Raw genomic sequence first — 286,075 nt, forward strand, 5'->3', positions numbered from 1 at the left:
CCAGGGCTGCCCAGACACCAGTCTGAAGGCAGAGGGAGCTTCCCAAACACCCTCCTGGCACAGGGGATGGACGGAGTGCTCCCTGAATAGGAATGTAGGTTTGAATCTGCCTCCATGTCCCCTCTCTCAGCTTCCTCTCATCACCCTGCGCCAGCTTTCTATCCATTCAACAAGCATTTATTAAGCACCTGCTACATGCCAGGCCTAGGGCGAGGCGCTGGGGATATATCGTGGTAAACAAGAGGCACAGCGTCCTTGCCCTCAAGAAGCTTATGTTCTAGGAGTTCCTGTCGTGGCGCAGCAGAAAGGAATCCGACTAGAAACCATGAGGTTTCGGGTTCAATCCCTGGCCTTGCTCAGTGGGTTAAGGATCTGGTGTTGTCATGGGCTGTGGTGTAGATGGCAGACTCAGCTCGTATCTAATGTCACTGTGGCTGTGGCATAGGCTGGCGGCTGTAGCTCCGATTGACCCCTAACCTGGGAACCTCCATGTGCTGTGGGTGCAGCCCTAAAAAGCAAAAAAAAAAAAAAGTAAAATAAAATTAAAAAAAGAAGCTTATGTTCTAGTGTACAGGTGAGATGGTAAAAGCGCAAAGCAACAGATAGATGTGAACAGGGGAAGTGCAAGGGCGCCAAGGGCAGAGTACAGGGAGGGAGTGCGTGGTCCCAGGAGGGCCTCTGGGCAGTGGCATTGAGGCTAAGACCTGAAGGTGGGAAGGATCCTGCCAGGGAAAGATGTGAGAAGGCGGATTTCTGGACTCAGGGACAGGATGTCTTAAGCTCCACGCAGGCACGACTAGCTGAGAGGTGGGACGGTGGGTGGTCAGTGAGCTGAGGTTGGAGGGGAGGGGGCCCAGACCTGGAGGGGTTTACGCGTTATTGCAAAGGTTCGGCTTTCCCACAGACGTGTGACCTGGGCACATGCCCAACTTCCTTAACATAGGTGCGATGGCGCTAGTAACTCCCCCTGCATGAGCTTCTAGGAGGCTTCGATGACATCTATGGAAAACACTAGTATCCGGCACAGGGCAAGACCTCCATATGGGGAGCAATTCTTATTTTTATTTTCATCCTTATCGTTCCTCAGAGAAAAGCATCCTAATGCTTTGGTTCTCTTTCCCTCCTCCTCTTTCCTCCATCCCTTCCCCTGTCAATTGTGGGCTCTCCCCATTCCAACGACACCAGGACAGAACTGGTCAGACTTCAGCCGTAACAAGCCCAGTTGTCTGAGCTCTGCTTGTTCCAAATGGAGATGCAGTGAGGGGGGCTTCTGCCCCCAAGGTGGGCAGGCTCATGTCCCTTCAACTCACTCTCTCTTCTTTCTGATCTTTAAATTGTTTTAATTAATCATTCGGCAGGGACATAAAGAATATTTCTGGAATATGTGTAAGCTATAATAATAAGAGCACAGTGAATGCCAGTATACTCACCACTTTAACATTAAGAATGCTGCTTTCCCGAGTTCCTGTCATGGCTCAGTAGTGAACAAATCTGACTAGGGACCACAAGGTTGCGGGTTCGATCCCTGGCCTTGCTCAGTGGGTTAAAAGATCTGGCGTTGCCATGAGCTGTGGTGTAGGTCGAAGATGCGGCTCGGATCCTGAGTTGCTGTGGTTGTGCTGTGGGCCGGCGGCTACAGCTCTGATTCGACCCCTAGCCTGGGAACCTCCATATGCCGTGGGTGCAGCCCTAGAAAAGGCAAAAAGACAAACCAAAACAAAACAAAAACCAACAAAAAAAGAATACTACTTTCCCATATGGAGTCTTCTGTATGCAGTTCCCCTCCCTTCCCCAGAGCTAAATCACCTTCTGGAATTTCGTGTATCTCACTCTCTCTTGCTTTTCTTAGTAGTTTGCTGCTTATGTTTATATACCTAAGTACATTGTTTTAGTTTTTGCATGTTTTGGAACTTTGTATAAATGGAACAACACTGTATATATTCTTCTGCTATGCCTTTTTTTTTTCCCCACCTTCTAGGATTTTTAATTTCTTTCTTTTTTTTTTTTTTTTTTTTTTGCCTTTTCTAGGGCCACTCCCGTGGTATATGGAGGTTCCCAGACCAGGGGTCCAATTGGAGCGGTAGCCGCTGGCCTGTGTCAGAGCCACAGCAATGCAGGATCCAAGCCATGTCTGCGACCTACACCACAGCTCACCGCAACGCTGGATCCTTAACCCACTGAGCAAGGCCAGGGATCGAACCTGCAACCTCATGGTTCTTAGATTCGTTAACCACTGCGCCATGACAGGAACTCCAATGCCCTTTTTTTTTTTTTTTTTTTTTCTGCCACATGCCTTTTGCTTAGGGCCATACCTGTGGCATATGGAAATTCCCAGGCTAGGGGTCGAATTGGAGCTGCAGCTGCTGGCCTACACCACAGCCACAGCAACACGGGATCTGAGCCATGTATGCGATCTACACCACAGCTCGTAGCAATGCCAGATCCTTAACCCACTGAACGAGGCCAGGATAGAACCCAAATCCTCATGGATACTTGTTGGGTTTGTAACCTGCTGAGCCACAACGGGAACTCCCCCATGTGCCTTTTTTGTCTTTTTAGGGCTGCACCCACAGCGGATGGAAGTTCCCAGGCTAGGGGTTGAATCAGAGCTGTAGCCTATGGCCTACACCACAGCTCACAGTGGCACCGGATCTTTTAACCCACTGAGTGAGGCCAGGGATTGAACCTGTGTCCTCATGAGCACTAGCTGGGTTCATTACCACTGAGCTACAGTGGAAACTCCTCCATGTGCCTTTTATTTATTTATTTATTTGGTCTTTTTTTTGTCCTTTTAGGGTCGTACCTGCTGCATATGGAGGTTCCCAGGCTAGGGGTCTAATCGGAGCTACAGCTGCCGACCTACACCACAGCTCATGGCAACACCAGATCCTTAACCCACTGAGTGAGGCCAGGGGTCGAACCCGAAACCTCATGGTTCCTAGTTGGATTCATTTCCCCTGCGCTGCTAAGGGAACTCCTCCATGTGCCTTTTCAATTCAACATTATGTTATGTTGGAGTTCCCGTGTGGCTCACAACATATTATTTTTCTGAAAGTCATGCATGCTACGACTGCTATATCATATTCCATTGTAGGAATAGATCATGATTTAATTATTCATTTTCTGGTCTAGAGATAGTTGGGTTGTTTTCAGTTTTTTCCTTCCTCAAACGGTGCTGCTATGAACATTCCTGTTCACAGCTGAACACACATAGGCAATGATACAGATCCAGGAGTGGAATTGCTGGAAGGATATGAGATCATGCTAAATTATTTTCCAATAATATAGAATATTTATTCTAACGTACTATAGAAATGTTCTCATTGCTTCCCAGTCTGCCCAACACCTGCATTGTGTGTCTTTGTAATCTCTGCTCATGTTCTAGATGGGTGGTATCTCATTGAATTCCTCTTTGGTTTTCTGGTGTCTTCCCCAAAGCAGCTGTATTTGGCTTTGCTGAGGTTGAGGTTAGGTACTCTCTCCTCTTCAGACTTAGTTTCCACGTCCACCTCTATGCTTCTTGCCCATGGCAGAGAAGGATTCAAGCTTCCTCCTCTCTCAAACCTGATCCTTTTCTCTCTCCTATATGATCCCACTCCTTCTCTGCTTTCCTTGCATCTTCATCGTCCTTCTGTTTATGATTTCCAGATTTTGTAAATGAGTAGCGTGGCAGACATATCGGTCGCATACCCAGTTTCTTGCTATTTTCAACCTCTTCTTCCAGACACCCTCCTCCTGCAGTGTGTGAAAATGCCAGAAACTTTCCTGGCTTCCCTTGCAGCTAGAAATGGCCATGTGACCCAGTCTGGCCAATGAGATATAAAGGGATGTTTGCTAGGAGGCTTCTGGGAAAGTGTTTTGACGATTTATCTCTCTGGGAAAAGGGAGTAGACACTCCCTTTCCCTTCCTGTCATGGATGTTCATATATGCAAATGTGATGTCTGGAGCTGCAGCAGCCATCTTGCATCTAGGAGGCAATGGGAGAATGGGAAACTGGTGTGTTTAGGACATTGTAGAGAAAAGATGGAAAAAGCCTGGGTTCTTGGGGACTTTGCCAAACCACTGAGATGATCCTGGTGCTCTCACCTTCCAGACTTCTTATAATGGTCATTAAATGTCTTTATCGACCAAACCATTTTAGTGGAATAACCTTTTTGTAGCCCAAACCTCCTGACTGATAGGGGTGTCTTTGTGTGGATTTCCGTCTTTTGCTTTTTTTTTTCTGTTATTTTGTTTATTAGCTCCTTTTGTGTCCCTCCAAACTGCACTCTGTAGAGATTCAGTAATATAATTTCTGCCACTCCAGCTGCTCTTGAACTTTCTGTAGTACTTGACACTGTTCATCTAGCCTTGGAGGACTTTGCCTCCTTGGGCTTCTGTGATGCTCCGGGGTCCTGGGTCTCCTTCTTTCCATGAACTACCCTTGCTGAACATCTGCCACAGACTAGGAGCCAAATTTGGCTCTTTCCAGAGGCCATCTTATTTAGTGCTTAACAAATGTCCTGCCGCTTAAATACTATTATCCCCGCTTCACAGATATGGAACCTGGACTCTGAGAGGTTAATTAACTTGCCCAAGGCTACCCAGTTAGTAAGTGACAGAGCCAGGATTTGAATGGATTTATCTTTGACTTTAGTTGTACCATCTTGCCCAAGGCTAAACAGACAGCCCCTTCCTCAAAGCTCTATCCCCTCTCCCAAGGTCAAGTGACACATTCTGATGGCATCAACTATACTTTTAGAGAGAGACCTCTCAAGTCTTAACTTACAGTCTTGCACTAGCTCCTTAGTCCTAAAAATCACTGAAGCTTCTTCTAGCCTTTACATGTGGCATGTATAATGCTCCCTAATCTCCTTTGTGATTTCTGACCGTGGCGTCTCCCAGCCATGAAGCTGGATGGACAGTTCTGCATCCTCTTTGTCTCCCCTTCTCTTCTTCATCTCCTATATTCAGTCAGAAGCAGCAGCCTATGACGACTTCATTTAAAATGTTTCTCGAATCTGTCCCTTTGCCCTCATTCCTAGGCAGTGACCCATGCCCACCTGGTCTAGCACAACAGCTGCCTTCCTGCTCTTCCTGCCTCAGCCCCTCCCTTCTCATCCATCCCCAGGACGTTCTCAGATGACCTGTTCCAGTACATTGCTTTCCTTATGCCCCTCGCTCTTTGGCTCCCTTGCAGACTCCTCATGGCTTCGCTTTCATGGCTCTTCATTATTTGGCTCCAGACTTGTTTCTCTACAGAGTAGTTCCTATCAGCTAGTGCAGTCTGCTGTTTCAGATATACTTTCCTCTTCTTTAACTTCCAGCTGCCCATTTAGCCAACCCTGCAAGACCTCCTCCTCTAAGGGTCAGAAGCCTTGTCTTTCAGAAACCACCTCTGGTCCCTTGGGCCAGGGGAAGACTCCAGTCACCAGACCACTGGGATCTCTCCCTCCTCTGGTTTCCCATAACACTCACGGTCTGAATGGGTCACTGGGAGCACCTGTCCATTGCTCATGTTGCCCACTGTGTCATGGTGCCTCAGCTGGGTTTCCCGAACAAGTAAAGTCTTATTATTATTATTTTTTGTCTTTTTGCCTTTTCTGGGGCTGCTCCCGCGGCATATGGAGGTTCCCAGGCTAAGGGTCGAATTGGAGCTGTAGCTGCTGGCCTAACCCACAGCCACAGCAACTCGGGATCCGAGCTGCGTCTGCGACCTACACCCCAGCTCATAGCAACAACAGATCCTTAACCTACTGAGCGAGGCCAGGGATTGAACCTGCATCCTTATGGATCCTAGTTGGATTCGTTTCCACTGCACCCCAACGGGAACTCCTAAGGATGTGAATTTTAAATTGGGACCTAAAGAGATTTATGCAGCTGAAGAGGAGAGAAAGAATGGTCCAGGCAGAGCATCTATGAAGGCTCAGAAGTGATACAGAATGAAGACCATCTGAGGGACTGAAAAATAAAAGTCACACATGGCTGTGGCTGGCGTGGAGAGTGTGAGGGGAGAGGTGGCAGGAAGGACCCAGAGGGAGAGCCAGGGCCACAAGGGTTGGACCCAGGAGAAGTAAGAGCCAGGATGTGGTGCCCTTGGCACTTTTTAGTGAAGGAAGCTAGAGATACAAGGCAAGTTCAGGGGCTCAGGAGGAGGAATAGATGATGAGGAGGCAGCGAATGGTGAACTGGCTGGCAGAACCTTGAAAACTACGGAAACATTCCAGTCATCGTATCCCGCCCTGTGACCTGGCCAGTGGTCAGAGTTTCCAAAAGCTCTATAGGAATCTACCAGGCAAAGCGCCATACGATGAAAGCCACGTGGGAGGTGTGCATGAAGCCCCGTATTGGAGGGGGATGTTCAAGAAAGGCTTCCTGGAAGTTCCTGTCGTGGCACAGTGGAAACGAATCCAACTAGGAACCATGAGGTTGTGGGTTCTATCCCTGGCCTCGCTCAGTGGGTTAAGGATCCGGCATTGCTGTGAGCTGTGGTGTAGGTTGCAGATGCGGCTCGGATCCCATGTTGTTACGGCTGTGGTGTAAGCTGGCAGCTTTAGCTCCCTTAAGACCCCTAGCCTGGGAACCTCCATATGCCATGGGTGCAACCCTAAAAAGCAAAAAAAAAAAAAAAGACTTCCTGGGACTGATGGGCTTTGAGCTGCATCTAAAGGGTGGGACTCGCAATGCCTCATGGGTGGGCAGAGGACAGTATTCTCTCATTCCCGCCAGTGCCCTGTGCCCAGCCCTTGGCTAATTGGCTCTGGGACCTGTGGTGGCTGTTACCCCTGGAGGAAGCCCCTGTGCCTTTCCTTCCACAGCAGGAGCTGTCCTTGGGAGAACAGGATAGGCAAAGGCCACTTCGCCAACATTTATTTCCTACCCAGTCTCTACCAACCGAAGCAAATAGCTGCTTTCTTTTCCAAGACAATTGGACCAACGTGTCCAGACAGGCAAAGCCAATAAGTGGGTCTGAACTGAGGTCTTTAGCTAGTGTAGCCTCTCCCCCACTGTCCAGAAGAGTTTTATATCATGTACAAAATAAAACGTTCATTTCTATTCCTTCCTTCCCATAGAACATATCAGATGTAAAATGATTGCTTCTAACATTATCTCAGAGAAACCCTGCTTCTTTCTCTTCTGGAGAATTTTGCTTTAATTAATTTAACAAATATTTATCAAGTCAGACATTATCCTGGGCATTTGGGACGCATCAGTGAACATAACAAAGATCCCTGCCCAAGCTTACAATTTAGCAGGCGAGACAAACGGAAGACGTAATCAGTAAGTTACAGTGTTTGCTAGCAAAGGTGCTGAGTGCTGTAGAAAAAGAGCAAGAAGGGGAACCAAACAGAGAAGTTTTCTATTCCCATGAGCCCACTTGTCTTGGTGGGCAGGAGGCTAGGGAGAATGAAACGGAAGGAAGAGATAGGACAGGGTTTCTATTTTTGCTTTTAATTTTTTTAAAAATAATGATTTTTATTTTTTCCATTATAGCTGGTTTACAGTGTTCTGTCAGTTTTCTACTGTACAGCAAGGTGACCCAGTCACACATTCCTGTATATATTTTTGCTTTTAAAATGTGGATCTCTTTTCTTTGATTTTTTTTGGTAGGTATGCTTTGTCCCTATTGCAATATAGTTGATTTGTAATATTATGTTAGTTTCAGGTGAACAACAGTGATTTGAATTTTTTATATAGTATATTTATAGTCATTATAAAGTATTGGCTATATCCCCTGTGCTGTACAATATCCTTGTAGCTTATTTTATGCGTGGTAGTTGGTAGTTGTATAAAAAACTTTTAATCCCCTATGCCTATCATGCCCCTTGGCCCTTTCCTTGTCCCATTGGTAACTATTGGTTTGTTCTTTTTTTTTCTTTTGTCTTTTCTAGGGCCGCTCCCTTGGCAGCCCTTCCCAGTCTAGGGGTCTAATCAGAGCTGTAGCCACCAGCCTACACCAGAGCCACAGCAACCCGGGATCTGAGCCGTGTCCATGACCTACCCCACAGCTCACGGCAATGCCAGATCCTTAACCCACTGAGCGAGGCCAGTGGGTTAAGGATCTGGGACTGAACCTGCAACCTCAGTGGTTCCTAGTCAGATTCACTAACCATGAATCTGAGCCACGACGGGAACTCCCTGGTTTGTTCTTTATGTCTGTAAGTTTTTTCTGTTTTGTCATATTCATTCATTTTAGTGTTTAGGTTCTACATATGTCATAACATATAGTATTTGCCTTTCTTTGTCTGACTTATTTCACTAAGGATAAGTCCCTCTGGGTGTATCCAAGGCAAAATTTCATTGTTTTTAATGGGCAACTACTATTCCACTATATATATATATCACATCTTCTTTATCCATTCATCGATGGATGGACAGTTAGGTTGCTTCCATATCTTAGCTGCTATAAATAATTCTGCTATGAATACTGGGGTGCATGTATCTTTTTAAAATAGCATTTTTGTTTTCTTTGGATATACACCCAGAAGTGGAATTGCTGGACTACATGGTAGTTCTATTTTTCCATTTTTTTGTGGAAGCTCTGTATTGCTTTCCATAGTGGCTGTAGGACAGGTCTTCTGTTTTTTGCTATATAGTCCTGGTCCCTGGTTGGAATATTTTATTTAAAAAAAATTTTTTTTCTGGCCACACCCACACAGCATTCAGAGACTCCCAAGCCATGGATTGAATCCACACTATAGCAGTGACCTGAGTCACGGCAATAACAACGCTAGATCATTTAACTGCTGGGTCACGAGGGACCTTTTATTTTTTTAATTTTAAAATTATTTTATTTTAGTTTTTGACCATGGCATGCAGTGGCTTGATGTGGGATCTCAGTTCCCAGACCAGGGATTGAACCCGGGCTGCAGTGGTGAAAACACCAAATCCTAACCACCAGACCACCAGGGAAGCCCCCCCAGTTGGAATTTCTTTTTTTTTCAATCAAAAAAGGAAACATCAAATTTAATTGAAAGAAAAAAACCCCAGAAATTGTCTGAAACACAATGGAGCAGATCAACTGCTGACAAAGAGTTCTGCATCTTGGTGATCACATTTATTGGAAGAATTGGAGAAAAATAAACATGCCATTTGGCTTAAGAATTTCTGAGTTATCAGCAAATCAGCTTATTTCAGGGGTGGGAGAATTCTTAGTTATTTCTTAATATCGTAATGTACACAGGTTTCTCTTTTGGGTGTCGTCTACATTTAAAGAGGCGGTCACACAACGTCTCCCCTTTCCACACAGGATAGATTCTTTGTTTCAGCCAACTCTCAGTGGGGGGCAACCAGCACAACACCACCTCCCCAGACAGAGAGCATCGGAATATTCTGTTTTGTTGATTTAGATATCTCTTCATGTGTTTTTCCTTCAGTGTCTATAGTTGCCGCAGTTTCTTCCACATCTCCCAATATCACATTTAAGTGCGGATCATAAGCATGTAATCTGCCTTGAGCCTCTCTGTCGTTTCTCATTTTCGCATCGATTCGCTCCTCCAGGCTGAGCCTGATGCGATCCAGGGGCTCTTGTACGGTGTTGGTAGTTTGTTGCTGATCCACGTCATCTGCCATGTTTCAAACCCTGCCTGGAATTTTAAATTAATTGCATATCTTTCTTTGATAAAAATAAAGTTCAAATAGTGCTGTAATTATATTGGGATGTGAGGGTGGCAGGGTAAGCTAAGTTCTCTTATTACTGCAGAAAATAGGACAAGGTTTCTAAAGTTAAGAAATCAAGGAGTTCCCGTCGTGGCTCAGTGGTTAACTAACCCGACTAGTGTCCATGAGGATGAAAGTTCAATCCCCGGCCTTGCTCAGTGGGTTAAGTATCCTGGGTTGCCGTGAGCTGTGGTGTAGGCGGCAGGTGTGGCTCAGATCCTGTGTTGCTGTGGCTGTGGTGTAGGCTGGTGGCTACAGCTCTGATTGGCCTCTTAGCCTGGGAACCTCCATATGCCACAGGTACAGCCCTTAAAAAAAAAAAAAAAAAAAAAGAGAGAAATCAAGACATAGAACTACAGGTATATCATTTAGCAATGTAAAGAAAACTTTTTTTTTTTTTTGTCTTTTTGTCTTTTTGCAATTTCTTGGGCCGCTCCCGTGGCACATGGAGGTTCCCAGCCTAGGGGTTCAATGGGAGCTGTGGCCACCGGCCTATACCACAGCCATAGCAACTCGGGATCCGAGCTGTGTCTGCAACCTACACCACAGCTCATGGTAATGCTGGATCCTTAACCCACTGAGCAAGGGCAGGGATCGAACCCGAAACCTCATGGTTCCTAGTTGGATTCATTAACCACTGCGCCACGATGGGAACTCCCAATGTAAAGAAAACTTCTGAAAAATTAATTTATTATTTTATTTTATTTTGAAAAAAATCAGAATTTAAAGTGGAAACAGCTGAAAGAGTGAAAAGTTATTTCTTCTTCCAGGGGAGAAATGACTGAAGGTAGGAAGGCACAGGACAGAGTTGACAGGGGACTCTTGCCTTTATTGTAAGCCTTTCCATATGCTTGGATTTTTAAAATCACAGGCATGTGTTACTTTGCTGATTAAAAAAAAAAAACATATTCTGCTGAGCCCTGGGAGGTCCACAGAGGGGGTGTCTTGGGGGCTTCTGTAGGGGGCGAAGGGGTGGTAGAGTAAGTTCTGCTCCCTTGCATGCAAATCCACTTTTTTTTATTTGTTTTATACATCTGACTTTCATGCAAGATTTTTTTTGAACAAGGTTTCTGCAGCTGAAATGGGTTTGAACTCCAGGATCCCTTTTGGCTGTCATAATTTTTTTTTTTTTTTTTTTTTTTTTGTCTTTTTGCCTTTTCTTGACTTGCTCCTGCGGCATATGGAAGTTCCCAGGCTAGGGGTCAGATTGGAGCTGTAGCTGCCAGCCTACACCACAGCCACAGCAACGCAGGATCTGAGCCGCGTCTGCAACCTACTCTACAGCTCACGGCAACGCCGGATCCTTAACCCACTGAGTGAGGCCAGGGATCGAACCCGCAAACTCATGGTTCCTAGTCGGATTCATTAACCACTGCGCCATGACAGGAACTCCTTGGCTGTCATAATTAATGATGCTTTATAAGCACCTATTCCCCTTTATGCTCATGCCTGTTGACATCCTCAAAGAATTTCTATCGCTTCGTCAGAAGCCTTGCAGGTTCGAAGGGATTGGTGAGTTTGTTGCCAGCTTGCTTGGTATGGAGGGGAGGCCCTGCTGTCAATCATTCAATGATTGCTACTCCAGAGTGTCTCTGAGGCCACCATCAGAACAGGGGTCTTTGGGTATTCTGCAGGGCCTCTAGCACGGTGGCTGGTGTAATGCCAGGGAAGCACTTTGGCTAATAGTCCCAGTAGCTGCAGTTTCTCCTGGGGTAGCTGTGAATGCTTATAGAATCTTGACTCCCACGCCACTTTCTCTAAAAAAGAAGGGGAGGGCAGGGAGGATGAGAGAGAGAGAGGGAGAGGGAGAGAGAGAAAGAGATGGAGAGACTATGAATGAAGTTAAGAAAGGGAGGCAACCCCCCATGAGCTTAGTCACCTCCTAGTGACTCCACCTGCAGACGTGTGTCACGGTCTGCCTGCGCCGGCACTATTTATAGGGCAGGTCCCTTCCATTCATGTTTCTAGGGCCTTTGCAGTCATCCCCATTGCTGCCTGGCAGCTGCTTTCCTGTGGTTGAAGCTCCAGAGGTTCTGGGTTTTTAGGAAGCTTTCATGCCTTCTTGCTTTTTCACATCGTGCTCCTTCATCCATGGTCTGGGGCTCTGACACTCATTCTTGAAGTCCAAGCTCAAATGTCATGTAGTTTGTAAAACCTTTTCTGGACCGCAACTCTGCGGAAACTGTCTCCCCCTGAACGCTTATCACAGAGCCTGGCTGTCACTTGATTATGGTTTGGTGTCCTTGGGAGTTGAAAATATCCCATGATCATCTTTCTGTTTGGCATGCGGTGGGTGTTCAGTATCTATTCACTGAGTTGAATAAAGCCTGTTGGCTGTTCTTTTCTGCGCTTTAGGAAAACTTGCTTGGCCTGGAAGAAACGTTACTGGGGGAGGATCTCTAGCAAGTATCTCCATTACTCTTTTCCTGTTTTCCTTTTGAAAGACTAGATCTGGAAGAGTCGGCCACATCTAGAGAGCGCCTCCTGCACCTGGAGGGATCCTATCTGGGGAGGGAGAATTGTTGCCATGTGTTTACAGATCAGAGCACTGAGGCTCAGAGGGACTGAGACTTGCTGATGATCACAACGTGAATAGCAGAGCAAGAGGATGAAACCCATGTCATCGGGCTCCAGGGACGCGGTTTCCTACCACACACTTCCTCGTCATCTCCACAATGTGCTTTGCGATGACATCATTTAAGACTTTCCAGACCACAATTTCCCCCCTCAAGTGTGCACACAGTTGTTTTCCTTCCAGACCCAAGCACTCAGAATCTCCATCCCCCTCCTGCTCCCCCCCTTTCTTTCATTTCCCTGAGATGTGCTAGCGCTTTCCCTGTCTCCTTTGCAGTCTTCAGAAGTTGGTTTCCCTTTCGTCTCTTTCCAGATACCATGATTTCCAAATCTTTCATTTTCTGGCTGTGGTCCTTTTTGGGGAGAGACTTTCCAATGCAGTCGCAGATGAGAGGATGATAACACTGAACGAGTTAGTGGATCTCCTTTGATGTTATTTTGTGGGCAAACTCATTAATTTAGGATAAAAACATCAAAGAGCTAGGCTCTTGCATAGGACTGGTTTGTCCCAAGGCAGCTGGGTAATAATGATCAGTCAGATTAAATCTCAACATCTTCTCCTGTTTCCAGAGTTAAAGTCCAAATGAGTGGAGTGTGGGAACAGCCCAATCCGTAGTATCCCATCACAGCCTTGAGTCAGCACAGTATGAAACTCACCTCACTCTGAATGTGGATCTCTCTCCATAGCCTCCGCTTTGATGGCTCCAAACCTTGGGATCTATTGGGACTGTTAGAACAAACCTGGAGGCAATGTAGTGATAAAAGGCTGAGGCTGTTAATGTCTTTTTCCAGCTAGAGGAGCCAGATATTAGAGGGGATCATTCATTCTTGCATGGATGAGGTCAAGGTTCTCTATGGAGTCCTAGTCCTGTAATTTTGGTGATGAGAACTCTGGGCTCTACGGGAAAGTGCCAGCACCATGCTTGGCACATAGCAAATGCTCCATATATAATGGTTGCATGTACTTGTCGAGAAAGGTCATGATGCATGAAAGTCTCTGGTTAGTTGAAGAAGAATAGGGAGAAGAGCTCAGATCTTTGCTTGTACTACAAAACCTCCCAACCTACTTATATCTGTGGCTTTTATACTGTATCTGGGGTGGACACTTGTGCTCCTCTCCAAAACCGTGCTCTCCATATTTGCCCTGGATCCCATCCTTTGCTGATCTCTTAACGGTTTGTTTCTGCACTTAACCCTCTCTTTTCTCACCCATCAATGTTTCTTTCTCTCTCTCTCTGTCTTTTTTTTTTTTTTTTTTTTTTTGCTTTTTAGGGCGGCACCCACTGCATACGGAGATTCCCAGGCTAGGGGGTCGAATTGCAGCTATAGCTGCTGGCATACACCACAGCCTCAGTGAGCTACTTTGAGCCACAAAGGGAACTCCAGTTACCAGGAGAATCCTTTTATCTTCCCAACCTGTAAGTAATGAAGTGCCCAGGACTGGTTATTATGATTCTTAAACAATTTTTCTACCTATACCCACTACTTTATACCTTCATCTAGTCCCATAGATTGATTGATTTATTTATCTTTTTAGGGCTGCACCCATGGCATATGAAAGTTCCCAGTCTAGCGGTCGAATCGGAGCTGTGTCTATTGCTTAGGCCCGCAGTTACACCACAGCCACAGCAATGCCAGATCCCAGCTGTGTCTGAGACCTACACTGCAGCTCCTGGCAATACCAAATCCTTAACACACCGAGTGAGGCCAGGGATTGAACCCTCATCCCCATGGATACTAGTTGTTGTTGTGTTTTTTTGTTTGTTTTTGTTTTTGTTTTTATCTTTTTAGGGCCACACTAGAGGCATATGGAGGTTTCCAGGCTAGGGATCGAATTGGAGCTGCAGCTGCTGACCTACACCATAGCCACAGCAACACCAGATCTGAGCCGCATCTGCGACATACACCACGGCTCACAGCAACGCTGGATCCTTAACCCACTGAGTGAGGCCAGGAATCGAACCTGCATCCTCATGGATGCTAGTCAGATACGTTTCCATGGAGCCACGATGGGAACTCCACTAGTCGGGTTCTTAACCTTCTGAGTCACAACGGGAATTCCTAGTCCCATGGTTTTAAATACCATTTACATACTGATGACTCCTGAACTTATATTTCCAACTGTCTTCCTCTTCCCTGAGCCCCACCTGCCTTCTCTACTTAGCTGTATAACAACACAAATCCAACTTCAAACCTAAATCAACTAGACACATCCCAAACTCTCTTCTCTGTCCTGACTCAGTCTTCAGGTCTCCTTCCCTCAGTAAATGGCACCTCCTTTATTCCCGTGGCTGAGACTTCAAACTTGGAATCACCTTTAATTGTCTTTCACACCATATCCCCAATCCACCCACAGGTTCTTTCAGCATCACCTCCAAGTCCTATCTAGAGTCTGGCCACTTCTCACTATTTCCACTGCTACTACCCTAAACGAAGCCCCCCGCCATATCTTGCCTGGACTGCTCTAACAGCCTCCTAATTGGCCTCACTGCTTCTGTCCTAGCCTCCCTGCCAGCCTTGCATCCAGAGTAATCTTTTAAAAACTGCAATTAGATAATATCATACTTCTACTCTGAATCTTCTAAGGCTTGCCCTCTCACTCTCTGATGGACTCCAAGAGCCTTATGAAGGCCTACAAGCCATATAAAACCTGCCTCCTGCTACTTCTCTGATTTCAGCTCTCATCTCTCTCTCTCTCTCTCTCTCTCTCTCTCTCTCTCTCTCTGTTTTTTTTTTTTTTTTGTCTTTTTGTCTCTTTAGGGCTGCACTGTGGCATATGGAGATTCCCTGGCTAGGGGTCTAATTGGAGCTGTTGCCATCAGCCTACGCCACAGCCGTAGCAACGCCAGATCCAAGCTGCGTCTGTAACTTACACCACAGCTCATGGTAATCCTTAACCCATTGAGCAAGGCCTGGGATCGAACCCACAACATCATGGTTCCTAGTCAGATTTGTTTCCAATGCGCCACGACGGGAATTCCAGCTCCCATCTCTCTTGTCCACTTTGGTCCAGCTTTCTTTTGTCCACTCTGGTCTAGCTGTACTGGTCTCCTGGCTATTCTTTAAACATGCCAAGCCCACTCCTGCCTCAAGGCCCTTGTACTCTGGCCTCCAAGCTTTGTCACTCTTCTTTCAGGCATCTGCATGTTAAATTCTCTCACTTCCTTTGGGCCTCTGCCCAAATTTCCCTTTATCAAAAACATTTTCCCTGACTATTCTTTCTCAAAAACCCCTTACCCCATCTCTCCCTATTTACCACGCTTTAGTTTTCTTCCTAGCAATGATTACAACTTTATTTTGTACTAGTTGCTAACCTGTTATTATTACCTCCATTTTTATGTTAAGTTCAATAAGAACAGAGACTTGGGAGTTCCTGTCGTGGCTCAGCGGGAACGAATCTGACTACTATCCATGAGGATGCAGGTTCGATCCCTAGCCTTGCTCAGTGGGTTAAAGATCTGGCATTGCCATGAGCTGTGGTATAGGTCATAGATGTGGCTCTGATCTGGTGTTGCTGTGGCTGTGGTGTAGGCCAGCGGCTACAGCTCTGATTTGACCCCTAGCCTGGGAACCTCCACATGCCTTGGGTGCAGCCCTAAAAACAAACAAACATACAAACAAAAACTTTGTGCATGAAGTCATAGCTGCATAGCTGTACCCCAGCTCCTGGAAAAGGGCCTGATATAAGTGTTCAACAAATATCCATAGAATGAATGGATTAGTTGAATGGACTCATGCAGGTCTCTTGTCATCAAGTGAAGAGAGTGCTTTCCAGATGGTTGTCTAATTAATCTGATCAAAACAAAGTGTGAGCAACTGGGGGAGGCATCCGTGAAGATCATCAGATGTGCATTTATTTATTCCCAGACACCATAGAACTCATGCATATTTTCAGTTTGCCCCTTGACGCCAGATCATTTGTCAGACTGTAAGGTGAAATGACATATCTGTCTTTAACTTCTTTGGCATGTGCTTATTTATCTCCTGGGACTCAGTGTGTTCCTCTGTGAAACAGGCATTTGGAGATGTGGTTACTGCTCTTCTGTCAGTCGAGAGTCTACAAGATGCTGGAGGGAGGCAGTGCAGTTAGGAGGATCAACCTCGAAGTCCCTGGAGCTGGATTGCCTGTGTTTGAATCCTGCCTCCATTCCTCCCAAACCACATGACCTTGGGTAACTTACTCAGTTTCCTCATTTGTAAAGTGGAAACAATTAAAGGATAATAATAGAATTTAATTCGGAGTTCCCGTCGGGGTGCAGCGGAAACGAATCCGACTAGGAACCATGAGGTTGCAGGTTGGATCCCTGGCCTTGCCCAGTGGGTTAAGGATCTGGTGTTGCCGTGGGCTGTGGTGTAGGTCGCAGATGTGGCTCAGATCTGGCATTACTGTGGCTCTGGCGTAGGCCGGCAACAGCTCTGATTAGACCCATAGCCTGGGAACTTCCATATACTGTGGGTGTGGCCTTAAAAAGACAAAAGGCATTAAAAAAATTTTATTCAAAGAGGAATTGGGAGGATTATATAAGAGAATACATGTAGAGTATGTAGTATGTGGTCTGGCTCATAATAAGGGCTCAATAAATGTTAGCTATTCAAAATGAAGTGCTGGGGGAAGCTCTGAGGGGTTATTGCTATTAATATGTTTTAGGAGCAATAAGCTATCCTAGAATACTAGATGATATGGAGTCTTTAGAGGCATGATAGGAGTTCACTTGTGGCTCAGCAAGTTAAGGATCTGGTGTCCATGCTGTGGCCCTGGTTACAGCTGTGGCATGGGTTTGATCACTGGCCCGGGGAACTACCACAAAGCAGGGGTACGACTAAAAATAAAATAAAGGTATGGCAATAATATTGTGATTAGGTAGGAGAATGCTCTTATTCTCAGGAGATGTTTGGTGAAGAACTTAAGAATAAACCTTCACAATGTCTGTCACTTACGTTCTAATAATCTAGCCAAATATATCTCTCTGTTTCTGTATCTATCAAGTAAATGTGACAAAATGTTAACAACTGTCAAAGCGAGGTGGATAGTATAGTTTATGGTACTAGTCGTTCAATATTTCATGTTTGAAGATTTCAAAATAAAAGGTTGAGAAAAGAGAAAGAACCCTAGAAATAGCCCAGTGAAGTCCAACGCTCATTTTATAGAAAGACGCTCAGGTGTGAAGTGTTTGCCTAAGGTCATAGAGCCTGAGCCAGAACCCAGGACTCCTGGCTATTCCTCACCTCTTTCGTGTGGGTTGGTGCTGTTGACCCTTAGGCAGCAGAGGATCACACCCTGCTTCCCCCCAGAGACCGAGGGGCATGTGGATATGCAAAAGAGCCCTTGAGATGGTATTTCCTTTATGTTTATTAAGAAAATATATAGGTCATCTGTTTGGAAGGTGTAATGTTGAAAATATGAGGGAGGCACCTACCATCCTTAGAGAGCGGGCATACCAGTTCGACACCATCTGCTTGGGGTTTTTAGGTGGTGGTGCTGCTGGTGGTGGTGATTTGAGCGAGGAGAGGTAAGAGTGAGGGTTGGGTTCAGGGCCGGGAAAAGCAGCCAGGGGAGACTGGCTTCAATTCTGGGGGTCCCTGAAAGAAGGGACCTCATCCAGGGCATCTCTGGCGCTGAAACTTGGGCACCTATTTAAAGAAAGGAAATGATTCTCTGTGGTCTGCAGCGTCCTCCCCTAGCTAATAGGGTTCAAGGTGGTGAACAAGAGTGAGAGGGGAGAGGAGACCATGCAAGCCTCAGGAGGAGGCCACAGAGAAGACACAGAAGAGAAAAGAAAAAAAAGAAAAAATAGAGAAGCGGCAGCTTGGGCCACGTGGGGGAGGGGTTGGGGAGTGGGGGGCTGGGAAGGTAAAGCGGCCGCACCTGGGGATCGGCGAACCAGTCGGGACCTTCAGCCTTCGCGGACGGCAATGTCTTGCCCCAGCACCGTCCTGCCTCTCTTTCCTCGGAGTCTGGAGGTCCCCGGCGGCCTCGGTAGCGAGCGCAGAGCTGCTGGCGCTCGTACGAGGGGGAAGGGCAGGCAGGAGAGGCGGGGCCTCGAGGCCGGGCGGGAGCCGATCCCCTGGCCGCGGGCGGGGCTCCTCTCCGGCGGGCGGGCGGGCGGGCGGGCGCCGGAGTCGGGGGGCCTCCGCTTCCCCCTCTCGGGCTGCGGAGGCGCCTGGCCCCTCCTCCCCCTCTCCCCGCCGCCCCCACGCTCGCCGCTGCTGTCAAAGATAAACCGGGCCGTTGCCTGCAGGAGCAGCGGCAACCAGCGTTCGGGCCCTGAAGAGCCTCGGGCGCGGCCTCGCCTCTCCGGCCCGGAGCCGGTATCAGCACCGCGGACAGCACAGCGACGGTCGCCGGCACCTAGGCGCCCTCCCGCCCACCAGCCCACGGGCGCCCCGGCCCGCGGCGTCCGCATCAGCACCGCGGACAGCGCCCCGGGCGCCCGCTCGCCGCCGCCAGCCCACTTGCACCCCGAGTCAGTTCCGTGGACATCCCGCCTCGACGGGCCCCGCAGCAGGCTCGGAGCGGTCAGCGCCCCCGGAACATGGCCACCGAGGTAGGGGGCGAGCACTGGCCCACAGGCAGTGCCCGACTGCTCTGGGAACAGATCCCAGCCAGGGGCGGGAGTGGAAGATGGAGAGTGGGGAGGGGAGGGGTGAGGGATGTGGGCTAGGGTGGGATGGAGTGGTTTCCCGGGTCGGTTCCGGAGGGTAGGCGTGGGGGGCGGAGTGACAGGTGGAAGAGAAGGGCTGCTCATTGGAGCTCATTTCACCCCTGGCGTGTCAGTCGTCCCCATCTGTCTCTGTCTGCACCACTTGTTGGCACTAGTGCCAGGGTTGCTCCGGGGCCTCAGCTGGGGTTTCCCCTTCCCATGGATTGCAAGTCCTGAAACCACTTCCCTAGAGGGTTGGAGAGGAGGCTCAGCCTGTTTTAGGGGAGGGAAAGGGGCTGGCTGCTGTTGCTATGCGGTGCAGCCATCCAGCTTGGAGCCCAAAAGCCTGACTAAGAGATGACAGACCTACCTTCACATCCGCATTCCCCCGCCACCCGCAAAGGCGGGGGTGGGGGGTGGCGGGGCAGAAGGGGACAAAGAATCCTCAGGCCCAGACCTCAAAGGGTTGGTTGGTGTTAATGAGTAGTCTGCACCAGTCCACTTTTGCATATTTCCCTTTCTTGCCTTTTCACCCCCGTTGAGTTTCCTGTACCAGAAGACCACATTGCTCTTGTGTCTGATGGGAGGAGCTGCCTTCTTCGGTGTGTGCTTGTAGGTGTGTCACCTTCAAGGGATTTGAAACCTGACAAGGACCTATTGGCTGAGGGCAGGCTCTGTGTGTAATGCTGAAGAGAGCAGGAATCACCACCGCTTCCTCCTCATTTCACAAGGGAAACGGAGCTCTTTATGTCCTCACTTTATAAGCGGTAAAGCTAACTCATGAAGGGGAGGACCTACGTGAGTCTCACCCAGCATGTCAGCAGCAGTGCTGAAAGTTTCTTCTTTGAATTTTGGAGTGGAACCCAGGACACCAGGTCTCCCCGGTTCTGATGTTGACTTCTTTTGTGGTGTTTTCCCGTTTCCAACCCAGCTGGCACACAAGCCAGGGGGACAGCAAAGGCTTTTGATTGATCCTATGCGGTGCCTCTGGGCATCCTAGGGAGCAGCGTGACATCAATACCAAGTGTAACTCTTGTTATTCTGCTGCCGTCGCCTCCCTAGAACGAGGTGCAGTTGCTCGGCACCCGCTCGGCTCTCTGACACGGCAGAGGGGTAGTAGCTAGGAGAGCTTGTCCCCCAGAACCCTGTGAGGGGGCAAGCCCTGAGCAGCCCCGTGGAGCTTGGTTATTAGGGTGGAGGAAGGCAGAGGGTTCAGAAAGTGCCAAAGAAGGGGAGGAAGAACAAAGGAGAAATGGCCGAGGAGCTGGTCACCTTCCAGACAGGGCTGCCAGACTGCAGCAGAGAGGCTGCTGGTGTCGTGCAGGAAGGGGAGACTTCAGCCACACAGTCACAGTTAGGCCAGCAGTGTGGGCAGAGAAGGTGGCCACATCTGTGATGGGATCTGACCGATTCCAAGAGGCCCATCTGTCCCAGCATATCTCCCTCTCAGGTCTGCTATGGTTCACAGATTCCAACCAGCAGGCTGACGTCTCTAGGTCGAGCGTTTCCAGGAGGCTGCTGTTAGCCATATGTGATTCTCCCTGGGGAGAGACTCTGCTCATAACGCTTTTGTGGACATCGCATTTTCCTGTGTACGAAGCGTGATCGCTTGTTTGATCTCCTTTGAGGTTCAGAACAGCCCTGTGAAGTGGGCGAGTGTGGTGTCATTATCCCCAATTAACAGATGAGACAACCGAGGCTTGCCTGGTCCCTGTGAAGGAGCCAAGGAAGGCATCATTATCCCATTTTACAGATGATGCCACTGGAGTGCTGAGACTTGTCTAAGAAATTATGGCTAAAAAGTGGCAGGGCCGGAACTAGAACTTGAATCTTTGGCCTCCCTGGCCAGTGCTTTGTCTGCTGCATCTCCTTGTATCCAGTTAGCCAATTGTATTGTTCCAATAGAGAGTAGGGGACGAGGGGTCTTGACCTGAGGCTTTAATGGGGGTGGGACGCAAAGGAGTTGATGAAGGGCTGGGGTGAAGGGGCTCAGGCATCCTGACTAGCCCGATCCAGCTTGAAGGCAGAGGGATGGAGGAACGCCCAGAGTGGTGGTGGGCTGAAGACAGACATTGTCCATTTCCCAATTTGGTCTTGGGTGGACTCTAGGGGAGCCCTGAGGGAGGGAGGAAGTCTTAGCTCTGCGGAGGCACAGGATGTTCACATTATCTGGGCTGTGGGGTGAGTCATTTTCCCCAGGCTGTTTTTACTGCTAGGGCTGAGTTATGAGTACCAGGAGAAACCTGTTGGGAGAAGGAGAATCTCCTGCCAAGCTCCTATGGCCGCCGTTCCCTTAGGATCCTGAACGGGAGGTCCTCAGCTCCAGCAGGAGGTGTCTTGAGAGGAGGAGAGGGGAGAGAAAGGGAGGGAGGAGAGGGCTGGGAGAGAGGGACAGAGAGGGAAGGCGAGAAGGAGAGAGAACTGAGAAGGAATGGCTACCCCCGGATCCCTGGATGGCAGGTATGGAAACTGGATCTTTTCTACTCCCTAATTCCTGTTTCGGAGTTGGCCTTAGGGAAGGGGTGTGTGAGAGGCTCTCGGGGGAAGGATGAAGCCTCCTGAGCCATATACACTGACCTCATTTTGAAAACTGTAATGAGCCCATTTCCTATGTGACAGACCTCTGCGAATGTGTGTCATGGGAGCAGGGTCTGCCCTGGAAACCAGTCCAGATGGCCAAGGACAACTGGGAAAGGCCTGGCTGGGAGGGACTTCTCCAGGTGGTAGAATTTGGCCCCTAAGAGATTTTGGGGGGGGAGTTCCCAGGCTAGGGGTTGAGTCGGAGCTACAGCTGCCAGTCTATGCCACAGCCACAGCAAAATGGGATCTGAGCCATGTCTGCAACCTATGCCACCGCTCATGGCAACGCCGGATCTCTAACTCACGAGCGAGGGCAGAGATCGGACCTGTGTCCTCATGGATACTAGTTGGGTTCTTTACCTCTGAGCCACAACGGGAACTCCTGGTCCCTAAGAGATTTTATTTATTTATTTATTTATTTATTTCCGCTGTACAGCATGGGGACCAAGTTACACATAACTCGTATACACACTTTTTCCTCCCATTGTTGTGTTGCGATGTAAGTATCTGGACATAGTTCTCAATGCTACACAGCAGGATCTCATTGTAAATCCATTCCAAGAGCAATAGTTTGCATCCGTTAACCCCAAGCTCCGGATCCCTCCCACTCCCTCCCTTTTTTATTTTTTATTTTTTTTAATTTTTATTTTATTTTTTTAAAGAGATTTAAAATTGCACCCGAATAGCATTATCCAAGCAGGGCTTTGGAGGTTTGATCTCTGAGGAATTACCAGCCTGCAGACGATGGGCTGGGCTGGGGCTCTGGTGCAGTCTGAAAAGCAGGGAAGCCCTGGGCCCGGGTTTCCATCCGGAGGCCTGACTCGGGCTGCCTATGACTCATGATCTCACTCCTCCTCCACACCCCAGCCAGGGAGCATGGTGTTGGCTCATCAGCTGAGTCTCCTGCTTCTTGAGTTGAGTCTCAGAAGCGTCCCTTGGAATTAGCTGGCTTTTAATGAGGATGGTGATATGGGCCAGACGGGGCCTCCTGTTTGTCTTGGGCGGACTGAGCCTGAGTGTGCTCACCTGCATTCTAGTGCCTGCTCCCCCACCTCCACCAGGTTGACATTGTCAGGTGTATAGGCCCTACATGTGAGACCTGGGGTACCCATGTCCCAGCAGCCTCCCCATCTCTGCCATGCTGCAGTTCGAAAATTGGTGCCAGCACATCTCACCACTGATTTTTTCTTTCTTCCTCACGCGATGCTGATGGGTCCCATCCTAACTCAGCTGCCAGTATCTGGGGGATGGTGATGCGGGGAGGGTTGAGGAAGGGGAGAGATGTAAATGAGAAGTCCAGGTGTCTGGGTATTTAAGAAGCTCCGAGGGGATTCCCACTGTGGCGCAGCGGAAATGAATCCTACTAGTTTCCATGAGGATGTTGGTTTGATCCCTGGCCTCGCTCAGTGGGTTAAAGATCGCGTGTTGCCATGAGTTGAGGTATAGGCCACTGGCTTGGCTCAGATCCCGCATTGCTGTGCCTGTGGTGTAGGCCGGCAGCTGTAGCTCCAATTTGACCCCTCGCCTGGGAACTTCCACATGCTGCAGGTGCAGCCCTAAAATGCAAGGGATAAAAAAAAAAAAAAAGGTCCAAGGGAGCTGCCCAAGGGGGAGCCATCCAGGGGAGACACAGAAGCTATGGCCTCATAGAGAGGTGTGTGAATGTTCTGGAACACTCTTGTGAGGTTTTCAGAGCATCATGAATCTTGGCTGAAAACTCCTTCCAACTTCCTGAAAGCTAAGTAGCTGGCAGGTGGCCTGGTCTCTGGCTCTAGCCCTGGTCCAACGGCCCCTGCCCTGGGATTCCTTGTTCAGAGGTCCTAAGCTGGCAGCTCTAGGATTGAATCTGTTTCACGTGTGTGTCTTATTTAGTCTGCTCAATGCTTATAAATTTAAAATAATTCACTGGAGTTCCCTGGTGGCCTAGTGGGTTAGGGATGTGGCACTGCCACTGTTGTGGCATGGGTTCGATTGCTGGCCCAGGAACTTCCACATACTGTGGGTGCAGCCACAAAAAAAGATAGTCACCCCTCCACCTGGTCCCCTACCTCAGTCATACCTACTTCCCATGAACAAGTCAAAGCTGCCAGAATGACCCTTCTGGGGCTAGGGGAATCCATCCTCAATACTGATGGGCTCATGCAGGTTGGTTTAGAAGGGTGGAGGAAGGTCAGAGCCCCTTCCTTTTCTTTCTTTCTTTTTTTCAGCATCCAAGGCATGTGGAAGTTCCTGGGTCAGGGATTGAACCTGCCATAGCAGTGACCCAAGCCACTGCAGAGACAATGCCAGATCCTTAACCTGCTGAGCCGCAGGAGAACTTCTTCCTTTTCTTTTCAAAACACAAACACATGGCAGCTTAACCAGACAGAGCAGACACACTGATGAATATCTTATTTATACTACTAAAGCATTCTTTGTTTTTCAAAATTCTCATAGCATCCCATTAAATGTCAAGGGGACTCCCTCAATTAAAAGTCCTTGATTCCCTTCATCAAGGCCTATGAAGACTAAAGGGGCAGTTGCACATTATTTCATCCAATCACCATACTTTGGATCACACTTTTACGCAGAGCGAAATTCGCTTGGGTTTAGGAAAGTCTCGTTCACCATCTCTGATTTGCACCATCTTAGGGTCATTTTTTTTTTTTTGTCTTTTTGTCCTTTTAGGGCCACACCCGTGGCATATGGGGGTTCCCAGGCTAGAGGTCTAATCACAGCTGTAGCCACCGGCCTACGCCACAGACACAGCAATGCCAGATTCAAGCTGCGTCTTCGACCTACACCACAGCTCACGGCAACACCAGATCCTTAACCCACTGAGCAAGGCCAGGGATCGAACCTACAACCTCATGGTTCCTAGTCGGATTTGTTTCCATTGTGCCATGATGGGAACTCCCCCATCCCAGGATCTTGACCTATCTCTTATTTTCTCCTGCTTCCCTATTGGCAACCTTTCATTAAGTATTCTTCCCAGCTCTTAAGCAAGTTTAAGTATCTTCCGTCTTAAGTCTTCCCCTTTGGTAGAAGCCTGTCAAGCTCTTCGTGCTCTAACCCTTGTCTCCTCTACACTTTCATCATCTACAGTTCTTTTTTTTCTTTTTGCATTTTTTTGAGCCGCTCCTGCGGCATATGGAGGTTCCCAGGCTAGGGGTCTAATTGGAGCTGTAGCTGCCGGCCTATACCACTGCCACAGCAATGCAGGATCTGAGCCGCAACCCACACCACAGCTCACGGCAAGGCCAGATCCTTAACCCACTGAGCAAGGCCAGGGATCGAACCTGCAACCTCATGGTTCCTAGTCAGATTCGTTAACCACTGAGCCACGACGGGAACTCCTGAGGCTCTTCTGATCTGCACACCAACTTCGGTCTTGCTGCAATCTGCCCCCAGTCACTGGAGTAGACCTTGTTTTCTGCTCTCTCCATTACTTTGTGCAAGCTTCACCCTCTGTCTGGGTTGCCTTTTTTCCCTTCCTCCACCCCTCCACTGCCCCACTGGTAACTCCTTTATGACTCCACACAGACCTCAGGAAGCCTTCTCTGAGTCAGCGTTTCTGGGTAAGATGTTACTTCTCTGCAGCATTTGTCACAGTCTTATTCATTATATATTTACTTGCCTTCCTCCCTGGAGCTCACAGACTGTCTTTTGCTGAGCATCCCCAGAGCCTGGCAATAGTAGGGACTCAATAAATGAAAGCCGAGTGACTGAACAGATTCACCTTAATTACACAGGATGAACTGGCTGTGTTCACACTGCCTTTGGGGCTTGGGTTCCACGTGGTTGCCGTGTCTGGCATATTTCACTCAGTGGGATCCTTGTCTCAAGTGTGGGTGTCGGAGGCTGGAAGTGGAAGCAGGAGGCCCTGTTTTCCCGCAGAATTGAGCCCCCTCCCCTCAAATGCTGGAGTCTGTGTCAGTGTCAAGGTGGCAGGTGTGGACAAGGAACAGGATCACCCCATTCCTCCTATCAGGGCAGGAGATTTCCTCAGTTTCTGGCCTCACCCTACTTTATTTAGTTTTCCCTGGGGAATTTGGGTGTCCGTGGGCCCCTTCTTTCCTGTGGTGAGACGTGCTAGATGTGGAAACGACCCATGGTGTCTCTGACCTGGGCCATAACTTGGCCTGAACCCTGATCTCTGAGTTTTCATGGGCTCCTCAGGTCTTCTTCTGCCCCCCACCCCCACTCCTCTCCCCCAGCCCTGTTGTCAGCTTCACTCGGAGGGGGTCCTAGGCATCACTCTTGTCCAGAGCTGGGGTCCCCAAGCCAAAGCCTAGGTTGTGAATGCTTGATACTTGTTGAATGAATGAAAGAGTGAGAGGCCCCACCACGCATTCCTGCATGTGCGTGTGGGTGTGTGAGTGTGTGTGTGTGTGTGTGTGTGTGTGTGTGTGTGTGTGTGTGAGAGAGAGAGAGAGAGAGAGGGAGAGAGAGAGGAGGAAGGAGGATCTAGCCCAGCCACTGAGAAGTATTTTCCCCTCGTTAAAATTTGTCCCTGGCTGGATGCAACTAGAGATTCTCATAGTAAGTGAAGTAAGTCAGAAGGAGAAAGACAAATACCATCTGATATCACTTATATGTGGAATCTAAAATATGGCACAAATGAACCTATTTACAGCACAGAAACAGACTCACGGACATAGAGAACAGACTTGTGGTTGCCAAGGGCTGGGGAAAAGGAGTGGGATGATGGGGAGTTTGGGCTTAGTAGATGCAAATGATTACATTTAGACTGGATAAGCGATGAGATCCTGCTGTATAGCACAGGGAAGTATATCCAACCTCTTGGGATTGATCATGATGGAAGATAGTATGAGAAAAAGAATATGTATATATATATAGTGGGTCACTATGCTGTGCAGCAGAAATTGACACAACACTGTAAATCAACTCTAATAATAATAAAAAAGAATGACGTTATGCTTTTGCATGCAAAACTTTTTGTTGTTGTTCCTGGCTCTGTTGGTGGTTTCAGAACCTCTCCTTTTGGCTTTGCTTTGGCCTTGCATCAAGCTTTTTCTAGCTTTTTCTGGAGTAGCGGGAGGCATCTTCTGGGGTAAACACTTGTGGCGTGGCCAACTTGTCCTGGTTTGCTGGGAACTTTTCTGATTTCAGCGATGAAAGGCCCACATGCCAGTAAACCCCTCAGTCTGGGACAAACCTGGAAAGATGATCACTCTTGAGTGTGAACTCCTGAGTGTGAGCCTCCTGCATGTCTCCCCAGGTCCACAATCTGCAGGAGCTCCGGCGAAGTGCCTCGCTGGCCACTAAAGTCTTTATCCAGAGAGACTACAGCGATGGGACCATCTGTCAGTTCCAGACCAAATTCCCCCCAGAGCTGGACAGCCGGGTAAGGATGTCTTTTCCTTTTCCTTTTTTTTTTTTTTTTTTTGGTCTTTTTGCCATTTCTAGGGCCGCTCCTGTGGCATATAGAGGTTCCCGGGCTAGGGGTCTCATCAGAGCTGCGGCCACCGGCCTACACCACAGCCATAGCAACGCAGGATCCGAGCCGCATCTGCGACCTACACCACAGCTCATGGCAATGCTGGATCCTTAACCCACTGAGCAAGGCCAGGGATCGAACCCACAACCTCATGGTTCCTAGTCGGATTCGTTAACCACTGAGCCATGACGGGAACTCCAGGACATCTTTTCCTAAACTCAGAACACAGTCTGTGATGGAACTCAGGTGCTTATTAAAAATATATATATATATTTGCAGGATAAAAGTAATATAGAAGTAATGTGGAAGAATTAAAAGATGGTCTTAACATTGTCATGCTGTGGCCTCTGAGAAAGAGCTGAAAATCTTCAGAGGTTTTCTAGTTTAGAGGTTTTCAAATTTCAGAGACTCACCTAGAGAGCTTGTCAAATAAGTGCAAATTCTTGAGTTTTATTGGATGATATTAGGTGTCATCAGAGATGCTGATTCAGTTGTAGGACTGGGTTCAGGGATCTCTTTTTAGAGGCGCTTAACCTCAGCTGCGCAACAGTAGAATTTCCTGCAGAGCTTAAAAAAAAAAAATCCTGATGCTCAGGCCACACCCCAAATCAAGGAAATCAGAGCATCTGGATCTGGGCCCCAGGCATCAACATTTGTTTTAAATTTCCCCAGGTGGTTCCAGAATACATCTAGAGCTAAGAGCTTTTTTTTTTTTTTTTTTTTTTTGCTTTTTGCTTTTTAGGCTGTACCTGCGGCATATGGAAGTTCCCAGGATAGGGGTCCAATCGGAACTACAGCTGCTGGCCTACAACCACAGCCACAGCCACACCAGATCTGAGTCGTGTCTGCAACCTACACCACATCTCACAGCAACCCCAGATCCTTAACCCACTGAGCGAGGCCAGGGATTGAACCCACAACCTCATGGTTCCTAGTCGGATTTGATTCCTCTGCGCCACAACAGGAACTCCTAAGATCTTAATTTTTAATGAGGAATTGCCCAGATGATTTGGAATCCCATGATTCATAGATCCCACTTTGAGAGTCTCTAGTTTTCTTGTTACAGGGCTTCTGAGGCTTGGCTGCCTGTTAGAATCATGTGGATGCTTTCAAAAAAAACCTTGCAGGGTGTCACCTTGGGTAGAATAGGGCAGCGGTGGTGTTTGCTGCTGTGACGCACCCCTCCCCCTTCCCAGACCATCTGAATCATAATCTCTCGAAGGCAAGACCTGGATGTGCCCAAGTTTTAAAGGCTGTTCAGGGGAGTTCCTGTCGTGGCTGAGTGGTTATCAAATCCGACTAGGAACCATGAGGTCTCGGGTTCGATCCCTGGCCTTGCTCAGTGGATTAAGAATTCGGCGTTGCCGTGAGCTGTGGTATAGGTCACAGATGCAGCTCAGATCTGGTGTTGCCGGCTGCTCCAGCTCCAATTAGACCCCTAGCCTGGGAACCAACACATGCCTCCACTCTTTAGGGTGCGGCTCTAAAAAGACAAAAAGACAAAAAAAAAAAAAAAAAAAAAAAAAGCCGTACAGGTGATTGGTAGTGGAATTGAGAACCACTTAAGCTCTCAAAACTGCAGTCTGTGGACAGGTAGTATCACTGTCCTCTGGAAGCACAGAATCCCAGGCTCCGCCCTGGATCTACGACTCAGAATCTGCATTTAAACAAAATCCTGAGGTTATTTATATGGGGCAGAGAGACCCTCTGCCACCTGCTGAGTTTGGAACATGACCTTCCACTTCAGGTAGAGGGTTGTATGGTGAAGTGGGTCAGGGTTGTGTGGTGAACCCTGGCCAAGTTCATGCAGCATTTAGCAAGTATTTATTGGGCACCTACTGTATATTAGGCACCGGGTGAACTCATGACGCTTATTTTCTATTAGAGGATACAAAGAAATTTAAAAAGCAACCAGAAAATTTACAGTAGCTCAGGTGGTGACAAATACTGGAAATAGAAGGGAGGAGGGCAGGGACACAGGAGGAGCCGGAGCGAGGAGGGTGGAGTGCTGTTGGATAAGGCAAGATCCGAGGGAAATAAGGGATGAGCCAGGACAGGGGGTGTCTGGGGGCAAAGTATTGCAGCCAAAGACACAGACCCGAAGGACCTGTGGTGTTTTGGGGAGGCATTGGGCATTCCTTGTGGCTGGAGCCAGGAGAACTGAGATGGGCTCAGAGGGGTTGCAGGGCCAGGAGGGCCTTGCAGGCATTGTAAGGACTGTGAAGATTTTAGTTGGAGAGGGATGGGGAGGCTTGGGAAGCTCTTGGTTGGAGTTATGACATGAGCTGACTTTAACAGGCTCACTCGGCAGGGCTGGGGGCAGGGACTCCAGTTAAAGAGGCCAGAGATGACAGTGGTCTGGACCACAGAGCAGAGCTTCAGTTGGTCCTCACCTGTAAGATGAGGTGGGAGCTGTACTTCTCTGATAGGATTGTTGTCAGGGTTAAATGAAAGAATAAAAAGTGCCCGGCACATAGAATGTCCTTAATAAATATTAGCTATTACGGTTGTGGATGCAGGCAGGAGAGCTTCTCAGTTGTCCGCACTCAGGGGGCTGTCATGTTTTGGGTGGCCTTTCAGCTGGGAGGATGTGCCCCCGCCCCGGAGAGACACTCCTGAGGTCTCACCCAATCAGTCTCATGCAGTTAGAAGCCCATCTAGACACCGAGAGCGCCCACCAATTGGGTCCTGAGCTCTCTCACAGCCATCGCAATGGTGTGTGTGTTGGGGGGGAGTGGGGGAACCCGAGTCACTGGAACGCCTCCCTGCAGGAAAGGTTCACATCTCGGATCTCATGGGAGTTTGCCATTTCCAAGGGAGGCCAAATCACACGAACTCCCATTTTACAGATGTGGAAACTGAGGCTAGAGGAGTTGAGTCCAAGGTCCCACAAGTCCAAGGTCCCACGAGTTAGTGGCTGGCTAAGTCTAGACTCGACCTCCAGGCCTCCTGACGTCCTGTCCATAGGCACCTGTAGCCTCGCCTGTGTGCCCCCCTCCACAACCCTTCCACTGGTGTGAGCCCACCACTGCCACCTTCCCTCCCACCGGTGACGGTGCACACTCCAGGTAGGCTGACCTTGGCCTGGCTCCCTGTCCCTTTCTCCCTCCAGATCGAGCGGCAGCTCTTTGAAGAGACTGTGAAGACGCTCAACAGCTTCTACGCAGAGGCCGAGAAGATTGGGGGCAGCTCCTACCTCGAGGGCTGCCTGGCCTGCGCCACTGCCTACTTCATCTTCCTCTGCATGGAGACCCACTACGAGAAGGTGGCTTCTCCCCCCACAGCCTGCATCCCCTCCCCTGCGGCACCGGGCTTCATCTTCACCCTCCTCCTCAACCGCCCCTGTCCTTGCAGGTTCTCAAGAAGATCTCCCGCTACATCCAGGAGCAGAATGAGAAGATCTTTGCCCCACGAGGCCTCCTGCTTACGGACCCCGTGGAGCGTGGAATGAGGGTTGTATCCTTCTGGGCTATTCCAAGTGAGGGCACAGAGCTGCAAGCCAGCGGGGCCCCTAGGGTGGCTGCCCTGGGTGGAGGGTAAGAGGGCCACCCTCGAGGCCTCGGCTCAGGGTTTTCCTAGGATTCCCTGCACCTTGGTTGTCCGCCCCCCACCCCCACCATAAGTTAGTGCTGTTTGTGAATTTTTGGCTTTGCTTTGATCGAGCTGCATGTAATCAGTGCTTAATACAGGCCAGATGTCAGAGTAAGTGCTTCAGAAATATGAATTCATGTTCTTCTCATAAGGCCCCTATAAAGTGGGTAACTCTTCTTCTTCCCCTTATAGCTGACCTTGGCTCAGGGCTGCCCAGCTGGTGAAGGCCAGAGCCGGGAGCTGAGTGGAAGTCCACTCTTGATGACAAGGCTTTCCTGCCTCTCAAGGAATATGTGATTCTCCACAGGCATTTGCATGCTACATTGGCATGGAACCCTGATTGAATGCTGTGTGGCAGGTCCCGTTGTCCCCCTTTCACAGATGAGAAAAATGAGGTCTCAGTGGTAGTCTGGCCCGTCAGTGGGTTTATAGGTCTGCTCACTCCAGCTGGTCAAGGTGTTCTCACATCCCACCCCTGCAACCAGCACCAGCGGAGAGTAGGATTTTTTTTTTTTTTTTTTTTTTGGTCTCTTTAGGGCCTCACCTGCAGCATATGGAGGTTTCCAGGCTAGGGGTCCAATCGGACCTACAGCTGCCGGCCTACACCACAGCCACAGCAATGCGGGATCTGAGCCACGTCTGCGACCTACACCACAGCTCACGGCAACGCGGGATTCTTAACCTACTGAGCAAGGCCAGGGATCGAACCCACAACCTCATGGTTCCTTGTCGGATTCGTTTCCGCCGCACCATGATGGGAACTTCGAGAGTAGGATTGTTAAAACATAACTTTTATTGAGAAACTGAGAGGAAAAAGAGTAAAGAAGACACAAATCCCAGAATCGCATGCTTACAAACACAAGAAGAGGTCCTTCTTGTCATGAGACTTTACTATGTGCCAGGCATTGTGTTCAAGTGCTTTGCATTCCTTTACTTCTCATGTTAACCCCAAGATTCTATTATTATCTCATCTGTCAGATGAGATAATTGATGGGTAACAAGTGAAGTGGTTGGTCAAAGGTCACATAGCTTGAGAGTGGGCGAGTTGAGATTTGAACCCCGGACACCCAAGTCCTCGCACATCCTGTGCGGTAACACCCCCTCGGGGGCACGTCTGAGTCCTGGGATGGGGTTACCAGACCTGCTGGAGGGGAAGCTCCCGCCCCTGGCTGTGCGCAGGCATCTCTGAGCTGAGCGAGCGCCAATGGGAGGGGCTGGGGTCTGGCTCCTTGGCCCTGTGCGTGCTTACAGTCCAGGAAGCACCCGCTCTGCCTCCCTCTTTCCTGCTGGTCTCCCTCAGCTGGTTTCTGTCCGCCGTGCCCGGGGCAGCTGGCAACCTTCCTTAACGCCGCCGCAGATCGAGATCTCCATCTATGAGGACCGGTGCAGCAGCGGCAGCTCCAGCAGCGGCAGCAGCAGTGGCAGCGGCAGCAGCAGCGGCGGGGGCGGCGGGGCGGGGGGCCGGTGACTGGCCGAGAGTCCCTGCAGGGAGGTGTACGGCTGGACTGAGGGCCTTGCAGACCTGCGGCGGCTGCGCTACCAGAGCACCCGCTTCTGAGTCATTCTCTGGGCCCACCCTGCTGCCCAGGGCGGGAGGGAAGGTGACCAGCCCAGTGTTGCCTGCCGGCCACCAATCGGCTCCCCCAGCCCCTTGCCCGCTGGCAGGATGGTCCACTTCCTGACCTGGCTCTTACCCAACGGGGCTAGTCTGGGTCACATAGAGGCAGGTCTTCCCAGGGAGGCTGGGGTGGGCACAACACAATTTGGACAGCCCCTTTCTTTCACAGGACCCCTCCCAACACCCCAGAAAAGGATCCAGGTCTGTCACACAGAGAATTCCCATCCTGCATGATTACTCATCCCAAATCCCACGTCCACCAGGACTCTCTCCCTCGGGGCCCTGCTCCCCATGGCTGGCTCCCAGTGTCCACTCTTTCTGATGGCACCAAGGGGCCTCTGCCTGTCTGTGATCCTGCCTCACCGAATTCAAGGTCTGGGGAGACAGGAGTGGTCGGCCTCTGGGCACTGTGGTGGGGAGCTGTTCAGCCCCCTCCTGACCTCTTTTAGACACATGGCATCCCCGACCTTCACCCAGAGCCGGGAGGCCACCTTGGCCTTGCCAGGAAGCATCCAACTCCTGTGGCTTTGTAGGCCACCAGGTGCTAGGGGTCGGCAGACAGCCTGGGGCTCTGGGAGGTTAAATGGGGGCCTGGAAAAATGTTTCACGGCGTAATGTAGCCTGGGGGGATTAAAACCTCCAGAACCGAGGCCAACTTCCTGAGATTAGAACCTGCGTGAAAGTGAGAATGTGTGCACAGGCACGTGAGTGAGTGCGCTTTGTGCATGAATGCACGTGTGAGTGTAGGTATGTGTGAGGACAGGTGTGTGCCTGAGTGCACTGGGAGTGCATGTGTGTGCATGTACACGTGTGAGTGCACGTGTATGTGAGAGCAGGTGTGTGAATGTGTGTACACACGTGTGCGTACCGTGTGTGAGTACGTGCTCTTAAGTTGCCCTTGGCTGCTGGACCAAAGACCGCCCCTTTCTGCCTCCCGTCTTATCATCGTACGCCATGGTCTGGGGCTGCCTCCCTGTGTGGGTCCAGCCTGTCCCCCTGTAAATAAATGTCCTGACGTCTCTTGCCTCTTGCCTCAACTGCCAGGTTGGCTCTTCTTCCTGGCTTCTCTCCCACCTGCAAAGGTCTCCCCACCTTCTGATTCTACTGTGTACATTCTAGCAAGGAAGAAGTTGGGGTTCTAGGAGAGCAGATCCAGTCTTCCAGGGCCTTCCGTGCCCCCCTCCCAGTCCCCCATGACACGGCAACAGGGCCATGGATGCTGCATCATCAGCCTGCCTGGGGTCTGGGGCTCTCTAAGGCTGGGTAAGTGAGGCTTCCATAGAAGGTGAAAGAAGCTGCCTACCTTTCGGGGGAAAAGGCAAATTCCTTTCTTAAAAGGAAAGAGGGGTGTCCAGACTGTGAGGCCCTGGCTGCTGAGGCCTGGGGGGCCAGTGGGAAGGAAGCAGCCTGACTCGCTGCCTGAAGATGGACAGAAAGAGGTTGCCTACCTTAGCCAGCAGGAGGCGCCAGAGTGGATATGAGAGACCAGCCACGGCAGGCAGCTTCCAGGAACCCAAGAGGTCCTGATTTTCTTTAGGATATAGGAACAGTGTGTAGGAAATTTCCAGAGAGCTGGAGAGGGTGGCCCAGCCCCTGAGCCTAAGTGGGCCCTGGTCCAAGGATCCCCCAGGTGAGCTGCAGCCCAGTGGGCTCCACCACAGGCCCCTGCCCCCTGGACCTGGCCTGTGCCCACCCTGGCCCACTGTGTGGTTGGGCCTGACCCGTGCACCTCCTGTGAGATGGCTGGGCACAGGCGATGTGGCTTTTTGTTTTATGATTTCTTTTTCCAATAAAAGGACTTGCCCAGCTTTGAGGCTCGGTGCTGCTTCTCTCCCCCAAGGCGACAGGGGTCCAGGTCTCTGCACCAGCATCACAGTGAGGGGATGCTCGGTGGCCCACCCACCTCACACTGAGGGGGTGGGGCTCAGCCTGTTCCTGGAGAGGCAGCACCCTGATACGAGCAGGACAGACCCTGTCTTCTTGGAGCTTCTTGGAGCTTGTAGTCTAGTGGGGAGGCAGACACTTTGCATCTTTAATCTGGAGCCTTTATGCAACCCGTGGAGCCTTAGGTGGGGTTGGGGGGGCAGGTTGGATTGAAAGCCGGGGCAAAAGTAAGTCATGAATTAATTAGATAAATACCCATTTCTGGAGCTCTTACCCTGGGTTGGGCCCTGTTAGGTGTTGGATCACACAGGTCACTCTGTCTTAAAGTATATGGCTGTTGGAACCTAGCAGGGTTGTGTCTTGGATTTTATAACCAACATTTAATGAGCACTACTGTGCACCTGATACATTGCTTAAACCCTATGGCATAGGCGTGGGAGGGGATTTAAAGATCATCTAAACGAGGCAGGACAGAGGCCCAGAGAGGGTGAGTGACTTGCCCCAGGTCACACAGCTGGCTGATGATAGTGCCAGATTTAGAACCACGATCTCCGGACCCAGTGCTCACTCTGACACCATGGAGATGACACCCAAGTGGAAGTTACCTGAGGCTGTGGGGTGGCCAAGGTCACACACGCAGGTCCGTGGGCCAAGAAAGTGTCCCACCAGACTGTGGGGACAGTGGCTCCACCTCTGCTGGGAGTTTAGGGGATTCTCTCTGAATGAAACTCTGGGGTGGCCACCCTGCTTGTACTTTCAACTCCTAAGGGGCAGCTAGACCTGCCGCCTCTGCTCAAACCTGGGGTGGGGTTGGGGGGGTGGCTGTCACAGTGGAAGCTGCCCTTTAACATGTAGCTAGGTTCATTCTGACTGTCCTGTTTGCAATGTTAGTATTCGTAGTAATAATACAAAAACGGTAGTAGCTAACATTTATTTAGCACTGACTATATGCCAGGCACTAGGCTAAGATTCTACATAATTCATTATTCAAACCTCACAACAACGCTCTATGGTATGGACTTTTTTTTTGTTTGTTTGTTTTTTTGCCTTTTCTAGGGCCGCTTCCCGCGGCATATGGAGGTTCCCAGGCTAGGGGTCTAATTGGAGCTGCGGCCACCAGCCTATGCCAGAGCCACAGCAACAAGGGATCTGAGCTGCGTCTGTGACCTACACCACAGCTCACGGCAATGCCAGATCCTTACCCCGCTGAGCAAGGCCAAGGATCGAACCCGCAACCTCATGGTTCCTAGTCAGATTCATTAACCACTGCGCCACGACGGGAACTCCTATGGTATGGACTTCTTATTCCTGCTTTCCAGATGAGGAGCCTGAGGCTCACAGAAATTAAGTAACCTGCCCAAAGTTATACAACTAGAAAGTGGCAGAGCTTGGCTTTGAATCCAGTCAGTCTGACTCCAAACTGTGTGGAAAATGATACCAGCTTCAGAGACCCCTCAGCCCTCCTAGGGTGAGGATTTGGCAGATTCCGAGGGAAGGACTTGGAGCTGCGCCTGGACTCTGAGGGAGGGCTGGCACCTCCAAGCCCGGGGCATCACGGGAGTGTGGGTGGTTGAGCTCCTCATGGGTGTGCCAGGCCGGCAGTGTGTGTGGGGCCCACCAAGGGGCAGCCTAGTGAAGGGCATTTGTGGGGAGAAGCCAGCTGAGGCATGGCTTCTCTGTCTGGCTTTCCTCTGCTGGCTCAGTTATGGGGGAAGTGGCTTCTCCCCTGGGTCTGGTGGCAGCCTCCCTGCCGCCTTCTTGCCAGGAAGGGACAGGCCCCATCAGGCCATGGAGAGCAGAGGAACCCCCAGGCAGCTCTGTGCTGCTGCTCCCCCATCACTGCCTCCTGATTCCCTTTTCTGGCTTCCTTAGGCCAAAGGCAGGGGTTGTATGAAAACCACACGGTTTATTGAAGCTCGTGGCGCCATCGAGCGGTGGAATCTTGCACTGCACCCCTAAATCAAAGCAACCTGAGCCAGAACATCTCAGCTGCTGGGAAGATTCTCCATGACCCCCAAACCAGCAGCCCTTGCCATCTGCTTTCAGAGGCACAGGGGAAAGATGGAATCTAGTTATTGGTGACTTCCTACGGCCAGTTCCTGAAATGCTGCCATTCTCCTAGGGGGCTCTCTCAGCCTGGGAAACCCCATCTCCCTTCTCCACATTTCTGGAAGGACTTCGAGTGAGGAGTCTGGAGGGAGGCACTCACACATGGCTTTGGCTTTATTGTTCACCGTGGATGAAAGCAATGCAAAGATCACCCCAAGTCAGATCTGAATTGGCGCTCTGGCTTTATGACAGTAGTGCATGGTGGAGCCCTGGAGCCTCAGTTTCCCCGGCTGTAAAATGGGGATACTAATGCTTTACTGAATTGCCCAGACCAGTGCTTCTCATCCTTTGTCATCACTGAAGTCCCCTGGGGGGGGGGCAAGAAAAACTGCTGATGCCTGGTCTTATCCCCAGGGATTCTGATTTCATTGTTCTGGGGTACAGCCTGGGCATCGGGAGTTTTAAAAGTTCCCCTGGAGATTCTAGTGTGATGGCAAGGTTGAGAACCATGGGTTTTGATGATACCTAGAGCCTATGAGCTTTTCACAGGCCTCTGAAAATGGGAGGCCTGAATGAAACGGTTATTGGTTCCACAAAGGCAGCCGCACACAAGAGGAGTATGAACTTTATGATTCTACTTATAAACCCATCCACGGTGTTAGCAGTCTAGAGAGTGGGTGCCTGGGGGTGGAGGGCAGGCGCATAGAGTGGAATGGGGCCCGGGGTCTTCTGGGCACCCCTGAGGATCTGCTGCTCCAGCAGGTACACAGGTGTGCTCACTTTGAGACTGCACTGAGCTAGACTCTTAGGTTCTGCATATTTTCTGCATGTATGATATGGTTCAACAAAACTCACCCAGAAAGTTTATTGGCTCCAAAACAGGAAAAGAAAGCACAAAACTGAAATTAATGTTTTATTACATATCTACAAAATCTAACGTTAACAGTCAACTGCAATTTAACTCAATTCGTGTGTGTGTGTGTGTGTGTGTGTGTGTGTGTGTGTGTGTGTGTGTGTGTGTGTGTGTGATTTAGTACGGGCTGTGGATGTACGTGGAAATATTTGATATGATGAAGAGTGGGGCTTTTAAAACAGAAAGGTCCCTAGTACCTAAGAAAATCTTAAAACGGCCCAGGTTTATGCCAGGAGCTCTAAAGCTTGACCGCCTGCCCTTGAATGCCGAATGATGTACCTTTAACTGGGGAAGAGAATCCTCAGCTTTCAGAAGATTCTCAGAGGGGTATATGACCCCCCAAAAGGTTAAGAACAACTGGTTTCGAGGAGCCAGTGAGAAACTGGCTGCGAATGTGCCTGGCATGAAATAGGCGTCCCCTCCCTCCGTTCAGAGTCCGGTCTTCCGAGGTTTCCACAGGACCCTTCTCGGGCGACTCTGGGAGGGTTTATTCTCCTGGCGGCGCTGAGGGCAGACCATGCTGTGGGCAGACCGTGCTGTGCTCACAGCTCTTCCTCTAAGAGGCCGTTTAAAGGGCCTGTCATTTCAGCATCGGCTGGACAGCAGAACTTAGATCCCCGGAGCAGCACGGGGACTCGAGGTTTCGGTAGGGATGAGGGAGGAGGTGGCAGAGGATGGGGGAGTCAGAGGGCTGCGTGGCTTCTCGGACCCCGTCAATCACTTATCCGCACCGAGTCTCAGCTTGCCATTTGCAAGAGGGTATCTTTGTAAGTGATCATCTTTCTCCAGTATATTATTGTTGAAGTTACCCTAGGACCGCCTCATACCGTGGCGTCACGAGGTACATGCATAGCCAGGTTTCAGATTCTTGCAGAGAACAAAGAAAATCCAAGGGTTCACTCATTCCCTGATATTTGCCAGGAATTCCTGTCCTTTATTGTTCCGTTTTGTTCTCGAACACTCTGGTGGGTGGTTATATTTGAGTTTTCATTTCATAGACGAGGTAACTAGGTGGTGAGGCAGCTTCACGAGCCCCCACGGCGAGTTGGTGTCAGAGCGAGGGCTTGAACCTCAGTCTCTGACCCCGGATCCCCCTCTCGTTCTGCCACGGTGTGTCACGGGCAGGCCAAGAGCCCCGTTCTGCCTGGATTGACTCATGAAGACAGATTCCGGGACTCAGAGAGAAGCACGTGGGCAAATGCAGACACAGAAAAATTAGATTTGCAGGGGCACGAAGGGACTAGTTATTTTGGAGTAATTTCAAGGTATCGATTTTGTAATGGAAAAGTGATTGGGGACCAGCTACCACCTGAGAGCAGTGCCGAGCAAGGCCCCGGAAAGGGAAATGTTATACACAGCTTACGAGACCTTGTGTGTGGCGATGGCCTTCTCCTTCCAGCTCCAGGTCCTCAGCAAACTCTTGGGGGTCAGGGATCTCATCTTACTCATTTCTGCCCCATCCCACCCCCATCCCAAGTGCCCGGCCCGGGGTGGAGGGGAGGAAGCGTTCATCCTGACCCCACTCAGCCCCTGCCTGGTGCTCCTGGGCACCATTATATTGAGGTGGCTAAATCCTTGCGGGGCTGAGTGCTTTGCCTGGAAAGTCTGGCTCTGGGGCCTAGAGGGTGAATGAGGGGATGGATGGACGAATGGACGGATAAGCAGATGGATACAGAGAAGAGGTATACAGGGAGATGACTGATGGATCAGAGGTGAGGGAGAGGGCTGCCTGGCTTGAGATGGATGCTCGCAGACCATGGAGAGGCAGGTGAATGGATGGGTACCGATCGGCCCTGTGCTCCCCAGTGCAGATCTAAATACAGGGCCAGAGCTCTTCAAAGGGAAGATGCTGTGTAACCCGGTCCCCAAATGAACTTGGCATTTATAACTGTGAGTGATGATTGTGTCTCCTTGGGAAGGATTCTTATAGGTCTAACATCGTCCCAGTTAATGACTTATGGATTATTGTAAAATCAGGCACTGCTGGAAGTGAAAGCAGGAGGTTAAAGGGCCTGGAACAGATTTCATAATTATATCTGCATTTGCTCAATCTGGGCACTGTGCTGAGCGCCTTACATGCTCCCTTTTGACGAAAGTTCACAAAAGCTCTCGGAGGCTGCCATGCCTCTGTTTTCAGTGGAAGAAGCAACCTAGTCTCAGGGAGGTGCAAGAAAGTACTTGTCCAAGGCCACTGTCAGGGTGCGTGGGTGGGGTGCCTGGAATTCAAGCCTGAGTCCATCTGCTCCCAGAATCTCAGGGTGAAGAGAGAATTTTAAGGGAAGATGGAAGAAAGGAAGGAGGAAGGGCGGGCAGCAGGATTTGGGGATTGGCTCTCTAAGAAAGAATGCGGCCTTTGGCACACGAGATACCTTTTGCGCTGGGCGAGGCTTTGAGACCCCCGGCTTCCTTTTCCCTCTGTCCTCTCTGTGTCTGCCTTCAGGGCCTAGACAGCTTGAGCCTGGGGGTCGGAAAGTGCAGAGAAGGTGTATGTGGGGCTTGCCTTCTCCTTCAGCCTAAGCTAGTTCCTTTGCCAGGGCCCCTGCGAGCAGTGTGACTGCTTTACTCCTTCCCCTGGAGCTCTGCACCCAGGTTGGGGCAGGGGGAGGAGAGTCAGCCCTGAGATCTTTGCCGGGGAGGGTGCATTAAATGATTCTGGGGATAAACCCTTCATGGCTGCTCTGCATGTGCATCTACCTTCACAGGAATTCTTCTGGGCCTCTCCAGAAGCCAGGCAGGCAGGCAGGCAGGGGTCATGAGATTCTAGGCAGAGGTTCCTGGGAAGGGGTGACAGAGATTCTCCTGGCTCCACGCTCATGCCCTATGCTCCCAACGCAGTCCGCCATCTCCCTCCTCTCATCGGCGACCTGGACGCCCCCCTCGGATCTCTCCTCCTGGCTGTGGCCCGGGGTCCAAGCACGGAGCCTGGATTCACTTGGCAGGCACTGCTCCTGATTCTGACTCTGTGCCAGCATGACAGAAAGGACCAGCACCGCCCTGCCCATCCCCCACCCCCATATTTCTTGAATGGTGGATACGACTGTACTTCTGAAATTCTGAGTTTTCTGGAGAAGGAGGCAAAAGGAAGCAGGGAGCCCCAGGCGGGAGTTAGATTCCCAGCTAGGCTGTGATCCTCGGGAAAGTCATGGTGCCTTTTGGGGCCTCAGTTTCCACACTTGAGAAGGCCGGGCAGGACTCATGATGCCTCTGCTGCCTCTGGCTTTTGTGATCTAGGATTCTGTGACGGTGGAGGGCTAAATCTCAGTTTGCTAGTTCCTGGTGACCCCTGTTCTGTGCAGCCTGGTCAGTGCCACAGCCTCCCTGCCGGGTTTACTGTAGTTTATGGTGATGCTTTTGGGGAAGGGCACCGCGTGGGAACTAAGCTGAACACCTCGGCACAGCCCAGCCCCGCGACAATTTGCTCTGCTCCCTCATGGCCATTTTTAGTCCTGAGATCTCTTCCCTCCAAAGCGATCAGTTCATTGTGGGTGGCCAATGGCCTCCAAATCGCTTACCCTGCAGGCTTCCAGTGACCGGGGCCACGGCTCGCTGTGCTGGGAGCCGCATGAGCTTTGGCCTTGAATAGATCCAGGCTCCATCCTGAACTCTGTTATATAGTAATACTGGAAACATTTCTGATTTATTGGGGACTTACTAGGTACCAGGCCTCATGCCAAATGTTTTATTTTATTTATTTATTTTTCTTTTTAGAGCTGCACTCGCAGCATATCGAGGTCCCCAGGCTAGGGGTCAAAGCTGAGCTGCAGCTGCCAGCCTACCACACGGCCACCATGACACCAGATCTGAGCCACGTCTGCAATGTGCACTACAGCGCATGGCAATGAGGGATCCTTAACCCACTGAGCAAGGCCAGGGATTGAACCCACATCCTCAGGGACAGTGTGTAGGGTGGCTGAGCCATAATGGGAGCTCCTCAAGTGTTTTATTTTCTCTTGCTTAATGCAATAACTTTGTGTGGGAGGTATTATCCCCATTTTACAGATGAGAAAACTGAGGCTCAAAAAAAAAAACCCAAAACAGTTCACCTACTTCGGATGCCCATCCCGAAACACCCTCTTTAGAATGGAATTCTGCCTCTATCTCAGCCCTCCCCGTCTGTCTTAATGCTGCTCCCTGTTCCCCCGATAGCACTTACTTCTAAAATACCACACACGTTACTATTATGCTGTTTAGTGCCTGCCATATGTCACCAGAGCTTTCAGGAATCTTTGCCAGTGATGTTCACAGACGTACCTCCCAAGCCACTGGAACAATACCCAGCACATAGTAGGTGTCCACTCAGTGTATGCCGAGTGATACATGGTTCACTCATTTGCCCAGGGGTCAGTTACTTAACTAGTTATGTGACCTTGGGTAGCTTACTCTTTCTGAGCCTCAGTTGCTTTGGTCATAACTAGACTAAGAGCGTGTATCCCACAGGATGGGCGTGGGGATTAATGGAGACACTGATGAAAAGTTCTTGGCGCTTGGCAGGCATTCTGTAAATGTTAGCTCCCTTCCCCGAGGAGGCTTTTTTCTTCTTGCTTCTCATTGTTCTCTGAGGGCCTAGCCTTTGACCGCTTTGCTGTTCAACAGCGGTTCCTTCCGAGGACAAGTGCTGAGGAAAGGGTTGGCATTATCTGTGGAGATAACCAGGCCCTGCACGCGCGCCTTCCTTCTTCCTCTTAGGATGTGCCTGTTGCTAAGGAGACGCAACATCAGCCCCTGACAGGAGGTGTCTGGGGTCTGGTTCAGACTGAAGGAGAGAGATGATGGCTGACCTGGGAGGGAGCGAAGGGGTTGCCTCCTGGGTGGAGAGTCTGGGTGGGGGTGTCATTCTGGAATTTGCTGGAAGAAACCAGCTGACTCCCTGAGAAAATGAAGCGTTCGTCCTCCTGTCTCCATGCGGCTCTGAAATGATGACCAGTGGCCCTGTTTGGAGGCGGGAGTGGAATCCCTGCTTGAGCCACAGTCCAGTGGCGGGCGCTGGTCAGGATGTGACGCCCAGACCCTGGGAGGGGGCCATAGCAGCCAGAGTGACACATAATCAAACTCCTGGCCCTCAGAATGGCACCTCCCCAGAGCAGGGCTGGCGGCAGAGGAGACGCTGAAGAGGCCCACGTGTGGTTCCCATGTCCGTGTCTGCGGAGGGGGGCCCAGCTGGCCCCAGGAGGGGACTCAACGCAGGTGCCGCCACCTCTTCTTGCAGCTCGAATGTGACTGTGGGGACCCCGTCTCAGATCTGGGGCCCTCCAAGGACTCCACTTCTTCTTTCCCAACCCATCGCTTGATGCTGGGCAGCATGGGAGGTGGTGGCTTCTGTGTAACCAGTCCACCTGCCCCAAGGAACTGGGAAGGAAGAACACAGCAGGGGGCCAGACTGCCCGGATGGAGCCCCGCCTCGGCCTGGCCCAGGTCCCAGCCGCATGGCCCAGACACAGCACTGAGCGTCTCTGTAAAACTAGGATAATCGCAGCACTTTCCTCTTGGGATTGCTGAAAGGATTCAACAAGTTGAATTCTCATAAAGAGTTTAGGTCTGATTCCAGACATGCCGAGCTCACTAAATGTAGGCTCTTATTGCCATTTTAACGGGTACACTCCTGGGAGGAGCATCCTTGGGCAGAGTGAAAAGGGTATTATTATTCTTCTTCTTATTATTTTGCTTTTCTTAAAAAATGGGAAGTTCGGGCAATGCTGGCCCATCTTCCTGCTCTGCCCCCTTCAGCGGCTCCAGCTCCTCTTTTTGCCTAATCCCTTCTAGCCCATTCCATTATTTGTCAACCCCTGAAGGCATTTGCTATTTCTGTTACAAACTCAAATCCAGCAGAATCCCACAAAGATGTCAGGAGCCTGAGTGGGGTTAGTAGACACACACAGACAAAAACTGAATTGTCTGTGCTTAGAAGAGAAAGGCAAGGGTTCAGGCCCCCAGGGCGTCAGAGAAGGGGAAGTATTAGAAAGAGAAGGACGGGACCCTGAGCCTAGCTAGCTTGGGTGTGGCTCTGTGCCCACCATCTGTGGCTGGTTCAGCACAGACTAGTAAGCGCACTGGACCGAGTCACTTGGCTTGGAAAGCCAGGACTCCTGGCCCCCTGGGGAGCTCGTGTTATTGGGGGGCAGATAATGTTGAGTTCGTTTAGTCCCTTAACCTCATATTTCTTCCGCCACAAGCATTTGGGGGACCTGACCCCCCTCATGGGAGGGGCCCAGTGCTTGTCACCTGGGAGCCTCTCCACAAATGCTTGTTGAATAAATGTATGAATGAATGCAGAGAGCTAGCTTTCTGAGATAGCAATTTAAGAATTTAGCTAGACTTTTTATTTATTCTTTTTTTTTTTTTTTTTGTCTATTTAGGGCTGCACCAGCAGCATGTGGAAGTTCCCAGCCTAGGGGTCCAATTGGAGCTGTAGCCGCCAGCCTACGCCACAGCCACAGCAACGTCAGATCCGAGCCACATCTGTGACCTACACCACAGCTCATGGCAACACCAGATCCTTAACCCACTGAGCAAGGCCAGGGATTGAACCTGCAACCTCATGGTTCCTAGTCGGATTTGTTTCTGCTGTGCCACAATGGGAATTCCTAGCTAGACTGTTTAGAAAGCTTCCCCGAGGCCTATGCCAGGCACTGGGCTCTTCTATCTGGCTGGAGGAAGGCAAAATGGGGCCAGTAACAATGTCACTTCCATTTACCATTGTATGCCCAGAGCCTGGCACAAAATAGGAGCTCAACCAATAGTGCTGAAAGAAAGAAGGAGAGAGAGAGAGAAAGAGGGAGGGAGGGAGGGAGGAAGGAAGGGAGTGGAGAAGGGAGGGTGGGTTTAATGGAAAGTCTTCTTACCCTGCAGTCAGGATGTAGTAGTTGTGCTCTTAGCACCTGCGGGGACTTCTGAACTCCTCTTTGTAACTCATCCGGCCCCACGTACCAAGTAGGGTAAAGTCACAGATACCCTGTTATAAGAAGCTCAATGTGCAGGGATTCAGAGTTATTCCTTATAAGGCCTCCCCTTATAAGTTTGCTATCACCTCGGATCTCCTGATGTCCCTGTCAGGCCTGTCACACTAGCTGTCTTGTCCCTCATTTCTTGTGCTGCGTGTGCAGCCCTTCAGTGGACACCGTTATCTGGTTATTTACCAGTGCATCTGGAACCATCGCCTCTGTGCGTTTTGGGTCTTACTTATCTCACTCTCTGAGAGCCACGTGTTCATTTCTAAAGAGGCAGCATCTTCCAGAATGACTAGGGAATAGTCTGAACAGTGACAGTGCTGTCTGTTACCCCCTGACAAGACGGGGTGCTGGGAGAGGGCTCTGGCCTTGGCTCAGGGACCAGCTAGCTCGTGACTTTGGGCAGACCACTGTGTCTATCCGCGTCTCATCTCTGGGGCCTGTTCAGATCTTTGATTCCGTGTCAACACACAGGAGTGGGCTTCCCAGAAGGGGAGTGAGTTTAAGCGCATGCATGCTGTTCCTGTAGCTGTTTTTATTTTAAGACTTTTCATTGAAGCTCCTGTTCTGAGTGTTAAAAACAGCACTAGCTAAGAGGAATTGATATTTTGAGACTGATGAGGTGTATTATTATTATTATAGCAGACAGTGGTAGGGTTTTTTGGTTAAATATGTTTTCAAAAGGCTTGGTGTGGTCTTAAGTGTGATTTTATATCTTGGGGGGCCTTTCTTCCCCCAGGAAGGACGGATCTGTGATGGATAACACACCTTCTTTACAGAAGCTGGTCATGAAAAGGATTCTAAGGTGTTGCCTCATTCCTAAAGGGGAGGCTTCCAGGTTTCCAAGCACATTGCAGAGGAGACCAAATTGTAAGTTCTTTCCAGAAATCAGGGTCACCGGACACGCTTGGACGTGCCTAGGTACAGCTATATATTAAAAGATCTTAGAAAGGAATGGGCTCTTAGGGATACACCAGCCCAGTTTTCCTATCATTTAGATTAGAGCAACTGAGGCCCGGAGTGGAAAAGTGACTTCCCCAGGGTACTCCCTCCATGCATATCCCTTGCTCATCCCACATCCCTCGCCTGGTCCAAATCCCAGTGCCCTACAGGTGAACACTGATGCACATAACCAACCATTGCTCATGCCCGCTTTCTCTGACTCATGAGTTGCTTTCCAAGGGCCACGAGACAAAAGGGCGGCTGCTAATTCAGCATTCCAACCACCTCTTCTTGCCTCCGACACATTTTTTTTTTTTTCACCAGCTAGACACTAATAGCCAGCAGAGAGTTTATTGGCATAATTTCTCCAGAAAGAGGCTGGAAGACTTAGCAGGTTCAAGCTTTAACATTTTTATCAAGAGTCCCAAAGGGCCACACTTTTCCCCTCCCGTCATCACCCCCAACCCCAAATATGGCTTTCTCTACCTCGGGCTGCCAGGACCCGCAGAGCAGAAACAGCACAGGCCAAACCAGCAGGCACGTGACACATTATTGAATCAACTGAGCAAGCAACCACCTGGGAGCCATCTTTGTTAAGGGCAAAATAAGACGCTCGTGACACTGGAGGATACAGAAAAGACAGGACTATCTTGATTCTTCTGAAGGAGTGAGGGAGGCTGGATGGGGTAAAAAACATGTTCTCAGAAAACATGCAAAGAAAGGCTTCACAAACAACTAAGATCACACGAATATCAGTATCTCCCAAACTTCCCTTTTCAAAGATGGCCACCCCTGCTGTCCATTCAGAGGGAGCACACAGCAGAGTCTACTGGGTGTGGAGAGAGAGAGAGACAGGCAGCGGGAGAGATTTAGTTTTCCACAAAGGTTGTTAGTTTTGTTTTGTTTTTCCTTTATTGATGGAATTTAAAGTGCATATAACTGAAGGCAAAGTCCAAGGCCTAGAGAAAGAGATGAGGCCCGAGAAAGAGGCTCAGAGATTCTAAAGGCGGCAGAAGGATACCCACCTAAAAAGGCCACTTGAGCTGCGAAAAGGATGGGGCAGAGAGGCAGAAAATGGGAAAAAGAGAAAGGGGATGGGGGTGGGGTGGGGGTCGGGGGAAGTGTTTGGGAGGAAGAAGACAAATACCGTTTCAGAAATGCAGACCAAGATGCATAGGGGAAGCTAGTCTAGATCCCGGGTAGGGAAAGATGGGCTGACCTTCAGGCAGGAATGCTAGTTTTAGGAAACGTGAGAAGGGGAGAAACAAGAAGAGCGATAGCCTCTGACCAGGACACTGCACCCCAGGGGCCCTTCGGATGATAGCAGAAGTGGTGGGGCTTCTTCCCTGGAGACCGAAAGGGGGTCTCAGGAGACTCCGGCCAGCCAGGGGGGAGGCAGGGGCTGGGGACCTTGACCGGGGGCCTTTCAGAGCTCCCTGTGGAAGGCCTCTTCCCTCTGCTCCTGGACCGTGGCCGGGCCACACTTACCCACACAGGCCGTGCCGTCCTCGTTGGGCTCGTAGCCCCGACTGCACCTCTTGTTGGTCCGGCACCTGTAGCTTCCGTATGTGTTGACACACACGGGCTTGTCTCGAGGACACACGAATGGGAACTGGATGCATTCGTTGGTGTCTGAAAGGTGAGGGGAGTCAGTCACTCACCGGCGGGGTGTGGGTGGCAGGTCCTTGCCCTCCCCCGACCCAACCCCGTGATGACCTGGGGCATGTCCCTTCTCTCTGGGCCATGACTTGCTCACTTTGGTCCCCTTGGCGGGCTCCTCCTGTACTTGACCTTGACCTGAGGGGGGCGCCCAGGCTCAGTCCCAGGGTCTTCTCTCACACTCTCTCTAGGCGGTCCCTTCACACAGGAATCATTCCAGACCGCCCATCTCCAGCCACAACTCTCCCTGGAGCTCCAGACATGTCACTCTGTCTACCAGGCATCTCAAACTCGCTAGGTCCAAAGGGAACTCCAGATTTCCCCTAGCCCTCAAGCCTTTTCTGCCCCCACCATTCCCATCTTCCCCAGCTCAATCAACGCCACCATCAGCCACTCCGCTGCACGAGCCGACATCGGAATGATCCCCGATTCCTCGGTGCTCTTTACCCTGTCAGTTCTGCCCCCACGGGACCACTTTCATCTGTCCACCTCCTTTTCACTCCTCTGCCACCAGCAGCTCTTGCCTGGATCTCTGCAGCTGCCTCCTGCCTGGCCTCCTGGCTCACCCCTCCCCCACACTGCTTATAGGGTTCTTAACTCATTTCATCCAGCTTTTGGGTCACATGTTTGTGGTCTGTCTCTCCGACTAGAACGAACGCCCCTCCAGGGCAGGTGCTTGGCTTGCACCCCCAGCACATCAGAGGCACAGAGATGTCTGCTGGGTGATGAAAGGAAGAGGTGGCTGCCCTGGGGAACACATAGGGTCTTCCCAGCACCCAGGGGAGAGGCTAGAATCTCTGTGCATGTGCACCGTCTGTTTAGAGTGGCCATGTGGGGGCAGGAAGAGCGGAGGGGACTGATTTCCTCCACAAGCCACCCTTTCAGCCAGCCTCCTCCAGTTCCCACCTGTGGTCCTGCGCCCATGCAGCACCTTTCGTCAGAACACTTTCCCGCTCTGCCTCGTGAACTCCTCATCACCCCTCAGCTCTCAACTTAGACCTTACTTTCTCTGGGACACTTTCTCGGCCCCTCTCTAGACTGCTCGAGGGCCCCACCTGTGTGTTCCCACAGCAGCCCCCCCACCCCACCCCAGCCCTGCTCCTGCCGTGTGGTCATCGCTGTTTACTCAGGTGCCCCTCCCACTGGCTCTAAGATCCACAAGGGTAAGGACTGTGTCTGTCTTGTTCACAACTGCATCTCAGTAGCAAACCCAGTGGCACGGGCTGATGAGCATCTGCCAAGGGGACTCGGGAGGAGGGCTGCCTGAGCATCTAAAGGCAGGTGGAGGAGTTCCCGTTGTGCCGCAGTGGAAACGAACCCAACTAGGAACCATGAGGTTTCGGGTTTGATCCCTGGCCTTGCCCAGTGGGTTTAGGACCCGGCGTTGCCGTGAGCTGTGGTGTAGGTTGCAGATGTGGCTCAGACCCCACATTGCTGTGGCTGTGGTGTAGGCTGGCAGCTGTAGCTCCAATTAGACCCCTAGCCTGGGAACCTCCGTATGCTATGGGTGCGGCCCTAAAAAACAAAAAATAAAAATAAATAAAATATACACAATAAAGGCAGGTAGAACCTTTGGCCTGACCCCTCAGTGTTGGTCATCGGAATGGGAGACATTGGGTGGAAGGTCTTCCCAGGGCTGAGCCTCCAAGCTGCCCCTTAGCCATTCCAGGCCTTCAGGGGACTTTTAGAAGGTCACTGGACCCTCACAAAGCTGCCTCAGAGAGCCTGGCAGGGCTGCAGTTACCTGCCCCCCAGTACTGCACAAGGCTGCGATCTCCCTTCTGTGCTGTGACCACACCCACACCCTGGTTGGCTCCAAAGACCCCTGGCCGTGCCCACCCTTCCTCCCCACAGCTCCCTTGCTTGCTCCTTGCTGGGTGGAGAATGTGTCCCTGCTCTGGGCACCCTGGCCGCTGGACCAGGCCTCACTGCGAGCACCGGCCAGGTGGCTGTGCATCTCCTCCCCAGGCTCCTTCTCTCTGTATCCATGGCAGGAAGCACTGCCAATCCCCAGAGCTGCAGTGATTCAGCCTGCTGGTCGCTACCATCACTCCTGCTTTGCTGAGTCACATGGCGGTTATCTTGGCATCTGGAGCCCCAGGGACAAGCAGCCCCTTGTCTGCAACCCAAGCCTTGTTGGGGCCTAGACTGACATTCCCCAGCAAGATTTTGGCCTCTACCCTGTCCCCTGGTACCTGCAAACAACTTACCCATGCAATGGCCATTTTCTTGCTGGGAGAATCCTTGGCCGCACTGCAAGGCAAGCAGAAGCGGAGGCAATAGTGAGTTGAGAAGATCCCATCCCAGGTCCTCACAGCTGCAGAGCAGCTGTCACCCTGACCCCAGAATGAGGGGTGCTCTTAGCGCCGAGCCTGGGAGAGCCCCTCCCTGCCAGGACTCCCCTGCACTGAGAACTGGAGACTGGGGGGAAGGCCAAGAGCAGATCCAGTGCAAGCTCTTGCTCATTCGCTTCGCATGGGAGCCACATGCCTGCGCTGGGACATCCCTCCTGTGGCATCGCCCTGAGACCGAGGTCGGGTCTCTGGAAGGCCAAGTGTAAAGAGGAGTGGAGATACTTTTTGCTGTGGATGCTCACTCTCTGCACCCTCTTCTCTGAGAATCTCCCCCACTCATAGGGATGGGTGCCTGCAAGCCAGGTTCCCCTCCGGAGACAGAAAATGTCAACTGCTGGAAATGGCAAATGATGGGATGCTGATGAGGGTTACTGGGGAAGAAGGATGCCCCTGCCCCTGAGCCAGAGCACTAATGACAAAGGTCCTTGAGCGCCTGGTTCCTACTCACCCCGAGGTTTCCCTGCTTTTTGTGAGCTCCCCAGAAGCCTTCCTCTTATTCGCAAGGGCCTGGTCCTTTCCAGAGTGGCCCAGAGCTCTTCCTCCCAGAGCCCCCAGAAGCCCTGCCCCACCCTTAGAAGCAGCAGGAGGCTTTGTCAGAGCCTTGGAAAGAACCAGGAATGACCCGGGGCTAGTTCTTAACTCTGTTTACAACTGGCTGTGCAGTTTTAATAGGTTCTCTTTCTAGGTCTCAGTTTTCCTCTTCTGTAGAATGGGCACAAAGATACTTGTGCTTCAATACCCCAGGATTTCTGTGAGTAGCGGAAGAGATGTGGGTGTGATACTGGTGTGCAAACTACAAATGGAGGAATCATTATGAAGCCCACCCTTTGCTAAGAAGATTTCCATTATTTCTAGAAACAAAGTCTGCAGAGTCCTGGGACTCCAGCTTCAGCCCAGGGGGTTGTGGGTGGGGCCTGCTTTTCTGGTCTTTTTCTGAGGCCCAGACGCCTTAGCTCACCTCCAGTGGGGCCGGGTCCTGAACTTTGTCCTCATCCCGGGGATAGGGAATCTCCAGCACAGAGTTCATCTCCCCACTGGCCACATTCCGGCTTGCCATCTTGCCATCTGGCCATGTCACCTCTACGCTGCTGGCTTCATCCTTCCCTGTAGGATGGAAGGAAAAAGGGTCAGTCACAGAGGAGGGGGACAGGGAGGGACTCTCAGCAAAAGTATCGTCATTCATTTATTCATTCCCCTAATAAAAAATATGAACTGAACACCGTTCTAAGTGCTGGAGAAAGTGTGAACCAGGCAGACGAGAACAATGCCGCCCAAGAGGACCTCTACAATGATGGCCATGTGGCCGCCGAGCACCTGCAGTGGGATGGGCGTGATAAGGACCTGAATTTTAAATTCTGTTTAATTTTCACTAATTTACATTTAAATGGCCACACGTGGCTAGTGGCTACCGTACTGGACAGCACGGTTCTAGAACTTACATTCTCATGGTTAGGTCAACAAACAGGAGGCTGTTCTAGGGAAGAAGGTAAAGCCTGGTGATCAACAGGTTGACTTTGAAGTCCTGGGTTCCAGTCTTTTTCTTTTTCCTTTTTCTTGTTTTTCTTTTTTAGGGCCCCACCTGTAGCATACGGAAGGTCCCAGGCTAGGGGTTGAATCGGAGCTGTAGCTGCCGGCCTACACCACAGCCACAGCAACACAGGATATGAGCTACATCTGTGACCTACACCACAGCTCACGGCTCAGATCCTTAACCCACTGAACGAGGCCAGGGATTGAACCTGCATCCTCACGGATCCTAGTCAGGTCCTTAACTCGCTGAGACACAGTGGGAACTCCCCGGGTTCAAATCTTGGCGGTGCCACGTATCTAGCATGTTGGGAAGGACATGGTGGGGGATGGGCACGTGGGAGACCTTTACCTCTGCCCGGCTGTGTAATCTCGGGCACGTCACATTTTTTTGGTCTTTGTGTTTACATCAATATTTATAGTCTGCTGGGGCCGTCACAGGGAATGTCCCTATTTTCAGGGAGCTTCCCCTCTAGTGGGGATACACAGGCACACAGATGAACAAATAAATACTGACAATCTCTATGAAGAAAACAAAGACAGGGTGATGGGCAGAGAGGAAGTAAGAGTTGGCTGGGGCCTTTTCTATTGGGGGAAGGGCTCTTGGGGAGAGGGATTTGAGCCAAGCTCTAAATAAAAGCTGAGGGGACAAAGACCAGGAAGGCAGAGGGCACAGGAGGAAGATCATTCTGCAAAGCTGAGATGTTTCCAAAAACTACCGGTGGCGAAGCTCAGAGAATATTCACAGGGAATCCAGCCACACATCCTTTAAAGCAGTGTGTTGCATCATTGGCAGAGAGCAGGCTGGAAAGATTTGTCAGGTGTTTAGGCATTGTCAAAGCGGCCCCGGCTCCCTGCTTAAGGCATCAGGCCCGTCACCGAGACAAGGTCAGGCTAATGGTGATGGATTGGGGTGGGGAGGAGGTGGGGGCTGGGCCTCACCTGCAGGGAGAGGCCCTTCTCTGGTCAGGCACCTGGGAGAGAGGGCAGTGCTTAGCCCAGGTAGGAGGGAGGGGGCAGGCCCCACTTTGTCCCCTCCCAGGGCTGGCCAGATATGGCTCGGTGCTTAGGGGTCCATAGATCCAGACACTCCCCCGCAAGCATCATTCGTGGGCTGAATAAATGATGTCACCCACACGCAGGTGCTACTTTCCCCTTTCCTGTATCTAGACATTGCCAGGAAACAAGGGAAACTAAAATTCGAATGCTGTCGAATTCATCGCAGCTTTTGATCCCTCCCGTCCACCAGTGCCTTTTACAATGGTTGCTACCGTGGGGGCCGCGGGTAGTCTGTGGAAGATTTTCATGTACAAAAGGGGTTCTCCTATTTCAGAAAAGCATGGAAGCCACGTCCAAACTTGGAGGGCAATCTCTGTGCAGATGCCTCTGGGCCGAGGTCCGCTCTGAGGTGGGAGCTGAGACAGCACGGCGTGGAAGGACCCAGCTGCATCTCTCTCCCCGAGTCCCAACACGTCAGTCTGGGGCTTCCGGAGGAAGGTCACCTTGAGAGCCACATCATCCGCTTCCTGAGCCTGCCTGTGTTTGGTCCCCTTTTGCTCCCTGCGACCCAAGGCCTCCAGAGCCACCTCATGGTAGCGTTCCAGCCTCGGGCAGCCTCTGCCTGCGTGGGCATGGGCACGGCAGAGCAGCACCCCCCGCCCCCCGCCCCATGTGGTACAGCTTCTCTTCCCACAGAGACTCCCCCTTTCAGACCAGGCTTACTGGTTCTGGAGTTGGCTTTATTAAGCCAGAAAACATTTCATATAAACCCCTACTCCCCCGCTTCCTCCTTCCACAAGAATTCATGTTGGCGAAGGGGATGAAAATAGGATTGGGGCTTGTCCACTGCCCGCACTTCTGTTTTGAAACAGCCTCTTGAAGTTCAAAAGATGGGCATTTTTAGGGTCTTCAGCACCCAAATTAAGTGGCAGATATAAAAAGTAAACATTTTTCCATTTTAAAAAATGGAGACAAAGAAAAGCAAATGTTTCTCACCTAAGCCAACAGACCGGCTACATGAATACATTTTCCAGCCTGACAGAAGTGCCACAAATAACTCAAAAGAGTTGCCGAATATTCATAGACACACACAAATTTACATCCTGCATCTGAATCTTGCTTCCTGCCTTCCTCCCAACCCAGGGAGGAGGGGCAGGGGCTCAGAGGTAAGTCAGCCACGGGGAACACATCTCCTTTGCCACTGATTATTTTGCCACCTTGGGGGACCCTCTCGGGGCCTCAGTTTCCTCATCTGGAAAGTGGGAGTTCTAGCCCATCAAAGAAAGACCGGTCTTCTTTCTTGGAATGTGAGCCCTGTCCTGGCTGAGGGTCACCCGCAGGGCTCCTATCCTCATCATTTCTAAGCTGGGGGCTGGGGGGCGGGCACACCCTGTGGTTCACAAAGGGCTTTCCACTTGTTGGCAATGACACTAGAGAGTGTGCACCCCAAACTGTGCCAGGTGGTTCTCGGTGTGACTGCCTTGGATCACACAGCATCTCCACGAGAAGGTACTCATTTGATCATTTCTGTTTTAGAGTTGAGGGGGATGAGATTTGGAGAGGTGAAGGGAATTACTCAGTTACCCGGACGGGAATGTCTGATCCCAAAGCCTGTATCTGCTAAACCTCTGTTCTACTGCCCAGTCCGCCCCCGGGCCAAGCATCATGCAGGGATCTCTGGGATTTAGCAGGAAGGCGACGGACCCAGGCCCCATCCGGGAGGAGCTCAGCCCCGTGGGGCAATGAACATAGTGATTACGCTGTAATAAACTGGGAAAGCCCACCCATAGCGTTGGTACCACTTGGTGAGAGGGGTGGGTGTTAAAAGTCATTTCATGGCTTGTTGCAGGAATAACAGCTTGTGAGGCGGAGAAGAGAAGGAAGAAGCATTCCAGGCTGAGGCTACAGCATGTGGGCAAAGGTACAGGGGCATGAAAAGGGCGAGTATGTTGAAGATCAGGGAGAAGTTCAAAGCTGTCGAAGCAGAGGGTGAGTACGTGTGTCAGGTGAGGTGGGTGCGAGGAGAGACGGGGGGAAGGACACTGGAGCCTTCACAGGTGTGGCTGACTTAAATCTTCCCATTTACTCCGAGAGGGAGAGTTTATACCCACTCTCCAGATGCAGACACCGAGGATGGCAGGGTGCAGTGACTTGCAGGTGTCTGAGCTAGGACTGGAATCTGGGCTCCTGCCCCCAGGCCCGGCTGTTCCCCCTGCCCCAGAAATCTCAGGTTTTGAAGCAGCAGCACAAACGAGGGGGCCCAGCCCCCAGACATCACACAAGGGTGGCCTTTAAGCTTGCCAGACTGCTGGGGCCTGGGTGTTGAGGAGCTGGGTCGTGAACAGAGGAGGCCCCATTAAAAGCAGGAGGGAGTCGCCTCTGGCAGCTTTTAAAGGACAAAGGCCACAGAGGCACAGAGAATTGCGCTTTTCAGAAGAATTACAAGCACAACAGATGGTGGGAATACAGTTGGTGGAATATTTTTGCACTTTAATAAAGCAATTTCTATGTGGGCCACCGAATTTTCCCTCCCTAAATGAGCACCAGCCGGCTTGGAGGCAGCTCTGAGTCACTTGGAAACAATCGGCTGAAAGGAAGGCAGGGTGTATATGTGTAGGGGATGGGGGTGCCTTCCAAGCCTGGGGAGGACTGGCCCAGTGGGGAGCCCCCTAGTGGGCGCTGGCGAGGCAAGGAGAGAACTGGCACTTGTTTTCATTTCCTGGGTTTGGTAGAGCTGGTTAGCCCTCTGCCAGCCAGGAACTGGAGAGCCCCGGGGGGGATAAGCAGGGATGGCTGTGCAGGGCTGGGATGTTGGTTCAGAGCAGCCAGGGTGCAGCGTGGCACCCAACAAGGGCTGTGAGCAGAAACGCTTATTTATTATTATTATTATTTTTTTTTTTTGTCTTTTTGCCTTTTCTAGGGCCGCTCCTGCAGCACATGGAGGTTCCCAGGCTAGGAGTCAAATCGGAGCTGTAGCTGCCGGCCTAGGCCAGAGCCACAGCAACGCGGGATTCGAGTTGGGTCTGCAACCTAAACCACAGCTCACGGCAACGCCGGATCCTTAACCCACGGAGCAAGGGCAGATCGAACCCACAACCTCTTGGTTCCTAGTCAGATTCGTTAACCAGTGAGCCACGATGGGAACTACCCGGGCTTATTTTTGAGCCCGGCGGGCCATCTGCACCAGGAGGAGCAGGGAGAGGCCAGGGTAGGGTGGAGAAGGACGGCAGAACTCCGCCAGGGGCACCCCCTGAGCAGGGCTGCGTGGGACGGTTCTATAGGATGAAGCTGAGAGCGCTGTACACAACCTCTGGGAACCCCCAGAACATAAAACATAGCAAGGTCCCTGAGTTTTTATTAGGTGATGCGATGCAGTCCAGGAGGGCACGTGAGGTCTGAGAAAGCTGAGTCCTCTGCCCACAGCTCCCCACTGACCGGGCAAAGGCCTGCAGCCCCAGGAGGTGTTCATCCTCCAGCCAGTGAGTGAGGAGCTGCCCAGATGCGTGGGGAAAGGACGTGCAGGGGTGGGGGTGGGGGTGGGCACTGTCTTCTGAGAGGTGCACGTGGGCACCCACGCAGGTCTGCGGACTAGCCAAGCCTCCCAGCACACCTTGCTGCAAAGTCAGGAGGAGGCTGGGCGGGGGTGGTTCCCGGAGAGAGGAAAGAGCAGGGTCAGAGGGGCTGAGCAGGAGCGTTGGAAAGCGGGCTTCCTGCAGCCCTCTGCCCTTCCCGCACAGCCTGGAGCCACACGTCCACGCGCTCAGTCAGGGCAGCCCTTTCTATAGTCCTGTTCTGTACACGCTCCTTCTCACCCCAACCACCACAAAACACACGGCTCAGGACTGGAAACCTTTGAACTGTCTGTCGATAGGGGACCTGCTAAATAAATTATGAATGCAGCCACACAGTGAAACAGTGTGCCACTCGAAAGGAAAACAAAAGAGACATGCATGGACCTGGAATGAAGTCCAGGATATACGGGTAAGAATGAAAAAAAAAGAGGTTTGGGCAATAATAGGGAGAGTGTAATCATTTCTGTTAAAAAAAAATTCTATGGCATATTTGTCTATAAACATGCTCTCGTGTATTTTGCATGGAATAAAATCACATCAAAAAGCATGGAACTGGGAACAGCCCACCCAGGTTCAGTGTAGTCCTTACCTACCTTTCTATTCCCCTCACCTTGTCATGCATATTCTTTTTGTCACAGCACTTAACATTGTCTAACATCTCATATACGCATCTCCTCTCCTCATTATGTTGATTAGGTACTGTAGGCTACTCCTCCGTCCACTAGAATCTAAAATCGCCCATGGCAAGGGTTAGTGCTTGGCATATAGTAGGTGCTCAGTAAGTAAGTAGGCAAATGATACTGCGGGAGGGTGAAAGGAGAAAAATTTGGGGGGGTCTTTTTTGTTTTTTAGGGCCGCAACTGTGGCATATGGAGGTTCCCAGGCTAAGAGTCGAATCGGAGCTGTAGCTGCTGGCCACAGCCACAGCCACACAGGATCTGAGCCATGTCTTCAACCTACAGCACAGCTCACAGCAACGCCAGATCCTTAAACCCACTGAGCAAGGCCAGGGAGCGAACCCACATCCTCATGGGTACTAATTGGGTTCGTTAACCACTGAGCCACAATGGGAACTCCGAAAGTTTTCTTTTTTGCTTAATATTCTCAACATAGTCGTGCGATTATGGGTTATTTTTACTTTCTTTTTTTATGATGCTATGTTTTCTAGTTTGTCTATAACCAATATATATTATTCTTACAGTCAGCAAAAAAAAAAAAAAAAAAAAAATAAAGTCTTCTAAAAACAAACAAACAAAAAAAATTGCAAGGAGTTCCCATCGTGGTGCAGCGGAGGCAAATCCGACTAGGAACCGTGAGGTTGTGGGTTCCATCCCTGGCCTCGCTTGGTGGGTTAAGGATCCAGCCTTGCTGTGAGCTGTGGTGTAGGTCGCAGATGAAGCTCAGATCCTGTGTTACTGTGGCTGTGGTATAGGCCAGCAGGTGTAGCTCCGATTAGATCCCTAGCCTGGGAACCTCCATATGCCACGGGTGCGGCCCTAAAAATAAAAAAATAAATAAAAAATAAAAACAATTGCAAATCCTGCTTTCCCTGCAGGGCTCCTGGTGCCAGGACACCGACCCTGTGAGTGGCTCCTGGGCACATTCGCAGCCCTGCCCTCCCACAGTGAAGCCTGGCTTTGGCTTTCCGGGCTCTGCAACCCCCTCTGTTTAGCCCGCCCTCTCAGCCTGGCTCTGGGTGCCCCTGGGCTCCCTTCCTGGCTCCGTTCCCACCAGACCTTTCGTTCTATGGACATGGCGAACACCCCCAGCTCCGGCCTTTGTTCAAGCCAGCCCGGCCCCTGGGTGCTCTCCTCCGGCCCCCACCACACCTTCCAAATTCCTACCATCCTCCTAGACCTAGTTCGAGGCTCACTTCCTTGAAAAAACTGCCCAGATGGGGGTGAAATTTTCCTGCCTTAGTGCTCTCAGAGCCACTGGGCCAGTGCGATGGCACATCTGATGGCAAGTCTGTTTGCATGAGGGCTCCAGCGTCCATCTGTCTCTTTCATGGGACTGAGCCTGGAGGGCAGGGAGAATTTCTGTATTTCATTTGTCTCTGCCACGTCTCTCTGTGTCTCTTGGTCTCCCCTGGGCCCCGTCTCGGTCTCCCCATTGTTCTTGCTTTTTCCATTTTCCATCTGGCCTTCCCATCAGCTCCCTCTCTTCCTGCCTCCTTGCTGGCCCCTCCATCAGTCAGGAGGGCCTGTGCTCTGGTAGATCCAGGAAGATCCTTCCAGATGGTGGGGCCTTGGAGCTGCAGGGATGGAGGCCTCCTGCCTCTTGCCTGTCCACCTGCTGCCCCACTGCCTGCTAAGTGGCCTCAGGGAATCTCACTGCCAGGCCCAAGACTGACCTGCAGGGGCTGGTCCCCAAGCGTCACCTTCCTTCTGTACCTTTCTGGGAGGGGATGTGGCAACAGAGAGGAGGCTGCGGGGGACCCGTGGCACAGTTTGAACCAGCATTCAGAGCCAGAACAAATCCCCAGGCTTTGCAAAACAGCAAGGATTGGCAGTCAGGAGGGATCCCAGGCTGGTGCAGCCTCCAAAATCCTGAGCAGCGGGGAGGCGGACAGTCAGGAAGAGGGACAGAGGCTCTTGTACCACCATAATCTCCCCCAATGGCTCTGCTGTGGCTGCCCAGCTGAAGAAGCAGATCTGTTCTCTTGGCAGGGGCAGATACTGGCCAGAGAAGAGACCCAAGAAGACTCCAAACACACATTTCAAAATAGCAGAGGCAGCCATGGGATGGGGAAGGAGAACCCGGCCCCAGTCCTGGTCTCACTGCTGATGGCTTTGTGAGCCTCCATTTCCACATCTGTACAATGGAGCTGATATCCAAGCCAGGTACGTGGATAAGCATCCTGCCCACGATACCATGGCAGTCATCCCGGTGCGGGTGGTCTCACTTGGGTCAGCTGGTAACTGTGGGGTCATGGATGTCCAGTTAAGAAAGAGGCAGAGCAGGAGGACGTTGGCTGGCTGCACACAGAGCAGCTATGGGAAGGCCAGCAGTCAGTCACCGTGGTTACGAATTCAGACTGTGTGTTCAAGAAGCTGGGGTCCAAACCCAGCCCTTCCTACTTTCTGGAGGGGTGATTCCGGGCAGGTTACTTAACTCAGCCTCAGTTTCCTGACCTGCAGAATGGGGGTTATGATTCCTAATGCATCCTGTTGTGGTGAGGTTGGGATGAGGTGTCTTGAGCAAAACACTTTGCCCACTGAGGGGCAGAGACTAAGTGCTTAGTTTACAGTTGGCTACTGCTATTTTGCAAGCGAGGGCCACGTATTTCAAAGTCATCTTGTACTTTTAGGGCCAGCCTAGCAAACGGCTGCCTTAAAAGTGACAGACTTCCAACTGCGGGCCAACCCACCCAGGGTGAAATAGCCTGAGAACACGCTCAGATAAGCCGGCCTTGGGTGCCCTAAATATTTATGCTTCTTTTTCAGACTATATAAATATTATGTGTTGCCTATAAAAATTGGAAAACACTCACACACACCCAATATGGAAGAAAATAAAAATCACATCCACAGGCAGGTCTGGATTTGCATCCCAGCTCTGCCACTTACCTAGCACGGGACCTGGGGAGGCTTTCTTAATTGTTCTGATACTCAGTTTTCCATGAGGATGAAATGAAATAAGAAAAGTGTCACCACACCTGGAATGATACTGATCCAGCCACTCAGAGAGGACACTGTTTATACTTTTCAGATTTTCTTTTGGTTTTTCGTATTAACGTATACACATATATATTTGTTACTTAGAGACCATATTGTCTACCTTTTTTTTTTTTTTTTTTTTTTTGCTTTTTAGAGCCGCACTAGCGGCATATGGAAGTTCCAGGCTAGGGGTCTAATCAGAGTTGTTGCTGCCGGCGTACACCAGAGCCACAGCAACACCAGCTCCGAGCTGAGTCTGAGACCTACACCACAGCTCACGGCAACGCCGGATCCTTAACCCACTGAGCGAGGCCAGGGATCGAACCTGCAACCTCATGGTTCCTAGTCGGATTAGTTTCTGCAGCACACCATGGGAACTCGGCCTACTCTTTTTATATTAACATTGTATCAACTCATGAGGTGCTAACACATGGGGGAGAGTGACTGATTTTGAACCTAGGTATATTTGACTCAAATGTTTTCTTAACCATTGGGTTTTAGTAAAGACTCTCTTGCCCCTCTCACCACTTGCAGTGTTTCTCAACATTTTTTCCATTACTCCACTTCCTCCCTAACAAGGCTTTTAAGAGTTTTTTCCTCTAATTCCCACCTTCAGTGTCTTTTTTAAAAAAAGCTTTATTTTGGAAGTTCCCGTAGTGGCTCAGTGGTTAGCAAACCCGACTGGCATCCATGAGGATGTGGGTTTGATCCCTGGCCTTGCTCGGTGGGTTAAGGATCCAGCATTGCCATGAGCTGTGGTGTAGGTTGCTGACATGGCTTGGATCCTGCGTGGCTGTGGCTGTGGCTGCGGCTCTGATTAAACCCCTAGGCTGGGAACCTCCATGTGCTACGGGTGCAGCCCTAAAAAGACCAAAAAAAAAAAAAAAAGTTTTATTTTGAAAGAATTATTGATTCACAGGAAGTTGCAAAGAGAGCACAGAGGGGTCTTGTATACCTTTCATCCAGTTTCCCCCAAATGGTTACACCTTACTTAACTGTAATACAATATCAAAACCAGGAAATTGACCTTGGTACAGTGTGTGTCTAAGTTCTCTGTTGTTTTATCATCTGCAGATTCCTGCAGCCACCACCATAATGAACAGAACTGCTCCATCACCACAAAGACCTCCCTGGGGCTATCCCTTTAGAGTTATTCCCACCTCTCTCCTTTTCACCATTTCTAACCTCCAGCAACCATCTATTTTCCATCTCTATAATTTTGTCATTTTAAGAACATTCTATACATGGAATCAACAATATGTGACTTTTTGAGACTGTTTTTTTTTTACCCACCATAATGCCCGTGAGAGCTATCCAAGTTGCTGTGTGTATCAAGAGTCCTTTTGGAGTTCCCGTTGTGGCTCAGTGGTTAATGAATCGGACTAGCATCCATGAGGACGTAGGTTCGATCCCTGGCCTCTCTCAGTGGGTTAAGGATCCAATGTTGCTAGAAGCTGTGGTGTAGGGCGGATCCTGTGTTGCTATGGCTGTGGCTGTGGCCGGCAGCTACAGCTCCAATTTGACCCCTAGCCTGGGAACTTCCACATGACACAGGTGCAGCCTTAAAAAGCAAAAAAAAAAAAAAAAAAAAAAAAAAAAAAAAACCCCACCAAAACCCCAAAAAACAATTCATTCATTTTTACTGCTGAGTAATATTCCACGGTGTGGATGGACCATAATGTGTTGACCCATTCAACTATGGAAGGACTCAAGGTCATTTCCAATTTGGGCTATTACAGACAAAGCTGCTATGAACAATTATCTATAGATTTTTATATGAACATTCATCTAGGATAAATGCCCAGGAGTACAACGGCTGGGGCTTGTAGCTGTTTTATAGTTTAGTTTTTTTGTCTTTGAAAGAAACTGTCAAACTATTGTCCAGGGTAGCTGTACCAACAGTGAATGAGAAATCCAGTTTCTCTACATCCTTACCAGCATTTAGTATTGTCATTCTTTTTCACTTTAGCTGTTCTAATAGTTGTATAGTTACACCTTATTAATACTACAGGTGTAGAGTATATCAGTTTATGTTTTATACATATGTATACATATATAAAATGTACATCTATAATATTCATTCATATATATAATAATACATATACATAAAAGAGTAGGATTTCTTTCAATTCCCCTGCCCCAGCCAAGAACCAGTTTTTACCCTCTTGGGGATGCTATCGCTCCTGCTGAGAATGCGTGCTTTTCTCAAGTCTAGAAGCCAAGAAGGCACGAGGTTTGATGAGACACTTTAATCACCGAACCAATGTCTAAGAGGCCTGGAAAGCCGCTGGTTTGGACAGGTTTGGTCCTGGCCATTGTTTGAAGAACAAATGGAGGATTAAAGACTCTGACCCAAGGTGAAGTAATTCCTCAGAGGCACCAGGATGGGGACCCTAGCAAGGGGTGGGGCCTGAAAACCTTCCTGAGCTCCCTCCTGCTCCTCTCACAGAAGGGTTGACTCCAGCTGCTGGTGTCACGGTAACATGGTACCTGGGAGATGCTCAGGCTGTGAGTCCTGCATCTCAGCGGGATGGGATGCAGTTTCAGCCCTCACTGTCCCGACAAGCGCTCACTGCCTGCCCCTCGCCCACCCCCAGCCCTGACTCACCCAGGCCAAAGTGTGCCACGGGCTCCATCTCGCACAGGTACCCCGAGCCCCCGTCAATGATCCTCAGGTGGGCCCCGCTCTTCTTGGTGTAAAGCACGACCTTAGCGCCCCTGGCGAAGGCCCCAAACCGGGTTCGCGGCACCACTCGCAGCCAGTTGTTGCTGAAGCCCTGTAGGGGGGAGGAAGGCAGGCCCAGGCATCAGGGGGGGTGAGTGGAAGAAGCAGGGAGGGGAGGGTGAGAGAGAGAAGGAGAAAGAGGGGGAGAAGAAAAGGGGCAGAGGAAGTGGGGGGGGAGCTGGGTGGGGAGGGTGGACACAGCAGGCAGGCTGGCTGAAGTTTGCAAAGAGCAGGGAAAGCCAACTGACTCAGGGAAACGGGTTTTTGAAGTGCTGATGGAAGGCGGAGGGGCAGAGGGCTTCTCCCAGAGGCAGCGCTTCCTGGAGGTTTACTGTGCTGCTGGGAATTTATTTGCTTCCTCTGGTCCCGGGATGGCCATTTCCCGCCTCGCCAGTCAAGCAAGCATCCAGGGCTCCTTTGCCCTCGTCCACCCGGGCCCCGGCGAGCTCTTTGGGCTGGGCTCTGTGAGTCCTGAGGTCCATGCACACCTGATTCCCCCGGAAGACGGACAGTGGCTGAGCCATGGACTCTCCGTGGGACAAGATGAGGTCCAGCATCCCGTCTCCATCGAAGTCTGTCACCACACCCCCTGCAACAGCACAGATTTCACTCTGGCCATCGGCCAGGAGACCCACAGCAGAGAGGGGGTCGTGACCAGGGCCAGGTTCACGTCCTGAGTTTGGGAAGCTAAGAGCACGGTGCTGGGCAGGAAGACTGCAGCTTGAAGCGCAAATCCTCTCCTTTTTAGCAGCCGCTCGTGACAGGAATACACAGAGGGGGGTGTCTCTTTCCTTGCCCTGGATTTTTGCAAGGAGAGCATGGGTGCAAACAACTCAGACTATGAGGGCTTCTTCCTGGTCCATTATACACGCCCTTTATATCGGCACAGTGTTTGTCAATCTATTGCTTCTCTGCACATACCTGGTGTCCTTTGGTCCTTATCACCCAGCGATGTGAGGAGGGCAGAGGCAATTATCCCCATTTTGTGGGTATGGAGAAGACCCTTTCCCAAGACCACAGGTGAGGCATTGGCAGGGCCGGGTCTTGGGACTCCTGATCCCGTGCTCTTTCTCTGGATACTAGGCTACGTGTCAGGAGGGATCAGACTGCAGGACACTCAGCCTCTCCTTTCCCTGCTCACCAGAAAAGCCATTGCCCATAGATTCCCACACCTCTGACCCCCTGGCGCTGGGACTGGGAGAATGGACTTTCCTCTCCTTTGCTTCCTTTCTGGCGCTCCCAGGGGCTCCTCCCTGCATCTCACCCCTGCCCAGGATCTCAGCCTCAGAGGGGCAGGGATGGGAGGAGTCCAGCTGTGGGACCGGCTGCTCTATCCCTCCTGCTCTCACCCCAGGCTACGGGCAGCGCTGAGACGGGGGTGTGCAGGCTGGAGCCCTCAGGTGCCCTCACCTGTGCCCCGGCCCTCAGGCTCCAAGGCATCGCCAGGATTGAGCTCCTCGATGAGGGGATCGCCGTGTTCCCTGCGGATGACCCTGCAGGAGAGGAGACAGGCTGTTCGTGGATGACAACATGCTGGCGAAGCCCCAGTGGCCTCCTGGTCCCAGAGGCCCATAGCTCCGTTCCCTGTCCCCTGAGCATCCCGAGACCCTGCTGTGCATGAGCTGCCACGGGATACCGATAGAGCCACCGTGCTCACAGACCCTGCTGCACCCTGCCTGCGCCTTTCCTGGGTTTTAATTTATGTTGGTAAATATTGATTTTTCCTTCTCTAATGGATGAATTATAGACAGCCCAGGGAAGGGCAGTTGATGGATGGAGAAGGGACAGGGGTGTAACTACCTTCAACTGACCTTCACTTTCCTTCAAGTGGCCCTGGGTTTCTGAGTTCTAGATGCTACATGTGGTGTCCCCGCCCCCACCACCCCAAATGTCACTTCTGCCAAGCCCTCCCTGCTGGAAGCAATGCCTTCCTGCTCTGCCTTTGTCACTTTCCTGGACTTTATCACTTTCTGCCGTGTATTGAAGCTCTGTATGAATGCATCTTATCTCCCCAGTTAGACTGTGAGCTCTTTGTAGGCTGGGACTGTGTATTATTCCTCTTTGCATCTCCCGCAGCATCTAACACAGTGCCTGGCTCTCGGCAAGCTCCATGCACACGTCTGTGGGATGCAGGGAGGAATTCCAGAGGCAAAAGGGAGGAAAAGGTCCTTTTGCGTTGCTGGGGTTCTGTCTGTCTTGAACTCTGAGTCACAGTAATATTTGCTATAAAGTCCACTGTGAAAGTCTTGTTCTTTCTGCACATTGAACTGAACGCTGATGATGGCGGCGAGCGCTCCTCTCTAATTTTTCTCGCATGTTAGATTCTCGCAGCCATGGGTGCTCTGCCCTGGCTGTGTGGAGCAATGCTGGGGTTGAGTGGGGAGATAAATAGGACCAGGAAGGATCTGTATCACTCTCTCCCCACATTGCAGGTGCATGTGGCCCAAATCACAGAGTCACCAGAGGGCAGCCCTGTGGCCAGCGCTTTCTTCAGAAGGGGGTCAAGGTCCCTGGAGCTGCAGCCTCTGGTGGCTGGATGGCAGAGGGTGCTGGCAGAACTGCACGGTGTCTGCAGGGTTGAGCAGATGCCCTGGGAGGTGTCCTCTGTCCACACAGGCACCTGTCCTGAGCACACCTGCCTGGCAGTGCACTCGGATGTGTGCACCCCTGTCAGAGGTGTGTATGCCTCAGCCTGCTGGCACCCACAGTCCCTTTGTCCACTCATGTCCTGAAAACTCTGTCATAGCTGAGCAGAGCCACCCCTGGGTTCAGGTGACAATGGGGTTAAGGGTTCCTAAGGAGGAAGCCCAGCAGATCCGGTGCAGGGCTAGGCTAGCTTACCCAGATTTGGGCAACCAGGACTGGCTTCTCAGAGGAAGGGCCAACTAAGCTGATATTGGGATGAGTGAGTGGGCATCACCAAGAAGAGACAGAGAGGGCAGAGGGTGTGGGCAGCCTGAGGGGTCAGGTCTGGCCCAACCCAGAAGTGAAAGAAGCTCAGGTTGTCTGGTGCTTAGGTATAAACCAGGGAGTGGAGAGCGACAAGGCTGGGGACAAGGCCAGGCTGTGGGACACATCAAAGCGAAGGTAATGCGGAGCTTCTAAAGGGTTTAAGTGGAAGAGGGGATGGTTAGATTTGCACTTTCAACAGCTGGCTCTGCAGCACTGGACGCACGGTGCCAGCTAGAGTGCGGGAAGGTGTCAGGGTGGAGAGATGGGAACAGATCAAGGCATGTCTAGATGTTTAAGTGGCGTCACCACATGTCCCCGCTTGGCCGGGGACAGTCCTTGCTCATGCCTGTTGTCCTGCCATTGTTATCAGGGCCCCTGCATGTGCATTAAGCACCTGGTATAGGTAAGGAGTTCTCAGTTTCCCAGGCATCACTGAAGGACTGGCAGACTCAAGCACATCAAGGGAGTTGCTGTGGCTCAGCAGTAACGAACCTGACTAGTATCCATGAGGATATGGGTTTGATCCCTGGCCTCTCTCAGTGGGTTAAGGATCCGGCATTGCCGTGAGCTGTGCTGTAGGTTGTAGACATGGCTCAGATCCTGCATTGCTATGGCTGTCATGTAGGCCGGCAGCTGCAGCTCCGATTGGACCCCTAGCCTGGGGACTTCCACATGCCGCAGGTGTGACCCTAAAAAGCAAAACCAAACAGAACACCAAGGCTTTGCATACTTATGAGGAGCCTCCCAATGTTCCCTTAAGTCACAGGTGACAAGCCCACTTGGTATGGGACAGGTGGGGGTTAAACTTCCAGAGTTGCCAGCTGAGTGGTGGCCCCAGCTGTAGGCCCTCCCCCGACTCTCTGCTGTGTGCTCCAGACCGAGCCATCTGCCACGGGGACTCGGGGCACTGCCATGTACCTGGAAAGTGGCTTCCACTCCCGCTGTGTGGAGGTAAACACACTAAACCCACGGGGTGACCATGTGGTGACCCTGTCCACGGACAGCCTGGGATCAGCCTGCCCTTGGGAAGGAGGCCGGAGGGTGGCTGGGAGATCTGAGAGAGGCCAGGCGGGTAGGGAAGGTGCCTGGGTTCCTGGGCCACAGAGACTCCTTGGTGCTCAGGGGCCCTGGCGAGTGACACTTTATTAGCCAGAGAAGGAAAGCAGTGTCTCTGTTAACGAGGAATTGATCTTCCGCAATTAATCTGGAAGTTGTGAATAAGCTTTTTGCAAGGCACCTAATTAGTAAATCTGGTGCCTTCAGGGGGTGATTACAGCCAGTCAGGATTGATGCTTTGCTAATAATTATATTTTAAAACACACTTAGTCTCAGCTCTTGCCTTTTATTAATAGTTGGGGACCCTCCTGGGGAAGGGGATGGGGGCCTTGGGGAACTGGGCAGCTAATCTGGCCTATTTTCTGCATCCAAGGTCCTAGCCCACCCTCCTCTCGCCACCTGCTCCTGAGCCCCATTAGCACATTTTCGGCCAGAAACAGGGCCGTCTCAGGCCACATGGGTCCTGTGGTTTGTTCCCCAACAGCAGTTCTCAAACTCTGGTGTGTTAAAATCACCTGATGCCGGGGACACGTGTGAAAAAGAGAGATTCTTGGGCCTCAGCGCCTGAGACTGTGATTCAGGAGATCTGGGTGGGCCCAGGGATTCTGTACTGTAAATAAGCCCTCAGGGGGTTCTGATGCCAATGACCCCTCTTAGTGAAGTGATAGCTCCAAAAACCTAGCCCTTCCGCCCTGCAGGGCTTACATGCTGCCATTCTTCTCTATCACTAATTGTCTCATCCAGCCTTTCCCAAAGGATGTTTTGCAGAGCACCAATCCCAAGAGAAAAATCTTTGAAAGAAGCGTCCTGTGGTCACATCTACTTGGCATACTCCATCCACCTTTCCTGTGGTAAAGGCTCTGAGAAGTCCTGTAGTCACTAAACCTGCCTATCTTTGCTTCCCCCACGTGCACCCAGACAGACCTGGCTCTGGAACCCCTTTGGGTAGTAGAGTGGGGCCTGGCTTCTGGGGACACCTTGGCCCTGCCCCCCGACCCATTTCACCCCAATGGCAGAAGGCCAGCTTCCTGCCCAGGATTCCCCGCCCCCCACCCCCAACTCTCTCGGCCTCTCGCTCAGTCCCTGTCCTTCCCGCTTCTCTGCTTCTTCATCAGGGGCCCCTCCTCCCTCCTTCCCTTGGAGAACACCTCTGAGTCCTAACCCCCACTCCCTGACCCCCACCTATGAAGGGTGAGTGGCCGTCTGCCAGCCTGAAGCACCTACCGGAAGAGGCGGTTGGCTGAGGGGCTGCGGTGGGCGAAGTTGTTGAAGAAGATCTCCAGCTCCTGGTCATTGTCAAAGTCGGCAGCGATGACTGTGCGGACGGGGGAGGGCATGGAGAACTTGGGGGAGGCGATGTCCTGGGAGGAGAGGGGCTGCAGGTCAGCGGACAGATGCGTGGCACAGTGGGAGGGGGCAAGAGGCCGACTCCCCCACCCCTGCGTGTGCGTGTGCGTGTGTCTGTGCATGTGCAAAGGTAAAAGACAGCCAGACGGAGCACATCCTCGCTCACCTCCCCTGTAAGGGACCTGGGCTGCTATGTTTAGGACCACACAAGCCTCAGGCTGCTTGCAGGAGAACAAAGGAGGTCAGAAGAACCCTGCAAATTCGCACAAGTGAAGGGCCCTGCTGTTCCCTAGTGGGGATCATACGTGGCGCTCCCATCCATCACCTGAAGCAGGGCTGACATTAGCATTCCCATTTTACAGATGAGGTAACTGAGTCTTGGAGAGGAAGGGAAATCGCCCATAGTCATAGCTAGTGAGTCGTGTGGTCGCCGGGCTTCTGATTCCAGACGCTTCGCCCTTTCTAGCACGTACCTTTCCTTCTCCGCAGTGAGAGTCAGAGGTTGGGTGGACACGGGGAAGTGCTGAGCATTTGAATCCAGGTTTCTCTGTGGACTAGCTGTGCGATTGGAGATTACGGACCCCCTCAGATCTCACCTTCCTCATTAGTAACACGGGGATAAATAGCCACCGTTTAGGTTGTAAGGACCCCATGTAAAGTGCTCAGCACAGAGTGGCCACAAGATAGATCACTGGAAGTCTGTCCTGGCCTTGCCCTTTCCATCAGGTGGCAGAGGTAGCCTTAGCTGTGTTTTTGCTGTCTCTATTACCTCACCTCTTTTCTTGGGAGGTTTTTTTTTTTTTTTTTTTTTTTGTCTTTTTGCCTTTTCTTGAGGCGCTCCCGCGGCATATGGAGGTTCCCAGGCTAGGAGTCTAATTGGAGCTATAGCTACTGGCCTACACCACAGCTCACAGCAATGCCGGATCCTTAACCCACTGAGCGAGGACAGGGATCGAACCCGCAACCTCATGGTTCCTAGTTGGATTCGTTAACCATTGTACCACAATGGGAACTCCTATTTATTTAATTTTTTAAAAATTAAAAAAATTTTATTTTATTTTATTTTTTGCTTTGAGGATGGCAGTATCAGATACCTCTGCCCAGGGCTCACGAGGAGACCTCAGACTCAGGACAACCCAGCAGGGACCTCAAAGTGCTGACAAGATCTAGGTGGACCTGGTAAAGGGTCCCAGGTATGGGACTGGCCTTTGCTATAGAAGAGAGACTATGTGGGGTGACCTTTTGTTTCTGAACAGAATATCTATTCTGGGTGGGTTTGTCCCTAAAGACGCAGGAGCTGCCGAAACCCCAGCCCACGTAGAGAGAATTGGGAAGGGTGCAGTTGGGCTTCTGGGAATGGCCCTCTGTACCCGCCCTGCCCTGAGCCTCCTCCTTCAGGCCCTCTCCCTGGGCCACAGAAATGAGCTGCCTGCTCTGGGATGGCCGAGGAGGGAGGCTGTCCCCATCAACGCAGTCATGAAGCTGAGCGCTTGGCCAGCTGTCCAGGGTGGGCTGAACAGGGCCTTGAGAGCTGGTAACAAAGAGACCTCAGGATCTCGATGTCATTATTATTCTATTGATCCTATAAAAATGGAAACCTGCATAGGCCCCTCGAGTGGCCCCATGGACCGCCTGGGCTTCCAAGATAATGTGTGTAAGAGGCTTAGCACAGTTCCCGGCACGTGAAGGCACTTGATAAATGAGGCCTCTATTATTATTGCTATTGCTCCGGTGAGCTATGGGGCTGGGCCATCAGAAGAGTTAGTTAACATTTGGGGCTGGATCGTTTTGTCGTGGGGCTGTTCTGCGCATTGCAGGACGTCTAGCAGCACCCTGTCCTCTGTACACTAGATGACGGTGGTGCCCCCATCCCATTTGTGACAACCAAGAATGTCCCCGGACCTTCTCAAGTATTCTGGGGTGGGGACAAAATCACCCCTGGGTGAGAACCTGGGTTAGAACAAAAAGCTGAATAAAGCTAGAAACCATCCAGGGTCCCAGGATCAGCCGCCCCATGTTCAGGGTGTGCCTCCACCTACACGGAGAGCCTGGGGCTCAAGCCTCTGCAGGGAGGGCACCCTAAGGTGGCTGCCTGTGGGGGAGGGGTTGTGGTGGCCTCCCACATATAATGTCCCTGGAGAATTCTCTGGGACCATCAAGTTTCAGGCAAATGCTGGAACTTTCTTGCTCCCTCAGTGGTTTTTGGAAAGACCTCCAGAGCAACCCTGACTCCCTGAGATCAGCTGCAAGCATCCCATGCCCTCTGTCACCCTCCTTGAGAAAGCCCCAAACTCCAGCTCCTCAGGCTGGTGGCACCTCTCTTACTGTCACCAAAGAGTCCTTATGAAGAATTCTTGGTATCACAGATGATGATAGCTCAGGGCGAGGGCACAGAGAGGGGGTCTGAGGTCACCTTGCCCATCACCTGCTGTTTGTCCACAGGGGCAGCTGCTGGGACCTCTGTGGCTTCAACCTCTCCTGCCCCCACCCACTCCACACCCTTGGCCTGAGCCAAGGCCAGGACTCTAGGAAACAGGTTCCCAGTGGAGAGAATGGAGCCCACCTTGTGGGGCCTTGGCCCTGTTCTGCCCTCCGTGGGAGGCTGCCCTCTCTCCTCTGCCATTGACTGCGCTCTGGGCACTAGAGACGTGGCAGCAGCCCAGCTGGAGTCCATCGTGCCCCTGAGGTTGCCTTCCTTGTGGCCCACCGGGGCCCCCCAGCTCTGCGGAGCCACGAGCCCCTGCTCAGCCTGGTGGGAGACCCGGGCAGGGCTGTATCCCCAGCACGAGGACAAGGACAAGGATGACGTGTATGGGATGGGGAAGTGGGGGGAGAGAGCCACCCCTTCTTACCCGAAAGCGGACCTTCCCGTGGGCGCTCATCTGCAGGTAGAGGCGATGGGGACCGTTCCAGTTGCCGTAGACAATGTCCACTTTGCCGTCACGGTTGAAGTCGGCCAGGGCGACGCCGCGCCCGTGCTGGTGGGGGTCGTCCACCCCTGGAGGGGGAAAGGCGAGAGCCCTGAGGGCAGGCTCCATGCTCACTCACCGGGCGGGCTCGGTGGAGAGCAATGGGGGAGGGCAATTCTCACACCTCTGATTTCTCCCCCGGGGTAGAAGGTGGGGAGCCAGCTGGTTGCCGAGAGAACCAGACTTGTCTTCAAGCTGCATTTGCTCAGAAAGTACTATTTTTCATCAGTTTGCGGTAGTGTGTGTAGGGGGAAGGAGACACGTGGAGATTCTGGAGGATTAAAGCCCTTCTCAGTCAGCCCTGACCCTGGGATATATGAAGCTGATCATTGCTCTTTTTTTTTTTTGTCTTTTCTAGGGCCGCACCTGCAGCATATGGAGGTTCCCAGGCTAGGGGTCGAATTGGAGCTGCAACTGCCGGCCTACGCCAGAGCCACAGCAACGTGGGATCCGAGCTGTGTCTGCAACCTTCACCACAGCTCAGGGCAATGCCGGATCCTTAACCCACTGAGTGAGGCCAGGGATCGAACCCGCAACCTCATGGTTCCTAGTCGGGTTCGTTAACCACTGAGCCATGACGGGAATGCCGATCATCACTCTTTTGCTTAAATCTCAGTGGTTCCCAGTACCTTGGGTCAAGTTCAGATTCCTGCCTGGGGAGCACAAGGCCACTGTCCACCTTCTCAGGTCTTTATCTGGTACCACTCTTTCCCTTCCTCCTAAACACCAGCCACCCCGTGTTCCTTTCAATCCTCAAACGAACTAAGCTCTTCCCAGCTTTTGGGCCTTTGCTCAAGCTGGTCCTTCCCCGGTTTGGGTTACCTGGCTCTTTGCCTTCTGCTCACAGCTACAATGGCGCCTCCTCAGGGAAGCCTTCCCTGACCACTCCCATGAAAGCAGGCCTTCCCACCCACCCTGCTCTTCACCCTGACAGCCTCCCATTCTCCTCCACTGTGCCAATCACACGTGCCATCACGGTGCTTGGCGGGGTCTGGTCTTCCTACTAGACCTTACGCTCCATGAGGTCAGGGGCTGTCTTCTTGTTCATCTGTGTTCACACAGCATCTATCTCAGGGCCTGTGGTGACCTGGGAGTTTTCTGTAAATACTTGCTGGATGAATGAGGAGACATAAATAATCTGACAGGAGGCGACCGGGGACTAGAGGTGACAGCAGAGGAAATACTGCATCATAACTGAGAAACCCACAGCGTGCCTTGTGAGATCTGGGCAAGGAAGGTCGTGGGTCCGGTGTCACCTGCTTGGGCTGCCCCTGCATCTGCCTGTGGCCAGTGAGAAAGAGCTGATCCTGGGGGAGGACAGAGGGTGGCTTTGCCCAGAGGGCTGACCTGACCTCCTGGCTGCCCAAGGCAGACACGATCTCTCAGGCCAAGTGCAGAGCTGAGAGGCAGGGGCTGCTGCTCTAAAGGCCCACGCCGACTGTTTCAGAGGACAGACTGCCGTTGGTCATCAGGCCCTCAGAGATGGCAGGTGATTGGACAATTTAATGGGAAGTAGGGATCACAGGCAGCTCTTGCCAGCTGCAGATACGGAGATCCTGAGGATGGGAACCAGGAGAAGCTCAGGGTGGGCCCCATGGATCTTGGAGGCTGAGTGTCCTTTTGTGAGGAGGGAAGGATCAGAAGAATGGGTGTGGGTTGGGGGAACAGAGGCAAAGAGACCCAGGCTTGAGAAAGAGGGTTTGCAAGGGAAGGGGGCAGCCTCCAAAGTCTCGGATGAATACCCCATTAATTCTCTGCAAAACTCCCCAGCCCTAATGTTGGTGGCCTTCTGTGTTGGCCCATTTCTCTCCTATCTACAAGGCACCTTGACAAGGAGCTGGTTCCCTTTCACAGGAATAATCGGTGCCAGGCTGCACTTCAGCGCAGCATCTGTTTGGGTGATGAATGCCCTCTTGACATGTCTTGTTAAACCCCTGCAATCACTCTGACTTTCAATTACGGGCCTAGCACCTTGCCTCTCTCCTCCCGCCTGATACCTTCTCCCACTCCAACTTGTTCGCGCCCCTCTGCTTCCATCCCTTTAACACCTGATCAAATCCTCTAGGTTTTCTCCATCACCACCTCCCCTTCATGTCATGATTTTTCAGCAATGAGAAAATTTGCTGCCGGAGTGTATAGCAGGTGAGCTGGGTGGGAGGACAGGCCGGGGAGCCGCCTCCATCTCTCGCTTTGCCCCCGGCAAGGAGAAGAGGGGAGCCGATGGGCTGCAAGTGTGCGTTTGTGGGGTGTCCAGAAGGGGAAGTCTTGGACAGAGCATTGGAAGGGCAGGTACTTGGAAGTCACAGAGAATGGATTGGTACTTGCTCAGGGATTTGATGCTAGCTGTCAGCACTAGCTGGAGCTTGTAGGACCTTTGATCTATGTGTCTATATCTCTGCTCACCTCTTCTTCCGGAGGCCAGAGCTCGTCCCTATGCTGCCAAGAAGGAGGAGAAATCAAACCTCCCATTCCTTGGCAAGGTGGAGAGACCGAGTGGGGAAAGGTGGTTGAAAGGCAGGTTGATTATGTCCACAGACTTTTATTATGTGTCCCAGTCACTGGAGACACATGATGAGGGTGATGCAGAAGCCTGAGTGAATGGTGCAGGCCACGGCAGTGGGAAGACAGAGGCGAGAAAGGTTTCACATATAACATCTGAGCTGAGTGTTGAAAGATAAATAGAGGTTCTGCAGTCAGAGAAGGGAGAGAGGGCACTTGAGGTGGAGAGAACTGGCAGGTGCAAAGGCCCTGAGGCAGATGACGGATGAGCATAAAGGGAGGAAGGGGGAGCAGAGCTAGGAGCCTGGAGGACCAGTTTGTGTGGATTTTATTCTGCTTTTTTTTTTTTTTTTTTGTCTTTTTTCCTTTTCTAGGGCCCCATTGGTAGCATGTGGAGGTTCCCAAGCTAGGGGTCTAATCAGAGCTGTAGCCGCAGGCCTATGCCAGAGCCATAGCAACGCGGGATCCGAGCCGCATCTGCGACCTACACCACAGCTCACGGCAACACTGGATCCTCAACCCACTGAGCAAGGCAAGGGATTGAACCCACAACCTCATGGTTCCTAGTCGGATTCGTTAACCACTGCGCCACGATGGGAACTCCTATTCTACTTACTATAGCTTTTTGTTCACTTGTCTGTTCCTCTCTAGGATCTCAGTGTCTTGTGTGTGGGGGGGTGGGAGGGGGGCAGGGTGATCTTAGGCTTGTACAGCATCCCTAGCTTCTAGCATCAGCCTGGCACCTAGCAGGGGCTCAATAAATAATTATTAGATTGATGAATGTTGAAGATGATGTGGGGGAGGGAGATGCAAAGAGGCAGCTTACAGGGGAATCTGGTCCCGAGAGACACAAGCCAAGCTCAGAAGGACGCAGGCCAATCCCTGCTGCTGGACAACGGATGACAGTCAAGAGTTCCAGACCCCACCTCCCTAGCCGTGACCTGGGGCTGTGGAATTAGAGGTGACAGGCAACATTTCCCTGCACAGTGCAGACGATGACTTGTTCTCCTCTCCCTGAGGCCTGCGGGGCCTGGAGGGGACAGGACAGCCCAGAGTCCCCTGGGGGTGGGTGGGGGGAAAACACAGGGCAGAGGCTGTACTCACCAGCGCTGGCTGCGGCATCCACGAAAGTGCCATCTCCCCGGTTGTGGAAGAGGAAGTTGGGCCCGTTCTCGTTGTCACAGAAGATGTCCGAGGCGCTGCTGCTGAGGATGGGACCCACGCTGACGCCCCGGCCCCCTGAGGGAGGACATCGACCGCACTCAGGCAGAAGCAAAGCCCCAGGCCCGAGTGGAGGGTGGGGCTGCCTCTGCGGGCCTTGAGAAGCTGTTATGATGATGCTTCAGAAGAGCCCAGGGAAGGGGGGATTCTCACTTTCCCGGTGATGCCCTGAGCCCAGATCTGAGCTCTCAGTTTCATAAACCTACGTGGAGGGTGACTGCACTGATGACGAGGCAAATGAAGAGTAGGACAGAATTGGAGGAGTTCCCGTTGTGGCGCAGTGGAAACAAATCCGACTAGGAACCATGAGGTTGTGGGTTGGATCCTTGGCCTCGCTCAGTGGGTTAAGGATCTGGCGTTGCCGTGAGCTGTGGTGTAGGTAGCAGACGCAGCTCGGATCCCACGTTGCTGTGGCTCTGGCGTAGGCCGGCAGCTACAGCTCCGATTCAAACCCTAGCCTGGGAACCTCCATATGCTGCAGGTGCGGTGCGGCCCTAAAAAAAAAAAAAAAAAAAAAGAGTAAGAGAGAATCATTCTGTGCCAAAGGGGTGACTCCCAGAGCTGAGGAACACAGAGGCCACCACACAGGTTCTTCCCTTCCCTTCAGTGGCCAAATTTCACTAATCCTGAACCCAGCTCTGCCTACATTTTGGTCAAGTCATTGATGCCCTGGCAGTCCCTGCCCCTACCCTGATCACACATAAGCTGCTCAAGATACTGGCGCATTCCTGTTCTAAGGATCTATAGGAATAGGTTCCAGATGTAGCTATGGGGATGCTTACTTTGCATTGTTGATGGAGGAAACAAATGGGAGCACCTGCCTGCCCAGCAGCAGCCATGCTGCGTGGATCTCAGTGCATGCTCGTGAGGGGCTATTCGGCAGCTACTAAAAAGACTCCAATATGTATTGACCTGGAGTCGTGCCCCCGACATACTGTTAAATGAAAAAGCAATCACCGAGTAATGGCATCGTGTGATCCTACTTTTATTTTTTAAAAAAGGAAATTAGGAGTTCCCGTCATAGGGCAGTGGTTAACGAATCCGACTAGGAACCATGAGGTTGCGGGTTCGATCCCTGCCTTTGCTCAGTGGGTTAATGATCTGGCATTGCTGTGAGCTGTGGTGTAGGTCACAGACGCAGATCAGATCCCGAGTTGCTGTGGCTCTGGCGTAGGCCGGCAGCTACAGCTCTGATTAGACCCCTAGCCTGGGAAACTCCATATGCTGAGGGAATGGCCCAAGAAATGGCAAAAAGACAAAAAAAAAAAAAATTAAAAATTAAAAAAAAAAGGAAACTAAATGGTATTTCTGAATATACATGTTTGTGCGAACTTGTCCTTGAGTTTGGGGAAAAGTGGGAAAGGCCACACCCCGAGCTGTGGCTGCCTTGATGGGGTAGGATTTGGAGAGGAAAGGAGAGATGGTAGCTGGCCTCTTTTTGGAATGTCTGTACACTTTGATTTATTGCAACAAGAATTGCTTCTGTAGTTTGAAAGGAAAAAAATCCAATAAGGTGTATACTTTTTAAGAAAGCAAGCAAGGCCAGAGTTCCTGTTGTGGCTCAGTGGTAGTGAACCTGACTAGTATCCATGAGGATGGGGATTCAATCCCTTGTCTTGCTCAGTGGGTTAAGGATCCCGTGTTGCCATGAACTGTGGTGTAGGTCATAGATGTGGCTCAGATCCAGTGTTGCTGTAGCTGTAGCATAGGCCTGCAGTTGCAGCTCAGATTCAACTCCTAGTCTGGGAACCTCCATATGCCCCAAGTGCAGCCCTGAAAGCAAGCAAGCAAGCAAGCAAGCTCTATATTAGGATTTGAAGTGCCCAAGATGGAAAGTGGACATGTCACCAAACCCAATCAGAAGATGCTTGAACAAACCACCCCCAACCAGTGAATTTCAAATAAAGCCTGGAAAGCCTTCCCTTACCCACATCCCCAAAAGTTGGAAATACTGGGCAGAAGATAGCCTGACCAGGACATGGGTCCCAGGCCCAGCTTGACTTTTTTGTAAGCTGTGTGACCTTGGGCAATTTCCATTACCTGTTTAGCCTGTGTCCTCATAGGTAAGATGAGGGACCTGCCATTTCTATTTCAGAGTTTTTGGAAGGATCCAATGAGGTGAGAGAAAGAAGAGGATCAAATGATGTGAAAAGTCACTGTGACTCTCACGGCATTGCTACTCGGTCAGGTCCATGGACCAATCGCAGGCATGACATCTGTGAGCTTGTTAGAAATGCAGAATCCCAGGCTCCACCCACCCAATCAGGACCTGCTCTCTAACGGGACCCCTGGGGGATTTATGTGCACAGTAAAGTTTGAAAAGTGCTGTTCTGAAGGGCTGTTCAGTCCAATAAGAGCAGTTATTAGAGCTCTCAGATGAACGTGATTTAAAAAAAAAAATACAGGAGATCTCAGGCAAAACAACAGTGCTAATTTGGGATGGAGGTTCTCTTGGTTCCCAGGCTCCTCCCATCCTCTGAGATTTTCCCTGGAGGAAATCATGGGGTCTTTCTCACCTGAGCAGGTGCAGCCTGCCTGCTAGGGACTGGCTTTGGGGCCAGGGGGACAGAGTGGGGCCAACGGCATTGCCACTGCCATTGTTCTCCTGGTGGGGCTCCTTGTTAACACATTCTGGACCCTGGGCCTCCGAGTCCTCCTGGGTAATCTAATTAGCTCTCCGGGAGAGCCCAAACCTGATGCAAATGGAACCACTAAATCCCACTTCTGGGGAGTGTCATCCAAGATACGAACGCTTTCATCAGGAGATCCCTGGGTGGGGCAGGGCGGGAGGGTTCCAGATGCCTTTCTTTCCCTAAGGCAGCAGAGAGGGTGCCGGGCTACAACCTGGGCACCTCTTCTGTCCATTCAAAGAGTTGCCACTGAGTGGAGGCTGGTGGCTGTCCCTGCCCTGGTCCTGCCAGACTCCAGCCCAGACTGGAGCAGGTCCGGCATGTAAGCCGTCTTCAAAGCAATGCCAGACTGGAGCAGGCTTCAGTGAGAAACCCACAGTCTTGTCTGGGCCCCGCACAATCCAGGTGGGGCTCCGGGACTTGCTGCCATGCAACTCCATCCTTCTCCCCCGCTCTGGCATCCTCCAATTTCCTCTCTGCCTCTGGCTCCCAAACTGTGACACATTCCCTTCATTTTCTACAAAGCAGGTTATTTCCCTCTTGGACAAATTTCTAAATCTTTCTAATTAACTAATTGGGTTGGGTTGAAGCCTTGCACCATTTGTAACCTGTAATTACTAGAAAATTGCCATGGTAACCACACTACTAATTAGTGACAATTTATTGCCATGGCAACTGGACCATAACAGAGACGTTACCCACAACTCCTTCTTGGCAAGTTCGCCGCACAGTTGGGGAGCAGGTGAGTCGACAGTTGGGGAGCCAGCCTCTTGGGCACTGGCCCCAGCAGCCGCAGGATGGAGGGCCAGACCAGGGTCTGAGGCAAGGGCAGCCCCGTGCCTGCACCCCTCACTCAGGCTGCAGGGGAAGCTCTCCTCCCAGGTCCGGCATGTAAGCCCTCTTCAACCAATAAAATCCATCCATCTTAAGTGCAGCCTGACACTCCCACTCCCTGCTCGGTCAATGACAGAGGCCACTTATTCTGCAATTATGTCCCTGGACTGCTCCCCTCCCCCATGCCCAGCTCTTCCCCCTACTTTCCTCTGCCCTCCCTGTCACCCTCACCCAGTCTTCCCTCCTCCTAAGGTTAGCTCCCACTTCTGGGGCTACCTGGGGGCACGGAGGAACCTCTTTATTTAGCCTTGGAAAGTAACATCCCAATAGGGAGTTGAACTCCACTTTATATCAATTATGCCCTTTATACTTGAGGCCAGAACATCCTCTTGGAAGCAAGCAGTTCCCCAGTTGGGACTGGAGAGGCGCACTGGGTGGTTGGCAAGACTGCGGATCAGGAAGTCCAAGCTGTGGGACCTCGGGCATGTCACTGGACCTTCTGGGTGTCTGGTTTCTCGGCTGTAACATGAGACCGCTAACAGCTCCATCTCAGGGCTGGCATGGATATTGAGCGAGCGGGGTTTTGGAAGGTACCTTGGAAAACGTCAGGTGCCACATAGTCATTAGAGGGACTATTTCCCACCTGCTGGGTGAATAATATCCCCTTATTTTCCTAGCACTTTCAAGCTTCAAAGGCCCCCTTGTTCTGCTGTTGGGTGTGCATGAAGCTCCCTGCCCATCCCTTCCTGAAGGCTTCTCACTCTGCCCACCAGGCTGGATGGGAGAGGTGGTCACAGGGAAAGGTGCCTCCCACGGCCCTCTCTCCCTCTTGCCATGTTCCAGCACCCCCTCTGGAGATTGGGCCTGAGCCCAAGGGGCAGCCTTGCTTAGCCTTAAGAAATGTACCCCTAAACCTCTGAAATCCAACATTTGGGAGATACAGACTCAAGGGCAGTTTGTAAATAGGCCATCCATTCCTCTCTCAGACTGCATCTGGGCACCCTCGGGGGTGGGAGTGAGGAAGGGAAGGAGAACTTGTAGGGAGTGGGGGGCCCGCTGGTGAAGCACCCCCAGCTGTACTCCGGGATGAAGAGGCAGGGGCTTTGCCATGCTAAGGAAAGACCTCTAGGGCCTGCCTGGCCTCTGCACCTTCTCTGGCCAAAGGAACTTGGGGCGTGTGCTCCTCAGGCCTCGGTGTCCCTCCCTGTGAAATGGGGGTGGGGGTGGAAATGCGCTCTCCAGGCTGGACCACAGGATAAGTGTGGTGGGCAGTGGCTTCCCGGGGCCCATCAATAGACTGCACCATGGAGGCTCTGTGGCAAGGCTGGACAGACAGGGGATTTGGACTCGGGGGCTAATGCTGCTGATTAATGGTTCCAGTGGATGCAAGGTCTGCAGGCTGCCAAGATCATCCAAGATATCGTGCGAGTAGCAAAACTGCTGGTACGTGTAGGGGTGGCGGAATGGACAGTGTGTGTGTGTGTGTCTGTGCGTGTGTGCACGTTTGTGCATGTGTGTGTGTGTGTGTGTGTTGGAGACGGGGGTGGGAGAAGGGCAGGATGGTAACAGGGTTTCCCTCTGAATTTCCTGAATACCGCATGGGTGCTGGTGTTGCTACCCCAGCACCCTCTGAGAGCCGTCCAGATGCAGGGCAGGGTTCTGAGTGTGTGCGTGTGGAGGGTGGTAGATAAGAACCTTCCCACGTGTCCCCTGGTCTGTCCAGCCTGTCGCTGCAGGACATGGAGGCGGGGCAGGAGGACAGCCGGCATCATCTGCCCACTGGCTGGGGCTTTACAAACCTCAGGCACCTGGTGGGTGCAGGGGGATGGGGCGCCTCTCTGCCCACCCCCCACCCCCAGGCAGGGAGGGGGCAGGAAAAGGAGTGGCAGGAATGGTGCCTCTGGCCATCTGATGCTCAGTCCTGTGTACTAGGGACTGTCGAGGCTTATCTCACCTCACCATTTTCCAGGTGAGGAAACTGAGGCTCAGGGAAGCATAGTCGCAGCCAGCAGGCAGTGGGTCAGTTCAAACCCAAGTCTCAGTGACCCTGGAGTCACTCTATCCCCACAATGTGCTCGCAAACATTTCTACTCAAGTTCCCTCTTAGCAGAAGGGGGATTTGTGCTCCTGGTAAGGCCCAGAATGGCCCAGAATGACATTTGAAAAATCTCTCTCGTTTTAGCTGAGGGAAAAAAATGCATATCCAGATTGCATTTGTATTCTATAACATATCTGTGCTTACTTTAAATAAAAAATGATGTCCCTTCTTGTCAATCACCTAGAGCATCTGACCCTCTGTTTCCTGGGGCTTTGGGTACCCCTGGCAGACCCGTGGCTGCCCTCCACGGGGGTACCCGGCCCTGGCTGAGGAGCCTGTCACTCAAGCCTTGCCTGTCCCCAGCTGACAGACTGGCTGCACTCCCACTGAAAGGCCAGTGCCCACCTGGGAACCCGGGAGGCGCCAAGGCCCCCACTCTGCCGCCCCTGGTCACCTCTCTGGAGCTGGCTGGTGGGGATCCGCCAGAAAGGCCTCAGCTGGGCTTTAGGCATCTCTGTCTCCTCCAATAATGACTTCCTATAAATCAGATCTGCCCTCTGCTTTGTTCTACACTGCTCCCAGCCAACAGCAAAACTCTCCACCCAACATCATAAATCCGCCTTCATTTTCTTTCCAAATTTCTTTTAAGGCTTCTTTAATCACCACCTTGCAGCCTGGACAGATGCTCCTTAAAAGGATGAGGCCAAATTGCAGAGCTCCTGGGGAGGGAGTAGAGACCAGGGAGAGGCAGGGGCCAGAAGGAAGAGAGATGGATTCCCCAGGGGAATAGAGCTGAAGATGCCCAGGCCCATGCCCAGGGCTGGAGGACATGCCAGGGGACACATGGAGAAGACCATGTGGCTGTAGGGAGCTCTGTGCTTCTGCCTGTGCTCCCTACAGCCAGGAGCTGCCCACAGAGGGTCCTGGTATCCTTGCCAGGACCTCAAAGGAGGCTGTTGATGTTTGCTGTACTCAGTGGGCACTGCCTTGTGTGCCAGGCTCTGTGCCAGGTCTGTCCTATGTTTGCCTCCTTTCATTCTCACAATACCAGCATTTTTCAGGTGAGAAAACAGAGGCCTGGAGAGGTTAGTAAATGGCCCGCTGCTGCCTGGACGGGAGGACATGGTGGAGGCAAGATCTGCACCCAGCACCCTGCCTCCAGACCCTGTCCTCTTGGCAACGCTGTTAGACGGTTAGTTCAAGGTGTTCAGAGAGGCTGTGAAACATGCCCGAGATCACTGGGGGCCACAGAGGTGGTGCAAACCTCTTGGTCCCCGCCTTCCCCCTTCTTGAGTTCCATGCCAGGCCCTCTGCCAGGGGGAGAACGCGTTCTCAGGTTTCCCATGCAGGGCAGTTCAAGCTCCAAGCGCTGCAGGCAGCTGGGAGAGAACCAGTAACCATGGGGGGTGACCTGCCCTCTGCCCAACTCTGCACCAGCGGCTCTGGCTATGCTGCCCTCAGGGGCCCCGAGTCCCCTGAGAGCCAGCGCGCTGGCCGCTAGATGGCACTGTGACCCAGCAGAGCCGCGGCCAGCGGTGGAAAGGCTCGTCTGGAGGGAAGGCCTCCCCTTCCCCCACCAGAGGAGCCAGACAGCCCGGTGCGGGCTTCGCCCTTTCCGGCGTGCCAACTGCGATGTCCGGGCCTCCCCTGCGCCCTGGACAGTCCAGGCCAGGCAACTGTTCCAGCCACAAAACCTGGGAGCCTCAGGGAAAGGCTAGAGGGTCAATGCCGAGGGCTGCGATCTTGGTGGGTGCACACCTTCCTCCTTGGCCAGCCCCTCCTGTCTCAACCTGGAGGTCATCAGAAAGGTCAGTTGGTTGTGGCACTTCAGGCATCCGGGCCCGCGCTCTGAGTGCTCTTCTCTATGACTCTCCTGTGTGACCTTGGGCAAGTCCCTTCTCTCTGGACCGCGTTTGTTCTTTTGCAATCGGGAGGTTCTCTGAGGTCTGTCTGGCAGATGGGTGTTGTGTGGCCTGGCTCCAGGGATCTGTGGATCTCTGATTGCACATCTGGCTGTGGCTTGCTGCCCTCCCAGCCTGTTCAGGGCTCTGCTCCTCACTGCCTGCGTCTCTCCCCTCTTCCTGGGCCCCAGGGCACCGGCCTGGAGCGGAGCGCTGGCCACATGCCAGAGCCTCAGCAATCAGGCCAGGCTCTGGTGGTGGCCCTTACATCAGGGGTCCATTCCTGGGGCTCTGGGGCTAGTTTTCCAGCCAGATGTCCATGTGTCATGAATGGAGTGACGATGGGGGCTACAGAGTAGTGTTGGGGGCTTGGTGGGCGGAGAAGGGGTGGGCTGGGGAAGGCGGGCAGATAGCATAGTAACTTGGTGGGCCAAATAGGTTCTTGTCAGCCAAATGGCTTTGGAAGTCTGCAAAGCTGCTCTAACGTGTCCTCTGGGTATGCCAGCTGCCCCGGCCTGCCTGCACGCTCCACAGAAACTGCTGTCCATGCCTTGAGTTGCCCTGTCCTTCCAGCACAGCCGGGCACCATTGGCTGATGCCCCCATCCCCACTCGTCCTGCTCAGCTGTCTCCTCTTGGTCCCCTCCTTCCCCATCCCCGGGTCCTGCCAGCCCCTCTGCCAGCCCAGTCAGCGGGAACAATGTCCTTTTCACGTTCACACCCAGCCGCAACCTTCTGAATTCTCTGATTCTGTGTATAACCCTCGCTCTCAGACCTTGCCTCCCTTCCAGCTCATCATTTTCAAGTGCTTCCTCTCCCCAGCCCACCCTCCTTCTCCTGCAGATCAAGGCACTTAATTGCCAAGCCAGCCCAGTGCACAGAACTGGGAACTATTCAGAAAAATGGACTGTACAACTCCAGGCGGAAGCGCCTGCATATTTATTCCTTTTCCCAGGAAAGCATGGTTTATGACCGACCCTCAGCCTTCCCGCTGCACACTCCCATGCAGACCTCTCATGCACTCTCATGGGGCTTGAGCTGCACAAACTATTTTATTGTCTAGTCATTTGTTCCCACAAACTTTGTCAGACAGGTCAACATCAATCTCCCCCTTTCACTGAGGTAGAGAGCTGGCTGGACAAAGGCATCATAAACTCAGGGTAGGACCTGGAGATGGTGCCACCACCCAGGTGTCCGGAGGCAGGGGAATCACCCACATGACCCTTCAAGGATCCTTCCAGTCCCCGAAGTGAGATCCAGGAAGGCTGCCACTTGGAAGTCTACAGTGCAAGTTGGGATGCCCATAGGAGAAAGGTCAAGAAATGAGAAAATTCCTAGAGTTCCCATCGTGGCTCAGTGGTCAATGAATCTGACTAGCATCCATGAGGATGCAGGTTCGGTCCCTAGCCTTCCTCAGTGGGTTGAGGATCCGGCATTGCCGTGAGCTGTGGTGTAGGTCGCAGATGCAGCTCAGATCTCGCCTTGCTGTGGCTGTGGTGTAGACCGGCGGCTACAGCTCTCATTCGACCCCTAGCCTGGGAACTTCCATATGCTGTAGGTGCGGCCCTAAAAAGCAAAAACAAACAAATAAACAAAAAACCCCCAAAAGACAAAAAAGAGAGAGAGAGAATTCCTGTATCCAATAGGCAGGTCGGGTGTGAGTGAGGCTAGAGTTCATGTGAGAAGCTGTGTGCAGCTCTGGCTTCCTGATTTTTGGCACCCCAGACGGGCACCGGCTTGCTCTGCCATCAGCAGCCTATTGGCAGATGATCAGAGTTTAGTCAGCAGCCGTGCTGGAATTAGAAAAACAGCCTTCCCTAGAAAGATCTCCCTGTCAGAGACTCTGACAATAAGCCCCCCATCCAGAAAGATGTGGGGGGAGCATGCCTTCAAAAAAAAAAAGTGCTGGAGAGGTTTTGGAACAAGAACACAATTCTTTGAGCTCAGTTATCTGAGACGGGACCCAGCTGAAGCTTAGGGATTTAGCACTCAATTCCTGGCCGCTTATGTGTAAGTAAATAATTTCATCTGCTGTTTGGCAATAAAGAATGCTTTAAATCTTGGCCTCTGTGATTTGTCAGTTTTCTCCTACAGAACCTGTTCACCCATCATTTGGGTTACGGCGGGGAATGGGGCGAGAGGGCCCACAGAGAGGAACTCACGATGGTCCCAGCTATGTCTGACATCGCCCACGGGGGTACCCCGGAACCCACACCTGCCAGGTGTCTCAGCATCTGGAGAGGCAGCGTTGGAGGAAGCCGCCTGTGGGTGCTGGGATGGAGTAAATCCCTTACCCTCCCTCCTCAGGGACAGCCCCCCCCCCCCCCCACCGTGGTCTCTGATGAATTAGGCTCAGCCTTGCAGGGTCCAGCCCCAGCCCCTCCAGCTCCCAGCCTACCTCCCATGTCACTGTGCCTACCTGTGTATTTGCTGACCCCAGCCTCAGCGGCCACATCTCTGAGTGCCAGGATGCCCCGGGAGAGGTCACTGGCTTCGGGGTCCATTTCAATGAGGGCATCCGGGCCCACGTTCCCATAGGCATAATTGGCGATATAGATGGAGTAGCGTCCGGAGCCCTGAGGAGGAAGGGAGGGAGGGTGGGTGAGCAGCCTCAGTGTTTTGGTCGGGGGTGGGGGGCACAGAAAGCCATTCCCCACTCCTCTCACGGGCCACAGTTCTCTCATGGGCTCTTTTCCTAGGATCTGGCATCCATGACCTTGCAGCCTGTGTGCACCACACAACTCCAGAGGCTACAGAGCTTTGCACCAAGGCTATGGAGCGTGGGATGCCCCCAGAGTCCTACAGCAAAGCAGCCCCGCTTCTCCTTCTATCCTGTTCCAGAAGAACATCCCTCCCTCTCCCCCACAACCACCTTTTTATAGACAATTTTCTAATGTGCCTCCCTCCAGCTGAGCTCTCTCCAGCTGCCAGCCAGGGTAGCTGCTCAATAAATATTTGCTGATTGATTGATCTACCAATTCCCATTATTCTCAGTCTCTCTCTCCCATTCAAGCTCGCACCAGCCAAGATGACAAGCAAATTCCTGAGCCACCCCCCCCCCCAGTCCCCACCCTATACCTCTCTACTCCTCAATTTGGGTAGCACAGGAAGCTCGGCTATGCTTCCGTTCCCTTGTTTTCCCCATATTACCAGAAAGAAATAGTATATTGCTTCTGCCTTTATAACACTGTCTCAGATATATATATATATATTTTCCCCTTTGCATCCAGGAGAAGCCCTGGGCTCCAGCTCCTCGTTCATTCTCTTCTCTAGCCCAAAATACAGCTGATGAAAGATTCTTTCTAGCCTGTTATTATAATGGTGTTATTTCTTCAATGGATGCCTTCTTTCCCCCAAGAGATCCACAAAATTTCTCAATCAGTTTTCTCGCTTTCCTCTTATCCCTTTCAGCATTTCCCTCCAATTAATCAGACAGGACATATTTCTTGAGCTCCAGCTATTTGCAAGGTGCTGGGTTAAATGTACTTAAGACAAACTCTTTGTCCTTAGGTTGCTCAGAGTCTGGTTTAAAGGAAGCCATAAACACGAAACCACCGGGAGAGATAGATAAATTGAGGACAGCCAGAGTGTGCTGTCACCCCTCTCCTTGACCCCTTTGTTTTCTTCCATTTCCTGCCCAATGGTCCCATGAGAAGAGTCCCCTCCCACCCAATGGTCACTTTATCCCTTCTTTGGGACCATTTTTTTGGGGGGAAAGCCGATTAAGAGCCACTTGGGTTAGACAGGTGGGTGAGGCCAAGGAAGGACCTTGGGGTCCCGTGGGGGAAGCAGCTCATCAACAATTACATGTATGATTAAGACTGTGTGTGGGGTTTTCTGGGTGCATGGAAGGGGCGCACCTAACCTGGAGGAAGGGGGCCTAATTGTGGGATGTTCCAGAAAGATTTTCTAAGAGGAGTCTCAGCCAGGCGAAGTGGAGGGGAAAGAAGCTTCCAGGCAGAGATGAGACCGAGAGCGATGTGTGTCAGGACACCACAAGCAGTTGGTTCCATGTTGCTGGAGCATTCAGTGCAAGGGGGATGAAGCTGGAGGAGGTGGCCGAGCTGTTCCATAAAGACCTCTCTGCCCCACCCTCCATCTGTGGTTCTCTGTGTCGCTATCCGGCTACCTGGGAGTCAATGCTTTACAGGTCTTGCTCCTCAAAGTGGTCCCTGGACCAGCAGCATCGGTGTCGTCTGGGAGCATATAAGAGATGCAGACTCTCAGGTCCCAGCTCAGACCTGCCAGCTCTGCATTGTCACAAGATGCTCACGTGATCCTCATGCAAAACTGAAGTTTGAGGAGCACCGCTTTACAACACGGCTTTGTGATTAGGGGAGAAGTTTGAAAGGTTCTTGCTCGTCGCAGGAGATTGTGTACGTGTGCGGAGTGGTTAGATGAAGAGTGAATGGATGGGGCCAAAGGGGAAAGTGTGCCATCACCGAGACAGAGCCTGACCCTACCAGCTGTTAGCAATCTCATCAACAAACGGGCAATTAAGCCCAAATGAACTGAAATGCACTCTGCTAGAAATTAGAATATTTATAAAATTCAGTTACACCTAGTTCCTTGCTTCGGTGTATTGGGGTGACAAAACAGACAAACAGATGTGTTACAGCTAGAGAAGATTGTAGAAATTCACAAGTGAATTTGAGCACCGTGATTCTGGGAGGAGGGCCTGATTCTGGGGAAAGGAAGATGTTCCTGCAGCTTTGGGTCCAGGGCAGTGGGTTTCACCCTTTAGCCTACCTCAGCATCACCTGGAGGACTTGTTCAACCAAGGATGCTGGGTCCCATCCTCAGGGTTTCTGATTCAGGAGGGCTGGATGGGCCCGAGAATCTGCATTTCTAAGTTCCCCTGGAGGGGGGCCGAAGCTGGTGATGCTGTTTCCGGAACCACACTTTGAGAACCCCGGGCCTGGGGCTGGGAGTCTGGCTCCTCGCCCAAGCTCTGCCCTCACTGGCTCTCTGTCCTTAGGCAGGTTCCCCAACCCAGTTGGGCCACATCTCCTCACGTGTTAAATGGGAAGCTTATTCCCCCAATTCCTGGCAGGGCTGTCGAGAAGATGAAATGAGACAACGCATGTGAAAGGTCTTTGAAAAAATAAAAATGCTATATAAACATGAGGCATAATCATTATCGATCAGGGAACGCTTCTTGTAAGAGATCGGCTTTGAGCAGGGTCCAGAAAGGTGGATGAGTGATGAGGCAGCTGAAGATGAAGGGCAGCGGTGTTCCAGGTTTGGGTCAGAGAACGGATGAGGGGAGAGGGAGAGACCGGCTTGCCGTAGGGGTTGAGACGTTTACCTGGGGCGAGGCTCTCCAGCTTTTGTGTGCCTCAGAGTCACCTGAGGGCCTATGGAAACCCAGGCTGCTGCGCCCCCTCTCCCCACCACCCCCGAGCCCCCAGAGGCTCTGACTGGTATAGATCTGGAGGGTGGTGGGGCCTGAGAACGTGCATTTCTAACAATGCTGATGGCCCCTGGTCCACCGCTCCGGGAGATCGCTTTGACAACCACCAATGAAAAGGCCCCAGGGTGGGGCGGTGGGGCTGAGGAAGGAGTACAGCGAACGCTGTAATAGAACCTGTGGTTGGAAAGGTGAATCTGATAGGAGTTCAGCCAGAAGAAGGGCACCTGGGAGTGAAAAAGGCATCCGATTCATTTTCAGCCAGGCAGCGCTCAATTTCTGGCTTTGCCTGCCACTTAGTATGGGACCAAGGTCAGGTGGCTTGACGGCTAGAAGCCTTAGTTTCCCTCTCTGCCAAATGGGGATAATGAGAGCATCTACCTCCCAGGCTAATTATGAGCATCAATAAGATGGTGCATGGAAATCGCTTAGCCCAGAGCCTGGCACATGGCTGGTTTAATAGCATTAGCTATTATTACTGCGAATACTATTATTCTTGGGGTGATTGCTCTTGTGTTTCCCGACACCACACTGTATTCCTATCTCTCAACTTCCACGGTGGCCTGGACCCCTCCACAGTTCTCGGGTCCCAGGGATGGCCAAGGCGGTGGCTGGACACAGAAAGTAGCTCCTCTCCTGGTGGCAGACGGACGGTGGGGGCTCTCTCTAGTTCCCTGAGGCTGGGGCTGAGTAGGGAGGAAGCCAGTTGCTAAGTGCTCACCTACTGTGCTTCGTGCCAAAGTGTCTTTTTTCTCTTTTCGCGCTTCACATGGTGCCTTTGTCCTGTGGTTAAATGCGCGGGTGTGCACTTGACCTTGTTAGGACAGCGTGCAGCTTTTTGTGAGGAAGCTTCAGGCCCTCCCACCGGCGCTGAGCAGGTTCCCACCTGAGCCGAGAGTGGGAGGCACTGGTCTTGAAGGGGTGACACAGGCAGGCGGGAGCCTGAGAAGGGGCCCCAGTGGCGGCCAGGCCTGGCGCCCCACAGACCCTCCCTGCTCTCTGGGGCCACTCACTGGGCCACCTCCCCATTTCCTCCCACCAGGCGGGAGTCCAGGTGGCACAGATTCAGGTCAGGGCTAAATGTGGCTTCACAGCCCAGCTTGGCTGCTCTTCCCAGCACCAGCTTGTTAAGAAATAAATATTTATACCTGGCACCTGCCTTCTCCCAAGGCCTGGCGGCCCCTGCTGTGAAGATTCACGCTGAATCCCCAATCCCCTTGGTGCCATCTCCATCCTGAAATGAGCCGGCCCCCTTGCCCCTGCCCCCTGCCGAATGGGGGCCAGAGATGCTCCGTGGAAGCTGGGCAGCAGCTGGGTCCCTGATTTAGGGATGGCTGTTTTGTAAAGCCAAGGAGAGGGTGGCAGGGGAGCAGGTGACAGGAGGGATAAATCACCTCCACAGCAGGGCTCTGGCTGGGGCTGCCGGGACGCAGGCCCGGGAGGGGCCGCCCCGCAGGGCAGATGGCCGCAGCTGCTCCTGCCCTCCCCACTCGGCCTCCCCCCTCCACCTTGAGTTGAGCACCTCTGTGTCGGGTGGACTAGCAGGGACAGGAAAGCGTTGATACAGCTATGGCTTAACTAGCGTACTTGTCCATTCAGGCCACCCTCCACTCACCCACTCAGGAGCCCCTTGGCTGAGCCTTCATTTGCTCCATAAATATTTATCCAGGGGCAAGGCTGACGGCTCAATGCCTGGCACACAGTAGGCATTTCATACATAAGAGCTGAAAAACATGAATGAGTGGACACACGGTTCAGAGCCGAGAGATTCTGATTCATGTCTGAGCCACACGACCAATCCGTTTTGGGTCCTCAGGCAGGTCCCTGCTTCAGGCCAGGGCTCAGTGCCCTCCTCCGTCCAATGGACACAATGAGGACAGCCCCCCTAGTTGCTGGGAGGACCGCGTGGAGGAAAGTGTGAAAGTGTATCAGTACCTACTATGTGCAAAGCACTGCAGGAGCAGCAGAGATGGAACGGCCTTGGGCTCTGCCCTGGAGAGCAGCGCTCTGTCTGGGGACATCTGTCTATGGGCTCCCTTCCCTGCCGTCTCCCCCCCGCTTCTCCCCAGGTCCCCTGTCCACCCCTGGACTCACCGTCCTGTCCACGCAGGCCACAGAGCGCCCGGCAAAGAGGCTGGCCACGCCGCGGGCCACGTTGACCTCATCACTCAGGATGTCTTCCCAGCGGTTATTGCGGAACTTGAACAACTTGTCCGTGTACGTGGCCACCCCTGGAGAGAGGAGGGAAGGGAGGGCTTGTGGATGGTGGGGCAGCGAGCTGGTATGTCTGGGGCACCTGCCACAGGTGTCGGGGCCGCAGGTGGATGGGTCATCACCTGCCACATAGCACTCACCCAGGCAGCTGCGACCCCTCCCCTGGGGGACATTCAGGTATTTTCTGTTGAGAGAAGAGACTCTGAGGCTTATGGAGATGGCCAGCCCAGGCCTCAGGAACTCTGGAAGAAGAATGACTGCTACTGTGTGTCTGAGCTGACCCTCGATAGCGGGATCTCATGTTCTGTACTGCGCTCCTGCAATACCATGAGGGGGGTCCTGGGATCACCAATATTTCACATCCAAGCTCAACCAAGAACACCCATGTCTCCAGGAGCTGCCCCCTACATGCTCTGCTGGATCACAGGACCTGATTTGGATCTCAGAAGAAATGGCCTTGGTTGGTCGGTGGGTCTCTAAGTTCAAATCAAGGATGGGGCTGGACGTGGAGCTCTGACAGGTGTATCACCAACCCTCTAGGAATGGCAGTAAGATCAGCACACGGATGTGTGAGGGTTCCGGGCAGCCCTATAGGGCTGGTGCCTCCACCTCTTTAGGATACCAACCCCTTTGAGACCTGGGTGGAGGCTAAGGACCCCGAGCTTGGGGAATCCTATACATACATGCATGTATGTATATAACTGCAGGTCTCATTCACAGCCAAGAAGTTTTATTCTGGGGCCCTGGGGAAGAACTTCTGGTTGCTGGAGGCGCCACCCTTCTAAGACCATTAAAGCAGAGCTCTCGCAGGAGTTTCCATCGTGGCTCAGTGGTTAACGAATCCGACTAGGAACCATGAGGTTTCGGTTTGATCCCTGGCCTCGCTCAGTGGGTTAAGGATCTGGCATTGCTGTGAGCTGTGGTGTAGGTCCCAGAAACGGCTCGGATCCCGCGTTGCTATGGCTCTGGTGTAGGCTGGCAGCTACAGCTCTGACTACTAGACCCCTAGCCTGGAACCTCCATATGCCACAGGTGTGGCCCTGAAAAGATAAAAAGCCAAAAAAAAAAAAAAAAAGAACTTGGATTTTAGGAGTTCTCGTCATGGCTCATCGGTTAACGAACCCAACTAGCATCCATGAGGATGTGGGTTCAATCCCTGGCCTTGCTTAGTGGGTTAAGGATTTGGTGCTGCCATGAGCTGTGGTGCAGGTCACAGATGCAGCTCAGATTCCGCATTGCTGTGGTTGTGGCGTAGGCCGGCAGCTGCAGCTCCTATTAGACCCCTAGTCTGGGAACCTCCATATGCTGCTGGTGTGGCCCTAAAAGACAAAAAGACAAAAAAAAAAAAAAAGAATTTGGAGTTTAGAGTAAACAGGCCTGAGTCCCAGGCTTGGTCCTACTGAGATTCTCCTTCTAGTTTCTAGTTTTGACTTTGTTCAGCATCTCTGAGTCTCAGTTTCCTTACTGGAAATGGGGCCGACAATAATTACTCCACTTCGGTTTACCCTGGGGGATAAGTGAGATGACGCATGTTAAAGGTTTGGCACAATGCCCCCCAAAGTGGTAGTCCTAGACAGAAATGATTATTCCTGCCTCATAGATAGGATACCTCGGAGGTGCTTCAGGGTCCCCAGCCCTGCACTGTAGGTACAGGTGAGAGTGTGTGAGAGTGAGTGTTTAGGAATGAGTGGGAGTGAGTGGGTGTGTGAGAGTAACAATGTGAGTAAAGGGAGCTTCCGTTGTGGCTCAGCAAGTTATGAACCTGACCAGTATCCATGAGGATGCGGGTTCGGTCCCTGGCCATGCTTAGTGGGTTAAGGATCCGGCATTGCCATGAGCTGTGGTGTAGGTTGTAGATGTGGCTCAGATCCCAAGTTGTTGTGGCTGTGGTAGGCTGGCAGCTGTAGCTCCTATTCGATCCCTAGCCTGGGAACTTCTCTATGCCACAGGTGCAGCCCTAAAAAGCCCCCCCAAAAAAAGTGAGTAAAAAGGAGTGAGGGTAAATGAGTGAGTGTGAGAATGATTGTGAGAGTAAGTGGTGAGTGTGAGCTGTGCATAAAAGGGCCCCTCAGGTGGTTCTGCCCAAGAGAAGACAAAGGATTTGCTCTCTGAGTGGCCTCACACAGGGACCTCTCACGACCATGGTGACCCATGGGATTCAGAGCATCGCCTGTGGGGCCTGACGTTGGCCTCAGGGATGCTCACCAGACTCCTGGGAGCTGGCCTGGGAGCAGAGCTGTGCTGCCCTGCCTGATACACTGGGGAGAGAAAGGCCCTTCCTGAGCAGAGGGAGGCGGACCCAGGAGTCCTGCAGGTATCTCTCTGGGGGAGGCCTGGGCCGTGGAGCAGCAGTGGGGGTGTCTGCATAGAGCTACTGTGGCCCAGGAGGGATGCTGTGGCTCACGGAGGCATCCGAGAGTCTCATTCCTGACACAAGTGCAGATGTGGACTTGGACGGCCTGAGTCCGCATCCCGCTCTGACTCCTGAGTGCTCGGGGGCCTCAGCCGGTTCCTCATCCTCTTCCAGCCTCGGCTTCCTCATCTGAGCATCACGGTAACGGCTGTACCTCCTCCCTCCACTCCCTCCACTGAGTTGCTGTGGGAACTGCAGGAGAAAACTCCTGGCCCCACGTCGGCACACAGGGACCGTCTTCTGGCTGCTCTGCTCCACCCTGGGGTCCAGATGTGCTTAGAAATTTAGATTTTTCCTCTCTATATTTTGGAAAGGTAACACAGTGCATACACGTTTATTACATAACACCCCCAGCAGGGACTGGGGCAGCACCTGTAATTAAACACATTAATATTTCTGCAGTGAAAGATATGAATATTCACACTAAGTGGGATAAATAAAGCCCATAAATAGCTCACGTCAGCACTGGACAGGTTTTGCTATCAATTTACTTTCCCACAAACTTAAAAAAAGCACTGGAGGCTTTCAGAGCGTTTTGGGTTTCAGGGCTGCGGGAAAGGGACTGTGGCCCGAGACTGCCATCCTCACGGCTGTTCCCGAGGCAGTGGCAGGCTTGTCATCGCCTCCTGATGCCTGGGGGCCTCCGAGGACGGCCCTGCAGGCTTCCGGGTGTCCAGCCTTCACAACGGCGAGCGACCCTTGCCCTTCTCTGTCAAACCAGGGCCTCCGGAGACTGTGCCTCCCCCTCGTCTCGTCCCCCCCACCCCCGAAATACTGAGGTTAAACTCTACCAAAGCTCAGGCCGGTGAGAGAGCAGCTGCTGGCAGCTGGGGCTCTGCTTTAGTAGGAGAAATTTCTCAGACTGCTGAGTTGTAGCCTCAGCTAGACAAGAGGAAGAAACGAACCCAGGGTGACTCTACCCGCCTCCATTTGCCTTAATAACCCCCAATTCCTCCCGCTCACATTTCCCAAAGTGTGCTTTGTGGAACCCTGATCTCTCTGAACTGCCCAGAGAAAAGATTTCATGATCATCTGAGTTAAGGAAAAACTGCACCTTCCATCCCCCTCTTAGAGATTCTCAATGGACATCAGTCTGTCAAAATGTTGAGGAGTTCCCGTTGTGGCTCAGTGGTTAGTGAACCTGACTAGTATCCATGAGGATGTGGGTTCCATCCCTGACCTCGCTCAGTGGGTTAAGGATCCAGTGTTGCCGTGAGCTGTGGTGTAGGTTGAAGAGCGGCTCAGATCCTGCATGGCTGTGGCTGTGGGTAGGCCGGCAGCTGAAGCTCTGATTTGATCCCTAGCCTGGGAACTCCATATGTTGTGCGTGCAGCCCTAAAAAGAGCCCTACCCCCCAAAATTGATAAGTCCTGCAATAAATTATGGGCTTAATTTGATGTAAGCCAGCCTTTCCCAAACTAGCTATGGAAACTCTTTTTGCAACTCACCTGTTAGCATCCTGCTGGACTGTGCGATCATGGGGTGTTGCTGTCCAGCCAGGTTCTGGACTTGGTGGCCAGAGGGGTTAGGGTGCCATGTACTGTTAACCTCTTTCCCCGTTCCAGCCTCCTGGCTTCCGAGCTGACCAGGGACACCCAGAAGAATAAACTAATTAAGGTAAAATGTGCAACAGTGATGCAGAGCCTTGTAGATCATAAATGGGAACGGCAAAATCAATGGCAGCCCTTCTGCAGGCAAAGGCCTGGAGGCCCGGGAGACAGGAGGGATGCGAGCCCGTGATTTAGGAAGAGCAAACGCTCTGGCAGCTGCAACCTGGGTAATTAGGTGTGTCAGGAAGACAGATAAACAGTGAGCTGTGCGGGTCGATGGCACTGGCCATAAACACCCAGCACTGGCCCCTGGCCCATGTCAGCACGTAATCCCGCCTTCTGGCTCCTTGTAGCTGTACTCTGCCCTGGGGTCCCTCGCCGAGGCGGGGGCAGCAGCTCAGGAAGAAGAGAGGCTGTTAGTGGCAGGATAGAGGGGATCTCCCGAGTCTCTGGGGGAGACTCTGAGAGGATGGGGACCTGGGAGAGACCGAGGGTGCTCAGGGACAGGGTAGGGGGATTTGGGGGTCACGGCCACGGTGAGAGGTACATCTGGGGACTCCCAGCCCTACTGACATTGGCGTGTGGGCATAAAGGAGCCTTGAAGGTCTCAGAGCCCAGTGGAACTGCCAGTTGCTGCCATGCAGCCATCTGGGAAGGCCCAGTGGGGGCAGCTCAGGGCCCCTACCCCCTGCCTGGTGTTGGGGGGGTGGGAGTCTCAGCCCCTGACTCAGGGCACCTGTGGTTCATCTGACAACAGGAGGGAGAGGAGATGCTTAAAACTAGTGCAGCTTACTCCTATGGCATTTTCTATGTGCCAGGCACTTTACATATATTAACTCACTAACCCTCGCCACCACCCCATGACATGGGTATTTTTTTGGGGGGGGTGCCCACACCTGTGGCATATGCAAGTTCCCAGGCTAGGGGTCCAATTGGAGCTGCAGCTGCCGGCCTATGCCAGAGCCACAGCATCTCGGGATCTGAGCCACATCTGCGACCTACACCACAAGTCATGGGACCGCTGGATCCCTAACCCACTGAGCAAGGCCAGGGATTGAACCTGAATCCTCATGGATACTAGTCAGATTCTTTTTTTTTTTTGTTGTCTTTTCTAGGACTGTACCCATGGCATATGGAGGTTCGCAGACTAGGGGTCTAATTGGAGCTGTAGCCGCTGGCCCACACCACAGCCACAGCAATGCCAGATCCAAGCCACGTCTTCGACCTACACCACAGCTCACGGCAACGCTGGATCCTTAATCCACTGAGCAAGGCCAGGGATCAAACCCGAAACCTCATGGTTCTTAGTCGGATTTGTTAACTGCTGAGCCACGACGGGAACCCCACTAGTCAGATTCTTAACCTGCTGAGCCACCTCGGGAACTCCTGACAGGGGTACTATTTTCACACCCAATTTACAGATGAAGGACCTGAGGCACAAGAGGCCAAGGGACTTGCCTAGGAGCCCACAGCTAGTAGAGCCCTGAGGAGAGGACAGGACAGTGCATCCTGGAGATGGTGTGAAATCAGGAGAGAAGAGGCCACAGTGATCAGGGAGGGCTTGACGACAGAGCTGGCACCTGACCCGGAACTTGAAGGGTCAGAGTAATAACAGCACGACTCCAGTATGTAGAACACTTAGTACTGCCAAACTCTGCATGAAGCATTTTCTTTCTCTCTTATTTTTTTTTACAATCATCATCTCACCTAAAACCTGTAGCCACCTTAAGAGGTGGTGTAGCTCCATTTTACAGATGGAGAAATTGAGGGGCAGAGAGGTTAAGTCAACTGCCTAAAAGCCACTAAGTGGTGGAGACAGATTCAAACCCAGGTCTTTCTGACTCCAAAGCCTGTGCTTCTGAGAGCTTCCCTTGATGGCTTAATCAGGCAGAGTGGAGGGGCAGGTGGATTGCATAGGCAAGGGCACAGAGGGGACACTGAATCCACCTGGGAGAGGAGGGTTTGTGCAGGCGGAGGAGGAGAAGCATGGCAGGCCCGGAGAGTCCACTAATTCTAGGAGTGAGGCGTGAAGGGGCCATTGGTGGCTCCTGATCTGGGGGAAACAGTGTTTCTGGAAGATTCACCTGGCAGTGGAGAGAAGGGTGGGCTAACAAGGAGGAAAATGAAGTGGGGAGGCCACTTGTGCAGCAGCTCAAGCACGATCCGGGGGTGGGGAAGGAGCGCTGGGTGCAGGAAGCTGGAAGGAGGGCTGGGTGTGGCGGGTCAGGGCAAGGGAGTGGTCCACAGTGTGGGAACAGTGACGGGATCGGGAACATTGGGCCAGCTGGGAGTGGGAGCAGGAGCTTGACATTTGAGGGGATCATAAAGTGGCTGAGAAGGCTGCCCCAAGAGCTCACGGGCCGTGAGGGATGGGAGCTTGCAGAGCCGTGAGGCTGGAGCTGGGGTGGGAGTGAAAGACCAGGCCACAGACTGAGTCCCAGGGAGGAGCCACATCTGGGCATGGGAGGAAGAAGGGGGAGGAGTCATCAGACAAATAAAGAGGAGAGGATCTGCACAGAGGGCGGAGTGTCCATCAAGCAAACGGCTTTTGGTTCACCATCTTGGCGTCTGCTCCATACACTCTGCCATCCACTGCCACCAAGAGCATGAGTTTGGGCCATAAAAAGCTCTTCCTAAGGACCACTGGCTTGAGTGCCTCCTCCTGCAGGGGCTGCCTCAACCCCAGGGAGGTGACCTGACTCGTGGTCTGGTATTCATGGCAAAGAAAACAGTGGGCAAGTGCTCATGTCAGGGCAGAGGGTACAGCTTCCAACCTCGTCCTTTTTTTTTTTTTTTTGGCCACACTTGCAGCTTGAAAAAGTTCCCTGGCCAGAGATCGAACCCGCACCATAGCTGTAACCAGAGCCACAGCAGTGACAACACCAGGTCCTTAACCCGCCGAGCCACCAGGGAACTCCTCCAACCTCATTCTTAAGGCAAAGAGATTACTGCCAAGCAGCGGGTTGGAGAGGGAGTTGGCAACAACATCCCTGGCCTCGGGGGACTTGGGCAAGTCATGAACTGGTCTTTTTCTTATCTGACAAGTGAGATAATGAGGATGACCACCTATCTATCAGGCTGTTGTAAGGACTGCATTAGATACGGTAAGTAGAGTCTTTGGAAAAAATACCTGGCTCCTGATAAGTTCAACCAACAATAACAACACTACCAGCATCCTCGCCATCACCATCCTCGCCCTCATCCTTACCATCACCATCCGCACCACCGAGCCACCACTGCTGTCATTATCACCACCATCATCATTAGCAGCCAGGGAATTCCAGGCCACGGTGACCGCGGGTCCTCAATGAGCCACACCCCAGAAGGCAAATGTGACATTAAATAATAATGTGCTTTACAAGACTTGGTCAATGGAAAAGGCACAGAGCAGGGGTGGCATAGGATATTTTGAAAAAGAATGAACCCAGGCTCCCCTGCGTCCCCTGATATCATTTTTGACCCTAGTCTCTCTCCTCCCATCCCAGGGAAAAAGGACTAATCCCATCCCCCGCTGCGGGTGCTTCACTCGCATTGGCTCAGTTGGGCCTTTCCACAGTCATGTCAGGAAGATAGAGTCTTCATTGTACAGACAGAAATCGGGGCTCAGGGGGTTAAGCCGTTTGTCTAAGGTTGCACAACTGTTGTTAAGTGGCAGTGCTGAGCTTTAAACTGGGGTCCAATGGCAAAGCACCCCCCCCCCACATATTGGAGATTTGGGTGGGGGCTGGTGGAGGGCCGTGTCTGGCTCCCGAGGAACCTTGTTCTGTTAGGACCAAGGAAATGGCCTTCGGGACCCCATATTCTTTTGTTGTTGTTGTCGTCTTTTTGCCTTTTCTAGGGCTTCTTCCGCTGATATGGAGGTTCCCAGGCTAGGGGTCTCATCAGAGCTGTTGCCGCCGGCCCACACCAGAGACACAGCAACTTGAGATCCAAGCTGCGTCTGTGAGCTACACCACGGCTCACGGCAACGCTGGATCCTCAACCCACTGAGCAAGGCCAGGGATTGAACCCGAAACCTCGTGGTTCCTAGTCGGATTCGCTGACCACTGCTCCACGACGGGAACTCCAGGACCCCATATTCTTTGACAGCCCCTCCCATTCTGCTTCTTCCGGGACCACCTGTGAATGAGGCAGACCGGGGGTGGGGGCGGGGGACCTGAGCGGTTCTCGAGCTCATGTCCCCAGATGGGGTCGTGCTGGGTGAGCTGAAAGTCTGGACTTTGTGTCCAAGGGAAATATGGCTGGGGGTCAGGAGCCCCTAGGATCCACCTGACGGCCCAGAGGACCCCAGGCGAAGAGGACAGAGCCTCAGGCCAGGGTATCTCAGGCTTTACCAGGCACAGGAAATCCTGGCCAACGTGGGAAAGTGCAGAGTCTGGTCTCCTAGGTCTGGGGTGGGGCCTGAGATTCTGCATTTTTGGGAGCTGCCAGCTGCTGCCAGTGCTGCAAAACATGCTTTGAGAAGCGAGGTGCAGTGTATCTGGGTGCAGCGGGAACGAGGCCTGGGTGAAGGAGCTGTGGACAATGGCTGTGCTCTCGAGGCAGATGGCTCATCTGCTGTGCAGGCAGGAGAGGCTGGAGGTGCAGGGCGCCCCCGATTGCCTTTCTTCTCTCTGGCACAGTGGCTGACGCCTCCTCTCTGAGAGGTTACAAAAGCTCTGCTGAAGGCCTAAGTATAACACAGAGCTCAGGAGCCATCAGAGAAAAGAGTGATAAATCCAAGTTTATAAAAGCGAAAATTTTCCGCATTGCAAAACCCACCCAGAGCGCAGACAAAAGAAAAATGACAAACAAGAGGAAACTATGGGCAACTTGTATTACAGACTGAAGGCTGGTTTCCCTAATTTATAAAGAGGTGTTACAATCAATAAGAAGGCCAATAATCAATAGAAAATAATGGGCAATGGCTATGAGCAGACAAGAGAGTCAAAGAGATAAACAGATGCTCAGCCTCACTTATTTTAAGAATATGAAAATTAAAACTACACTTAGATACCATTTTTTTCCTTTCAGATTAACACATCTTAAAAAAAAAAATGAAATGTTGGTGAGACTATTGGGATGGGAACTGCTCCCTTGCATCAGGGCCAGTGGGACTGAAATTAGGACTGTCCCTTTGGAGGACAATTTGGCCATGCCTATCAAAACCAGCCCTGTATATTCCTCTGATGCAGCAACTCCATCTCTATGAACTTAACTTACTGATGTACCTGCCATTGTGGAGAATGGCATGTTGCATAAGCTTATTTATGCGGTGGCACTGTTTGCAACAATCTAAATAGCCATCAACAGACGACCAATTCAATGAGTGGTCAGTCCATAAAATGGAGTACTATACGGCCACAAAAAGAATGAGAAAGCTCTCTGTGTGCTGCCGTGAAATAATGTCTCAAACTGATTATTGAACAAAAAAAGTATGGGGCAGCCCCGTGAGTAAAGCATGCTACTATTTTTTTTTTTTTATCTTTTTGTCTTTCTAAGGACTCACCCGCAGCATATGGAGGTTCCCAGGCTAGGGGTCCAATCGGAGCCATAGCTGCTGGCCTACGCCACAGCCACAGCAGTGAGCCCTCCGAGACGTGTCTGTGACCTACACCACAACTCATGGCAACACTGGATCCTTAACCCACTGAGCAAGGCCAGGGATTGAACCCATGTCCTCATGGATGCTAGTTGGGTTTCTTAACCACTGAGCCACGATGGGAACTCCAAGCATGCTACTCTTTATGTAGAAAAGGAGCAAGGTATACATAGACTGAAGACGGCAGAGGGGCAGTGACCATTGTGTTGAACTTAATAAATGAAATAGGGTAAGTTGTGGGGCACACAGTCCACACCGCCCCATCCAGCACCACATTCGCATTATCCCAGGCAAGGTCACATGGGTAGGAGAGCTCAGAGCCAAGTCAAGCAGAAGCTGGTGTTGCCAGTGCAGGACCCCTGGGGGGATGGACTCTGACCAGGAGTTGCAGGAGGTCTTGGGTTCCTGGACATGGAGGGGTTGCTGGAGCAGGCCTCTTGTCCCCCTTTGTCCTGCAAAAGCTCCTACCTGGTTTTTACAGAGTAACATTGCCTGAAACACACTGGCTAGTACTTTTCCAGGTCATTTAAGCCATAGGCTGGTTTCCCGGCCCAGGGCTCTTGGAAATGTGGTCCATCTTCCTTTATTCCCTCCCTCTTACCTACTTTCCAATTTTTATTTTGTCTTTTTAGGGCCACACCTGCAGCATATGGAGGTTCCCAGGCTAGGGGTCAAATTGGAGCTGTTGCTACTGGCCTACGCTACAGCCACAGCAACGTGGGATCCAAGCTGCATTTGTAACCTACACCACAGCTCATGGCAACGCTGGATCCTTAACCCACTGAGCGAGGCTAGGGATCAAACCTGCATCCTCATGGATACTAGTCCCCACTGAGCCACAAGGGGAACTCCCTACTTGTCAATTCTTAACCCTTGAGTCATGCCGCCTGACACCCTCCTCTGTGCTGTGTCTTGTTTACACGATGGTCCTTTTCTCTTTCTGTTCCTAGAGCCTCTCTTCAAGGGTCCAGGAGAAAGGCCTGTGGCCTCTCTGCTCAGGATATCTCTAACTGTCCTGGCTTCCTTTGCATCACAGCATTATAACACCTGTTGCTTCGAGAGCATGTATGAAGTCCCAGATGCCGTAATAAGTGCTTCTCATTCATTATTTCAGCTGTTCATTCAAGTGTATGTGTTAGTGACCTAAGCATTTCTTTGATTCTGAAGATGCAGCAGAAAACAAGACAAGGTTTCTGTCCCCACGGTGTTTAGAGATCAACCACAAACAAATATATAACATACTTTCAGACAGGAGCAAATGCTTCAAAGAGAAAGAGAGCAAGTGAAGGGCATAGAGAGCCATAGGTACAATTTGAAGGCTTTCTGGGAGGCCTGGGTTGGAGGAGGGGACTGAATGAAGGGAAGGAGTGAGCCCTGAGAGCCATGATGGGAAAAGCATTTCTGGTGGGTGGAACAGCAAGTACAAGGGCCTGGGGTGGGAATGCAGGGAGCAAGAGGGAGAGGAGGAGATAGCTAGCTGGGGCTCTTGGAGAGGATCTCAGGTTCCTCATGGTGGGCAGGGTGGCAATGGCTGAGCGTCGTGCCAGCTGGACCCAGCTGGATCCAGGGAAGTGCTGACAGGGCACAAGTGTCCCGGCCCTGAACGCTGCCCACTGTCAGTGAATCAATGCAATCACTCAACTGAAAAATCAACTCAAACTCAGGGACATCCCTCAAACCCACAGAAGGTCACTTGGAGGTGCACGCCTGGGGCTGAGGCTGCCTGGCACTGTCACCCTTACCCCAGCGCTGGGGGCCAAGCTCCAGCCTCTGCCAGAGGAACATTTGGGCCCTCAAACCCAGGGAGTCCAGGACTGTCAGGCAGGCTCCATTTGCCTGCCTCTCCTTGTCTTCCCTCTGCTGGCAAACCTTCTCTCAGGCCTCATGGCTCATGCCTTGTCTGTTTGTCCTGGATTTTTCTTTCTTTTTTTTTTTTTTTTTGGTCTTTTTGCTATTTCTTGGGCCGCTCCTGTGGCATATGGAGGTTCCCAGGCTAGGGGTCGAATTGGAGCTGTAGCCACCGGCCTACGTCAGAGCCACAGTAACGCGGGATCCGAGCCGCGTCTGCAACCTACACCACAGCTCACGGCAACGCCGGATCCTTAACCCACTGAGCAACAGCAGGGACCGAACCTGCAACCTCATGGTTCCCAGTCAGATTCGTTAACCACTGCACCACGACGGGAACTCCAGATTTGTCGTTTTAATTGCACTCTTAGGATGTTCAAGGTCTGGCTGAGCCGAATGGGAGCACAAATGGCTAATCCAGGGACTTTGCCCTCCAGGAACTTAGAGTCCCCAGGGCTAGGACAGGGGAGTCAGATTCTTAGGGAAATATAAGCTGTGTCAGAGAGAAAGGGCAGGGTTTTTGTCTCTTCCATTCGCTGGGGCATCCTCAGCACGCAGAAGCGTGCCTGGCACATGGTAGGTGCTCGATAAACACGTATGCAATGAATCCAATGAATGAATACATTAGTGGGTGATGGGGTGATGCTTAGGTTGAGTGTGGAACCAACATGACTCAACCTCCACTGCACAGGGGCATCTCCTGGAGAGCTTTCCGATCTGATAACTGGGTTGAGGTTTGGGTTGGACCGGACCAGGATGCTCCTTGGGAACTGGCAGGGTTCGGAGCTCCTCAGGAGATTCCAATGTGCGGCCTGGGCTGAGCACCACTGCTTGGGATTCAGAATGAAATGCTCTCAGAGTGTGGGAGGGGCTCCTGCCTCAGAGACACCTGACAGGTCCCAGCCCAGGTGCTCTGTGTTCAGGGAGGAGGACACGTCTGTTCCCTTCCTTTGGCATCCTGCCTGTCGAGGTGAAACGCCCGCTGCCACAGTTCTCCCCATTTCTGCTTCCCTCCAGCATCTTTCTGAGGACTCACCCCTTCCACGGCGTCCCGTCCCTCGCTGCTGTTCCCCTTCTGACCTTGCCCCACATTAAAGGGTTGATCAGCCCATCAATTAATTGTGTCCTAATCCAATCTTGGCTTGGTTGGAGAGAGGGCAGTAAATCCAGCTGGGTAATCATGCCCTGATATTTGTGTAGGGATAATTACTATCTCTCAGGCCTCACTTGGTGGCAAGATGAGATGAAAACCCATAAAACACCACTCGGGGCTGTGGCTCATTGTTTCTTGGCTGCACAAGGCTGGCTGTCAGCCAGTCAGCTCCGCCCGCCCCTGCCCCTGGCACCAGCCCCAACCTCTTCCCCTCCCATTCATGCAACTGGCAGGGCTCAACAGTAGGGGCAGTCTGGGGCTGGATCCTGGCGTGGGCTCAGCAACCAGTAGGAGCAACATTATGGGCTCAGGGTAAAGCCTGCGTGTGTGCGTGCGTGTGTGTGTGTGTGTGTGTGTGTGTGTGTGTGAGAGAGAGAGAGAGACAGAGACAGAGAGAGAGACAGAGACAGAGAGAGAGACAGAGACAGAGAGAGATCACTCGTGCGCAAGGAAGGTGGTCCCCATAGCTAAGTGATCACCTGCCTCCAGGAGGTAGGGAGGGTCCAGGATAGTAAATTCACAGGTCTGAGCCACAGGGTGTTGTCCAGACCAACCTAAGAGGCTATGACCATCTGGGAGAGTCCAGTGCACATGCAACTGACCCCACAGGGACCCAAGGCCCTGCATCCTTCAGGAGGAAGCTGTGGCCTGGGACTTTCCTACAGATGTGCTGGCCCCATGGGACAGACTTTGACCTGTAGCCCTAAGAACACAGCCCCCAGCTCATGAAACACTGAGCACCAACTATGAGCCTGGCTCTTCTCTAGGCGTCAAGGGCGTTGGATGGCCGTAGAGTGTGTTGATTAAAAGGATGGATCTAGAGTCAGACACTTGGGTTTGAATCCTGGGACTTGCAAGTGATGTGGCCTTGGGCAAGTCATGTGACCTCTTGGTGCCCCCATTTCCACAATTATAAAGGGGGCTACACCAGCACCTACTTAATGGAGCTGCTATGAGGTTTAAATGAAATGATTAGTACAAAGTGCTTAGATCCAGGCCTGGCAGGTAGCAGCGTTACAGGAGTATTAGCGCTTATCATTATTGTGACTATTATGCAGCCTTCTGGGCATCAATTCCCTCAGCCACTCCTTGGTGGGTAGGACCTCCCTATTCAAAGTGTGGTCCCTGGACCAGCAGCAGCATCCGAGCCTGAGAACGTGTTAGCAGTGCAGGATCTCGGGGCCCAGCTAGGCCTGCTCAGTCTGAGTCTGCATTTACCCAAGAGCCCAAGGAACTGGGATGGCGCTCTGGGCTAGGACAGGCCCCAGGCATCAAGGTCTGTCTTCCTCCAGGTTGAATCCCAGCACCTAGCACCTCTCGTCTGGCACGGAGCAGGTGCTCGGCAGGCATGGGGGGTAAAAAAATGAGTGTGTGAAAGCGTGGGGCGGGGGGGCTTGAAGAATTTCAAAGCAGCTGAGAAAGGTCTCTGGGAAGCAGCATGAGGGCAATGCCAGGGGGCTGCCTGCCGGTTGCGGGCGTGAGAAGTGCTGAGGGGCCAAGCAGCAGTGGGGAGAAAGGGGGAGGGTGAGTCAGGAGGGTGGAGGGAGGCTGCTCGGGCTGGGAGGCGACAAGGACATGAAGTCTGAGGGAGAGGATGGGCCTTCTGCATCTCCAGGGCCAGGGGCTGGGAGATGAGAAAAAGCATCATGCACAAGAGAAGGTGTCCTCATGGGGTGTCCCTGTTGGGACAGAGCGAGGTCCTGGAGGCAGGAGGGATCGTGCCTGCAGAAGCCGGTGACAGTAACCTGACCCACGGCTGGTCTGAGAGGAAGAAGGCAGGGGGAGCCAGGGGGACGCCCCGAACCCTTACCGGAGAAGGCATTATTGGTGTTGAGGAAGTAGATCTCCTCTCGGCCGTCCCCATCGATGTCGCAGGCTGTGACCCCGATGGCGTTGCCCTGCCGGTCCCGCAGCGCGTAGTAAGGGGAGCTGCGCTCGTCCACCGCGATATTCACCAGCCGCTTCTGGGCCCGGTCATACTTCAGAACCAGGTTGGGGCCATTGTACCTGCAGGAGGAAAGGGGAGGGGACGTCGGTGACGAGCAGCTGGGCTCCCCCCGCACCCCATTCCAACAGGCTCAGAGTCCCCCGGGCAGGTCAACACGGGGACAATTCAGCCCAGAACATTCCCAGGGAACCATTGTATTCCTAGGGAACCCTGGGCCTCGGGGTCCCTGAGCGTTTGACTGGTGTCCCTGAATCAGACATGGACTCAGGCAAAGTGAGAGTCAACTTTGTCCCAACAGGCCTGCGTGGGACACAATACAAGGAGCAGCATGGCGGGCGGGGGTGGGCAACCAGCGATAAGCCTCTTACCATAGGCCTTGCCAAGGAAAACAAAAACCTCCCTGACATTTATCTTGCCCATGTCGATGTCAAAAGTACTTTCATATTTATAATCTCATTAATTTAAAGCTAACAACAATGGAGTGAGATAGATGTGGGTGGCTGCATTGTTGACCCATTTTTTTCAGATGAGGCAACTGATGAACTTCATTGGGGAAAGTGAGGCTCAGAAAGGTTGAGCGCCCTTCCCAAGGTAACACAGCTAGTAATCGTCAGGTGCTGGGACTTGAACCCAGGCCCTCTCTGCTATCCCAAGAGCCCTTGTGTGAGTGAGCCCTGGAGGAGTGGAAGGCTTTGTTGTGTGCATTTGGAAGAAAAATCTCTCTTTTTTTGGTCTCTTTAGGGCCACACCTATGGGATATGGAAGTTCACAGGCTAGGGGTTAAATCAGAGTTACTACAGCTGCCAGCCTACACCAGAGACACAGCAACGCGGGATCCAATTTGCATCTGTGACCCACACCACAGCTCATGGCAACGCCAGATCCTTAAACACTGAGTGAGGCCAGGGATCAAATCCACAGCCTCATGGATACCAGTCGGGGTCATTACCACTGAGCCACGATGGGAACTCTGATACTCTCTCTTGACATGAAGTCCCAGCCTTTAAACAGTAGCCTGGCGAGTTCCCATCGTGGCTCAGTGGTTAGCAAATCCGACTGGGAACCATGAGGATGTGGGTTCGCTCCCTGGCCTTGCTCAGTGGGTTAAGGATCCGGTGTTGCTGTGAGCTGTGGTGTAGGTGGCAGACGCGGCTTGGATCCTGTGATGTTGTGGCTGTGGTGTAGGCCAGCGGCTACAGCTCCGATTCCACCCCTAGCCTGGGAACCTCCATATGCCATGGGTGTGGCCCTAGAGAAAACAGACAAAAAAGACCACCACCTCCCCCCAAAAAAACAGTAGTCTGAATCAGTATCCCAGATAAAAGACTGTGAACGCAGGCAAAGTTGTTAGGTGGACTGCTGGACCTTGTTTTCTGAGGAACTCAAAGCAAAAGATTAAAGTGCTCTTCAGTCCTCATTTCTCCCTCTCCAGACTCTCCTGCAACAACACGGCCTCTCTGCTGCAGGCTCTTGCTTCGGGGACTTCGCACTTGCTGTTCCCTCTGCCCACGATGTCTCCCCCCCCACCCCCCGACCGTCAAATGGCTGTCTCCCTCCTTCACCTCCTTTAGGCCCTTGCTCTACTGCCCCTTTTCTGTGAGGCAGGCCTTCTGCCCACATCCCTGAAACTTGCAACCATCGCTCCCCTGAACCCCTCCCCGCTGCTCTCTTTTCATGGCTTTTACCACCAGCAACAAGCCTCTATTTTCCACTTCATGGCTTCCTTCCCTGTCTCATCCCGCTAGAATTTCAGCGCCAGGAGGTCAGGACTTTTTGCCTGTTGCGTTCCCCAGGGCCTAGCACAGTGCCTGGCACCCAACAGGTGCTCAATAAATCCTTGCTGACTGTGTGAATGAGTGAATCCTCAGAGCCCACGTCTGAGTCACAAGGGCTTAAGTGTCCTGTGGTCGACTTCTTCCCATTGCCTTTCCATCTGGAGGTGGTGTGTCCAAGGTCACCGCCAGGCAGCACAGTCGTGAATGTCTGAAGGCTCCTCCCACCTCCTGGAGCACCAGCATGCCGGGCTCTCCAAAGGAACCCAGCCAACCCCCATCCATTAGTCCTCGGCCTCCTGCCTTTGTTTTAACTTGAGCGTGTACATTCTGAGGGAAGTTCCGCTGCCGGCCTCGGGAGGGTCCTCGGCTGGGAGCACCGCAAGGAGGGCGGAGAGAACTCTCCAAGGTCTTTGAGAGAAATCACTTCTTGCTGTCCTGAAACAGATCCAATCTGGCCCCCTCCTTCATCACCAAGATGCAGAGCCAGTGAGGTTTGGGGGGGGGGGTGCTGAGGGACTGGCCAGGCGCCTTCTGGCATTCACTGTGTGCCAAGGGGAGACGGCGCTCACTGGGGGCTGAGTCAGCAGCCCGCGATGGAAGGTCACGGCTCAGATGCCTTGACAAAGAATGTCTGAGGGCTTCGCGTCGAGGGCGCGGCGTGACCTATAGGACGTGTCTAGGCGGCAGAGACAGAACACGGGTTCCAGCACTGTCAGCAGCTGGCACCTGCCCCCAGGGACAGGAAGGGCCTTCTGGGTGCTAAATACCAATCCTCAAAGCCTGCAGGTCTTGTGTGAACTATTGCTACTGCTCCTCATGAGACAGTCCAGTCCTGGGGCGCGGGGCCGTGCTAAAAGCACTTTCTCGTGCATTGCCTCACCCGAGCCCCAGGCATTTTCCCAGAAAAGGAAATGGGAGGGTCAGAGAGGCAAAGGGAGCTGCCGTCCAAGGTTACACAGCTTGCAAGTGGCAGCACAGAGCTTCTGCCTTTGGGTCCAATTCTGTGCGCTTTCCACGCTGCCCATGATACCAACACTCGGTCCTCTGTGGTTTTGTTTTTTAAAGTCTTTTTGTTTTTTCTGGTACCTTTTCCCAAAGTGGTGACATGAGACATGACCAAGAACTTCACGTAAAGTGGAATAATAATAACCCTACATTTCTACAGCACTTTAGAGTTTATAAAGCACATTCTCATCCTTGATTTCATTTGTTTCTTGGCAGGTCCTGACTCTTCCAGAGATTAGTTTTGTGACCTTAGGCGGGTCAGTTACCCTGTCTAGTTTCTGAATTTCTCTTCTCCAAAATAAGAACTGGGCTAAATCAGAGGGTCACGAAATGCGTGGACAGATGTGGCCGTGGGGGGTGAGCCTCTGGGCCCCCTTCTCAGTTTCAACCAGAGCATCGCTATGTTGGTGCCTTTTATTTTATGCACCACATTCCATAAAATGTTGTTTAAACAAGGGATTCCAGAGCCAACGTTTTAAAGGCCTTGGACTTGCAGCCGTGTGAGAGCCCTTCTCGGTCTATTGCTCTTGAAATAGGGCCTTGAGTCTAACGAATCTCAGGAGACGGACAGAGCAGGTGTGTCCTGTCCTCGCCCCCACCCACTGCTATGGCTGAGGAGCTGTCATATAAAGCCCAGCACTGCCACCCCTCTTTGTGCCCCCCGGCCCTAAGGTCTCCCAGAATGTATGTACCACCCCCTGGAGCCACTTCACAGTGGAGGTGAAAAACCATGGCCTCTGCACATATTGGAGGCCTGTCCTTTCACCCTGAATGTGGGGTGGCGGGCATGCACACAGGTTCCCACGGTGGTGGCCCTGGGGGAACTGACAGCCCCGGATCATCTCTTCTTTGAAGAACCTGGGGCTGCTAGTTCCAGGACACTCCCTAAGGGGCAGGGGTGGGATTGCGAGGCCAGCCCAAACTCCTCCATCTGTTACACAGTGCCCACGTGCCACAGAGTCCTCCCGCCACCTACAAGGCAGCCTGGGAGGCATCCTGACACCCTGGCCCCTTGTGCTTTCCCCACCCCCACCCCAGGGACCAGAGACACAAACCAGACCAATGGCTCCTAGGCAGGGATCCCAGGAACCCACGGCACAGGGCCGCTCCTTCCCTCTACCTGGCTGCCCTTGGCCGGGTCTGCTGTCCTGATATCCGAGCCTCTCCCCTCTCCCCCAGGACCCTCAGCCTCAGCCCCTCCCCCTCTTCTCCATGAAGATGAGGCTCCACTTGGTTCCTTATCATCGGGCCCCTCTTCAGGGACCTTCTCCCCACCCACCTCTCGTGAAGCCCGCCCCGGCTGCCTGGGCAAGATGTGATCTTCTCTTCCCCGGACACCCACAGTGTTCGGCACCTGCCTCTTCCCTCGAGGCAGAGTTGTTTGTGTGCCAACATCACTTCTCCTCGTTAAAACATATGCTGGAGCCCGGGAAGCCTGTGGGTGCCTCTCTGGATCTGCTGTACCTAGAGCCATGCCCGGCATAGAGCAGGTCCCCCACAAGGGTCTGTCTGTCAGAGTGGGTGAGCGAGGGAGCGGATGAAGGAAGCTCATCGTAGGTGGCAAGCCACATGCCAAGCACCCTTCCAAGCACCTTATACCCACAATCTCCTTTCATCCTCATGACAATCCTAGGAGTTTGTAGACGTGGCGATGAGGCTCCAAGGTGAGCCACAGTCACTAGCCCAGCACAGTCCCTCTGGGGTGTCAGTGCCCACAAGTCTGGGCAGCTGGATATGAAGGGTATGGGATTTCACAGTTCTCCTCTCCGACACCTGCCTGAGACTGTTGGGCACTTGTAGAAATTCAGGAGCCTTCGAACTCAGTTTAATAGACACAGGAAGCGGGGCAGTTCCCGTGTTCTTGAAAAGCTGTTATGACTGACTCCATAATATCAAAGGCTGGGCCAGCAGGACAAGCTAGGTGGCAATGGAAAGTCTGCTGACGAGATACCAGCGGGGCACAACCCATTCTTAGGTGCGTGCCATCTCCTGGGACTCGACTGCTGTGGATAGGGAGGAGCCTTGGGGTTAGGACAAGAGCAGCCTGGGCATGGGGCCCTGGGCCTGCCACTTCCTGCCTCTGACCTTGAGCTGGTCACTCAATTCTGTTAAGCTTCAGCTTCTGCATCTGTAACTCTGTGAGGATAACAGAGAGTGTCTGTGATAACACCTTGCAAACTGTGAAGAGTTACACAATTTTAAGTTCTCATCATTATTAAAAAAAAAAAAAGGCACTCTCTAGAGTAATGATTTTGATAGTTTCCAGACACACTCTAATATTTCTCATCCCCAAACTTCCCACCCGTAATCTCTCATCTACTGGAGGTTTGGGTTATTTCTTTCCTCCCCTTTATCATTAAACTCAGAGTTGCTTCATGAGCTGTCTCCAGTTTCTTTCCATCCATTCATCCACCCCAATCCACATCCCACCCCCAACTCTAGCAGTGCTGCCTTGCTTATGATCATTGGTACTTTCTGTTTGGCTGCAACTAGGGATGCCCTTTCTGTCCCACCTCCTGGGGACCCTCAGCTGAATTTGGCATAGTGGCCTGTGCCCTTTTTAGGGCCACATCCACAGCATATGGAGGTGCCTAGGCTAGGGGTCTAATCGGAGCTGTAGCTGCCAGCTTATGCCACAGCCACAGCAACACAGGATCGGAGCTGTGTCTGCAACCTGTACCACAGTTCATGGCAATGCTGGATCCTTAACCCATTGAACAATGCCAGGGATCCAACCTACAACGTTGTGGTTACTAGTTGGATTCGTTTCCGCTGCACCACAACGGGAACTCCCTGTTTCTTTTTCTTTCTTTTTTTAAAAAATGTTTTTTAAATTATGTTTTTACATAATTTGTTTTTTTCTTTTTCTTGACTTAAAAATTGTTTTTACATAAATTATGTTTTTTTTCTTTTTCTTCCCTTAAAAAAATGTTTTGTTGAAGTATGGTTGATTTACAAGGCTGTGATACAACATACACATATCCATTCTTTTTCAAATTCTTTTCCCACACAGATTATCACAGAACACGGGGTAGAGTTCTCTGTGCTACACAGCAGGTCTCCCTTGGTCTCTTCCTGCCTCTTCATGTTGGAATTGCCAGGCCGGGCTCTGGGCCCCCTTCTCGTCTCCCCATCCCCTTTCACTAGGGGATAATATCCATTCTCATGACTGACAGCTCCGAAATTTATACCTCCAGCCCAAATCTCCAGTCCAAGCTCAGACTCATATATCCGACTGCCTACCTGACATCTCTCCTTGCACGTCCCACAGTCATCTCTGGTGCAACGTGTCCGAAATGGAGCTATTGATCGCTCAGGTCCCCTCCTCCCTGCCGTGGGCATCCAAGTACCAAAGCCAGAAAGCTGGTGGCAGCCTTGGTTCTCCCACCCCCTTATCTCCACATATAATTCATCAGCCAATCCTGTCATTTCTACCTCTTAAAACATTTCAAATCTTTTCTCTTCTTTCCTCCTCCACCGCCACCAGCTCTGGAGAACCTCGTTTCTCTGCTTCCCCACGTCCCCCATCAATGGAATTCCCCCACACCATAACCATCTTATTTATTTATTTATTTTTGTCTTTTTAGGGCCACACCTGCAGCATATGGAGGTTCCCAGGCTAGGGTTCAAATTGGAGCAGTAGCCGCTGGCCTATGCCACATCCAGAGCAACACGGGATCCAAAGCGCATCTGCAACCTACACCACAGCCACAGCAATGCCAGATCTGAGCCGTGTCTGCAACCTACACCACAGCTCATGGTAAGGCCAGATCCTTAATCCACTGAATGAGGCCAGGGATCAAGCCTGTGTCCTCATGGATACTAGTCAGATTCGTTTCCTCTGAGCCACGACCAGAACTCTCAGAATCATCTTTTAAACACACAAATCAGATCAGCCATTCTCCTGTCCGGGACCCTGCAGTGGTTTCCCAGTATGTCCGAATGAAACCCAGAACCCTGCATCATGCCTGGCCTGGGAGCCTAGCTCGGTCTGCTGCCCACCTTGCGGACCCCCTCCAGCCACACCATTCCGCCTTCAGCTCCTGGTGGTCCAGGAGGCATGGTCCCAGGCTTCTGGCCAGAACAGTCTCCTTCCACCTCCCTCCTGGGCTAGCTGCTTCTCAACCTTTAGGTCTCACCTTGAAAGGCATCTCGGAGAGAGCCTGCCCTCATCTGAACGCCAGTCACCACACCCTCCGTCCTACTCTTGTTTGGTTGCCTATTTATTGCTCACTCCTCCCAGGAAACCATAAGCTTCAGGGGAGCAGGGGCTGTGCCTGCTGTGTTCATTTCTGTCTCCCCATCACCGAGGGCATAACGAGTGCTCAGTAAATACTTGTAGAACAAATGAAAGAGAGAAAAACCTGTGGAAGGTACCAGATCAACATTGGGTGGCCGAGAAAAAGGCCAGTGAGCTCTCAGTTTCTTGCCTGGTCTCTGATCCTCTACTTTCATTAGTTCCCAAGAGAGGTATGAACATAGTAATGACGAGTAGGAGGCCAAGGGCTGGTGTCCTAGGTAAGGGTGAGAGAGAGCAACAAGATACAGATAGATATATGTTATGCTATAGACAAATGTTATAGATATGTTATGTTACAGATAAATGCAGAGGACAAAATGTTTTCTCTGTTGAGAATCGCTGACCCATGTGGGGAAAAAAAATCACTCAGGCAGTTACATTACAAGGCAGCCAGTTGCAAGGATTATTAGGTACCTACTATATACTAGATAGTGTGCTAAATGCTTTACATATGCTGTCTCATTGCACGTAAATAGGAAATTTCCTCAAATTTGAAAAATATATAAAATACACTATTTGAAAATTGAGAATAGGGAGTTTTTTAATTAAAAAGAAAAATAATGAAAAATGAATAGCTATTCAGCCTTATAATCAGCAGAGAGATGCAGAGAGATGAGACAGATGTACATATACACAAAGAATGCAAGAAAGAGACACGTAAGTACAGACAAAAATGGAAGCTGAGGGGCAATGAAGCCCTGAGCACAGAAAGAAAAACACTGTAAACACAGATGAAGAGACTGGCCTGTATAGACACAGAGACACATGGAAGGGAAGCTACATAGACCTAAAGAGACACATAGAGAGACCCCTGGAAAGATGCAAAGTCATGGAAGTATCAGCAGGGATCTGAGATATTACCATGGAGAAGCAACCCATGTTGTGGTCATTCTGGGCATTTCCTTCAAAGATGTGTAAAGATGTGTGGCATTTTCAGAACTACCAGCACAAGGGAGTATTTTATTCTTGGTTACATCAATATCTTTATTTTATAGATGAAGAAAGTGGATTTCAGAGATGAGTGACTTTCTGAAAGTCAAACAGCTAATCATTAGACAACATACATTGAAAGACAAACCCATGCCTTAGTCTAGAGCAGGGATCAGCAAAACCAAGGCCTTCGGGCTGAATCAGGCCTGCTGCCTATACTTGCGAATAAAAAGTTTTATTGGAACACAGACTTGCTCATTCATTTATGCATTTTCAAGGCTGCTTTTGCTGTATGACAGAGCAGGATAGCTGCAACACGGACTCCATGGCCCAAAAGCTGAAAATAGTTACCATTTGGCTCTTTGCAGAAAAAGATTTTAAAGGGTTGTCAGCCTTATATTATGGGTATATTGCAAGTTCTAAGTGATCACTATCATAACAGAACATAAAATTAAAATAAGCTCTAGTGAAAATTAATTTGAGGTCAGTAATTGGAATGCAATTTTCTGAAACAAGTATCCAGGGAGAGTATAGCTGAATAGAAGGAAGATGTGAGGTCTTAGGATGGCGACTGAGGGGCAAAATAATCTGTGGAGAAGAAAGACTGTGAAGAGTTTTGTGAGATGAGAACAGTGTTCTTTCTAACACACAGGGTTTATCGAGGAGTCAGAAATGAGCGCGTGCCCTCCGAGTGAGTAAAGCGGTAACTAGCTTGTGGCAGCTGATCTCCAAAGACGGCCGCCATCGTTTTCTTTCTTTTCTGTGGGCACCTACTACTCCACCCTTCAAGAGGTGGAATCTATTTTCCCTCCCCTGAGTCAGAGCTGCCTTTGTGACTTGGCTCGACGGGCAGAATGTGGGCCGGTTCTGAGCCCAACCTTGAAGAGGCTACCAGCTTCCACTTGGTCTCTGGGGGAAGCCAGTCACCATGCAAGAAGTCTGATTACCTCGAGACAACCATGCTCTGAGGACGCCCCCTCTAGCCCCAGGGGAAGGCCATGCGGGAGAGCAGAGAGGCACCAGCATGTGAATGAAGACGGACGTCCTGGGCCTCCCAACCCAGCTGACAGTTGAACACATCTGAATGAGTGACACCAGCTCTGAGTGAGTGACACCAACGGTTGTCGCACGGAACCCCCCCCCCCCCCGCCACATCCAGCTGATCCTGCCTAAATTCCTGACCTGCAGAACTGTGAGAAAGGATAGCTTGTTTTTAGCTAGCTACCTTTGGGGAAAAGAAATAGATAATGATGGCCTATCCTTTCAGACCTAAGGGGAAGAGGAATTTACCCCTGGAAAGTAGGAAAAAACTTTCCTCATTAATCCGTAGAATTTTCTAGAATAGCCATTTGCATTCACAGTAGGTACATCTCCTCAAGGGAGGCCTGATTGATACTTGGGTCTCAGACTATCTGAGGATCTGTGCAGCACCTAAGGGTGGAAGGGTAATGAGAAATACGAGGATTCCCCAAACCCCTGTTTTCTCTACTCATCCTTTGCAGGCTTCTGCCCTTTCTAGCCATATCTGCTTCCCATTTTGAACGTACAGCCTTGAACATGAATCATTTCTTTGAGACTGTGGGCAGTGCTCTTTTTTTCCTTTTACAAATTTAATTCTTTGAAAGCCATTGAAGTTAAATAGGACCAGAAAACATATGGGAAAGCATTCCAACAGGAGAGTCACAGATTGCATCCTAGAAGAGGAGACATCCAGAGGCCCCACATTCATTTAAAGGAATGGAGACTCTGGTAATGGGAGCTTTCTAGCCATGATAAGAAATCTGGGGCTGGGGATTTTACAGGGGAGTAAATTGGATGAGTCTGGAAAGGGCATCTCGGAAAACAAACAAACAAATTTGATCCTGAATTAGGAGCTCATCGAGCTGGAGAAGATCACCGCACAAATACAGTGCAAAGAAGAAGAAGGTAGCTGTAAGATGAAGGAGAAAAACCTTTTGTCCTCAGGGGTGGATGGTGTTTCGGGAAAGGGCTGTTTGGCACCAAAAGGTCAGAATAACCTGCAGTGATGAGTGTCTGTGTTTGGTAAAAATTCCACGCAGACTGATTGATTTATGCCTTGTTCTAAAAAAGATCTATGCTCAGCATGTGCTCTGTGTCCTTGGACCTTCTTATATTTTGATGAGCATGGAAGCACCCAGAAGGCAGAGACTACCATGTGCAGCTCTATCCCCTCCAAACCTAGGATGATGCCAGGAAAAGACAGGTCCTCAGTCTTGGGTGTTGATGGTGATGGTGCTGCTGCTGGTGCTGGAGACCATGCCTCCATCCCTCAAGGCATGTTTATCTCAAGAAAAGAGGAAGACAGCGAGGCAGGGATTCCATAGATTATCAAAGGAGGGATTCAGGTGACAGATGAAGGCTGGGTTAACCAGGATTCTTTGGTTGCAAGTGGCAAGCACTCCACCCGAACTGACTGCAGAAGCTATTGGCTCAGTTGTCCAACCAGCCAGAAGAGCAAGGGCGCCTGGAACCAGGGTTCTGACCAAGAGGTCATCAGGACTTCCTTCCTCCTGCCCCCTTCCCTCTTCTCTGTCGGTCTCGCCTCTCACACCATTCTTTTTCGCAAGTCATGACTGTGTACACGCTCAGCCTCACACCTCAGCTTCAGCACCAAGTGGAGAGGCTTGCTTTCCTCAGTTCTCAGTTCCAACACGGAAACCCAAGGAAAGGGCTCCCACTAGGCCAGGTGCCTCACATGTCCATCCTCAGAGCCGGGAACTGGAGCCTCTGGTTGACAGCCTTCAACTAGGACCAAAGCTCCTGACGGCAGCCTCTGGGGAGCCAAACATTTTTAGGAGAAGAAGGGTCAGGAAGGATGAGCCGTGTGTCTCTATAGAGACAGTCACTCATCTGGGTCTGTACTGCTGGAGCACAAGCTTGCCAGGGCCTTCTGATGGAAGGCAGGAGTTCCCTGGCACCACCGAGCCCTGTGTCCTCCAGATACATCTCAAGGTCCCCCCACTTCCCTCTCAAAGCCCCCAAAGGTGATAAAGACACAAAGTAGAATGAATATTTGACTCCCTATGTTCTGGAAATGGTTCTAGTCCTTGGCTTCCTGCTAATGCCTCTGTTCCAGGCAGCACTGCTGGTGGCAGGAGGCAGGAGGCAGGAGGGCGCTGAGAGTGGGCAGTGACAGCCCAGTGTGGAGCTTGGGGGACACAAGGGGAGCTCTGGCCCAACTCTGTGACCAACCTGTGGATTCGGCCAGGTCACGTTTAACTGCTGGGCCACAAAATACTTTAAAGATCTACTCTAACTTTCTCTCCTTCATGTCGTAATAATCTAGAAGTTTTCCTGTTGGTCTTTGCCTCTGTCTAAGGAGGTAGGCCAATTTGGCAGCAGGATGGTGGGGTAAGGAGCTTATGGATGCTTCACTCTTTTTTTTTTTCTTTTTTGTCTTTTTGCCTTTTCTAGGGCTGCTCCCTTGGCATGTAGAGGTTCCCAGGCCTAGGGGTCTAATTGGAGCTGTAGCCACTGGCCTATGCCGCAGCCACAGCAATTCAGGATCCTTAACCCACTGAGCAAAGTCAGGGATTGAACCCACAGCTTCACGGTTCCTAGTCGGATTCATTAACCACTGAGCCATGACGAGAACTCTTCTTTTTTTAATTTTTTTTTTTTTTGTCTTTTTAGGGCCACACCCATGGCATGTGGAGGTTCCCACTCTAAGGGTCCAATTGGAGCTGTAGCAGCCAGCCTACAGGACAGCCATAGCAACATGGGATCCAAGCCAAGTCTATGACCTACACCACAGCTCACGGCAACGCCAGATCCTTAACTCACTGAGTGAGGCCAGGGATCAAACCCACATCCTCATGGATACTAGTCAGGTTCATTAATCACTGAATCATGACGGGAACTCCATTCACTCTTCTTGAAGAGTGAAAACGATAAACCAATCATTCTCCAACGAGTTCATTCTTTCTTCTGGGATCCTATTTCTAGGTTGGTCACACCACATGGTCCACGACCAATTCTCTGCCTCCAACCTAATATGGCAAATAAGCAGTGACCCCAACCCCAAGCTTTCAGAGGAGGAAAGGTCACTTCTGTTGCAGCAGTCTTCATAGAGAAGGCTCATCTGGGAGTTCCCGTCGTGGCGCAGTGGTTAACGAATCCGACTAGGAACCATGAGGTTGCGGGTTCAATCCCTGGCCTTGCTCAGTGGGTTAACGATCCGGCGTTGCCGTGAGCTGTGGTGTAGGTTGCAGACGCGGCTCGGATCCCGCGTTGCTGTGGCTCTGGTGTAGGCCAGTGGCTACAGCTCCGTTTTGACCCCTAGCCTGGGAACCTCCATATGCCGCGGGAGCAGCCCAAGAAATAGCAAAAAAAAAAAAAAAAAAAAAAAAAAAAAAGAAGGCTCATCTGATCAGGAACTTGAAGGATGTTAGGGAATTTTAATGGAAGATATATGAGTTGGGAATTTACAGAAGAAATGGTGTGAGCTATGAAGCAGACCAGAGGGCGGAAAACATCGTTAGGGGGAGTTCCCGTTGTGGCTCAGTGGTTAACGAATCCGACTAGGAACCATGAGGTTTTGGGTTCGATCCCTGACCTCACTCAGTGGGTTAAGGATCCGGCGTTGCCGTGAGCTGTGGTGTAGGTAGCAGATGTGGCTCAGATGCTGCATTGCTGTGGCTGTGGTGTAGGCTGGCAGCTACAGCTCCCATTCGACTCCTAGCCTGGGAACCTCCATGTGCCACAGGAAGCAGCCCTAGAAAAGGCAAAAAGACAAAAAGAAAAAAAAAAAAAAACATGGTTAGGGAAGAGAGGGTAGAGTAGCTGATGACACAGAGGTGTGGGTTGGACAACTGTGGGAAAGAGTAGCAGCAAACTGGAAAGCACATGGCAGAAGATTATGGAAGATGTAACATGCAAACCAAGTGTTTAGATTTTATCTGGTAGGAAATGGGGAGCTGCTGAAAGATTCTGAACAGGGGGGACCATGACATCAAAGTGCTGATTTGAAAAGAGTTGTCTAGCGGCTGTGGACCTGAAGGATCGGCCAGGGAGAGAACTGAAACAACAGTGCAGAAGATAAAAATTCCACTGAATTATCCCCCAAACTTCATCTGAGCTAACTTGGGCAGGTTCCTGTTTCTTGCACACAAATGACTCCTAAGACAGAGCAGGGTCAAGAAGGCACAGAAATGGGGAAAACAAGAGTTAACAAGAGAGGTGAGGCCAACGGTGATTAATGCTCTCAAAAGGTCAAAAAGGCCAAGAATTGGAACCAGGAAGTGGATCTGGCAATATGGAAGTTCCCAACAACCTTCCGGGAAGCTGTTTCATTACAGAGGAGAGAGGAGCCGGATTGAGGGTGCAAGAGAGAGGATGGGCAGCAGGGCAGATGCCTCACTAAGGAGAAGGCTCAGGAAGCCCTAGGTTGAGGGCCAGGACACAGGGCCAAGGGATGGGCCAGAGGAGAAGGCCCAGGAAGGCAGTGGGTTTAGAGGGACATGGGGAAGACTGCATAGCAGGTGGAAGGGAACAGGCTAAAGTACCAGCAGATGGGCTAAGAAGACAGGCTGGGGTGGAAGAGAGCAACTGGAGAGTGGATGCCCAGAGACGTCGGTCTGCTCATAAGGTTAATAAGAGGTGAGCTTCTTAGCTGAGGAGCTAGGACGTGGCTATTTTCCACGTAAACGGGACAGGCAGGATGCGCCACCCCAGAGGGTAAAGTCGGACAACTTGAGGGGTGGTGAGAGACAGAGGGCAGGGTCAAAACTGGATCTTTCTCTGAGGTTGCAGAAAAGACACAGAGCACCAGGGGTGGAGCAATCACCGCAGGGAGGCGGGGACTGGAGGCCAGCCCAGGGAGAGGTGGAGTACAGGTAGGGCTGGCTCAGGGTGGGGGCAGGTGAAGGGCAGTCTCAGATCTGGAATGGGAGATGCCTGCCTCCAGTCCTTGGGAGTGGCTGGGTAAAGGTGGTAGGAGCATCTTCTCTCAGGAGTGAGGTGGTTCTGTGGGGGCAATAAGTCAGATCACCCAAGGGCAGATCCCTGCTCACAACTCTCCAGCTGCTGGGGTGCCCTTGAACGACTCACCCAGCCTGTCCAAGCCTCAGCTTCCTGATGCCAGCTGCCCTGCCATGGGTTGTGCCGAGGATGAAGATAAAGCTTGCAAAGCAGTCAATACAGTGCTGAGCACAGAACCAAAGTTCAATAAACACTAGTTAGTGAGCCTGTCTTCTCATACACACGCGGTGCCTTACACATAATGGCAACGTGATAAATATTTTTGATAGAATGAATTATTATGATTATTACCTGGGTAGCCTTGAGCACAGAAGACTGTGAGCTCCAAGGAGTTCTAGACTATATTTTATTCTTCTGGCCCCCAGCAGAAAGGAACCTGCTTACGTACAGTTCCCATAATTCGGTTTCCTCATCTATAAAGCAGGGCTAATAATATTTGCTCTACCTCAAGGTCAGATGAGCTAGCACATGTAAACCTCAACACGGCTGTAGGTTTTGCATGTGTGAGTACACACACACACACACACACACACACACACTATGGCTGTTGCTTGCAGCAGAGGCGGCCTTCGGAGCCCCCTGGGAACCCTGGCTCTTCTACTCTATTTGACAGGAGCTGAATGATAGGCCCGTCAAGCTGCAGGGATGCCCTGTGACACGGAGGTGGCAGGACCTTGCTGAGGGCCTGCTCAGAGGCAGCCATGGTTTTCTTCACTGGGAGGAAGTCTGGAGCCGGGCGCTGCCCTGGATGTGAGGGATGCAGGCGGCTGCTCCAAGTCAGCCCGGCCTGAGGCCTGGATTGGACAAGCAAGGAGACACAGGTCACCAGACACGGGTCACAGGCCCTGGTGAGGGCAGAGGCTAGTCATGTGAAGACAAGGTCCACGTGGGCTCCGGTGGTCACGGCTGATGGCGGGATGGAGATGGCCACATCTTCAGCTTAGAAAAGGCCTGTCCTTCTAGCCCAGGGCTCTGTCCCGCCAGAGTCCGGGCTCAGACGGTGGCTGGGTGCAGGCCCCTGTGATGACTCTTTGCTTGGAACTGTTAACATAAGTCACTGCTGGAGCCCCCTCCCTTGCTCGTTAGGTGTTGGCGTCTGTTCCCCTTGACCCCTGGGATCTCCACGGGCTCTGTCCAGACCCTATGGATGTGTCGTTCTGCTTTCTGGACCCTATGCCCTGTGCACCTTGGCTATCCCCTCCCAGGGGGAAAATCGAGTTCCTCCCACTTTTCGCTCATGCTGCAACTCATGGGGGCACGCCTGGTTGTGTCTTGAGAAAGAATGGTTGGAGGAAGCAGCAAAAGCCTTCCAGTTGCTAGGGAGTGTTAACTGATGAATTAAGCTCTTCATTTTGATTTGAAGGAAAGAGTCCTAGAAGAGTCTCTTGCTTTAAAAAAATAGAAAGCTACCAACTATGAAAGGCGTTCGTTCAGAGGGGTCTTTGTTGCCAAGCTGGCTTGAATTCCCTTAGCCGTGCATTAACGCTAATCAGAATCTGGCTGTTGGAGCCAATGTGCATTAAAGTTTTAGGGATAGAAAATGCTATGTGTTAAGTATACGTGAGAAGGTATCAAATGTACCTAGATATTCATTCTTTAAAGCGCTTACTGTATAAAAATTACCTACCTGACTGGCAATTCAAAATAAACTGTCATTTTAATCACAAATGAAAGGGACATAACTATAATCTGAGATATTAGGTAATGCAGACATTTTATATTTGAACCATCCATCTAGATTAAAGACTATGCAGGAACTGGCACCTCCTGACTGCTGAGGACTAGCTGGTAGATAGCACTGTGCTCCTCAAAGTGGGGGTGGGGGCAGGGGGCACCAGCAACATTTGGGAGCATGTTGAAAACGCAGAATCTCCAGCGCCAGATCTCTGAGTCAGAACCTGCATTTTCAAGATGCCCCAGTAATTCAGGTGCACATTCAAGGGCTGGTCTGGATCAGAACTTCTCAGAGTAGCCTGGAGACCACTTGCATTGGAGAGCTGATTAAACATGCAAATTCCGGAGCTCAAGGATCAGTATTTCAAACAAACTCCCAGGTGGTTTTTTTTGTTGTTGTTCACCAAACCATGAGGCCCACCCCACTGAGTCCTTCCGACCTCCTCAAGACCCAGGAAGGACCAGCTGACATGTAATATTATTATTATTATATATATATATATATATATATATATTTTGGCTTTTTGCCTTTTCTTGAGCTGCTCCCACGGCATATGGAGGTTCCCAGGCTAGGGGTCTAATCAGAGCTGTAGCCGCCAGCCTATGCCAGAGCCACAGCAATGCAGGATCTGAGCCGTGTCTGCAACCTACACCACAGCTCACGGCGATGCCGGATCCTTAACCCACTGAGCAAGGGCAGGGATCGAATCTGCAACCTCATGGTTCCTAGTCGGATTCGTTAACCACTGAGCCACAACGGGAACTCCTGACATGTGATGTTCTGAGTCCAGTATGAAAGGATTTGGATAGCTGTCACCTCTGCTATTTAGGGGTTTATAACACCATCCCTACAGCCGAACAGGTAGAAAACAAGCTACCGTATAAATACCTAGGAGGATTATATTATTGACTAATAGACAATGCATCTGAGTCTCCCATCCACGCTGTGGATGCTTGTCCTCCCTGACGGTGATGGATACCAGACACATTGACCTCAGCCGTCCCAGCTCTTCTTCTGGAGCTGAATAGACTCCCGGCGGACCACGCATTCTTTTGGGCTCCTGAGCAGAGCCCAGCCCAGGGCCCAGCTACTGGAGCGTCCTGCTCAGAGCAGGGTAGGAAACCAGCGATGCTTTTCATTAGCTTTTTCCTATGAACCCTCCCCTCTCCTCCTCGTGCCACCACCCCTTCCCAGGGCCAGGAGGGCCCAGCCCTCTGCTGCACTGCCCACGTTGTTCCCCCCCCACAGGTCAGATCAGGCCTAGGCATCTGCCAGCACTCAGCCCTTGGGGATGGCATGAGCTTTCTTCTTTTCCTTTTGATGTCTGCATTTGGTTTCTTCAGAAAGACAGACATGGACCATAACACTCTCTTTTAGAGATAAGAGCAAACCAGCCCGCATCTTTTGAAATTCAATGTACAACAAGTGGAGAAGGGGCAACGTGTGATAGGAGCCCGGCTGGAGGTCTCTCTTGACACGGAGCTTCAATGAATAGCAAGGAGGCTGGCCTGCAACAGGGGTCCTTTAGTGGAATGATGTCTGGCTTGGGCTAAGCTGGCCCAGATCTCAGGCCTCAAACACAAAACCACCTGGGCTCAGGATGTGTGTGTGTGTGTGTGTGTGTGTGTGTGAAGGTGCAGTTGCCTAGTGCCTTCTGGTTTATTCTTATTTACGATTTAATCCTCTCAGCCATCCAGTGGGGGTCATTACTTATCTCCTCTCCCCCTTTAATTGCAAAACTAAGGCCAGGGCTTAGTCACATGCCCATCACACAGCCAGAAAGTGTCAGGGCTGGGTCTTGAATTTGCTTCCTCTGACTCTAAATTCTAGTTTCTTTTTACCCAACCATAAGGCCTCATTTTTCTTCCATCCATGAACTAACATATTATTTTAACTAGACCGGGGATTCCTTTCAGCAAAGCTCTCTCCAAATTATATCAGGGAGTGCAGAACCAGCCCGTGACAGCCCCTCAGCAGGTGTGGCGGCCAAAGAAGAGTTACTGCTTCTTTCCTTTGTGGCTCTGGCAAATTCTCCAAGGTGTAGATGAAAAAAATCAATGCCAGATGGCTCTCCATGGAGAAGTATCCATGGCCTGGCTGCTGGGGAACCACCTGGGGGTGGGCAATGGCTTTGCAGCTAAGGAACATGGCATGACCTGGCCGGACCCCAGGGCACACAAGCCCCATGTGGCCGCAGTCACCTGACCTGGCTCAGCTCCACGTTCAATGTTCAAGGCTGGCAGTCAAGTGAAAGGAGAGAGGAGGCACTGTGGTGAGAGCAGCATCCAGGAGGCATGACGGCTGTCTTGAGAGCCCCCTCTGGGCCTGGCTGGGGATGGTGATGAGGCTCCAAGGTGACAGCACAACTAAGGCTCCTGTCTGCACAGTCAGTCATTGGACTCAACAGATAAATTCAGACCTGCTGTCAGAAATGAAAATCTGGGAGTTCCCTGTCATGGCTCAGTGGTTAACGAACCCGACTAATATCCACGAGGATGTGGGCTCAATCCCTGGCCTCGCTCAGTGGGTTAAAGATCTCGTTGCCGTGGGCTGTGATGCAAGTCGCAGACCCAGCTTGGATCCAGCTGTGGCTGTGGCCCCTAGACCTGGGAACGTCCATATGCTGAAGGTGTGGCCCTAAAAAGACAAAAAAAAAAAAAGATAATCTGGGTGTTGCAAACCACTGACCCTGTACCGTGATTGCTGGAGCTGAGGTTTAGGAAGAGAGTGGGGGCCCAGGTGGGTATCTACTGTGACGGGGAGATTCCACCCTTGCAAAGGTTTTGCTGGAGCCGAGAGGACTCCGGACAAAGCCTGCTTGCCTGCGTCCATGAGTGAGGTGTACCTCTTTGCTGTCTTATTCCCAGGTCCCCAGAAGGTGCCCCAAGCGCCCACCTTGGTGTGAAGCAATCCTGGTCTACAGAGCGTACGCTGGGGCAGCGGGGCAGTGAGCCCTGGGCCGGTCCCCTGTGGCTGCCGCAACAAACAGGACCACAGCCTGGATGGCTGAAAACGGCATGGGCTCGCTCTTGGTTCTGGAGGCCGGATACCCGCAATCAAAGTGGGGGCAGGGCTGCACTGCTTGCAGAAGTTCCAGGAGAGAAACTCTTCTTGTCTCTTTCTGCTTCTTGTGGCTGCAGGCGCTGCTTGGCCTGTGGCCACCTCCCTGGAACCTCTGCCTCCAGAGTCACGTTACCTCCCCCTCTTTCCAGCCCCCTCTGCCTCTTTCTTTTAAGGGAATGTTTGCATTTAGAGCCCACCTGGATAATCCAGGACAAGCTCTTCTGAAAGTCTTTAGCTTAAGCACATCTTTGGCCATATGAGAGAATGTTCACGAGATCCAGGCATTTAGCTATGGATGTATCTTTTATGGGGGAATCACCATTCAACCCACTACAGCCCCCTCTGAGTTAACTCTTAGTTTTCCATAAGACATACCAGGTCAGATAATCCTAGTAGGAGCCGGGGAGCCTGCTAGGTGCTTCATAGGCATTATTAGCTCATTTAGTCTTCCCAGCAACTCTGGAAGGCCAATACCTGTATTGCCCACACAGAGAAAGACCAGACGCTCTGAGTCCAGACTCCTTCAGCTCCACCAGAGGCTTTTGGTGTGTGGCCCCCAAGGATCCCTGGGAAAGAGGATGAGACGGCTCTGGGTCCTGAGCCCTTTCCCACCACAGCCCTTCCCCGACTCTGGTCTGTCTTAGATGTTAAGAGGCTGCAGAAGATTTCTTTGTGCTCCAAAGTGTTAGGCTGAGAAAATAAAGTTTGTAAACCACAAACATCCACTGCCTGGTGATATCTGGGCATCGGTCCAGGTTAAGGAGCTCCCCCGCCCCCACCCCAGGAGACAGATACCCCTGGGCTCAAATAGCCTCTTTCTGCTGTCCTTGTTCTGTGTGCTTGGGCAAGTTACCTAACCTTTCTGAACATGTTTCTCATCTGTGCAGAGGAAATAATAGCACTATCTACCTTGAAGGGTTGGCATGAGAACTGGACCAGACGACGAGTGTACCTCTAATGCTTGAAAAGTGCTCGGTAAAGAAAATGTAGTATTTTCATCGTTATCGTCATTGGTGTATGCATTTCTCTACTGATCAGTTTGCTTGATATTCAACCTAGGACCTCTTGAAAGTGAAGCTGTTTCTCCAGAACAGGTGGGTCCAGCTGTTCTTCCCTCACTAGGGCTTCTAGAGGAGAGGGGTGGCATGCAATGTCATGCAATGTCACTTTTCTGGGTTCCTGGATGAGGATGCTGTCATGCACACTCATGTCCACAAGGTCAGTTCCCGACGTGGTGATGAATTCAAGGTGCAGTCATTGCCTCTGACAGGAGTTCCCCCAAGAGGCTATGATGATGAAACTTGCAAAAGCTGGTCCTGGGAGGGAGGGGCAGGACTTTCTTGACATCTCTGATAATCACAAAGGTTTATTTATGGATGCCTGTGGTTCTAGGTGACCTTGTAGTAAGCAGCTGCTGCCTCAGTGGCCAAGCACAACCCCCTGCAAGGTGCTATGTAAGTGGCAAAGGGATGCTCTCCTGCCTCTGTGGAGGGCTTACGATGCCATTTGCTTCCCTTTGAATGAAACACGTGAGTTCCAGGGAGCAGGTTGACTGACACCAACCTCTTCAATATATTCCAAAACAGCTGTTTTAAGCACAGGTTCTGATTGAATTTTAGAATGTGTCATAATGAGAGCTTAGCATTTATTGAATGCTTACTGCCTGCCTGGCACTGGCTAAGGATGTTATCTGCATGTTCTCATGTTCCTCCCAATGAACCGATTATCCCTGTTCAGAGATGAGGCCCAGGAGGTCAAGTGACTCCCCAAGGTCACTTGGTTGTGAAGTGGGGGTTCGAGGCCTGGACTGGGTCTGGTGTGTCTCTGAGGCTGTGCTTTCGATCCTGCCCGGGACCCCCTCCAGGACCAGTGCTCCCAAGGAAGAATTCGCACTGCCTGCTCTTTGGCACCTTCATTTTGGACAGGATCTTAGCCTGATTGTTAAAAGCAAATGTTACATTCAGTAATGGTGGTAACTAAGCAAAACCAAACAAACACCGCCATCACCAACAGAACCCAAACAAACAAAAAGTTGCTCTTGGGTCAGATTCTCCTCTAAGTCCAGAAATCCGCAACTACGGGTTCTCAAAAAGAACGAATACTAACACAGACCTGGACTGTTTCTCTTAAGGCACAGTGGTGTGCCGGGGTGACGGACACACTCTCAGACGGAGGTAACAGGGCAGGGAGAACTTTCTGGAAAGTGCACTCTGAGGGGCAGAACACGCCTTTTAAGAGAAGATGCACAGCTCTGGGGAGCAGCAGAAAATGCTCCAAAAAGATGTTGAGGCAAGGGTGTGCCTGGAATTGGTGGGCTCCCTGCAGGGGCCAATGGTAGATTTTTTAGAGCCAAGAGAGGAGGAAACAGAACTGAGGGGTTGGAGAGAGGGGGAGTGAGTGATAACCTAAGGAGTACGTTGTCACGGTGGCCCTGGGAAGGGAGGCTTGCTCCTAACAGCATCAGCAATAGCTGTCGACAGCGGAAGCAGCAGCTGATATTCATTGAATGCTTATAATGAGTGATGTGCACGTTAGCCGAATGATCTCATTTAATCTTCACAACAACTCTATAAGGTAGGAGCTATTATTACCCCGGTGATATGGACGAGGCAACCAAGGCTCAGCAAGGTTAAGCAACTTGCCGGAAATTGCACAGCTGGAAAAGGGCAGAAGTCAATTCAAAGCCAGGTCTCTGGGATCTTGCCTCTCACCTGGCTGGTCCCCAGCACTCGGAAGGTGATACATTTTTGATGGGGTGGGGGCTGTCTGCCTGCATGGATTGTCTCTATTGTTTTAGAGTGTGATGGAATGTATACACCCTCGAAGCTGGGTTTAAAGTGTGTGAGGAGTCAGACACGTGGGGGTGATGGGGAGGGTGGGGGAAGGTCTTAGAAACAGGGAGTGGCAATGACATTTGTTAACACATATTGTAACCTCTTGCCATGTCCTGTGTCTGTCAGGAGTAGTGGGTTTGACTTGGGCGGTTGGGGCGGGGGTGGAAATGGGGCAGGTCCTATGAGGCCCTCCTCCCTCCCATCCCTGTACCACCTCCAGGGCTGCATAAGGGAAGTCGCTTCCTTCTTTGCCTCTTCTAACTCTGGTGAAGGTCCTGTTGCAGCTGTAGCAGACAGGGTGGGGCAGAGGGGGCTGCTGAATACGCACACAAAGGGGTAATTCCATACTGAACCTCTGGTTCCCTCAGCCCAGGGCATCTTAGGTGAAGGATGCAGTTTAAAGTCAGAGAACTGGACGTTCTGTGCCTTCTCAGGCTACAGGAGAGGATGGGCACATCACATCCCAGTTGGCAAAAGAAAAGGGACAATGTCTTCTCTTTCAAAGACATTTCGGTGCATTTAAAGGAGGTAGCAGTGGGGGATGTTAGCAATTGGTCACCCTTTTAAGAAAGGAGTGGTCTCTTGCTGCCCTAATCCATACCCTAAACCACACTTGGAGAGCTACAGCATGTCCCTTTTATTGTTTTTTTTTTTTTAATTAATAAACCATTTTTAAGAGGAGTTTTAGATTCATAGCATAATTGAGTGGACGGTACAGAGAGTTCCCACGTACCCCCTGTCCCCACACACGTACACCCTCCTCCGCTATCAACAGCCCTCACTGCAGTGGTGCATTTGTTACAATCGATGAACCTGCGCTGACACATCATTATCACCCAAAGTCCGAGGTTTACATTTGGTTGTACATTCCGTGGGTATGGAGCACATCCCTTTTAAAAATCCTTTTAGGAACAGGAAGGGATGTCTGGCTCATGGTCACATGGTAGGGCGTGGCTGCAGCCAGTGTCAGCCCCTAACCCCTGGCTACCCTCACACCCACACCCCTCTTCACCAGACAATACCACCAACCGGTCTCCTGGGGACAGATAACAAGAAAGAGAAGTGCAGAGAGTCCACGGGGATGAAGCTAATGGGAATAAATTCCATGGGCCTGAAAGAATAGGAACCACCCCTCACCCCTGCTGCTTCAAGATGGGCTGTTCAGGGATTCATTCTCACCCCAGAAGACACTGAGATGGGCCTGGGAGATGAGCCTGGGAGTTCTGGAAATCCAGGAACAGCAGGACTCTCCATGCAAGTCTTAGAGCCTGTGTCAGAACGAGTGCGAAAGCATCAGGTTACCCTGTGATTTCCAAGAGCAAGCACATCTGTGGAGTTAGACCTAAGGTCAAGGCCTGGATCTGTGAGTTACCAGCTACAAATGTAGAATAGCCATTAGAATGATGTGATGCAACGAGAATCAAGCTGGTGGATTGCAGTTCCCAAGTCCACCCCAGGTTCAATGACTCTGTAGGAAGACTCTCCGAACTCAGCATGTGGTAGTCATGGCTAAGATTTAGTAGAATGAAGGGGTTCGAAGCAAAATAAGCAAAGGGAAAAATGCACGAGGAGGACGAAGCTTCCAAGAGTCCCCTCCGAGTACAATCATACAGAACTCACTTAATTCCCCCAGCAATGGGTAGGAACGACCCCTGGGAAGTGTCGTCTGCTGGAGAAGCTCATTAGAGACCCAGTGCCCAGGGTTTGTATTGAAAGCTGGTCACTGAAGGCACCCTCTGCCTGGCACATCCCCAAATTCCAGACTCCTGGAGGGGAAGCAGGTATTAGCATAAACCACACTTTGCATAAAGAGTCTAGGCACAGGGAGTCCTGGGGAGAGTGGAAACTCACCCCAAATCCAAGTTCCCATATCCCAGCCAAAGGCCAACCTTGCAGGCAGGGTTTTCTTAGGATGAGAGGCTCAGGCCCACTAGGTTAACTCTGCGCTGCCTGCACTGCTGTTGGGCACAGAGTGGACTTCAGTCCACTGCTGTTATCTTTGTCAGCAGCGTCCCTTTTTTGTACCTTTCTCTACCAGAAGGAGAGCTCGTCGTACCACCCTAGCGTCCTCCAAGTCAAACCAAGTACCCACTTGGAAAGCGAAGAACACACGTGTACATAAGTGCACACACATATCTGCACACCCAAGTGTGTATCTACCCAAGTGTGCATCAAGTAGCTGCTTATGCAATAAACCTTTTCCTTTTCAAATGTCGAATCATGATTCTTTTCATCTCTGGCCTTAGTTGCCATTTACAACTCTGATTAGTATGCTTTCTGTTTCTTCCGCTGAGTCATTGATAAAAAAAAAAACGGGTTCATCAAGGCAGAGCCAGGACGGAGCCGCAGGCAGTCCACAGAAAGCCTCTCTTCAGGTTTTGGAATGAACTTTCAGGACATGATCCTGCTACGAGAATGATCATCTGGCTCATGTGTCAACATATGAGTTACAACAATATGTGGGGAGGCTGTGAACGGCGTCCTTAAAGTAAAAATAAGCGATCTCTACAGCATTCTGCCAGTTCACCAGCCAAATGCCGCCTTGCAAGAAAACAAGGTTAGTTGTGTATGGATTATTCTTAGGCAGCCAGTGCTAGCTCCTGGTGATCACACACTGTGTCCTAAAAATGTATAGGCTATTTGTTCCCACTTATCTTTTTGTTCGTTGAGAGATACACTCTTTTCCCCCCAGTTTTGAAACAATTTGCCTCTTCTTCTCTCCCACGTATCCTTAAGAGCATAGCTGTTGGTCCCCCAGCCCCTGGGACGCTCCGTGTCCTGTGATTTAATTTCATTTTGTGCACCTCACCTGCCTTACACTGGATTTCTTTGATAGACGACTGGTTCTACCGGGGCAAGTTTGGAGACGATGGAAGTCAAGAGAAGTTGTAAGTTCTACCTTCTTTCTGTCACGTCACACTGTATTCCACCCCACCCAGCCACAGCTTGTCCTTTTTCTCACCTCTTGTTCCTTCAAGCAAGAGATACCAAACACTTCACACCAGGACCTCAGTGACTAGGAAAAAGTCATTAAAAACTCACCAAAAGGATAGGAAGTTCATTATACCAGCCCACCTATGTTTGTATATGTTTAAAATTCTTCAATATAATTTTTTCCAAAAACCAATGTTTTAATGATATTAGAAAACATAAATTCTCAGTCTGGATTTGGGGTCAGAGGGAGAGGCGGGGGCAGGGACTGAGAAGGTGTTTGAGGAGTAGACCAAGTCCATGTAGGATCTTGGGGAAATGACTCACTTCCCTAAGGCCTTGCAGTCCTAAACCCCCAAACCAAAATGCTCTCTCTTCTTGTTCTTCCTCCCCTTAGGGTGGTGATGGCTAAAGAAGAGAATTCTGACTCCAGTTAATCATAAACACCCCAATGCTCACATGCATCCATCTCATGCCTTTTCCTACAAGGAGTCCCTACCCCAGGCTTGCATCTAATTTGTTTTTGTTTGTTTGTTTGTTTTGGCCTTTTTGTCTTTATAGGGCCGCACTCACGGCCTATGGAGCTTCCCAGGCTAGGGGTCTAATCTGAGCTGTAGCTGCTGGCCTACACCACAGCCACAGCAATGTGGGAGCCGAGCCATGTCTGCGACCCACACCACAGCTCACGGCAACACCATGAGCGAGGCCAGGGATCGAACCCATTTCCTCAAGGATGCTAGCCGGGTTCGCTGACTGCTGAGCCATGACGGGAACTCCTTGCATCTGATTTGAATGGTAACTGGTTAATTTCCATATATACTTAGTCCTTGCGTCTACCCTCATTGGTGGTGTCTTTTTTGGAACACGAGATCCCAGAAGACAGATTCCACATCTTGAACTCTCTTCCAAGAAGCCTGGAACCTCACTGTGCAGGAAACCAAGCAGATCCCTGTTCTTGGAGGTGCAGCCACCATGCCTGCTCTCGCCCTTCACCCAGTCCCCAGCTGTCACTGGGCTGCAGGTCACAGGGCTGGGCCTCTCGGTCCAGTTTTTTTTTTTTTTAATAATGATTTTTATTATTTCTATTATATTATTATTTTTATTTTTAAAATAATGATTTTTATTATTTCTATTATTATTCTATTATTTTTATTATTTTCTATTATTACAGGGTTGTGTCAGTTTTCTACTGTACAGCAAAGTGACCCAGTCACACCCACACACCCACACACACATATATACACATTATTTTTCTCACATTATCCTCCACCACAAGTGACTAGATTTAGTTCCCAGTGCTATACGGCAGAATCTCACTGCTTACCCATTACAAATGCAATAGTTTTCTCTGTCCAGTTTTTCAGTCAACACTCCAAGCAAAAGAAAGGAAGAGAAGCTGGGAGCATCCGAAGCAGCTTGCCCAAACAAGACCGCGAGGGGTAGATCACAGCCAGATGCCTAAGAGAAGTTTCTGATCCACAGAAAACAGGACACTCTGCATCAGTAAGAAACACTCAGAACCATTTTTCAAAACTAGCAGCTGGAAAGGAATTAATGCAGATCACTATTTAGTGCACACACAGACTCATTCCAGGCTCAAAGAGCTTCACAGTCATTATTAAAGAACACATTTCAGAATAATATTATTAGGCTATTGATTGTTGTTTGTTTCGATATTTAATTCAGTAACAGCTCCGGTTGCAGAGAGCTTTAAATGAAACGGATGTTCTGAAGACCTGCACAAACGTTCCAATTTTCCCCTGGCTTTCTTTCACAAGAGCTTTGGCAGTGCTGTGGCGGACCAGGGGCCCCTGGTGCCGCCACAAGGATCTTACAGGCAGGGAACTCAGGGGCCGGCTGCTGAACAAGCCTCTGTGGTCTCTCCGAACAGAAAATAGAAAAGGCGGAGAGTTCCACCTGATTCCAAACAACATCCGCTCCCTCTGTCACCACGCATTAAATGATCCAGGACCGAAATTCAATACACACCTCGGCCACTCTTGCGGAACGGTACCCGCACATCTCAGCGGCATCAACATCCCAGGAGGAATTGAAAAGCATTAAAAAGAAAAAAAAACCCTCTCCTCTGAACATACGGAGATAAAGAGCGAGACCACACCGAGAAGCCCTCCTGGGACAACAGGACTGAAGGTTCCAAAGGTAGGGCTGGCCCACACTGCAGCATCATCTCCTTCTTTCCTCTGAAGCTGGTGGGTCAGCAGGACCCCAAGGGTGCACAGAAAAATCCAGGGATAAGCAAACCTGGAAGCCAGACTTAGAGGTGGCCCAGCCCTAGTGTTCCAGGGGCCCAGTTGTCACCATCTCCTGTCCTTCCACTCCTAAAACCTTGCCTAGAAACTGCCCCCTCCCACCATCCCAAGTTAGTGCCTGCACCTTCGTGTTTTCATGGGCTCCTCTTTTACCTGGACCAGTGCTTCTCCAAGAGTGGTCTCCTGACCAGCAGCAGCAGCATCACCTGGGAGCTGGTGAAAAACACACGTTTCTCAGACCCCAAACCCAGACCTCTTGTTTTAGAAACTCTGAGGATGAAAGCCAGCGACATGTGTTTTTAAAAAGGCCTCCTGGTGACTCGAATGCCCGTTCAAGTTTGAGAACCACTGGCTCGGACGGCCGCAGCAATCTCTAATGATCTCCTGTCTTCAATCCATCCCTCACCTGGCCACCATCACCGCCTTCTTCGACACAGACTAGCAGGGCCAGCAGGGCCAGGCACACAGTAGGTGCACAATAAATCTTTATTGGCTGACTGATGAAATATGCTCTCTGCTTTTAAAACCTTGATGGCTCCTCACGGCCCATACAAAATAGCCTAGAAACGCCACGGGAAGGTAGACTCATATCTGTTTGTTATTTCCCGTTAGTACTGTTTTTTATTAGTTATCATTTGTGGAACAATCCATTGGCAGTTTGGCAAATATCTTATCTTATGACATTTATTCTCGATTTCTTTCTTTCTTTTTTTTCATTTTCGGCCACCCCGTGGCATATGGAGTTCCCAGGCCAGGGCTCAGATCCGAGCCAGAGTCACTACCTAAGCTGCAGCCGCGGCAACGCCGGATCCTTAACCCATTGTGTCAGGCCGGGGATCGAACCCTCGTCCCAGTGCTCCTAAGACACTGCTGATCCCACTGCACCACAGTGGGAACTTTGACATTAATTCTTTTAACCTGTCAACCCTGAGAGGCAGAGGCAGGTAGGTGCCCTTAAGAGATGAGGGAATTGGGGCTCAGTTACATCTCCTGATGTAACTTGCCTAAGAACATTCAGACACCAAGTGATGAGTTGGAGAGCATTCCAGGTTTTTTGCCCCCAGGGCACATTCCTTAAATGCCTTTCAAAATCAGGGACTTCCCATCATAGTGCAGGGAAATGAATCTGACTAGGAACAACGAGGTTGTGGGTTTGATCCCTGGTCTTGGTCAGGGGGTTAAGGATCTGGCGTTGCCGTGAGTTGTGGTGTAGGTCACAGACTCGGCTCGGATCTGGCGCTGCTGTGGCTCTGGCGTAGGCCGGCGGATACAGCTCTGATTAGACTCCTAGCCTGGGAACCTCCATATGCCATGGATGTGGCCCTAAAAAGGCAAAGGACGAAAAAAAAAATACCCTTCAAAATCGGACCTCAAGGACATTTTACTATCTTCTCACCTACAGGAGCTCTCAGGCTTTGGCTTGTGCTGTAAGCCTCTCTGAAGTCTTACCTGACCCTCTTTCAAGACAGAATGAACTATTTGCTAATGATGCTAATGATTATGCTGGGTGGCTTATGGGCACCTGAGGACTCTTTGATGAGTATTTTCATTCTCTCTCTCTTTTTTTTAAATTTATACTTTTGCACACCTGCGGCTTATGGAAGTTCCCGGGCCAGAGTCGAATCGGAGCTGTAACTATGGCCTATGCCATAGTCACAGCCACGTCAGATCCGAGCTACATCTGTGACCTACACGGCAGTTTGCAGCAACCCCAGATCCTTAACTCACTGAGCAAGGCCAGGGATCAAACCCTCATGCTCATGGGTACTAGTCAGGTTCTTAACCAGCAGAGCCACTAGTTCTTAACTAGTCAGGAACTCCCAATGAGTATTTTCTAAAGTGTTGTCTTTAGAGCACCTGCATCAGTCACCTGGGGAGCACTGAGAAATGCAGAGTCCCAGACCATGACCCGCCCTCCTCTTGCCCCACACTTCTAGCCCAGTGGGCTTGGAGTGGGGTCTGGAAACCCCTCCTTCCTAAGCACCGGATTCACAGAATGGTCATCTGACGTTCGAGGCCCCTGGAGCGTGAGCCCATCTTGCCCACACGGATCCCCCTGCAGCAAGTGCACAGAGCAGCCGCTTCACAGGCTGTCAGAGAATGAACAAGTGAGCTCTTTTCTCTTCAAAGGATTGAGGTGGGGTGGGGTGTCCCATAAAACACTCATAGGAGAAAAGAAGCCACAGCAGAGACAAGCTTTCCAGATGTGGCACCAGCTGCTGGCACATAAGAAACAAGCCCGGGTGTGAAAAGAAGACACATGTTTCAAGCCACAGAAACTTGACGTATCGACTCTGGCAAGGCTTGCCGACCACGCGGTGCTGATAATGTTATTAACGCCGAATGTATTTGCCTGACCTTATCAGGCCTTATAAAGAAGGCAGGAGTCTAATTAAGTTCAGATGCCGGCACCTCTAACTTCTTTCTCCAGAGCTACTGAGCCTGTCATTTACCCTGATGTTCCTGAAATGATTGGTCTTTAAAACTAAAGGAAGTTGGTCATTAGCATGTGTAAGGCGCTTGTCGTGATTTGTGGGAAGACCAATCTGGCGCCCGGAGATGCAGGGTATCTCATCCTTCTTGGCGTCACACCAGCCCAGCTGGTAGGAGACCCGGCCTTATCGCCCCATCGCACTCTCCCCTGGGCTTTGGCCTCCATCTCCTTCTATTCAACGTGCACACACATGAATGAGAAGGGGACACTGATGGGCCTGCTGATCAAATGGGCAGATGACACAGAGCTGGGGAGGAAGCCAGGACCCAAAAGGGACCTGTGAGTCCAGAGTGATTTACTGGCACTGGCAGGTCTTATACTTGGATTCTCTCCATCTTTGAAACAAATATTAAATGGTAACTTAAAATAATAGCAAATGCATATACAGTTGTGTGTGCCAGAAACCATTCAAAGCACCTTTACACATAATTATTGCGCTTAATCTTCAAACACCATCCAAGGGAGGTTCTAATGTTCTTGTTTTAAAGATGAGGAAACTGAAGCAGGAGCAGTTAAGTAACCTGACCAGGGGATTTTCAGCATTATTGGACTGACCTTCCTTCTTTAGTTCCACCCTAAGCGGGTGCTTAGGAAAGAAAGAAATCTCCCCTTTCTTTATAGCTGCCAAGTGAACTTGAATATTCCCATTGGTGGAGCAACCACTACATCCAAAAGGACCCCCCCTCTCATTTGGGGGGTAAGCTTCAACTTTGCAGTAAGTTTTTCCTTATGTTGATTCTAGTAAAGCTGTTTTGAAAAAAAAATTGAGTAGTTGAGATATGAATACAAGGTGGCAGCCCCCCAAAATACAAGTTGTTGAAGTCACTGTGGGTCATAATAATAGAGATACAGTGTACAGACTGAAGGAGGTGGTGGAGCCCTGCTCTTCCTTGGGCTGGGCAGCCACGCTCAGAGCGCCACGTTCAGTTCCAGGCAAGTCAATGAATGAACTCGGGAGGCAGCTGTCAAACTGAGCTGTCTGAAGAATGGTGATCTGGTCAGTGAGAGAAGCTGAAACCAGTACTCAGAGGATTTGATGCAGGAGACAGAGATAACAGACGTGGAGATGAGAAGGTAGATGGGGCAGGGGGAGAGGTGAGTCTGATGGCTGTGCTGAAGAGTGGATTCAGGCCAAGGACAGAGCCAAGGTGAGTAGAGAGGCAGGAAATGATGATTTTTTTTTTTTTTTTTTTTTTTTTTGCTTTTTAGGGCTGCACCTGTGGCATGGAAGTTCCTAGGCTAGGGGTCGAATTGGAGCTGTAGCTGCCGGCCTCCGCCACAGCCACAGCAACTTGGGATCCGAGCCAGGTCTGCGACCTACACTGTAGCTCATGGCAACACCACTGAGTGAGGCCAGCTTAACCCACTGAGTGAGGCCAGGGATCGAACCTACATCCTCATGGATGCTAGTTGGATTCGTTAATCTTTGAGCCATGATGGGAACACCTGATTTTTTTTTTTTTTTTTTTTAGTTTTCAGTTTAGGATATATTTTTTTTTTGAATTTCAGGTAAACAATGAATAATTTTTTGGTCTAAGTATGGAACAAACTTCTCTGAAGTTTATTTTTTAAAATTTTTTATTAAAGTTGATTTACAATGTTCTGTCAATTTCTGCTGTACAGCAAAGTGACCCAGTCATACATATATATTCTTTTTCTCACATTATCCTTCATCATGTTCCATCATAAGAGACTCGATATGCTAGTCACTTGTGCTATACAGCAGGATCTCACTGCTTATCCACTCCAAATGCAATAGTTTACAACTACTAACCCCAGACTCCCAGTCCATCCCACTCCCTCACCCCTTGGCAACTTCAAGTCTGTTCTCCAAGTCCATGAGTTTCTTCTTTTCTGTATATAGGTTAATTTGTGCCAAATATTAGATTCCACATATAAGTGATATGATATGGTATTTGTCATTTTCTTTCTGACTTACTTCATTTAATAGAAGAGTCTCTAGTTCCATCCATGTTGCTGCAAACGACATTATTTTGTCCTTTTTATGGCTAAGTAGTATTCCATTGTGTATACATACCACATCTTCTTAATCCATTCATCTGTCAATGGACATTGAGGTTGTTTCCATGTCTTTCTATTGTGAACAGTGCTGCCATGAACACAGGAGTGCATGTTATCTTTTTCAATGAAAGAGTGGGACTGGTGGGTTATATGGTAGTTCTATATTTAGTTTTCTGAGGAACCTCCATACTGTTTTCCATATTGGTTGTACCAGTCTACATTCCCACCAAGTGGGGATAGTTTCAGATTCACAGAAAAACTGCATCTATACACAGAGTTCCCATATATCCTATACCTGGTTTCCTGTACCATTAACATCCTATATTAGTTTGTTACATTTGTCTCAAGTAATGACCCTATATTGCCACATTATCAACTAAAGTCCACACTTCTTTGGATTTCCTTAGTTTTGATGCTAAGGTCCCTTCTCCATTCCACATCCCATCCACGATACCACAATACAGTTTGTCATACCTCCTTAGGCTCCTCTTGGCTGTGACGCTTCCTCACTTTCCTTAGTTTTGATGATCTGGACCCTTTCAGGGGGTGCTGGTCAGGTATTTTGTTAACTGGGATTTTCCTGATGTTTTCCTCATCGTTAGACTGAGGTTACGGGTTTTTGGAAGAAGGACCACAGAGGTAAAGGGCCATTTTCATCCCATCATATCCAGGGTACATACTATTAACAGGACTCACGCCCGTAGATGCTGACCTTGATCGCCTGGCTACCCTAGTGTGTGTCAGCTTTCTCCACTGTGAGGTTACTCTTCCACTTCTTTTATACATCACTCCCTTTGGAAAGAAGTCCCACCCTTAAGGAGTAGTTTGGCCTGGGCCTTCTCAGCCCTGATGGGTGGGGCTGGATTTTTCCAAAAGGGCCACCTCAAGAGGAGTTCATGCTGATGGTTATTCCTGAGACCTTTGCCTCCAGTGTCCTTCCCCCACAGCGAGCCACAGCCACTCCCTGTTTTCCCAGGAGATCTTCCAAGAACCTCAAGCAGGTCTGCCCCAGATTCCTATGGAGTCTCTGCTTTGCTCCAGGACCCTGTGCACATGAAAGCCTGTATGCACTTTTCAAGAGTAGACTCTCTGTTTCCCCCAGTCCCATGGAGCTCCTGCACACAAGCCCTGCTGGCCCTCAAGGCCAAGTGCTCTGGGGGCTCCTCCTCCAATGCCAGATCCCCAGGCATGGGAACCTAACATGGGACTCAGAACTCTCCCTCCCTTGGGTGAATCTCTGCGATATAGTTACTTTACAGTCAGTGGGCTGCCTGCCTGGAGGGTATGGGGTTGCTTATATGGCTTAATTGTCCCTCTTATCGTCTTGATGTGGCCTCCTCTTTGTCTTCTAGAGTAGGATATCTTTTTTTGATAGTTTCCAGTCTATTTTGTGGAGGGTTGTTCAGAAGTTGCTTGTAATTTTGTTGCTTTTATGGGATAAAGGTGAGCTCCAGCCCTTCTGCTCCACCATCTTGATCCCATCTTCTCTGTCCAATCACTTGTCCACACTTAGGGAGCAGGAAGTTTTGCTCCACCTCCTTGAGGATGGAGTATCTATATAAATTGTTTGGAATTCTTCTGCAAGGAGATTTGTCTATTCTTCCTCGTTTACACATGTGCTTAGTCATTTATTTATATTAATATGGATTCATTGGTATTTATTTTATACTTTGGGTTATCATCCAACACGTCTTTGTGTGATGGCTCAAATTGCTCCAGCTTTGGCCACTGGGAGCCCTTTCGGTTGGTTCCTGACCTCTCTGACACAGCCATTACTGTGGATTTTGACCACTTCCTTACATTCTAGCACTACCAGATACTCCAGGTTCGTTTTGTATATTTCCCGCTCTAGTCCTAGAATCAGCTATTCCTTCAGAAAGCCCTGGTTCCTTTTATCGAAGAATGTTTTTAGAAACAAAGACCTGGGGACTAGGTGTGCTCATTGCCACTGAATTGTCCATCACTTTAGGCCCGCAGATGACAGAGCACGGAAGTATACTAACATACGTATACACACATATCTATAAATATTGCTAAAAGTAACCGTCTATATCTATATTAAGCTAAACATGAGGTCACACTGATGTCTCTAACGCTAATCCGTTGCCCATATGAATCATTCTATCCTAGGGGAGGCTGATCTTTAAGCAGCAAAAGCAAAAAACACTCTGTGAGGTGATGCATGTGTTACCTAATCCTACTGTGGCAATCATTTCAATATATATATGTATCAAACCATCTCATTGTATACCTTAAAACTATACAAAGTTATATGTCAGTTATATCTCAGTAACGTTGAGGGGGATAATATCATGAAAAACCATTTTGCAAAGTTGGAGCTGGTTCCTTATGGAGATGCAGTGAGTGCTCAGTCACTGAGAATATTTCAGCAGATGGGGCAGCTACAAGGAGAGGGGAGATCTGGTGGGTGGAATTGGAAAAACCAGTTCAACTTGACTATGGTCAAGGTCCCTTCTAGCCCTATGGTTGTTGAAATAGTTGTTTCATATAAAGAAAGTCTATATGGCTTCCCCAAAAGACTCCTCACCCTCTAGCTTTCAGCAGTCTAAGAGATAGGCAAGGAGAAAGAGCTGACATTTAGGAGAAATAAAGGAAGTGCTATTCAACAGGTAGGAAATTTGCAGCATTTGTAATCCAAAGAAGAGAAAACAGGCTTAAAATATAAATGAAATTCAAAAGGTTTTAAATTCACAGAAGACAGAGCCAGAATGGTTTATGAAAGGGGAGCGATGCTGGCTTGTGGGTGAGACACATGCCAAGGGATTGACATCTAAGGAGTTAATCCTGATGTTCCTTTAAGAGTCCTGGGAGTGCACAGTCAGAGGGACAATTCTCTGGTTTACCCAGAGTCTAGTCAGGGGAACTGCGGCAGCCCAGAGTCCAAAAGAAGGAGACAAGGAGCTGACCATCCTGAACACATAGAGAGGGCTAGGCTTCTCAGGCAGGTGATGCCACCTCAGCTTTAGGATGCGTTAGAAACAGAACGGCCACCCTGCTGCAGGAAAAAGGAACCCTCCTCAACTAGCAGTTCTTCCTTCCTGCTAGAGCCCTGTCCAAAAAGATGGTAAAAAAAAAAAAAAAAAAAAAAAAAAAAAAAAGCTCCTGGAGGAAAAAGAAGAAGGGCTAAAGAGAGACTTCCTCTGCCAAGGCGGGAGGGTCCTATCACCCAATATCTTGAGCCAGTACATTTGAATGGGTGGAGAGATTAATTTTTAAAGTAATCTCTTAGGTGATGCTGATCTTGGAATTTCTCAACCACATTTAATCAATGCTGGTGGCCTTAATACTGGGACAGTCCTAGTTTGTTTAATTTTTTCATTATAGCTGGTTTACAGTGTTCTGTTGACTTTCTACTGTACAGCATGGTGGCCCGATTACACATACACGTATAGATTCTTTTTTCTCACATTATCATGCTCTATCACAACTGACCAGACATAGGTGCCAGCGCTACACAGCAGGATCTCACTGCCAATCCATTCCAAAGGCAATAGTCTGCATCTATTAACCCCAAGTTCCCCATCCATCCCAGTCTCTCCCCTTCTAGTTTGTTTCTTATTCTGGGTATTAGGTATTTGGGTGTTATTGCAAAAGTGCCCTGGTTTGGGTGATAAATTTTTGGTCATTATTATTATACTTTTTTAACTTTTTAGGGCCACACCCATGGCACATGGAGGTTCCCAGGCTGGGGTGAAATCGGAGCTGTAGCCGCCAGCCTATACCACAGCCACAGCAACATGGGATCTGAGCCTCGTCTGTGACCCACACCACAGCTCATGGCAATGCCGGATCCTTAACCCACTGAGCAAGGCCAGGGATTGAACCCGACACCTCATGGTTCCTAGTCGGACTTGTTTCCACTGCACCACAACGGAAACTCCTCATTCTTCTTCATATGGGTACATTCCTGAGTCACACAGGAAAGACTCATGAATCTGTAAGGCATCCTTTTGGTCAAGCAATTCCATCCCAGCTCCAATCTGAGAGCATATTTGCCCTTGAACGGCCCTCTATTGGGAATGGGGAGAGGTTTGTGTTGGGGCAGAGGAGGGGTCTAGAATCTCCTGGGGTCAGGAGTGTGGGGCCCAGGGAAAAAGAGATAGATAAAGCTCCCCAGGTGTTTTGAGGCTCCTCCCCTTCCCCAGCCCCTGAGAATCACTGCTTTAAAGAAGGTGCTGGCAGATACGAAGACCAGCCTCCCTTCGGACCCCTTTGGACTCCCTTTCTCCTCCTTTCTTTCCCTCAAGCCTGCATTTTCCCCGTGTCAATATCAAAGGGCTGCCAATGTGCTTTGCCTTGTTGATGATGGCTCTCAAGATTAAAGAGTTAGCTGATCTTCGGTCAAAAGTAACCATGGAAATCTGAGACATTCACCATTGCCTGCTGAGGACCTCTGATGGGAAGCTCTCCGACTCCCTCCTGGCTCAGGAGAGACGGGATAAACCACAGGGTGACCCTGCAGAGCCACTGATCTGAAATACAGATCTGATCATGTCTTCGCCCCCGTGCCTGCCTGCTCCCAGCCTGGTAACCCTCGGGGTGCCAAAACCATGCTGCAGGGTGCAAATCTCTACTGATGCTGGAGGAAGCAGGCTCAGTCCTGGGGCTTCCCCCTCCCTCCCATCCATTTCCCACTCCTCGGTGACCTCACACAGTTATCAGGGCTTTAAATACCATCTAAACGCTGACAACTCCCAAATTTATATCTCTCCAAATAGGACCTCTTCCCTGAACTCCAGACTCATATATCCAACTGCCTACTCGACATTGCTCTTGAATGTTTAATAGACATTTCAAATGTAACTTGTCAAAAAACGGAGCTCTCGATCGGCACCCCCAGATCCACTCCTGCTGTTTTTCCTTTCTCAACCTGCTGACTTCCAGGTGCTCAGGCCCAAAGCTTCAAGTCTTACTTGACTCCTCTCACATCCTCCATCCAGTTCAGCAGCAAATCTTATTGCCTCCACCTTCAGTGTATCCAGTGTCTGGTTAATTTCTCCTAGGTCTCCTGCGGAACTCTGGTCTAAGCCCTGCCACCTTTCAGTTGGATTCCTCTAAGACCCCCTCAATACTTGTGTCAGCTTTCCTCCTTTTCTTCCTTCTGTCTATTCTCATGTGGAAACAGAACTGCCCTTTAAAGTGCAAGTCATAGCACCTCACCCCTCTGCCAAAAATTCATCTCCTAATCGCCACCTTCTCACGCAGGAAAAGTTCAGTGGAGCAAGCAGCCCGCAGCGCCAACGTGATCTGCTGCTCTGGACACATCCAGACCTGATTTCTCACCCTCCCTCCCTTCCTCGCTTTGAGCCTCAGGGCCTTTGCACTGGCAGAACTCTTTGCCTGATGACCACAGGGCCTCCTCCCTCTCCGCCCACAGGGCTGGTCTCAGACTCCTCTGTGAGGCTCCCCGGACACCCAGCCCCAACACTGTACTTCTCTTTCCCAATTGACAGTTTCTCCTCAACACTTACACCATCTAACATATCACGCGCTTTGCTCATTATCTTGTTTAATGTCTTCCTCACTACGATGTCAGTTCCATAAGGGCAGGGATTTTGTCGGATGGTTCACAGCAGTATTTCCAACACAAGAAGGGAGTGCCCGACACAAGAAGGGAGGCACGCCAAGAATACAGGTGATCGAGGGAATCATTACTCTGTGAGCAGCACATACAATGTAGTAAGTGAAACGCTACATCTTTAATAGAAAAATGATCAGAGGATACCGGAAGACAATTTACAAAGAGGGAATACATTTGACTAATGAATGTATAAGAAAAAGTTCACTTTCAGTAGGAATGCTCAAAGAAATGCATATAAAAAAATGATGTATTGTCTTCCTGGTAGCAAAGTAATAAAATTAAGTAAAAAAATAGTATGAAACCCTGACATGCATACCTATACATTGATAGAGTATAGATTTGTATAAAGTTTTTGGAAAGTGATTTTGCATATATATTAACATTTTTTTTCATGTCTTTCGATTGATGACTAAGAATATTTTCTAGAGAAAGCGTCTAAAATCCAGATAAAAGTTTATGCACACTGACGGATGAATGGATAAACGAAATGTGGTACAGACAATGGAATATTGTTCAGCCTGAAAAAGGAAGGAAATTCTGACACATGCTACAACATGGATGGACCTCGAAGACATTATGCTGAGTGAAATAAGCCACTCATGAAAGGACAAAGATTGCATGATTTCTTCTTAGACGAAGCACCCAAAGCAGTCAAATTCAAAAAGAGAGAAAGGAGAATGGTGATTGCCAGGGGCTCAGGGAGGAGAATAGAGTGTTATTGTCTGTTAGGTGTGGAGGTTTTTTTTGTTTGTTTTGTTTTGTTTTGCTTTTGTCTTTTTAGGGCCGCACCTGTGGCATATGGAGGTTTCCAGGCTAGGGGTCGAATCGGAGCTGTAGCTGCCGGCCTACGCCACAGCCACAACAACAGGGATCCAAGCCACGTCTGTGACCTACACCACAGCTCACGGCAATGCTGGATCCTTAACCCACTGAGCAAGGCCAGGGATCAAACCCGCAACCTCATGGTTGTTACTCGGATTCGTTTCCACTGTGCCACGATGGGAACTCCTAGGTGCAGAGTTTTAGTTTGACAGGATGAAAAGCGTTCTGTAGCTGGTCAGGGGTGAAGGCAGCACCACAGCGTGCATGGCCAATGTCACTGAACTGTACACATCAAAAAAGTGAAGATACTAAGTTTTATGTTATGTGCATTTACTGCAATTAGAAAAAAAAGCTACTGAATTTTTCTAATTACTGAATAGGTAAAAAAAAAGGACCAAACGGTTTATTTATATCTCTTGGAGAGATAGGAAATGTCCCACATGTGTGTCATAGAAAGTTTTATTATTCATCATCAATGTTGAGTTTGGTGTGTATACATTTATCTCTAAGAAAAATATTAAAATCAGAAGGCAACATTGAAGAACTGTGTACAGTAGTAGAAATCAACATAATACCTCGTGATGGGAAAATACTTGTCTAAAATGTGTAATACCCATGCCCTGGAATATGATGCAGCCGTTAAAAATCATTTTTACAGATATGTTTAGAACCCGAAAGAACTCTTGTGGTATCACTCCGAGTCAAGAAGCAGGCTACCAAATTTGAAATACGGCAAGAACTTCAGTTTGAAAAAAAAACTAGCCTTATTTATTGATTCCCAGGCACAGGTTCTCCACCCCTGCATCCGCCCCATTTTAATCTATCTGAACCGGGATGCATCTCCCTCCTCCAGAAAGGAAGCACTGCCTGAGGGTAACTGCACGGAAAGTAACACTGTGCTCCCCAGTGATGGAGTCTTACATTAAACGAGACACAGTGTATGGGAAGAGAACGAAAAGTAATATGCCAACATGTTCACAGTAATTGTGTGTATGTTTCTTTATAATTTTTTCCATATTTTCAAGAAATTTAATAATGAGCTTGTATTACTTTTAGACTCGGAAGGGAGGGAAAAGTATGTTAAAAATATCTCTTCCATGACTGCTCTTTGCCTGACAGGATAAAGCGCAAACCCCTCAGCCCCGGTGCCCTCTGACTTCTGCCTGCCTTTCGCTGATACCTCCCTCCCATCTCCACACAGGCTCCGGGCACCAACGCATTTTTCCTGGATCTCCAAACACGGCGTGGTCTTTCATGCCTCCGTCTCTGTGCGAAAGCTCTTCTTCCTGCCTGAAGTGCCCTCCGTAGCCCCCTCTTCTGCCTGGTGAGTTCCTATTTATTTTCCAATGACCCATCTCAAAACTCCCGTCCTCTGAAGGCCTCCTGTTGACTCCCCTCCCAGACAAAAAAAAAAAAAAAAAAAAAAAAAAAAAAGTTTCCAAAGCACTTGCTACTTCTTGCTGCTCTGGCCCGAGACTTTGAAGAGGGCGTCCACACTTACTGCCTGCACCCCCCTCCTGCCCACAAGCCACAGCTTGAGAATCTGACTCCTTCTCCCCTTCCCACCAGAACAACCTGCTGAGGTCTAATGTGAGTTTGAATTCGAATGAGCACGTCTCAGTCCTGTTTTCCGAGCTCCCCGAGGCACCTCGTGGGCACTACTTCCTCCAGCCCGAACCATTATGGCCGGAGGCTTCAGTGGCATCTCACTTTTCTAGAATGTTCTCTGCCCCGGAACTTCTCCTTCCTGACCACTGTCACTGCATCTTCTTTTTGGCTGGTCATTGAGATGCCAGTGTCCCCAGCCTCCCTTCTCTGACCCATGGCTCCTACTTAGAGGTCCAGAAAGTCTGCAGACCGGCCCTTGGAGGTTCATGCACCTCCCAAAACAGCAGGGGGAATTCTGCGATGGTGACAGTGAGCACATTTCATCTGGGACACAGCCACAGCCTTCTTTGTCTCGCAAAAGGAAAAAGGGTTACAAATGATTGCCCTACGCGTTCTCCAGTGACCTCATCTACTTTTGATTTGAAGATAAAATACCACTTATATTTTTATCTCCCCTCACAGAACTTCTGAACGATGGGCACTGCGTGCTGTGAGCGAGAGATATTTTTGCATGGGGAGGAGGCGTTCCTCTGAAATCACAACTCAGCCTGCTCTGCCTACACACACGAGGAGGAGGGGATGGAGTCTCAGCGACTCCCAGGAAGGGCTTGTGTCTGTCTGTGTGTAGCGGGGAGGGTTGAGGAGGGTGAGGAGCTGCCATGAAACGGTGACCCCAGAGGAGGGACCGGCCGGGCATCCCCCTGGATGTGTAACAGGCAGACTAACTTTGTGGTGCCTTTCCTCTAATCGCAAGCCCGAAGGCTGGCGGTTCACCACCCGTTACCACTCAAGCAGCAAGGTCATCTGCTTCCAACTCAGAAAAATATCAGAGACAACACTGCTTAGGGCATTCAAATAGAAGCCTTTCTCCAGGACTGGCAAGTCGGCCTCCTTCAACACTTCACAATTTCCCTAAAATAAAGAAAAAAAATTTAATCTAGAAGGGGAGAAATAGCTTTGGTTGGAAACTGTCTCCAGGGCTGTTTAACTCTCAAAGATATAAAATGGATTTCATCTCTAACTCTGGGATGTCTCCCCGGCACCTCCTGCACCCTAGTCCTGCACCTTAGCCAGCTTCACCTCTGCCCCTCCTCTCAGGGTCATCCCCCCACCCCCACCCCGTGTGTGCCGGGGAGGGGTGGGCTCCGGACTGCCTCCCCTTCAGGATCAGGGAGGACCAGCTTGGATCCTAAGGCCAGCATTTATGCTCCTTGCTCAGAGGTAGGAAAAAAGACCCTTTTCTTCTGCTTGATATATTTAGTAACGACCTTAAAGAGTCTGCGAGGCTGAATGAATTGGTGCATCTCACTGCATTGGAAGCAGCTGCCACAGCGCAGACAGGAGGAGGGAGAGATTGGAGGGAAGAGGGAAAGGCGGGCGGGAGGGAGCTGTTCAGAGAGAGGGAGCAGGAGGCTGGGGAGGGGAGAGAGGGAGAACGTGGAGAGAGAGGCAGGGAGGAAGCCAAGAGGATGCTCAGGCAGCGAAGAGATGGGCTGGAGTGCAAGCCGCTGGCTGTCTCCTGTGGGACTAGCCTGGGATGGATTCCTGGGTGACTCTGGAGGGTCAGTGCGGGGAGGGGGGGCAGTGGGGGTTGGCAGTGGCCTGAGCCTCCATTAAATCTGGCTAAATGGCAGCACTTAAGAGCCTGGTGAAGGAATCCAATTTGCTCACAAGGAAGGGCTACAAATTTATATGTCGGCATTTAATACCAAACGCTCCTGGACCAATCCTGGGGTGGACAGGGACCTGGGGCCTGGCTCGCTGATTTGGCTGGCCCTCACCCTCCAATCCGAGATTGCAGGCTGGGGGAGGAGAGCAGCTCCTCTTCCAACCTACCTCCTGGCTGGAAGGTTCAAAAGACTTGAGACCCCCCCAGCTCCTGAGTACTGAGATGTTGGCTTTGCTGGGGGAGGGGTAGAGGATGCAGGGGTGAGTGTGGGGGGGCTGGCAGCCCTCTTTCTTCCTGTTCTTCAGAGGAGAAGTAGCTGAAAGATTCAGCATTACTTGGCATCAAGGCAGAGAAAGAGGATTAACACTGTCGGTACTTTGGCCCTGGGTCAGGACAGCCTTCTTCCTTAAGGACATGGAGTTGTTGTCAGGTGGTACCATTTCTGTTCAACCTGCCAGCCGCATAGCCTTTGGAGAGTGCTAATGGGCTTTTTGTGCAGAAGACAAAAAGATGCTCCTTCCTCCAGGCCAGCACAGCCTCCCACTTGGGGCAGGGCTGGGGGGACTCCTGAGATGCTATCTTCTCCTCTGCATCAGGAGCCTCCCCCATGGGAGAGGAGGACCGCCTGGCAGGGATTGCTCCTGGGCTTGTCCAGTGAGGAACCAGCTGCTGTCTCTTGGGGACCATGAACAGCCCCAAGCCGTGAGGCCATGGAAGACAGAGGAATCGTCTCCCTAGGGGGGTATTCCCCCTCCCCCAACCACATCTGACATCTTAGGACCCTAAAGGGACCATGGACACAGAGTTCAAAGCCCCAGAGGAAGAGAGACAGGCTGAGCTGGCCTCTGAGGACTGGAAGGAGTCTGCAAGGCAGGGGAGCAGCCAGTCCGGAGCGCCCATCCTCGGCTTTCTCCAGCTCTGAAAGGAGCCTGCAGCAGCCCGCTCTCCTCAGGGGCCCCGTTGATTAGGTCGTCCAAAAGCCCACAGTGAGGGAGTAAACAAACATCTTCAGAAGGTCCTCAGTGCTTGCTCTGCTTCTAACAAAGCTCAACAGAGCTGATTAGTGATTTTTAAAACGAAGGTGACAAAAAAGAAAACCAAATGTCTTGTACACAGAGGCAATAGAGTTTCACAGGCACCAGCCTGGCTGCTGGCTCCTGGCTGCCTGGGTTCAAATCCCAGCTCCCCCTGGACCAGTGACTGGCCTGGCACAGGCTACTTGAGGGAGATGATAATATAGGTACCCACCTCACGGGGTTAAGGAGATGATCAAATGAGCTAACAGAGTAACCACTTTGAACAGGGTCTGATACATGCTAAGAGCTTAGTACACAGTAAATACTGATCGTTTCATTCAAAATGCTCATCTTAGGTTGAAATTCCAAGTATCCAAAGGGCAAACCAGATCCACTGCCACACCTCCCACGAAATTTTTCCCGACTTCTCCAGTCAGAATTAATCCTTCTCCCACCAGCTCCCAGCCACACTGTATTTCTGCCATGACTCCCCAATTTGCCACATTTTATTTTGTATGCCAGATACTTGTGGCTGTATCTACGGGCTCAATGGTGACAGATCACAATCTTCCTGACAACAGAGGCTGTTCCTTTTACATCTTTGTTTCTTCTGAAGTCATTAGCAAGGTTCCTGCACACAGCTCAATAAGTATTTGCTGAATTGAATAAAATGTAGACAAATACAGGTCAGCGAAGTCATTTTTGTTAATTTAGGTGCACGGATCATTTCAGCGAAAGGTGCCAAGTAGATAACTCCCTGAGCAACTCAAGAATCTTTGCTGGACCTTCAGGATGTCAAAGGCAAAGTGGGAAGACGCACAAGCATATCCATGCAGTTGGTATTCCCTGGCAGTTTACTCCCACGTTGATGTTGGGTTTGCCTGGAATTTATGGCTAAGTTCTTCTTCTTCTTCTTCTTTTTTTTTTTTTTTTTTTGTCTTTTTAGGGTCAAACCTGTGGCATGTGGAAGTTCCCAGGCTAGGGGTTGAATCAGAGCTACAGCTGCCAGCCTACACCACACAGCCATAGCAATGCAGGATCCGAGCTGCATCTGTGACCTACACCACAGCTCACGGCAACTCCAGATCCTTTTAACGCACTGAGTGAGGCCAGGGATTGAACCTGCATCCTCATGGATACTAGTTGGGTTCATTACTGTTGAGCCACAATGGAAACTTGTGGGTAAGTTCTAAACATCTGGGCCAGGTGGGCCCCTGACTGTTAAGAGGGACCCAGGGAACAGATAAAGGGCCTTACACTCAGGCATCTTTTGTCCAGGTTCTAGAAGTCCTTTGGCAAGCTGCTTGGTGTGACAGGAGCTGAATCACGATGTCTGGAATACTATGGTTGGGAGGACAGCAGAGTTCCAGGAACAGTGTCTGGCACATGAAGGAAACGGGAGCAAGGCTTAGGAGTTGTAATTTCACCTCCGCGGTTTCTTGCAGCAGCGCGCTGTGAAAGGTCCCCCAGATCACAGCTTGTCAGTTTCCTCCCTCTCTGTGATGGTGGCTAATGCCATGATGTTCTTGCTGTTAAAAAGAAAGCCTGCTATTTACAATCTCTGCTAATTTTTCACTAGGATACTCTTTTTTTTTTTTTTTTTGTCTTTTTTCCATTTCTAGGGCTGCTCCTGCGGCATATGGAGGTTCCCAGGCTGGGGGTCCAATTGGAGCTGTAGCTGCCGACCTACACCAGAGCCACAGCAACTCAGGATCCGAGCCGCGTCTGCAACCTACACCACAGCTCACGGCAATGCCGGATCCTCAACCCACAACCTCATGGTTCCTAATCAGATTCGTTAACCACTGAGTCACAATGGGAACTCCCCCCCTTTTTTTTTTTGTACTGGAATAATCTTAATGGTGACTCTCCAGGGTCCCAATCCATATTTGAGACTGGAGAAGCCTGGGGAGAAACACCAGCTCCAAGGCCCCGAGAGAAGCAAGATCTGGTTATCAAGGCAACCAGAGAGCTAGAAGGCAGCTATGCCATCCTTGGAAACCTTACCAAGAAGAGAAATGGCGGCTTCGTGGCATCGGGTTTTGCTATCAAAACTGAAAACCTAAAATAACTCAAGAGGTTGCCTATTGGAATTGATGAGCACCTCGTGAGTGTAAATCAGAGTGGCAGGGAGCCAATACGCTGTGGTCATCAGTATGGATGGCCTGACCCGGAGGCTGCGCCTAAGACAAAGGAAGGATTTCACACCAGCCAGGACTTCAGGCCGGCCTTTCTGGTGCCCCTGAGGGGGCGGGGTGCTCCCCACAGCCTCTTCCTGGGTGATACATCCATGCCAGAGGACTGAAACCTCTGATACTGGACCCCTGGGTATCTCGGGGGGAGGTCAATTGCAAGGACGTAGTCCTTCTGATCAAAGAGCCAGATTACAAAATAACGGCCTTGGGCTGACATCACCTGGGAGCCTGTCAGACCTGCAGAAGCTCAGTCCCACCCCAGACCCACCGAGTGAGAATCCGTGTTTAACAAGGTACCCAGTGGTGTGTGTCCCCATGGAAGTTTCATGGCTCCATCTCTTACTCCCCTGTCACCTTGGGAGTGACCCTTTACCTTCCTCCACCTCAGGTTTTCATACAAACAAATGGGGACCTACACGCTTTTCTTCTACATCACACAGCTGTTCGGAGTCTCCCAGAGGAGTGGATAGGAAGAACTTGCTAGTGCTACGAAACTCAAGTGGCCATTGCACACCTCTCAGCCTTGGCTTGTTTTTCTGTTTTTTACATGCACCAAGCTCTTCCTGAATTTTTTGCACAAACTGTTCCTTCTGCTGGGACCCTTGGAGGTATTGCTTCCCTGGGCCCTCATTACTCTTAAGAACCCAGTTGCAACATTCTTTCTTTTTTCTTTACTTTTCTTTTTTTTTTTTTTTTTTGGTCTTTTTGTATTTTTCTAGGGCTGCACTCACAGCATAGGGAGGTTCCCAGGCTAGGGGTCCAATCGGAGCTGTAGCCGCTGGCCACACGGGATCCGAGCCGCATCTGCGACCTACACCACAGCTCATGGCAACACCAGATCCTTAACCCACTGATTGAGGCCAGAGATCGAACCTACAACCTCATGGTTCTAGTTGGATTCTTTAACTACTGAGCCACGACGGGAACTCTTGATTGCAACATTCTTGATATGGGAGCTCTTCCATCTGGTCCTTGAAGGACTACCTCATTTTGTCATTCAAGTCTCAGCTCAGATGTCCTCCCTTCAGATTTGCTGGCTTCACAGCATTTACCACTCGCTGAAATTACCTGGGGGTTTTCTTTTGGGAGGTAGGTTTGCTGGTTCCCTATAAGAGCTCCGTGAAGGTAAGACTCTGGTCTGACTTGGCTACTGTTCTTCCAGGTATCAGAACACCGCCTGGTATTGAGGAGGCCTTACATACGTTTGATGGAATGAAGTGATGAATGAACACTTGTGTCTGTGACGTGATGTGTGGGTGTGATAACCTGTGCCTGACGGCAGGGATGGGGCTGGTCCTTGACTTCTCTGTTTGGATGCTTAGTAGTGCCTCCTGCAAACATCATGGTCAAAGGGTCTAAGACTCAACTGAAAGCTCCCTCAGAGAAATTCTTCCTCCAGAGCAGTTTTGTGATGGCCAGGAAACGGGCCTGGGCCATCCTCGTGCTCAAATGGCGTGTGAGTTCAGTGACCGCCAAAATGCCAGAGCAGTGGTCTGCAGAGGGTGGTCTCTCGACCAGCAGCATCAGACCCTCCCTGGACCGAGTGCAGCAGAAACTAAGGAGACAGGGTCCTGCCATCTGTTTAATAACAAGCCCCCTCTGTGATTGTGATACTTGCTGAAGTTTGCGAACCACTAGAGCAAAGAAGCAAGAGAATCCCCCTTTTTGTTCAAGCTCAGGCCTGTGAAGCAGCTCCAGGGTTTGAGACGCTGGTGTTCAATCAGGAGTTGGGGAGCGAATGGACAAAAGAATGATGTCACACCCTGCTGGATCTTTGCTTTTCTTCAGTCAGCCTTTACATGACATCCTCTGATTGTGGGGCTGCAAGTGAGAGACAGTTGGTCGGCACCGAGCGATACCTCTTTTACCAGTGTTTTTTTAGAGTGAGTCAGGCTGATTTAATTTTAATCAGCCGAGGCAGCAGAGCGGTGGTTCTCAGCCCTGACTGCACTTTAGAATCACCTGGAGTGCTTTAAGATACTGATGCCTGAGTCCCACCCCTGTCACATTAAATCAGAATGTCTCAGGGTGGAGCTGGGCACCAGGATTTTTTGAAAAGCTCCCCACATGATTCTGACTTGCAGCCAGATCTGAAAACCGTCACAGCACCATCCATATCAGCTCTCCCAAGCTTTCCTAATGAGAAGAATCACCAGGGCCACTTGTGAAAACTACCACTTTCCAGACTCCTCCCCCAGACCACCCCAGAGATGCTCCAAGGCCCTCTGGCTCTCTCTTTAACAAACACTCTGGGTGATTCTTCTAAGCAACTTTGGGACACTCTGGTCACATGGCCTCGTGAGCTCCGGGGCTGAATTCTAGCTTTGCAACTTAAATAGACCTCAGAAAAATGTTTTTCTCTTTCAAATTTTTTAAAAATCATAGTTGATTTACAATGTTCTGTTAAATTCTGCTGTACAAAGTGATACAGCAATCCAACAGCATATAATATAGACAAAACTTGCATTCAAAAAGATACACGCACTCCTATGTTCATTGCAGCACTTTTCACAATAGCCAAGACATGGAAACAACCTAGATGTCCGTGGATAGATGAATGGATTAAGAAGATGTGGTATATATACACAGTGGAATATTACTCAGCCATAAAAACAACAAAATAATGCCATATGCAGCAACATGGATGGAACTAGAGACTCTCATACTAAGTGAAGTAAGTCAGAAAAAGACAAATACCACATGATATCACCTCTATCTGGAATCTAATATATGGCACAAATGAACCTCTCTATAGAAAAGTTTTTTAAATCTCTGTTTCCTCATCTTTAAAAAGGGGATGGGGTGTGGTGGGGATAACAGTATCCATCTCAGAGGACTGCCAAGGAGAACACGAGAAGATCATGTTGAGACTCAACACAATGCCAGGCACACAGCAGGTGCTCAGTGAATGCCCCCCACCCTTCAGAAAGGTGGGTTTGGAGAAGCTGTATCTAGAAATGCACTCGCTTACATGGCACTTATGGGTAAATGTTTAAAGGTTCCACCTCCTCTTTAAAATCAGTGACCGTGTGTACCATTTGCTTCTAAGCCTCTTGAACTTCCAATACTACATACTACACTCCAAGAGTTCCATTCTTGCCGACTGAGGAGGAATTTGAATTCACCATGAGTAGTGTCTGAGCAAGTCCTGGGATTCACTTCCACAAAACATCACAATTGCATTCTTGAGAAAAATGACAGGACAGAGGGAGTGACCAAGTGTCGTATAAACAAATCAGGTTTGAGCCAGAAGACACCACGCCTTGGATTGTGAAGTCTAACCCCCTCAGGCCATAGCTGGGAGGTAGAGACTTTTCATTTCCAGTATACTCACACCCACTCAAAAGGAGAGAAACTGAGGCGTTCATAAACCAGGGCAGAGGCGCCAATAAATTTGGCACAAAGAAGAGATGGAAAAATGACCCCATGAAAGTGTCTAGCATTCCTCCAACATTTTATAACATTTGTAGTTTTCTTTTCTTTTTTTCAGGGCCACAACTATGGAAGTTCCCAGGCTAGGGGTAGAACTGGAGTTGCAACTGCTGGCCTATGCCACAGCCACAGCAACGTGGGATCTGAGCTGCATCAGCAGCCTACACTGCAGCTCATGGACGTGTTGGGCGGGTCCTTTAACCCACTGAGGGAGGCCAGGGATTGAACCTGCATCCTCAGGGTTACTATTTAGGTTCTTAACCTGCTGAGCCACAACAGGAACACCAAACATGTGCAGATTTAAGTCACACACACACATATACCCCCACCCACCCACCCCCACACAGAGCAGCTACCAGCCCCCTTGTTATTCCCGAATGGAGAGTTGTCAAATAGGAACGAAGTTCTCCCTGAGCTCTGGAAAGAGCATTTCAGAGACCTTCCCAGTTAAGACAATTACTGAGGAATATGTTTTCAACTCTATCCTGCTATTTCAGACAAAAAGAAATGCAGAATCCCTCTAATTCTCGACAAGGTGCAGAAACTCTTTGAGTGGCTGAAAAAAATAAGGCATTTGGAGCCCATGGAATTTCTGCTAAAACTTTCCAAATTAGGTGAAGAGAAACTCATAATTTCTCTCCTCATTCTCTCTCTCTTTCTCTCTCTCTCTCTTTTATTTATTTATTTATTTTTTTGGTCTTTTGTCCTCTTAGGGCTGCACCCAAGGCACATGGAGGTTCCCAGGCTAGGGGTCTAAGCAGAGCTGTAGCTGCTGACCTATGCCAGAGCCACAGCAATGCAGGATCCGAGCGGCATCTGCGACCTACACCACAGCTCACGGCAGCGCTGGATCCTTAACCCACTGAGTGAGGCTAGGGATCGAACCCACAACCTTATGGTTCCTAGTTGGGTTCGTTAACCAGTGAGCCACGACGGGAACTGCTCTCCACATTCTCAATCTGAGGATCTGAAATGCTGAAAAAAAATTCTTGGGTGACCCTATGGATGCTGTGATTATGATCATTAAAGGTTTTTCCTGATTATAAAGAAGATACTTCATGCCAATTTAAAAACAATTATAAAAATACAGAAAGTCATAAAGAAGGAAAATTTTTTTTGGTCTTTTTTGCCTTTTCTAGGGCCACTTCCCGCAGCATATGGAGGTTCCCAGGCTAGGGGTCAAATCAGAGCTGTAGCCACCGGCCTACACCACAGCCACAGCAACTCGGAATCCGAGCCTCGTCTGCAACCTACACCACAGCTCACGACAACGCCGGATCCTTAACCCACTGAGCAAGGCCAGGGATCGAACCTGCAACCCCATGGTTCCTAGTTGGATTCGTTAACCACTGTGCCACAACATGAACTCCAAGAAGGCAATTAAAATCACCTTTAAATCAGCCCCCTAGAGTAATTATTAATACATTGATATGTTTCCTTCTAGTCTTTTCCCGTGCATATTTAACTGTTTTACAAAGTTGGGACCATACTGCATCAAGTTTCACATTATGCTTCTTTCCCTTAGTTACAATATCATGAATATTTCCCTCATGCCTTTAAATATTCTTTGAAGAGAATTTTTAATGATCACATAATATTTCATCATGCTGGTATTCCATAATTTACTTAACCATTTTGTTACTAATGGGTAATAATGTTGCTTCAGGGTTTTTTGCTATTTAAAAAAGGTGCAATGAATAGCTCTGCACATAAATTTTTGACCATATATTTCTGATTATTTCTCTAGGACAGAGTTATGGAAGTGGAATTACAGAGCCAATGTCTGTAACTTTTAAGGGTCTGCATATTTTTAAGGTTCTTTGTAGCTTTTGACACATTTCTTTCCAGATTTTTGAACTCCCACCTGTGGTCATGAAAACATTCACCTCACTACATCTTGGTCAACGCCAAGTACTATAATCTGCCTGTGATTTTGCCAGTTTTGTTACTGAATACTCCTGTCAGATTTTATGCTGCAGCTTAAAAATTCTTGGTGAAGTTGTATATTATTTTCCTATTATCCATGTGCATCTCTTTTGTGAAGTATTGGTTATGATTCGTTTAAGAATTCATACACAGCGTGGAACTAGACACAAGACCTTATAGGAAATTCCTGCATTTGACTCACTCCTAGCATCTCACTGTGGCTATAAGTCCTGTGGCCTTGGACGCGTACACAGTTACTTTCACCTCTTGCTAGTGGCAAGAAAACTCCAGGGCCCATAATCCTATTCTTTTTTTTCACCTTATCTGATTTCATGAAAGCCTCTGACTCACTCAAATGATAGCTGCTGTTGGAAGATGTTCGTCAATACAAATGCCCACCAACATTTATTTTCTCTACGATGCTCTACGGGCAGAAATCATGGGTAATGTGCACATTTTCAGCCCCTCCAAGGTCATCACAAAAGTCAAACCAGGTTAGGCGTTCGTTTCAATGCTCCTTGACGTTCCTTTTTCTGATGGTAAGTTATGTCACTAACCATCTTCCGGCACGAAGTTAAATCAGTTGGTGGACAGTAAATCTCCACTGACTCTGAGGGAGAAGTAAAACCTACTCTGATCTAATCAAATCTAATCATCGAGCTCAAAAATGCTGCGCTGCTGCTTTAATTTCAGTAACAGATCTTCACACAACTGTCAACATCATTACCAAAACACATCCGAAAATTGGATGAAAGCGCAACATGTAGACAATCATAATCCCCCATCATCAATCTCTGGCGGTACCCAGTTGACAATTCAGATTAGGGGTGAGCCTCTAGGGGACACACTGTGTAAATCAACTTCACAAAAGCACAATATTAACCCCAGAAGCACCTCAATGGTGCAGCAAATCCAGGCGTTGGTCAACTGAGAAACAGGAATGCAAGGAGTGACTCAACACTGGGACAGAGTTTATGGCCTCATATGGGTGACCTGACACGGATGACTAATTAGAGTTGAAGGAAGTTGGGGAGGTGTTGTCTGCAAAAAGTTTTTCAAAAACACAGAGTAAATGAGCAAACGACTTCTGACAATTCCAAGCCAGTCACATTGAGCAATGGTGGTCAATGTCAATTCTGGGGAGATCCTGTAGGCCTTGAATTCTAGGCTCCCAAGATGAAACTTATATGCCTGGTGTGGTACTGAGCATGCTCAGGAGAATGGCAGAACAATGCTTTTGAGAATAAACGCCCTCACAATAAATATGAAACATGCCCAGTGGCAACAGAGATGTCCACCAGCAGGTGGGAGCCCACTGTTAGATTCCCCTTAATTACCAGGAAAGCCACAGAGCCTTGGAGCTGAAAGGACCTTAGAAATCATCTCATTCGCTCACACACACTTATTGAGCATCTATGTTGTGTCAGGCACTGCGCTTATATCAAGAAAACAGGTTCAGAGAGGTTAAATAATTTGTCCAAGGTCAGACCAGAGAGTTAAAGCCAAGACATCCACTGAGAAACTAGCATTTCAATTTTTTATGACAAAAGATAGAAAAAGAATGTTTGACAGAAATGAGTTACGGAACAAATAAATAATCCAAGAGTGTCTTGGAGCCTGCCAAAAGTTAGAGTTTTCTCTCCCTCCCCTTGTTGGGCTGTGATCTTTTGATCACAGAGAGATGGAAATTGCAAGATACCAAGAGTCGGAAGTCAATTCTGAAAGCTTCACTCCTCCTTTTTTTTCCCTATCAAAAGAAATATCAAGAATGACCACATTTCTCCTGCCCACTGCCTGAAAGTGGGATTCTTCAGTTGTTAGGATGGTCCAGGATCCTGGACCTGGAAATGACATGGAAGTGGATGACAGTAGATTTATCTATTTTTCTTTTTTGATGGGATGTGGACACAGCCAGGTGATCACATCCAGATGGGTGAAAGAGGGGGAGAGTGTGTTCCATCCACTCTGTTTCAATTTGGGACCAAGAGCATCATCCAAATGTATGTGCACGTCACACACACACACATTCTTATTCTGGGGAACTTAAAGGCAAGCCTTTCTCCAATCTAAGAGGAACTTAAAAAGCAAGAAAGCATGGTGCCTACATAAGAGGCTCTAAAGCAGGATTTGCTAATGGATGTTGTGTGTTCTCTGGTTAGATTTGTAGCCCATCCTTAAGCAGAGGACACACATCCTGCTTAAGAACAGCAAATAGCTACTGCCTGTTAAACTTCACCTGCTTCCTGTATGAAAGGGAAAATCCTTACCTGGCTAGGTATGGAGAGTGAGTTTAGTGGAAGATGTTCTTAGGGTGGTTTTTTTTTTTGTTTTTTTGTTTTTTTTTTTTTTTTTTTTTGTCCTTTTGCCTTTTTCTAGGGCTGCTCTCACGGCATATGGAGGTTCCCAGGCTAGGGGTCCAACGTAGGGGGCCTACGCCAGAGCCATAGCAACGTGGGATCCGAACCATGTCTGCAACCTACACCACAGCTCACGGCAATGCCAGATCCTTAACCCACTAAGCAAGGCCAGGGATCGAACCTACAACCTCATGATTCCTAGTCGGATTCGTTAACCACTGCGCCATGACGGGAACTCCTGTTTGTTTGGTCTTTAAAACAAAGTCTGTTGCAGAATAGACTTGTGGTTGCCAAGGGAGAGGGAGTGGGGTGGATTGGGAGCTTGGGGTTAATAGATGCGATTATTGCCTTAGGAATGGATTAGCAATGAGATCCTGCTGTGTAGCACTGGGAACTATGTCTGGTCACTTATGATGGAGCCTGATAATGTGCGAAAATAGAATGTGTACATGTGTGTGTAACTGGGTCACCATGCTGTACAGTAGAAAAAAATTGTATCGGGGAAATAACTGTTAAAAAATAATAATGACAAAAAAAGAAAAAAAAGAAAAAAATCATTAATCAAAACTACAATGAGGTATTACCTCACACCAGCCAGAATGGCCATTATCAAAAAGTCTACAAACAATAAATGTTGGAGAGGATGAGGAGAAAAGGAAACCCTTCTACTCTTTTGGTGTGAATGTACATTGTTAGGAGAATAGTATGGAAGTTCCCTAAAAAACTAAATATAGAATGACCATATGATCCATCCATGGAACACCTGAGCATCTATCTGGAGAAAACCACAATTCAAAAATATACATGCACCCCAATGTTCACTGCAGCACTAAGTAACTAAGACATGGAAGCAACCTAAATGTCCATCAACAGAGGAATGGATAAGAAAAATGCGGTACATATAAACAACAGAATATTACTCAGTCATTAAAAACATCAAAATTATGCCATTTATAGCAAACCGGATGGACCAAGAGATTATCATACTAAGAGAAGTCAGTCAGACAAAGACAAATATCACATGAGATTAAGAATATGTAGAATCTAATGCAAAATGATACGAAAGAACTTACAAACAGAAAGAGACTCAAAGAGTTTTAAAACAAACTTATGGTTACCAAAGGGGAAAAGTGTGTGGGGGGTGTTGGATAAATTAGGATGTTGGGATTGACATATACGCAATATTATATGTAAAACAGTGAGGTAACAGGGACCTACTGTATGGCACAGGAAAATCTACTTAATACTATGTAATAACCTACATGGGAAAAGAATCTGAAGAGGCATGTATAGAGGTATATTTGCAACTGATTGACTTTGCTGTATACCTGAAACTAACGCAACTTTGTATTTCAACTACACTCTAATAAAATTTTAAAAATGGAAAAAAAAAAGTAAACCAAAGTCTAATTTTTAGGCTTCAAAACATGTCTCCACCATGGAATGTGACTTTAATGAGATAATGAGATGAGCTCTTTTATAAATATATCAGGATATATCCACCCAAACTGGTATCCTCCCTCTGCTGAGCAGTCATCCAGAGATGCCAGATATTTATCCCAAGGCTGCTGCCATCATTACTGATACTCGGGGGACTCCCTGGAGAATTGGCTTCAAAATTGATGCCACGGTATTTGGAATAAACACAATGGTGGCAGATCCTCCTCCTGTGAGGCTGGATTTTAATTTTGGAAACCGTGAAAAGGCTTTTTGGCATTTGTAGCAAAGTCCGGTGAATAACCAGCTGATTGAGCTGGTAATGTTGTTTTGGGTCCAAATTGAGGCACAGTTATAAGGTCACGTGTGCTGGTGTGGCATGGAAACAGGCCCCCGAGGCCCCTGCAGAGGAGGAGGCCCATCACTGTCTGCGTGACAGCGGCACCACTGAACCAGGCGCCTGACCTTCCAGAGGGCCGCCAAGAGGACAATGGCACTAATATGGGTAGTGAGGCGTGGTGAGGCAGAGACCTCTTTGGTCTAACTTAGGTGAAAAGGAAATTGATTGGCAGGCTACTGGGGAGCTAGTTGGCTCACAAAGAAGGCTGAAGGACCAGGATCAGAACAGACAGCTCCAGAAGAAGCTGGAACCCTCTGACAGCCTTGCTCAGATGCTACAGCGAAAATGACTCAATTCCAAATGTTTCTTCCATCCTGGCACTGCTCTGCCCCCAAATGACTGTGTCAGGGGAGGTGCCAACTGGATGTGCTGATGGCTCATGCCCACCTCTAGGCTCTCTGTCTCGACGCCTGATGGAGGAACCTCCAGGGAGTTTGTGGCTTTTGCAGAATGAGAGCCGTTTTCCTTGATTGCTGTTTCTGCAAAGCTGCCCACAAAAGGGGACAAGCAATTCCCACCAGGAAAGAAGGGAGGGTGTTTCTAGGAAGCAGGAGTAAATACCAGGTGCCAAACAATGACAAAAATGAACCACAGCTCAGTCCTGCTGCTATTATTACTACTCCTGCGTGATGCTGTGTATGATATTAAGCTTTGCTTTATTTGGCAACATTTTTCTCACTTAGTAAACTGCATTGGCCTCGTTGGCCAGCTCCAGTTCCACAAGCCCATAGACGTTTTCCCCTTTATCTATTATCGCCTAAAAAAATATGTAAGTCTACCCTCTGGTTCATCTTCTCCAGGCGGAGCCAGACTCTGTCTCTTTCCCTTGGAGACTCATGAGTTCAGGGAACAAGCTCAGTTGTCTCCTCTCCTAACCAAGAGAGCAGGCACTCTTCCTGTCTGCGCGGATGGATGCCACCACCGCAGCTGGCAGTCACAGGAGGCCACGCTAGGGAGTTGGGACTGGGGATCAGCTGGGGCACGACTGAGACCCAACCTGAGGGTTTGCCTCTGCGTTTGCCTGCAGACCGGATGTGCTCGCTCCCAAGACAACCAGCCCAGCCTGTGCGAGGGAAACCAGACCTCTCACAGAGGGAAGGCTGGCCATGTGCTCACACCCAGACCATCGTGAACACCCTCTGGGCAGCAGCTGATCCCCTGCCCCTGCTGGGCCTGCCCTGAAGTGAGAGATCTCATGAACTGCCGAGAGCGCCAGGGAACTCACGTGACCTCCGTGTGCTTGGCCAATGTGGTTCAGAGGCACACAGCTCACTACCTTGCTGTGGAATTTCTTCAGGAAGTTCTTCCAACCAGAACACCAGAACAGAGTGGCCAAAGCTGGCCGCAGCCTCTCAAATGCTGTCTATGGAGGATCAGAAAGCTGTCAAAGCTTTGGCGTGTGGGGGAAGGGGTGGGCTCTGTGAGAGGCAGTGTGAAGGGAAGATGAGGCTGTGACCCCAGCTGGGAACCCTAGTGGCTCCCCAGGACTGGGAGGGGGCTGCATAGGGGTGGGGAGACGCGGGGCTCACAAGCAGCCCGCCTCCGTACATGGGAGAGTGAGGGTGTGCGCCTGGGGCCCTCGAGCTTTCGCAAGGACCCTCACCTTCCTAAGCCTCAGTTTCTTAATCTGTAAAACCAGGGCAAGGCCTCCCTTTAGTGTTTGATCTGAGATAATATATGAAAACCATCCAGCACGGTGCCCGCACATGGCAGGCGCTCAGTGAAGGGCAGCCCGGCCTTCTGAGATGCCAACATTAAACAGAGCGGTCCTTTCCAGACTTGATTTCATGGCACAGTAAAACTTCAAAACACAGACTTTGTAGCACTCACATGCGATTGCCAATATTTTAGTTTGCCAACGAAGGACAATAAAAAGACAACAACTACCATCTATGATGGGATAATCATAAAAACATTTTTTTTTGGTCTTTTGCTATTTATTGGGCCACTCCCGTGGCATATGGAGGTTCCCAGGCTAGGGGTCGAATCAGAGCTGTAGCCACCGGCCTACACCACAGCCACAGCAACGCAGGATCTGAGCCGCGTCTGCGACCTACACCACAGCTCATGGCAACGCCGGATCCTTAACCCACTGAGCAAGGCCAGGGATCGAACCTGCAACCTCATGGTTCCTGGTGGGATTCGTTAACCACTGCGCCACAATGGGAACTCCATAAAAACATTTTTAATGCCCCCCCCCCAAAAAAAGGAAAAAGAATAGAATCTTAGAATTAAAAACATCAGTTCTGGAGTTCCCATCGTGGCTCAACGGTTAGTGAATCTGACTAGCATCCATGAGAAGGCGAGTTTGATCCCTGGCCTCTCTCAGTGGGTTAAGGATCCAGTGTTGCCCATGAGCTGTGGTGTAGGTCGCAGACGCGGCTCAGATCCCCCATTGTTGTGGCTGTGGCTGTGGCTGGTGGCTACAGTTCTGATTGGACCGCTAGCCTGGGAACCTCCATATGCCTCAAGTGTGGCCCTAAAAGGACCAAAAAAAAAAAAAAAAAAAGAGACACAAACAAACAAATAAACAAACAAACAAAGCATCAGTCCTTGAAATGAAATATTTTTGGCTTTAGGAAAAATTACATCATCCTTATTTGGTTAATTTTACTACAAAGTGAAAACAACTTCATTCCAGTCCCATCTGGCTTGGGAACCAGTGGCAGGGAGGAAAGAGGTTGGGTCCCGGAGCCAGACAGGGCACAATCTTCTCTTAGCTCCACTCCTTTAAAACTGCATGGCCTTTAGCAAGAGACCAGCTGGGTCTCACTTTCCTCCCTTAGAAACAGGAAACAACAGTACCTCCTTCAGTGAGAAAATTGAGGGGCAAAGCAGAGAGTTTGGTACATAGTAGGTGCTTATTAAATACTAATGCAAGACCCTCCCCAATTTTTTTTTTTTTTTTGGTCTTTTCAGGGCCACACCCGAGGCATATGGAGGTTCCCAGGCTAGGGGTCCAATTGGAGCATCAGCTGCCAGCCTACACCACAGCCACAGCAATGTGGGATCCTTTACCACACTGAGCAAGGCCAGGGATCAAATCCACGTCCTCATGTATACTAGTCGGGTTCGTTAACCACTGAGCCACGATGGGAACTCCCAAGACCCAAAACTTGGGAAGACTAGGTCACTTCCAGTTTCTGACACTCTTAGTATATTTTATAAATGAAGAAATGCTAAGACAGGATTGCCAAAATCATTTATATACCTAAAAAATTCTTCACATTAGAATAAACATCTGGAACACATTCACACCCAAATACACATCTATTACATGCAGTGCAGATTACAGGCGTCTAACGTTTGTGAGTGGAGGCTGGGGCGCTGCGGCCCCTTGGCCCCTGTGACAGGCCCTGCTTAACTTCTTCCTAAGCCACAGTTCTCACACTTGGGGAAGACACCCATTTCACTCGTTTCTCTTTGCTTTTGCTCTTTTTCCCTGACTGGAGTTCCTGTGGAAGGAACACGTCTCCAGACCTCCTTGCCTTTAGTTCATAATTCTGAGCATGCAAATTTTCTTGGAAATCTAGCTGGTGTCTTTTTTGCATCGCTGGATCGCAATAGGTTTCTAAAGGACTAAAATGGAGAGTTAGAAGGGAAGATAAATGGGTGCTGAAGTGGACGATTTAACTGAGGGATTCTAGGGGGATCTGGAAAGGGGAGAGGGGCTGTGGCAAGGCCTCTGGGGGCGGGGATGAAGGTGTGTCAGCACACGGCTGTGCGGGATTTTTCCCGAGAGGGCTGGGTGTGCGTGTGTGTGCCTGTGGGCGTCGGTGCATCTGCCTTTTCTACAGAAATTCAGATTTCTTGTTTCTTTGTTTATTGCTGGTTTGGCCATTAGCAAGTCAGCTCGGAGGGCAGGGCCATGGACGTGGTGGGTGCACAGTCGGTGTTTAATGCACGTCTGCCCAGGAAATGACTGTAGCCTGGCTGTCTGTCCACTTAGTACTGTGCTCTCTTGGATCTGGGAACAGAAACCCATTATATTTGGAGGCACAACCCTTTCCCCTTTCCCATCCAGATGGTTTCCTTGAGCCACAGGGATGGGGACACAGCTACTCAGAATCCTTTACTTGCATTGGAACTTTCTCTCTGGTGATCAGGCTAGGAAGCTATATAGCCAGGAGCTGCTGGCAGTTTTGGTTCCAGACTCAGGGAGAAAGATGCCCTGAAATAATTAGGCTGACGGGCTAAGAAACAGAGGCAGGGATGAGAGGCAGAAAGTCAGAGAGAGCGATCCCGGTCGCCTTTGGATTCTGGCTCCTGTCAGTCCTGATGTCCCCTCCCTGCCCCTGTGCCTGCTTTCTTGAGGCTCAGTTGATCAGATTCTTTTTGAGTTACTTGAGTTACCCCCAAATACCTCCACAACATCGTCTTTTTTGGTGGGGGTGGGAGTGGGAAGGAGGATAGGTTAGCAAGGCTTACTTTTTATTGCAATCAAAAGAGTTCTGGATGTAATTAGATTCTCATACTAAGTGAAGCAAATCTGAGGGAGAAAGACAAATACCATCTGATACCACGTATATGTAGAATCTAAAATATGGCACAAATGAACCTAGCTATAAAACAGAAACAGACTCACAGACTTGGAAAACAGACTTGTGGTTGCCAAGGGATAGGGGGAAAGGAGTGGGATGGATTGTGAGTCTGGGGTGAATAGGAGATGCAAACTATTACATTTAGAATGGATAAACAACAAGGTCCTACTGTGTAGCACAAGGATACTGTACAGCCAATCTTCTGAGATAGACCATGACGGAAAACAATATTAAAAAAAAGAATATATGTATGATTGAATCACTTTGTTCTACAGCAGAAATTCGCACAACACTGTAAATCAACTATACCTGAATTAAAAAAGAAAAGAGTTCTGACTAATCTAGTTCGTTAAAGGTAAGAATTGACCAGATGGTACACTCAGTGTTTGCTGACAGGTAAGGCTCTGAAAGATCTCGCGGGCAGATGAAAAGTGTAAGAAATGGTGGTGGTAGCTGATCGCTGAGTCCCCTCCATGTATCAGACACAAGACCAAGACTTTTGTGTCCATTATCTTGTTCAACTGCCAGCACCAATGCTATGGAGTAGGCTCTTGGTTATTCCTGCCTCTACTTTATTTTTTTTAAATTTTTTAAATTTTTTGCCATTTCCAGGGCCGCTCCTGTGACATATGGAGGTTCCCAGGCTAGGGGTCAAATTGGAGCTGCAGCCACCAGCCTACACCAGAGCCACAGCAATGTGGGATCTGAGCCGCGTCTGCAACCTACACCACAGCTCATGGCAACGCCGGATCCTTAACCCACTGAGCAAGGCCAGGGATCAAACCCGCAACCTCATGGTTCCTAGTCGGATTCGTTAACCACTGAGCCACCACGGGAACTCCGTGCCTCTACTTTATAAATGAAAATAAATCTCTGAGAGGTCAGGTAATTTGTTTCCAGGTCCCACGGCTCAGAAGAGAAGGAGCTGGCCTGTTAACCAAGGGCTGCATGACTCCACGTTGCCCTCCCATAGCTCCTGCCCGTTTCCTCTCTCGCTTCTTCTCCTCCCGCTGCTCCATCCTCTCATCCATTCTCCATCTCTCGACTGAGGTCTCTCACTCTTTCTTCTCCTTTCAGTGACCCTTCTCTGGCTCCTTTAAACCCCATTTTTTGGACAGTACCTGAGCACATATTTTCAAGGCCATGGCTTTCAACTCTTTTCAAGTATGAAGATACCTTTTTAATGCTAAAAAATTTTCTGTATAATAGTCGCTGTGCTTTAGCGTCTATTGATAAAATGCCCAGGCACGAATGGATTCTCGGATGCCTTGCAATAACTCTGTGACCTCTAGGTCGGCACTTGCTACTTTAAAATATATGGGAGAATCCATATAACCATCCTTTTCACTGCTACCTGCTTCGTTTATTGCAATATAGAAAAGGCTTAGGTATGCTACTATAGAGCTCTTTTTTGCTCACCCTCTGCCTTAAGGCTACTAATTTCTTGTGAAATGTGGTCTTTTGGTTCCTTCTTTAATAAGTTTAATTATTTAAGAAGGCATGAACTATGATACTTGCATTTTATCTATCACCTCTTGATTATTCGGGAGCTGATTAATTCATAGATTGCCCAAGTCATGCCTTCTTTTTCCTATCATCATTTGTTTTATCACTCTATTTCTTAGTGGCATCTTTTAGCAAGAATGGACAGTGGGACTGAGAAATGATTCTGGTTACAAATTATGAATTCTGACACAAGACTTGGTTGGAGGAAGTTGAAATTCTTTCCCAAAGTACAAATTTCTTTAATTCACCAGGCACATTGATTCTCTCGGAGCTCTGTGAAGTCAGGAGCTGCTCTGGTTCACTACTAATCCCCAGGGCTCAGCAAGGTGCCTGGCACATGGTAGCATAATAAAAAAACTGTAGAACGAATGAATAAAAGCTGACTAATATAATAGGGGTAAATAAACTTTCTTCTAGGTGGGACATTGATTTATAGGAAACTAAGTAAAATATAAGACAACTTATTTCAGGACAGTATGTCTGCAGACAACACAGTATAAAACGTTTCAATGACTGTGTTAAAAATTAACTGCAGAAGATATATAGTTCTAATATAAAAACAGAAAATGTTCCACAGCGCTATCTTATTCCATTGATGGGAAAAAGGATAGAAAGAAACACTGAGGTTTCTGAGATGAGAGTTGGTTCTGTTATATTAGGCATTAAATAAACATAATCACCCTCAACACACTAATAATTGAGCATTTGGAATGTGCCAGGTGCTCTGATAATCAACTTTATGTCTTATCTCTTTTGTCTTCACCGCAACCTGGGAAGTATTATTATCCAAATGTCATCAGAAAGTTACCAGGGTCCCCTGAAAATTTCTTTAGCTCCCTAGCTTTCTGAACCAAGAATGAATTTGTCCTCTTTTTACTTCCTAGTTTTAAATTAAAGCTTTATTTCCCCATGAATTGTTAGATATGTTCCAAAAATTGACTTAGGTTTTAGATACTTTGAGATATATTATTTCACTAGCTTTTGCCTTTTGACATTACTGAATTCTACAGAAAGGAAACTTTTATAATGAGACTTGTCCTAAGTCTTCCTAATTTGTGGAGGCAAAATGGTTTGCATGTGGGTAGGGATGCAAGGGGGGGGCGGGCGGGAAGGACCGGGTTCATTTCAGCCTCTGGATCTGTTCCAGGGCTCTGGTGCTGTCCAGGAATCGGGTGCTGAAATGGCTGAACCAAGGGCTTCCCAGGCCTGCCAGATGGAACAATGAGTGATGGGGGATGGAGGAATGCAGCCTTGGCTGTAGCCTGGTGCAGACACAGCTTTCCAGACTAGGGGAACAACTTTAAAAGATACCAGAGGAGCCAGAATTATGGCCCATCTTATTTGAAGGGTGTTGGGGGAAATGCTTAGCTTCCTTCTGCCTCCTTCTTCTTCCATACTTTGTCTTAGCTTGGAGGGAAGAATATGGACAACAGATTACTGATGGAGAAGTATATGCCAAAACAAAACAAACAAAAACACAGGAACACAAGGCTGCTGGCACCTGTAGTTAGTGGTGCATTTCATTGCCTCTCTGAGGTGTTAGACAGGAACCAGGAAGAGCCAGGACTGGAGGCTCGATGATGTTGTCAGTTCCTTGGGACTACTCAGTCAACAAACAATTATTGTGGTTTAATGAAAGGGAAATGAACACAGGGACCTTGGCTGTAATAAGAGAAGATCAAACCTGTGACACCATAGAGAAATTCCATATGGGGAAAATAGCCTTATTACCGCAACCTGAGATCAATTTCAGGGTTTTAAGAAACTGGAAAAACTGAAATATTCACTGGGAGATGAGCCTGATAAGTGTGCTGAATATGGAGGGAGTTTTTCCGCTAGAGCTCATATGACACACTGCTCTGTTATTTTCCTATGTGCCTTAGCTCCCTTACAAATAAGATGGCTTGAAGGAAGGGACTGTATTTTTGTGCTGCCAAAGCACTGAGCACACAGCTATGCACATGGCAGGTAGGTGGGGAGGATTTGTTTATTGAATCGATTGATATTGCTCTCAAGACTAAAGTCCTTGAATCAATTGCTTTGGTGTATAGCTAATGTTTGTTATTGTCATTAACCCCCTTACCAAAGACTGTCTTTCCATCCTTGAGATCCCAGTCTATTTCATTCCATTCATTTATTGAACACTAACCATGTGCTAGGAACTGTACATGCACGATGAAAAAGAGAAAGCGCCTGCTTTTAGGAGTCTGCAATCTAATGTGAGAGGGCAAATTTTAAAAAGAAATCTTGATCAAAGTGTACATATATATATTTACTGTTAAATTAAATAACATTATGAATTATGATAGTCCTTTGGTTTGAGTTTCCTTTACAATCTGATCCAGTCAGCAAAAACTCCTTCTGAAACACAGGTTAACTCTAATCACAGACTGTCAACAGCTCTTACATGTTCTTTAGAATCTTCCTTCTTGACTCTCCCACGCTCCTCCACAGAGCCGCAGTCCAAGGGTCTGGCCTGGCTACTCGAGTGTGTGTGGCTCACACTTCTCTCCCCATAGATACTCATCCCTATACATCTCCATTTCGCACCCACATCTCCCATGCTGTGGAGCTCTTTCTATTTTGCAAGAAATGCGTTAAAGCATCTCTGAAGAGCGAAGGGAGCAAATCTCTTGAATCATCTTTTAGCTGCACATACCCTCCCAAGTCTTCTTGATAATAGAAAAATAGGCTTTGGCTATCCTAAACCTATTGACAACTCCAGACTTTTGTTTCCATCTATGTGAGAGATTGCTGAGGGATTCTGTCACCATAAAACAAGGTAGTCCCAGATAAAAACTGTTTTTAATGTATTACTGAGCACAAACTTAAGGTAAATCTCCGAGAATCAATCCATCCCACAGAAAAGTGAGCCCAAACTAGACCTGGCAACAGTCAGTGATGAACAAATGGGTTGAGATGGCAGCACTGGGATGGGGAGGATGCTGAACCCTAGAATCCTACATTAAATCCTAAATTAGAACTATATCTAGTCACTTATGATGGAGCATGATAATGTGAGAAAAAAGCATCTATACATGTATACGTAACTGGGTCTCCATGCTGTACAGTAGAAAATTGACAGAACAGTGTAAACCAGCCATAATGAAAAAAAATCATTTTATATATATATATATATACCTAAATTAACCTGGAGAGATCTAGTGTGTTTCCAAGTCAGTAGAAGCCCTGGTCCTCAGCAAATCCTCTCGGGTAAAAAGCAACTCCATTTTATGTCCACAGAACTCTCACATTGTAAGATCCAGCAGATATACTAAGAAGGCAAGTCACTTCAAATGAGCAGCAGGAAAAACCCCCCAAAACTAAGAGCAATTTAACTCACAAGGACTGTAGACATCAGAACTGTCAAATACAGAACATAGCTATGTAAGAAATGTTTAATGAAACAAAGAATGGAATAAATGAGCAAGCAACGAGACCCTATCAGAAATGATCAGGGAGATTTGAAACTCCTAGAAATGAGAAACAGTTAGGGGGAGTTCCCATTGTGATTCGGTGGGTTAAGAAACCAACCTAGAGTCCGTGAAGATGTGGGTTTGATTCCTGGCCTCGCTCAGTGGGTTAAGGATCCAGTGTTGCCGTGAGCCACGGTGTTAAGTCAAAGATGTGGCTCGGGATCTGGTGTTGCTGTGGCTGTGGCGAAGGCCAGCAGCTGTAGCTCTGATTCGATCCCCAGCCTGGGAACTTCCAAATGCCGCAGGTGTGGCCATAAGAAGAAAAACAACAACAACGACACAGTTTTTGAAATGAAAACTCAACAGTTTGGATGCAACTGAAGAATTAGTGAACTGGAAGATATATGTAGAAAGTTACCCAGAGTGCAGTATCACAGAGAGCCAGGAGATGAATAATATGAGAAAGGTTCAGAGATTTGAAGGATAGGAGTTCCTGTTGTGGCGCAGTGGTTAACGAATCCGACTAGGAACTATGAGGTTGAGGGTCTGATCCCTGGCCTCGCTCAGTGGGTTGAGGATCCGGCGTTGCTGTGAGCTGTGGTGTAGATCGAAGACACGGCTCGGATTCTGTGTTGCTGTGGCTCTGGCGTAGGCTGGCAGCTGTAGCTCTGGTTAGACCCCTAGCCTGGGAAGCTCCATATGCTGTGGGAAGCGGCCCTAGAAAAGGCAAAAAGACAAAAAAAAAAAAAAAAAAAAAAAAAAAAAAGAAAGATTTGAAGGATAGAATGAGAAAACTTGTCTGAGTGAAGTCCTAGAAGGAGTGAGTAGAAAGAACAGACGATGGTGGCTAATAACCACTCAGATTCAGGCAGCACACGCCAGGTTTAAGAAGAAAAAAAGAGACCCATTGAATACATACAGTAGTGGAACTGCTAAATCCAAAAGACAAAAAAGAGAGACAGCAGACAGACCACCTACAAGGGAGTGTCATTACTAATAACGGGCATCTTGGCAACAAATGACAAAGGAGTAATAACTGTCAGCCTAAAAATCTTGGATGTGGGAAAGCTATCTTTCAAGAATGGAGAGACCATCAGTATATTTTCAGATTAAAACTCAGCTATTTTACTGGCATCTGGCATTAAGTAAAGGAACAGCTAAAGGAGGTATATTGGGGAGAAGAAAAATGATTGGAAGGTCTTTCTGAGATGCCAGAAGGAAGAATGAGCATATAAAATGGTAAGAATGGATGCAAATTTAAAAAATTGTCTTTAGATAAAAATAATAACAATAATCATCATCATAACCGATAGGGTTTGCAAAGGGAAAGACTAAAGTGCTACACATACACCAGGAAGGGAAGTTCAGAGTTAAAGTGTATTAAAATCCTTGGAGTTCCCGTCGTGGCGCAGTGGTTAACGAATCCGACTAGGAACCATGAGGTTGCGGGTTCGATCCCTGCGCTTGCTCAGTGGGTTAATGATCCGGCGTTGCCGTGAGCTGTGGTGTAGGTCGCAGACGCGGCTCGGATCCCGCGTTGCTGTGGCTCTGGCGTAGGCCAGTGGCTACAGCTCCGATTGGACCCCTAGCCTGGGAACCTCCATATGCCGCAGGAGCGGCCCAAAGAAATAGCAAAAAGACAAAAAAAAAAAAAAAAAAAAAATCCTTGTATTGTTTTAGAAAGGGGTTAGGCAATTTTAGAGTTTGTTAAGTTAAAAGCGTATCATAACATTTCAAAGGAAACCACTAAAAGAACAGAAGTAGAGAGTATAAATCCCAAATCAGAAGCAAAAAGTGACATTTAGAAAACAAGAATCTCCCCTCACCCCATAACCAAAAAAAAAAAAAAAGCCTCTAAATCAATAAATTTTTCAAAAGCAAGAAAGGAAAAGAAGGATTGAAAATGTGGAAATTTAAAAAATAACAGAAATGAGTTTAAACATATCAATGTCCCCATTAAAGAGAATGGACTAAATTCATCAGGAACAGGACAGACATGGTTAAACAGTTGGAAAAAAACTTAAGCTGTATTGATGCTGCATACGAGAAACACGTAAAACATAAGGACTTTGGAGAGTTCAAAATAAAATTATGGAAAAAAGGATCCCTGGCAAACACAAACAAAAAGAAAGATAGAGAAGCTATAATAACACCAGGCCAGAAGCATACTTCATGATAGGTGGGGTCACTTCACAACGATAATGGTTCCATTCCCAGGAAAACATAAGAATTCTAAGAATTATCAAAATATTTGTGAATATCAAATCATTAGGATGTACAGCTGAAATGAATAAAATGTTGTATGTTAAGTCTATCTCAATTTTAAAAAAAGGATTCTGAAACTGCACCTAATAAAGTAGCTGCAACATAACCATAACACAAAACCACAGAAAGAAGAGGACTACTGCAATAGGGCATTTCGAGCCTCTCAGTTATTCACAGGCAGGAAAAAAAAAATATATATATATATATACACATATGTGTATGTACATGTATGTATATATGTATATATATGTGTATATATATGTATATGTATGTATGTATGCATGTATGTATGTATATATATATATGGTTTTTTTGTCTTTTTAGGGCCGTACCCGCAGCATATGGAAGTTCCCAGGCTAGGGGTCTAATTGGAGCTGTAGCTGCCAGCCTGCACTACAGCCACAGAAATGCCAGATCCTTAACCCACTGAGTGAGGCCAGGGATCAAACGCACAACCTCATGGTTCCTAATCGGATTCGTTTCCGCTGTGCCACGATGGGAACTCCAACAGGGAGAGAAATATTAATAAAGATTATGATTTGAATAATCCAATTAACAAACTTTATTTAATGGGCTCATATAAAATAACAGGTCCACCTCCCACCATCTCTATGACTCTCAGCAGATTTCTGGGCTGCAGTTTTTTCATCTGCAAAATGGGGACAACATTATCGACAGTGCTTTCATCCAATATAATGTGTCATCAGGGAGAAGACTCACCATTATTTTGTGTATCTCTAAGAAAGAAAAAATTGCCAATTAGGAGTTCCTGTCGTGGCTCGGTGGAAACGAATCCTACTAGTATCCATGAGGATGTGGGTTCAATCCCTGGCTTCGCTCACTCAATGGGTTAAGGATCCGGTGTTGCCATGAGCTGTGGTGTAGGTTGCAATGTGGCTCGGATCCTGTTTTGCTATGGCTGTGGTGTAGACCAGCGGCTAGAGCTCTGATTGGACCCCTAGCTTGGGAACTTCCATATGCCGAGGGTGTGACCCTAAAAAAAAAAAAAAAAGAAAAAAAGAAAAAGAAAAAACTGCCAATGAAATGCAAGCTGCCAATTGTAGGTGTCACCCTGCTTTTGGTGGTGTTAAAATCCCTAGGGATAGGGGAATAAGAGGTATAAAATAAATAAGTTCCAGGGATATACTGTATAACACAGGGAATGTAGTCAATACTTTATAATAATTATAAGTAGAGTAAAACCCATACAAATTTTGAATCCCTCTGTTGTACACCTGAAACTAATGTAATATTGTAAATCAACTATACCTCAATAAACACATGCGGAAAAAAGGAGTGACTGAGATTCAATTAAATACTACATATCATATGGACGGCTGGGATGCTTTAAAATCAGATGATGTAAGTAAAAGACAAGACTTGTGTTGCTTCTGCTCTCCAGTGCTTCACGACTTTAATCTGCAAACAGGTGAAGGTACCTGAAGGGAGAGCCAGTAAAAATCTGAGGTGGGGAATGTTTGGTTTTCGCTTCTTCACATCCTTGCATGTTTTCTTAGACATCTGCACCTCAAAGTCACTGCTTCCTCAGAGGGAAAATGAAGTCATAAGCAGGGCATCCTTGAAAGAAAGTGATTCACCAGGTCAGCAGGACTGGGAAGCGAGGATGTGTGAGGAAGAACACAAGAGGGAGGTTGGGGTCTGATGGGCCCCCCCCCAGAGCAGAAGTGACTCTGGAGGTGAAAATGGCTTGGGTTCCAAGGAGAAGTGTGAGGTGAGCTTGGGAGGAGGAGGGGGAGGGGAGAGGAGGGGAGGGGAGGGGGAGGGAAAGGGGAGAGAAGGGGGAGGGGAGGAGGAGGGAAAGGGGAGGGGGAGGGAAAGGGGAGGGGAGAGAAGGGGGAGGGGAGAGAAGGGGAGGGGAGGGGGAGGGAAAGGGGAGAGAGGGGAGGGGAGGGGGAGGGAAAGGGGAGAGAAGGGGGAGGGGAGGAGGAGGGAAAGGGGAGGGGGAGGGAAAGGGGAGGGGAGAGAAGGGGGAGGGGAGAGAAGGGGAGGGGAGGGGGAGGGAAAGGGGAGAGAGGGGAGGGGAGGGGGAGGGAAAGGGGAGGGGGAGGGAAATGGGAGAGAAGAGGGAGGGGAAGGGGAGGGGGAGAGGGGAGAAGGGGGAGGGGAGGGGAGGGAAAGGGGAGAGAGGGGGAGGGGAGGGGAGAGAAGGGGGAGGGGAGAGAAGGGGAGGGGAGGGGGAGGGGAGGGGGAGGGAAAGGGGAGAGAGGGGGAGGGGAAGGGGAGGGGGAGGGGGGTAGAAGGGGGAGGGGAGAAGGAGGGAGAGAAAAGGGGGAGGAGGAGGGAAAGGGGGGGAGGGGGGAGGGGAGAGAAGGGGGAGGGGAGGCCTGAGGGCTGTAAGGGTGGGGAGGAGGGTCGGCCTGGGCTCCAGCCTGCTCTGAGTCTGCACCTAGGGAGCCTGATGTGAGACCCAGGGGACAAGGAAGACCTTCCAACCAGCCCCTCACCTTAAAAAAATAGGAAAAGAGAGATTAAAGGAAAGTGACTGACTGGAGACAGGACATCCATCCACTTTCTGAATGGATGAAAAATTCAGACTAAAAGTAGCTTTGCCGTTTTCAGCAGAGGCAATTTTAGTATCTTAATTATATTACTATTTTGGAACAGCTTTATATAAATCCTCTTCAATACTTTGTGAAAATCAGTTTTTTGTTAAAATGCTTTTTTTTTTTAAAAAAATAATTTAAAAACAAACAACAAAATTCCGATAAGCCTACTGTTCTCTTGGACCTGGAGAGGCCTCTGCCCCTTGTTAAACAGACCTCAACTCCCCGTCTGAATATTGCCGTCCCCTTTGTGATTCTCATCCAGAAGTGCCTTCCACCTGCTCTGACCTCCTGGAATGTCTGCATCTCCCTGGGGGCGCAGGTTACTTAAGAACTCACCCAAGTGCGGCTATTTGTCTCACCGAGGACACTGACATCTTTAAAAGCTCTGAATCCCTCTCCTTACCTTCTACCACTCACGGTACTGGTACCAGTACCAACCGGTACCTGGTGTCAAAGGGTGAGCTGCAGGGTGACTTAATGTGGATGGTCCCCAAGTAAGGAGGTGTGATTTTAGGGATTCTTTCCAAAACTGCATTACCTGTTCTTAGTCAGGGGCTTGTCACTGATTAAAACATAATAGTTTTGTTAGTGGTATATTTCTTTTAAATATATTCTTTTATTCTTCTAAATAATATGCTTGTGGGTGGTGTATTTCTTTTATTGTTGTGAAATTATTAAAAATGATGCTATTAAAAACCTTGGAGGTAATGGCCATCACTTCTCTGAGGAACGTCACCAAGCACCCAGCCTTCACCCAGTGTATTAGTTTGCTATCCCTGCTGTAACGAATCACTACAAACTTAGTGACAAAAAACAGTGCAAGTTGATTATCTTACACTTCCGTGTGTTACAAATCCATCACTGGTCTGTGCTGAAATCAAGGTGTTGGCAGAGCTGCATTCCTTTCAAGAAGCTCTAGGGGGGCATTCCCTAGTGGCACAGCAGGTTAAGGATCAGGTATAGTCACTGCAGGGGCTCTGGTCATGCTGTGGTGCAAGTTCAATCCCTGGATGGGGAACTCCTGCATGCTGTGGGTGTGGCCAAAAAAAAAAAAAAAAAAAAACCCAAAAAACAAAAAACCGCAGCTCTACAGGTAAATCTATTACCTTAACATCTTCCAGCTTCCAGAGGCCACTCACATTCCTTGACCTGTGGTCCTTCCCATCATCTTCAATGCCAGGAGTGGTGAGTGGAGTCCTTCTCACATCAAATCATCACGACTTCCTCTCCTGCCTCCCTTTTTCCAGTTTTCAAGACTGTGACTACATCTGGCCAACTCGGATAATCCAGGATAATCTCCCTATATCAAGGCCTTTACCTTAATCACATCTGCAAAGTCCCTTTTGCCATTCATTGGTTCTGGGGATTAGAACCTGGGCATCTTTTTTTTTTTTTTTTTTTTTTTTTTTGTCTTTTTGTCTTTTGTTGTTGTTGTTGTTGCTATTTCTTGGGCCGCTCCCTCGGCATATGGAGGTTCCCAGGCTAGGGGTTGAATCGGAGCTGTAGCCACCGGCCTACGCCAGAGCCACAGCAACACGGGATCCGAGCCGCGTCTGCAACCTACACCACAGCTCACAGCAACGCCAGATCGTTAACCCACTGAGCAAGGGCAGGGACCGAACCCGCAACCTCATGGTTCCTAGTCGGATTCGTTAACCACTGCGCCACGACGGGAACTCCAACCTGGGCATCTTTAGAAGGCCATCATCCTGCCTACCACATTTCCTGACACCCTGCTCTGGGCATGTGTGTGTGTGTGTGTGTGTGTGTGTGTGTGTGTGTGTGTGTGTGTGTGTGGCCAGGGTAGCCACGTAGCAGCCTGAGCCCTTCCAGCTGCCAGGAGAGTCTGTGACTCGGGGGTGGGGAGCAGAATTTTCACTCATTGCTTCTGGCTGCCCAGGACTGGGGAGAAGGAGGTTCAGATGGAGCGTTGAGACGTCTCTGGGAAACCTGTCGTGCACCGCTGAGTAACCTTTCTATCAAAGTTTTAAGAATAGGTTTAAAAGGCCCGGCTCCTGCTCCGGCTCTTGTCTTATTAGTATTCAAAATCAGGGGCAGTCCATGCCTAACCACAGCGGAAGAGCCGGCACCCTGTAATCATTCTTCCATGATACTGACGACAATGAATCTTAGGGTTAAGGGTGACCCATTTAAGAAATATATTTTTGCAGAGGAAGCTTTAGAGGAAGTCTTTTTAGCAGTCTGAATCAGAGTATTGAAGTTCCTCAATCCAATTTTTAACAGCAGCAGCTTCTTTTACAGATGTAGACTAGGACCTCTTTCCCCCCTTCTTTATCACGTCTAAACTGATCAAGTTCAGAGCCTGGAGATTATGTGGCAGTACACATAGTAGGTGCTTCAACAGCGGTTGATAGCAATAATCCCCCCAGGTACTTTTGATTCCTAGGCTATGAATAAATAGAAAAAGATTGAGTTTGGAAACGCTGGCAATATCTATTAAGATTTAAAATGTACATATCATGCCCCGTGTTTCTAATTCTTGGTCTCTATCCCAGAGAAATATCTGCATATGTATGTAGGAGTGTGCAGTGCAGCATTGTCTGCAGTGGTCACAGATTAGGGCCAGCTTAAATGTCACTTGAGGAATGGCAAAACCAGCGTGGCACATCCACACTGAGTAACTTAAAAAAAAAAAATAAGCTGGATTTATATGTTTGAACCGTAACCATGTCACACAGTGAAAAAAGCAAGTCCTGGAACAATGCATTATCAGTTTGATTCCTCTCAAAATTATATATTTGATAAGTATATATGTAACACAGAAGTTGCCAGAAGTATACGCATCAAAGTGAAAACAACTGCTATTCTGGAAGGGGACGGGGATGAGCTTGGAGTTGAGGTGGGAGGTTGGTAAAGATGGATTTTTACTTTCATCCACATCGTACGGGCTTTTTTTTTGAAATAAAACATATTTGTGTTATCAAAATGTAAAATGTCTTTTAAAGTTAAAAAAGAGAAAAGCTGGAATAATGGAACATTTTAAGTTGTCAAAACTGATGATCGAATTCATTAAAATGTTATATTTTAAAAAGCAATGGTTAAGACTGAAAGTTCAGAAGTATTTTTCCTATTTTGTTGAGTGTGTGTGTTTATGTATATGTACTGTATATATTTAGATATACTATGTATCTAAATATATGCATACTACATCTATAGCTATAGGTACTGCATATATCTATAGATGCCTATAATAAAATGTACAAGTGGTGCGTTTTATTCTTTATCATTGTTCTTTTTACGTATAATGGCAAAAATATCTCCTATATGATTATGATTAATCTGCTAATTGAATATCATTTGCCTTTTAAATAATTCAATTAACTTTAGTAAATTAAAAAAAAGTTTTCTGACACAGTTGCAAAATTAAGACAAAATGAAATACTGGTTTACCATACGTAGCAGCCCTTTTAAGGAAACCCTTCCAAGTGTGAAAAATGCGTTAAGGTTTTATCAAGTGAATGCTTTTTGTATAGAACACCTGATCTACCCTAGGAGGCAAACTTTCCGACAACCGCAATTTTTTTTCATTCGAGCAAAACTTCTTGGTAACTGACAGGGTAGAGGGGTTAGTTCAGAGACCTCCGGGGAAATCCCAGGAAACAAAAGCTCCTCCAAAGGAATTGGGCAAGATTGACACCGACGGGGATTCCTCTCCAGACTGCGTGAGACTGTAGATTGGGTGTTTAGTTCCACTGAGAAAAGGAGACGCTACCAGGCTTTTTATTCACCCAGGGAGCGGATCCTGAAGATCTTCAATGGTCTGTGCGTGCACGGACGTCTCCGGGGGTGATCAAATCCTCCCCTCACCCCGCAGGGAGGAGGCTGTACGCAGACCCGCAATCTTGCACCCGCCGGTTAACAGATAAGCCCTCCACATGCGCAGGCACTCGCCCAGCTGTGGCGGCGGAGCAGAGGCGGCCCTCTCCCTCCCCCATCCCTGCAGAACAAAGGGCGGTCATTTTCTGCTCCTCCCAGAGTCAGATGCACACTCACGCCTTCCATCGCAATTACCTCGAGAATCTGAAACACAACAGAAACTCACCTGCAACATGCTCAAAATCAATGCCATCGATACCCAGAACGAGGATACCAAAAAAGCAAAACAAAACAAACCTATTCAAAGAATAAATACTCAAAGCAACAGGGGCTGGAGTCAGACACGCTGCAAGGTCAACAAATCCAAGACAAGTTCAAGAACAGAGCGTCTTAGAAACTTAAGAGCTGGCCATTACCCCAAGGGTGGGACACACAAATGCCTTTAGGGGCCAGCTAATGGCAAGGTCTATCAGATAATAGAGAGTGGGCCTGTCAGGCACTGGACCGCAGGTGCTCCAGCGAAAGGCATTCACATTCAATTTTTTAAAATTTCAGTTCCTGCTACAGGACTCCTAAACAGAGAGAGTCTGCCAGCAGAGCAGGAAACAGAGTTAAACATGGGCATAGGATGGATGAAACGGAATAAAAGTCAAAGCCAGCAATGTTGCCAAGGAGTTCCCAGGGCATGAAAGACAGGGCGGTGATCCTTATGTGAAAGGACGATGACCACTTGGTTTCGATCTTCAAAGGCAACAGCCAAACAAAAGCTAAATGAAATGGCTTGTGAAGCTCGAATATGAGGGATTCAGATGAGCCACACAGATTCTTGACATAAATAATTGAGCTTGATTACAAAAAGACTACACACTTTCCCTGGGGAGGCTCTAAATAAATGGAGCCTCCAAAAACTATAGGTGTGACCTTATTGGAAGGCAAGAGGTGGGCCAAATGACCTCCCGATTTAAATAGGTCTGTATAGTCAACCCCTGGTTATCCAGCCCAAAGGAGAAGACAGTGACAAATCATCCCAAGCTGAAGAGAATAAAAAGTTTTATTTGCCTTTGGAATGTATTTTGGTACTGAAATTAGAATATGTCTCTCTGACACTCTGAGACTTCGCAGTGCTTCATAAGAGCTGCAAAGAAGGCCTGACCTGGAACTGGGAGGCTGCCCAATTTTGCCATCCTGTCCTCCATGCAACTCTTCCTCTTTGCTGGGCGTGAACAGTATCATCTTTCAGCAGCCCGAGCTTTCTCAGACCGGGTGTGCCAGGCTCAGTCCTTCCCTGGGTTCTTTCCTGATCTCTGGCTGATTCAGGATTGAGAGCCAGGATGGGCTGTTCTTGCTTCTAGAGGATGACTCTGAAGTGCTGCAGGCCCCACAGGAAGCAGCAAGCTAGACAAGGTTTAGACCCCTCCTCCAAACTGCCCACCTAGATGGTCTAGTGCTCTACCATAGGAGTCCCAGAAATGAATTGCTTGAGTTCCTTGGAAGAGAAAGAGAAAAAAGCTTCCTTGAAAAGGAGGATGAAATGAATGCCCAGGAGTTTCCGTCGTGGCACAGCGGAAACAAATCTGACTAGGAACCACGAGGTTGCAGGCTTGATCCCTGGCCTCGCTCATTGGGTTAAGGATTTGGCATTGCTGTGAGCTGTGGTGTAGGTCACAGACACAGCTCAGATCTGATGTGGCTGTGGCTGTGGCATAGGCCGGGAGCCGTAGCTCTGATTAGATCCCTAGCCTGGGAACCTTCATAGGCTGCGAGTGTGGCCCTAAAAAGCAAAAGAAAAAAAAAAGAAAAGAAAAGAAAGAAAAGGAAAGAAAAAAATAAAGAAATGCCCAACACTGGGAAAGCAAGAAGCTGCATGCTCGGGAGGTGCAGTGGCAATCCCCTGCACCTCAAAGGATGGGGGGCATGGACGGAAATCTGAGTTGAGGCGCATCGTCCAAGATGAAAGGAGAGTCTGCTCATCACAGTAACTTGTGGGGGCCCAGAAGGAGAGGAGGAAGGGAAGGAAGGACATTGCCTTGCTGTTCTCCATCCCCTGGCTGCCAGTGACAACCCCACCTACCGCAGGGAGGCTGGTGTCACCTGACAGGAGGCGGGGCCAATGGGATCATCTCAGAAGTGCATCACAGTCCTTCACCCAGAGACCCTGGCAGAGTGGCACAGACTCTGGGAGGCGGGATTTGGCCAGGAAGGCTTCTCTCAGATGCAAAGAGTGACTGAAGAGTCACAGAAATGAACGCAGACAAGCTGCTTGGCCCCCAACCCTGCACAGGTCACCTCCGGTAGTAAGGGTCATGACAACCATTGCTGTTTTTCCTCTTTCTATCCACTCTGCTCTTTAATTGTTCCTTCTGAGGTCCCAGACCTGTGATATCTAATTTAAACATGGCTCTAGGAGTTCCCGTCGTGGCGCAGTGGTTAACGAATCCGACTAGGAACCATGAGGTTGCGGGTTCGATCCCTGGCCTTGCTCAGTGGGTTAAGGATCCGGCGTTGCCGTGAGCTGTGGTGTAGGTCGCAGACGCGGCTCGGATCCTCCGTTGCTGTGGCTCTGGCGTAGGCCGGTGGCTACAGCTCCGATTCAACCCCTAGCCTGGGAACCTCCATATGCCGCGAGAGCGGCCCACGAAATAACAAAAAGACCCCCCCAAAAAAATGGCTATATAATTATTAAAGTGACATAAAATAAAAATTCAGTTCTGTGGTCACAGTAGCCAAATTTCAAGTGCTCAATAGCCACGCCCTATTGGACAGAACCAACAGAGAACATCATCATAGGAAGTTCCATTTGCCAGCACACTAATCTAGATTTCCAGGAGATCTAGAATCTAGACACTTCTACTCTTCATGAGGTAGAAGAAAAGAAGAAATGTACTCCTAAGATTCTCTTTCACAGTCACCATCTCCACTGATCCTTACCAATCCTCTGTGGTCGGCGGGGGTAGATTTCACTGTGCCCATTTGGCAGATGAGGAAAGCGGGGGCTGCGTAGTTAAGTAACTTGCACAAGGCTCACAACTAATGGATGGGACAGGATTAAAATCCAGTTTGCAAGTTCTAAGGTCAATGCTTTCTACTCTTGCATGCAACCACTACAAACAATATTACTCAGCAGTTATTCTGAGTTGCCATAAAAGCTCCGGCCTCCCAGAATGAGAGGTTGACAGGCCCCTGTGGTGTTTTTTATTGATTGGCTGATTTTTGAAGTGATACCTAAACTTTGCACAATGAAGTTTAGCAGCTCTATTGTTAGGGAGCCTTGGGGTTCAAAGGCTCATCTACTTACTATTTATTTGATAGAGGGCAAGTCCCTCACCGTCTCTGAGCCCTAAGTTCCTTTTCTTGTATACTTCCTTCACAGCGCAGGCAGGAGGATTAGATAAGACAGTGCATGTGAAAGGTTTAGCACAGTGCCTGGGACATGTTTGCGCTCCATAAATAATGATTATCAGTGGTGATTGGCGGAACTGACAACGGCCTATGGAGGCTTCAGGACAAGCTGGCAGGTTGCTGCATCCCTAGCTTTGCCGATGATATATCTGAATCTCGGCACATAAGGGACTGACTCAAGGTCATGCAAATATGGATGCAAGCTCTTGGAATGGATTTACAATGAGATCCTGCTGTGTAGCACTGAGAACTATGTCTAGATACTTACTTCATCACACAACAATGGGAGAAAAAATTATGTATACATGTATATGTAACTGGGTCCCCATGTTGTACAGCGGAAAAAAAAACAAAAAAAGAAAAACAAAACAAACAAAAACCAAAAAAAGTCATGCAAATAGAAACCTGTAGATTTAGGGCATGAACTCAAGCTATCTGATTCCAAATCTTCTCTCTCTCTTTTTTTTTTTTTGCCATTTCTTGGGCCGCTACCGCAGCATATGGAGGTTCCCAGCTAGGGGTTCCCAGCTAGGAGTTGTAGCTGCTGGCCTGTGCCATAGCCACAGCAATGTGTGATCTGAGCCGCGTCTGCGACCTACACCACAGCTCACGGCAACGCCGGATCCTTAACCCACTGAGCAAGGCCAGGGATCAAACCCGCAACCTCATGGTTCCTAGTCGGATTCGTTAACCACTGAGCCACAACAGGAACTCCTGGATTCCAAATCTTATGCTTTTCTTGCTACTCAGTGTTGCTTCTCAGGAGAGAAGGTAGCAGGGGCACCGAGGCATAGTTTAGAAGAAGTTTAGCTGTCCCTCTGAATCCCTATCTTCCTGCCTTCTTTGAAACAGACAATTTTTTTCTGTCTTGTGTAAAATGCTATGCAAAGGCAGATAAGAGCATCTCCTTCTACCATAATTGTCACCTTTAAGTCCCTCCCATATAGAGAGTCTAGAGTCTCACTGGTAAGGAAGTAACACCTGCATAACGAAGGAGGCTGAAATATGAACAGAGTGCCTTGAAGCAGAGCATCCAAATCTTCTCCCTGGAAAGCCTGTGGATGCAGCACATTTCGTTCACTCCACCCTCCATCCCAACTCACTGCCATAGCAAAAGGCAAGGACGGAGCCTACCGGCTGAGCCTGGTCATGACCCAGGTGAGTGAGAATGTGTGTGGCTCTAAGCCACCGGGGTTTTGGAATTATTTGTTATCTGGCCCTATTACAGCAAAAGCTAACTAACACATCTGTCAGACTCAGGGTAAGAGGCACTTACCCTGCCACAACGATCTCAAAGTCCCCGTCATGGTCCACATCTGTCACTGCCACTCCGTAGTTGAGCTGGGTGGGGTTGCTGTCGTAGTCGGGGGGCAGGACTGAGTTGGTGACTGCCGTGAACATGGGTTCAGCCCGCTGGGTCCCCTCAGTCAGGGGCAGAATCCACAGCAGCAGGAACAGAAACATCCTGAACATCTGAAACCAAAAGTTACAAATGTCACTAAAAGATCTGGCTGGCAACATGGATGGACCTAGAAACTATCATGCTAAGTGAAGTCAGCCATACAATGAGACACCAACATCAAATGCTTTCACTGACATGTGGAATCTGAAAAAAGGACAGACTAAACTTCTTTGCAGAACAGATGCTGATTCACAGACATTGAAAAACTTATGGTCTACGGAGAAGACAGTGTGGGGGGGTGGGGGTGCTTGGGTTGTGGGATGGAAATCCTGTAAAATCAGATTGTTATGATTATTATACAACTACGGATGTGATAAATTCACTTGAGTAATTAAAAAAAAAAAAAAAAAAAAAAAGATCTGGCTGCCAAAGCATCCGAAATCTAATCCGTGGGCAGGGAAGGGCCTTTCGTCCCTGTTCACAGAGGGCTTGGCAACCCTAGGCTGCCACTTTTCCACAAGACCTGTTCTGACTAAGCTCTTTGAACAATTTTTTGTTTGTTTGTTTGTTTTTTGCCTTTTTCTAGGGCTGCTCCTGTGGCATATGGAGGTTCCCAGGCTAGGGGTCCAATCAGAGCCACAGCAATGTGAGATCCGAGCCGCGTCTGCGACCTACACCACAGCTCACGGCAACGCCAGATCCTTAACCCACTGAGCAAGGCCAGGGATTGAACCTGCAACCTCATGGTTCCTAGTTGGATTCGTTAACCACTGCACCACGACGGGAACTCCTGACTATGTTCTTTAAAACTGTGACTGCCCCCATGATGCCAGGTTACCCATATCCTGCTCTGCCTTTTCTCTTTCTTCTTCCTTTCTTTTTCTTTCTTTCTTTCTTTCTTTCTTTCTTTCTTTCTTTCTTTCTTTCTTTCTTTCTTTCTTTCTTTCTTCCTTCCTTCCTTCCTTCCTTCCTTCCTTCCTTCCTTCCTTTCTCTTTTCTTTTCTTTTTTCTTCCTTCCTTCCTTCCTTTTTTAAATGGCCACATCCAGGCATATAGCAGTTCCTGGGCCAGGGATTGAATCTGAGCCATAGCTGTGGCAACGCCAGATCCTTTAACCCACTGTGCTGGGCCAGGGATCGAACCTGCACCTCTGAAGCTACCAGAGCCACTGCAGTTGTATTCCTAACCCACGGCATCACAGCGGGAACTCTCTGCTCTGCCTTTTCTCTTTCTATAGCACCTATCACTGTACAGTTGACTGGCTGATGTCCTCATTTGTTATGTTTATTATTTAGTGTCTGTCTCCCTCTGGTAGAACATAAGTTCCACCAGGGCAAGGATCTTTGCTTTGTTCATTTACATGCCATGCCAAGGACAGTGTCTGGCACATCAGAGGCACTCGATACATATTTGTGGAGTGGATGAAGGAAGGAAGGAAGGAAGGGATGGGAGAGTATAAACACATGGGCAACTCCCATCCTGGGAGCAAGGCTGGGAGGAAGAAGAAAACGAAACATCTCAGACAGTGCAGGGGGTGCATGAGACCCCCGTGAACGTCCATGACTAGAACAACAGTGGAGTCAGTAAAGGATTCTCCTTCTGCGGGACCTACCCCAGAGGCAGCCTGGAGGGCATCTGTGACCTGGAAGGTTCCCCTGCCAAGGCCCCTCCCAAGGGCAGCTGGCCATCACCTCCAGACCAGGAAGCAGTCAGTTATGGAATGTATTCCAGCAGGATCTGGCGGGCTGCACATCATTCACTTGGAGAAATTAAACCATTGTGTGTGTGTTTTATTATAAATTAATTATGTATAATCCATTGTATAATTCATTATTATATCTCTAACATAACTCAGGGTGTTGCCAAACAGCCTGGGGCTAAGGGAGCTGGTGGCAGGCACCCAGGAGACAGATGAGAATGGCCAAGGAGGTGGAAGGACTCCACCCTCTCCTTGAGCGAGCAAGGGAGCCACTCAGAACAGTACGGACGGCGCCACCCGAGACACTGGCCACAGGCTTAGAATCAGAACCCACAGAGTGTGTGCTAAAGGCTCTCCTGGGACAAGATCCCCAGAGTCTGCACAGGTCCAGTCCCTCGGGCAAAGCGATGCCTTCCTGCCTTCAAAGGGCGGCGTATCTCTTCCTGATGGAACTTTTCCTGCTGGCTTGTCAGTGTGTCTGGCAGCCAAGAGAGAGGCTGAGTGAGGCTGATGTCTTAATGAAGAGAGGATCTGAAGCCTGACTCCCCAGATGGAGACAGACATTCCTGCCAGCAAAGGAGCCTGCTCCAGCGCAGGATCCAGGCACCAAAACGAAGGGCCCGGGCACTGCCTTCAGTGCCAAACCTGATTCAGAAGCCTCCCTAATGCCTTGTTTGAGAGGCTGGAGAGAACTGCGGGGCGGAGCTCCAGCGGCAGGGCAGAAGCCAACGAACCTCAGCGAGCCTCCCTGGGAGGGAGTTTTAGTGGCACATTCGGAGGGCACATGTTGGGTGTTGCACTAGTGGAGTGAGGTCAGTTCAAATTACAGAGCTGTCTCAACAAGACAGCATCGTCTTCGGGGCTGTCTAACCACCAAAGGCAAACGCATCACTTTGGCAACTTGGCAGGAAGTATGGTTGGATAAAGGAAACTCATAATTGGATTAATACACAGCTGCAGGGGTCGGGGTGGGGAAGGTGAGACGCTAAAGAGTATTTAGCAACCAGTTTAGACCTGTTGAAATGTAGCGTGGATCTGAAGGTCACTGGACTTTTCAAAATATGAACTCTTGCAGGGGTGGCAAATAAGTTGCCACTTGAGAGCCAAACTGCTTGGCAGTGGCTTGAAAGAGTGCTGTGATCAGCTTGTGACGTCTGCAATGGGCACGGAAGAAGACAGTGGTATTGGGCATACCTTCCAGAAGCTATACTTGCAATCTGGGTCACTGCTACCAGGGAGGCAGGTCCCATTAGGGGCCTACAAGCATCTAATAGACATTTTCTAATGAAGGTCATGAGGGGGAAGAACCATGATCCAGCCTCTTGCTTTTTACCTTTTTTTGAAAAGTAGAGCTTTTAATTAAAGGAGCCAAAGGGAAGAAGTAGCGACTCCGTGCTATCCATTTCCAGATAAATAACCTAAAGCGAGATTAGAAAGAAAGAATATACCTATGGGCTGACCTCTATTTTGCTGGGTGACCTTGAACAAGTCACAGCCTCACTGGGTCCCAGCTTTCTTCTCCACAATGAAGGTTTGGGAGTCGATCTCTAAAGGTCCTTTCCAGCTGTAAAATTCTATGATGAATTAAAGGATTTTTTTTTTTTTTCTAAAGAAGCAGACCTTCAGCAGTTTTTCTCCCCAGTTCCTGCTATAAACTTCAGACCACACAGCGTGGTTTTCCTTTCTGAGTATATTAAACAGATTTTGAGCAAAATAGGTTTTCAGCAGAGCTCTATTGCAGTTGCCACACAGGGGCCAAGGCCAGACAGGAACCAGTCATCATTAGCGCGGAACTGAATGCACTGGGCACGGGCAGACCAGTGGATGGCTTCCCCCCAAGGTGGGGAGGGTGAGAGTGGAGCAGGGAGAATATATCTCATTCCTCTGCTATGCCAAAGGCTCCCACTGCACCCACTGGGGCTCTTCAGAACCAGTTGAAAGTTAGAGGGTCAGCGAGGGCCTGCTGGGAAACAGTGAAGGTAGGCAACTTAGGAAAAGGTCCGGTAAATATCTACCCTCTATCTCAGGGCTCAGATGAAGGAAATCACTGAAATGCCCCCTCTACGCCCTGGCTGCTCCGTGGTCCCCAGACCAGCAGCATCAGCATTAGAGGAGTCTGCTAGAAAGACAGCGTCTTGGGCCCCACCCCAGACCTCATAAATCAGAATGTGCATTTTAACAAGATTTCAGGTGATCTGAACGCACGTTAAAGTTTGAGAAACAGGGAGTTCCCATCATGGCTCAGCAGAAACGAATCTGACTAGCATCCATGAGGATGCAGGTTTGATCCCTGGCCTCGCCCAGTAGGCTGGGGGATCCAGTGTTGCCGTGAGCTGGGGTGTAGGTCGCAGACGCAGCTCGGATCCTGCGTTGCTGTGGCTGGGGTATAGGCTGGCGGCTGCAGCTCTGATTGGACCCCTAGCCTGGGAATCTCCATATGCTGCGGGAACAGCCCTAAAAAGACCAAAAAATAAAAAAAAAAAAAAAGAAGAGGAAGAAGAAGAAAAGTTTGAGAAACACTGCTCACCCTTAGCTGTAATCACTTGAGGGAGCTTTTAAAAATACCATTGTCTGAAAATGATTACTTGGACATGAGACCAAAAGCAAAGGCAACAAAGGAAAAAACAGATTAAATGGACTGCAACAATATTTAAAACTTTTGTGCATCACAGGACACTGTCAGAGTGAAAAGGCAGCCCACAAAAGGGGAGAAAATATCTGATAAGGGATTAATATCCAGAATATATAAAGAACTCCTGCAACTTAACAACAACAAAAAAACCACTTCCAAATGGGTAAAGGACTTGAATAGACCTTTCTCCAAAGAAGATACACAAATGGTCAATAAGTATAAGAAAAGATGCTCAACACCACTAATCATTAGGGAAATGCAAATAACACTTCACACCCAATAGAATGGCTATAATCAAAAAACTAGAAAATAACAATTGTTGGCGAGGATGTAGAGAAATTGGGGCCCTGGTGCATTGCTGATGGGGATGGAAAATGATGCAGCTGCTCTGGAAAACTGCTGTGCAGCAGTTCCTCAAAAAAATCCAAAAAAACAATCACCATGTGATCCAGCAATTCCATTTCTGGGTATATACCCAAAAGAATTGAAAGAAGGGACTCAAACGGATTTTTATGCACCCATGTTCGCAGTAGCATTATTCACAATAGCCACTAGACATTTCCCCCAAGGGTCCACCAATCCACATGCCTCAAATGGAATATCATGTGCCTGAAAAAGGAAGGCCATTCTGACACATGCTACGACATGGGCAAACTTAGAAGACATTCTGCTAAATGAAAACAAGCCAGTCACAAAAGACAGATGCTGTATAATCCCAAGCTTGCTGGGTGCCCCGAGTAGTCAAACTCATCGACACAGAAAGTAGAATGGTGGTTACCAGGGGCTGGTGGAGAGAAGAATGGAGAATTAGTGTTAATGGTTATAGAGTGTCAGTTTGGGAAGACAAAAAGTCCTGGAGATGGATGGCGGTGATGTTTGCATGACCGTGTGAATGTTACTTAATATCACTGAGCTATACACTTATTAACGGTTACAATGGTAAATTTTATGTTATGTGTATTTTACCACAATATAAAAATACTCATGCCTGAGTCTCGTCCCAAGATCTGTGCACTCAATGGGCATAGGACGCAGCATGGACATCAGGATTTTAACAGCTCCCTATGTGATTCTACTAGGTTGCAAAATTTGAGAAGCACAGTTCTAAACCAGTGCTTCAGTGCTTCTCGAGCTTTACTGTCTATGAATCACCTGATGGTCTTGTTAAAATGCAGATTCTGATTCAGCTGATCTGCGGGGGGGGGGGGGGGGCGGCAAGTTTCTACATTCTGAACAAGCTCCCATGTGATTGTGATGGTCCTGCTCCATAAACTACACACATTGAACAGCAAGCGTTAAGAAAGCATACTATATACGACAGTGATTAGTTCCAGGGACTTCTCTGCCTCTCCATCTAAGGAGCTGAAACCAATCCTAGGGCTATGTGCTCCTCAGGGCTGCAGGCTCAGTTGACCATCAGATACTCAAAGTACTAGCTGTCTTCAACTCAAAGTCAAATTACCGCAATTGATAGGGAGTGACAAAGAGGGATTCTGGCTCTAATTTTTGCAAAGAATTGAGAAGGAAAGGGCTGGAACTGTAGACAAAAGAGTGCTACCATCATGGAGTTCCCATGTGGCTAAGCAGAAACAAATCCGACTAGCATGCATGAGGATGTGGGTTAGATCCCTGGCTTCATGCAGTGGGCTAAGGACCTGGCGTTGCCGTCAGCTGTGGTGTAGATCTAAGACACGGCTCAGATCCTGTGTTGCTGTGGCTGTGGCTGTGGCTGGAAGCTGCAGCTCCTATTGGACCCCTAGCCTGGGAACTTCCATACGCTGAAGTTGCAGCCATAAAAAACAACAACAACAACAACAAAATCTATATCTATATCTACTATATCTACCATCAGTGGCCAGAGCCTAGAGAGAAAATGAAGTATGGGCAGGAATTTGCAAGCTAAATGCATGCCAATGCATTTCGCCAAACTATCACAGTGCCTAGTACTAGGAGGTACTCAATTAATATTTGTTACACAGGGGAAGGAAGGAATCTGTCCAAATGATAATGTGAATCAGCAGAAATTGCTTGTAACTTGTCATACAATTATTTTAAAATGTTCTTTCCAGAAAGCAATGCTTCTTAAATTGTAATGTGCTGGAGTTCCTGTCATGGCTCAGTGGTTAACAAATCCGACTAGGAACCATGAGGTTGCGGGTTCAATCCCTGGCCTTGCTCAGTGGGTTAAGGATCTGGCGTTGCCATGAGCTGTGGTGAAGGTTGCAGACGCTGCTCGGATCCCGAGTTGCTGTGGCTGTGGCGCAGGCTGGTGGCTACAGCTCTGATTCGACCCCCAGCCTGGGAACGTCCATGTGCCGTGGGAGCAGCCCTAGAAAAAGGCAAAAAAAAAAATAAATAAATAAAATTGTAATGTGTTTACGAATCACCTGAGGATCTTGGTAAAATGCAGGTGCTGATTTGGTAGGTTTGGGATGGGAGCCTGAAAGTCTGCATTCTAACAAGCTTTCAGGTGAGGCCAAGGCCGCTGGTCTGTAGACTTCATTTTCTGTAGCAAAGCTCTAGACCAGTAGAATCTAGCTAAACCCCAGCTGCCTAGTGGAATCACCTGGAGAGTTTTTAGCGCTATGCTGCTGCCCAGATCCTTCACCCTGGTTTCTGACTTATTTGGTCTGGGGGGGGCTTGGGTGCTGCGTATTTTCAGAAGCTCCCCTGATGATGTTAGTGGGCAGTCTGGGCTGAGAACCACTGCCCCAGACTCGTGGTCCCCAGATGGGAGTGTAAGCTGCAATCTGATTTGAAGTGAAAAATGTTTCTGCTACCCAAATTCATCACCAGCTTGTTGAAGTCTATCAAGAAAATCTATTTAGCTAGACAGTATCAGAGGAGGAGGCGGGATAAGGAGTTTGGGGAAGAAGGCAGAACAGGATGGTACTGCCTGAAGCAGAAGGGCGGCAGGTGCCAGAGTGACCTCCCATTTTACATGGCTGGCTCAGAAACCTCCTGTCACACCACTGTGAACATCTCAATCTTTGCAGAGAAGAGCTAAAAATAGAATTTGCAAAAGTAGGTTGAACTGAACTTTTTCGTCTTCCTGAATGCTGTGTCTCAAACACCACCATACATCCAAGCACAGGGAGTAGCTCTCACAGGCGGGAGTGGCATTCAGCTGTAAGTAAATGGTGTGAGTGCAATGAGAGGACATCGGGGGAGCCCAGAGGAGGCAGGATAAATGCCAAGGGCGGAAGGTGCAGGACTGGAGCACCAGGGGCTGCTCCTGCAGGGGAGGACGACGGGGCGGGGGCAGAGGGGGCACTTAGCAAGGGGGAGAGGTGGTGAGACTTGGGTTTCAGGCTGTGGGAAGAATTGCCTGGTAATAATAATCTCTTAAAAATGCTCTATAAGCGAACGTCCTGAACAATCATCAGCGGGATAGAGAAATAAATAAATAAACAAACATATCAAAGCCTGGATTCAGGGACCTGGATTTGGACCTCAACGCCACTAGACGCTAGCATGATCTTTAGCCTCTCTTCCTCCCTTCCTCCCTCCCTCCCTTCCTTCCTTCCTTCTTTCTTTCTCTCTTTTTTTCTTTTGCTTTTTTACGGCCGCACCTACAAGCATATGGAAGTTCCCAGGCTAGGGGTCAAATTGGAGCTATAGCTGCTGGCCTACTCCACAGCCACAGCAATGTGGGATCCAATCCTTGTCTGTGATCTACACCACAGCTCACGGCAATGCCGGATCCTTAACCCACGGAGCGAAGCCAGGGATCGAACCCACATCCTCATGGATACTAGTCAGATTCATTTCCGCTGCACCACAATGGGAACGCTCCAGTCTTTCTTTAAAAAAAAAAAAAAAAAAAATTTCCCCCTTTTTTGGCTGCAGCCACAGCACATGGAAGTTCCCAGGCCAGATATCAAATCCAAGCCACATCTGCAACCTCTGCCACAGCTACGGCAATGCTGGATCCTTAACCGATGGTGCCAGGCCAGGATCAAACCAGCAATGCCACAGCAGGAACTCCAGTTCCGTAACTTTCTGATCTCCAGGGTCCTCCTCTGTGTCATGGGACATCTACGATGTGCCAAAGGTTCAAGGGTTAAGTGAGCTGGTGAACATCTCTGGGGGCCAGGCTCACTGCTTCCCTCCTTTCCTGTCGCACAGAGAGCATTAAGGCTAGATGTCTTTAGACATCGGCTGCGGGTCATATGCAGCTAAACTCAGTTTTCTGCGGCCTCGGGACTTTCCTGAATTGGGTCTGAAAACTGGTAACCAAGCAACCTAGATCTCTGATGTGGGGTCAGGCAGCTGTGGGGAGAAGCTTCCAGGGCAATTTTTAGGGCGAGCAGTTCTTTAGCAATTATCACAAGAGCCAAGGACACCACCCTGAGCTCGCACAAAAGCAAATGCCCTGGATGCTTCAGATGCTGGGCACCAGCAGGGAGCACAGACCCTTTCCAGAAGCTGCAAGAGGGCAGAGGCTTGAGGAAGAGAGGCAGCCTTAAGGAGTACTCGAGTCGCTCTGCCCGGGCTGGGCCATCAGAGCTACAAAGAGGCCCACAAAGGAGGGCCTGGTTGGAGGAGAGCTAAGATAAGCTGCCCTGGCCCACGGACTCACCGCGACAGTTCCTGTGCCCCACCCCCACCCCCACGAGCCTGGGTCTGTGCTGGCTGCTGGGGGCAAAGGGAGCAAGCTAGTCAACACCTGCCGTACAGGGCGAGGGGTGCTCAGGGAAAGGGCATGAAGATGTCTAAATGGCGGGGGTGGGGAAGAAGGCTGTTTCTGTAGAGGTGGGCTGGTGTGGCTAAGAAGTTAGCTGGATAAGGAGAAGCAGGAGGAGAGGAGAAGGAAGGCCGCAGATTCCTCAAAGGTCTGGAGGACCAGATGCCACCCCGACCTGCCCTCCCTGTGCTGCTGCCTATTTAAAGGTCCCACACCCTGTGTCATGGGTTAGAGACAGCACGCATTGCCCATCTCCAGGTTTCCATCCAGGGATCTTCCAGTGAACCAGAGCAGTGGCTCTCAACCCGGGGTGATTTGTACCCCCTGCCCTCCACATCTGTCAGTGTCTGGAGATACTTGGGGTTGTCCCACCCAAGGAAGGGGGTGCCATTGGCATCTAGTGGGTAGAGACCAGGGAAGCTGTCAAACATCCTACGATGCACAGCACCGCCCTCTACAACAAAGAATTATGCCTCCCCAATTGTCAGTAATGCTGAAACTGAGAAACCCTGGATGAGTGCATCATTCCTGGCCTCCCTCCTTCCCCTCCTCCCTCCTCCAAGGGCCGGAGCAGGGACTCATCGGATGAGTGAGCTTGGAAAAACTGGGCGCAGAGAGAGCCCTTTCTTGGACCTGCTTCCCTGCAGAGGCCATTCTCTGCCACGTGCTGAGCTTGGCCAGGGAGGCTCAGTCCCATCCCTGCCCACAGGGAGGGCTGCGCTGGGGGTGCAGGTGCATGAGTAAGCGCCCATGGACCCCACCCTGAAGCCTGGCCTTCAAACAACTGTGTCTATAATGATGCCGCCCGGCCTCCTTCCTCCCCTCCCCGCCCCTCCCCTTTCTATCCCCGCATTGGTCCTGAATCTGAACAGGGAAGTGGGCTACATTCATTGGACGCCTTCAAACCCCAGCAGTCGAACTGGAAATCTGGTGTCATATTTGGTTCTTGCTTCTTCCTCGTTCTTCACAACCACTGGATCACCAACCGACTCAACCTGCCTTGTGAATCTCCCATCTCCAAGCTGCCCAGTCTTTCCATCTCCAAGCTGCCCAGTCTTTCCATCCCCACTGCCCAGAATTTGCCCCCTTCATCCTTTAACTGAACAATAGTAATACTCGTTAATTGTTTCCCGCTTCCTCTCATCTCTCGTCCTACTACCACGTGGCTCCTGGAGCTCCCTTTCTTAATCTTGGAGCTGATCACGTCATTCCCCAGCCTAATTCACGCGACCCTATACACAAGCCAAACAGAGATGTTTTTTTCTTACTGCAATTTCACAGAGCAAGTCTACATGAAGAATGAGTATTAATAACAACACTGACCTACACCGACTATGTGCCAGGCACGACTCTAACCCTTCACACGGACGATCTCATTTAGTACTCATGGTAACCTTGCCAGGTAGGTATTACTACGGTCTCCATTATATAGAGGAGGAAACAAAGGCACAGAGAGGGTAAGTAACTTGCCCAAGGTCACACAGCCAGAATGTGGTAGAGCCAGGATCTGTGTCCAAGCCATTTGGCTCCAGAATTGGTGCCCTTGGGCAATCACTCTTTGACTACACCAACCTGGTCTTAAACCGAGTGAGATGGGAACACAGTGGAAGCAGCAAGCCTCTCTCCTTGGGGCTGCTGGGGAAGGCCCATGAGAGAGGCAGGGATAAGGGAGCCAGAGAGACAAGGGGGAGAAAGTGTTCCAGGCCGAGGGGAGCCAACTGGTGCAGTGCCAATGCAGGACTGGGAGGCTCCCTGCTGCAGGGGCAGGACAGAAGGTGGGAAGGGGTGTGGCCAGGAGCCTGGAAGAGACTGTGGAGACCTCGTGAGCCTGAACGACAGGAGCCAGAAGGGTGAGAGATGACCTGGCTGGAGGGATGTCAGAAAGAACCCGGGGGGAAGGCAGGGCTGGAAGCAGAGGGGCAAACTAGAAAGCAAATACCCAGGCCCAAGGGGAGAGAAAGCCGGAGGCTGCCATTCGGTCATTCACTCATTCATTCGCTATTCCTACGCACCTCTGCCAGCCATGGTTTGAGCTTTGGGAAAACAGCTGAGAACAAAAGGAAGTCTTTGCTTCTGTTGAAGCGTATATTCTAGTGCCTCAGTCATCAGTGTTTCTCCACTCCGTCCCCTGTCCTGCACTGCCAGCCTGGAAGGCAAACGCCAGATCTTCTGCACCCTGCCACCCGCAGGGGCCTTCACGTCCTATGCACCTTCCCCATCACCGTGAAAATATAAGGCCTCCTCTTCCTTCTCTTTATCTAGAGAGAGCTCCAGATGCTGCCTGTGGCTGCATTTACAGGAAAAAGACTTGGTCCTCCTCCAGAAGGAGACAGGCAAAAACTCAGGGGACCCAGGCAGGCGGTGCCACAAAGACCAGCAGCTAGTGAAAGGGTGTTTCTGAAAATGAGAGGACAACTAGCGTCTCCCAGCCTCGTGTACAAGGCAGCACGGGTCCTGAATAAGCATTATTAACTGCTCGGACTTCCTAGTCGGTAAAGTGGGAAATGAAATGAAATGATGCACGCACAGTGCCTGGCAACCCAAATCCATCCATGGCAGGTAAAGTAATGGCAATCATACTATTACGACAGCACAAATGTTTGCTGAATGAACAAATGCATCTCAGGAGATGGCATCCAGGCCCACCAGGTGCTCCCCATCCAGGAGTCGCTGCCAAATGTCGAATGGAACTCGTGGGGCTGTCAGACGTTGAGGCAGTGGCTGGCCTCTGTTACTAATGTGTCGAAGGACCCTGGTGGAGTTCTTTAACTTTTTAAACACTGCTTTCCAAATGCAAACCCCCTCAGTGTGTGGTACTACACACATCCATTCTTCCAACATTTAGCAGATGCTAAGGGCCAGATTAGAAATGATGCCTAAGGCATGGCTCCTGACCCCAAGGAGCTTACAGTCCACCAGGGGTGAGGTATGATACACGGAAGACATTCAGAATAGCCCCAGGTACAAAGCACAGACATGGCCCATAGGAGGGAGGGGTTACCTATTTAGGTGGGTGGGAAGGGCGGCAGGAAAGACCCCTTGGAGATGGGGAACTGGGATTCCAACGGGAACTGCATTCCAGGTGGATTTGGCTCTGCTTGGTGCAGGTGGCAATGCAGTGGCTGCCTTTGGAATGCGGTGTCCGGGGTGGGGAGGAGGGAGATGGGGAGAAAGGCAGAGACAAGCTCTCACGCAGAGGGCAGATGGGGCCTGTAGAGCCTGCCTGCCACGCCAAGGGGAGGAGCCTGGAGTCACAGGGTGCAGGAGATTTGAAGTTGGGCTGAGATAGGATCAGACTTGGTTTAGAAAGGGCATTTTATGAGTTCCCTGGTGGCTCACTGGCCTAAAGGATCCAGCGCTGTCACTGCTGTGGCTTTGGTTACTGAGGCGCAGGTTTGATCCCTGGCCCAGGAACTTCGCTGGCTGTGGGTGCAGCCAAAAAAAAAAAAAAAAAGAAAGGGCATCTTAGATTTGGGGCAGCAGTATGCAAGATGGCTAAGCAGGCTGTGTTTCCAAAAAGTGAGTGAGTATCACAGGGGGGACTTGGACATCCTGGGCTGGGGTGGGGTGTGGTGTCTACAGGTCAGGATTTTTTCTGAAAAATCCATCAGTGGACGTTGCTATTTCAAAGCAGCCTCCTGGGAATCTTTCTGTGAGGCAATGATTCATTTCCTAGTCTGTTTTTGATGGCAATCCAAATGATTCTCCATTCTATCAGTTTATAGCTACCAAGGTAGACTTGCACTGAGCTTCCCTGCCGCAGCTGGTGGCGGGGCAGGTGGGGTGAGCACCCAGAGGAGAGAAGAGGACGAGAAACTCAACCCTGTTCCAGGCTCAGAGCTGGTACCATCTCACAGGTGGGCCCTGTGTGGGCTCCTCAGACCCTGCTTGATCAGGGGGACCTTTGGGGGTTTGTAGACCCCCAGTGCCAAGTGCTCGCTCTAGGAAGGAGCCAGAAGGAAAGCTGGATTCCTGGACGCAGGTCAGGCTGAAGATCCACTTTAATACCAAGGGCCACCTCTGCCCCAGACTGGTCACCGACATTCAGACATGCATTTGTTCACCCACTGAACACCTGCCGAGCCCCTCCGCATGCCAAGCCCCGTGCTGGGCCCTGAGCTTACAGTTGAGAACAAAAGACACAGTGTCTCCACCCCCACTGCTTGCCAGGCAGCATTGCTCCTTCTTGGGGATTCTTACTTCCCCACCTGCCAAAGGCTCTGGATAAACATAGCTTCTCAGATGACTGGTACATGACTACGATTCCAAGAAAGAGTCTGTTCTTAGGGACCAGAGGGAAAGGCAGCATGACATCACTAGGGCAAGGAGACAGAAGGGGCCCGAGTGCTCACCTCCTCTGATCACAGGGAGTGACCTCCAGAGGCTGGCCTGGCTTGGACAGGCAGGGCACTCACGACATTCACGACAAGAACGGGGTGAGATCTCTGAGTGCGACCACGCTCCCAGGGCAGGGAGGGGTGCGGCTCTCGCCTCTAGCGACAGCCTCTAGGGACTTCCCACCTCCCATCCTGAAAGCAAGGAGGGCAAGAGCACGGCCGGGCCTCCCGTGAGGCTCCTCTGCCCACCCCTGTGGGAACCGGCCTCTGGCCTGTTGCCCCTCCCCAAGGAGGGCAGGGATGCCAACGCAAATCCCTAGGGGGGTGGCTCTCAGGTAGCTGTGGGCAGCTGTTAGTAAGGGAAGAAGTCCCCACGGACCCTCCCTCAGTCAACCGGACCCCTTGGCTCCGCAGTGACCCCCTTGACCTTGTCACTGTACTTGGTGGGTGCAAACAAAGGTAAGAGTAACTGGAAACCACAGGGCGGGTCATTTTGCACTGCCGGCACTCTCGATTCTTCTGTGGCTAATTAAACTAATATGTCAAAACGTCCCTTGGAAGAGATCTTTAAGAATATGTCTGTTAGGTAAACAAGGTTATACTAATTAATGACACACCCACCCACCCCTCCTTCGAGCTCCTTGCAGAACTTCCCTGCGCTGAGGGTCCAGGAGAGGGAGGGTGGAAAGGTCCCCACCTCCCTTTCTGGGAGGGAGTGGGGACAAGGCCAGCCGCGTGTCCGTTGTGGAGCTATCCTCTTCTCCTCCGGATGTTGATCAGATTTCCTGGGCTGGAACCAACTCACAGGGCCCGGGTACTGGAATTTTTCCAAGAAGCAAACGCTCTGCTTCTTACGAAGTCAACATGATTTCTTTCAAGGAAAAATTTCCTCTTTTCTTTTTTCATAAGTGTCTAGGGTTTTCGAAGGGCCAATCTTGGGCCTCTTCTCTAAAAATAATGATTATGACACGACTATCATTTGCTAAGGCCCCAGCCCACCTCCCCATATTCGCAGAGAGGCCTGGAGCAGGGGAATGATGCACCTCATATTGCAGCATGAGTCAGTGGCATAGCCAGAAATAGAACTTTCCAAACTCCCAAATTCTTAATAATAGCAATATTAATAAGAGCCTCTTTATACTTTTCTAAGTGTTTTCACAGCTCACATGTAATTTTCATCACAACTTGGGGAAGGGGGGCTCTGGGTAAATCACTCTTAGGAGGCAGCAGGTCTGAGGTTCAGATAAGCTTTTCCACCTGCTTGCTGTGTGATCCTGGCTGGTCTCTTCCCCTCTCTGGATCTCAGGCTCCTCAGCTGAGTAGTGGGAGGGCTGGGTGCGAATACCTCTAAAATCCTTCCCGCCTCCAGGATGCTGTGAGATTCCACTCTGCTGTGATGCTCTGGTCCAGGGTTTCTCCACTTTGGCACCAGTGCCTTCTTAGGCCAGACGGTTCTTTAGTGGGAGGCTGTCCCGTGCCCTGCAGAGATGGTTAACTTCATCCCTGGCCTCTGCCCACTAGATGCCAATTGCACTCCCTGCCCTGGTTGTCACAATTAAAAATGTCTATAGACATTGCCAAATGGGCAATGAACCCCTCCGGTCACTGCCCAGGACTTCAGTGAGGTCAAGCGCGCGGAGAAAGGTCTTCCTGCCCCCACCTCCTCCCCAACCCCTTCATGTTTTTTCACACACTTTTCCAACACAACCTCCGGGTCCTTTGCTGCTTCTCATTTCTGAAATCCCCTCCATGGTCCAGGGTGTGTTTGGTGTGATAATGAACCAATTGATTTCATACTTTCTCCTAAGGAGAGTTCACAGGTTTATGTCCCCTAAGCAACCAGCCAGGCTCCCCAGAAATCCCTCGCAGAACCCTGGCTGGCCCGGCAGCCTGTATCTGCAGCCTGCAGGAGGCTCGGTGAGCACGGATTTGTCAGCACTCTTAAATCACTGGGCTCCGAGGAAGCCTTCTCCCAGCACAAAGATCCTTCCTGAGGAATCAATAGCTCAGGGCCTTCCATCACATTCGGAATTATCCTGGGACCTGTAAAATTTCTTTTCCCCAAGCATGGCAGAGCCCCAAAATGAAAACCCCAAGGTGGGGAAGGGAAGGGGGCAAGGAGGGAGCCCGGCCAAGGAGGCTTTTCTTGTCCTTCAGCCCAGATGTTGCTGTGCGCAGAGGCTGACGTCCACACCTGGATCCCTGGTCTCATTCGCCGGGCCAAGGAAGACCCGTGTGATCCCGCAATAATCTCCGCTCCCAATTGAACACCTCTTTAGGGCAGAGGCGTGTTAACACCTATCTCCCCTGAGCTTCACTATCCTCCCCTTGTCACAGGTTGCCAGCCTCACTGTTTTGCAGAGGAGGAAACCGAGGCACCCAGAGGTTAAGCGGTTCGTGCAAGGTCTCTCAGCAGTAAGCGGGGGCAGCCAGTTTCTAAGCGCATCTCTTCCGCTGTTGGGCTGCCTTTCCAGTGAGAGGGCGCTAAGGGTCAACTAGCCAGCAGGGCTCAGGAGAAGGGCAAGACTTCCTGTGTTCTCAGGGTCTCATGCCACTTTCCCATTTAAACAGAAATCCAGAGACCCTGTGCTATAGCTGAATTATATGTAATTATATTCCTCTGGCCCTGTCCAGAACCGAACCAAGCCTAGGGAATGCAGGCCCACCTCTTTGGCTAGAGCTGGGAGCAGGCATGGGTCCCAGGCACAGCCTCCCAGAACCCCGGTTTCAAGGAGGGGGCTGTGCCTCTCGGGGAGTCCACCTTATCCTGCTACCTCCCCCCTCTACCTGAAGGTGAAGACCCAATTTGTCTGTGAGCCTGAAGGAGATGAGGAACTCAAGCATCTTCCCTGGCAACAAGCATTCCTTGGGTGAGCCTTAGGGACGGAAGAGAATCCGCCTCTCGGGAGTCTGGCTTGGCAGCGCTGGTTCCTTCTGCGGGTCGCCACCCAGTCCGCAGAGGCTCTCAGGGGAACTCCATGCAGGGTGCATAGGAGCAGGGTGGGGAGAGGACACAGAGGGGGCAGCCTGTAGGCCACTCAGCAAACCTCCTTTCCAGGGCCCGGCTCAGATGTCAACAGCCAGACTCACGGAACAGAAAAAGGGCAGTGGAAATGGTAGTATCTTCCAGGTCACCCAAAAGCCCTAACCTGAAGATTCTGCAACACTAGAACATCCCGGCACTCTGACCTTGAGCTAGGAGCATCAAGGAAGGGGAAATGGGAAAATACTGGTTGAAAAGTCTCTACTTCGCCCAGGATCTGAGTATTGGAGGTCCCATAGGCAGTGGTGTGACTGCAGGACAGAGGGCCCCCACTCCAGCACGCTTAATGGAAGGAAGGAAGAGCCCCAAGCTTGGGTACCAAGACCACCGTGAGGGGCTGGGCACTTCTGATACCTAAGTGTACGGACAGGAACCTGGAGTCACATTGCTTTTGCCTCTAGGACCACTTGGAATAACAAGACAAGATAATGGAGGAAGGGGAATGAAGAATTAGGAATATTTATTACCTGTCTATGCACAACACAAGAACTTTCTCTGCACCTCACCTCTTCAATCTGAATAACAGATTCAGTGGAAAATTTCCCCAATTTACCAGATTTATTAATTTACCAGTGTATGGTCAATTAGCAACTATGAACACCAACAATGAAGAGCACACACAGCCATCTCCACGGGGAAGAAGAAGCAGAGCATGGGGCCAGAAAGAGCTCTGAGCAGAGAACTGAGGATCTGAGGACCCAGGCTTATCTCTTCCACCAAACAGCCATGTGACCTTGGGCAAGATACTTGCCTTGATGGGGCTTCAAGTTTTCTCATCTATAAATTAAACGCAGAATGTGGTTGGACTAGATGCTCTTTGAGGTTCCTTTCGTCTAGCTCTAATATTCTTGGGCTCTATGAGTGCTAAACGAGTTCAAAAGAAGACATCAGCACCAAGCACAAAGGATGAGCCTAGGGAGCAGGTGGAGCTGGGTACCCGCTGTGTTTCCTTGGAATGTTGTACTTGCATCTGTCTCACCGCACCTGGGACCACAGGACCACCTGAAGTCCAGGAAGCATGTGGTAGAAGGGTTCTAATTATGAAGGTGATGGTTGCGGGCTGTGGCCTGAGCTTGCTTAAAAGCATTAAGTTACTATGGTCAATAAAGGACAAGAAGTAAGAAAGTCAGTGGTCCCGAGCTGGGTGCTTTTGGCGCCCCCTACTGGACACCAAGGAGCCTGCTGGGCAGCTTCATCGCCCTCAGCAGGCAGACGGGAATAGGAGACAGTTGCAAAGCTGTTTAACATGACTCTCTTTCTGGTCTGTGTCCCTTTCTCTATAACAGTCTATGTTTCACTCCCTAGAATACAGGCCCTTGGTACATACATTCACAGGGCACTATTGTGCTGTGATAGGACATCTTAACCAAACATCAAGGTGCAGAGTGATAAATATCAGGGTTCAGAACACCAGGTGCAGCCCAGATGGAGTGAAGAGAAGAAAGAGCAACAAATCGGTATTTTGCTGTACAAATCCCCAGTGGTGAGAAAGTCTTGGGAAATGCAGCAGGAAAATGTTGACTGCAGGCAGAGGATGGAGCTAGGTTTGGGGATATGACCTGAGAACTTCCCTCCCGCCTCTCCCCCCTCCAAGATTTCCAGGCTGATGCAGCTACTCTAGGAATTTAAAACACTCACCTATGTTCAGGGATGAGGTACAGGTGAAGGATACAGCCTCAACTGGGCAGCCCGCTTCTGACCTTCTCCAGAGACTGTGAGTACCAACTGTAAACCAGACTATTCTAATTGTGGGCCACTGTGCCAGCATCAGGAGCTTAAACTCCCTTCATTGCCTCTTAAATGGACTTTAGGATCTGCTGTCAGAAGGATGTTCTTAATCAAGTCAGACGGAGAGAAAAGGCTTCCTCAAGGGCCATATTGGAAAAGACCGCCATGTTCCCACTTTTCCATCCTCCATCTCCCCTTCCTTGTGGCTGAGAGTGAAGTACAGGGTGACTCTCCGAATTCGTTCTAATTCAGTCTGGAGGAGCTCCAATCCCACGTCACCAGGGTCAAAAAAAAAAAAAAATCTCCCATCAAGAGTGTTTCTCTTCCCTCAAGAGTTCTCCCCTGATTCAAGACAGCACTACAGAGTTGTCCCCTAGTCCTGGAACCTTCTTCCCTTCTTTTCCACTTGGCTTCAGTTGGGAAGTCTTGCACCCATCTCAGAAGACACCTCAAGTGTGACCCAAGAATATGTCTTGCCTGGAGAGCTGAAGCACCTCCTGGGACGCACAAGCCAGGCTAGGTGCACACCACCAGCAGCAATATTCATTAGTCATTCCCCAAGGAAGGGAAACGACCCCCACCCCAACCCCAGAAGCATTTCCCGGCCATTCTCAGAGGCTCCCATCCAGGCTGGGATGACTTTGGATTCCTGAGTTGGTTTCTGCAGAAATAGGACTAACCAGAGCTCCCAACTACTGTACTGCGAAGAAACGCGCTGCATTGCTGGGCATGCCCCCAAGCCCGGTATACTGCCCCATTAAAGCCTCCATGTGCTCTCACTGAGCTGAGCAGGACCCCTTCCCTCCTGGAATGCCAGAAGCTGGCTTGCCTGAGGTAGGCTGAAAGCAAGCAGACCACACCTCGGTCCAGCAAAGGCAGCTGGCAGCTACGCCGCGCGCGAGCTGGCTCCAGGAGCTCTCTGCCACCCAGAGCTGTGCCTGGGGTCTTGGCTTCCCTGGGATAGAAGCGCCAGCCTCCCCCAGGGCGCTTCCCCATCCTGGAAGCGTAGGCACGGCCCAGAGCTGAGCCCTGTTCGTTGGGTGACTCCCCAACATCCCCAGCACACCCCACCCCCTCACCTGCTATGCCCCCTCCAGCCCCGGTGCCCCCTCCACGAACAGTTAACCTCCAGGGCTCCCCCAACACCTTGCCTTACAGCCGTGAGGGCTGTCGCCCCCTACATCTCCGCTCCCACCTCTCCTCCACCCCCGGCCCTGCGCTGGCCTCTCCCCCAGCCCCCAGGGAGGCTCTGCGCGCCAGTCGAGTCCTGTGCCTCTTGGCAAGTTGGAAGCTGAGGCGTCGCCGCCTTAGCGGTCTATGTCTTCCCTGGTTCCATCCCCGCCATCCCCGCGGGCGGATCAGGAGGGCAGGGAGGGCGGGAGAAACTTTCTCCGCCTGAAGGGGTGGGGGTACGGGAGCCGGTACTCACGCCGGGGTACGCTCTCGGAGCCATCCTCCGGCTCTCTCAGCCCCACCGCCTGGGGGCGTCGGAGCGCGGGAGCTCGCCGCCGCCTCTGCCGCCGCCGCCGCCGCCGCCGCCTTCCAGCTCCCAGCCCGGGTCCCGGGCCGGCCTCGAGCCTCCCGCCCCGACGCCGCTCGCTCGCTTTATACAACTCCACTCGAGCGCGCCCGGGCTTATGTAAAGGCTGGCGGAGACCCGCAGCCAATGGCGCGGCGGCTGGAGCTGGGGGCCCGCGGGTGGGGGGCGCCCGCGCGGCCAATCGCGGTCCGGGGAGCCCGGGGAACCGGGTGGGGGGAGGGGGCGCCTCCCCGCGCTGATTTAGGAGCCGGGATTGCGGTGGCAGCCGCCGGCAGCCGGGCCGGCCGGGCGCGGCGCGGCAGGCGCTGGGGTGGGCGGCGACGCAGGCGGCGGCGAGGGCGGGTGCCCCCCGCGCCCCGCCGCTGCGTCGCGTAACCTTCAGGAGGCAGTGGGGCCTGGCGAGAGAGGCGAGGGCGCCTGGCGGGGTGCTGAGGGCCCCGGGCCGGCGGGGAGCGGAGGTCCCCCGGGAGGAAGCGCCGGGAAGGAAGGCAGGGGGGAGGGGAGGGGAGGGCGGCGAGTCCCGGGGCCCTGCGGCCACGCGCCGAAGGTGGCGGCGGGGGCAGCGGCGTGCCTTCCCGTTTCCCCAGATAGCGATCTGGCGTCGCCGGGCCGGGCCGGAGCGGCCGCGCGAGCCGCGCTGATGGCGAGATTTCGCGCTGCGGAGCGAGCGCCAAGCCGATCTTTATCCGGCCTGGGGACGTGTCCGAGCGCCTCCCGGGGACTGCTCAGTATGGAGAGCGGAGCTTCGCGACGGCCCCAGAGGGCGGGGAGCGGGCGAGCACAGCTAGGAGATCAGGCGCAGCGGCGGAGTCGGCCGCGGGAGCGTCTCCCCCTCCCCCCAGCCCCCTTGCCTGCCTGCCGGCTGTGCCCCCTCCCCACTCCTCCTGCCCCCGCCCAGCCAAGGCCTGGGCTGAGCCCGGCCCACCCACTCTGGTCCGGCGCGTCCTTCCAGCCTCCCTCACCGCATTGCACACAGGTACTGCTTATCCCCTACTCGATCCACGGCCCGCGGCGATGGGCGGGATGGTCTCAGGCTCTCAGGACCTGGGGCCGCGGGGCTAAGCTTGGGAATTACGCCCTTGGTCAGCAGTGCCCTAAGTACCCGTTCGCGGGGCAAGAAACGGGCATAGGTCGATAACACTCTAAGGTCAAGTCCCTTATTTTGAGCCTAAAAGAGAGCCTGGCACATAGTAGGTGCTCAGTAAGGATTTACTGAATGAGTCTTGAACTAAGTCTCTGGGTTTCTGAGAGCTGGGGTACTAGACCTGGGAAGAGAAAGACGTGGGGATAAGCCATCAGAAAGGGAGGGAGCAAGGACTGTTTTCCCATCTGTTGATGCCTTTATGACCATCACCCTGCTGTCTGGGCACTTGACTCTTAAAATGACTCTAAAACGTTCTTTAATGGAGGGCCGTGCCAGCCAGACCCAGGTCCCAGACTCTCTTATCACGGGGTTTTGAGCAAAGCTACCAGGGCCTTCTTTGGGCCCCGTGTTCAGGTCTCTGCAGTCGTGCTCTGGAAAGAAATAGCTAGAGATAGGCGATCTTTCTAGCTTTGGGGGTTCCAGATCTAGCTTAGGTTCTTCACCCTTTGAGGGTGGTGGACCCTTTTGAAAATCTGAGAAAAACCATTGAGTCTTTCCTTTAGAAAAATACACACACACACACACACACACACACACACACACACACACACTCTCTCTCTCTCTCTCTCTCTCTCTCTCTCTCTCTCTCTCTCTGAGTATAATTTCAGGATCATTAGGGACCCGGAGCCTCTCTTGCAACTCTGCCCAATGTAAACCTCCTGTTTCCCTGGGGTCTAGAACAGCAGTCTATAATCATCCTTCTTTTAGGGAATCACAGAACTCTTTTGAGTCGTTCAAGAATCTGATTAATCTGGTATGAGTCTGTTTCTCAGAAGAATGCTCAATCACATATACACATGCTGACATGCAATTTTAGGGGGTTTGTGGATCCTTAAAACTTAAGCCAGGACCCCAGACTGAGAACTTTCCTGGAAAGGCAAAGAGATTCTGTCCCTCGGATACACCTGATCCCCAGGTCTCTCCATAACGAGCCCAGTGAACTCTGCACCCGGCTGCCTCCTGCCGTTACCCTGTTCTGAGAGCATCTGAGACGTGTAGTGATGGCCCTGCACCTGAGAGATGCGATCTCCACTTGTGTCTGCATCTTGGTGTCCGCCACCCTCTCAGTGTAGAAATAAGTTGCAGGTTGTCATGTTCTGTCTGATCCTGAGCATTCCTTAGCCAGAAACTCCAAGTTGAGGAGACAGCAAGTGACTGGTAATTAACCAGTTTCGCTCAATCCCAAAGCTTCTGAGCACACCTTTCTTGGTTTTTGTTCTCACCTCTCTCTCTGCGGGCAAAGCTGTGAGCAGCAGCCCCAGCTGTGGAGCCTCACCTCACCTAAACCCGACAGATTTAGTAACCAGCAAGGTAATTATCGGCATTAGCCATCCAGATGTGAGGAAGGTTGCTGCACAGAACAGCTCTATAATGATCTCACGCTTGCCTGCAGCAGCCATGCCAGGGTGCGGCGGACCAGAGGTGCTGGGGAAGGACAGAGACATGCAGGAAATGACAGAGACCGTCTCTCTAGGATGTTCTCTTAGGGAAGGCCGTTTGGTTTCTGCACTTGAACTTGGAAGGTTCAGCCGGTGGGCCAGGCACTTCTGGTCCTCTGATTTCTAATTCCTTTAATGTCCTCCATGTCCATCCAGTCAGTTCATGTCTATGGCCGTTGAGAGCTCCAGCCCTGCCCTGCCTGTCTCATTGTAGACATCTTGCCCTCTCACAAGTTTCCCAGACAAACTTCACTTTCTCGGGGCACAGGCACATTTAAGGACGGAATTGTGTCACCTCTAAATTCATATGTCGAAGGCTTAACTTCCAGTGTGACCGTGTTTGGAGAAAGGGCCTCTAAAGCGATAATTAAGGCTACCAGAGGTCAAAAGGGTGGGGCCCTAATCCTTAAGATTGGTGGCCTTTTAGGAAAAGGAAGAGACTCTGGAAACCTCTCTTCTCTCTCTGGGCACATACAGAAGAAAGGTCATTTTAGGACACAGACAAAAGTGGCCATTTGCAAGCTAAGGAGGGAGGCCTCTAGAGAAACCAGTCAGCCGGCACCTCGACATGGAACTTGCAGCCTGCTACTGAGAGAAAATAAAACTCAGTTGTTTAAGCCACCTGATCTGTGGTATTTTGTTATGGCATCCTGAGAAGACTCTCTCTCTCTCTCTCTCTCTCACACACACACACAAACACACACACACATTTTCAACATGCTCCTTACCCCATCCAGCTTGTTCAGTCTCCTCCCAACACTTGTCCATATTGTCCCCCCATAAGCCCCTTAAACCATTTTTATCTGGAACACTTGCCTAAAGCGTGTTCTCATCTTTGTGCACCCAAGCTAAGTCTTACCTCTGATACCACCTTCCAGAAATGCTCTGGCCTATGTGCCAGCTTTGCTTCTCAGCCTTCCTGCATGTCTGCCACATCTTAGCACTCGATTACACATGTTGTCCTGTGTTCTCTCTAATTCTTTCTTGGGTGTAAAACTTGGCCTTCCCCTCAGAATGGAAGTCCCTTTAAGTCCAGAGTTTATACCTTCTGCTTGACAACTTCATAGAACCCAGCATGAAACCGGGCATAGAGTGAAGATGCAGTATTTGCTGATTAATGATTTTTCAAAGAAAACCTTTACTTTTCAAAAAAAAAAAAAAACCCACCACATACACACTGGAAAAGTTTGATAGCATTTCATTTTCTAAAAGCTGAAGACATTTTATGTGTGTCATTTCAGGCAGCTAGAAAACCCACTGGAGGAGGGGCATCGGGAACCAGCTCTTTCCTCTGGTTACACAAGTTACTCAGAGTCACACAAAGTCATCCCATCTTGGAGTTCCTTTCGTGGCTCAGTGGTTAACCAACCCAACTACCATCTTTGAGGACGCAGGTTCGATCCCTGGCCTCACTCAGTGGGTTAAGGATCCGGCATTGCCGTGAGCTGTGGTGTAGGTTGCAAACGTGTCTTGGCTCCTGCGTTGCTGTGGCTGTGGTGTAGGCTGGCAGCTGTAGCTCTGATTGGACCCCTAGCCTGGGAACCTCCCTATGCCGCAGATATGGCCCTCAAAAGCAAAAAAAAGTCACCCCTTCTTTCTCCAAATCAGAAGATGTGTTATCCTTGGTTCCCTTGTGGCCCTCACTGATCCACTTGGCTATCTTCTCACTTTCCAGATGGCAAGGAAAGGCCAGGGAATCTCAGGTCTTAGAGATGCTTCTGTTAGCACAGATCCATTGCAAAAGAACAGAGAGGTTAGCACGGTTCCTCAAGCCCTTATCTGAAGCCACTGAAGCTAGACGTGCTTTAGAACTCAGAAAGGTACCAAGCATGCCAAACATGCCCGGTGAGGTCATGGGCAGCATCTCATAATCAACCACATTAATATTTCTACAGTAAAATATATGAATGCTCACATTAAGTGTTTAGGTGTGAGAATAAATCAGCTTCCCATCAGTTTGTCTGGTTTTGTCACCAGATGAGTTTTGACACCAAACTTGTAAAAAACCAAAACCAAACCAAAACAAAACCCCAAAGACCCATCGCTTGACTCTCAGAGATCTGGAATTTGGGATTGTGAAATTTATATATATATATTTGTCTTTTTTTTAGGCTGCACCAGTGGCGTATGGAGGTTCCCAGGCTAGGGGTTGAATCAGAGCTGCAGCTGCCAGCCAACATCACAGCCACAGCAACACCGGATCTGAGCCTCATCTGCAACCTACACCACAGCTTATGGCAATGCCAGATCCTTAACCCACTGAGCAAGGCCAGGGATCGAACCCACATCCTCATGGATACTAGTTGGGTTTTTTACCTCTGAGACACAACAGAAACTCCTGAAATGATGTTTTTAGGCTTGGTTGTCCCCAAAGAAGTGAATGTTTGGTGAGGGTGTGTGAAAAGCCATACTAGTAGCAAAAGTGAAACCAGACACTGGGAAAGAAGTGAGGAAATAAACCCTTCTCAAACCAAGCTGTTTTGGGTCTTAGTCCTTTTTTGCTAAGGAGTACATACTTATCAGCGGCTGGTGAGTTTCAGATGCGCTTGTGTTAACTGTGGCTTATAAGTGGCAGAGGTACACACAAGGGACTTTGGAAGGGAGGTAAGTGGAGGTGAAAATGACAAAAGAATCCTTGAATCCTTGAACCTTCCAGGTGGCCAGAGAGTTAGTTCAGAACAGCTTAAAATGGGAGCACCTGCTGCAGGCAAACATCTCCACAGAGCGAGGGCGCAGAACTGGGAAAGGAGAATAGAAAAAGGAGGATGTTATCATATCCTAGCAAGGTCTGGGGAGCAAGGTCAGAGCCCCTTTGGGCTGGGGAGAGCCTGGGAGCAATGACATAGAGAGATGGCCCATCGTCATATGCTTTGAGGTTTTCCCACGGTGTAGTGGGGTGGCTTCGCAGTCTGAAAGGCTGGCTGAGTGTATGATGCTGAAAGGAAGGGAGTCAAAGGGAAGGCCGTGGTGGACCGCTGACAGCTCTCTATGCCTACTTGAGGTGCTCAGCCATCAATACCCTCCATGGTTGGGAGCTTCCTGGAGCTCAAGGTCAACAGCAGGGAAGGGTCATCTTGAATCTTAAGGTTAGCCTTGTTGTTGACCGTGGTCCCGCTTTGCCTTTGTTCCCAGGTCCTAGTATCTGCTCTTACTTCTTTTCTTCTGACAGGGTTCTGTCTGGTACCCCCTGCCATGGTAACTGGGTCTCTCTCATTCTCCCATCCTGGTACCCTGGACTATGACCTAGATGCTCAGGCACTAGGTTTCCGGGGTCCAGATACTCTACTTTCCTCCCTGTGGCTGAGTATTTACCACCTGCTGCCTTGCAGCCCTGACATCAACTGCCATCTCAAGCCTCTGCCAACTGTCTCATTCCAGCTTCCTTTGACATGTCCTGAACCTGGCCTCACTTCCTCCCGCCACCAGCTGCCAGGACCTCCCCAGGTCCTGGGCCTGCCTTGGTGGATAGGTCTTAATCCACGTTCCAGCCCCTCCTGGTCTGGCATGTCCTGCTGCCAACCCAGCCAGAATTCTGCTAGACATGAGTTCACGGTCATTGCTTAAAGAAGAGAAAGGCCATTAGCAGTTAGGGAGTAGTGGCAGCAACTGCCGGGGAGCTTCTGCACTAGGGGTGCCCTGGCCAAATTCATTCTAAGGGGAGAGAGGAATGGGTGAAAAGTGAACAGGAGAGAAAGGTGAGCAGGAAAGAGGAAATAAAAGGAGGGAAAGAAACAAGAGAGAGAAAGGGAAAGGAGGGGTTAAGAGAGGAAGCGGAGAGTGGAGGAATGATATTTATAATTTAGACAAAAAATTAAGGGAGTTCCTGTCATGGCTCAGCAATAATGAATCCAACTAGATCCATGAGAATGTGAGTTCAATCCCTGGCCTCGCTCAGTGTGTTAAGGATCTGGCGTTGCCATGAGCTGTGGTGTAGGTTGCAGACATGGCTTAGATCTAGCATTGCTATGGCTGTGGTATAGGCCAGAAGCTGTACCTCCGTTTTGACCCTTCGCCTGGGAACTTCCGTATGCTGTGGGTGTGGCCCTAAAAAGAAAAAAAAAAAAAAAAAAAAAAAAAAAAAAAAAAAAAGAAAAAAAGAAAAAAGAAAGAAAGAAATTGCTGTTTCTAGTTTTTTTTGGTTTTTTTTTTGGTTGTTTTTGTTTTGTTTTGTTTTGTTTGTTTTTTAGGGCTGCACCCGAGGCATAGGGAGGTTCCCAGGCTAGGGGTCTAATCAGAGCTGTAGCCGCCAGCCTACGCCAGAGCCACAGCAACACGGGATCCGAGCCAGGTCTGCAACCTACACCACAGCTCACGGCAACGCCAGATCCTTAACCCACTGAGCGAGGCCAGGGATCGAACTCGAAACCTCATGGTTCCTAGTCAGATTCGTTCACCACTGAGCCACGACGGGAACTCCCTGTTTCTAGTTTTGAATGTCTACATTGAGCATGAAGATTTTGTCATGCACAGAGGGTCAAGCACTGACATAAAAGAAGATGGAAAAGGTAGTTGAGCCAGGGTGCGCGCTCACGCGCATGTGTGCGTGCGTGTGTTTGTGTGTGTGTGTGTGTGTGTGTGTGAGAGAGAGAGAGAGAGAGAGGAGATGAGCAGATTGACTATCCCAGAAAGTAGGTAGGACAGATGTGGAGGGTTAATAAGAACAGAGGGACAAGAATTGACAGCATCTGGGGTTCCTGTCCTGGTGCAGCGGAAATGAATCTGACTAGTATCCATGAGGATGCAGATTCAACCCCTGACCTTCCTCGGTGGGTCAGGGATCTGGCATTGCCGTGAGCTGTGGTGTAGGTCACAGACGTGGCTCAGATCCTGAGTAGCTGTGGCTGTGGTGTAGGCTGGCAACTGTAACTCTGATTTGACCCCTAGTCTGGGAACCTACATATGCTGTGGGTGTGGCCCTAAAAAGCAAAAAAAAAAAAAAAAAAAAAAAGAATTGACAGCCTCTGTGAAAAGGAATCCATGTTTAGCATTTGCAGGGGACACTGTTTCTTACTCCACCCTGATTTCATTAGCCAGGGTTTGCTGAGCGCTCCCTTCCCCTACACCTGTCTCTCACCCCTTGTTTCCTCCCTGATTTGTCCTAAGACGCCACCCTCATGGTGACACCAAGTCCCATTAAGGATAGAATGGGCTTCTCATAGATTCGACTTTAGTGTCCAGAGCTATTGTTATGACCTGCCAGATGCAAGGGTAAAATGAGGATAATAAACCCCATTATAGGGCTTTTATAAGGAACACACGAGATAATGTATGCAAAGCACTTAGCAGAGCGCCTGGTGCGTAGTGAGCGTTCCATAACTGATGACTACTGTCATTCTCTTCTCTTTCCTCCAATCTCTGTGCCCAACCTGTCACCTCCACCTGCCTGTCCTTCCTTTGAAATGCCACTCACTTTCCTCTCTCTCTTCACTCCCAAACCTCGAGCACCTTGCATTTGTATTCCTATAATGGCAGATCGGTAGGTCCCCTATCTTCGTATTCTTCTCGTCCTAGCTCTAGTAATCTTCTCATTTATGTAGCACTTGGCAGAATTAAAAATCCTCGCTAACACTTGCCTATGAGGTAGACACATAAGCGAATGCTCAGAGAGGTGAAGTGGCCTGCCTAACGCAGCACAGCTAATGAAGGTGGAGCTGGGGTGCAAATTTAAATCTCTTGGGTGTGACCTACCTTCCACAGTCGAGTAAGTAATTGCTTCGTTCATGGTGCTGTTTTTGAGGATAAAGACCTGGTTTTCGATTTCACATAAGCATCTCTAGGTTCAGGCCCACAAGAAGCTCTCAAGCCGATTCCCTTCTCCCAGGCCCCCAAGGCCGCACAGGGCCACCCTCGGCTCAGCCCTGCCTTGGTGGTGAAAGGACCCTTTCTGCTTCCCTGTTGCTCTGCTCACGTCTCAGGGACAGGAGCCTGGGCCTGACCCAGGGCTGTGCGCACAGCGGATGAGGGCTGACCTGAGCAAAACCCACCTTCCATACTCCTGTGAGCAAGGAGACATCAGGAGGAATTACGGTTGTTTAAGTGTAGCTCAGACCAGTAGAGAATAAAAACAACTCCAGGCTCATTGCAAGAGAAAGGAATTGAGATTTCATGAAAAGAAGACTGCTTCTCCGTGAGAGTTGGAAGTTGTTAGACCGAGATTCCTGCAGAGGTTGTAGAAACTGCTCCCCTGGAGGTCTTTAAGAGCTGGAACGCAATTTGCTTTCCAGCGAGGGGTTGGATATGACAGCTGCGAGGGTAGGGCTGGGGCACAGGTGGGGGTGTGGGGGGGGAAGCGGGGAAGAGGGCAAGGGGAGGGAAAGGAGGGGGAAGGGGGCCTAGGACATCTCAGGAGGCAGGCAAGAGCTCACAGGCAGGGCCAGGAGCTGGGGCAGGGAGGGGAGGGCTGGCCTGGCCCCGGGGGAAGCAGGGTCAGAAGTTCAGGCAGCAGCCAGTAGGGTCCAACAAGAGTGCTTGTTATCTGATGGTCCTGCAGCCTGGAGGGAAAGGCCTGCTCTCGGACCCTGAGGGGCCCCACTGGACTGAGATGGACAAAGGTCATCTTCCTGGACTGTTTTTTTTTTTTGTCTTTTTAGGGCTGCACCCAAGGCATATGGAGGTTCCCAGGCTAGAGGTCAAACTGGAGCTACAGCCAGCGGCCTACGCCACAGCCACAGCAACATCAGACCTGAGCCGCATCTGCAACCTACATCACAGCTCATGGCAACGCCGGATCCTTAACCCACTGAGTGAGGCCAGGGATCGAACCTGCATCCTCATGGATGCTAGTCAGATTCATTTCCGCTGAGCCACAATGGGAACTCCTGGACTATCTGTTTTTGCTGGAAGATGTGCTAGGGGCCAGGGCAAGAGGGGGCAAGGTAGGTAATTTCACTGATAAGAAATGGAAAATACACTTCATCTCGATACATTTGATATATCAAGAAGTCAAATGCAAGCTACACACATATTTTAGATGAAAGACTTTTCAGGCTTCCTGCTGGGTGAAACCCTTGGAGTCCTGGGGTGGGAATGCATGTTAACCCTTTCTCCTGTTTTTAGAGTTTTTCTGCAGAAAAGTTTGAGGAGGGCTGCTTGAGTCTTGACAGTGTCTTGGGTGCTCTCTCATCAGGCTAGTCAACAAACATCTAAGCACTGTCTGTGGGCCAGGCAGTTAGAAGTGGGTATTTGTATTTTCTTTGTAGTGGCATTGAGGAAACAGGCCCAGAAAGATGAGGTGACCCCCCTTCCCCTGCCCCCACAACAGTTCTGCTGTGGCAAAGAAGAGGTGAGAATGTGGGTGCCTCTTTGGGGCTGGCCTTGTCTGTTCCATGTACCCGCACCTTCCCTGCTACCCTGTGGTTCTTCCCCACAGCCATTCCCTGCTGTGAAGCAGTGACTCCCATGTGCCTGCTCCTGAGAGCCTTCCAGGCAGGAGGGACAGGTCCAGGGCAAATGGGGAGCTCAGGAAATCCAGCTGGTACCTGTGCCTTTTCTCCATCCGCAGGGAATTATAATGTGCTCCACACACATATACACATTAGCGCAGCATCACCAGTGTCCCCAGGTCATAGGCAGAGCATCCCATTTCCAGGTTGGGCTGGAGGAGCGCTGGTTCAGTGCATAGCCTAGGGGTGTCTGGGAGATTATGGGACCTCGTTTGGCCCAGGATGGATGGGTTGGTTCACGAGCAAGCATTTATCCAGAGCTCGTTAGGTGTGGGCTCTGGGTTAGGCCAGGGGAAGAACAGAAATGAATAAGACCTCTGCCTTCCAGGAGCCTACAATACACGGGGAATTGCTGCCCAGCTGATGCAGAAAGAGGGAATAGAAACAGACTGGGGAGATGCCCCCTCCTCATGCATTCTGCAACCTCCTCCTGAGAAGTGGGGGGCAGGAGATGGTTCCCTGGCTTGGTGACTGGGCATCTTCCCTCTTCATCTCCACACGGAGCTCTCCCTCTGTCTGCTTCTGCATGGCCCTCTGGGAGTGTGTCCTCTGTCAAATGTTCTTTCTCTGCTGTCTCCTGCAGTCCTCACAACCTAAACCACCACAGCCCGTGTCCCCAAGCTGATCCGCCTAAATGGGGCTTTACAAATGGTAACAGCTCACCTGTGGCTGTGGTTGCACGTGCTAGGCGATGTTCATGTGCTTTGACTGCTTGAATCATGCCAACAAACCTATGATTCTACTTTCATGCCCATTTTATAGATGCAAAAGCTGAGGTTAAGCAAACAGCAGCTCAGTGGCCACTTGGGAGTGCCTCTCATTTTACTTTATATAGCCTCTGGCCATCCCACGCACAGTATCCCCTTTGGGGCTTACAATGAAGGATACTGTGACATAGGGAGATGGGTCAAGTGCATGGCCAAGCTTAATTAGCATGGAGGTAAAGACTCCAGGTCTGACTCTCAGCCTGGTGTTTTCCCATTACATTTTTTTTGCCGAAATCAGAAAACATTCCCTATATATTTCCAGTAGCCACATACCCACCCAGTCTTCAGAGATTAGGTCCTTGCACTTTTCCTGTTGGGTGAAAACAAGGACCAAACATTGATGCCTCTAGGAAAGCTTGAAAGACCGCCACCTGGTGGCTTTCTCAGTGATGGCTGCTGAAACCTGGCCTTGGGCCTGTGAGCGGTGGTGACCTTGGAAGTCTCTGATGGGAAGTCTGTCACAGAAGAGGCTGGAATTTAGGGACATTGACTGGATACCAGGTGCTCTTCTAAGCCCTTTCAAGGGCGCCTCTCCTTTATCCCTCCCATTAACTGTGGGAGCTGGGTCAATTATCATCCCCATTTCAGAGATGAGGAAGCTGAGGCTCAGAGGTTAAATAATCTGCTCAAGGTCACAACTGCTCTTAATTTTTTTTTTTTTTTTTTTTTTTTTTTTTTTTTTGTCTTTTTGCCTTTTCTTGAGCAGCTCCTGCGGCATATGGAGGTTCCCAGGCTAGGGGTCATATCAGAGCTGTAGCTGCCAGCCTACGCCACAGCCACAGCAACTCGGGAGCCTCATCTGCGACCTACATCACAGCTCACGGCAATGGCGGATCCTTAACCCACCGAGCAAGGCCAGGGATCGAACATGCAACTTCATGGTTCCTAGTCGGATTTGTTAACCACTGCACCATGATGGGAACTCTTGCTCTTAAATTTTAAAGCCGGATTCAAAGTCAGGTTTATCTGATTCCAGGGGCTGTGTCTACCTAACCGCTCCTTCTACCTCCCCTCGCTTTAAGCCATCGAGCCATTGCCACCTCCCTATCTCATTCCACACCCCAGCTCCCTGGGCTGCTGCTGCTCTGACCTCTGTTTTTTGAGCTCATTCCCACTCAGGGCTTGTGTGCTTGCTATGCCTTTGCCCAAAATGCTCTTTCAGGTTTACCCACTGAGGGCTACTCATCATACAGGTGTAGGCTTATAGAGGTTGCTTCCTCAAAGATGCAGTTCTGGAGTTCCCTAGTGGCCTAGCAAGTAAGGATTTGGCATTGTCACTGCAGTGGCTTGGGTCACAGCTGCGGCCCAGGTTCTATCCCTGGCCCTGAGACTTCTGCATATTGTGGGCGTGCCCCCCCACACCCCAGCAAAAGATGCTATTCTAACCGCCCATCCGAGGTGTCCCTACCCAAGCCCAGTTCTTTGCTGTTTTTTGTTTGTCTGTTTTTTGTCTTTGTCTTATTACAGGTGCACCTGCAGCACATGGAGTTTCCCAGGCTAGGGGTCTAATCGGAGCTGTAGCTGCCGGCTTACACATAGCAATGCCAGATCTGAGCCACGTCTGCGACCTACACCACAGCTCATGGCAACGCCAGATCCTTAACCCAGTGAGTGAGGCAGGGATTGAACCCACAACTTCATGGTTCCTAGTCAGATCCATTTCCCCTGCACCACGACGGGAACTCCCCAAGCCCAGGTCTTTGATGTCCAGTTAACTTACTGCATTGCCTTCTTAGGACTTAGTGCTGTCTAAGACAACCTGCTTTTTCTGTTTATATGCTTCTTTATTGTCTATATTTGCCACCAAGAATGTCCATTTTGCAGTGGCAGCAACCACTGCATCCCCAGTGCCAAGTACAGTGCTTAGGAAGTAATTGCCCCATAAATATTTACTGGATGAATGATTGGAAGGCAACAGGGGAGAAAAGGCCCTTCGACCCACATTTTATGAATTTCACTCAGAGCTTTTCTTAGCCCTTCTGTGGTTTCCTGTCATCCTCGCCCCCTTCTTTTTGGAGCCCTTTCCTTATACATCCGGCATCAGACGTGAACTGAGGCCAGAGCTAGGACTCAGTTTAATTTGACAGATAGGCAGTAAACTATTAGACGCAGTAAAAATAAGAGGGTTTGCTTGCATTTCTGGTCCTCGGCATTTGATATCATTGAAGTGACTGTGTTTTGTTTTGTTTGGTTTGGTAGTGGCTATTGTTAATTCTTGTAATTAGCTTGTACCTTATAGATATTGCTCTTGGTCATTTAAAAAGAGGCTTAATTGGTCATTCAAGCCTGGGACTTATTCTGTTCTCCAACTTTATTACTTCCTCCACCACATTCAGAACCTGGAAAGGTAGATTAGCATCTCGGGATTATAAACTGCCGGTTCTCACTCACTCTCATTTGGATGTGCTCCAGAAAACGGACTCTGGTTTGTTGAATTTGAATTGAGAGTCCTGCACTTGGAAGGAGAAGCCCAGACCCAGGCACAATCCTAAAGTCCCTGGAAAACATAAGCAGCATACAGATGCTTGGACAGATGAGCTTAGCGCCAAAGACACGGGTGACCTCGGGAAGGCAGAACCACCGCGGCTAATGGTCATTCGCGCTTCCTTGATGTCATTTCAGAGAAAGAGGAGAGCCGCAATCCCAATTAAATGAAACCAGGAGGACTGAGCTCTGAGTCGACAGCCTGACTCCGCTGAAGGTGACAGGGAGGGATTGGAGGCAGGCGTGGACTAGGAGTGGGCAACTTGATGCTCCGCGCCTGTCTCTGTCTTGCTGTATGTCCTTCCTGAATCTGGGACAGTAAGACAGAGCTGGCTGGGCTTTCTGATTTCTTGCAGCGCTGATGTTCTGGGCCTTTACAGGTGTAGGGGCGGGAGGGCAGAAGAAAGGATCGGAGGAAAAGAAGCTAATGTTGATTGAATTCCTACTGTGCACTGGGCACTGAACAGGGCACGGACCCAGGTCCGCACCACAGCCCCACTAGCATGGTAATTGCTTTGCAGATGAGAAGGGGAAAAAAGAGAGGTTCAGTGACAGGCCCCGAGTCACATAGCTGGGACGTGATGGGCCTTTGCCACAAGGCATCTGGCACCTCCAAGCCGTCTCCACCCAATGCTCCAGAATATCTAATTCGTGGAAGTAGCATTCGCCTCCTAAGGAGCCCTGCTCTGGCCTGCGCGGTGACCGGGGAAAGGCAGAGCACAGCTGTCCTTGTCAGATTTCTTGGTTTATTTCAACACCATTCTCTGGCTCCTAATTAGGCGGCTCAGGGTGAAAAGCTAACTTGGATGTCAGTAACGAGTGGGAGACCTTGTGTCATGGGCCGACCCTGGATACGGGACACAGGACGATTCTGTAATTACACCCGCCAGTGTTTACGGAGGGCCTCTTATGTGTCGGGTCTGACAACAACAGCAAGAACAACAACAACAATCAAAATAGCAACAACAACAGCCGCAGCAGTAATGACAACAGCAGCTGAGGGCTCACGTTGCAGCAGGCGAGGTAAGGTACTTATCAGCATATTTGCTATGAGCGAAGTAAGACCACCCTCCCTGTTTGCTGGTGGAGGAGATAGGGTCTCAGTCTCTGAGAAGAGAAGCAAGGGCCCCAAGTTTGAACCATCAAAATCTCTATGTTTCTGTCTCTAGATGGTGGGGAAGGTGTTAACTCTCCAGGAAAGCCAAGAAGCTATATTTTCTGTATGAAAACTCAGGGCACATGTACTGATGTACTGATTGGTGATGGAGCAGGCTCTTTGAAAAAACCAGGGGCAGTTGCTATCAGCATCGTCACCTACCTTTTTTTTTTTTCCCCAAAGGCTACTTCTAGGGCATAGGGAAGTTCCCAGGCCAGGAATTGAATCTCTGCCGCAGCTGCAGAAACACAGGATCCTTTAACCCACTGTGCGGGGGCGAGGATCAAATCTGCCCCTCCGCAAAGACCTGAGCCACTGCAGTCAGGTTCTTAACCCATGGCACCACAGTGGGAACTCCTCAGTGCCCTCTTTGCTCCATGTCCACCACATCGCTCTCCAGCTGTCCAAAGCTTTCCCTCACAGGCTCATCACTCTGGACCCCCTAGAGTATCTTATGCTCCAAAATATGCCTGCGTTTTCTTCTTCTTCTTTTTTATTTTTTTGTCTTTATAGGGCTGCACCTGCAGCACATGAAAGTTCCCAGGCTAGGGGTCAAATCGGAACTGCAGCTGCCGGCCTATGCCTCAAGCCACAGCAGTGTGGGATCTGAGCTATTTGCAAACTATACCACAGCTCACAGCAACGCTTGATCCTTAACCCACTGACTGAGGGCAGGGATGGAACCTGGGTCCTCATGGATACTAGTTGGGCTCGTTAGTACTGAGCCATGACAGGAACTCCAAAATATGCCTTCTTCTGACATACAACCAAGCTGATCATTCTCAGACCAAACATTTCCCCATTTTCTGGAGGAGAGGGACTGAAATAAGAAAACTGGTGTAATTTATACTAAGTTGTGAGTGACTATGGAGCTGGCAGGTGAACATCCTTTTAAAGAGAAGCTGGTTATTCTCCAGATGGCTCTCCCTGACAGGATCCTAGCTGCATGGCCTCCAGGTCCTGTGGCGGCAGGCTTGTGGAGCGAAGTCACCCTCCCCAAGGGGCTGTTTCCAGAAGGGAGAGAGATGCTTTATTTCCTCTTTCTGATTTCGAAACAGAGTGCAGCAGCACAGGGAGAGCTCTTGGAAAACCCTAGAGGCACAGCACCTACTTTATCAGCATTGTCTCACTTTTAAAACCCTTTCTTCAGTGAGAAACCATTTTAATAAGGCGGTAATTTCATTACAGAATTTTGTAATTAAGTATACTTAAAAGAAATGAGGTTGCAGATCCCTATCTCTCAATTTATCATAGACTGAATGCCCCAAGTTATACAGTGTTTAATCAAGAATATATCCCCATCGTAACTCCATGCAGGCCTTGGAGATAGGAAATGCCCTGAATTTATCAGGAAGGCTGCTCTCTGTTCTCGAGATGTTATTCTGTTTACCAAGTTGCAAAACAAACGGTGCCTTCCTAGTTAGAAACAACAGATTCTCCCTTATCCCTCCCTTCATCCTAGACCCATGGGCCTCTCTCATCCTCAGGTAATTCCATTTATCAGCCCTCCACACCTTAAAGGTTCAAAATTGGCTGCTTCTTTTAAGGAGCAAACGTGCTCCCCCTGCTGGCTAAGGGCAGCCAGTACACCCACGTGCTGCAAAATCATGATCTTCTTTGGAACACCTTCACACTACAGTATGAGCACCTACCACGTGCTAGGTGCAGTGCTAAGGGATATAAAAATGAGAAAGACCAGAAGCTTGTTCTCAAAGAGCTTAGAGTCTGGTCAGAGACAAACTTTGCATATAGATTATACCTAATACATAAAACAATGTGTTAACATCTGTTAATTGCAAGGTCATCGAAAATGGAGAAATTCCTCTGCCCACAGAGATAAAGGAGGTTTCATGGTGGAGACAGCATTTTACTTGCACGCTGAAAAAGCAGCGCGATTTCAGAAAGTGAACGGGGAGGGACAGTTAATGTATGGAGTCCTAGAAGCTAGGCATGAAAGACACCCAAAGGATCATGTACTTTAATTTCCTCCTTTTATAAGCGAGGAAAAAAGAGCTCAGAGAGGCCGAATGCCCCAGATGAAAGAGGGAGAATGGAGACTGGATCCCACATCTTCTTGCTCCAGCTCCAGGCTCCTAGAGAGTTCCAGGCGGAGGGAGGACTCAAAGATGGGTGGGAAGTGCCGGCTGTGTCCAGGAAATGGAGAACGGAGTCTGAGTCGCAGCCACAAGAAACTCAATCCCATTTACTGAGGAAATGAAATGGTCTGGTTAATTGAATTTCCCAAGTAGATAGAAGTTCAGGGGAAACGCTGCCTTGTTAAAATGTTGATTTTTAAGAACTTCCTAGAATGTTTTATTTCACTTTTTGCCTCACCACATAAAGGTAACAGATCATTCATGGATACTTCTGGATCTTGCAGGATCTCACTATACTTTAGATGTAGAGAGCATCTGAGCTTGTAGATACAGATCCTTGGAGGGTTTAAAAAAAACTTTAAGAGCAATATACGTACCTGTCATATGTCTCTTTATTTTCAAACTTAGTATTTAGATTTACTTATCAGAGTTGGGTAGTTGAATTAAAAAACAACCTGGTAAGGTAAGGGTCCTGGCTCACTTTTCTCTGGTTAAATTAAGGGTTTGTTGGGTTATTTAGGGTGGTGCCTGCCGAGCCCCCTAGAGAGCTCTGTTCTGACCCTTGCAAGGCTGTGCTGGGCAGCAGGGTATCAGTGAGGAACCCTGCAGAATTCCTGTGCTTGCTTTGAAAAGGGGCAGATAGGACATTCTATTGATGATACTTGCTCGTTCATGCCCAAATCTTCCCCACTAGAAACCCCTAGAAAAATTATGAGCAGTGGCCTTGTCTAAAATGGGAGCCCTGTGGAATTTGGCTCCGGGCTGGGTGTGGTAGCCAGCCTCCCAGATGGCCCTCAATGGTCCCCACCTTCCGATATGCACACCCTGTGTAGCTCCCTCCTATGTCACATCAGAATTGATCTGCATAACCACTGAAACACAACGTAAGTGATGGCATGTCACTTCTTGGTTAGGTTACAAAAGGGCATTGCAGCTTTCATCTTGTTGACTCTCTCAAATCACTTGCTCTGGGGGAAGCCAGCTGCCATGGCATGAGCATCACTCAGGAGTGGTCTGTGGGACAAGGAACTGAGGCCTCCAGGCAAGAGCCATGGGAGTGAGCCTGGAAGCAGAACCTCCACTTGTAGTCAAGCCTTTAGATGACTGCTGCTCTGGCCTACATCTTTTTTTTTTTTTTGGCATTTCTTGGGCCGCTCCCATGGCATATGGAAGTTCCCAGGCTAGGGGTCGAATTGGAGCTGGAGCCGCCGGCCTATGCCAGAGCCACAGCAATGCAGGATCTGAGCCGCGTCTGCAAACTACCCCTCAGCTCACAACAATGCCAGATCCTTAACCCACTGAGTAAGGCCAGGGATTGAACCCGCAACCTCATGGTTCCTGGTGGGATTCGTTAACCACTGTGCCACGATGGGAACTCCTGGCCTACATCTGGGCTGTATCCTTATCAGAGAGCATGACCAACTGCCCAGAGTCCTGACCCTTAGAAATTGTGATATAATAAAGATTTATTGCTAAATTTAGGCTAATTCATCACTCAGCAACAGATAACAAATACGGTAACAAAGAGACTCCCCTGCTCTTTCCCATAATCCCATTTGAGGTGGTTTGGACATCCTGGAATCTCAAATCCAGAAGGGACCTCAGAGCTTAGCTCGTCTGGTTCCCTCCTTCTACAGATGGAAAAAGAGAGGCCAGAAGGGAAGAGGCTTTGTGTGGAGCCAAGCTGAGGCTGAAACTCTGGCCTCCTGATTTGGGGTTCCTCTTTCTCCCCATATTCCCATTCTTGGCACGCACTCCACTTTCCTGTTCCCTGTTTCATTCACCAAATATTTACTACGTGCTCCGTCTTTGTTAGGCCCTGCAACATTACAGAGGCTCTGGGCATATGTCAAAAGTTATCATTTGTGTAACACATAATTATTAGCATGGATAGCTGCTGAAGGAATGGAAAAGACTAGATTCAATCAGGAAACCCTTGTGCTAGTCCTCACTTTGCCGTGAACGTCCTGGGTGTTCTTTGCCATTCTCTGTAAAAGAAGCTTCCAGCGCCGTGAAATACAAAATCTCAGATTGACACTTAGAATCTTAGAACTTGAGAACTAGAAAGGATTTTGTCAGTGGTGTTGAAACTTTAGAGTGATCGTGGATCCCTTTGAAAATTGGAAGACTCTAGGGGTCCCTTTATCCAAAACACTCTGCCTATAAGTTTTGAGGAATTCCTAGAACATTTGAAACCCATCCATGGACTTCCTAGGGATCCATAGGCCACCCCCCCCCGCCCCGATCTGGCCTAATCGCCTATCATTTTAGATGAGAAAATGGAGACCCATCACTCCCCAAATCTTCCTTGGCCCTCATCTTAGTCCACCCGCTTTGCTCCAGCCCTAGATCATTATAATCTTTGCCATCGCAGATAATGATGACACATCTCTATCAGTAAGCAGATGTTGGGCTTCCAAAATATATTTATTTATGTCTCCCAATATATGGTTGCATTTGCTTATATGTTATATAGGTCCTGCTGTTGATCTGTATCATACACACCAGAAACGCTTATTTTCTATTTTATTTTTGGATTGGAAAAATACAATTATTAAGGAAATGGACAAAATGTGAATAACTGGTGAATCTGGACATGAGAGCTTTTTTTAATACAGTTCTTGAAAGCATTCTGTAAATTCGACACTATATCAAATTAAAAGGTGACAAGAACTAAACTAAACAGATACAGTCGTAGGCAGAGCTACTGTTGGGTCCTTGGAATGCTGTTCTTTCTCAGATTGCCCTGGAGGGTTCACTAAGCCTGCCCAACCCCAAGCCCCTCACAGCCAGAGGGGATCAGAGGCTCTAAGGATGGGGCCTTGGGCATCTGCCTGGCACTTAGTGAGGGGGCCAGGGCTCCTCAGGGCCATGGGGCCTTTCGCAGGAGAGACCCCCTCCAGCTGGCTGAGGCCATGTTGGTCTTTGGGGTAAAATGGGCTGAGTTTGAATCTGGGGGACAAAGTGCTGGCTGAAGTTGGCAGGGCCGAAGTTTTTGTGAAAATGCTTATATCCACAAGCACTGCATATGTATAACGGCTCGAAGCATCCACATCCTTTAGGAATAAGCTGCAAATGAACACATATATAAATATATCAAGTATCAGCTAATCATTAGACCACTGGTGCTGCTACTAATATTATTACTACTGGAGTTCCCGTTGTGGCTCAGTGGTTAACGAATCTGACTAGGAACCATGAGGTTGCAGGTTCGATCCCTGGCCTTGCCCAGTGGGTTGGGGATCCGGCGTTGCCGTGAGCTGTGGTGTAGGTCTCAGATGTGGCTCATATCCCGTGTTGCTGTGGCTGTGGCGTAGGCCGGTGGCTACAGCTCTGATTCGACCCCTAGCCTGGGAACCTCCATATGCCGCGGGAGCGGCCCTAGAAAAGGCAAAAAGACCAAAAAAAAAAAAAAATTATTACTACTATTAATACTACCTTTACTACTACCCTTACTGCTACTACTAGCTAGGATGACCAACCCTCTGGGTTCGCCTGAAACTGTCCTAATTTTAGCCCTGAAATTCAGCACTGATTTTTTAAATCAGGTTAAATTTTCTAATGTACAATGTTTCAAACATAACAAATGTCCTCTTTTGAATGTTTTCTTGGTGTCCTTCAGTAGCGACAATGTTGGACTTCAGCCTAACTCTGTAACTCTGGAAAATAGCAAAGATGAAAGAACTCCTTTCCCCTTTTGTGTATCCCAGGAACCCCCTCGGTCTAGGCAAACGGAGATGGTTGATCACCTGAGAACCTCGTCTTAGTTTTCTGATGGCCACAATCCCTTCAACCATCTGTGTGCTCGTCTGCTCAGGCCGCCCTAAAGAAATTCCATAGACTGGGTGGCAGTAAACAAGATTAATAAAATAAATAGCTTATTTTCTGTCGTTTCGGAGATGTCCAAGATCAAGGTTCTGGCTGACTTGGTTTCTGATGAGCTCACTCTTCCTGGCTTGCCGACGGCCACATGGTAGTTGTGTACTCATATGGTCTTTTTTTTTCTGTGTGTTCACAGGGAGGAGGGGGGCTTTTGGATGGATCTTCTTACAAAGTCGTCAATCCCATCAGGCTGGGGTCCCACTCTTATGACCTCATTTAACCTTAATTATTCATGTAAAGGTCCTGCCTCTAAATACAGTCCACAACATGGCTAGGGCTTCAACACAAGCGTTTTGTTTTGTTTTGTTTTGTTTTGTTTTGTTTTGTTTTGTTTTAGGGCTGTACCGGTGGCATATGGAGGTTCCCAGGCTACGGGTTGAATCGGAGCTGCAGCTGCCGGCCTACACCACAGCCATGGCCACGCCAGATCGGAGGCACGTCTGCCACCTACACCACAGCTCAAGGCAATGTCGGATCCTTAACCCACTGAGCGAGGCCAGGGATCGAACCCGCAATCACACAGTTCCCAGGTGGATTCATTTCCACTGCGCCACAATGGGAACTCCAGCACAAGCATTTTGAGGGGACGATCCACCGTCAGTCTGACCACTACTGTCATAACTATAACCATTCAACCAGTCCCTTCTGCCCTTGGCTTTGGCCATACCTCCCCCCTCTCGCAACAGCTCCCCGCTCCAGACATTCGCCTGCCTCACTCGCTTCCTTTTCTCTCCCTAGGAATGCTGTGTGTCTTTGAACGTGCTTTCTCTCCTCTGCTTGCCTTGGCCAAGGAAAACCTGCCTTGATATGATAGGAGCTGGATCTCTGAGCCCAGAAAAGGAATTCCCTATAAGCCTCTCATACCAGCAGCCTAGCCCCCTTAAATCATCTCCCAGTCTCCCCTTCTTGAGATTGTCATGACAATGGCCATCAGAGCAGCAGGCAGCCCACGGGCTGCATGAAGGGCTGCGTGGGGAGCTCATGAAGGTTAATGAGGCTCGGGCTGCCGGTCCTCCTGGAGGTCGCCGTCACCCCGAGTCATGCCCCAGAGCCCTGTGCTGGCCTCTTCCTGTCGCCGGGACATCATTAGAAATGTTAATTATTAATTATCGCTAAAAGCTCTTTTTGCTGCATTGCTGTTCTTCATCACTCTCACAAGCTCTCTTTCCCCCTCTTTCTCTCTGTAACTGGATCCTGGTTCCTGGGTCTCCTGTTTTTAAAAATACTTTTCCTTTGCAAGCTTCTCACCTGCAGGCTGAGGGGTTGGGGTGTCCGGGTGCGGAGGAAACACTGGGAGAGGCACCTGGACACATCCTTTTACTGCATCTTTCTGGCCTCAGAGCCCACTTCCTTCTTTCAAAGCCTGGAGGACTCAAGGACATAGAAACCGAGCAGAAACTGGAGAAGAATTGGGTTCTGATGCAGTGATGTTGTGACGTGTGTTTAGTGAAGCTAAGAAACTCCCATTCCCTCCATACCTTCTATACGTTCAGCTCCAAGGCTCAGGCCCAGCTTCACCTGGTGCATTTGGGGAGACACCTAAACAGATATACTTTGACAGACTCCTCAGAAGGATCGCTCCACCTCTGCTATGGGGCCCCACGTCTAGCCTTGGGGAGGCAGCTTGGTGGAGGGGGAGCGCTCTGGAGGACTCAGGCAGCACAAGGCCCAGAGTCATTGCTACTCTGAGAGCCTGGGTCACCTCTTTTCATATCAGACCACAAAGTTCAGTGAAAAGAGTAGACTTTTAGCATCAACAGACTTGGGTTTGAATCCCTGCTCAGCCGTGTCTCTGCTGTGTGGCCTTGGACGAGTTAGATGACCTCTCTGAACCTCATCATTAAAACATGACAATCATTTCTCCCTCACTGGGTTATTGTGGAATTTAATGTGATCATGACCTCTAGTGCCGAGCCTGACATACCGAGAGGCTTAGTAAATGTTCATGTCTTATGTATAAACAAGAGATGAAAGCGCCTGTCCTCCCGGGAGCTGGGAGGGTTGAATTTCTGAGTACCTGCTCTGAGCCAACCACCATTCTGCATGCTTTATGCCTATTAACTCATTTACTCCTCAAGACAGCTCAGTGATAGACACACTATCAGTTTATCCCTAGTTACGAAGGAGGCAAGTCAAACAAAGAAAAGTTAAATAACTGCTAGTAAGTAGAAAGGCTAGGATGTTTTTGGAGTTCCTGTCGTGGCTCAGTGGTTAACCAATCCGACTAGGAACCATGAGGTTGTGGGTTCGATCCCTGGCCTCGCTCAGTGGGTTAAGGATCTGGTGTTGCTGTGAGCCGTGGTGTGGGTCACAGACACGGCTTGGATCCATCATTGCTATGGCTGTGGTGTAGGCTGGCAGCTACAGCTCCAATTAGCCTGGGAACCTCCATATGCCATGGGAGCGGCCCTAGAAATGGCAAAAAGACCAAAAAAAAAAAAAAAAAGAAAAAAGAAAGAAAGGCTAGAAAGTTTTTAGGATAGTTTAGAAACTAGAACTATGCTGTCCAGTTGCTATATGTTAGATATGGTTATTGAACTCCTGAGATGTGGCTGGTTTGCACTACGACGTGCTTGAATTGTAAGTTATAACCCCAATTTGAAAGACAGTAAGAAAAGAGAGAGTAAAACAGTTCATTAATAATTTTTCATATTGATTATATGTTAAAATGGTGGACTTTGAATGGTGGACTTTGGGATATACATTGAGTTAAATAAAATGTGTTATTAAAGTTAACCTGATTCCTTTTTTTTCATGTGGCCTTTGAAATGACACATGTGGCTCATATCATATTTCCCCTGAACTGTGTGGCCTAAGATCCCTGCTCAGAGCAACTCACCATGTGTCTCTTGCAGGGAGTGTTTGAATACTGAAGGGCTAGGTTCTGATGTGATAGAAAAGTCACCACCAGCTCCGCAACGCAAGTTCATAGGGTTTTGTCAAGATCAGGTGTCCCTTTGTGAAGGTGTAGACACCTCTGAGAGAAGGGATGCTCCAAGCCTTCCCCAGAGCAGTCCAGGAGCAGCCTAGCAGAGACCAAGTCTTTGACCTCGAGTCTTTACCCACCTCCCTGCCACACAAACTGGAGGAAGCAGTGAAAGGAAAGAGGCTTAAACAAGACCAGTTTTGCTTCTTGGTTCTCCCAGGAGGGTAGGCTGGGGGCTCACCCCTAATTCCATGACACCTCAACCAGTTGCTTAGAGACCCCAGCGGTGGGACAGGGAGGGAGGCTGGCTCAGCCGATGCCACCATGCTCAGGGTAGCTGCTGACCTGCTCCACCTGTGTGGGTTCTCTGGTGGGTCCTTGTGTGCATCCCTGCAATGAAAGGGAGCTCACAGCCCGTCTGCCCACCAATGGACACTTCTTTTTAGAAAACTCTTCTTTGTATTGATCCTTCCTTTACATGCTATTTCAATTCCATAAATAACTCCTGGTTCCATCTTTTGGAACTATGCTTCTCAAAATTCCAGAAAATATGGCACAGAGCTCAGGGTCCCCCAAGATCCATTGACTCTAAGTCTCCGGGATGAAGTGCAAGGATTTGCATCTCTCTGTTTCTTTCCCTTTCTCCCTCTCTCTCTCTCTGTCTCATCTTCTGCTCCCTCTCCCCTCTCCCTCTCCCTCTCCCTCTCCCTCTCCCTCTCCCTCTCTCTCTCTCTCTCTCTCTCTCTCCCTCTCTCTCTCTCACACACACACACACACACACACAGAGTCATAAAAACCAGACCCTCAAGCAGCGGCTCTCAGCTTGGTGTCGCAGTGTCCAGCAGTGTGATCCGTTGTGACATATGCTGCCAGTAATTTTTCCTAAAAATAAAGTGGCAAAATTTGCAAATTATTGACTTCACAGATTAAATTGTGCAGACTCAAGATTACTCCTGCAATAGTGTTGCCTTTACTCACTTGTTCTCCGGATGTTTTCTTAATTGGAGGAGAAGAGTGTGGTGTTTCTGTCGAGTGCCAGGCACTGCGCACGCCCACACCCTCTCTGATCTCTGCCCAAGGGTGCCGGTGTCCAAGGAAAGGGAAGGGTGGGTGGACCTTACACTAATACAGAGCATTTACTCTGTGAGCAGCAAGGTGCCAAGAACTTTGCATTATTTCATATGATGCTTACACTCATCCTAGGAGAGTTAGGAACCATTATTAGCTTCATTTTACAAATGAGGAAACTGAGAAGAAAGGTTAGATTGCTTTCTTGAGGTTACCCAGCTAACAAACCAGAACAAGGTTTGGTTTTTTGGTTTTTTGGTTTTGTTTTGTTTTTTGTTTGTTTGTTTTTTTAAGGGCTGCATCCATGGCATATGGAAGTTCCCAGGCTAGGGTCGGATTGGAGCTGCAGCTGCTGGCCTACACCACAGCTCATGGCAATGCCTGATCCTTAACCCACTGATTGGGACCAAAGATTGAACCTGCATCCTCATGGATGCTAGTGGGGTTCATTACCACTGAGCCATGACAGGGACTCCCTAGAACAAGGTCTTGAGTGGGTAGGTAGGTCTATCTCAGTAGACTCTAATAGACCCATGATGATGGGAGACGGCTGGAGAGACGTGTATAATAATCCTTATCCAGGGACCCAAGTAAGAGGATCCTGCCACTTCTCTGTGAGAGATCCCCAGAATCATGAAACACAGGCAGCAAAGCAAAGCTAAGCAATAGGTTATTGGAGTTCCTGTCATGGCTCAGTGTTTAACAAATCCCACTAGGAACCATGAGGTTGCGGGTTCGATCCCTGGCCTTACTCAGTGGGTTAAGGATCTGGCATTGCCGTGAGCTGTGGTGTAGGTTGCAGACGCGGCTCAGATCCTGCGTTGCTGTGGCTCTGGTGTAGGCTGGCAGCTACAGCTCTGATTCGACCCCTAGCCTGGGAACCTCCACATGCCGCAGAAGCGGCCCAAGAAATGGCAAAAAAAAAAAAAAAAAAAAAGACAAAAAAAGACAAAAAAAACCCCAAAAAACAGAAATAAAAATGAATAGGTTATTACTTTTGGGACTCTGGCCCCAACCCCCATTGTGGGGTGCCATTGAGGGATCTCCATTGTGGGGTGCCATTGAGGGATGCCATTGCTGGACCTGCAGAGAATTCTTTTCCCTCAAGGAGGACAGTCTAGAACCAAAGCCAGCTGAAAGACCCACTCTGCTGATGGCCAGGCCAAAATGCTACTCCACTCTTGGCTTTTAACATTTCAGTTCCAGGAAAGGCCATACTTGCCAGCCAAGAAGTAGGTGAGAGCCCAAGGCCAAGTGCATCTTTGCACACTGTGGATTTATGTATTCCCCATCCCACTCAGGGCCACCCCGAGCAGGACCCAAGTCAGCACCCTCAGACCCCACGTCTGTGGAGCACACCCTTTTCTGAGGGATGGTGAAGTGGAAAGAGAAGCTGAGACATTTTCTTGACCACTAGACTCCTGCTAGAGGCCAGTAGGTCCCCATAACTAATGTGACTTTGATTTTATGACAATGACAAGGTATTGTAAGTTTTTACTTTCCTGCAAGAATTGGGGGTGGTGTCTAAAAATAAGGACCTGCTGCAGGAACGTGCTGGGCACGTGAACTGTATCTGTCCCACGGGTCCCAGCCAATAAACATTGTCAGGAACGGCTGGTCTAGAGGTGTCCACTAAAGAAGTCCATCCATAGGTTCCATGGGACAACGTGTCACGTGTTTGAGGCGGCACTCACTTGCCCTTTGATTTGTATCTTCTCCTAGACCAGTGTTTTCCAGCTCCCTCAAGCCTTCTCTGTGGACATGACTTTCAGCTCCTGCACCATCTGGCTGCCAGTCTCAGTGTCTTTCTTTATCCTGTAATGCCCAGGGCTGAGCTTCGTGTTCCAGGCAGGGTCGACCAGTTCACTCCAGGCAGGGTCCACCAGTTCTGAGCAGGTTGAGGTCATGTTATGATTTAAACCAGACATACTCTGTTTCTCTTGATGTAGCCAAGATTGTATTCAACTTTGTGGATCATGCCTCCCCGTGTAACACAGCGGGACCAGGCTGAGCTAGTGGCCAATTTACAGAATAACAAACAAATAGGTCATTTTCCCATGGACTGCTGCCAAACCAGGTCTACCCCATCCGGTACTCATGCAATTAATTTTTAACCTAAATGTAGGACTTTGCAATTCTCTCTTCTCATTCCATCCTGTGGGTTTCAGCCCCGTGTTCCTTCCTGTTGAGGTCATTTCTTATTTCCATTCTGACATCTGTAGTGGTAACTAGTTGAGGTCATTTCTTATTTCCATTCTGTCATCTGTAGTGGTAACTACGCTTCCCAGCTTTGAGTCTGCTGCCAACTTGATTAGAACACCTTGTTTGTCGTCGTCTTAGTCACAGGTAACAATGCCAATGAGGTCAGCGCCAAGGACAGAGCTCTATGGCATGCCGCTAGAGACCTCCGTGGGCTTGACACGGAAAAACTAATCAACATTCTTTGACTGAGGTTGCTCATCCAGCTATGACTCCACTTCCTGTCCTCTGACCCAATTCTCATTTCCCCATCACATCCTCAAGGGCACCAGGTAAAGCATTTGTCAGATGCTACACTGAAATCAAGATACACTAGGTTCATATTGTTGCCTGGACCTGCTCCCTAAACAAGTGGAATTACTGCTGACACATGATGGACAAGATATTTACCTTTCTGGGGTGGGGGGGGAGAAGAAAAATAAGTGTATAAATGACTGAGAATATAAAGATTTACTGTGGAAAATACAGGGAAGCCCCTTCAAAGGTGAAGGGTTAGCACATAAACCTCTCCCACGAGCAAGAAGCATCTTGCTCCCACAAATGTTCACTCTGTCTTGTTACAACAATCTGTCACATATGTAATTATTGCATATATGGTAATTATTTATCTCCCCCAAAAGCCTCTGAATTTTTCTTCTTTCTTTTGCTCAAGCCATTTTTATTTGATTTATTTATTTATTTATTGCTTTTTAGGGCCACACCCATGACATATGGAAGTTCCCAGGCTATGGGTCTAATCAGAGCTACAGCTGCCAGCCTACACCACAGCCACAGCAATGCAGGATCCGAGCCATGTCTGCGACCTACACCATAGCTCACGGTAATGCTGGATCCTTAACTTACTGAGTGAGGCTAGGGATTGAACACGCAACCTCATGGTTACTGGTCAGGTTTGTTTCCACTGAGCCACAATGGGAGCTCCAGCTCAAGCCATTTTTATATCTCTTGTTACTCAACATTTTCAAAAGTACACAACTTGGAGTTCCCTGGTGGCCTAGCAGTTAGGGATTTGGCCTTGTCCCTGCCAGGACACAGGTTTGATCTCTGGCCCAGGAACTTCCGCATGCCATGGGTGTGGACACACACACACACACAAAAGGTGCTCACCTTAAGTCAGGTTCTGTGTCTTAATCATTGGAGAAGAATGTATGAAAACACCCAACCCAGAGCTCAGCCCAAGGTAGGTGATCGGAACACGAGTTCCCTTGTGTGCGTACAGCACACAGCTCAGGGCCTTACACTCAGCAGGTGCTCAAGAAATATGTGAATGCCTTCGGACCTGCCTGAATGGCTGTCTTATCTCCCTGGCATTCAGAGTGACGTAGGGATAGACTAATCGGTACATGTCTGATTCATATCAACCAAACCAACTTGACAAGAGGCTGATTGATAAACCAGAATGCAGCATATTAATTTGCTCTGGGAACTGTTGTCTGACCCCACCTGGAGGGGAGAGGCACAGGCATGGCTGGAGGCTTTTGGCCAGTTAGGCTTGACTAAGTACAGAAGTGGGTGGGAGAGAGGATCCCAGAGAGCGCAAGAGAAAAGACAGAGGGTGAGTGCAGACAGCATCTGAGAGAGGCCAGGACTCTAAGAGAAGTAAAGCTTAGTTGGTCACCAGGTTTGAGGGATGAGTATGGCACATGGCATGGGAGACAAGCCAAGAGGGCAGGTGCCAATTAAGGGCTAGAAAAATCAAGGCGGGGTTCCCATCGTGGTGCAGTGGAAACAAATCTGACTGGGATCCATGAGGATGCAGGTTCAATCCCTGGCCTCACTTAGTGGGTTAAGGATCGGGCATTGCCTTGAGCTGTAGTGTAGGTCACAGATGCATCTTGGATTCCCTGTTGTCGTGGCTGTGGCGTAGGCCAGCGGCTGTTGCTCCAATTCAACCCCTAGTCTGGGAACCTCCATATGCTGCGAGTGTGGCCCTAAAAAGTGAAAAAAAAAGCAAAAATCAAGGCGCAAAAGTGGGCATGCTCTGAGAGTGTCCAGGGCTTTTATGGCAAATGGGCGCAGTAAGCCCAGGACCTGCTGGGATTGGGGCCAGCTGCATGGGGTCTGGAGCAGTTTGGCTTCAATGAAAGACCCAGATCTGGGCAAGCTGTTTTGACAGTTAAGTGTATCTACATACACATTTTTTTCCCTGCTTCATGTTGGAGAAACACTAATCTGTCTACATTACCCAGGTGCTCCTTTTAAGCAAAATCTTTTCCTTTGTTAACCTAACATCCACATTCCAAGGATGCCTTATATGGCCAGGATAGGCTTTGTACTCAGGCAGCCCTGGGTTCAAATCCCAGGTCTGCCACCTGTAGCTGTGTGATCTTGGGTGAGCCACTTGGCTTTTCTAAGCCTCAGTTTCAAATCTGCAAACTGGGGGTGATAATAATATAATGGTACTGCTGTATAACCATAACATAAGGTACATAACCTAAGGTAGATAACAATACCTTATGGTACTGCCGGGAAATTAGAATGAACACATCTCAAATGCCAGGCAGGTAGTTGTCATAAACCGTAGCTATCAATGTTAACTGTGTGACATTGGACAAAAGTCACTTAACTCCTCTGAGCCCCATTTTCCTCATAAACATAATAGTTGTAAGAACTATGAGGATATGGAATGGAAAATATTTTGAAAAGGGTGACATACTCAGTAGATGTAAAAATTCTTAATACTCAAAGTTTGCTTACATAGCTTAGGAAAGACTCACTCTTCTGTTATACCCACCAAACCCAAGGATGTACCCTGAGTCAGGGATCCAGGGACAGTCTTCAGAGGGGACTGTGATGCTGTCAAAACTGTTTGCAAAATGTGAGCCTCCTTCTGGTGAGAGAGCCCACAGCTTTAATTATATTTTCAAAGGGGTCCATAGTCTCCCAAAGGTTAAGAAGTGCTGCCCTGGGGCCATGACACATTGGGAAAACTCTAGTTTCCCAATAGTGCTGTTTACTCTGGCTGTGCAGACTTCTTTAGAGGGTGAAGGCAGCATGGTGGACATCAGGGGCCATGCCAGATGTGGGTCCATTTCCCTTGTATCTTTCTCCCTCACCCAGGAATCCTACCCTGCCAGAGCCTGCTTTTTTCTAGAAGCACGACTCATGAGCCTGAGCGCGCTATTCATTCCATCTATGCAGTCCGGCTCACTTGCAAAAGGCTCGCTTGCCATTCCCAGAGCAATTCCAAACCAGCCTGTGAGCTCATTTAGAAATATGACCCCCAGATTGTTGATGGTGAGAAAGGCTCAGAGATGCTCGGAACAGTGGCCAGCAGAGTTGATGTGCAGAGTGAGATTAGCTCTGTGGGCAGTCAGGACAAGAGTCAGAGGATCTGGGTTATACTCCAGGTTCTGCGTCCGTGTGTTGGATGGAACAGGCTAATTCAAAGGCTCTGTTCAGCCACTACAGAGGCTTGGTGAAGAGACAGAGGATGGTGGCAGTTAAGCCCCTTGTCAGATTATGTAGCAGGTCCTGGCCACCTCACTTTCTGGCTCACCCCTGAGGATGCTGCAGTTGGGTTATGGTCCAATGTCAACAACCCTTGTGAGAAGATGCTGTCATCTCATCCCCTTTTCATGTCTCCTGGAGGCCGTCATACTTGGGGTGACCCCTAGACCTAAGGAGCCTTGGGGAGGATGGTTAGGCCAGCTTCATGCTAGGCATTAGGACAAGTCCCCTCCCTTGCTGCTCTCTCACCCATCCTTTGACTTGATATGACCTTGGATCCATCCCACAGAGGCATCATGTTCCCAGTTTTGAGTTTGAATATTGAAGGGTCTAAATGGACTCCTTTGGTACCAGGAAAGAGTGTCCTTGTACAGTTCAGCCTACTGGGATAGGCGTTCCAACCCAACATAATCATGGCAATAATCGCTAACACTTAAGCAGTGTGATGCGACTATGAAATGCATTTAATTCTCCCGACAACCTAGCACATAATTCCGATTTTACTCCCTTTCTGAGACTGCAGGAACCCGAGGCATGAGGAGGGGAAGCAAATAACCTGCCTGAGGTCACACAGCTAGTACATGGTGCTGCCAGGATTCAGATCTGGCAAGTCTGACTCCATCATCCAGGCACTTAACCACTGCACGGTTAATATTGCCGCTCTAAGAGGCGAGCACCGTTCCCCTGGGCTCCCTCCTTTATAACATATATCCATGTCAGGATCCTTGCTGGGAGGAAAGGTGCCTGGGCCAGGGCAGAATTCATGAGTTCCTTGCTCCATTACAGAATTACGGCATGGATGTGAAGGCTTTGTAAACACTGAGCATTGCCCAATAAAAGGTGTCACCGTTAGTGTTATTGGTTGAGTGGCAAGGGTCCCAGCTGCCTGGGGTGTCCTGCAGCCTAGGATTCTGCTGGAGCTGGTGACCAGCGACTCCTCCCCCTGCTCCCCAAAGGCCCAGCCTCCCCAGCTTTTTCCCTCAGAGGCCTTCAGAGGAGGCATTTTGTCCTCCAGCTTAGAGCTTGACCCAAATCCCAAGAGGAGGAGATGTGCCAAGACATTGACCTGTTTTGCCAATGCTTTCGCCCAGGTGCCCTGGCTGGCTCCCAGCCCTGGCAGTGTGTCATCACCAACCTCTACAGCTACTTGCTGCAGCTTTCCCCTCTCTGTTCTCCTTTGCCCTCTACCCCCTCCTGCCACATAGCACCTGTGTCTGACATAAATAGGGGTTGCCTTCCACTGGGTCCCCATGGATTGTGGGGAAAAGGAGCGAAGAAGAAAGAAAAAGGGTCATCTCTATGCTATGTCACGTTTCTATGGTCCTTTGCCCATTTCCCACTACTTGCAGCATCAAATTCGATTGAGCATCTGCCTGTTTGGCCAACACCCCTAATGGCAACAGGAGGGAAGAAGCCCGCCCTACCCCCAGGCAGTTCGCTCACTCTGAGCCGGGAGAGGGAGAAGCGGTTCCTGGTTGGTTGAGGCTTAGCAGATGGAGAGAAGGAGTAGTTTCAGTGAAGAAGAAGCAGAGGTGGGCGAGCGAGGAAGCTGATGATGGGGCAGCTGCAGGGGTCGGGCTGGCTCAGGTGGGGGAAGGTGAGGCGTGGGATTGTCAGCTCACTGTTTGCCAGATGGGGTCCAAGCTGCAGGGAGATAGGAAGTATCCTGCTGGCACAATGCAGGACCCAAGCGGGTGAGGGGCTGCCTTGGTGCAAAGGCATATCTGGAAGTGGGACGGTCCTGGGGGCGGGGGTGTCCCAAGAGCCCCTTGTTTTACAACTGGGGAAACTGAGGCCCGAATAGGTGAGATGGCTTGACCAGGGTCCCATGGGTCATGGCAGAGCCAAAGCTACAACTGGGTTTCAAGTGAGACCTGGAAGTAACTCCCTGTTGTAAAGCTTATTAATTTTATGGCCTTGGATACTTTACCCTCTGAGCCTCAACCTCCCCCATCCGTAAAGTGGGGATGGGAGTGTTGACCTCGTGGGGCTGGTTTGAGGCTTAAAAGAGATAATCCAGCGGGCGTGTCATCCTTGTTCTCTCCACCGCACACACTGCTCTTCCGGGTGGGGCGACCCTGGCATGAAGGGATCCGGAGACTTGGGATATGAATCACCTGGGTCATCTTGAGGGTGGAATTTGGTGCGTATTTGGGGAGCAGATGCAGTGAGCGAGGGATGTAGAGGGTCAGAGGTAACAGGGAGACGCTTCCCATTCACTGGTTGCCCTTTGCTGCTTCCCTTCCCCTGCTTCTCTGTCTGCCCACAGTCTGGATGCCGTTCCCTCCTGTGTCTCCTCCGATGCCCGCTCTTCCTTAGCCATCGAAAGAAGTACACTTGCTGTTATTTTGTCTGGTTTGGTTTTTCATTTTCAAAAATCGTATTGAAATAGAGTTGATTTACAATGTTGTGTTCATTTCTCCTGTACAATCAAGTGATTCAGTTATACATATACATATATCCCTTCTTTTTCAGACTCTTTTAATTATTTTGCTTTTAATGAATAACACATTACTCTTTTTTTTTTTCTTTCTCTTTTTTGCCGTACCTGAGGAATGTGGAAGTTCCCGGGCCAGGGATTGAATCCAAGCCACAGCTTTGGCCACACCAGATCCTTAACCCACAGCACTGGGTTGGGATCGAACCTGTGCTGCCTCAGAGACAGTGCCAGATCCTTAACCCACTGTACCACAGCAGGAACTCCAACAATACATTACTCTGGATTTTAAAATCACATCTCTTTCTTTGCTGTTCGTTTGTTTGTTTCCTTGCTTTTTAGGGCCATACCTGTGGCATATGGAGGTTCCCAGGTTAGGGGTCGAATTGGAGCTATAGCTGCCAGCCTGCACCACAGCCACTGCACTGCAAGATCTAAGATTCATCTGTGACCTACACCACAGCTCACAGCAAGGTTGGATCCCCGGCCCACTGAGTGAGGCCCGGGATCGAACCCGAATCCTCATGAATACTAGTCGTATTTGTTTCTGCTGCACCACAATGGGAACTCCTTTCTCTTTGTTAATTTATTCAGTCCTCATTGATTTGAGAAGCATTTGTTGAGCATCTACTCTGTGCCACTGTGCCAGGAGTTGTGGGTATAGAAGTGAAAAAGCAGTTTAAATCCCCTGCTGACATAAAACTTATATTCTGGAGAGGTTATACCTCCACCTATATTACTCACTAAATATATTTAGTCCCTATGTTTATCACTTTTCCTTCACTGCCTGATATTTTTTTGTGTATCAGGGGTGTGCCATATAGAACACTCCCCACCATGACTAAAATCCATTACCTGGGACAGTCAGACATGGGTATAAATCGATATGTAAAAGAAAATAGAATAAGTGGCAAAGCAAATAACACCTCCTCCCCAGGTCCCCGGCCCTGGGCTGTCTTCCAGGACTTGAAGACCATTTTAGTTCAGCTAAATGAGCTGTCTGCCTGGCCCTCTCTCCTGCTACCCTGCACTGTCAGTGGGAGCAGGCTCCCTGTGCTCCATGGTAACGCAGTGCCGGGTGTGCAGTGGGGTCTCAGAAAGATCTGCTGAGGAAACGTGAGCAGATGGGTAAATGGGTCAGGGCAGGACCAGGTACCCCAGGCACCTGCTGTGGTGCAGGGTGTCTGGGCACCCAGGGCTAGAGCAGACCTAATCCTTCATGCGGGGCAGGGGGCGGGGAACGGAATGGAGTGTGAGCCCTTTCTTCTTGCCCATCCTCTTCCTCCTAGAAACCTAGCTGTTGGCCTTTCCTGCAGCTGTGGAGGTTGACAAAGTCCCAGGGAGTGTCTGTGAGTGAGGGAAGGTCTGCACACCCAGAGGTGCTCTTCCCAAGAGCCAAGACGGAACAAGGGAAGGGAAGGCTGTCTGTTGCTTGCACAGTAAGTGCCTGTAATCTGCTCAGGGTTGCGAACCGGGTCCTTATCCCTCTGAGCAGGAGATTAAAGGCCTGAACGTGTGATTGCTGCTCGGCTGGGGACCTCTGCCATTCACCAACAGGGAGCCTGGAGAGCACGGAGAGCACAGCTGCCGCTGGAGAAAGTCGACGTGGGGGACCGCCAGCGGCGGCTGTTGAAAACAAATGGGGCAAAGAAACGATTCTGATGCTATCGATTGGAGCTGATGTTTGCAGAACAGCCGGAAATGACTTACTTGCCTTCAAAACCAATAGGGAAACTGAAGTCAGTGAGCCCAGGACGGACTTTGCTGAACCCTGTCCTTCTCCCCGCTCTCCCAGAAATACACACGCACCAACCCAAGCACCAGAGCATCATGGAAACCCAGGTCTGGGAGACGGATCGGTACCCTCAGCTGCCCAGGCCTGTCCTCCCCATTCTTATCCTCAGATGGCCTCCAGGCCTAATGTCTTCCTCAGCCTCCCACTGGGCTGGCTGCTGCCACCACCACATCTGGCCTCTGTTCCCCTCTTGCCACTGTCATCAAGGCTTCAGCTGAGTGTGTGTCAGCATGTGGATGAGCGCCTTCCCGCCTTAGGTCAGCTGAGACAGCACGGGAGCTTTTATTGTTGTCCTTGTGGTTTACTTAAAAGGAACTCCACTAGTAAATTATCAAAACAAATCAGGAAAAGAAAGTACCAAGGCCCAGAAGTGGATGCATTTGCAGAGCAGGGACCCTTCAACCCAAGATAACTCAAGACCAACTCACCGAACGCAGCCTAAGTAAATTGGGAGACTCTTTCCTTTCCTTTTCATTTTTTTCTTCTCCTGGCATCTCCTATTTTTCTCTTCCTTTTCCCTCTCTTTTCTCTCTTTCCTCCCTCCCTTATTCCTTCCTTGTCTCTACCCTGTGTTACTCTGGGTCTCCCAAGATGCAGATGTCAAGATGGAATTAAAGAGGCATCATTTCTGTTGGGAGCAATACCTGTGGGAGAGAAAATGAGGAGGGAGTTGAGAAAGGGCTGGAAGAAGCAATGCAAGTCTGAACAGGAGTCCAGGGAGGGAAGCTTGGGCAAAAGTGTGCTCACCTGTCCTGCCAAATCCGGAAGGCTCCCCTAGGCCGCGTGGGTGCCTCAAGCCCAGATTGGCCATCTGAGTCTGATGTCACCAGAATGGGTCTGTCATGGCATCCTTGCCATGCTCTGTCATTGGCTGGGGGCAGCTCATGGGAAACAGGGCTTCAGTGTGAAGTGGGCGATGGGTTTCAGAGCCCAACTCTTGGAGTCTGGATCAATCCTGTCCCTGTAGTTGGAGGTCTGTTGGGCACATTCTCATGGACACCAGGACCCTGTCTGGAAGCCAAGTCACAGCCTGGTACTACCCTTCCATGGACCCTTACCCTTTCTCTAGTCTTCCTCTGGATGCCACATGGCTTACTTCCTCTGTGGGCTTCTCTCCAAGGCTTTTCCCAGCTATTCCAGCTGGAAGTGTGACTTGCTGTCCAAAGCCCCCTTGCCTCCTTCCCTGCTTCATTGTTTCCCTAGCTCTCATCACCATCTAACCTATCACGTGTCTTTCTCATTTATTGTGTTTATGGTCTTTAACCCCTGTAGCATATAAGTTTTATGATGGCAGGGATTTTCACCTGTCTTATTCAGTGTCACAGCCCTAAAGCCAAAACTGGTCCTGGCCCTCAATAAGTATTTGTTGAATGATTAAAAGGATGACTATTATTCAGCATAAACTTTGGGCTCAGTCTCTCTAACATCTGCATGGACCTTGGGAAAAGGGCTGCCTTCTTTTAGAGCCTGCGGTCTTCATATTCCTTTCCGGACTGGAAAGATAGGTGCTGTGGTACAGGGATTATTAACAGGCCAGTTAGCACTGCACAGATTCAGGGGCTGGTCCCAGCTCCACCATCTACCAACCATGTGACTGTGAGCAAAGCCCTTAACCTGAGCCATAGCTCCCTTGTGGGTGAAATGAGGACAATGACCTACCAACATTAGGATGGTTTTAAGGTTGAGATTGTTCTGATTACCTGGAAGTAAGGCTTGAAAAAGATTTTTCTACTTAAAATTTAGCATTCACTAATGGTTTATTAACAAATTATTTCTTCCACTGAGGGAGAACTTCAGCTCAGCCCACCTCCCCAGGCCCTTTGAGGCTGTTTCTCTTGCACTCTCTGTCTGTCACTGCCCCCCTCCCCCAAATGGAGGTAAGGTTTTGGAATTCCTGGGTCTTCATCATAAAAAATAACCACCTTTTCCTGTGAGACAATTACTTTCCATACACTATTCCATGACTTAAAGCATTAGAGCTCTTTGATGATGAGACCACGTTTCTTTTCCCTGCTATACCCCCAGGGTCTGGCACTGAGTAGGTCCTCAGTAAATATTTGTTAGATGATCACAGCCAACTGGAAGGTTGGTATCATCATCTCTATTTTACTAATACAGAGACTGAGGCTTGCCCACCATCCCAGAGCAAGCAAGTGGTAGAACCAAAACTGCAAGCCAGATCTGTCTGATCTCCAAGCCTCAGAGTTTTCAGTTCTATGATGCTACCCGAGGAAGGTTGTTCCTTCACATACTCCAAGAGCCCAGGATGCAGGCACACTCATAATGGCCTGAGGGCTCATCCAGACCCCTGGTGATAGAAAGTATCAGGGAATTCCATTTCAGTGCTTGGGGACAGCGTGGCCTTACCAACATCGTGCCTTTAGCCCAATGACTTACTGCCAACACATTATTTTCCAGGTTGAATGAATCATCCTTGGCTGACAGGTAGGCCTCTCTTGAGTATTTTTAGCTCCTCCTGAATTCTTACAATGTTGAGTCATTCCTTGGCAGGACATTGCCAATGTTGTGGCAGTTGGGACAATTGATGTGGGCCAAATGGCTTAGTTAGCCAACCTATAGGTTTTCTCTCAACATGGTGCAGAGTTTAACCCTGTTCTAGGCCATCTAGAAAGAGTGGTGGCAGTTCTTTAATCTGGCAGAATGCTTTCAAAGTCTCAAGGGTGGGCGAAGGTAGTTGGAAGACAGAGGGGGGTATGTTTGCATATTTGCAAATGATGAAGTCTTTTAACGATTCAAGCTGGGCTGTTTGTGCTTGAAATAAGACTCAGGCTTGCACACAAATATCCGAACACCCTGTGATGAAAAACTTTATTGTACAAGCAGCTGTGTTTGCCTGTAAATGATGCAATTAAAATGGTGTTACATTTAAGTAGAGTTTGGCATAAGCTCGGGTCAGCTCTTTGAGAATCAGGGGAAGAGCCGCTGATGGGGTAGGGTGTTTGAGAAGCACCTCAAAGGCTTTTCTTTCTCAAGGTTCCCCCCCACCCCGTCTTACTTTGGGGGTTGTGATTTTTCACCATTAGGTGCTGGCAGAGGGTGTGGCATTGGGCCTTCCATTAAAAAGCAAGGGTATAAATATGCGATGACATCTTAAAAGTGGTGACTTATTAACACACGGGTGTACAGTAACACTTCAGCCATTTTAGGTGCCAAACCAGTCAGCTGATGACCTGGAAAACCTGGGAGAATACAGGTGAGAGGAAAATATGATTTGGTTGTGCTAGCTCAAGGTCTTTTTTCTAGATCTGGGATCCTGATTTTTATTTGGGGAACCACACTGGAGTTCATCTTTATTCATGGAATTTCAGTGGGCATATGACCCAGGCTTAGCCAGTCAGGGCATTGGATTTTCTTCCTTCTCTGATCATCAGTGGCTTGTTGATGCTATAATCCTGAAAACTGATAAAGTGACTGTCTCTCTCCCTCCCCCCACCCCCCGAGAAAGCTAAGCACTTGGCCTCCATGTCTGGGTCTTGCCTTGTGAGCTGCTCACATCTTTTTGGGCTGACCCCTGCTCTGTATGCATACCCACTCAACCACGCCTTCCAGTAGATGCCTAGAGATTTTAGTTGGGAAAGCCAAAGTTGGCAATAATTTTAAGAGGGGCCAAAACATTGGGCCCCCAGAGACCAGTAAGGGTTTCAATAAATGGAACTTCAGCATTGAAAAGATTCAGGTCCAATTCCCTCAGGAAAGTTCCTGAAAATAAAGATTATCCACTTAAACACCCAAAGATAGCATTTACGAAAAAGGCACTTTGCTGGGAAATCAATCTTAATGTTGCCTTTCACAATTCCAAATCCCTTATGCTCTATTAAAAAGCGGCCCTTTAACCTTTCCTTGGGTCTCTCTTCACCAGCACCCTCCCCAAGTGGATCCACTTTTGCTTGGGGCTTTTCTTCTTTTATGCGATATTTGTGGGAAAGCAGGAGGTTTAGCAGGGACAGCCACCCTGAGCTGAGCATTGATATCAGGAAGGATCCTGGTCATTTGGTTACCATCTGTGAGCAATTACAGACAGGAGGAAAGGTAGTGAGAGGAATGCAAAACCTCCAGCTCAAATCCTCAACTTTGGGATTTTCTCTCAAAACTCTTGTGCCAAGAGTGGGCTTTAAGAATCCTTTGCCTACCACTCATGCACGTGTTTCTGAGTTTCCTTAAGGAAAAGGAAGCAAAACCTTATTACTGTATTTGGAATTTTGTTTTTTTTTTTTGGAGGGTAACTTAGAAGTTGGGAAAAATATCAAGTGATAAAGTGAACAATGATATTCCCTTCTTATCTTAGATCAATTTTCTTTCCACTACAGCAATATTTATATCCTTTTGAAAAATAGGAAGACACATACGTGAGAAGAATATTATTTATTCATTCCATAGCTTTTTCTTAGTTGTCACACAAATTTCCTTATAATAATTCTGGGGCCCTAGTAGGGTCTATCGTCTGCAGATTGGAAGCTGCTATTCCAGAGCAAAAAAGTAGGATATACGGTTTCCTACATGTCTGTCACTATGCTAAGGGCTAAATGCTTACATGCATTCCATTTCATTCTCCTGACAACCTTATAAAATAGATACTTATAGTCTCAGTTTATAGATGAGGACACATAAGCTTTGAGAGGTAAAATAATTCACTCAAGCCCACACAGCTAGCAAGGGGCAGAGTCAAGATCTAGACTCACAGATTTCTGATTTCAAATCCACGTTCTTAATCATAAAACAAGAGATTGGCATATATGGCTCTATATGTTTTGTAACTAGCTATTTTGAATTCAGCTCTGTATTTTCTGTAGATCCTGGCACACAGAGAAAGCTCAAAAAATCCGTTTAAATTAATTGATGAGTGGGAAGGGTTTTTTTTTTGTTGTTGTTGTTGTTGTTTGTTTGTTTTTGTAATTTTACTACTTATTTCCAAATAGTGGTATTTTAACACCTTTGGGTATAGGCCATGGAAGATTTTGGATGACCTTGATTGACAAGTATCATTTTAAATTTTGGATTCCAAGTAGGGAAATAACAGACAAATGCCAAAGAATGAATTGAACTTTAGAGTCCCAGATCTTGATATAATTATGGAGCTTGATGAAGATTATTTTCTTTGCAAACCACAAGTCCTCAGTCCTATTTCCCAGGACATTCAACTAAGCTTCATCATCATCGTTATCACCACCATGACCATCACCACAATGATAATCCTTGGTATGTGTTTACAGAGCTCCATATTCTTGCAAGAAACTTCTCTAGAGTCTAGGGATAGATATGTGGAAGTATCATGTAAGTCCTGTCCTCAAGGAGCTTCCAATCCAATGAGGGAAGTCAGGGAAAACTTCAGTGTGGAGGGACCTGTAGCCTGGGCCTTCAGAAGAGTGTTGTTTGTGGAAAGAAGGAGTGGAGTTGAACTTATAATATTCTAGGCAAAGGGAACAATGTAAGCAAAGGCAGAGAGATGTGGAAGTGCAGTTTAAGAAATTCATGAGAGGGAGTTCCCGTCGTGGCGCAGTGGTTAATGAATCCGACTAGGAACCATGAGGTTGTGGGTTCAGTCCCTGCCCTTGCTCAGTGGGTTAACGATCCGGCATTGCTGTGAGCTGTGGTGTAGGTTGCAGACATGGCTCGGATCCCGCGTTGCTGCGGCTCTGGCGTAGGCCGGTGGCTACAGCTCCGATTAGACCCCTAGCCTGGGAACTTCCATATGCCACGGAAGTGGCCCAAAGCAAAAAAAAAAAAAAAAAAAAAAAAAAGACAAAAAAAAAAAAAAAGAAACTCATGAGAAAGAAATGTAAGCACCAGAATTAAGGGTGTTTAAAAGCTATAACCTACCTGGAATATATTTTATGTGGTGTGAGGTAGGGATCTGACTTTATTTTTCTCCATGTGGATGGTTAATTGTCCCAACACAATTCAATTAATTGCCAATCTTTCCCCAGTAATTAAAAATGACATCTTAGTCTTATAACAAATTCCCTGAAATCCTTCAGTCTCATTCTGGATTCTGTTCTGTGTCATTGTCCTCTTTCTCTGAACCTGAGCCAGTAGCTCATTATTTAAATTCATACAGCTTTGTGATGGGTCTTTCTTTTTGCAGCATATGGAGGTTCCCAGGCTAGGGGTTGAATTGGAGCTATAGGCACCGTGGCCTATGCCACAGCCACAACAACTCAAGATCCGAGCCATGTCTTCGACCTACACCACAGCTCACGGCAATGATGGATCCTTAACCCCACTGAGTGAGACCAGGGATTGAACCTGCATCCTCATGAATGCTAGTTGGGTTCATTAACTGCTGAGCCACAAAGAGAACGCCTGTGATGGGTCTTGACATCATGTAGGACAAACCCCTCTTTTTTTTCTTTTTCAAAACAGTTATGGCTTTTCTTGCACAATGACTCCTCTATATGAATTCTAGAAGTTGCTAATCAAATTCCCTGAGCATCCATAGGGGGCATGAAGGAAATGCCCTGAGGCATAGAGGGAGTGTAATGGGCCATGAGCTTGGTAAAATAGTTTGAAGGTCAAATAATGGAGGCTTAGATTGTCAGACCAAGGCACACAGAGCCCAAGCACTTTGGGGCATTTCTAAAGAAGCTGAGTTAACTTCTGGCACCCTGGCCCCCTCCCTTAAAAAACTTGTCTGCCCTGCCTTCATGTAGACTGCCACAGTCCAGCCAGAACACCCAGGCCCCAGGAGCCCGCATGGCATGCTGGAGAGAGAGCTCAGCCTGTGCTGGAAGGCCAAAGCAAGGCTTCTCCACTTGCCTTTTCAGAATTCAGAAGTGACCTGAATCTGAAACCCCGAGGCAGCTCCTTTCTCTCTGCCCTGGTCTTTTCACTGCCTCTGCCCCTTTTCCCATGCAGCCCTCCCTGGCTGCCATCTGTCACAGTTACAGATGATTGGACAAGGATGAGGAGAGTGAGTCAGCTGCCTGTTGTGTCTTCCCCTGAGGACTAATGTCAGCCCTGGATCAGAAATCACAGAAAGCAACCCTGGCCCTTGGGTGAGGGGAAGGGGCGTGAGGACTCTTCGGACAAGCCTCTGAGGACGGGCTGCCCTCTCATCCATCCCATTCCATTAGCTACAAGACAGAGACATGTGCGCAGGGAAGCACCTCTCTTCTGCTTGCCTCTCCCGTCTCTCTCCTCTCTGATTTCTGTTTATTTCTCCATCTAACAAGTATTTATTGAATACTTGCTATATGCCAGGTCCTGGGTAAACCATGTGCACAGAAAAGGCTTGGTTTCTGTCCACATGGAGCTTAGAGTCTGGTGGGGGCAACCACCAGCACCTAGCACACACACACACATGCTTCTTTTCTCCTCTGCTCCCCTCTCCTTCATGCTCAGTTCTCCCTCAGGAAGCCTCTTTCCAGAAATGGGTAGAGAGGGGCGGGGGTGACATCTCTGTAGAGAAGGACTCCAGGCATACCAGCCTGCTCCTGGTAGAGTGGCAGCATCGTGAGTGATTTCCACGTGTCAGGGGCATTCTAAAAGGGTCTTGAAAATCTTCCCTGGGTTCCCATTTTTCTCACCCTATAAGGTGATTCCTGCCTCCATTTTTTGAAGGGTCAGATAAATGTCTTGTGTCTGAACAACATCCCTCACTGAATGACATGAACTTTAGGGGGATGGAGGAGTTTTTCTCCCCTCTACCCAATGGAGGGGAGAATGGTGAATACATCCTCTATCCAAGCCTGAGGAGGAGGAGGATAGAATATGCTGACGGAGGGATCCTGGCTTGCCAGAGGCAGTCTGCAAAATACATCCTTCCCAGAGGGGTTCCTGTTGTTGGTGACCATGGTGTGATATGGATGATTGAAATTCTGGGCTAGTTCAGCAGCCAGACTAATCTGAGAGCAAGAACACATGAAAAAGGGAAAGATAAGTGATGTGGCCTTGAACACAAAGCATAGGCGATCTCATGGAAAGGATGGAGGGGAAAGGAGCAGAGCAGGCAGTGACAAGGAGCGCTGGAGGGCTCTTGATCAGAAGGAAAATTATGAAGAACTTTGTGCTCCTCTCCAGAACTCCAAAGATGAAAAACTCTTAATACTTGAGTATAGATGCATGGAATTTGTTGATTAAAAAAAAAACGCCTGGAGTTCTCATCGTGGTGCAGCAGAAATCAATCCTAGTAGGAACCATGAGGTGGTGGGTTCAATCCCTGGCTTCGCTCCATGGGTTAAGGATCTGGCATTAACATGAGCTGTGGTGTAGGTCATAGATGTGGCTCAGATCTGGTGTGGCTGTGTCTCTGGTGTAGGCCATCAGCTGTAGCTCTGATTAGACCCCTAGCCTGGGAACTTCCACATGCCACGGGTGTGGCCCTAAAAAGACAAAAAAGAGAAAAAAAGAAAGAAAGGAAAGAAAAAGAACTGTCTAGGTCCTTCTCCCAGGAGACTTTAAGTGTTATATTATTTGTAAAAAACAAAACAAAACAAAACAAAAAACCAAAAGTCCCAATAAACCAGAAATGGGGTCCTGGGAAAGTTATGGAGCATTAGCCTCTACATTTATGCATCAATAAAGTTGTGGTGGGGAAGGTGGGTTGGGATGTGAGAGTGGAATTTAATGATTTCTGATGGTTTTTCTACTTTTAATATCATGATTCTGTTTTATCCCATGGAGCCTATACCATACGTATAGGCTATAAAGTGTAAAGAAAATGTGTGAAGAAAAGTGTTTGTTTTTAGTTTACTTTTGAGAATCTATAGGCTCTTTGAGGACAATAGTTATTTATAAATGTGTAAAGAGAAGTGTTTGTTTTTAGTTTACTTTTGAGAGCCTATAGGCTATTTGAGGGCAATAGTTGTCTTTCTAGGAACTTGCATAAAGGTTTATTGGGTGAATGAAGGAATGAATGAATTAGGCAAAAAGTAAAACATATGAAATATTCCCTGTTACCAACGAAGCTACTTCCAGGTGGGAGGGACTAGGTCATACATCTGAAATAGTTAAAGAAGCCTGCTAGACAATCTGCATTCAACTGGTATCTCCTGACTCTTCTCCCCACGTCAAGCGAGTACTGCGGACAGCTGCGTGGTGCTGAAGGCAGAGCTATAATGAGGTGAATGCACTTTCTAATTCGGTGTTCACTGACTCATTCACTCCAAAAACATTCACTGAGGGCCTATTTGTGCAGGCAGCATCGAGATCCAGTAGGGAAGAAGAAGTCTGAGTATTTGAAAGTTGAAGATAACCTTAGGAGAATTCACCAAAAACTGTTACAATAGAGGTCTCCAAGAGAAACAGGAAATAAAACACAAAAGAAAGACAATTTCAGTTTAGAAAGTTGAATTTAGAAAGATTAGGGAACTTTCCATAAGAGGTACCATTTATTGAGCACCTATTATAAACCAGGCTCTGTATGTACATTCTTCCTAAGTAATTCTATAAGACAGGAGCCCAGAGAGGGTGTGGGTCCCTAATCACATGGCTTAGAAGTAGGAGCAGAATCAAGACCTATGCCTGTCTCCCTCTAAAGGCTGGGGTCTTTCTAAGTTCTCATGATTGCCCCCATAAGGCCACTATGGGAAGAAGAAATGCACAGTCTGCGCACAGCTTCCTTGAGCTTGTGAGGGAAAGACCAGTTCTTCAGCTCCCCTTCCTCCTCTAAGCATCTCCTTGCCATCTCAGCCCTGGACAGCACCAACTGGTGGTGAGAGGGGGTGGAGAATCCCCAGAATTATTTGAGATGTTCAAGGTGCATTAGATGGAGATCTTTCGGTAGGACAACAGTTTCTCCATGCAAATAAGCTTAATCATAAGGTAGGTAATTAGCTCACAAGACTAGGAAGTCTAGGTATAGAGGTATAGATGTAGGTACAGATCCAGCTTCAGATTCAATGACTCATGACAGCCTCGGGGCGGGGCGGGGCGGGGCGGGAACAGAGGAAGAGGGGGTAGATGAGGGGAGGAGGAAGGGATGTTTTTGGTATGATGTCATCAGGACTCTGCCACTTCTGCCAGCCCTGTTCTCTGCTTTGCCTTATTCTGAAGACAGGCTCTCATTTGATGACAAGATGGCTGTCAGGAGTCCCAGAATCACACCCTCTCTGATTTGCAACACCAGCAGAAACATACCTTCTCTCTCCCAATTTTGATGCATCATTCCTGATAAGATTCTGACTGGCCCTGCTTAGGTCCTGGGCACATCATCTTATGGACCAACCTGAGTCTCATGGCTTCACCTTGTGGGAGTAGAAGGGCAAACAGGGCATGAGAATGGTGGCTCAAACGGGGTCAACCGAGGTGCAGGTGAGGGAGGACCTGCCTCGCGAACCAGAAGAAAGATGATGGGGAATCAGCCTGGACAATAAAAATGTTGAATAGAAACACACAGCCCCAGGCAGTTAGGGCAGGGGTTCTTTCGGGGTCTTATCTTCTGAGAGAGAAGCGTGGAGGCTGTGGGAAACGGAGCTCAGCAAAGGTGAGCAGCCTTGCTCAGTGGGCTTTTTGGGACAAAAAGCAGTTCTGGCTCCTGTTTTTACCTTCAGAGCTTACCTTTGTAAGTGAGAGGATAAAGAGGATTCTGAAAAACAACCACCCTTATCTTTATCCAGTTCTTTGCGGTGTACCCGCGTCTGCTTTGGCAAGTGGGAAGGGCACGTGCTACTTCCCTATTTTACAGGTGAGGAAACTGAGATTCTGAGATGCTGAATGACCTGTTCAAGGTCACTTGGCTAGTCAAGTTGCAGAGCCATGACTGTCAACCAGCTCCCCAGCACACAGAATTAATTAAAGGCCTTTGGAAAACAAAACCCTCCAACACGAACAAGATGGGTAAGAGATGAGGAGAAATCTCATTGGTCAGACAAAAAGCTGCAGAGGGACCAGATCTGCCAGTTGGAAAGGCAAACACAGGAAGCTTGGCCCAATTGCTCAAGAAAAGAACAAAGAAAAAGCCAGAATTTATAGGTGCGAGAAAAGAAAAATCAAAGAAAGGAATGAGATGCAACCTGCAAAACACATAAAAGGAAATAGAAAAACATTCTTTAAAATACACTAGGAACAAGAGGAAGATAAGGGGGAATGTTTCTTCCTAATAGATGATGAGGGAAAGCTGATAATAGATGACAACAGAAATTCATAGGTTTTCAATGCTTTATTCTTCAGGTAGCTGGAACAAACTGCATACAGACCAGGAGGCAGGGAAAAACCAATGGAGAATAAAAGGAAAAGAGCCTGCGTGGAACTAAAGACCTGAGATCATGGTGACAAAGCACCTAGGCTATCAAAGCTGGAGGGACCCTGCATGTCATCTGGCTCCACTCCTCGCTTTACAAAAAATGAACCTGAGTATCAACAATGGGGAGTGAGCTGCCCAAAGTCACCTAATTGGTATTAGAAGAGCTGAACTTTGGGATCTTCTGGTATCCGTGGGAGATGGAGAAAAGGGGAGAGACAGTGATGGATAAACCAAGACATAAACAATCTAGCATGAGAATTAGGCAAATGCACTTGATTGAAGGAAGATGAAAAGCAGGACTTGGGGAGGGTCAGAGGCACAAGATAAGGAGGGAGCTGCCTTGACTTGACATCAGGGTTCAAGTCTGGCTGTTGCTCTGACCTCCTGTCTTCTGGAGGGGCTCTGGACCACTGACTTTTGTCTGGTGCTTAGATGCTGATTGTCCTGTTTTGTCTCTTGCATCAATGTTTATGACCACAATAATGCTGTCTAGCAAACAACCCTGATATTCAGAGGCTTAAAATGATAAGCATTTATTTAGCTTGTTATGGGTCAATGAGTGAAACTGGGCTTAGCTGGAAGGTTTTCTTATAATGGCTGGATTCTTCCACATTTGTGGGGTGGTTGGCTTGCTGTTGGCTGGTCTAAGATGGCTGTGACTGGATGGCTCGGATGGCCAAGGTGACTCAGCTCTCTGTCCGGTGTCCACATAGACTACATCAAGTCCAGACATATTCTCATGTCATGCAGAGTACATGTCCACAAGCCTGACCACACAAGGAGTGGAAACACACACGTATTTTTCAAGTCTCTGCTTGCAAACCTTTTGTTAACGTTTTGTTGCCCAGAGCAAATTACATGGCCAAGTCCAGAGTCAGAGTGAGCAAGACTACAAAATTGCAGGATACAGGGGTATAATTTAGCAAGGCCTTTACCCAGAGCTGTTAGCACAATCAATCTGCCACCAGGCCTCCAATCTCAGGGCCTTTTCTCAGGGCCTTTGCTCTGTGGCCTTATTCTTTGCTTTTTTTTTTTTTTTTTTTTTTTTTTTCTTTTTCCAGGGCTGCACCTGCAGCATATGGAGGTTCCCAGGCTAGGGGTTGAATTGGAGCTATAGCTGCTGGCCTACACCACAGCCACAGCAACACCAGATCTGAGCCACATCTGCAGCCTACACCACAACACACAGCAACACCAGATCCTTAACCCACTGAGCAAGACCAGGGATCAAACCCGCATCCTCATGGTTCCTAGTTGGATTCGTTTCCACTGTGCCATGACGGGAACTCCTCTGTTGTCTTATTCTACTTCTCCCCATCTTGGTCCTGCTGAGTGAGCTGCTCCTCTGGCTCCCAACTCTCATGGCTGAGTGTTCTCTGTGCCCAGGTTCTGTAGGACAGCAAGCTGAGTCTCATACCTGGGTTCTGCCCAGGTAGACTTATGGATGTCCCCATCTAGGCTGTTTGCCTTTCCTAGGACAACGATGAAGACATTACATGCCAGAACCTGTCTGCTGCTGCCACAGTCTCAAAAGAAGTACCTTCTAGGAGTTCCCGTTGTGGCGCAGTGGTTAATGAATCCGACTAGGAACCATGAGGTTGCAGGTTCCATCCCTGGCCTTGCTCAGTGGGTTAAGGACCCAGAGTTGCCGTGAGCTGTGGTGTAGGTTGCAGATGTGGCTTGGATCCTGCGTTGCTGTGGCTGTGGTGTAGGCCAGCAGCTGCAGCTCTGATTGGACCTCTAGCCTGGGAACCTCCATATGCCGCAGGAGTGGCCCTAGAAAAGGCAAAAAGACAAAAAAAAAAAAAAAAAAAAAGAAAAAAGAAGTACTTTCTAAAAGCTCTTTAACTGGAAACCCCTAAACCCATGGGCATGCATCAGCTGCTATTCATTTCCAAATCTTCCTTGTCCATGGTCACATTTCAAGGAGAAGCCAAGTAGGTCCTCTGCAGCCTTTATCCTAAGTCCTTACCACCCTGGACTCTGTCCTCTGAGAGGATGTTATGGCTGAATTCTGGTCCCCACTCCCCAGTTCATGTGTTGAAGTCCTAACCTCTAGTACCTCACAGTGGTGTATTTGGAGATAGAACCTTTTAAAAAGCAGTTCCTGCCATAGCACAGTGGAAAAGAATCTGACTAGTAACCATAAGGTTGCGGGTTCCATCCCTGGCCTCGCTCAGTGGGTTAAGGATCCGGCGTTGTGGTGAGCTGTGGTGTAGGTCGAAGACACGGCTCAGATTTCGTGTTCCTGTGGCTGTGGTGTAGGCCGGCAGCTACAGCTCCGATTCAACCCCTAGCCTGGGAACCTCCATATGCTGCGGATGGGGCCCTAAAAAGCAAAAAAAAAAAAAAAAAAGTAGCTAGGTTAAAATAAGTTCTTTGGGGGGCCCTTAATCCAATGTGACTTGTGTCCTTGTCAGAGGAGATTAGGACACAGACATGTACCAGCACAGAGGAAAGACATAGGGAGAAGGTGACCATCTACAAACTAAGGAGAGAGGCCCCAGAACATATCAGCCCTGCCAACACCTTGATTCCAGACTTCTGACTCCAGGACGGTGAGAAAATAGATTTTTGTGGTTTAAGCCACCCAGTCTGCAGTACTTTGTTAGGGCAGCCCTAGCAAACTAATAAAGAGAAAGCCAGCCTTGGATGTTTGACCAAAGGTATCAAGGTGCTTGGAGATCATCCCCCCTGCAGCATGGTGGCTCCAGACCCCGAGACAGGGAAGCACTCAGGGGAGATCCCCTTTCACATGAGACCACCTTCTGGGCTCCTTTCTGAAGACAGAGTATGTCCTGACCGCCCTACTTGAGGAGCCCCTTCTCAGAGCTTATGGACTGTGGGAGAGCCGACCTCTGATTGCCCCAGACAAGGCAGTGCTTCCCTCGGTCCTGGCTTCTCTGCCTTCTCCAGCCTGGCCCTGCACCCACTTCTGTCCCTCCCCTCCTTGTCCCCATCAGGCCAGTTCCAGCCGTTCATCATTTCCTGGCCCGGGATCCTAAGGCTGGAAAATCAGCCATAGGACTTTCATGAATTTAGGATGTCAAAGTCCATTTTCTTCCTTCTATATCACCCTCAATGGTGTATATTTTGATCTTTTTTTTTTTTTCCTGAAAGAAAAATACTAATGAGAAAGGAGGGGAAATATGTTTCATTGCAAGGCAATGAATAAGGACCTGTGTTAAGTTCTGAGGCAGGAGAAGAGCCTATCCAAGGAAGCATTGGTTGGCTGTTGAAGCACGGGTTAGCCTGCAAGAGAGGGGCTGGCAGCTGGGAGAGAGCCACATGGCCACTGGTGGGTGGACAGCGCCCTGGGCTAAGAGTCAGAAGACCCAGCTCTGAATCAGGTCTGTCAGTCGAGCCTTGTGCTTGTCAAGCATGAGGCTGGGTGCCCCTTTGCCAGGAGCTGGGAGTACAGACTTGAACTTGGCAGATCTGGACCCTGCCTTCAGGAGGAGGTCACTCTTTTTCAACCTGGAACCGGACAGGTGGTTCACTCTGCAGTCTGTTTCCCCATCTCTAAAACAAAAAGTCTGGGTCACGACTTCCAACGTCCTTTCCTGCTCCAATATGCCACAAGGGCTGTCCCTTGGGTATACGGTGTTGAGGACTAAAGCTTCTAAAAGGGGGAAGGGAAGGATGAACCTAGCAACATACCCAAGAATGAATTGACTCATTGGCTATGGGGAAGGAGTGACTCTGAAGAGGTTTTCACCTGAGGTTTTTCACCTGAAGGTGTTGTCCACAGGGAAAGTGGAAACTGGGGAAGGGATGAAGATGATTGCTGGCCCAAATTAGACTATTTTCTGTATTTTTATTTATAGAGACAAATGGATCAAAATGATGGGATTTTTTTTGTGTGTGTGGGTTTTTTTTGGTTTTTTTTTTGTGGTTTTTGTTTGTTTGTTTTGTAAAGGGGGAAGAATGAATGAAAATGTTGTGGGAGTAGTGGGAGAAGCACCCAGTGGCTCCACAGGCATGTGGATGAAAAGGATCCAGCATTCCTAGGTGAGAATAAGCTGACTCTGAACCAGAAATCAGTACTTGTATTGAAAACAATTGCAATAAGGTGGTGCGATGACAGATGGGAGTGGGACGTGGAGGGGCCTTTCTCTACATGTGCTGGAGGCCACAGACCTGGGTAGGAAGTTGCCAGGTCGTTGCTCCATCCTTGAGGGATTGTGAGCCTAAAGCCATATCCTTCTTTAGAGCATTTTTTATTTTCTGAGGGAGCTGAGTACGTGGTAAACCCGCCACATGATGGTCCCCACCACTTACTCAATTCAGTAAGGTATCGAAGGTATTGTAGCACCTTCTCTGTTCTAGGCCACAAGCTAGGTGCCAAGGATGTAGAAAGGAACGAGAAAAGATTCTTGTTTTAAAAAGTGGAGTGGAGGTTGAGTGAGGAGGTGGATGTATGACTGAGTCTAGTGCAGGCAGCCTGTGACTTGTGCTTAAAATGGTGTCCTAAGCAAGTGCTGGTGATGAAATCTGATGGCTCAGATCTGGGAAGGCCTCGTGGAGGAGGTGATGTTTGAGCTGAGCCTTATGTGCCATCTACGTTGGAAGAGGTAAGCTAAGTGAAGCGACTTGAAGAGGCGTCGTCTTCAGATGTTGGCAAGAGGAGCGGGTCGGGGTGGATTGGGAAGTGGAGAATGTTCTCCACCAAAGATGTGAGGAAATTTGGAGGTGGCTGGCGGGGGAGGGGGATCTCCCAACATGACCCTGCAGAGCTAAGCATCCATACAGGACAACACCAGAAACACTCACTTGATTCAAAACTAAAGGGGGCCACGGTGCAGAGGTTGGGGTGGAGAAGCTACTTTGCTAAGGGGCGGGGAGAGGTGAGGAAAGAGGCGGTCACAAGCTGCCAGGAGGAGGATGCGGGAGGTTGCAGGCAATGCTGCTCTCGGAAGGTGAAGCAGGCCAGCTCCGCAAAGGCGTGGAGGGCTCTGGAGCTGGAGGGATGGTGTGCGGATGAGCTGCTTGGTCAGTGAAGCAAGGAAAGGAGCTGGGATGGCAGCTGAAAAGATCCATGGGGTCAGAGGAGGAGGGAGGCAGGAAGCAGCCTGGGAGTTCTTCGTTCCTACTTCCGATGCCAGGCCTGAGGCTGGGGCTGGAGATGAAGGGGCGGCAGGCTTGCCGGGACCTGCGCCAAGGGGTTGTGGGCCAGCTGTAGGCCTCTGAGCAGCCTGGGGAGTGATCTGACTATAATACACGCACACACACACACACACACACACACACACACACACACACACACAGCCGAGTTTCTGAGGCAGTGCAGCTGACAAGAGGCAGACAGCTTACCTGGCAGGTGTCGCAGGCAGGGAACAGGGGTGAGCCCAGCCCCGCTCCTGCCCCCACCCCCAAACCCCCTGGGCTTCCTCCCATGCAGCCCGCTTTCTCTTTCCTCCTCTCCTCCCTTTCTTCCTCTCAACCACCCCATCAACAAAAATTTATTAAGCATGTATTACTTTTGCAAGAGGCTTTTTTTTTTTTTTTCTGCATAGAGGCTTAGAGATCCTTTTAAAGAAGCAACACCCAGGATCCTTTATAGTTACACTAGCCTGGTTCCCAGACCAGCGTCTTTGCCAGACCCTGCCTGTACCCTGTGTCACCGGGCAGGGGCCACCTCAGCTGCTGAATTCTTTTGTCCACTCTCCCAGTTGATGGCGTGTCAGAGGGGATTCAAGGTATGGCTCTCCAGCTCTTGGGCTATACCAGCCCATTTTCTTCTCAGCCATAATTATCCTCCTAATGTCAATCTTATCTTCTTTCTCCCAGGCTCTTTACCTCATTTCCTGGCTTCCTCATACAGTGCCGAGAGGAAGCTAAAGGGTTCAGCTGGGAGGGTTATTAATAATCGAAATTGCTACCACTTATTAAACGGTAATTATAACGTCAGGCATTAAGTTAAGCAAGTAGCTGTATTTAATCCTTGCAACGAGTTGGTAAAGTTGATATGATTCCCTCCACTTTTCAGATCAACACACTAGGCTCAGAGAGGTTAAGTTTCCCTAACCCAAGGTCACACAGCTACCAAGTGGCAGAGCTCATGTTCCATTCCAGTTGCCTGATTCTAAACCTGGGCCAACAAATATCACTTTAGAGGGATCCCTTTCGTCTTTAAACAAAGCCTCACAAATTGTCTCACCTGGGACCAAAGAGCAGATGGCCCCTTCCCTCCAGACCCATCTCCCCTCCCCTGTGACTGGAGCCACCTTTGGTTCCAGCACCGTCCACACCCTTAACCCGTCTGTAGCTGTATCACCTACGGGGGGGAAGGGGGGGGTGATTTCACTGCCAGCTTTTCAGAACGAAGGGAGTGAAGGTAATTTGGCAGCAAAAAGGACAGAGCTCAGACACACAGAACACCCGAGGACAAGGGCAAGGGAGGGAGTTGGTTCCATTTTTCAAACCTGGTGACTTTATTGGCAGGACAAGGTAACCAAGCGTTGCCAAAGCTAGTTCATCAACCTCCTGCACTTTCCTCTCCACCGGGAGCTGAAGTTTCCATCCTGATCTGAGCTGGTTGCTGTCCCAGGGGCTGACTCTTGTCATGATTCTGTGTCAGCTGCCACTTCTCCCTCCAAAACCTGAGACCTCCAAAGCTTTCCTTCCTTGATAATCCAGAGATGATGATAACTCTGATTTGTACAGCAGCCTTCCACTTCTGATGCATTTTCATAGGTGCCGTCTCATCTCCACCTTAGGAATAAGGCCCTATTCCAGGAGTGCTTTGTGGTCCCCCAAAGGCCTAGGCTACACTCTTTTTTTGCTTTTTTTAGGACCACACCTGTGGCACATGGAAGGTCCCAGGCTAGGGGTCAAATCAGAGCTGTAGTTGCCAGCCTATGCCACAGCCACAGCAATGCCAAATCCAAGCTGCACCTGCAACCTACACCACAGCTCACGGCACCACCGGATCCTTAACCTACTGAGTGAGGCCAGGGATCGAACCTGCATCCTCCTGGATACTAGTCAGATTTGTTACCACTGAACTACAGCAGAAACTCCCCTAGGCTACATTCTGAAATGCTGCTTCCCATCTCTTTGCCTGAATTCAAGTCTTCATCTGTCTCCTATGCCAGGTTTGAACCCTAAACCCTAGCTCCTGCCCCCAAATACACAGACCCTGTTCCCTGGGAGGGAAATGGGGCTACCGGTATTTAAGATATAGAGAGACTGAGGCCCGAAGGGATTGTGTTGAATGAGGCTACACAGCTATTAAGCAGAGGAGCCAAGGTTCAAGCCCGGGGTGCCCTCTGCTACACAGTGTTGTATCCTTCCCTGCAGGAGCCCCCAGGGGACAATGTTTAAACGGGGCCACAGTGCACAAGCAGGACTATGATGGCAAAGCTGGGTAAGTGAAAAGCGTAAAGCTGGGACAGTTCATGGCAAGCACAGCTGGAGGTCAGACGGGGCTGGGGACATGGTGAGGATGTGGGACCCCACTTCCAGAGCCTTTCCTGCCTTGTTATGACTTTGAACCTCACTACCGATATGGCCAGTGGGGAGCTCCTGGGGTTTGGAGGTGGGAAGTAAGATCACCTCATCTGGCCTTTAAGGTAGGGCAGAGAAGTTCCTGTCGTGGCACAGCAGAAATGAATTCAACTAGGAACCAAGAGGTTGTGGGTTCGATCCCCGGCCTCGCTCAGCGTGTCAAGGATCCAGTGTTGCCGTGAGCTGTGGTGTAGGTTGCTGGTGCAGCTCGGATCTGGCATTGATGTGGCTGTGGTATAGGCCGGCAGCTACAGCTCCAATTCGACCCCTAGCCTGGGAACCTCCATATGCCACAGGTGCGGCCCTAAAAAGACAAAAAGACCAAAAAAAAATAAATAAGGTATGGGGGATTTCTGAGGGGGAGAGCTGACACCCCAAGGAAACAGCTGGCTCAGGCCTTGGAGAACCAGATGAAAGAATTAAAGTTGAATCTAGTGGATTTGTCCAGTGAGAGTACCACTGGTTGAGTCTGAGGCTTCTTGCTCGACAGTCAGGGAGGCATCAGAAGACTTGCATGTCTCAAGTGGCCCTTGAGACTGGCTCTGGGGGATGTGGCTCTTGCCTGGGGCCATCTCCGGGGGCACAGGGAGATGAGTTCTCATCAGCTGAAAGACCAGAAAGAGCCTTCAAGAAACAGCCAGGAGTGTGAGAAAAATTACTTTCAGGCATCATGTCCCAGGTGGACCGGCACCCACCTGTGGATTTGGGGAAAGCATCCAGGCGCTGGGGGGAGCACTGAGTGGACACTGCGGAACCTCCCCTGGCAGCCACGGGCCTGGTCTCCCATGAACTTGTAAGTAGTGCAGGGGAGGCCCTGTCTTTCCACAGGAGATCCCTTGAAGGAGGAGACCCAGCAGCTCCCAGGGTTCTACTAGTCCCTTGGAAGAGGATGTGGCCGAGTTTCCCTGGCCAGGACTATGCCCTTGGGATTAGGCTCCTGGGCTTCGGTTAGACAGTCACCGATATGCAGGCAGGTTCTTGGCTGGGGAGCTGGAGGTGCTTTGGGATTGTCGCTAAAAGTGGCCCCTCACCTGCCTCCCCCACCCCAGTCACCGCCTCCTGCCTCATTACGCTGTAGCCGCTCCAGCTTTCCTTCCTTTAACCCCCTGTTCCGCTCCTTGTGGGGGTTTCACACAATCTCCTGCCACCTGCCCTTTCCCCTCGGTGCACCTATTTGTCCTTTGATCCTTTGAGCCTCGGCTTAGACCTCCTTCTTCATGGGGGACTTGCTTGACTCCCCAGACGGAAGCTAGGCCCCCTGCCTGGGTCTCCTAGCTTCCCGCATGTCCTCATCTTAGCACCTTTGGAGTCCAAAGGACTTGGGGTGGAATCCTAGCTGTTCTATCAACCATGCGACCTTGGGCAAGTCAACTTACAAGTTGTGTGTGTGCGCGCGCATGTGTGTGTGTGTGTGTGTGTGTGTGTGTGTGTGGTTTGGTCTCGTGTCTCTGTCTCCTCCACATGACCACAGGCTTCTTGAGGGCAGCTGCTGTGCCCGGAGTGCCCACTGCGACCCCCTGTGCCTGGCACACATGGGCACTCGGGAAGGTGAAGCTCTCTGGGGTCAGCACTTCCGGTCCTTGCACCAAACCAGCCATGAGCCTGCACTGTGCCATCATATTAGCCTTGGACCTGGGAGGCTGGTGGGGCCAGGGGCTCAGGCATCAGTGGGCTGGTGGTCTACCACAGCCCCTGTGAAGTGGGAAGGTCCCTAAGGGGGCTTTGGGGCCATTTCAGGGCATTCTAGGTGCAGGTGCTCAGTCACTTAAGGAACTGATTCCTCTCAAGCATCTTTCTGCCATGGTTGCCCTCCACAACCAACATCTCATCTTTACCAATTTTCTCCCATAGCATAAGCCAGTAAGAATACTGTAAGGTTGGAGTTCTCTTGGGGCTCAGAGGATTGTCAGTACTGTGGCTTGGGTCATTGCTGTGGCACCAGTTTGATCCCTGGCCTGGGACTAGGCACAGGCTGTAGGCACAGGCTGTAGGCACAGCCAAAGAAAAACAAGAAGAATGCTGTAAGGTGTTGCTGTGATTATTATCACGAATGTTGAGAGATTCAGAGATTTCCCAACTCGAGAGCCCTCCTTTTATTTGATACAAAGACCTATGAGGTAGGCAGGGTAAGAATGTCATCCCCATTTGACAGGAGGGGAAAATGAGACTCAGAGAATGAGGCGACTTGGCCTGGTTAAGGGGTTGTAAGAGAGCAAGTCTGGAGCCTTGGTTTTCTGACTCCTGGGGCCGAGCCCTTTTCCCTGTGCCCATGATGTCTTGCTGGAAGCGGTATCCTTGGGCTCTCAGCTCAATTCCTCTTTGAACCCAGGGCAGCTGTTGTGTGACAGAAGAAAGACAGAGGAGAGGGAGAGTCCATTTGCAATTTTTTTTTGTCCACTCAAATGAAACTGACATCTTGGGGGCACTCCCTGTGTGCCAGGCACTGTGCTGGAACTGGTACTCCTTCCTGCCTTCTTTATTACTCATCAGCAATCCTGTGAGGCGGGTCTGATGCTGGACCATTTTTCAGAGGAGAAAATTGAGGATGCGAGAGGATAAGTGACTTGCCCAAGGTCGCGTGGTTGACAGAACAGCTAGGATTCCACCCCGAGTCCTTTGGACTCCAAAGCCCGCGGGCTTTCCCATGCTCCATTGCTTCTCATTACTGTGTTCTCTGGGAAGAACCCGAGAGAAAGATGGGAGGCAGATGCTGGGTACCAGTTGTCTTTTACTGGAGGCAGGAGTCAGCTGCTCCAAGAGAGGTGATTCAGTCCTTCTTCCTATTGACAGGTTTGCAGATGAACTGAATGGGCAGGATTCTTCCCCACCTGGTACCCATTCCTATACCGGGCAGGCTGTACTCTGAGACCGGAAAGTTTATGTAGCAGCTTCAGGAGTGTCTGCCCCCTAAAGAGATATGAGCAAGCGATGGGGCATTTGTCAAAGGTAAAAAACAAAACAAAACGAAACAGGAGAGAAGAACAAAGAGGAGTCAGTGGGAAGCACGGAGAGGAAATAGGAGTCAAGGGGATGCTGGGCAACTGAGAAAGACAGAATGACTCAGGAAGAGGGATGGGTGCCCTGGGGGAGGGGTTGGGAACAGGACTGGGTTGGTGAGCTGCAATTTGTGAAGTTTACAGATAAATCTTGGTCCTTTCAGCAAAGCTTATCTGTAATGGGCTCGGCTCGCTGAGGCCCCGTCTCCTGTAGACATAAATCATTTTCTAATTTATAACATGAATAATTGATTTTGCCTCTGTAGCCTCAACAATAAATCTCCCGATCACACATGCATAAGAAAATAATAATAATGAAAGCGATCAGGATACGCTGCCATCGATTAACTGTGAGAGGGGCCACTTGACTCGCAATTCATGTTTTAAGTATTCCAGGTGGCACCCGGCCCACAAGCCACTCCTGCCCCTTGCCCCTGGGTTCTGCCTGTCACTCCTGGGGGATGGAGAGGAGGCAGGGGGAAAGGGCCAAGGAGGGAGGGAAAGCCAGGTCTGGCCACGACTGAGTACAGAAGGGATCAATGTACGTGTTTCCTCAATGGTTATATTCATCTACCAGCTATTTACTGAGCATCTCTCACCTGGAAAGTCCCAGGTCAAGTGTTGTCGAGGGCAAAAGCGACCTTGTATCTGGCTTCCAGGAGCTTGTGATCCAGTTAAGGGGCAACGTGCGGGACACACACTTTGATGTTTAAGAGGCAGCGAAGGGGAAAAGGCTTTCACTCTTCTGGGTGGTCATCTCCAAGCCAGGAACCCTGGAGTCCTCCCAGACTCTTCAGGCTCCGTCTCCCTCCTCCTCCCCACCGGGTCCTGCAGACTCCGTCTCCTTGGGCCCTGGGATCCATCTATTCCCCTTCATTCTCCTCTGCAGCCTCAGCCAGGGCTCCATCGCCTTTCTCCTGACATCACACTGACCTCTTAAATGGCTGCCTGCATCCCTCTTGCCACCTGTCTGCGTCCAGTCTCCAGGAACTAAAGCGAGGTGAGCCTGCCCAAGGGCCCTGGGCTGCCCCATTTCCCCCTCCGCCCCCAGCCCCTCCAGCCTCATCCACCACGACTCTGAGCTCAAGCCATAATCAACTTGTAAAGAATGTCCAAGGGGGTCGTTGTGTTCCTCTTTGCAGCCTCAGACCTTGTGCATGGTCTCCGCTGCCTGGACTGCTCCTCCCCAACCCCTGCACCTCCTTCCCCATCCTTTAGGTCCTGGTTGAAATATCACGGCTGCCGCAGGCTGGGTAAGAAGCCCCGATAAGCACGCCCACCCACCACACCTGGCGCGTCTCCTTCACCTCCCAGGTGACATCGCTAACTTGCTGTTCAATACGTTCCCTTGCTGTTGGTGAGAAAGTTCAGGAAATCCACATCTTCCTTGTTTGCCACTGTGTCCTAGAGCCTGGAGCCTAGAGCCTGGCCCATAGTAGGTGTGCAATAAATGCTTGTTGAATGAATAAAGAGATGATCTTCCTGCCTCTAGCTAATCTCCTCTCTGGATCATCCTATATGGAATTTTTTTTTTTTTTTTTCCTGTGAACATCATGGCCAGATTTTTCTGTTTGGAAATTATCCCCAGTTGCCAGTGCCTGTGCGTAATGTCCAAACACCTCAGTCTGGCCCCGATGGCAGCAATACTGGGTCATTCCAACCTCCTGTCTCATGAGTCCTATCAGTGGGCTCTCTGCTCACTTGCTCAAATACGCTCACCCTTCACAATGTGGCTCGGATGCCAACCCTAGTTTAGCACTTATTTCTTTGCTTGAAACCCTCCACTGGTTCCCCTTTGCCACTCGTTGGAAGGGGAGGCATGGAAGCCTTTTAAGTGGAAGAGTGATATGGGTAGATTGGGGTTTGGGGTTGATGGTTCTGACAGCTTCATGGGAGACGGGTCTGAGGAGGAGGAGGAGGGTTCTAAAGGAGGCAGGCCTTTCACTCTGATCATGACCTTAACCCAGCACTGCAGAGCCATGGAGCCAGAGGTCTGCTCAGGGTCTCACAGTGATTTATCACCAGACTTAGATTTATACCCGGTCAATGCCAAGGCTGCTGCTGTTCTATCCACTCTGTTAGGCTGCTGATCCGACCCCTGGGACTGTGGTTTCCCAGCTCCCTGGATCCCTGGCCTGCCTCCCAGGGTATCCCTTACAATGGAACCTAAAAATAGAAAGCACTTCTATAGTGTCAGAGAAGACGAAGAGGACCCAGGAAGGGTTTGAACAGGCAGATATGGCACCCGGAGGGCTCCCTGGGGAGCATGGGGATGGGCCCAAGAGGCTCTGAGTACAGGAGAGAGCAGAGGCCAGGCCTTCTGGCAGGAGACAGAGTGTCCCAGATGGCCCTGGGGAAGGCCTGGTTTCCCTTCCCTCACCTGCTTACACCCTCTCTCCCTATGCCTCCCCTGGCTCCCAGCCCAGGCCTTGCCCAGTGCTCTGTCCTCATCCCCAGGGAGGCTGGCACAGCCATGGAACCAACACAGGAACATCAGAGAGAGCTAAGGAGCCATCTAACCTAAGCCTCACAGTGAAGAGGATGGGGTGCCGTGGGTCGGGGAGGACGGGGATGGTGACAGGGTCCTGGGCATCTGAAGGGACCCACCACCATCCTGAGCAACACACAGCTCTTCCCAGATGACAATCCATGGACATAACTGCTCCCACCTAAAGGTCACTGGAAATGCTCTAGACGGGCCCCTGTGTCAGGAGGACTGCTTCAAAAAGTCCTTGGAAGGTTCCCATTCTGATGAAAGAATCTAGACCAGTTACTTTCCTGAACCATAGTTTCCTCATTTTTACAATGATAATTTTTTTTTTTTTTTTAGTTCCACACCCACAGCATATGGAAGTTCCCAGGCTGGGGGTCAAATTGGAGCTGCAGCTACTGCAGCCTTCGCCATAGCCACAGCCACAGCCACAGCAACATGGGATCCAAGCTGCATCCTCAACCTACACTGCAGCTTGCACCAAAGTCAGATCCTTTGCCCCACTGAGCAAGGCCAGGGGTCAAACCTGAATCCTCATGGATATTAGTTGGGTTCTTCACCTGCTGAGCCACAATGGGAACTCCAATGATAATTTTTCCATTTTTCCATTTTTTAATTTTTTCTTTTTTTTTTTTTTTTTTTTAAGGGCTGTAAGTACCGCATATGGCAGTTCCAAAGCTAGGAGTCCAATTGGAGCTGCAGCTACCGGCCTACACCACAGCCACAGCAATGCCAGATCCAAGCCACATCTGCGACCTACACCATAGCTCAAGGCAATGCCGGATCCTTGATCCCCTGAGCCGGGCCAGGGATTGAACCTGTGTCCTCATGGATGCTAGAAAAATTCATTCACTGTACCACAACAGGACTTCCCTCCTATGATAATTAAAAAAAAAAAATAATACAGTTTTGAGGGTTTTTTAAAAAAGAGAACTGAGGTACAATTCGCACGTAATAAATCACACAAATCTTAAGTTTACTCATGAATTTTTATACATATGGACACCCATGTAACCACCACTCAGATCAAGACCCAGAACGTGGCCCTGCTCCACAGGGCTCCCTCTGCCTCCTTCCCAGTCAGTACCACCCACGCACCCGCCTCCCCACCAAGAGGAACCTCTCTATCGGATTTCTATCCTAATAGATTAGGTAGATGGATTTTGAAATTTATATAAAATCACACAATATGTGCTCCTTGGGGTTTGGATTTTTTCCCTTGGAGAAAGGGTCTTTAAGGATCAAATGAAACAGTCCATATCAAAGTCCCTAGGCCGGGACCTGGCGTACCGTAGGCACCCATGAATATCCAAGCAGACATGGGGTAACTTGAGGTAGAAAGACCTGGCTTCAAACCCAGCTCCACACCTTGCCAGCTTTGTGACCCTCTGAGCCTCGATCTTCCCATGGGTCCAAAGGGATAGTAACGGTGACCTCGCAGGCGGTTGTCATAGGCATTAAGCGAGATGAAGAAGGTGTAGAACCTGAGCAATAAGTGCCTGATAAATGTTCCTTTTGTGCTCCTGAAGCCAAAGCCTCACACTGTTCTAGAGAGCCCCTTATTTCGCTATATTCCAGTGGTTTGCAAATTGTGTTTCTTGGCATCTCAGAGCTCTGCAGTCGTGAATCAGAGACTGAGGGAAAAGGGGGAGGGAACAGCAGAAGGAGGAAGCTTAGCAGGTGGGCTTGGGGTGTCCTACCCCAGGTCAATCAGAGCAGCTCTGCCTTTACCTGTTTGATAAGTTGGAGGGGTGGCATTTGAGGTGTTCTCTGGCTAAAAGGGGTTTGGAAAATCACTTTCTTTTTTTCTTTTTTGGCTGCCTGGCAGCACATGGAGTTCCCCAGAAGGGATCAGGTCAGAGCCGCAGTTGAGACCTGTGCCTCAGCTGTGCAAACACCGGATCCTTAACCCACTGTGTGGGCTGGGGAGCGAATCTGCATCCCAGCGCTCTAGAGATGCCTCTGATCCCCTTGCACCACAGCAGGAACTCCTGAAAACCACTCTTATATTCAGTTTTTTCCTTTTTCATGGCTGCGCCTGAGGCAGAGGGAACTTCTTGGGCCAGGGATCGAACCCACACGTCCCGAGCACCCCAAGCCACTGCAGTTAGATTCTTAACTGACTTAGAGTCGGATTCTTAACTCTGATATTCTATAACCATAGAGTATTGCCCATCATGCCAGCCAGATGTTGTATAAAGGTGAGGACAAATGAGAACAATTCATACTAATTGGTTAAACCTCCCCCCAAAACCTCTCCAGACAAATGTCCTACACATCAGTGTAAGGACACTGTAAGATGCCACCAGAAATGAATGAAGCAGTTTCTCTTTTATTTTGCTCAAGTATAAATTGCTTTTGAGGAATATCTACATATCTATTTATTTTATGAGCTGTAATATAAGTATCAAGTTAAATTTAAAAGAAAAGCTTTCGTGATTCTATCCCTTTAATATGGCAACTATGAAACCCATTTAAAAAAAAAAAGTGGGTGTCTGTTGGTTTTGTCTGACAAACAGGCATTTGTCCCTCTTCTGGTACCAGCTCCTCATTTTTTTTTTTTCTCTCTGTGGAGCCACCCCTTTCTCTGTGGGATAAATCTGGTTTCAGGAATGCACATATGACCTAGAACTTGGGAATTCCAACCCCTTGACCGCAGTGATTGTTTAGGGAAGAGTTTCACACAAGCCAGGCCAAAGACAATCCATTCTGGGACTTTTTTTACTTTTTCTCTTTTTAATGGCCCCACTGAGTGGCATATGGAAGTTCCTGGGCCAGGGATTGAATCCAAGTCGCAATTGCAATCTACACCGCAGCTGTAGCAACACTAGACACTTTGACCCACTGGGCTGAGGATCAAACCCAACTTCTGCAGCAAACCAAGCTCCTGCAGTCAGATTCTTAACCCACTACACCACAGAGAGAACTCCACATCCTGGGGCTTTTGTTAAGGTGGAGGGGAAAGTGAGGCTGTCTTTTCCATTGGATTAGAAGATTGAGTGGCTGGGGGCCACCGTGTTTGGAAGGTCTGCTTGAGGGAGAAAAGAAAGCACCGGAAAAGACCCGAGAGACATCAAGAAAGGCCAGGTCCTGAATATGTTGTTTTAGCCTCTGGATTCAGCTATGCCTGAAACAAGAACTAATCGTGGGTGTTTCCATCACCGAGACAGTAAATGATGTCTTCCTCTGTAAGGATTTCTTTCACCTGCCCTCCCCCCCAAAAGTTCTGCTTAACATACAAATAGATCAACGCTTAATCATATAAGTGTATTTCCCTTCAAAGCTGTCACCTTGGGAAGCAACACTTATTCCAATATGGATTTTAGAACTTCTCATGGAGACAACCCTTCGTATCAGCATAACAATAATCATCCCTTCCTTGAATGGCATCAATGTGAAGCAAGAGAAGAGCATTCTGTTTGATCACTTATTTAGTTCACCAGCCTTAATTCTGATTGATCATATTCAAAACTCAAATCTACCCTCAGAGGATGGAGACTTGCTGAGTAGGATGCCCGTTGAAAATAGGTTGCAGGTACATCTTGGAATCTTTCAAGGTGAATGGGAGAAAATTAATTTGCATAGATGAATTGTTGTCTGAAACATGAATCTCATTATCTTTGGTCATATCTTAAAATAAGAGCAGTGCTTGTTCCCCTGACCTCTTTTGCTCAGAGAACCATATGGACCCCACCTCCTCCTGGTCCTGATACGAGGACATATTGTCTCTTTCACAAATAAGAAAATGACAGAAAATTTAGGTTCGGAATGAGGCTTTTTGGTGAAGATGTGTTCAGCAGAACACTCAATGGAATCACCAGCAGGCAGGGCCAGAGGATGACTCTTGGGTTCTCTCTGGGAAAGGGGGGGGGTGTCCAACAGGAAGTAAGATGAGGAACATGGAAAGAGAGGATCAAGCAAAGGCAATTACTCCGCAAAGCAGGCTGAGGCCAGGTGAGAGCAGAGGAGACACCTAGCAGAGGGGCGAGGAGCTGGCTCTGCTGGCATCTCCCTCTCCAGCTGGCAGCGAGGTGTACATTGGCCCTAGGCAGAGTCTGTTCTCCCTGCAGGGTCCTGGCCAGTGTGTACCTGATTGAGGAGGGAGGCCAGGAGGGACTCCAAGCTGTGCCTGAGAACAGGTGTCTTGCTCTGAGAAGAGCTTTACTGCATCTAGGCGGTTTAATGCTCCCAAGCAGTTGGGCAAGTCCTGGAGATAATAAAGAAAGAAGGTAACAGAGTGGATCTGCAAAGCCTTTAATACACAGCATTAAAGAATAATGGGAAAATCGATGGCACGATACAACAGGGTCACCCCAACTGCCAGCCGTGCTGTCATTAATGGGACAGTTGGTGCTCCAGCTGCTGCAGGGCAGGGCCCTAGAACCAAAGCCCCAGCCTGACCTCTCCAGGGCTCAGATGGCTTCACGGACTCTGGGACTTCCCACTTGGATGGGAACGCTGGGGGATGACCTTCTTCTCTTCTGTGGGCACACCCTACACTTTTCACCCTGGCCAAGTGACCTAATAAGAGCTACCATTTATTGATCACTTTCTATGGGCCAAGCTTCAGGACAAGGGCTTTCTGAATTGTTGCATGTACTCCTTACAACAACTCTATAAATTAGTCACTATTACTGTAGTTTCCATGTCACACGTAAGTAAAGTAAGGTCCAGAGGGATACACGTGCCCTTGACCATCAGCTGGGCAAGAGGTGGGTGGATCAGCACAGGTCCTAGGATGTGAGGGCTGGCAAAGTTCTCGCAAGACATCAGGATGGACCCCTCTGGATCGAGAAGTGGACTGACTCGCCCTGATGCACACAGCTGCTCGGTAGAAAATGTGTCATCGTTAAAGCAGGTGGCCCACCTTTTAGTCCTGTGTTCTTTGTGCCCATTATATCCTCTGATCACTTCCATCCACAAAGCACACACTCCACTGGCTTTGGACTTGGGAGTCATTCATTGTAATTAAAGGGATGGTCATTTAGGAACGGTTTCCATTCAATGCAAAGTTACTAAAGCCCCTCTCTGCGGAGGTGCTGCCGAGCAAAGGGTCTGGATATGGTTCTTCCACAGCAACAGCATCTGGCTGGGAAGAGAAAAACACATGGACCTGAAACCGCCTTAGACACATTCTAAGGTGACACATAAATAAGTGTGCGGGTGTGCAATGCCAAATGGGCACCCTGAGCTTTAGGGAATTAAAGGTAAGAGAGAAAGCTTTGTGGGAGCAATGATTGTGGAGCTGGGGATCTTCAGGGAAGGAAGGATTGGGAGGGAGGGCTCGTCTGCTGGCAGAAACTGCAGAAGCAGAGGCCTGGTGGCTGGAAAGAACACGTTGAATGGGCTGGGCCTCTAGCAAAGAGAGTTCATGGCACTGAAGTAGAGAGATGAGGGCCAGGGTGGCTGGGGAGTTTCGCCTCAGCCTGGAAGGAGCCAAGGTAGATGGTTAAGCAAGATAATGCAAGACGACAGCAGCGGGGGTTGCGGCTGTGACGGACGCTGGCCCTCCAGGAGCCGTGGAGGGTTGGAGGGCTGAGTTCTAGAGAGGAAGGTAGGGAAGGGAGGCTTCGGGGCATGAAGTGGCGGGCTGGTGTGGAGGCCAGACAATAATCCAGGGGCGAAGCTCAGAGAGGCTGCAGGGAGGGGGTCACCGGGGCTGGACGTGAGGGCTGAGGGAAGAGGGAGTCAAATGGAAGCTCCATGTACAGGTCTGAGAGCCCTGGAGCATGGTGGCAAATGGGGTAGTTTGGAGATGGAGGTCAGGGGTGTGGGGTGGAGAGAGGAGAGTTTTTTGGGATGCGGGACATCAGGCCAAACACTGGAAGGCGTAGGGGAAGGGAAGTAATTGGTAATACAGGGCTTTCTCTGTCTTTCTTTCTTTTCTCTCTCTTTCTTTCTTTCTTTCTTTCTTTCTTTCTTTCTTTCTTTCTTTCTTTCTTTCTTTCTTTCTTTCTTTCTTTCTTTCTTTCCTTCCTTCCTTCCTTCCTTCCTTCCTTCCTTCCTTCTTTCCTTCTTTCTTTCTTTCTTTCTTTCTTTCTTTCTTTCTTTCTTTCTTTCTTTCTCTCTTTCTTTCTTTCTCTTCCTTCCTTTTTTTCTTTTCTTTTCTTTTCTTTTGGGACGGGGGTGCTGCGCCTGTGCCATATGAAAGTTCCCAGGCTACGCGTCTAATCGGAGCGGCAGCTGAAGCCTACACCACAGCCATGGCAACACCAGATCCCAGCTTCATCTTTGGCCTGTGCTGCAGCTTGTGGCAACGTTGGATCCTTAAGCCACTGAGCAAAGTCAGGGGTTAGCAGGAGATTCAGAGGCAGCAACCTGTCCGAACTCATCTCTGAGTTTCTCAAAGAGTGGCTGACAGCCTCCTGCCTGGGTCTCCCAAGGGACTTATGGGACCAGCAATTCCCTGGCCTTTTGCAAACCTGGAAAACTCAAGCTCAGGGGCAGGACAGACACTATGTTTTTAATAACATTACTGACCTCTGAGACTCAACCAAACTGCTGTCTGAGAACCACATTTTATCTGCTGACACGAATCTCTTTGGCAAGATCTCCGGCCTATGTGATCACCGCCAAGGTGACGGGGAGCTCACTCCCCCACCGGCCAGCCCATCCATCTCATCAGAGGGAGGGTCCTGTTTACTCGGTCTCTCCAGCCTCGTGACCATCTCAGAGGAGTGCGAGGCCAGGGGGAAGAAAGGAGAGCGGGGTCTGCCAGTAGAGAAGAAGGGGAGGCTTTGGAAAGGACCCAAGCTGGGGGACCCTGGGCTGCCACCACCGGCCTCAGACGCGGCCAGCTCTGGCGGCTCCCTCCCCAATGTCTTCACATGGGGTTATTAAAGGCAAGAAGAATGAGCCTCTGTATCTCAGCGGAACAGGGCAAGAGTCATCAGCGGCCGTTATTAAAATCCTTTCCTCACCAGTGAAAGGCACTTATCACTCTTCATCAGCAACGCACTCTCTTTTTGAAAAGGAAAATCAAATTAACAGGTGGGGATGGTCCTTTCATGCCTTCTGGGAAAGAGTCCAAGATCGCCTCCTGGCAGCCCCCAAACTGGTGTGGGGGTCAGCCTGGAGCACCCCCAGGATGGCAGGAGAGGGTCCTTGGACCTCAGTGTCTTGGCACTGTGTTTGTGAGGGGACCTCTCCCCTGCTGCAGGGGAGTGTGGGTGGCAGTGGCAGCAGCACCTTGCTGCTCTGGGTGGCAGAGCTGACACACTGTGGCAGAGGGGCCCTGGGTCCTTAATCAGGAATGGAGGAGCTCTGCTGCGTGGCTGCAGAGTCAGGGAGGGACTGGAGCCACAGCCTCCTCGAAGCACCTGCTCTAGTCCTCAAGTGCCCAGAGGCGTCTCTCCTGAGCGCGGCACTCCAGGCTGACAAATGCTCAGAATAGGCCACCCCGGTAGGACTCCATCCACATACCTTAGCCCAGCCCCTTGGCTCAAGGCTCTTCCCAGACTCGCCCCAGTTGACCCTCCAGCCCTCTACCCACCACCCGCAGTGGAGGCACTGGCCAGTGGCACTAGTCACTACCCCCAATCCTACGCTGCTTTTGCTACTTGCCAGGTTTTGCCCAAGGTGGTTGTCTGTAACACCTTTCTCCTTCTTCTCTGCTAGCTGACCTGCTTAATGACCCAGCTCAAATGTCCCCTCCTCTGGGAAGTCCTCCCTGACCTCTCCAGGCTGAACTAATGATTTCCTCCTCCAGGCTCCCATAGCAGGCAAGCTACTGTTTTCACAGTGGCCCCACTCTATTCTACTTGGCTGCGATCCCTTGTTTATATCTGTCTCTCCTCATTACAGGGAGTCCTAGCAGGAAGGGGAGGAGGGGTGTAGTATCTCGCTCTTCTTTGTGCCTCCCGTGGAACTAGGCGTAATTCTTAATAAAAACAGGCACTAGCTAGCATGTCGTGGTGGCTTGTTCAGCACACTGAAGGACCTTCATATACATTATTTTGTGTGATCCTCCAGGTTATTAAAGCTGTATCCAAGCCGAGGCTTGGAGATGCAACGTGATCTGTCCAAGGACCAGTGGCTAGCTTGTGGCAGAGCAAAGATTAGAAACCGGGACAGTCTGAGCTCAATAAAGGTTTGTTGAGTGCCTGAATGACCACCCTCCCCCCCACCGGCCCAGGTCTGGGGCCAGCAGCCCCTTAGGTAGACTGGCAGAGGCGCCTGTGGTGGTGTCTAGCTCCCAAGCCATGTGGCATCCATCCCTCCCCTTCCCCATCTCGGTGAGCTCAGGCTTTCTCTGCCTCCAGGGTTTACAGCGCTTTGCTCTCAAGTCCTTTATCCATTTTCTCCTGGACAAGGTAAGGCTTTAGAGAAAGGTCTCTGTCATCTTCCCAGGATGAGCCCCCCTCACCCCACCACTCACTCTCCCCACCACTCACTCTCCCCAGTCGGCAGCCCCTTTGGCCACCCCCTCCTCCTTTCTCTCCTCCTTGGAAGCCCTACAGGCCATTTCAGTGTCTCTGTCCAGCATCCCAGGCCCCATTGCTCCTCTGGCCTCAGGCTAAGCCCTAGGAAACCTTCACAGGCTGGTGTTCTGCTTTCTGCCTCAGGTTTCAGGTAATTCTGGAGGAGGATAAAGCCGCAGCCAGCCTATAGCATCTTCCGTCACTGGGGGTCGGGGGTGGTTGTTCAGGAGGAGCGCCTCTTTTCTTTACCCCCCGTGTTCAAGACCAGCTCTGATTTTACAACCTGTAAGCTTGCCGAGAACAGCAGCTGAGTTTTTTCATCTCTGCAGGAGCCACCGGCCCTGGTCCACACTGTGCAACAGGGTGATGGCCAGTAAAGCGTGACTGGAGGACTCCGCAGAAAACACCAAGAATGCTCCATGAGTACTCTCTCTACCACAAAATAGCCTATCACGGCATCAATCTTCCCATCTCTCCCTCTGGTTCTAAAAAGGATGGCGTCTCCTCGCCTCTGCAGACCTGGTCCCTTCCATCTCTATCATGCCCTCCTTGCAGGTGGCAACTCTCCAGCTGCTGGAGGGCAGGTTGAGCCCCTGAGGACTCCTCCTCTGTGTGTTTCTGGGGCTCTAGCACACTGAATGGGCCCCCTCTAAAATGCCGACAGAATTCATCTCATTTCTGTATTCATTTTACAAAAGGGAACTGAAACCAACATATCTCAAGACCTAAAATTGAGAGGAAACGTGGTTCAGAGCCAACCTGTAGGGTGCCGTTGCCAGGGGGCGAATCTCATTGTTTTGTGCACCACTGCTTCCCTACTGCCTAGGACCGTGTCTAGTACATAGTTGGAGCTCAGTAGTATTTGTTGGGTGAATAAATAAATGAATGGCCATTACGTTATTGTACTTTTCTGTTCATTCCAGACAATTTATCTAATACCGTGGTCCTTCAGCCGTGTTTGCTCCAGGGACCTCTCTCCACCCTCTCCCCTCCAACCACCGCTCAGGTCTCACATCTCACATCCCATGACCCCCTCTGGGGACCCCCCCAAAGCTCCCACTCATTCACTTCCATTAGCACAACTTTTTACCCCCTGGGGTCTTTAGTGTCTTCCCTCCTCCCAATTTTCTGAATCGCCCTACGTGTCCTGTCTTTGCTCATCTCCCTACAAAGCCTGCCCCACCATGGGCCATTTTGGCAAAGAACTTGGTCCCCCCTGCCTTGGTGACCTCTGCCCTCCTGACCCACTTCTTTGACCCACCTTTGGCTCTGAATGTCCCCTAGTCTCCCTTTCTTCCCCTGCAAAGGGAAATTGCCTGAGAGCACCCTGCAGATCAGCGACACAGCCAAGGCGTGCTGACTAGCTTCAGCTGCTCAGCCGCTCTTAAAAAAATGTGCATTTAAACAATTTTCTAAAGGGAAAAAAAAAAATCTCTTTGCCTCCTCACACCAACTGTTTACATAATTCAGTGACCTTTTATGAATCGTCATTGTATAAGCATCATTTTCCAGGACAGAAATCAACTTATCCATCCTATTTCATACTCTACCTTGTTCGCCTATCATTTTTCTGTATACACTTTCTCAGGTATTGACAGAGAACTCAGATTTATCATTTAAAATGGTTATGTAATATTCCATCACAGTAATGTTCCAGAGTTTGCTTAACCATTCCCCAGTTGCGAAGCCTTTGGGTGGTTTCCAAGGTTTTCCAATAATGATCAGGGCAACAGTAAACATCTTTTTGCAAATAGCATCTATTTCCTTTTTAGTTATTTTCATGGTGTATATTCCCCAGAAGAGGGATCATCAGGTCAAAGGCCAGAAACACTTTTATGACTTTAGTTGCAAGGGGTCAAACTGCTGTCCAGAAAGACTATACTAATTTGCAGTGCTCCAGTCTTTTTATTCCTGTTTTATAGCCACCTAGTGTATTCCTCCAGGGGTTGTTCCAAATCTTCTGGTCTTGCCTGGGGCATCCAGCCATTCTCACCCTCCAGAGGTGGTTTTACTGAGAAAGTTACAGGCGTCTGTCCCTGAGTTTCCTCAACTTCCTTCCACGCACCATTTTTTTTTTTTTGGTCTTTCTCTCTTTTTAGGGCCGCCCCACCATGGGCCATTTGGAGGTTCCCAGGCCAGGGGTCCAATTGGAGCTGTAGTCGCCAGGGCCACAGCAACTCGGGATCTGAGCTGCGTCTGCCACCTACACCACAGCTCATGGCAACGCTGGATCCTTAACCCACTGAACAAGGCCAGGGATCGAAACTGCGTCCTCATGGATGCCAGTCAGGTTCATTAACCACTGAGCCATGACAGAAACTCCCAACACGCACCATTTCTATTTTCATCCTGGCCCCCATCCTGGGCTGATCTCCGAGGAAGCGGTACCCAATTTCTTCTCCAAACATACCTTCCTGCCTGCAAATTCGACCTCATTCCCTCCTGCACTCTTCAAAAGAGTAGTTATTCTACTCTTTTTATGTCATCCATCTCTCCCTCTTCTCCCAGCTCTTTCCCCACAGCCTGCAAATATCCTCAAGTCTCCTTTTTCAGAAAAGCAATAAGCATTTTCCCTTCTCCCCCTGAACTGCTCTCTTCTACCACCATCCATCTTGCTGAAAGAATAGTTTACACGTCACCTCCTCAGCTTCCAGTTCCTTCTCAGCCTTTTGCCCTTTTTCACCGATGCCCAGCACTCCACTCAAGTGGCCATCTCAAAGCCACCAGTCATTTTCTTAATCACCCAAACAAAAATCCCCCCCCCCGCCCCCGCTTTATTTGGCCGCACCTATGCCATATGGAAGTTCCTGGGCCAGGGATAAACCTGTGCCACGGCATCAGCCAAAGTCACTGCAGTGACCATACCAGATCCTTAACCCACTGAACCACAAGGGAACTCTTAAACAACCTTTTATGAATCATCATTCCCACCACTTTGTTGGCTATGATGTATGTCTTCATTGAGACCTTCTCCTGTCTGTTTCCACAGAGCTCCTTCTATCCTACCATCGTTGTACCTCTAGAAAAATCTGTTCTGAGACCTTTGGTGAACTTTAAACTATCCTTACCTCCTACTGCACGTCAGCCAGGAGAATTGGGGAACTGGTCTCACTCCCAGCTCTTGTGATGAACTGTGATGGATCTAAGCCCATTAGTATAAACCTGTTCCTCTTCCCACAGTAATGGTTCAGGGGAAAGACCAGAGCAAATCAACATGTGACTTTTATGTGTGACCCATGGCGATTCATAGAACCAAGCTCAAGAGTTTTATTTCATAGTTGAGGAAAGCCATTTCTTTCTCTGTTCTTGGGTATAAATGTTAAAACATTAAACCTAATTGCTGCTGGACTTTGGCTTACAACCTTAAGAGAATCTAAAGTGAGCATAAAGCCCAAACACAGAATTGAGCAGGGTTTAGAGCACTGAAGCATAATGGATCCTGATCCCTGATTGAACCACGCCTGAAGCCCATTCCACCAGATTTTTCAGTTACATAAGTCAATAAATTTCTTGTATTATTTAAATCAGACTGTAGCGCTTTCTGTTACTTGCAGTCTGACACTGCTAGCTTTTTGCTAGGTGGCCATATGTGGTCTACGAAGCTTTAATCTCAATATGTAACACCAAAAGTTTTATCATCACCGCCCAAACCAAATCACCCTCACTTCCACACTTCCCTATATCTGACTATTCCACTGACCAAGTTTGAAACATTGGAGTCATTCATAAGGTTCCCTCCTTTACACCCCACAGCCAGTCAGCTGTCATGCACTTGCCCTCTTGCCTCTGGCTATATCCTGACCTTCATTACCTCGCTCTCAAATTGACTCTCTTCTCACTTGGTCTTCTTGCCTCCTGGGTTCTGATCACCTTCCACACCTTTATTGAAAACATCTTTGTGGAGTTCCCTTGTGGTGTAGCAGGTTAAGGATCTGGCATAGTCACTGCAGCAGCTCCGGTCACTTCTGTGGCAGAGGTTTTATCCCTGGCCCTGGAATTTCCATTTCCCACTGGCGTGACCACCCGCCCCTCCCCCCCCAAAAAAAAGAGAGAGAGAAAGAAAAAGAAAAATAAAGAAAGAGACATCTTCCTAAAATTTCAAAGCAATCACAAATTTGCAGTGATTTCCCAATATGTTTCAGATTTAGTTCAAATTTTCCAATCAAAATTGAATTCTTCCACTACAGGGTCTTTCCATTATCTTTCCAGCCTTATAAGCTTGTTACTCTCTCCTTGGTGTCCAAGCTATAGCCAAAGTGGGCCGTTTTCTCTTTCTTCCACATTTTGCTGCCAATGAGATGAATCCCATCTGGACCACCTTCCCTTCATATTTCATCTATTGAAACCCTACTCATCCTTTAAGACTCCTCTCAAAAGACAGCTCAATAAAGTATGTTCTGATTTCCCTGAATAGATGTGTTTCCTTTTTTGAACCCCTCCAACCTGTTTCTCTTGTGCCATACATCAGAATAGAAAAGCTTGGCTTTTATTTGCGTATTCCCTCAAGAATTTCGAGGGCCCTATTTTGGAGTCTTGAAAATAGTAGGTGCTCAATAAATACTCATTAAATTAGCTGGAATCGAGGGCAATCCTATGGGGGACAAGATGCCACAAGAGGGTGCTTGTGAAGGAGTCTTTACCTGTGGATTCACTAGAACCTCTTTTTTTCCTTTTTTATATGCAGGCTAGGGATGTATCGAGCCAACAAATATTTATTTAGTCTAACTATGTGCAAGTTAACACTGGAATCTGGGAGAAGCTAGCTTTGAAATCTTGTACCCTGGGATGACTCAGAGCTGTGATTCTCGGAGTATGGTCCACATGGATGTTCCTGGCAGCTGAGGGCTGATCTACCCTCCTACAATATCAATATTTAGAGCAAACTCAGAGCTGGAGGGCTATTAAAGCTAATGGAAAAAAACAAGGGACTAAGAATCTGAAAGACATGATCTGGGGCTGGATCTTTCACTAATTAGCTGTGGGACCTCAAACAAGTCTTTTTTTTTTTTTTTTTTTTTTTTTGTCTTTTTGCCAGTTCTTTGGCCGCTCCTGCGGCATATGGAGGTTCCCGGGCTAGGGGTCAAATCGGAGCTGCAGCTGCCAGCCTACACCAGAGCCACAGCAATGCGGGATCCGAGCCGCATCTGCGACCTCCACCACAGCTCACGGCAACGCCGGAACCTTGACCCACTGAGCAAGGGCAGGGATCGAACCTGCAACCTCATGGTTCCTAGTCGGATTCGTTAACCACTGCGCCACGACGGGAACTCCTCGAACAAGTCTTCTTTACCTGTGAGACAATTGGGTTAAGTTGCCCCATGTCTCAAAAGAGTGGTCCTCAGAACACTTGCATCAGATATAGCTGAGTGGCTTTTAAAAATGCAAATTCAGGAGTTTCCACTGTGGTGCAGTGGTTTAAGAATCCTGCTACAGGAGTTCCCATGGTGGTGCAGTGGTTAAGGAATCCGACTAGGAACCATGAGGTTGCAGGTTCCATCCCTGGCCTTGCTCAGTGGGTTGAGGAACCGGTGTTGCCGTTAGCTGTGGTGTAGGTGGCAGATGCAGCTTGGATCTGGTGTTGCTGTGGCTGGGGTGTAGGCCGGCAGCTGTGAATCCGGTTGGACCCCTAGCCTGGGAACCTCCATATGCCACGGGTGTGACCCTAGAAAGGACAAAAAGGCAAAAAGGCAACAAAACAAAACAAAACAAAAACGAATTCTGTTGCGGTGGCTCTTGCCACTGCTGAGGCAAGGGTTTGATCCCTGGCCGGGTGCAATTGGTTAAGGATCTAGCATTGCTGCGGCTGGGGTGTAGGTTGCAGCTGCAGCTCAGATTCAATTCCTGGCCCAGGAATTTCCATATACCGTGGGTGCTGCCGTAAAATTTTGGACTCAAAACCAGTGCTATTGAAAACAAACTGTTAGGGTAGCATCTAGGGGTCTACAGTTGAGCAGGCCCCTCAAGTGGTTCTTATTCTGTTCTAGTTAAAAACTTTTAGAATCTTGGAATTATAATGTTCCTCTCATTCTAAAACATGGGGGTTACTGGATAAAGTAACAATTTGAGTTATTTTTACAGTGATCAGTAGAATGAACAAGTGGGTAACCAAGAGGGCATCTTGTCATCTTGTCCTAAAAAGGTGTCCATAGGGACAGCTTAGAGAACCCTTATTCTGCAGCTTGCTGTGCAGGCCACAGCCCCAGGACTACATGGCACCTGATGCCTGCCTGCCTGTTCGCCTCCTTTCTTATTTCTCCCTCTCTCCCTTTCTTTTCTCCTTTTTCATTCTTTTCTTTCTTTCCTTTCCTCTTTTTTTCTCCCTCCTCTATCTTCCCCCTTTCCCTTCCTTCTTTCCTTCTTTTCTTTTCTTTTCCTTTCCTTCCAAAATCCCATCAACCCCTGGGTAAAAGCATCGTTAGCAGTACATTTATTTGCACTTACCCACTTACCTAAGATACCTATTTTTTTTTTTTGAAGTCTTTCCAGCTCCCTCAATCCGATCTGAGCATTTCCTGCACAGAACCCTCACAGCGCTTTGAACCTCTCTTATGTCATTAATCATACTTTGCAATATTTCTAGGTCTGCTCTCTTGTGTGTCCCTGAGGAAAGAGGCGGTTTCATCCATACACACTCTCCCTTGCACAAGTGCCCAGCCTGGTGCTGTGCACACGTTGATGATATTTTACATGTATGTAGTGTATCCTAGTTTAATAAGTATTTTCACAGACATTGGTGAATAGCAGACACTGAGTGAATAGCTACCAAATGGACCAATGAACACATTCTTCCATTTCCCTTATCCTTTTCTAGAGCTTGTTTTACCTCCTGTCCAAGAGACAGGTTTGCATGGTAGCAAGGCCACTGACCTTGGGGTCAGAAGCTTGAGTGTGAAATCTTGTTCTACCTCTTAATAGCTGGGTAGTCTTGGGCAAGGTGTTTAACCTCTTGAACCATGATTTTATTTCTAAAGTCGACATAATAATATACCTTATTTTTAGTTTTGGGGGTGATGAGTTGCAATGACTTGCGAAAACGTCTGGCACCAAGCAGATAATCTTAAAATGCTAGTTAAATGAAATTCTTCCCTTTCCCCAACCCTTCACATCCATTAGAATGTCCCTTAGGACAAACACCGGCTTTTCTAATTCTTTCTCTCCGGGTTTGTATGCTGTGTCTTGGTGTACTGCATACAGAGATGTGCGGAATACATTTTGTGGACTCTTAAAAATAGTCAATGTCACGAGGTGAAACACATATGGAAAACATTCGAACTGAAATGCACAGACTGTATTTATCAAGATTCTTTGCTGCCAAGTCCGTAAATCCAATTCAAACATGCTTGAGAAAGAAAAAATGTACTGACTTCCCATTATTGGGAAGTTCTGGAGGGGATCTGGCTTTAAGCATAGCTGTATTGAGGGGTTAAAATAATGACAAAATACTGAAGTCAGGATTTTATCTCTTTTCCTCCAACTCTGGGCCCTGCTTTGATGGCTTCATTCTCAGGCAGGGGTCTCTCCAGTTGGTGGGAAGGATGGCTACGGACTTGCAAGCCGAAAGGGAGAGAGGTCCTTTTCATCTTTGTGTCTTCGTGCAAATCTCATGAAAGGATTCTCATTGAGTCTCTCTCACATCTGGACCAGTCCGTGGATCCAAAGGATGCTATGCGATGGTTGGTTCATTCTGGATCACATGCCCACCGCTGTGGCGGGTGGGGAAGGACACAGGGGTTGCCAGTCCCTTAGACCACAGGAATGAGGGTTAGGTTTCTCCCTCCAAAGGAAGGGGTGTCTGCAGAGAGGACCAACTCGTTAGCACATAAGCAGGAAATACACCGTTTCCTGTAAGGTGCCCTATGCTTAAGACTGCCTAGTTTGTGTCTTTTAAAGGGCCCAGCTTCATTTACGTATTAATTTATTCATTCACTGTTATTGCGGAACATAAAGGCATTTTGAGTGTGTCCTAAGCCTCAGGCCCATGCCGGGGGTGGCGGGTAAAGACGTGACAAAGACAAATTCAGTTTCCACTAGTTGTGACCCTTGGCTTCCAGGAAGGATTTTGAGAAGAAATCAGCGTGTTAACAGGGAGGAGTATTATTTTATCCCATTATCACCCACTCCACACAATCAATTTGCTGGCTGAACTGGCCTCTCTTGGCAGAGGTCATAGAATCAGAGGCTGGGGGATGAGAGGACATATAAGGTCAGCTGCCTTCGGGGCTTGGGCTTGGTTCTGGAGAAGATCAGGCATTTTTGTTCATTTATTTTTGTTTCTGTTTGTTTTTGCATTTGTAATAAAAACATTAAAAAAATTTATGTACTTGGAGTTCCTGTCGTGGCTCAGTGGAAATGAATCTGACTAGCATCCATGAAGATGCAGGTTCGATCCCTGGCCTCACTCAGTGGATTAAGGATCCAGCGTTGCCGTGAGCTGCAGTGTAGGTCACAGAAGCGGCTCAGATCCCGCGTTGCTGTGGCTGTGGCGTAGGCCAGCAGCTACAGCTCTGATTGGACTCCTAGCCTGGGAACTTACATGTGCCACGGGTGTGACCTTAAACACACACACACACACACACACACACACACACACACACACACACACGGACACATTTTTATTTGTTTATTTACTTTTTCTTTTTCAGCTGCTCTGCAGCGTATGAAGTTCTCAGCCCAGGGATTAGAGTGGAGCCACAGTTACGGCCTATTCCACACCTACGGCAATGCCGGATCCTTAACCCACTGCACCAGGCTGGGGATTGAACCCACACCTCACAGAGACCTAAGTGCTGGAGTCAGATTATTGACCCACTGGCCACACCAGGAACTCCTCAAAACATTTTAACAGTGGTAAAATACATAGACATAAAATTTATCATTTTAACTCTTTTGAAGTTTCTAGTTTAGTTAAGTACATTCTCATTATCATGAAACCGATCACCAGAACTTTTTTGTCTTGCACACCTGAAACTCTGTACCAGTTAAACAGCCTCACTCCATTCGTGCTCCTCCAGCCTCTGGCAGCAGCCCTTCTACTTTCTTTGTGAGTTTGACTCCTCTATGTACCTCATATAAGTAGAATCATACAGCTTTTGTCATCTTGTGACAGGCTCATTTTGCTTAGCATAATTTCCTCAAACTTCGCTCCTGTTGTTGCATAGGTCAGAGTACCCTCATTTTTAAGGCTCAATCATATTTCTTTGTATGTCTAGACCACACTTTGTTTATCCATTCATCCGTGAGTAGATGCTTGGGTTGCTTCTACCTTTGGCGATTGTGAGTAAGGCTGCTACAGGCGTGGTGGGGAATGGAGTTCCCTCATGGCTCAGTGGGTTGGTATTTTCACTGCTGTGGTTCTGGTTACAGCTGTGGCATGGGTTCGAGCCCTGGCCTGGGAACTAAAAAACATAGTGGGAAGATCAGTTATGACGGTGGGAGCCCAAGTGTTCTGGAGCTTGGGGAAATTCACATGAGGTCGGGCCCAAGTAGACTGCTACATGGGTAAGCCCTGTGTTGGAAGAGGCAACATGAGTTCAAAGGGCGCTCTTCTGGGGTGGGCTGGGGCTAGAGGAAGGGACGGTCTCCTGGGCTGGAGGAAGTATGTCTATGTTTGAAGGAGAGGGTCCAGAAGGAAGGGAAGTGCCAGTTTAATCTTCCTCACAATCTGTCCGGCCCTGGCTCTGATTTCACACTTTGTTAACCAATCTTTGAAACTCTTCTTAGGTCACTGAGATGATGTCCAAACTACAACACTGAGGAGTTCCCGTTGTGGCGCAGCAGAAACGAATCTGACTAGGAACCCTGAGGATGCTGGTTCAATCCCTGGCCTTGCTCAGTGGGTTAAGAATCCGGCATTGTCGTGAGCTGTGGTGTAGGTCACAGACACAGCTCGGATCTGCTATTGCTGTGGTTGTGGTGTAGGCCGGCAGCTGTAGCTCTGATTAGACCCCTAACCTGGGAAACTCCATATGCCGCAGGTGTGGCCCTAAAAAAAACAAAACAAAACCCAAACTACAGCATTATACTAGTTGCTTTAGGAGAGACCTTAGATTGTTTCTCAGGAGGCAACTATCTCCTCTGCTGAGCCTTCTCTCAAAGCACTCCTAGCAGCTGCTAGCAACCCCACCTCACCCCCAGCAGAGCTCGGGTCCCCCTCCTCTGCCATCGCCTAGCCCCAACTTCACATTTCTTTGCCATTTCTTTGTATTGCCTATTGCAGTTTGTCTTTTTTTCATTTGTCTGCACCAGATTGAGATTTGAAGCCAGCCTTCTGCTAAGTGTCCAGCGCTGTTCTTGGTATGATAGAGGTAGGTGTTCGATGCGGCTTTGTTTGAAGGTGAAAAAGGAGGGTTATACTGGTTAAATGCAGGGCTGCTCGGTGGTGCCCAGCACCAGTAGACTGTTAGCTGAAAGCTGAGCCACATACCAGTAGAATGTCTAGGGGACTTTGAAGTGGCCGCTGAAGACAAGGGAATTGCTTGTTGGAACGAGGCGACCCAAGCGCAGGTTTCATGGTGCAATAGATCAATACCATTCCTTCTAAGGAAACAAACAGAATCAATGCCAGCTGCCCCTGGTCTCTGAGCAGATCTGAAAGCCACGGGGCCCATGGATGGAGGCTCTATGCGGATGGTACAGAATACAACAAGGGAGACTGAAAGACACTTTACTCAATTTCCTACCTGCATTTGAACTGGGGGCCCCGAAAGCCTAATATCCATGTCTACAGCAACAGAGGAACATACAAGAGAAGGGCTGAAAGTGTCCTTCAGTGCTGGGGCTGGCATCCTTGCTGCCCTTCCCACTCCTCTGCCCACTGCAGGCAGGGTCCATTGACGTCCACACACTCGTTTGCCAAGCAGAGATGCAGCCTCACAATGTTCTCCCCAGGGTTTCTGGCAGCTGCGGCCAAACATTCCTGGCTGGGACTGCCTGTGAAAGCTTTTTCCTTTCCTGATCTAATCCAATCTAACATCAGTACAGTATGACTCCTCTCCGTGGCTTTCGAGAAGACTGCTCTGGATGCTTTGTGAGTCTATTTATTTGTTGAACTCTAATCCAGTTAAAATATGTGTGTTTCTACCACAGGAAGGGCCTGGAGCTAGGTGTTGAGAAGGCAGGAAGCAGGCAGAATCTGCCCCCCCCCTTTTTTCTTTTTTGGCTATTTTAGGGTTGCACTCGAGGCATATGGAGGTTTCCAGGCTAGGGGTCAAATTAGAGCTGTAGCTGCTGGCCTACACCACAGCCACAGCAACACCAGATTTTTAACCCACTAAGTGAGGCCAGGGATCGAACCCTCGTCCTCACAGATCCTAGTGGGTTCGTTAACTGATGAGCCATGAAGGGAACTCCTTTTTTTTTTTCTACCCTCTTTTAATTTCTTTCCATTGGTCCTATACCTGCCTTCTGGATGACACACAGTAAGGCTCTCCCTGTGTCCTATGACATTCCTTTCACTACCTGAAGAGGGCTGTTGTGGCTTCCATCCCACCGCCCCCATCCCACCTTAGCCTTTCTTTTTTTTCTAGGTGAAATCATCTACCTGCTTCTAGCCATTTCTTACAGTATTTGCTTTTTTCAGACCCTTCGCTCTTTGGGTAGCCTTCTGTGGTCATGCCCCACTTAGTCTATATTCTCCTTAAACTGTGCACACAGTGTCATCTTACTAAATCAGAGCACGAGCCACCATAAAAGGACATTTAGTTGAGTCTTGATGGGTGAAAAGGAATGCGCCAAGTTGATAAGGCTCAGCAAAGCCTCTCTAGGCAGGAAGTACAAGTACAGCCGTGGATCATGCAAACTCTTTCTCTCTCTCTCTCTCTCTCTTTTTTTTTTTTTTTTTTTTTTTTTTTTTTTTTTGTCTTTTTGCCTTTCCTAGGGCTGCTCCCACAGCATATGGAGGTTCCCAGGCTAGGGGTCTAATCGGGGTCCCAGGCTAGGCCACCAGCCTACACCAGAGCCATAGCAAAGCGGGATTCGAGCCAAGTCTGCGACCTATACCACAGCTCAAGGCAACGCCGGATCCTTAACCCATTGAGCAAGGCCAGGGATTGAACCTGCAACCTCATGGTTCCTAGTTGGATTCGTTAACCACTGTTAAGCCACTGCAGGAACTCCAAAATTACAGCATTCTCTCTCTCTCTCTCTTTTTTTTTTTTTTGCTTTTGAGGACCACACCTATGGCACATGCAGGTTCCCAGGCTAGGGGTCAAATCAGAGCTACAGCTGCTGGTCTACGCCACAGCCACAGCAATGCAGGATCCAAGCTGCATCTGCAACCTACACCACAGCTCACGGCAACACCAGATGCTTAACCCACTGAGCAAGGCCAGGGATTGAACCAGCAACCTCATGGTTCCTAGTCAGATTCATTTCCGCTGCTCCACAATGGGAACTCCTGCAAACTCTTATATGGACCAGCTCCTGTTATTTTTCATGACTTAGCCATAATTCTTGGAATTATAAAAGCTCAGAGTTCCAAAGATCCTTAAAAGGCATAATCACCCATCTGATGATGAAATCACCAGGCTCCAACACTCCCTGCAAAAGATTGGAAGTCTTAAGTATCTTCTCTGATGGGGACTCTGTTATTTTTGAAGGCAGACTATTCAGGTTTTTGACTCCTCTGTTCAAAAGTCCCTCCTTTTCAGTTGAAACCTGCCTGATTGTAATGTTAGTAATTTTTCAGAGTTATTGAGCATTTCTTTTGCTTCACACCATCCTAGGCGTTGTGCGTGGGGGGGTAGGCGTGTGCTGGGGAATATGAGCGCTCCTCAGGGGTAACCCAGGAGGAAGGACACGGACAAATAGACTCAGATTTTTGTCTCCCAGGAAATAATAGTTCAGTGGAGAGACACACAAGAGAGGAAAACAAAGGCTATAATTGAGACATGTGCTAAATCATGTGCAAGTGCAGACGTGAAGGCACTTACTTCCTCTGAAGAGAGTTGAGCTGGATTGTTCTTGTGTCTACACAGCAGCCAGAGTTTTCTCCTTAAAAACCCCAATAGGAAGTTCCCGTTGTGACTCAGTGGTAACGAATCTGACTAGTATCCATGAGGATTCGAGGTCAATCCCAGGCCTGGCTCAATGGGTCAAAGATCCAGCATTGCCAGGAGCTGTGGCGTATAATCACAGATGAGGCTCGGATCTGGTTTGGCTGTGACTGTAGTGTAGGCTGGCAGCTATAGCTCTGATTCGACACCTAGCCTAGGAACCTCCATATGCTGCGGGTACAGCCCTAGAAAGACCAAAAAAAAAAAAAAAAAAAAAAAAAAACCCACATCAGATCACATTACTTTCCTTCTCAATACCCTCGAAAAGGAGTTCCTGTCATGGCACAATGGTTAATGATTCCAACTAGGAACCATGAGGTTGTGGGTTCGATACCTGGTCTTGTTCAGTGGGTTAAGGATCTGGCATTGCTGTGAGCTGTGGTGTAGGTCGAAGACTCGGCTTGGATCCCGCATTGCTGTGGCTCTGGTGTAAGCTGGCGGCTACAGGTCCGATTAGACCCCTAGCTTGGGAACCTCCATATGCTGCAAGAGTGGCCCTAGAAATGGCAAAAAGACAAAAAAAAAAAAAAAAAAAACCCCAAAACCCTCAAAGGTTCTTTTCACACATGGAAATGGACCCAAGGTCCTTATGGTGGCCTGTAGGAGCATGCAGCCTGGCACTGGCCACCTCTTCTTGCCTCCACGAGGGTGCCCTTTCCCGCTCAAGTCATACGGACTTCCTCGCTGTGCCTCGAACCCACTAGTTGCTATCTTGGAGCTTCTACACGGGGTTTTCCCTCACAGGGACCCCCTCCCTAGGGCCTCCCCATGACTCCTTCCCTCACTTCATTCAGTCTCTGGCCCTTTGTCACTTGTGCAGAGAAACCTTATCATCCTCTTATCCTGCCTTATTTGCTTAACACGTATAACCACCTGAAATTATCTTTATATTTAGGTATCTATTTATTTGGGGCTGTGCCTGTGGCATGTGGAAATTCCTGGGTCAGAGATCGAACCTGAGCCACAGCAGTGATGATGCCAAATCCTTAACCCGTTGGGCCACCAGGGAACTCCCTATCTTTTTTAAAAAAGTTTTTCTTTTGAGGGCTACACCTGCGGCATATGGAAGCTCCCAGGCTAGGGGTCAAATCGGAGCTGCAGCTGCCCGCCTACACCATAGCCACAGCAAGAGCAGATCTGAGCTCTGTCTGTGACTTACTTACACCACAGCTCATGGCAACACTGGATCATTTAACCCACTGAGTGAGGCTAGGGATCGAACCCACATCTTCATGGTTGCTACTCAGGTTCTTAACCCACTGGGCCACGACAGGAACTCCTGGAATTCCCTATCTTTATTAACTGACAGTCTCCTAGACTATAAGCTCTGTGAAGGCACGGATTTTATCTATTCTGTTCCTGCCGTATCCCCAGTGCCAAGAACAGGACCTGGCACCTAACAGGTACCTAAATATTTGTGGAGTGAATGAATGGGTTAATCTTCTTGAAAACTGATTCTAGCAGCCGTTCATAGTAACAGCCACTGTTCCTGCCTATAATTTCTCAAAACAAGTCCAATCTTTTTGAAAAGGAGCCCAAACAGTTTCTCATTTTGAAATCCTGCGGTATTTCCTAACTTCATGATTTCTCAAGGCTTTTGATGGTAGCTCTGAGATCTGCAAATTTTTTTCAGCTGTCTGGGAGATTTTCTACCGAGGCCTAGGGACCTCGACAAATTGCATGTATTGAGGATGCACATTTAGCATGAAGGTTACATTCTCAAGTCGGCATAGAACGCTAAAAGTGACATATCAGAACCTTCTTTGAATATCCTTAGCATCGCAACAAATCACTGATTCTGTATTCGTGCACCAAGGAATTGGTTTGTTTGCATTAGGAGCCCTGTAGTGTGAAAGACATGGGTCTCTGACTACCCAGATCGCTCTCAGCCCCTTAGATGCTTTTCCTGTAGAAGGTGTTTGGGAACTGAGTCTAGTGAGTGCTGGAGCCAGAGGGTCTCATTTTGAGCCCTGGCTCCACCATGCACTGTGTAACTAAAGGCAAGTTACGCAACCTCTCTGTGCATCAGTTTCTTCATCTGTAAAGAGAGATAGTAACAGTACATACCTGCCTTATAGGGTTATATTGAGGATCAAATTCATTAACATATATGAGGTCCTTAGACTAGTACCTGGCACACCTAGTATTTCTTTCTTTTTTTTTTTTTTTTTTTTTGTCTTTTGTCCTTTTAAGGGCTGCACCCATGGCATATGGAGGTTCTCAGGCTAGGGGTCTAATCAGAACTGTTGCTGCCAGCCTACGCCACAGCCACAGCAATGCAGGATCTGAGCCACATCTGCGAGCTACACCACAGCTCACAGATCCTTAAGCCACTGAGCGAGGCCAGGGATCAAACCTGCAACCTCATGGTTCCTACTCGGATTTGTTTTCACTGCACCACGACGGGAACTCCATGGCACCTAGTATTTCCATTAATGTTAGTGATGATTTTATTATCTCCCATTTCATCTTCATACAGGGGCATATGCTAGTGGGTGGACAGGCAAGCAGAATGTGCTAGACTATTACAACTGTGTTCGCTTGCTTGTTCTTTCTCGTTCTCTTTGTGTCTGTTTCTCTCTTTCCCCCAATGCCAATAGTGGAATTTGTATGATGTGCCCTTGCTGTAAATTGCTTAGGTGCTTTCTTTCTGCTGGAATTCTATACATTCTTCTATTGATTATCATACCATTTCTGGCGTGAAAGCCTTTGTAAAGGCTGGAGAAGCTGAGCCAAAACAAAAGTGGACTAGTTTGACCTACCACAATTTCTGCCAACAGTGGCTTGAGCCTTTTCTCAACGTTCTCTTCCAAACACAGCTATGGAGTCCCTTTGGCTGCTTTTCGTTCTTCCTAGGGCACGGGCACCGTCTCTAGCTTCAGCTTTTTGGACACTATTCTTACAGAGTCATGCGTCTCCCTTTCTTTTAACACCGAGAAAGTAATAGAGTCAGGAAGAAAGACAACACTGCAGAAAATTCATAAAAAAGAGCCAGCATGTTTTTTTTTTTTTTTAAATATGAAGAACAGAAAAGAGGAGGCCTGAGGAGTTGGCACGAGTAGAAAAGCAGCATTTGCTGTTTTATACGCAGAAGCTGCTGTCCTATGGCATATGCGATGAATTCCCTGAGGCCAGAGCTGCAGGAGGCATGCAGGGCTCTGGGGGGCACTCCGCCAGAGTGTGCAAACAAGCGTGCATCATATCTGGAAAGTTCGGTTATTACAGGTATTTACTTTCCTTCCAAGCCCTGGGGCAGAATTCCTTGGTCTTAGGCTGATACTGAGAAAAGCAGGGGGTGGGAAACATTATCTAAGCACTTAGTAAGGGCCCGATTTTATTGTTAATATCATCTTTTGGCCCAATACTAGACTCATTCATTCCTTCAGCAAATATTTCCTGAGTGCTTATGCCCCAGGCGCGATACAAAACATTGGAGATAAAGAGACAAAGTAGACACATCTTCGGTCGCTTGTGTCTGGTGAGAAAGAGAGGCACAAACAGATAATGCTCACACAGCAGGGCAAGAGCAGTGTGTTAGGTAAGGAGCCCCACAAGCAGTCCCAGGCAGCGACCCCAGGAACTACCAGTGGAGGAGTGAGATGCTGAAACAGGGAAGAAAAAGAAATCGATTCCAGGTTTGTTAATGAACAGGTTACTGTCTCAGAGCTAGTGCAGAAGCTGTCACTGTTGCCCCATCTGAGGGTGAGCATCTGCAGTGTTTGCTTGCTCACTCCCACTTTCCAGCCTGATGTCTGGCTAAGCACATGCATGGCCATAAGCAGTAGGAAGCCATGGGTGTGTAGCAATGATGATCCCAAGAGGATGTGGCACTGACGGTATCTGCCACAAGCACTTATAGGAACAAGCACAGAGCATGAGAGAAGCCTCAAGGGGGAGCTCCCACTCCACCTGGTGGGGTCTACGATGGCTTCCTGGAGGAGGTGACAGTTGAGCAAGGTTCTAAAGGGTACCTTTCTGCAGAGCCATGTCTAGGGCAGAGAGTCCTTGCTGTCTGGCCACACTGAAGATTTTGCACTGAGAGTTCTGGCTAAGGTTAACCCAAATTGTGCTTGTCACCCTGCTCCTGGGGTTTGGGGGTTTGGGAGCAGGGCAGATGCTTGTCCACACAGTGCTGCCCCTCCAGAATTGAGGGATGCAAGAGAGAGAGAACAGCAAGCAGCAAGCTTGTGTTTGCTTTTTGTAAAGAAAGCCTGAGGACCTTTCTGGGTTTGCCCAAAACCTACTCTGGGTTTCTGTCTATTTGTGGATCAGGTGCTTCCTCAGAACATCCTTCCTTCCAGAGCGGTGCCCCGCCCCCAGATGCTTGCTGCACTTACTCCTTCATCAACACCACCTCCCGATTAGACTGGAGGATGTGGCAATCGGGTTGCCCAGAATTGCTCTCCCCACCTTCAGCTGCCCTGAGCAGAGTTCAGACTGCACATTTCCCGACACTCAGAGAGACCCATTAATATTTAGCATGTTACATTTCCAAAGCACTTTGCTAACACAAATTGATCTTTTCGGCACCCCCTTGTGAGACAGTGCAGCGCTGCTAACCCTACTGGGGACATCAGGCTTTGGGAAGATAAGCTACTTAGGCGAAGGCCATGGCTGGGGAGTGATGGATACAGATTAGAACCAAAGGTCGATGAGACCAGTTGTCTGAGCCTCCAGACAGAACTCCAGAGCGGCCCCAATGCCTTCCTCCCTGCCTGGGATGTCCTGGAACAAATCCAGCCTGCTGAAGTTTTAAACAGAATGGGGCTGACATCTTTAAGGTTGGACTGTTTACAAACCAGCCACGGTTTAGGGAGTGTTTATTATGTGTCAAGAGCTGGGCGCTTTACATAGAATGTATCATTTAGTTCTCACAACTCTTGCCCACTTCTGTGATGTCACTATTGTTATTTTATGCATCAGAAAACTGAGGCACAGGAGTTGCTGTTGTAGCTCAGTGGGTTAAGAACCCAACTAGTATTCATGAGGATGCAGGTGTGATCCCTGGCCTCACTGAATGGGTTAAGGATCCAGGTGTGGCTGAAGCTGCAGCGTAGGTTGCAGAGGCAGCTTGGATCTTGTATTGCCAGCGGCTGCAGCTCCAATTTGGCCCCTAGCTCAGGAACTTCCATAGGCTGTGGGTGCGGCCCTAATAAGGCAAAAAAAAAAAAAAAATTGAAAAAAAGGTCTACCTGGAAATGGGCTTCTTACTGTTTTGAGCTAAGTGAGCCACTTTGGGGCCCCACTGCCCTTGACGAGGGGCTGGGTTACAAATTCTAAATTTTCTCTGAGAATATAAGTCTTAGTGACATGTCTAGCCCCGTTCTTGGTGTTCTGTTGAGTAGAAAATATGATTGTTTAACTAATATTTAGCAAGTTCTACCATATGCAAGGCACTGTGTGGGGTGGTGTTGATAAGACATCATGATTTTGAGCGCTGTGGGGCCGTGAGAAAGAGTCTGGGACTGAGGGATTGTGCGCTGTGAAGGGAACTTTGCAAAAGGGTCACTCTGCCCCTACTACTCTTCTAAAGGAAAAAAGAATTAGCACTGCAATTTAAAAAAACATCTGTTTGATCCCTACTCATCTCTACCCCTTAAGAGCAAAACTTTGTGTGATGTGTATGCCTCTTTTCCTTGTCTCTTTATAGTTTACGAAACCATTTCTCATCCATCATATGACTAATTCTTCATGCTAACCCAATGAGGTAGGTGGCCTTGGTGGGTATCCATTTTACAGATGAGGAAACTGAGTTTCAGTGACTATCCAAGGTTACACGCCTTAGAGAAACAAAGTAGGAAGATTTCCCCATCCTGGTCTTAAGTTTGTACCATTATATATATCACCTTGCCTTCTAAGTCAATGCTCGGCATAGCTTCTGAGGCTTGCCAGAGGCTCCCGCTGGCACCTTGGGGTAGGAGGTGTGCCTTGCTGTACATTCAGAGGTAGGTATTGAGGATTTAAAATCCAGGCACGGGTGATGCTGTGTTGGAACCCAGAGTTCAGCTCTAAATATCTGGCTGGCTCAGTTGGAGCTGAGCCAGGAGATTCTAAGCGACACAAGTTATTAGACTAGTTTCTCAATTACAGCTCTAAGGGGTCAAGTTGTCCTCAGATCGGGAGGAATATAGACGTATCACTAAGCCCTTCCTTCTAAGTGGCATGGTGGGGTTGGGTAATTTAGCTAGACAAACCATGAAGTCAAGAGGTGGATAGAATAGGCTTGCTGCAGGAAAGCTAATTGTAAGGGTATGTGTGTGGGTGAGTGGGTACTTATACAGCCCACAGTTGGCTGAGAATATCAGATGTGTGATCTCATAGCCCAGAGTGAACTAAATCAATAGGCGCTGCCCTGCCCTTTTTAAGGTGGCTTTAGTTAGAGGCGGGAGAGTTTTCTGGGCTCCTCACTTGGGCTTGGGGGTCTAAAGTCATTGTTGCTCATCAGAGCCCCCTATCACGTTTTCCTCATGAATTAAGGAGCTGTCTGGTATATATTCCGTGCTCCTATTGTCCTAAAAAGTCTTATTTTGGAGTTCCTTTGTGGCGCAGGGGGTTAAGGATCTGTTTTGTCATGGCAGCAGCTCAGGTGTCTGCTGTGGCACCAGTTCAGTCCCTGGCCAGGGACTGTCCAGATGTTGTGGGCATGGCTTCCCTCCCCCCACCCCCAAAGTCTTATTTTTCTTCCAGCTGATGCCTAAGATGGATACAATTTTAGGCAGTACCACTTATCAATGCTAGTCATGAGGGAAGCCTCTAAGTACAAAAGCCCCATAAAATTTGGATCCTTCTGCATTTACTGGCTGAAGGTCACTAAAGGAAAGAATTC

The 286,075-nt window shown here is 49.5% G+C and overlaps 2 protein-coding genes, 3 long non-coding RNA genes and 1 pseudogene across 8 annotated transcripts; 3 read left to right on the top strand and 3 right to left on the bottom strand.

Annotated features, from left to right (window-relative positions):
* Window positions 1-9,176: 9,176 nt before the first annotated feature.
* On the bottom strand, window positions 9,177-9,660 carry LOC100625190 (U6 snRNA-associated Sm-like protein LSm3 pseudogene; annotated as a pseudogene).
* A 9,087-nt stretch (window positions 9,661-18,747) lies between these two features.
* GOLGA7B (golgin A7 family member B) lies at window positions 18,748-30,662 on the top strand. Its single transcript, XM_084997497.1, has 5 exons — window positions 18,748-18,759; window positions 26,657-26,782; window positions 29,988-30,140; window positions 30,230-30,411; window positions 30,659-30,662. Exons 1-5 carry the CDS (start codon window positions 18,748-18,750, stop codon window positions 30,660-30,662), a joined length of 477 nt encoding a protein of 158 aa, XP_084853623.1.
* Window positions 30,663-31,236: 574 nt separating this feature from the next.
* Window positions 31,237-199,236, bottom strand: CRTAC1 (cartilage acidic protein 1). Of its 4 annotated transcripts, XM_084995020.1 has the most exons (16): window positions 199,126-199,236; window positions 179,445-179,641; window positions 102,737-102,933; window positions 88,262-88,398; window positions 83,177-83,333; window positions 73,239-73,373; window positions 69,519-69,664; window positions 66,544-66,680; window positions 62,722-62,804; window positions 61,800-61,900; window positions 61,195-61,363; window positions 49,788-49,933; window positions 48,686-48,728; window positions 46,305-46,448; window positions 45,842-45,859; window positions 45,212-45,493 (listed from the first exon to the last, which is right to left on the bottom strand). In XM_084995020.1, the coding sequence occupies exons 1-16, from the start codon at window positions 199,147-199,149 to the stop codon at window positions 45,462-45,464; spliced, it is 1,866 nt and encodes a 621-aa protein (XP_084851146.1). In that variant the 5' UTR covers window positions 199,150-199,236; the 3' UTR covers window positions 45,212-45,461. The 4 variants fall into 4 exon arrangements, with proteins under 4 accessions (XP_084851145.1, XP_020930079.2, XP_084851146.1 ...); XM_084995019.1 differs by lacking the exons at window positions 45,212-45,493; window positions 45,842-45,859 and adding an exon at window positions 31,237-31,948; XM_021074420.2 differs by lacking the exon at window positions 45,842-45,859 and having other exon boundaries at window positions 45,152-45,493.
* On the bottom strand, window positions 36,918-41,859 carry LOC146397013 (uncharacterized). Its single transcript, XR_014826730.1, has 2 exons — window positions 41,709-41,859; window positions 36,918-41,623 (listed from the first exon to the last, which is right to left on the bottom strand). It is a non-coding gene; the product is annotated as an uncharacterized LOC146397013 (long non-coding RNA).
* LOC102159656 (uncharacterized) lies at window positions 51,690-59,845 on the top strand. The gene is made up of 3 exons (XR_309569.4): window positions 51,690-53,344; window positions 57,597-57,770; window positions 59,661-59,845. It is a non-coding gene; the product is annotated as an uncharacterized LOC102159656 (long non-coding RNA).
* Window positions 199,237-263,217: 63,981 nt separating the features above from the next.
* LOC106506104 (uncharacterized) lies at window positions 263,218-267,020 on the top strand. Its single transcript, XR_001301153.3, has 3 exons — window positions 263,218-263,331; window positions 265,749-265,866; window positions 266,527-267,020. It is a non-coding gene; the product is annotated as an uncharacterized LOC106506104 (long non-coding RNA).
* The last annotated feature ends 19,055 nt before the right edge of the window (window positions 267,021-286,075 follow it).

This window comes from Sus scrofa, chromosome 14 (assembly GCF_054392235.1).
Source record: "Sus scrofa isolate SSC_HxYL_T2T_F1_AM1 chromosome 14, Sscrofa_HxYL_maternal_Yorkshire_Landrace_v2.0, whole genome shotgun sequence".
Taxonomy (NCBI): Eukaryota; Metazoa; Chordata; class Mammalia; order Artiodactyla; family Suidae; genus Sus; species Sus scrofa.

What these genes read in the sequence shown, in the direction of transcription:
- GOLGA7B (XM_084997497.1), top strand. An exon ending in CCCCAGAGCTGGACAGCCGG is followed by an intron (nt 26,783 to 29,987) that starts GTAAGGATGTCT and finishes TTCTCCCTCCAG; the next exon opens with ATCGAGCGGCAGCTCTTTGA. An exon ending in TGGAGACCCACTACGAGAAG is followed by an intron (nt 30,141 to 30,229) that starts GTGGCTTCTCCC and finishes CTGTCCTTGCAG; the next exon opens with GTTCTCAAGAAGATCTCCCG.
- CRTAC1 (XM_084995019.1), bottom strand. Translation starts at nt 199,149, where the DNA reads ATGGCTCCGAGAGCGTACCCCGGC. An exon ending in GCCTGAGGGCCGGGGCACAG is followed by an intron (nt 61,901 to 62,721) that starts GTGAGGGCACCT and finishes GTGCTGTTGCAG; the next exon opens with GGGGTGTGGTGACAGACTTC. An exon ending in AGGACCCGGCCCCACTGGAG is followed by an intron (nt 48,729 to 49,787) that starts GTGAGCTAAGGC and finishes CTTGCCTTGCAG; the next exon opens with TGCGGCCAAGGATTCTCCCA.